The 288,358-nt window shown below is 39.4% G+C and overlaps 4 protein-coding genes across 8 annotated transcripts; 3 read left to right on the top strand and 1 right to left on the bottom strand.

Moving 5' to 3' along the window:
* Positions 1-57,617: 57,617 nt before the first annotated feature.
* On the bottom strand, positions 57,618-166,015 carry mettl15 (methyltransferase like 15). The gene is made up of 6 exons (XM_036584466.1): positions 165,958-166,015; positions 161,967-162,237; positions 110,147-110,283; positions 83,598-83,789; positions 76,663-76,841; positions 57,618-59,664 (listed from the first exon to the last, which is right to left on the bottom strand). Exons 2-6 carry the CDS (start codon positions 162,228-162,230, stop codon positions 59,219-59,221), a joined length of 1,218 nt encoding a protein of 405 aa, XP_036440359.1. The 5' UTR covers positions 162,231-162,237; positions 165,958-166,015; the 3' UTR covers positions 57,618-59,218.
* A 1,194-nt stretch (positions 166,016-167,209) lies between these two features.
* Positions 167,210-205,511, top strand: kif18a (kinesin family member 18A). Its single transcript, XM_036583921.1, is given in 19 exon segments — positions 167,210-167,318; positions 168,446-168,813; positions 171,282-171,439; positions 173,330-173,434; positions 175,040-175,150; positions 176,150-176,347; positions 184,283-184,459; positions 185,640-185,714; positions 185,946-186,046; positions 188,125-188,284; positions 189,639-189,803; positions 191,182-191,303; positions 192,722-192,972; positions 193,725-193,784; positions 202,204-202,585; positions 203,410-203,502; positions 203,606-203,639; positions 203,641-203,716; positions 205,220-205,511. Coding segments are annotated over 18 exon segments (2,724 nt in total). The 5' UTR covers positions 167,210-167,318; positions 168,446-168,497; the 3' UTR covers positions 205,360-205,511.
* A 13,713-nt stretch (positions 205,512-219,224) lies between these two features.
* On the top strand, positions 219,225-267,060 carry bdnf (brain-derived neurotrophic factor). 5 transcript variants are annotated; one of them, XM_036584529.1, is made up of 2 exons: positions 219,225-219,269; positions 265,965-267,060. In XM_036584529.1, exon 2 carries the CDS (start codon positions 265,986-265,988, stop codon positions 266,832-266,834), a length of 849 nt encoding a protein of 282 aa, XP_036440422.1. In that variant the 5' UTR covers positions 219,225-219,269; positions 265,965-265,985; the 3' UTR covers positions 266,835-267,060. The 5 variants fall into 5 exon arrangements, with proteins under 5 accessions (XP_036440422.1, XP_036440420.1, XP_036440418.1 ...); XM_036584527.1 differs by lacking the exon at positions 219,225-219,269 and adding an exon at positions 248,731-248,790; XM_036584525.1 differs by lacking the exon at positions 219,225-219,269 and adding an exon at positions 249,179-249,264.
* Positions 267,061-269,880: 2,820 nt separating this feature from the next.
* On the top strand, positions 269,881-282,009 carry lin7c (lin-7 homolog C (C. elegans)). The gene is made up of 5 exons (XM_036584187.1): positions 269,881-270,009; positions 271,676-271,794; positions 277,501-277,572; positions 278,748-278,957; positions 279,434-282,009. Exons 1-5 carry the CDS (start codon positions 269,973-269,975, stop codon positions 279,599-279,601), a joined length of 606 nt encoding a protein of 201 aa, XP_036440080.1. The 5' UTR covers positions 269,881-269,972; the 3' UTR covers positions 279,602-282,009.
* Positions 282,010-288,358: the final 6,349 nt, after the last annotated feature.

Genomic DNA, 288,358 nt, shown 5'->3' with positions numbered 1-288,358 from the left:
AGAAATGCTCCAAATATGCTTGGAATATAAGCTCTCTTTACTTTAACTTACATTAAAAGTAACGAATGTTTTTGCCTTCACCTGTAAATTTCAGTGATAAACAAAAAATTGGTAAGCAGCCTCTTGCTTAATAGGCAGATCCAGTGCTGCATTTGGTGCTACTGTGCATGAACCCTTGAGCCAAAGAAAAGTCAGAAAAGGTCAGGGGTGGAAATGTTGTAGTACCTGTATACAGAGAGAGTACTGGTCCTTTACAGTAAACCATAAAAAGACACTGCTAAAAAAAGTTCTGGTAGAATAGCTGGTAAAACAAGACAATGAACGTACAATCTGCTAACTCTGTACACAAACATCAGTATATAAATAAGAATCCCTTCTGCCAGTACATCTAAGGAGATTAAGTCAAGACAAGTCAAGTGCTCTTTCATATCATTCTTCAATATAACATTGGAATGAAATATCATTCTTCAGCCCCCATAGTGTATATGCACACACATACATATACATGCAAGGATGGGCCTCAAAGCTGCATGTAGGTGCTGAAGGAACTAGTGCAAACATCAACTGTAAACTGCTCAGAAAGATTAAGATCTTATAGCAGCATTCAAATAATTCAAGAATTCAAAGTGCAGGTATGTAGTGATGGTAAAGAGGTATGTGATCAGTTTATGGTGGACATTGGAAAGGGTCTAGATTGGCCCAGGTGGATGTAGGGGGGAACATCAGTGCGTGCAGTAATCTGACCACCTCAAGGAAGAAGCTTCTACAGAGTCTGGGGGTGGTGGAACGGATGCCCTGGTACCTTTTGCCAGATGGTGAGAGGGTGAAGAGTCCATGAGATGGGTGAAAAGGGTCTTCTGCAATGCTGGCGGCCTTGCAGATGCAGCGCTTGAGGTAGGAGGTCAATGGTGGCTACAGGTGATTTTCTCAGCTGTCCTCACAATCCACTGAGGGGTCCTGCGATCTGAGTAGGTCAAGTTCCCTTACCAGAGACAGCTGGTCAGGATGCTCTCTATTGTCCCCTTGTAGAATTTAGTGAGTTTCTTGCAGTCTCCCAATCAGGAAGACCAAGATCCTATTGCAGAGGCAGGTGTTCAGACCCATAGGTTGCGGTGGTATGACTGTGTTGAATGCTGAACTAAAGTCTGTGAACAACAATCTAACATCATTGTCTTGTCTGTCCAGGCGGGTCAGAGAGAGGTGAATGGAAGGGGATATGGCGTTAAGACCGGTTAAGGTGATACATGAACTGAAATGGATCCAGGGCACAAGAAAGACTGATCTTTAGACAAGATACAGTACATTTATTCAGCACAGAGATGATGGTAGTTGTTTTGAAGCACTGCGGAACAACTGCCTGGCTCAGAGAAATGTTGAAGATGTCAATTAGGACATCCGCAAGCTGGTAGGCACATCCTCTGAGCACTCGGCCAGGTGTGTTGTCATGGCCAGCAGCCTTCCGAGGGTCAACTCTGGAAACAGTAGTCCTAACTTCTACTGCGGAGAGACTAAGTGCTTGGTTGGTGGGAGGAGTGGTGGTCTTCCTAGCTGGCTGGTTGTGCTTTAAACTGTGCATAGAAAACGTTCAGTGCATCTGGGAGCAAGGCATCACAATCACAGGCCTGTGGTTTCACTCTTTTGTCAGTGATGACCTCAATGCCCTGCCACTTATGTCTAGACAGTGTCTGTGGATTCTGAATGCATACTTGCACTTTGCTTCTTTGATAGCTTAGGACAGGTTGTCTCTTGCTGTGCTCAGAGCTGCTTTGTCATCTGACTTGAAGGCACCTCTGCAGTCATTCACGGCTTCTGGTTAGCACGCATGGTGGTGGTCTTGAAGGAAGTCACATCATCTATGCGCTTGCTAATGTAGCCAGTAATGGATGTTCCCCCAAATCAGTTGAACATATGTGGCAGCCTCCCTGAACACATTCTAGTCTGACATTGCAGTCCTGAAGTGCTGAGACAACCACCTCAGACGACCTGTTTTGACCTGTTTTAGAACCAGTTTGGCAAGCCTGAGCAGAGATTTGAACGGCATTAACAAAACAGAGATGTGGTCCGAGCAGCCAGGGTACTTTTTTTATGAAATACATATTTTCTGGATCCTCTGGACCAAAAGGTTTGGTGTCGGATCATCAGAGCAGATTTATCCTGTAGATGCCTCATAAGGGATGAGGTCAGCTGCTGATCAGGCCCAGAATGGAAGTGGGATGGGGAGTGTAAGACCACAAAGCAAAGAACTTCAGGGTAACAAATGATTCATTTTCACATGGTACTGTGTTAAGGTCAGAAACCACTATTGATTTATTTCATTTCCAGTCAAAACAGTTACTGAGTGCAGTTTATTAATTGTTCAGGAGATATTTTTGAGAAGATCAGAGATAAGATAATCCACTTGCATATGGAAGGGGAAAGTCAAAGGGAAATAAGTGAAAAAACAGGAGTTTCCTGTGCAAGACCTGGTAGACCACCAACATTGTTCCAATCAGATAAACAGTACTTCAAGCTTTCATCTTTGAGAGAAAATCAGGCTTCACTCTTGCATCAGATCTGAAAAAATATACAGGTTTCTGTCTATCCTTCCACTGTGAGAAGACAAATCAACACTATAACTCTGAAAGGATGTGAAGCTGTCAAGAAGCCTTAAATGAGAAAAAGAAGAAGCACACTTGCGGTGAAACTTTATTTTGAGTGGTTCTTTTACAATGAAACAAACACTCAGTGGACTCTCAGTAGCATCAAAAACACATGAGGGTTAGGGTTAGGTTTTGGTCTGAGGTTAAGGTTAGGATTAGGATTAGGGCCAGGGTTAGGGTTAGGTTTTGGTAAGGGTTGGGTAAGGTTAGGTTTTGCATAATGGAAGTAACATATTAACAATACATCTGCTTAATGTAAGTAATGTATCAACAGAACATCTTCAAGATATTTACCTCAATGAATTCACTGATATGTTGTTGATGTGTTACTGATACTCTGTTAAGAGTTTATTAATCATCTGCAAACAACCACTTCAAATAAGGTGTTACCAAATTTGCAAAACAAGAAGAAGCTGCTGGTGTTCTCAGAACAATGGACTGACCACCCCAAAGCCCAGACCTCAACATCACTGAACGTGTTTGGTATTACTTGGATTATAGCAGAAAATGTAACCAACTTCTAAGACTGAACTTTGTAATAAAGGCAAAGAGTGGACACACTAAATACTGAAAATAAAAAGATATTGGGTTCTTCTATTGTTACAAGCTTGACAGTGTATCAGTAGTAGAGCCCTTATTGGTGCTATACAGAACCATTTTGCAAAAAGGTTCCATACAGAACCATATACAACACATTCCTCTTTAATCTGAAGAACGATTTCACCATGCAAAGTACTATTCGAACATGAAATGGTTCTTTGAGTGCTCATGGCTCTATCTAAAACCATTGGGCCTCATTCACCAACGTTTCTTATGAAGAAGTTTCTTCTTAAAACCCACTTAACCAGTTTTTACAAAGATTCTGACATTCACCAATGTTTTCTTATTTGGGATTTGTTCTTAGGTAAGAACAGAATCTACACACACTCAAGAGCACAAAGGTGCAAACAGTTCTGCAGTTTAAGAAAGCATCATGAATCTGATGTAAACTTTTTCTTAAGACTTTTACCAAAAACAAATTTAAGAAAAAACTTAGGAAGATACTGGTGAATGAGGCCTGATGTTTTTACTTAAGAACCCTTGAAGAACAGTCATTTTTAGACTGTTGTGTTGTAACAAATAAAAGTAAAGTCTGAATTTTTGCAGTTCATACAAATGTAATTACTCTCACTCTATTACACGTGTGATAAATGTTGTAAGAGAAAATTTGCCATTGCAACTATCAATATGTACTTGTGTAATTAAATGAGCAAAAACTGAAGTTGACACACTGTGCTACTGTAATCCGCCTGTAACAGCGAAGACTTTATCTAAAGTGGGATCATAATTATATATTTATGGTCATTTCTGGACAAGTAATCTGCCTGAGATTTGCTCATCACATTTCAATTATGAGGCTTATTAATTTTATTATAATTTAATTTAATTCTCAATGTTTACAGTTTTCTCAGTCATTATGGAATCATCTACAGCTCTGTTCATTCTGGACAGACCAAAAATGTTCGTATTTTTTTATTAAAGTTATAAAGTAGTAGCAGCATTATAGGAGAATCATTTCATACGTTAAACTTTTTTTATTCCAAACTTTTGAATGCTAAAGACGCAAAGCCTCAAATCTCCCACTCCTTCAGGTGTGCAGTGCTAAATCTGAGTTTTGGTGCGGATGTGCAGTTAGAGGGGGTGATCACATGACTCCGTGGCTCTTGTCTGACCGAGCACACCTCGAACATTCTGTCCACTCCGTCTCCACTACTCGTCTTGTCCCTCCGCCCCATGAGAGAATGGGGGCACGTTAATATGATCAGAAAGCCATCAGCGTGAATAATGAAGTGAAGGAATCAGAGAGACACAGTTCATCATCTGGAAATAGTTGGGCTATAAAAAGAGTGTGTGACTCACAGGCTATGTGTGTGTTATGTCAGCTATTTCTCTGCCTCCTGACATCGCTATAGACCGTGGGCTGCACCCCCATTTCAGAGCGTGTGTAATTTGCTGTGAGGCTATAAATAGAAAATGGGGTGTGTATTGTAGCATCTCCTCCTTCTCTCTTTCTCACAGTCATAATCACAAACAGAGCCCCATACGTACCCTCTGTCTCCTGCATTTTAATTGTCTCCCTGTTTGAAGTAACTCAAAGTGAATATGTGATTTGTCAATTGATTTTTTTTTCCTCCCAGGCTATGAATAACAGCCTTTAATTATTGATGTGCTGACGTCAGCAATCCGTTTGAATGTTGTATGTGGTGCAGACCTCTTTCTCCAGGCTGGCTCTTCTCTCACTCTCTCTCTCTTTCTCTCTCACTCTCTCTCCCTTGTCTCATTCTCACCCTCCTTCCCCCTCCCTCTTCACTCTTCCTCCTTCCATCCTCTCTTTCTCACACTCACATGCACACACCTGGCAAGAGACAGCGAAAGAAAACAGGAAGATGGTGAGCGTGAGAACAAAGAGGTGAGATGGAATGAGGGATATATGAAGGAAGAAGAAGCAGGGGGTGAGCGAGAAAGAGTGATAAAAGAGGGCAAAAGTGTGAGAGAGAGCGAGAGAGAGAAAGAGAAAAGAGCAAGAGAGAGGGAAGGAGGGAGTGAGAGAGAGAAAAGAGCAAGAGAGAGTCTGAGAAAAAGATGGAGATTGAGAGAGTGTGAGTAAGAGAGAGAAAGAGAGAAACAGAGAGAGAAAAAAGAGTCGGAGAAAAGATGGAGAGAGTAAGGGGGAGCTAGAGTGAGAGAGAGAGAGATAGAGTGAGAGAAAAGATGGAGAGACCTAAAGAGAGAGAAGAGCAGGAGGGAGGGAATGAGTGAGAAAGAGCAAGTGAGAGAGGCAGTGAGGGAGAGAGAGTAAGTCAGAGAGAGAGAGAGAGAAAAGAGAGAGAGATGCAGTGAGGGAGAGAGAAAGTGAGAGAGAGAAAGTCAAAAAAGATGGAGAGAGCTTGAGAGTTAGGGTGTGAGAGAGAGAGAGAAAGAGGGAGAGAAAGAGAGAAAGAGGGAGAGAGGGGGAAAAGAGCATGAGAGAGAGGGGGAGAGGACAAGAGTGAGAGAAAAGAAAAAGAGTAAGTGAGAGAGGGAGAGAGAGAGAGTTTGAGAGAGAGAGAGAGAGAGAGAGAGAAAGGCATTAATGGAACTCTGATGTCGCAGTTGGCTTGCAGTGATGCGTCAACCAATAGGATCGCAGCACCTGAGTGCTGGGAGGGGCTCCACAGGTCCATTCACAAACCCAGCAGCCGCCCAAATAAAGAAGCAGATTCCCTCTGCTGCAGTCTCCTCCGAAAACAGCACACGCAGCCAACCTGCACACAAACACACTCACACCGAGACGCTCTGTCACGACTGCTTAAAGCTAACAGCTCTATTGTGATCAGCAGCATATAGCCCATCCAGTGCAGCAGTGATCTGTAATTCTTTGTAAAATGCTGAATATCTCTGCAGTATCACTGTAATCAGTGCCACAGAACAAAGCTTTGGAGATGCAAGCTGATATTATGCTGTGCAGTGATTCAGAAGAAAAACAACATCTGCATAGAATTTGTTTACACCTGAAGACCATATGCAGGTGCTCATATAGCCCACGATTCCATGCTATATCTGTGACAGAGCTCTCTTAGGCTGGACAAATGAGGCAATGCGTCTTCCTTTATGACTCACAGCACGCCATCTATCAAAGTAAAATATCTGCCTATTGAACATACGATAACTTTAGATCTTCCAAGATTAGTCTGAGTCTGAAATACCTCCCACCAGCTGAATTTAGCACTCAGACTGACGTAGGCCAGCCGTTGCCATGTCGTCACGCTGGGTCAGCTGACAGGAGAAGAAGCTTTTGGTGTTTGCAGCCAAATATTCCCTCCTAACACAACTTCCTCGACGAGCAGAATGCAAATTGGCTGACACCAACTATTCCCCATTCTCTCTCCTCAGCTTGATGCACACAAACACACCCCCGAAACTATTCCGGGTTCCGAGGCGCCACCAAATTTGTATTCACCTGGATGAAAATAGCAGGCTAGTTGAAAATTGAGTGTGTATTGCGTAGGCCGTTTCTCAGTTCAGCTCGGTGCAGACACACCATCTTTTTTTTTTTATAAGCAGTGGGGGAAAAAAATGTGTCAGACACTTTTTCTGGCAACAACTGAATTGAACAAACCTTCTTTCTGCTCCTTTTTTATCCTTGCAGGGAAGATGAATGAGCGCATACGCGTGTGTGTGTGCGTCTCAGTGCTCTTGCATGCTCTGTTCTGTCCTAAACTGCTAAATGTTTGTGCGCATTAGAAGGGAAGGCTTGCTGGGCCTGAATGTTGCTGTATTCTATTTTTACATAAGTTGTGCCTTTATAACAGATGACCTTTAACCCTGACATTGCCTTTGTACTCTGATCAAATGCTGCATTCATGACCAATGGAGAACTAGGTTTCTAAGTTTCCAGCTTCCAAGTAAGAAAAATCCATTTGAATAGTCATTCTCACTCGTAATTCTAACTTAGAAAGTCAGAGTTTCTCAAGAGCTTTGAATTCTCCGAGTTGACGTTCCATGACGTCACTTCAACACAGAACAAGAAGTGAGCATGGTTTAAGCTTTTTATGCAGCCTTTTGAGTTAATGTATGACAAAGGTGTAGCTACAGAGGGGCCTGGGAGGGCCTACATGTTAGTGCATGACAGGGGTGTAGCTACAGAGGGGCCTGGGAGGGAAGATAAAAGAAAATTTGAATAAGAAGCCGTCGAATAGAAACCATCTGCAGCTTTGTCCATGATACATTATCAGTTGTTCAGTATTCAAAAATACAGGGTGATTCAAAAAGATTCATCCAATTTCAGAGCACCATATTTTTACAAATGTGAGGCACCTAGGAACCAATCACATACCAACTGAAAGAGGGGGTCATAGAGTATCTGACTGTTCCCGGAAGATGGCTCTCTTCAGTCTGCGAGGAGATGGCGACCCCTGAGCAGAAAGCGTTTTGAATCCGTCATAACAGTGCAGCGTGATTTTCGTCGGCAGTGAACCTCCAACAGCTCAGAGCATTTGTCGTTGATTCCACAACACTGGATGATCTCTGAAATCACATTGAAAGAGCCACGAGTACAACGACACCCAACATGCTCAATCGAGTATGCGATGAATCTGACTATCATGTTGATGTTTTCCGTACAGCTGGAGGAGGTTCATACTGAGCACTTGTAAAATGACATAATAAACTTTATGCTCACTTTAACAATTTACAGTTTAGTGCATTGTTCTGTAATGATTTACATTATCAAATTACTTATTTTGAAATCAGATTAATCTTTCTGAATCACCCTGTATTTCCCCCAATCACAGTAAGTGGTGGGTCATTTTCTGCCAATTTAGCTACAGTGACGTTGGCTAATTTGTAGTGGTCATCCTCACTATAGCAATGACATAAATGAAATTCCTGCTATGCCACTGATCTGTGATAAGCTATTTGTGTTTGATATTGCTAAATACAGTGGGATTCTTAAATAATTAAAAGGGTAAGTCATCCTGTACATTTTTGATGAAACTACACATGTTCATGTCACACTACTATAGCAATGAATTGCCACAGCAAGCCAAGTTACATCCTCTTTTAACAACTCTTTAACTCTTAAAAGAGCTTTTTATACACCAACAGCAGCCAAAAGAGTACTAGACTACTGGGCATCCATTTTTGCCAACCTCAAACAGATGTTTTTAGGTTTGACATAGGAAGCTTACAGTTTGAAAAGTCTGCAGTTGTCCTGAATGCAGCAATAAACTTGCTGTAGTTGTTGTAGCATGTAAATTTGGCTGAACCACCACCTTAAAGGAAAAATATCAGCTGAAGTCCTCCACCTTTCCTCCATCACACCGTTTACTATCAGGTTGGATCACCACCTACAGCCTGTCCAGAACAGAACATGGATGCTAAGAGAAAGCAAAAAGGGAGGAATAGAGTGATAGATGGGTTGAGAGCAAAAAACAAGTGTGGTTTCTTCGGGAGCCAGGCTGAAAAGGTGACGAATATCAAGTCTGTCAGCACTCCGCAGCCACTGACATACGGCCAATAGGGCCCACCTGAATAATTGATCAGGTGAAACGTTAGTCGGAGATGTTGCACGGTCAGCTTTCTGAGCTGCAGGTGGAGAGAGAGAGAGAGAGAGAGAGAGAGTGCCATCTTCTCAACCTCACCATTTCAGAGAAACATCACCCAGACAATGTAATCTAAATGCACTGAACTTTCAAGATTTGGACCTCATACAATTTTTAAGGAAACCGCAGCCATATTCAACAATGTCTGCAGTAAAAGCTGCTCATGGCTTCCTGACAAAGCGCCATTCTCTCTGTCCAAACATCGTCCAAACATGTTCCACATCAGCTAAAACAACGTAAACAACAAGGATCCTTGCATGATACATCACAATTGGCCTAGCAAGATAAGCCATGGGAATAGAGCTTGTGGGTTGGCTTGGGTTTTACGAGTTTCATCACTCTCGGGTGCAGCAGTATTGACCGCCTATGGTTGTCCTCAACAACTCTGACTTATTTTGAACAACAACCAAACATAATCTCAACAATAAGCGGTGTTAATAACGTTCTACATCACATTTTCATTACTGTAAAAACATATATATATATATATATATATACAGATATATACAGTAATCAGACGTCCACTACATAGTGATTAAGCAGTGTTAATTCCATGGCTTTGTAAACCAGTGACAGGGGTTCAAGTCCATGCATAGATAGTAATGTTGGTGTTTTTGTCTGCCTGAAAAAAGAACTCAACACTACATTTGGTTTCCTCTGAAACATGATTACAATGTCTCTCTTGATAAGAGTGATTGTAATAAATAATAAATAAAACTTTAATTCATGTTCATGTTGCCTCTCTCCCCTTGAGCCCCTGCCCGTCCCAAATGTCTGTGCATACCTGGTCAGTACTGAGTTCTAGCAGACGAGACAACATCTCATTTTACCTCCAAACTTTTATTGAACTTTTAGCCTACACTGTTCCCATATGTCTAACACAAACAGCAGCCCAACAGAAAGTTCTCTTGGTTTACTTTATGGATTTTTTGCTGTTTGATACCAATATACCTCTCAGTGATTCCTCCCTAAAGCTCTTAAGGAGTGTTTTTTCTTCTGCCACTGTAGGTGTTGGCTTGCTCACTAGGGCTTTGAACCTTGTTTTGATAATGTCTCTAAACAATGGAGCATATATTTTGGGGAAGAGAGGGGCAAATACACTCATTGACTGAATTGTATCAACCTCCCCTTAAACAAAACTGAAAGACAACAGTGAAGAGGCCTCATTATAGAACTATAACACAGATGAGTAGATTCGCAATTTGTAAGAGACGGGTGCATGCTGGGATCACAGACAAAAAAGATGGGTGAAATTGAGTGTATACACTTAAACAGCTATAAACAGTTGTAACCACTGTGATTGTTTTGGACACAGACAATTGTAATATCTTCCAGTGATATGCACAATGCAGAGTGTTTTCTTGGCAGTGTGACAGTATTTAGTTAATTTTGGATGGCAAGCTAGTTAAATAGACTCAGACTCTTCAGATTGACAGAGAATGTGCTGTGTATAGTTCTACATAGAGTTGCAAAAAAAAATTTAATCATGCAGATTGTTCTTTGAGTGTTCATAGTTCTATATAGAACCATTGTCTCTACTGAAGAACCCTTGAAGAACCATCTCTTTTAAGAGTGTAAGTTTTGTTATGACTTTTTTTTTTGAGTATTGTAAGTCTAAGCCAACAAAAACTAGCAACTACCAGTAATTAACAGACTAGCTCAACTTTCACAGCAAGTATTAACAGTGTTAGCTCATCAGAAATCCCAAGCCACCTCCTCCCCTCCCCTCCCTTCAACGTTCCCCAATTTGTAGAGAAAATCAAGTCCTTATGAAAAGAGCTACATAAATAACATTGACTTGAATTATATTTGTGCAGTCACAGTCAATGTTTATTTAATTTTACATTTGGCTTCTGTTCAGAATAGCCCTCTAAAGTGTGTGCCATTGTAGTGCATGACAAAATATGTCACAGTAAATATTGAATCAAAATAATTGAAAAATGTCTACATTATTTCTCATAATAATGTGTTTTCTCTCCAACAAAAAGTAGAAATGCTTTTGTCTCTTGTTGTTTCAAAGAAAACACATTATAGTACTTGGGGAAATAATCTGTCTGCAGAGGATCCTTGAACACATTCAGGAAGTGTGATTTTAAAAAAGAAAAAGAACAGGAGGAAAAAAAACAATGGTTGCTCCTTTTTTCTTGGCTTTAATGAGAATTGAAGAGGCTATTCAGTGCTCATGGCCAAGCCAGACTCCGAGCCAGTCAGACAAATCAAACGGCACACCTAGCACTGTAGTAGCTAGTCCAAGGTTCAGCAGGGGGGAGGGGAAAGGAGTACAGACTGTGGTATAGGCTGACACATAGAAAAGTAGAAGGAATACTGTTGAATGTCACGCAAACCCTTTACTGGAAAATGTGAAATGCACTGCATTTATTTCATTCAAATATGTACATTTGTTTGAATTAAAAATATTACTCATGTACAATTATTGCCAAAAATAAGACACTGAAAGCCAAAACAGTGTTCATGTGTTTCATTTATGTGCAGATTAGTACATTTGAATCAAGTACATTCAATGCATTGTTTTCTTTACAAGTCTAATCAGTGCAATGATAACAGTGCTGCAATAAAATACCTATACAATGCAAAACAACCAATCACTGCAGTGTATGTTTTAAATCTCATACTAAAAGGTTTTTCAGAAGCTTGTAGAACTGAAGTCTGTATGATGCACCTGCAGTATACTGATAGATCTCAATTATAACTGAAGGCTGTTACATATTAGTGTAGAAATTGATTTCACTCACAGATGCTTTATTTTGCGTAATGCAGGTGCTATGAAAATTAATGGCTTGATATCTGGCACGGCCTATATAAGATTACATTATTCAAAATGTATTTAATGTACCCTCACTGGTTACTTTACTGGGTACATCTACCCTTTGTTTACACCTATTGACTATTTAATCAGGCCAAATTACCATAAAGGTGCACTTTGTATCTCTAGAATTACAGATGGTAGAACATCTGATTCTCTGCATGATTTGTTAGTCCCACCCACCTTAGGTATTATTTGGATGTTGGATCATTCTCAGTGCTACAGTGACAACTCAGTGCTCACAATGAGTAGGAGAAATCAAGTTGTGTCTCAAAGTTGGGAATACTGGTCAAGTTCGGGCTTCAATTGACCATTTGGAAAATTCTGCTAAGGCCTGCCTCCTTTTGTTACTGCTGCTTTATCCGTCAAGCGCTCAGCTCATGATGCCTGGTAGTTTCCACAGCAATTGAGGTAAAAAATTAAAATGCTCAGCAGCACAAAGGAAAACTTAGAACACCACCAAAACACAAACTTTGCAGGATGTTGACTTTATTGAATCCAAAACTTTATCAGCTTCAGGAATTAAATGCAAACATAATTTAGCCTAATACTTTGGACTAATTTACATCAATGTACATCACCACCGTTCTCATTGTAGGTTTGTTATAAGGAGTTCTGTCTGCGTTCTTTTCCTTTGCATGACAGAGGACATATCTGATTGGGAGGCATGTCAAACAATATTTGGCAAATGGTCAGTTTCAATGCAGCAGGTGTACTTGAATTATATTCTTTATTATTTTATCAAAGGATGATATCTAAAGGCTAAGTATGGTACCTGCTACTGATCTGATTCAGTGTCTACTTTTTAGTTTCTAGATGTGAATTGATGGAATTACAGTCTATTTTTCTTTGCCACAGTGTTACTCCTAAGAATAGGCCAGCACCAGCTATAGGTGGAATAGGGAATTGCTTAGGGCCTCCGCAATGCCAGGGGGGCTCCACATCATTTCTTATTAAAGACATTGGTTGGTTGCCAATTAACAAACCATTAACAAACCAATGTCACTCATGAAAGGTGACCACACCCTCTTAATAGGTGATGAGATTTGTAGAACAGAGCTCCATCCTCACTCGTCCTCTCCAGCTGGACTGCAGACATTACACTGCTAATGTTATGATGGCGCCTACAGAGCAGGAACATTGTTGAGAAGCTATAAAAAGAAAAATAAAGATATTGAACAAAAAGAGCTGCATGTGATGCAGGTACTTAGTTATATTACTCAGTGTCAGGGCCGGCTCTTGCCTTTTGGGGGCCCTAAGCAGGAATGTTTGGGGTATACTGTAAAATGAAAGATTATCTAATAATAATGACCTACAAGCTTTCTAAATTACATACATTTATAACTGGCTGATTGTGTATTGTGCCTAATTGTGACTAATTATTGCTGATGATTGGATGCTCGTTTGGGGTCCTAATGTAAGTTACAATTTAAATTACAGACAATCTTCTCAGCATTCTGGATCCAGGAGTCTGTCTGAAGATGCAGTTCTTCTTGCTTACCCGGCTGACTTTAAGCTTAGTTTGCTGTAACCCTGGTGGCAGTAGTGACAGCTTTGCTTTTTCACCATTATAAATGCTTTATGTTCTGCATATTTAGATAATATGGTTTTCTTTTGTTCTTCTTTGGTGACTCAACCTGATGTTTCACGCAATTGAGTGATCATAAATGTCACGCTTTCATGTGCATGAACATGATGTCTAATTACAGCCTTTGAGCATCAAAACCTGGATTAATAGAGAAAGTTGTTAACCGCTGTCATAAAATGAGTTCAGCTCTGTTTGTTAGGTTTTGAGAAGCTTACACTGAGTGTAGCCTAGTTTAACCTGCTTCGTTAGACAGATCCCAGATCCACTATTTCTTGTTGTCCAACTACAAGCCAAAACAAAGGTATAACTGACCCAAAAAAGCAAAACATGCCTTTACCTTCAAGCTTTTTCTCTTCATCTTCTCTTTTTTGGCTCCAGATGTGTGCATTCCTTTTTGAGACATGATTACCAAACTGCTTTTTTCCCACTCATTCAAGTATCTTACCCAACATAATGGTACAGTTATAACGTAGAAGTTGTTAGGGGGCCCCCTGGTGGCCACAAGGTCCAGAGCAGCTGCTTATGTCGCTTATTAGGTAGAGCAATCTAAGTGCTTTAACAGTAGTCAATATCAATAAAGTGCTTCGGCATCTAGAAAAAGGAAGGTTTAACGTTCATTCACTGTAAGATAATAGATGAAGTGGACCTTAGAGTTTGTTTCATTTAGTGTTTTTCCACTGTGTTTTAGGAGTATGTGATTTAACAAACCTACTCCCGCTGTACCAAGTTTTTCTGTTTTTGTGTAATATTTTCATTTATAAATTCACCTAGATGTGCCCATATTGCCAAATGTGAGATGCATATTTACATATTTATAGTGCTGGTTGTGTCCAGACCTTCTATGTTGCACACCAAGTAAATATATCACAACATAATACATCTTTTTTCCATTTTCTGATTTGAATAACCTGTTAAGTAAACAAATACTAATATAAGTCAGGTTCACCTGCCGGCGAGGGGAGGCCGCCGAGGTAAAATCTTGTCTAGGGCCTCCTCCTATGGTCTACAGCCAGCCCTGACTAAGGATTAAAGAGTTTGAACCTAAATGGTGTCAAGTCCTGTCCCTGTGAACTGTAGGGTTGATTATCACATCAAGCTCATGTGGTATTACTTATCCCCTCTACAAGCAGGCATGGTCTCTCTCTCACTCCCTCTCCTTTTTCTCTCATAACCACGGTCACGCCGTCTGACTTTGCCAGCTGTGGAGGGCCACTCTCTCAGGTAATCATGTGCAATTTAGCACAGACTATACAGGAAACACTCCATAGGCTACTGATTTAACACAGCACATTCTCTTTGCTGCGACTGTGAATTACTCTCATAAACCGCTGCGTTCTGCAGAATTTTGAGAAAAAGCTGAGGCAGGGTCTCATGTGTGGTCACAGTGAGATTTTCTAACAGAGCAGGACCTGTTACCCAACAGCACCGTAGTGTTAAGCTCATCTGAACTGTTAGAGAGCATGTTCACTGCGATAATTGCTGCAGCAATTTACCCTGATCTGTGCTACAGTGGCATCCTCAGTTTGCACCCACTCAGTTTAAGTGGGAGCAAAGCTTTCAGTCGCTTCTCAAATACTCCCCACAGTTTTCGTATAGGCCTGCAAGTCTTTATTCTGTTAGTTTTAATGGCCAGACAACGATTTAGTGAGGAACTGGTCACGACACAGTTCAGCCAATGGGTCTGAACTCAGGTTGCCCATTTTATGGTAGCACTTACTTTAGTAAATCAGCCCTAAAAGCTATTTTCTGATGTAACTGTTCGCAATTTGTTGCTCAGGTATTGTGTTCACCTGGCACTAAATGAAGTTCCTAACCAAATATACAAGAGATAGAATGCTGCTGTTAACTGGACACTGTTATTGCCATTTAAGACTAAGGTTTAAAAGCATTTTTGCAGGTCTGTCCATTAAATAGCCAGCGCAGTTCTTCCTGTAGGCTAGTTAACAATAGGTGGCTACAGCTTTGCAGTTCCTTTATCTGAAATGAAGGTGAAGTAAAGCCACCACAGTATGCTCATTTACTTTAAAAAAAAAAAAGCTTGATATGTCACTCTTAACATGTGGAGAAGAAAAATGCAATTTATTTATTTATTATTTATTTATTTAGTTTTAGATGTATGAAGGGTGTTGTATAAATAAAGTTTGTTGTTATTTTTTTCCAATGTCCAAAATCTACCTTCTTTTATTCAATATATCTATTGTTTCCTTTATTTTTTTATTTTAATTAAAAAAAATCTATTTCTATTTTATTGTATGTCTCATATTTTATTTTATTTTATTTTATTTTATTTTATTTGTATTCTTGGTACTAAATTATGTTCCATATCTCCCTGCCATCAAAGCCAGGCGTTAGCTCTGTGGCAGCGTTAGAGGCAGCACTGGATCACATGGGCAGAAGCTCTATTGAGCTGTCCCTTATCTCTGTTACTGTAATGGCCTGCGCACTTTGCTTAAAGGATTTCTCATTGCCCCCTGTAGAAGATAAGAGACGCGGCTGCTAATCGCTCCACTTCACCTCGCGAGGACATGGAGTCCCCTTCTGAAGAAAGAAAGAGGCTGACGGCCCAAAGAGCATCAGGACATCGGAGCAAGGGCCACTACAGGCGGAGAAAAGGGGGCCGAGTGATCCGTTCCCAAAGCGGGCCTGAAGGGCCAATCCACAAGAAGATTTGCAGGCAAAACGGCCTAATCCTCTTTTTCAACTCTCTATCCTGCCCCCAACCCATTTTACATTCATTATTGATAATCAGGGCCTCTTGGAGGAGGACATTGTCTGGGTCTTAGAAGAGGGTGTTGTATCTTCTCCTCTGAAAGAGTCTGATAATGTTAGCGTTAATGCCAGCTGACTCATAGAGCCCCTGCACTCGTCCACGTTAGTCTCCTATCTGCCTTTTCCCCCAATCAAAAGCAAGCCTAATGAGCTCAGGGTCTCTGCCAAGTCGCTGTCTGGTCAAACAAGTGCTTAATTGTTGGCTAAATAGCTCCATTCACATTAAGTTCAGTGGAGGCGTGGGGGGGATGGGGGGTAATTCTATTTGCCCCATGCGAGAAAATGAGCTAAGCTGGTGGCTGGTGATGACGCAGTGCTTGCGTGGGTTGATGAGATCCAGCTGACCTGAGGGCACACTAATGGGTCTCGCCTTTCTCAATCAGACCAGATTATTACAACCTTCAGAAAGTTCATTTGTGGTTTTAGGGCAAACGCTGATAATACGGCTGCTCATTTCAAACGTATTATTTCCCCATACGCCATGAGATGATTCCATAGCCACACTGAGGTACTGATGACAGCAGTGTAAGGGCAGTGTCCAAGCGTGCTTTTGACTAAGAGGCAAATTGTACAATTAAAGTAATTATGTAGCGATGCTGTGTGTATTTCTGTGTTAAAACGCTATGTAAATATTTCAGGGTTTTCTTGGCTGCCACCTGTTCTAGTCTGAAATACAGCAGGATGGAAGGAGCAGTGGGGACAGAACTTGAAGAAGTGGACACCAAGGAGGTTATTGGATTTGGTTAAAAGAGACATGACGAAACAAGTCCAGACTGAAAGGCTATTAGAAAAAAAAATACATAAATGTGTATATATATACTACTGCATAACAGCCTCTGCTAGTGCAGCCACGTCATTCAAACCTGCTGGAGACAAAATAGCCTGTTTGTTTTTCGCGGTGCCATATGTGAAATACATTTGCCGCTGTTTGTAAGTGGGCATTGAATTATTGAATGCGAACCTCTAAGGCCCTGTGCGGAGTGCGATGACTCCTTCTGAAGACGGTGAGTCGCTGAGGATTCTTTGTAAAAGGCTGTGCGTAAAAAGCAGCACCTCGAGAGCAGGCTGAATGCGTTTCATTTGCCTTTCAGCATGAACCGATGACACCTCCAGCTGTGAAGCAACAGGTGGTCAGCGAAGAATTAAAATCTGATTGCTAATGATGTGTGAGTCATGCCTCTAAAGCTGAACTCAAACAAACTTTTACAACAGGCCTTTGCAACTTGATACAGCTCTTTTCTCCTTTTCTTCTCTCTGCACTTTCTGGGCTTTATTATGTAACAACAACAACAACAACACCAACAACAACAACATTAACGACAACAACAACAATACTACTAATAATACTAATGAAGAAGGAGAAGAAGAAAATAATGGTGATGAATAAGATGAAGAAGATAATTAGGATGAAGATAAAGATTAAGATAAAGAAGAACCATAATCTAAAACCGAACAAAAACAAGAAGAAGAAGAGAAAAAAGAAGAAAAACAAGATGATGGTAATGAAGATGATGATTATAGAGATAAAGAAGAAGAAGAATCTAAAATTGAATAACAACAACAATAATAATAATAATAATAAGAAGAAGAAGAATCTACAGATCCCTGCTGGTGACATCCCATATTAATAAAAATAATATGTGGCCAAACCATATTCACATGTGGGAATGAGATCCTAATGCGAGGCCATGACCTAGTAAGGCGTGCGAATGAAATAGTTGAATTGTGGCCATGACTTAGTAAGGCGTATGAACAAGATCATGCTTTATTAAGCTGTGGTCAAGACTTAATTATCTCATTCCCATGCCTTACTAAGTCATGGCCATGCATTCAAGAAGTCTGAAGGAGAACAAAAAAGAATAAACATTATTTATACAACAGTGATACTATTATTATTATTATTATTATTAACAACAACAACAATAATAATAATAATAATAATAATAATAATAACAATAAACCAATTATAAATCCAAATTAATTAATTGATAAATAAATTAATAAATTGATAAATAAATAAAAAGCACTAGTTGGTTCTCTTTGCTTTTTCTCACTGGCTGAAATCCGTTACTGCTGTAACTGAGACCCTTCAGAGGCAGAATACCAAGGTTGTTATTTATATTTATTTTGTTTGTGCAGCATTTTTCGTTTTTTTTGGTTTTTTTTTGCTCGCCCTTTTATCTTTTCCATTCAACTCCTCCTGTTTAGCAGAAAAGGTTGAATGAGCCATTCAGCGGGTTGGGCTGGCTTTATTGAGATACCTATTTGTGAGTAATAGCCTCTGTCGCAGGGGCGAGAGCCCCTGCACACTATGCTGACAGGATCATTGAGCCGTTGGGGCAATTTGTCCCACGATGCTGCACCTTTATCAGAAGATTGTCTGCAACGGGGATTGAGAGAGAGAGAGAGAGAGAGAGAGAGAGAGAGAGAGAGAGAGAGAGAGAGAGAGACGTTGGCGGAGAAGAGGCTGTTATCTGTAATAGCCTGCTTCCACATAAGGCTCTGCAGGTAGTGCAATCCAAAGCAGTTACAATGGCAAATCTATACAGTAGCACCATGCTATTTTAAAACTGCGCATCTACAGCATGCACTGTACGATGATTCATCACATACCAAACCCATTTAGATCCTTCAGTACAAAAACATGAAGAGACTACAGCAACATTAACTCAGATGTTCTCCCTCTGAATATACAAACTGATGTCACATAGCAGTGGCATACCTAGGATCTTCTGGGCCCTAGTGAAACCAAAATAAAAGCCCACTTATATGACAATTACATTCAATAACTTTAAAAATTACAAAGTAATTGGGTTGTTTACTAACTATTTTTATGTCTGAAACAAGTTTATGCTGTCAAGTCCTGGCACTGTACCCACTATAATCTAATGTTAAAGCTGCACTATGTAAGAACTTTTTGTTAAAATTGAAAGATTCAAGGGAGTTTTTCAGACCACGTCATACATCATTACACATTAACATCACACACACAGCCTCAAAAAGAAGGTCCAGCTCAATGTTTAGGTCTCAAATCCAAAATTTGCATTATACAGATGAAGATTTAATGACAATAGTAGATAATTAACTTACATTCTCAGAAGAGATGCCCTTCACCAAGTTGACTGAGTTCACTTTGAATGCTCTTTCAAAGTGATCACAATCATCAGATTCATTTGGGAAAGAGGTCTGAGGCAAAACCAACGTTACAAAATAGTGTACATTTCATGAAGAATGGACCAAAAGAAACGGCCCAAAATTACTTGGAAAAACGTTTCCATTTACTTACATTGAAAGTAAAGCAGGTTTTTTCCTTTGTGGACATACAAGGTTTTCTTCCAACAACAGCTATATGCATGTTGCATGCACTTACACATTACCACCAGAGAGGTCTCTGTCTATGTTAGACTACCTATTGTGTCAGTATCTATATGAAGGACCCAATAAAGATTTTAGGTTGTCATGGGCCCCCTCTGCCATGTAGTTATGCCACTGTTACGTAGTCAAAATTATCACACAATCAACCAGTTCATTCAGTCAATGTTACTTCCTCCCATTTAAAAGGAAATCAACTCACATATATATATTTTCCTCTATATATTCCACCCATTACATAGATGACTTGGTAATTCAATGAATAATGTTACTTAGTAAAATGATTCAACATGTGGAATTGGAGTTTTCTGTTAGCTACTATGTTTTCTATTATTATATAAAAGAAGCATGATGCTGCCTTTATTGTTGGATGCATTGTGTTTTTAAATTCTGAGCAGAATTTATATCGTTATAATATTAGTTTTTTTATCAGTCTGAAATGAAGTGTGATCTATGAACTTTTTTGCTCAAAGTGTTACTATATGATAAAATAAATATCTTTTAGATTTAGGTTTTGTTAGATGTTCTTTACATCATGCAAATCCAACAGCATTGAGAAATCACATTAATAAAGGACAAGAGTTGTGTGCTTTGTCACTGCTGTCATTGTATATGGATCAGATCATTACACTCTGCTCTAAAATCACTTTACTTTCCGAGTCCTCTATTTTCTGAGTGTTGCTATTTGCCATTGCTTCAAGTCTTCAGTTCACTGTCAGCACACTCGTGTTTGAATTTGAAGCTCCAGTTGTGATCAGAAGATATAGCTGGGGGGCATGTAAAAGTGACATCCCATCCCTGATAGAGAGCTTACAATGCTCTTTTATTACAAAAGCTGAAATGGGCGTTGGGAGAAATGAAAATTAAATATCTATATTAATGCTTTGAGTCACTAAAGGTAAGACATATATGCTCCATAATGCCCACCCTGGTAGTATGCTTTAGCCTTGGATGAATAGGTTTAGGTTTTTAACTTTGCTGTGTTGTTTTTCCTCATCTTTGTACATCCTAGAGAAGTCAGTTCAGATGGTTCAGGCATCTGATCAGGATGCCCCCTGGACGCCTCCCAGTGGGGGTTTACCAGGCACGGCCTACTGGGATGAGACCCCGGGGAGGGATTATATCTCCAAGTTGGCCTGGGAGCAGCTAGGAGTCTCCCAGAATGAGCTGGAGGAAGTTGCGTCTGCGATTTTCTGCTCTCCCAACTGCTACCACGACCGAATCTAGACTAAGCGGTTAAAGATGATGATGATATGTACTCAACTGTAAAAAGGGTTTAGATTACATGATAAATGATAGATGTTACTGGTTACTGTAGAATAGCAAATGTTAGAAGTTACTTACATTTGATGGTTACTTTATCTTATGATTGTATAACTTACTTCATATAATGTAGCTGAAGTGTACTGGGTAAATTCTGTGTGGTCATAAAAAAACTGAAAGTGATTTTATTATGTTATAAAAAATATTATGCATTATATTTCCTGTACTATTTCTACTCTGTGCTGAACACTGTTAAAATCTTCAGTTACAGAAATTCACTTAGAGCACAGCATGTAACAAAAACTACTGTAATATGTCGATGTACAGATTTATTTAGATGCTTTTGAATATTTTTCTACTTATTTCCACAAAATGAACAGGATCGTTGTTATGGTTTTGAGCAACTGATCACTTGCCTGTAAGATATGCTGATTATTGCAGCGTCAGATCATAACTGATTGGTAACTGCACTGATGGCAGTTATATTAAAATCATTCAGACAATGTAGCAGAACTTTTCTGTGGTGACTGCTTCATTGGTGATAGGTGACTGTCACACTTTGTTAAACTGGGGTGGCTGGGTTGGCCAGAGCCACTCTCCCATGAAGAGTTGCCACCCTTCTACGCCCCTGCATAGAGCGAAAGCACTGAAATTGGAAGGGTGATGACTGAACTGCTATTAGGAAAAAACAATAGCCTGATATTATGAAAAACTGAAAAACCTATCTACCAAGTTGGCCGACCCACGTCATTCTCCACTGGTGAAAATATTTCCAGCGAACAAGCATTACCATTGTGAATGAATTTTATGCTACGTTGTGATATTGAGTCATGGCACATGCATCTTGATGGAGTGCCATTAGCCAGTTGCCAATACTTCCTAATGAGCTTGACTGCATATGTGGTATTGCAGCATTCAGTGCAGGCCTTTCAAATCCTTGATTCAGTTTATGGTGGGATACAATACATGATGCATCAGTCCAAGGTGGTTCAAAGGACAGCACTATCCTGGCAGCTCTCTTGAAGCATGCCAGAGCCCTTTGGTGTGTACTCAGCCCTAGTGAACCAGGTGCAGCAGAGAGAGATGAGGGCTGATGAAGTGGATGAAGGTTCTTCTCCTCTGTTTGAGCTTTGCTATTCTATACAGCAGAACAAGTGCAGGTAGAAAGAAATCAACAAGGATGTAGCAGACTGCCATAACAAATATGCATAACCTCTAGGATTTCATATGCAGCTTTGTTCCATTAATCTTTAAGGCTTATGCAAATACATGTATATTACTCAACATTCATATGAAGACAAACAGGAAAACCATGCAAAACTGTGGCATGTGTATATGTACAGAACTTCAGACAAACTTCAGGCTTTAAGGTGGCTGCTATTTAGGGGTGCAAATTTGGAAATAGAAAACAGTGCATACTGTATCAGAAATGACATAAGCAAGTCTATTTAAGTACACTTAACATGATGTGATTTGAGGCAAGTGTGCGATGTCTTAAAGCCCAGTCACACTAGTTTTTGGCAGTGAAATTTTGTTAACAAAGTGCATTTCAATGGAATATACAGTGAAGGACAGTCACAGATTTCCAGACATGCAAACATCTATAACCAACTGTGCTGCTGCTTTGGCTCTGTGGACCTCTAAAAGGGCAGGACTTCTTAGAGCAGTATTAAAGAACCAAAAAGGAGGAAATGCTCATTTTAGCAAAGTCTAAGCATGACCCTTTAAATATTTCTTCCTCACGTGCCTTAAATAAACCCATAAAAAAGATATGCAGTCAGTTCGGCGACATTTGCGCTTTTACTGTTTATGATAGGAAGGTTAGCCAGCATGGTAACTGCTAAGTTTGCTGCTTTGCTAAGTGTTGCTTCACACACCATCACCACCATCAACCATGCCAGTTACACACATTTTTGCTCAGTGTGCAGCATTATGCAGTCTTAAGCACAGAATTCTCTAGTATAATTATTTCTTTTTGCGTTTCTACTGAATATTTTTTCTAAATATCTAATCTTATGCCTATTTTGCAAGGTGACACAGCTTTAGGCATGCAGTTTGCATGATGCTAATTAGTGGAGTATCCTTTGACTTTCACTACTTAGTTTCAGAAACATGCATAAGCTACAGTAGCCTCATATATACAGCATAAAACTTTAGACACAAAACATGTCTTGGCTGTTAACTACATATGGAGTACTGGCAAAATTGTGTAAATTTGATATTTCATAGAACTTCTGCTTTAACTAAGTATCTATCTAATTTAAAAAGCATTTCAGGATGAAAGACTCCTTATAACTTAAGAGAGAATGTGCAGGGCTAAACTGCTGTAGACTGAATAGGTGGATATATGTAAATGTGTTGGTTTTCATGACATCACAAGAAGAATTTTCATGAGGGTGCATAACTGTGTTATTTTGTTTGCTTATCACATTAGAGTAACAGTAATGTGTCTAACGCCAGCTTTAAAGGAAGCAAACCAATAAAAGCATAATTCAGAGACGTTATGTGTCGGAAGTGAATCTACCATTAGCAGGATTCTATCTATTCCTCTTTCCCTCTCTCACTCTTTCTCTATTTCCGTCCTTGTGTTTGGGAAACGAATACAGATTTCCCGTGAGAGTGACCACTGAGAGGGAGAACAAAATCTAGCAGAGCTCGGCCAGATGGCAGCTCTAATGACCACTTGGCAAGGCCCCGTTTCTACCTCTCCCCCCCACCTCCATCCTTCCTCCCTCCCTTCTTTTCTTCCTTCCTTCCTTCGCTATTAGTCAGAAATGTCTTACAATAACACATCCAACAGTTTGAACTGTGCAAGGTGTGCAGAATTAGTCAAATGATATTTACAAAGACTAAAACAGATCATTAATGACTACATTGCCTTCACATTATGAATGCATCATTTGCATATGTAAAATGTTCATTTATTTGGCGTAGGGGTGGTCAGTGTGACAATGTCACAATCAATATGCATTTTTGAGTGTGTCGTAAGTATTATCAGTATTTCTAGAAAACTAAAAACTGCATGCATCACAAGACAGATTTAAACCAATTATACAGTTCCTGTAACAACTAGCATTTAGTAACTGCATTAACTGCATAGTAACAAGTAGCTGATTGGATATCAGCCCACTGTGTCAAAATATGCCTTTAAGCGATAGAACATGAAAGGAAGTGTGTTATCGCGAATAACGTCATGGCTGTGATTAAATATTCTCACAGTGTCAAGTTCAGTTCGGCTTTTTAAAATATTTGCCAGATTAAACTGAATATTGTTTTGTTCCAGTCAGTCTGCAAAGAACTTCACAGCCCATCTTGTTTGCCAAGCTGTATTTTGTTCATGTCTGGTTAATTCCAGTTTGCTTAGTTGTTCCACAGTCACAGCTGCCATCTGAAAAGCTTGCTTAAGGTCAACAAAAGGTTCAGAATTTGATGTAGTCCTGCAGTTACGCTCCTCTTCAGAATCAGACCAAACAAGCCGCACATCAAATATTATCTCATAGGAGTTATCTAGTTAACATAGGAGTAATCCAATTATATATGGTATATAATAAGTATATAATGGGTATCATCAGTACTTCTAGAACACAGAACAACTAAGTTCCAGAATTTAACAGGCCCGTATACTTTAATTTTCTACTATTTTTTTCCCTTGATGTTCACCTATAACTTAAGTATCGTTTTATGTACCAAAGCCCATCATGTTTCATTTTTCCATGACCATTTTCCAACCTCTCTTTATCCTTTAGAATAAAACAGGCTGTGTTTGTTGCTGTGCCTTTAAGACTCTGTTCTGATTGGCTGCTCTGTTTTGTCCTACATTCAAAAAGCATTCCAGGCTGAAGACTAAATAGGTGGATATATGTAAATGTGTTGGTTTTCATGTTATCACAAGAACAATTAATTCAAAACATGTGGACCACAGGGGGAGGAAAAATGAATAGTATTATTTGAAACCTTACCAGTGTTTCCATAATACATCAAGGTGTTCAGTTATCAATTATATAGACTTTTCATAAATGCGGATTTAGACAAATAATAGACATAAATTGCATAATAACAAGTACTGATTGGATACCAACCTATTATTTCATTATCTTATTTATAATAATAATATTGATCATCATCATCATCATCATCATCATCATTATTTATAGAACACGTTTCATACCGATGGCAGCTCAAAGGGCTTTACAGACAGGTCATAAAGCTTAACAGTAATACAAAAACTATACATATTAAATTAAAATCATATAAAGCAAAAATCATATAAGACTTCCATAAATTGCATAATAACAAGTAGCTAACTGAATGCCAACCTATTATTTCATCATCTTATTATTATTATTATTATTATTATTATTATTATTATATTGTTTATAGAGCATTTTTCATGCCAGTGGCAGCACAAAGTGCTTTACAGGCAGGTCATAACAGCTTAACAGTAATAGAAGAAATGATCAGTACTACATATAAATTATACAAGGCAATAACACATCCAAATAAAAAGACAAATACCAAAAAAGACATAGAATTTTAATTAAATGCTAAATTAAAGAGATACATTTTTAATTGTCTTAAACGTGAGCACTGAGCTGTCTAATAAAAGGGGGAATTGAGTTCCACAGTTTAGAAGCATAAAAACTGAAATAACTGAAAAACTGTTTCTGCAGATCTAAGATTACGTGTCAGAACATAAACAGACAGACACTCTGTGATGTAAAGGGGTGCTAGGTCATTTAGAGCCTTAAAAACTTGTATCAGAACGTTAAAATCTTTCCTAAAGACAAGGCAGTTCTTTCACAATAGGGGTGATATGATCTCTCTTTTTTGTTTTTGTTGGCATGTGTGTTGTAGAGAATGGATTTTTTTCCCTAGGAAGCCCAGTAAGAAGACCATTACAGTAATCAACTCTGCTTGTTAAATGGGTGTTTCTGCATCGCTCTGAGATAGAAAAGGCAGCTGCTTCAGTGACTGTGTGTACATGCGAGATAAAACGGAGCTCAGAGTCTACGATTACACCCAGGTTTTATACTGTAGGGTTGGTATACATAGATGAACCAAGCTTTGTGCCATCCAGTAGAAGCTTTCCAAATCACGCCTCTAAAGTCCCTTCTGCAACACAGAAGAAGCAGCAGCTGCCTTTGAGTTTCTGTATCAAGGATCAGCATTTCAGATTTTTCTTGATTTAGTTATAGAAAAATTTTGTGCCATTCACTGAGAAATACCTGACACACAGCTGGTAGGCCTGTCTTGATTTTCAGATTGATTCTTGATTTTTAGAAGGGGTAGAAATATTTAACTGTATGTTTAATGACAATTTTAGGATTGTTGTAAGAATATTGTAAGATTATCCAACCCTTTTCTGTGTGTCTTTAAATCATTTTATCTTAGGAAAGTGTCTACTGGCAGATAATTTTGCTTATTTCATGACATAAAGCAGATAATTCTGCTTGATTTGAGAGTTAAAGCATAAAACCAATAAAATTAGGCAATTTCACTAGAAAATTACTTAATGTATAGACATATGACAAATGTATAGAAATAAGCTAAACAATGATAATATTCTTTCAGCAAGCTCAAAATGAAAAATAATAGCTGTACAGACTAGATTTAAAAGTCTGTTCACTTGCCAAGATATACTTTTTTGCAAGACATCAAATTGCAATGTTTTGTTGTTTTTATCATAATTCTTTTTGCCATATGTCCCACCCTTAATTTAGCCCCTACATTATGAGGGCTGCAAGGATGAAGCTTTATATTATGGTGCATTCACAAAAAAAATCTATTCAGCAGCAAGCTTTTCAGTTCAGTGTAAAAAATAGCTAGCTGGCCTTGAACAAAGACGAATACCGTGTGCCAGCATCTATATTTGTGTGTGTATGTAGTTATTAGAAGCGTATATATCACTGAGATATTCTCTTGCATCCTCTGTAGACAAAGCTGGGGCTGGAGCCCCATTATTAAAGCACTGATGGAAAGAGAAAAACACACACACACATACAGATGCAGAAGAATGTGTGTGTGTTAGTGTGTGTGATGGTGGAACAGCAGTAAGGCCGCAGCCCTGCTCTGACTCAGCCTGCTCCCAGGGGACACCCACACTGACGTCACACACACTCTGCTGCACGCCAGCACGCGCACAGCCCAGCCTACCAACTACACACATGCAGGTACACAGAGACACAAGCAACAATACACACAATCTAACACTCACACAAGTACACAGATACACTCGGGCATACACAGAAACACATCCAGCGATGGAAAACAAGTATTCAGACACATTATTTTATATCCATTCAGTGCATATATCTACTTCAGATTTGCACACATTAGGTCTTTGACTTAAATATGAACAAAAACATGCATATTCATAAGCAAAAACAAATATATGATTAAAAAATGATAAGAAAAAAAGCATTCAGACACCACAAATGAATAACATTAGTTCTTTTGTTGGTAGTTAGAGCTTTGAGATGTCTGTGATAAGTAATTAGCTTTTGCAGCATTGTGGTTCAATTTTGGTCCATTTCTCTCAGCAAACCATTTTAAATTCCCCAGCTACAAGCTACAAGAATTCCATGCGATTCCAAAATCCTCCATAAATTTTCAGTGGGACAGGGGATCAGCAAGGCCATGCAAACATCTTCACTTTCCTTATTTGAAACCAGTATTGAGTTGCTTTGGTTGTATGTTTGGGGTTGTTGAGAGATGAAATTCTCCTCTAATATGTCCTGGTACACATGAACATGAACAATACACTCTATTCAGGTTTCCTTTGGTGGTGTGTAATGCCCCAGTATTCTTCACAGAGAAGCAGCTCCATATCATGATGCTTCCACCACTGTACTTCACTGTGGATCAAACCTGCAACCCTTCTTTCTCCCAAAACGATGAGTTAATTATTGCCCAAAGGTTTTGTTTTGTCTGACTAGAGTACATAACAAATTTTAGATGCACATCTCTGTGCTTCTTTTTCAGCCAAGGAGTTTTGCATGGGCTGTCCTGTAACTCTGTACAAGTGACTGCTGGCTTCTTTTTTACCAATATAAGGATATCATTTGTAAAATCCTGTCTAGTGATAAACAGTTTTGGTTTCATGAACTTTGAGAACTTCAGGCAGCTCCTTCGACTTCACCATGATTACTACCATGTGCACTTTTTCTGCATCACTAAAGTCTTTTTTTCATGTAACTTTGTGTCTGAATACTTTTTACCCCTATCAGTTTTAGTTTTTAAAGCTATATTTTTATGTATATTTTTCTTCATATTAGTACAAAGTTAAAAGATGTGTGGGTACATTTAAAGTGTATATATGTGCTAGAAGTATATTAAATAACAAAAAAGTGTCTGAATACTTTTTCTCTCTCACTGTAAATACACATACTCATGCAGATTAGACAGAATTACTTCAGGGCCACTCATTGTTCATCTTATCTGTGGGTCATTTGCCTTGTCCCACAACTCTGAAGTCATGAAAATGAGATCAAAATATGAATAAACCACAAAAGGTGTGTCTGTGAATTCTTTTTCTAAATTAACTAACGACAAACTATGATAAATGTTCTTTCTGAGTTCTTACGTTAGCGATATTTAATCATGATGTGCATGAAAAATCAAGCATGTCACAGCAGTGACTTCACAGATGCTGAAGTATTATTTTTATTTGAAACAACAATTTGGTCCTTGTTGTTTTCAGTTTAAAGAGTAAAATGGCTTAAAATGATTGTCCGCCCAATCCGAGCTCTATATATATATATATATATTTATATATATATATATATATATATATATACACACACGTGTGTGCCCACAAATTTGCCTAAAATACTGGCAGCTTCATGTGTCATAAAAAAGATCAATGTCAGTGGTGTTACACATTAAACATAAAGTTATTTTAAAATGGAAATAAAGTAACAACATGAATACAATATTTCTAATTATCTGTATACATTGTGACTTTGAAACTAAACTGGCAGTGCACTATACTAATAGATTTGAGTAATTTTGTCAGTGGTGTTACAATCAGTGATTTTACAGCTTTTCTGATGTTGTTGAAAATAACAGACGGTGTCTTACACTTATATTAAACATCAACATTCGTACCCTGTTTGCCACTGCAGTGGAAGAATGACCCCTCTACAGAATTGGTTCCTTTGAGTTTAAAGACGTAAAAGAGCTTCAACTCACCCACTGCATCCGCTCTTCTATAGATGCTAACCTCCCCTGTGAGAGCAGGCAGTCAGTCATGGTCAGAAGAAATGGTTGTGTGGAGCTGAATCAGTGCTCTTACTGTGCTTAAAGAGTGAAGCTGCCTGGCTGAGCCTCATTCATACACGCACTGCACCTCATTATCCAGCTCCTGAGAGCAGGCTGGCCAATGTAGAACAGGCTTCCTTTCTAAGAACACAAGTTAAGAACAGTGGCTAAGGAAAGGGTCACAAACAGGGTCAAGGCGATCAGCAATGCAGCACGGTGGCTATAAAAAATTTAGCTTCATATACATCATTCCAGAAAGGGAAGTATCAAATGTATCAAATTTGAAGTGTAACAATCAGATGTAATCAATTTTAATAATATTCAGTAGGCCATCTCAAAAAATGAATAATAAAGCATGTCATATTGTTTTTTTTTGTCTACAATCATCTCTAGACATTCAATTTTACCAAAATAATTAAGAATAATTCAGTTGAATCAAACTGAGATGAAATCTGAGGATTCACAATGCACTGAATCTCTTAAAAAAAATCATAATCAATCAAATTCTTGTGAGGTCACATATTTACACCACTAACACTGGAGCTATAGTCAAGACCACCTTTGTCGAGTCCAAGACTCGAGATCAAATCAAGACCAAGTGAACAACTGAAGAGGGCCAAGCCCAAGTCAAAATGAAAGTTGGATTGGGTCAAGACCAAAACCCAAAAAATTGGATCCCCTTCAAGGCCAGTCCAATTAGTCTTCACCTCCTTCCAAGACAAAACACTAGAAAAATATAAAGGAATGATTTTCAAAACTGTATGTACAAACATAATTTCATGGATTAAAAGTTTATTAGCATTTAACGCCCACTCTGAACAAATGCAACTAAGGCCCAGTCTAAATAAATGCCATATCATGAAATATCATGGAAAATAACAGCCTATCTGGTTCTATCTTAACTGAGTCTATTGATTTTCTTGGCTGTTTTAAGTAATCCTTGTTTGACATTTTTACATCAAAATTATATCAAGATATTTTCAGATTCTGAATGTAAGAGTTTTGTTCTAAAATGCATTATAGACCACTTTCAGTATTTTCACTTACACAAAGAAGTATCAATGCAATATTATTATTACTACCACTTTTATTATGGAAATAAAACGATAGCCCACTTTAGATGCTTTGTTGATACTTAATTTACTTTCAAGTAAATTAAGCACTTTATCCAACTTTTCCATTCTATGTCAGCCATTATTCTTTTCAAAAACTTGGATGCACAGCATTTTGGAATAAAACTCTTCATGAATATGATAAAAAAAATGGCTTGTGTTCTTCAAGAAACCTTCAGATTGGTTTGGGACTCATTGGCATTGTGTAATATGTTAATACTGAGACCTTTACTCTGTGATAGTTGAGTTTTGAAAGCAGACGTGAAACTACAATGGCAACAGTAATGCTAATATAAACAGACATCAGTAACAGATTCTTAGTAATCACGCTAAATGACACAGTTGGACACAAATACGCTGTTCAGTTGGGATTCCCTCTATAAATAATTGTTAAAAAAATAAATAAATGGATGAATAGTATGTACTCTATATGTCCCAAAGGTTTAGCGTAGCCACTTAGTGTAGCCACTGTACTGGAGCCAGTAATCCTGAGCCAGACAGACTTCCTCCTACACTCTCTCTCTCTTCCATTAACCAGGCTCAGATTAATATCCTTCGACCCCTGCTAGATCACTCAGAGCTGAAACGGCTGCACATGACAGGCAAACAGTGTGATAATGAGGCAGCTGAAGAATTAGTGTGCACTTTGCTCCATTATGGCTCTGAGTAAGCCACTGTCTGTAGGCCTACATACACTGTCTGGCCTTGAAACAGACTCTAAGGGTTAAAACTGTTGGCTTTTATATCCTAATCAGAAGGAAGCCCTTGTGAATTCTGGAAATTAAAGCAAATACATGTCTGTATTTGTATCATTTTGTATGTCATTTTATTTAATCAAACTACCATGCTTGTTGTTTAAACTAATTGTTGGTTGGAAACAAAAGAGTTCAATTCTTGAACTATCCAATGGAAAGCTGTCCAATTACAATGTCTTTTCTACATGGTATCAAGGCAGAAACAGGCAACCTAGCTCTCCTTTTGGTTAGGACATCAGGAGAGTGACAGAAGGCCATACACAATAGAATAACCAACATAAATAAGAAGTGACATGAATCAAGCAATCACATTTTTATTTACAATGAGTGGGACCATTTTTTGTAAGTCTTATGTCACTGACTGTTGACATAAGCAGTAGCCCAATCAGATTTCATCCTTTACTGAAAGAGTCACTGTTAAACAGCAACGTTCAATTCAAATATGTCAACTATGTTTGTTTCAAGCATCAAATAAAATTGTTGAAAGTTTTTACAAGCCTCAAATGTCTGTGTTCTAGAACTGCCAAAATATGTTTACGTTTACTAGTGTTAGCTAGTGTTAAGTGGGACCATAGACTGGTTTGGACCACAAAAAACATCTTTTGTGACTTTGGATCATTGAGATTCCTACTTTAGGGCACACAGGAACCTCTTTGCTGTAAGATTTGGTTCTGTGCATCCAACAAGCAAGGCAATAAACAGTGTGTGGTAGGATGATAAGACAGACAAAAAAATGGCACATAAAATCAGGTGACCATAATGTGACACATATTATTTTAATATCTGATGTCACTATGAATGTGTCATCAGGTTATGGGTGTGGCCAGTAATGTATTCATGTAGTTACAGATGTTGCACAAAGCATCTGTAATGGTGAGAGTTCAAATGCATTGGTGTTGGCAGGAAATAAATAACAAACCCATGTCTTCAGCTTACGCTGCTGACTCTTCCTTCACTCTAAACCACTGTATCTTTCTTTTAGTGCACCTAGACTGAGGGCAGAGTGGCACCGTGCTCTTCTTCTCATTAGCCAAAGGTTTTTTAAAGTGTGAGGAAGGCCAGGTGAGAGCTTGAGCAGTGAAGTGTTAGACGATAAAGCTGTACATCTACAGACCCTTCACTTTAAACCTTCGCACAAAGTCTGGAGAGGAGAGCTTATGGTTAGAGAGGCACCTAAAGATGAACTGCAAGTTTTCTCTTTCCCTTCACTGACAACTGTTTTAGACAAATTGATTCAGGAAATCTATCATTTTTTACTACAGTAAAAATTTTTAAATAAATAGTAATGGGGCACCTGAGTGGTGCTACCATCTAAGCGTTCCCCTTATCATTAAGAGATCACAAGTTTGATCCCTGGCAATGCCACAGCCGTCCATCCCAGTGAGTATAACTGGGGTCTTCTTCTCCCTATATCATTCAGTACAATGCAGGCCAATGCAGGAGTGTGTTAGCTGATGTATTAGAATTGGCAGTTAGTGTTCTCCTCCAAGCATGTTGTGCTGTCCAATGACTTTGCGTTTTAAAAGATGTTGTGGTTTGCATCACATGTCTCAACATGCTAGGCTTCACCCTCCCAGCTTGGTAGCATCACATGATGGGGGAGACCTACAGCGGTGGCTCTAGAAATTTTACCTGGGATAGCAAAGAGGTGGTAGGAGGTTTCAGGAAGGAGGCAGTGGCCACTTAAAGTGAGACAGAAGCAAGCTACTTGCACTGAGAATGTGTGAGAGGGTGTGTGTGTGTGGGGGGTGGATTGGCTGTTAAAGGCATAAACACCTGCTCTACAGTGAGATGGAAGCCAATGACATGGTTGAAATTTTGGGTTGGCATCTGGGGTGGCCAGTGTCTTCCCTGAAATCTGATCGGTCACCCCATAAGCCACCCCAAAATTTCTGCCATATCATTGACTTCCACATTCCAATCCGATTTCAGGGAAGGTACTGGCCACCCCAGCCACCCCTTTAAAACCATGCATGGAGAGCTACCTATAAAATTTTGTAAAAATCATATAAATATAAAAAAAACTATAAAATAGTTTTTCTGTGGACTATAAATACAACCAATATATCATATCTCCATTGTTTTTATTTTTCTTTTTCTTTCTATGACTCAGAGGGCTGCGATGCGATTACAAAACAATTATCGATGCATCTTGATGCATCTTTTTTTTCTATACAGGATTTCTTTTTTCTCGCTGTGTGAGGACTTGGTAGTTTTAAAGCTAAGTATTTGTAATGATCCATAATGAATTTACTTCCAATATCTTTTATTAATAAATCAAATGCAAGTGATGTGGCAAGTGAACTGGAAGGCTCTCATTTTCATCTTGCTTGGAGCACATGAGATGCAGGCTGCCACTCATCTGTGATCAAATGTGCTGTTACGGTGAAAAAAGATCCTGTGGCAATAGATGTCCACGCAGCAGATTACAGCTGTCCTACCCATTTTCTTTTATATTTTTTTGATTTTGTAACTTTGCTTTTGGTCTCATCGTAGATAGTGGTAGGGGGGAGGGGTCGCTGTGTCTGTAAAATATCTTCAAGACGGGACACTGAATCTCAGCTCCAAAGTGTGCAACATAGAGCAAAAGCCCTAGTTCTGAGAACTGGCATGCAGACTGCAGGTCACATAGCAACACAGTCTCACCTAGCTAGTAGCTAACGAAAAGGCAAAGAGAGAGATTTAAGACAAACATTTGGAGACGAATGGACTTATTCGCATTTATAAGCAGCGCAATTGGTTTCCTGGAACATTAAACCTGCAATGAGAGACTGTCAAACACTAAAAAGTTGCGAAGATGAAGTCGGCTTCTCTTTCGAATTTTCCTGTTCCACCTGAAATTGTGCCGCATATACATTCTGGTGCCTCAGGCAGAATTTAAGGTGGAACGGGAAAATTCGAACAAGAAACTGGAAAATGAGAAGTGACTTCAGCCTCGGAAAACAGTTGAACATTGAGAGACATTTTACTAGAAACGCTTCTATATTTGAGGAAAAGTTTTCTGGTGGAGATGTGAGGAAAGCAGCTTTAGCTAAAGCTTAAAGCAGAGCAAAGCAGCTAAGTCTGCATTTTCGTTTATATATTTTAGCCTATATTAGAACATTAGCACACACTGAGACAAACTGGACATAAAATGTTGTGGCTCCCAAGGTGGTTTGATTTTTGTTGAAAGGACAAAATGGCTCTTCTTAACATTTGGGTTGTCGACTCCTGACCTAACCTAGCTTTTAATGCAGAGGGTGCTGGTTGTATTTCTCGCTCATCCAGTTGTGTTTTTGTTATGTGCTGTCACAGAGTGTTCCGAGTGCTGCACTTCCGTACTTATGCACTTCCAAGTTCCACCTACTGCGTTCCGTCGACATTACGTTATAAATTGAATATTTAGGAAATCGATTTTTGACATTTGTGAATTGATTCAGAATCGCCAACGTCCGCATCGCGATGCATCTAAGAATCGACCCCCCCCCCACAACAAAATGCATCAGTTTAGAATGTCACATCATGCACATACTAAAATGAAGACATTTTTGTTTTACAATTCTGCAATATTGATTAACAGATGGCATATTTTACCAAAATTATGTGGCTGTGTTATGCATGAAAAACAAAGATCAGATTGGTATAAGCCGATACTCAACATTAAAGTACTTGGGGGCAATGGGGCTGCATAAAAACAAGTCATTTACATATAAGCTTATGAGCCAGTAATTGGTCCATCATGACTGATATTGCAATTATTTGGAATAATTTTGCAATCAGGAGTGTTCTGCTGGAGATGGCCATGGCACAACTCGACATATTTGGTCAAGTATAAACAGAACAGCTCGAGTGCTCTCATGTTGTGTTTGACCCTTGATTTTTGGACAGAACGTGTTTGTGTATGTGTGTCGGCACACGCTTGTGTGACTCAGACATCAGCTTTTCAAAACGCACTAGCTTAACAAAGCTTGATAGGAAGGATCAAGGCAGCAGGCGTAAGTTCAGTGCCAGTATTATGATCAAATTCAATAAGTGGTCCCCTTCAGACATCAAAATTGTATATAATTATCCCGCTTGTGCAATTACCCATTAGAGGTAATTGCAGTGGCGCTCGCGACGTGTTTTCTTTTTTTTTCGGGAGTGTGCGCGGTGCCTGGAGGAGAAAGCTTGCAGGTAATGTAAGCATGTGTGATTGAGCATTAAGTGCTGGACGTATTCAGGTAGTTACAAATCGAAAATGAAACGAGGGAAGCTGTTCCGGCAGCCATCTAATTACATGTAAAGTGTTTATTATACAACAAACAAGCCTGAGGTTTACTGGGCAGCTGAGTAGTGGAATGCTTTCAGATCAAATCAGGTCCCATGTCAATAAGACTAATTTGTTCTCTTGAAAAACAATCAGGCAGGAGCAAAAATTAATAGTCAAATAATTGAGGAAATCACATCATTTTAGACAGGGCACAATTAGAGCTAATACACTGATAAACTAATACATTTTTGTTGACGCAACCCCATTGTGAAACTGAACAGGCGCATTAGAGGGAATTGATGGTGAGCCGTGTCGGACCACCATTCATAGGCGGAGAACAGGGGCTCAATAGCATGGCCACACTCTGACTCTGACTCACTCCATCCCTGGTGCCGTGTGTTTGCTGCAATTTCCTTTCACACATACATCTCTCTCTCCCGCTCTCTCTCTCTTGCTTTCTCACGATCGGCTCTCTCTCTGTTTCGAAATGTCAACCATGAGGTGAAATAACTGACTGGCTGACTGGATGGTAATTGTGTTTGTTAATAATTGATAGGGGCAGCCTGAGTCCTGCCGCTGGGCTGAGAGAAAGAGAGAGGGTGGGGAGTAGAGAGAGAGGGAGAGGGAGAGAGAGGCTGGATTGCATTTACAGACGTTTCATTAGTTCTGACATGGAGGACTGGTATATCTGTATCTACACATCGCCGTCCCCGATTTGTTTAAAACATTAATTCCATCACTTTTGTAAATGCTGTAACTGCGCCACGCTGAAACGTTCGTACTTCCACTCTGAGGGAGTGGATAGGCCCGCTTAAAGGACCCTTATCTTGGAAAAATGGATTTTCCTTGATTCTGATGTAGTATGTAAACATTGTTAAAGTGTTGAAACATACCATTCACTCCCCAGTCCATGCAGTGCATATATATGAATTCTTTGCCTTTGTGATGTCACACTGACAAATTTACATATATACAGTGGTGAACTATGACAATTAGGACTAGGCCTTTAGGTTTAAGCCATCAATGTCAAAACTTGGTCAACAAAAACAGCTCTTCAATAATGCTGATCTCTCCTATGGCTAATGCTAAACTTTTTGCTCCCCTATAGGATTTCCAACAGTATGTTAGCGCTAAGTTTATGCTGGTGCACGTGAACATATTTTTAGCTGTTCTACAATCAGTGATGTATCTAGGACTTCCCAAAAGGCCTGGTATGATGTTTTTTTCTCTCCCACCCATTAATCAAAACATGATTTTACAGTCACTTCATAGTGTTGGTAGTTAATGTGATGTGTAAGCTCCTGAACATCTAACTAATAGGAGTATGTACCTAGATACCTGACTGGATAATTTTCCATTAGGTGCTTAAATACAACAAGCATGATGCTGCTGTTTGTATCCACTGCTAAGTACTCTGCCACCACAATACTCTTAAATAAACAAGAACTGAAAATGACATATGTATTTTTTAGTTCCCAGAAATCATAATTCTCTGAAGGTCTAGAAGACTGTGAAGGTTCCCCATTGCTTATATCTGCCTATTCAACAGTTGAATGTTTAAGTTATAAGTAGTGTTTCAGCATAGATTACTTTTTGAATAAGGCACAATGTGGGGACACCAATCAGATACATTCTTGAAACTTAAACACATAAGTGGACCAGAGGAGTAAAAATAAAATACAAGAAACATGTAGAATATAGGTCCTTTAAATCTGTATTGTACTACCAGAAACATTGACAATATACATGTAAAAGCTTCCTCACCTTCTTATAAGCTGCATATGACTGGAAACAACATACAGATTACTCACGCATGTTTGGCATTGGCTTATGTGAAAGCTCTATCGTGGTGTTGCTTGGACAGTTTGATGGCAAGCATTGAGGCCATGTACAGAAAGCTAGAGTGGGTATTTGTCACAGTGCTTTAACACAGTTGGAAGCCAAGACTGGAGGCTAATAATGTTTCAGCACACACTTTCCATTCAATGAGCTATTGGATAATGGCAAGTTTATTCAGAGCCTCATGATATTTGAATTTGATTTAACTCACAAATTTCCTCTGATTAGAATTGGAAAGGGGAGGGGGAGAGAGAGAGAGAGAGAGAGAGAGAGAGAGAGAGAGAGAGAAAGAAAACAGAGGGGTGTTGGAAATAGAGAGAGAGGGAGAGAGAAAGAGAAAGAAAAAACAGTGTGACAGAGAGACAGACAAAGAGAAAGATAGAGAGAGAAAATCAGAGAAAAAAGAAAAAAGAGAAACATAGACAATGGGCTAAAAGGAGAATAAGAGACAGACAGGGATAGAGACTGAGAAAGAGAGAGACAGACAGGGATAGAGACTGAGAAAGAGAGAGAGAGAAAGGGAAAAAGAGAAAGAGAGAGAGAGAGAGAGAGAGAGAGAGAGAGAAGGAAAATGAGTGACAGAAATTCCTGTGGGTCATGTGTGTGTGGCTGACATCCGGTTGGACAGCTGCTCGATTATGCAGTGAGTCAGGCCCACCCTGATCTCAGGTCAGCTGGCCATCTGTCCGTACTGACACGGTCAACCGCAGGGACATTCTCGCTTTTGTTTGTTTCTATTATATCCTGACCCCTTTGGCCAGCCAATGCACTGCGATTTGCCTTCCAAGTCAGAGTTTAGGCCATTTTTTCCCCAATGAGGTCAAGCAATTTGTATTACTTTTCTACACAGTGTCCAAAATGACTCATCCACTTTGTCCATCAGTGTTTGGCTATTACTCAATCTGTCAGTTTACCCAACTGTCCATCCATCCACCCATCCATCCATCCATCTATCCATTTAGCCACCTATAAACGGATGCGCTTTCCCGGGCCCAATCTGATTTATGGCCACTTTCCAGGGTGTTCCCCACATTAATATACAGCACGAGCACACAATCACACACCTATTAAGAGGAATTGATTGGATGTGCCTTGCATGGCTGCCAAGAACAGCCTGTGTGTGAGTAGTGGTGATAGTGGCGGGGGGGGTGGGGAGGGGGTGGGGGGTCAGAGGCAGGTCAGGGGTTTAACAGGCGGTAATGAGGGGCCAGGTCAGCCATTAGAAACCCCTCTGGCCCCCAGCCAGCAAGAACCGGGCAGCGTTTCCGCCGCTGGCCTCTTTCCCTGTCCCCCGTCTGCACTGCTTTAATGTGCTAATGTAGGAACACACACACTCACTCTTACTCACTTACACACACTCAAATGAGTCTCAGGGTTGCATTGGAGAGTTTACGGGATTCTGTAGCAGGTTGATGTGTACTGGAACTCGACAGTGGCCTTGTGGTCAAAAGAGTGCACATTTCCAGCATCTACAAGCTGTCTGTATTATGGGACAGTAACTACTGATGTATTTATGATGTTTTTCATAAGCACTCACATCATCTTTACAGGAAGAACCATTGTTTAGAAGAGGCCTATCAGCAGAAAAGCTGACGCTAATACCATCAACTAGTTACTAGTGATGGGATTGGCCAACAACCTGTATGGGATAACAAATCAAAAAATCCAAAAACATTGGTCAGTTAGGTTAAGGTACTGATGGCAAGTGTACACTGTAAAAAAAATTAGAAGTCAACTTAAAATGATATAGTAACTGATTACATGGCTTTTCTTGAGTTGACTCAACTTGAGGACACCAGACTTCTTAGTTGAGTCAAAAAATTCTCCCAGCTACTGTTTCTAGGTCTGCATCTCAGTTAGATAAACAAAACTGAATTTGTGTTTTTTTACTCAATTTCCCCACTAGCTGGCATTCCTTCTATCACACAGTCCTATCTGGCATATTCCTCTTGGGCTTCCAGATATGGACAGCTGTGGTATTGCTGGGATTGAAACTCACAATTTCCTGATGTTGAGATAAATTATTAGACATGGCACAGTTACAGGAGACTGTGCCATGCTTTAAAGTAAAACAATAAAAAAACTTCTCCAGTGTATTAAATATTTGTAGACACAACATCTAAGTTGCTTCATGTGTTCCTGATTGGTGCAGTGGACTAAGCCATCACCCCAACAGGAGGTTGCTAGTTTGTGTTTCAGCAATGCCATAGCCATCCATAAGTGCGTATGTAAGAAGAAAAATGTCAACTAGGATTGTGTGTTGGAAAGAGTCCTGGCTAGTGGGGAGAATAAAGAAACAAGTTCATTTACCTCACTGAGATGCAGAACTAAAAATATTAAGAGAACCTTTGACTCAACTAAGAAGTTTGAGTTGTGTAAACTTGTGTCCTCAAGTTGAGTCAACTCAAGAAAAGCCATGTAATCAGTTACTACATCATTTTGAGTTGAACTGACCTCTTATTTTTAATAGTGTATGTCAATTACAAAAATAAATGAAAATATGCTAAGCATACATATGTGTGGCAAATTAAAGGAAAAACTTATAAATGCGTGGAAAAGTATGAGCTCAATCTTCACCACATTCTCCAAAAGTGGGTGTGTGCATGTGTTGTGCAGACCGAAAGAACAGGCCTGAATGCTTGACCCCTACAGTAACAGGGGTATGTTGTTGTCCAGTAATGTGGTAAACCAACCAGTGCTTGTACAAGTCTACAAACCATGACCAATAAGTGCTAGTTTGTCACTAACAATGCAGATTTAGGGTCCTTATATGTCTCAGAATCCCCCCTGCAGTCTCTGAGGCCTCCTAGAGAGCCAGTCCACTGCTATTCTGGCTCCATTTCAGATAGAACAGCCCACTGCCCCCCCCTACTACCCCCATTACATTAGCGCTTAACCAGGCAAACCATGAGAGACAGGCGCAATAACCATTACAGGCAGCCAACACGCTCGCGCTTCTGGCCCTGTTAGTAAACGGCACAGGCCTCGGCGACGGCGGGAGAAAAACGGCGGGCGCGGAGCGAAACGGCTTCATTGGCAAAGGCCCTGTTCTCCTCCACGGCTGAGCGAGCCCAACACAAGGGGTAAATTACAGCCCAGGCAAAGCTGTCATTACCCCAGGGCACTTGTTACGGCTGCACCCCGTGTTTTTCCAATTCACCCCCCAACCTCCATACTGAGTGGGTAGAGAGGGGGGAGGGGCTGAGAAAGAGAGAGAGAAAGACTGAAAGAGAGAGAGGGGGGAGTAAGATAGATGCTGGGAATATTACAGGCCCCAGTGGCCGGTGGGTAATTTTCCTGCAGAAGGATAATGGAAGGGAGGCTGGGCTCCCGCCGTGAGGGAGATGATTCCGATCCGGCTCCGCCACTCGCCTAGCGGTGTTTACCGTCTCGCTGACTGGTTTTTAGAGTGCTTTAGAGTCCACTCTCTCGCTTTCTCTCTCTCTCTCTCTCTCACACACACACACACACACACACACACACACACACACACACACACACACACACACACAATATGACACCCTACTTGCTTTCTGTCAGTGTAATCACTCGATTTCTCTCTTTTCTTTAAACAACAACTGACAGCATCTAGTAAATCCTAAACTACTGTAGTCTATTCAGATTAGTGATATAACCTTAATCTCTCTCACACAAACCTGCATACACAAAGGTTTGTTTTTATACAGTGTCAGGACATGGGGGCATACATATGTCCTATATGTATTATGTATGTGTAACTACATATATGTAATAGTAATATGTGCCAGATGTATTACATACAAGTTATTACCCATACGCAATAATGTAAAAAATACTACACATATATATATGTATACACACATACATATACACCTAACAATATTGTTGAAAAAAGGTGCCACAAAGTTCTTTGAGAGATGCCATAGAAGAACCCTTATGTTTCCCTAAAGAATCATGTTTGATAAAGAGATTTGTGCACATGAAGAACCTTTTAATGGTTCAAAAAATCTTCACATAATGTAAAGATTCTTTATCAATTTAGTTATTTCTGGATCCTTTACATTTTTGGAGGTTCCTTAAAAGGTCCTTCACATTCACACATTTAATTTCCAAAAATGATTCACCAAAGAACTATTCACTGAAAGGTTATAATATACTTATAAGTAATAAAATGTCTATGTATATATATATATATATATATATATATATATATATATATATATATATACATAGACAAGGTGATGTCTCATTCGCATTATATGTATTTAATTACCTATATGTAACACTAATATTCTATATGTATTTTAATTTTAATTCAATTTAAGTACCTATGTAATACAGTCCCATGTGTATTAAAAAAATATATATTAACTGTAATATGTCCCATTATATACTATAATATCTATACTATATTGTTGCTGCCCCCCAAAAAAAGCATCTCTATCTTTTTTTTTACATCATTAGAGCACAGCAGCTGCCTTTCACATTGTGAATTGACCAATAAACATGTAAAATTGCTTGCAATAAAATCTCTTTATACTAACCTACATTAAAAGTTAGAAATGTTTTTGCCCTTTTCTGAAAGATACCATTTTACCATTATGTTTTACATTGCACAGTGATATGTAAGTATTGATATATATATATATATATATAATGTCCTATATGTATTATACATATGTAACTACCTATATGTAATTACAATATGTCCCATATGTATCATGCATATGTAACTATATGTAATAACAATGTCACATATGTATTATACATATGTACTTACCTTTTAATTTCTTAACATGACACCCATGTTCCTTTCTGTCAGAGTAACTCATACTTTTTTTTCAGACAGCTGATCATCAAGCGTGTACAATACAAGTATGGTCTATTCAGATTAGCAATATAACACTGATCTATTGAACATGCAAGTATTAATGTAAATATGACTACTTTTAGCAACAAATAAACAACTGACTGGTGTTTATTTATCTACATTCTGTACCATGTGTGTCAGCATCTCTGGAGCTAATGCAGATGGAAACAGGAACCTCTGTGTCGAGAGAGGAATACACACAAACACACACGCGTGCGCAGACCTTTCTCTGACGTCGCTCTGGGAGTCCCTTTGCCTGCATCCTCCCGAAGTGGGCCCAAGTTTGTATGTGTGTGTGTCTTTGGCCACTCTGCAGAAGAGGAGCAGCCAAAGCACACAGAGGGGCAGGTTCACTTACAGCATTTATCACACTTAGAAATTAGCACATTTGGAAAATTTCAGTAACTTTAGCAGTTTTAATTTCTCTCTTGCAGATGAAAAACTTTTGACACGTGCTAAAGGCTTTGAAAAATCGCACCAACAGTTATCACTACCATCAGTGAATTCTATCCCAGTTATCACGCTTCATTAGCACTTCAGCTGCCCTACGTTCCTCCCTCCAGCCAAAGCAAGCAAAGAAACACCTGCTGCCCAGTAACTGCTCAACCTGCTGAATGCTGATGAGCAGTGCATCTGTGCTTACCATGAAACTGACCCCTTATGTTAGGAGTATACATGCATAACACATTTGTTTAGTGGTCCAAGAATAGTGAGCGCCCTGGATTGTATGCATGTGGTTATCATATTTTAATTTCCTTTACATGTAGTTGTATGAGAATGTAAATTAACACATCCTCTACAGGGAACAAAGTTAAATGCAGCATGTATTTATTTTTTATTTTATTTATTTAGTTTTGCAAATCTTAGTGCATTATTTCTATTTATTTGCTGAGTTTAACATATGAAAAAACAATAAAAGGTACAATATAAAATGTGGCATAACTTTTTTAAGTGTTATTTCGTTTCCCAATATGCTCATTTTAACAAATAAACAGTAAATGTCCATTCAAATGTGCAGAAATGTGTTCTCCACAAAGGATGTGTGCTTATTTTCACCTACAAAATCAACAAAATGTAATTTTTCCATATGACTGTATATTAAAGGAATTTGTCTATACATTTTACTTCTGTACATTCATCTGTATTAAGAGACAATTGAACTTTTAACCAATAATAATGTATCAAATTTTAAATATTTATTCATAGCATAACACAAAATGAATATCATTACTTATTGTGAGGGGTGTGTGTGAGTATAAGGAGGGGCTCCTCATAAAGTGCCTGATGACAGACTCTTTCTCATTTGCACCCCGCCTCTTTCGTGATACCTCTTCTTCACCTGATTGGCCGCCACACCTGCCCGTCTCCAGGGCACATCTGATTGGACAGCGAGTGTGACTCTCTTCTTTGACTGATGGGTGCGAAGAAGTTGGTTGGTTGAAAGTAAAGACGTCACAGCGCTCATCACTGACAGCAGCCTCACTCTCAGATACAGCATGCAGAACTGCAATGACAACACATTCGGCGAGCTGAGCTGAATGACTGTACGTATAGGAATTCAAAGCCCTGGACAGAGCTGTCCACAGTGATCAAACCTTGTCTGAAAAAAAATAGACACTGCACCATTGTGATGTTATGAAAAGAACAACAAGCTTTTAAGTAATGATAACAATTTACTGAAGTGTTTATACTGAGATTTTGACAATGACTTTAAATGGATTTTAGAATCACAGGGATCAGTGGAATATGATTGCCTGGCAATGATCTTTACTTTCTATAAGCAAGCAAGACAATGACATGAGGAAAGTACAAACCCAATTTCAAAACAGTTGGGACAGGAGAATGTTTACTACTGTGTTACAACACCTTTTCTTTTAATAGCAGTTAATAATAATCATCTGGGGACTTAAGAAACAAATTGATCCAGTTTTGAAAGCAGAATTGTTTGTCATTCATCAGCTATATTTGTCTTCAACTGTGAAACCATAAATGGTCTTCATGGTCAAATTATGAATTTAATAATACACCACATGTTTTCTGGACTGCAGGCAGGCCAGTCTAGCACCTGCACTCTCTGATTACACAGCCATGCTGTTGTAACATGTATAGAATGGGTCTATGTCTATATGCAAGTTACCCACTAATTCTCCCCCCATACCATGACAGACACTTGCTTTTGAACTACACACCAGTAGCAATCTGGATGGTCCTTTTCTTTTTTGGCCAAGAAAACATAACATTGATTGCTTCAATAAACAGACTGAAAAGATGACTTCTCGGGCCAAAATACACATTTTCACTGCACATCAGTCCATTTCAGATGAGTCAGAGCCCAGAGAAATGGTCAGTGTTTTTTGGATGCTGTTAAAATATGACTTCAGTCTTGTGTTTGTGGATGCAATGACGTACAGCATTTATTGACGATAGTTTAGTATAGTCAAAGTATTCCTGAGCCCATGTGGTGGTCTCCAGAAAGATGCCAGTTTTTATTGCAGTGCTGTCTGGGAGATCAAATGTCACGGGTATTTAATTTGTGGTTTTCATACTTGCCCTTTATGCACAGAGATTTCTCCAGAGTCCTTGAATCTTTTGATCATGCACTGAGGGGGTGAAATACCTAAAATCCTTGCAATCCCTGGCTGAGGAACAATATTTTTAAACTTCTGCATTTTTTGCTGATGCATTTTTGGGAAAGTGGTCAGCCTCAACCCATCTTTGCTCAGAAAGGACTCTTTCTTGGATGCTCATTCAATATCCAAGCATGATTGCATCACCTGTTTAAGATGTTTTTTGAACACTTCACAATGTTTCTAGCCTTAAATTGCTCCTGTCACAACTTTTTTGGTACATGTTGCATGGATTAATTTCAGAATGAGTATATATTCACAAACAACAATGAAGTTGATAAGAAGTCACTAAAGCCTATAATGTAGATATTATTTTATCTATATTAAAACAGCTCTTCATGCCTTTTTGATATGACAATCTCAACATTAAGACATATGACATGAAGAGAGGATGCATGAAACAGAGAGACGACAGCACACACTAAAAATTGCAGGACATGCTGTACTGTCCATACGAATGCCTGTGAGATCTCTCCACACTGCTGGTTTGTTCAATAAAAGATCACACACGGAAATTTCGGAGTAACAAGGGATGTGGACAGAGAGTGCATCTCCGGAGCCTTCACGCAGGGCACTCCTCCCGGCGCTGTTTTATTTAGCTTCATTTAGCCAGAGTCCCTTTTCTTCTCCCTCGTTTCTCCCCCTTCTCTCCCCCTTATCAAAGTTTTAATTGAAAGTCAGTGAAAGACGGAGAGGCTCCCAGCTGAGCGCTCGAACATGGCTGTCTCCTCCTCTGGGTTTGATCTGCCTCCCATGAGGCCGCTGGGCCCTGCGTCATTCACAAAAATCATTCAAATGGCTTCGACCTCAAAGACTCGCCTTCATTCAGAAATCTTTTTATAGCTTGGGCTGTGCCAGGGAACGGGGCGTGCAGTGAGGAGAGCGGTGGGCTGGATGGGGAGGGGAGGGTGTGTGTGTGAGTGTAAGGAGGAGCTGGTTATAAAGTACCTGATGGCAGACTCCTTTTCCTTTGCACCCCCACCTCTTTTGCGATACCTCTTCTTCACCTGATTGGCCACCACACCTGCCCGTCTCCAGGACACACCTGATTGGACAGCGAGTGTGACTCTCTTCTTTGACTGATGGGTGCAAAGAAGTTGGTTGGTTGAAAGTAAAGACGTCACAGCGCTCATCACTGACAGCAGTCTCATTCACAGATACAGCACGCAGAACTGCAATGACAACACATTCGGCGAGCTGAGCTGAATGACTGTACGTATAGGAATTCAAGACCCTGGACAGAGCTGTCCACAGTGATCAAACCTTGTCTGAAAAAAATAGACACTGGACCATAGTGACTTTATGAAAGGAACAATAAGCTTATGTGTAATGGTAACAAGTTACTGAAGGGCTGCATTCATATGGCTACAGGAGACCTACATAAGCCTTTCATGACAACAAACCTACAGAAACATTTATAAAGGGTTTTTTCAACAAGCGTCAGCTGTTAAAACAATATTTGACGTGAAATGACATCAAAGTTGACAAAAGCAGCCTTTATGATGTTATTAAACGTGTTTATGTAGGTTTATTGTCATGAAAGCCTTATGTGGGTTTCATGTAGGCTTAAATACTGCCCTTCAGTAAAATAATACCATTATTTTGGAGCTTATTGTTCCTTTTACTATGTCACATAACACCTACATAAGCTTTTAACGACAACTAACATAAACCTACATAGGCATTTATAAAGGCTTATTCCAGTTGTCATAAAGGCTGCTTTTGTCCACTTTGATGTAATTTCACCTCAACTACTGTTTTAACAGATGATGCATTTTGAAATAACATTTAATATTTATGTCAGTTGTCCTGAAAGGCTTATATTGGCCTCATGTAGCATTGTGAATGCAGTCTTTCAGTAAATTACCAATTTTTAAGCTTATTGCTCTTTTCACTGTCACATGATGCCTACATAAGGCTCTCATGGCAACTGACATAAACCCACATAAATATTTATAAAAGCTTATTCCAAAGAGCATCAGTTGTCATGAAGGCTGCTTTTGGGAACTTTAATGTCAGTCCCCCTAAGCTAGCATTTAAAAAACTAAAACTTGTAGCCTTTATAAATGTTTACATATGTGTTTATCAGTTCTTCTGAAAGGCCTATGTAGGTCTCGTGCAGGTCTATTACCAAAGCAAGTCCCCAGAACTATGCAGTGCAATCAAAGCCTGTCTAGACAAAATACGTACTGGAACTACACGGTTAGAGGAGAAATAAGCTTAAAAATGATCACCTGCCATGTTTCTGCTGTAATAGTCCCAAGTCAAATGGCCAAACAGAATGGCAATTCGTCTAGCTAGGGAGAATATACAAACAAGAATCTTGTAACATATCATAGCTCCTGCCAAAGGTGACATTAAAACCATGTGAGCTGTTCAAAATCAAGCCCTTGGACAGAGCTATCAAATGCAATCAAAGCCTGTCTAGACAAACTGCACACTGGAGCAGTATAGTGAGTGGAGCTTAAAAATAATTACCTGCCATGTGTCTGGGCAATCATTTGAGTTAAATGACCACGCAACGACACCGCATTTTGGCTGGCTGGGGGGAATGATGATATTTAAAGGAGTTAGATATTATAATTTCTCTTACTAAACCATGCAAGTTGCACAGGCCTATTACAAAAGCAAGCCCCTGGATAGGGCTATTCAACAAAATCAAAGCTTATCAAGACACTGGAGATACATAGTGAGTGGAGGAATAAGTGTGAAAAATAATCATCAAGCATGTTTCTGCTGTAATCGTCCAAGCCAAATGGCCACCATGGCCTTCAAGTGGGCACCTGAGTGACTAAGTAGCTTTAGCCAACATCAACATGTACTACAGTTATGAGAGATTTACCAAATTGCACTTTAGAGGTGTTTCATTCAGGCTTCATTTGATGTAAACAGGCCCACTGGAGATGACACTTCAGTTTCAGTTGGGTACTCCTAAATAAATTATTTAAGCTCTATTAATTACCAAACCTTATTAATTTATGATGTAATCTCTTAACAGATTACATTTATAGTTTTTCCTAAGCATATGGGATCGCACAAGGCCTTCTCCAGCACTGATGAAGTATCAACACTGATATATACTGATCTAAATGGAGTGACATGAACATTTATACAACGGTTAGTTCAGACGCACAATCTATACGTGCTATTATTTGTGATGTCTTTCAAATTACAACACCTATCATTCCGCTTAGCACCGGTTGCTAAGTAACTATTCGCTTTACGTTGCAGTTAATCATTATTAAGGTTCCACTTTAGTGCATATAAAAATAGGAAATGCATGATACATTTGATAACTTCAATAAGATTACATTTCACCTACAGTCTCTTTGGTAAGATTCTGACGAAGAGTCTGACAGCAGGCCGACATCAAATTCTCAACCAGTCTTTGCCTCTAAGCAAGCTTCTTGGTTGACAGCTGTGATTGCAGAACAACCTGGAATTAGCTAGATACAAACAGAATACAATCATGCAAACAAGATGAGCTTTATAGACAGTCTGGAAGAAAATGATATTCAGGTTAACCTGGCAAGTATTGACAAAGCTGAGCTGAATCTGATATTGTAATGGTTTTATGGCTCTCTCCGTAACGGAAAAGGGTACTACTTTTCTTGGCGGAAGGAACTGACAATAATAAGGCAATTAGATTGGGGCTTCTTTGCTTTACTTTTTTATTTTTTTTACACAACTGCTGTATAAAAGCAATAGAACTAAGTCATGTGTTATTGCAAGTAATATCATAGCCGTGATGATATACACATGTTCTATTGCTTATATATGAAACATCAGATATCAAATGGGATTTGGGATTTGAGTTGGAAGATGACTGAGTGGTGGAATGGGACTTGAGTGGGGAGAAAAAATGGAATAATGGCTTTTGAGTGAGAAAATAGCAGCATGAATGAATGGATGGGATTGGAGCAGAGAAATGAAATGAAACGGAATGGCATTTGAGCGGAGGAACGGGAATATGAGCAAATAAATGGGATTTGAGTAGGGGAAGGAGAATATGAGTGACTTGAGGATGGCCCGGGCCAGGAAATGGGTGTGTACGCGGCAGGGTGGCTTTCTGACACACTCAGGCAGATGAGGCTGCTGGGAGACAGATGAGGTGGCACTAATCAGAAGCAGTGTGAGGGGAGGGGTGGGGGACAACAGGAGTGCATTAAAACCCATTAGCTGCCTCCAACACCGCCACACTCGGTTATTTTGACAGATTCATGCAGCAGGGTGATTCTCCACACAGAGGGTGTGTACACACACACATACGCACACAGTTCTTCACATCCCTTGCACCATGCAGCCCATCCAGGCGTGACTGTACACAGGCAAATTGGCTGGGGGGGATTCTATGCACAGAGATACAGTAGCTTAGTCAGACCAAGTGAGGCTTTACATGAAAGAGATACCCTGCACTTTCAGTAATGCTGCTGACATAATAGAACTCAGCAGCACTATAGATGTCACAGATACGGTTAATGATTTAAAATATGAGCTAAATTGTCCTAAAGAAGCTTAAATTGCTCTAAACGTAAGTTAAACTGTCCTGAAGAAGCCCCCTTTCCTCTGTAATGCTAAAAATAAGCTAACAAAGTAGACGCTAACAGGATAAAACACATCAAAACAGAGGCACTTACAGCCATGAAAGAATGCCCTGAGCAGTATGCACATAAGCTGTGATTAGCCCTACATACATGCTGTGATACTAACAGATTCTGCTTATAATTTAAAAATATGAGTTAAACTGTGCTAAAGGAGACACTTTTTTCTTCCAAATGTCCCAAATAGCTGACAAAATGGATGCTAACAGAATAAGGCAGATGAAAAGAGGCCAAAAAATGTTTTCAGTGTTCAGTTATGTACTGAACATGAGCTGTAGTTACTCTTGCCATCTTTGCTATATTACTAACATTAAAGAACTCAGCAGCAATACAGACGCCATAGATACTGCTAATGAGTTAAAAGGCGAGCAGAATTGTTGTAAAGAAGGCCATTCTTCTTCTAAATGTCCTAATAAGCTAACAGCACATCAAAATAGAGACACAGGCTTTAAAGAATGCCTTAAGCCAGAGGTATTCAAACTGTAGGAGGGGGTTGGGGTGAGAGTTGAGACAGAAAATTGCAAAAAATAATAATTTAAATGAGTTTGTCATAAATATTTTTTTTTTTTTTATAAAGCTCTTACTGTCACGTGTTGCTTTTCATTTTATTTTGTTAGCCAGTTAATAATAGACAATAAAAGAACTGAAAAAATTGGATGATTTGTCCTTTTTTATACATACGCTGTAGCAGTTTGTATATTGACAAGTTTATTTTAGTTGTGGGGGCCCCAAGTTCTCAAAAACTGACAAGAGGACCTCAGGAGGAAACGTTTAAAGACCTCTGCCTTAAGCAGTATAATCTGTTGTTAGTCTTGCCATATTAGCAATGTTCCTGACATAACAGAGCATAGCAGTTCTATAGATGAACTTGAAATTTGCTAAAATGTGTCTAAATGTGAGCTAAATTGCCCTACCCTAAACTTGAGCAAAACTAGTGTCCAAAGCTTGAGTTAAATTGTTCAAACATGAGCTAAATTTGTAAATGTGAGTTAGGTTATTCAAAACATGAGCTATGGTGTTCTAAACATGAGCTAAATTGTTGTAAATGTGAACTTAATTGTGCAAAACGTGTGCTATGTTGTTCTAAACATCAGCTAAAATGTTCAAAATGTTATCTAAACTATTGTAAATGTAAGCTAATTGTCCAAAGAGAGCTAAATTGTTGTAAACGTGAGCTAAACTGTTCAAAATGTAAGCTACGCTGTTCTTAACATCAGCTAAATTGTTCAAAATGTTATCTGATCTGTTTAGCTATGCTAAATTGTGGTAAATGTGAGATACATTGTCCAAAATGTCAGCTAAACTGCTAAAAATGTCAGGTAAATTGTTGTAAATGGGATCTAAATTGTCCAAAACATGAGCTAAACTGTTGAAAATGTCAGCTAAATTGTTGTAAATGTAAGCTAAATTGTTCAAAATGTGAGCCAAACTGTTAAAAATGTCAGCTAAATGGTTGCAAATGTTGTAAATATGAGCTGAATTGTCCAAAATTGAGCTAAATTCTCCAAAACGTGAGCTAAATTGCTCTAAACATGAGCTAAGTTGTCTTAAAGATGGAAAAGATTTCCTTTTAAATGCTAACAATAAGCTAACAAATTGTGAAGTATATGCTAACATAATCACAACAAAGAGGAGTATGCAGCAAACAAAATAATACAACTGGGGTGGATGGGGGTGGCAGCCAGTAGGAGTCCCCTAAATGTTCAGAAACAGCCTTGCTTAGGCAGTACATATGTAAGCTGTTGCTAAATCTGAACACCACTGGGACCGGATTGGCTTGGCTCTCTTTCTTCACATGACATAAACACCAGGGAAGAGAAAAACATAGCCTGATATTTGCATGGCCGTCCAAGTTCTCTGTTTTGTTTTTGTTTAATTGCCATTATCATTCATTCTTTGTGTCTCTCTCTCTAATGCTGGTGGTGTTCCAGTGTACTCCCGTTTCTCACTTCAAACGTAAGCCCCGCTTTTCCAAGGTGACTCCACCTCCACAAATAGCCAACCCCCTGCCGGCCAAGCCTTTCCCAGCGTCCGAGGTGGATTTCACATAATGGACGAAAAAAGGCTCTAATTATAGCTAATTAGCGCGAATGTGAGTGCGGATCTCATTACCTGCCCCGTGATTCTGTTGACTCATATTTTTAATTAGTACATAGCAAGGGAGCCAGCGCGGAGCTGGGTGGGGATAACCATATTAATTATGGTTTGGAGAAAATTCTGCATAGCTAATGTTGGCGAGGAAAACTACAGGAATCGATCGTGCCATTGTTTGAACATGCGCCTGTTCGGATAATCTGACGCAGTTAAAGCAGACAAAACAATCTTCAAACTTGTAATGGGCTTGAGCTACTGGAAAATATATAATAAATGCAGATTCCATATGAAGCTACATCACTTTCCCTTTTAATGCATAAACAAATGAAGTCATCAAGAGTCTAAAATACACATCAGAAATGTAACAAAACTTTGTTGGTTAGTTTCATGTGTCACATTCACATGACTACCAGCAGTGCCAACTCTCGCGCCATGAGGAGAGGCATAGCCAGAAATAAACCTGCACCAGTGCCAAGAAACAAGCCAACACATATACGCTCCTCTCTCTCTCTTGCTCTGTCTTCTTCGTTCAGTGATTCTAGCAGTACAAGTATAGCTCTTGTTTACACAAAAACATGGATGGACAAAATACCTCTCAAAACCTCTAATAAATACAATACTGTGCAAAAGTCAGAGACCACTCTTCGTTTATGTCATTTTCAGCCCAAAAAGCCTTTAAATGATTAATTTCTCACGAGATATTTCTGAAGAGATTAGATATAATCCACTTGTATAAGGAAGCTGAAAGTCAAAGGAAGATAAATGACAAAACAGGAGTTTTATTAAAAGAGAAGACAACTGGTAAGACAACGTAACGCTATTGGTCAGAAAGGATGTGTAGCTGTCAAGAAGACAAATTAGACTAAAAAGAAGAAATCTGCGAATCGAATCCAAGAAGCTGCTGGTGTTCTCAGAACAATGGACTGACCACCCCAGAGTCCAGACCTCAACATCACTGAATGTCTTTGGGGTGACCTGGATCATGAGAAGGAGAAAATGCAACCAACTTCTAAGACTGAACTTTGGAGATCCCTGCAGGTTTCTTTAAAAAACTGCCAGCAAGTCTCCCGAAAAGAATGGAAGCTGTAATAAATATGAAGCCGGACATGCTTGATATATTGCTTTTGAGGCTTCTAAGTTCTGTTAATATATGTTTTCTGCTTTTTTTCTGATGCTACTTGTGCTTATTGGCCATTTTGACTGAAAATTAAATGAAGGGTGGTCTCTGACTTACACAGTGCCGTAAATGCTTTAAGGAAGATGAATGAGGCCTTCCAAAGAGATCTGGTTATTTAATTTTAGAAAAGATTCTAGCAAAAGATAGTAAGAAAGTGGACAATCATATGCTCTTAGCAAAAAGGATTATATATAGTACAAAAAAGGTTCAATGACTTGCAAACAATAGCAGAACCACGTTTGGTGCTGTACAGAGCATTATGTTCACTTTAAAGAACCATACACAACAGGTCTTCTCTCATAGAGAAGAACCATTTAACCATGCAAAGGACCATTTATGCATTCAAATGGTTCTTTGAGATGTCACAGTTCTATATATTACCATAAAGAACCCTGGAAGAACCACTTTGTTCAAGAGTGTATCACAAGTAACAACTTCAACTTAATTTTTTTGTAAAATTATCCTTTTTTTTTGCATGACAGTTCGTAAGCTGTGGGCGTTTAGCTCGATTTTCACTGCACATTCAAAAACAAGAAACAGTTCTAGTTGATTTTTCATCTGCTTGGGAGATCATAATATCTGCGATTAATGGTTTAATCGTCTTTTTGGTCATTTTATAGCATTCTAAAGCATCTAATTTGTCTAAGTAGCTATAGTGCTTGCTAGTTAGCTGAACAATATACCGTGCTAACACATTCACAGAAATACACAGACTCATGAGTCGACTCAAACACAGGTTATATTTTTCTCTTTAAGTGTAAGAATAAGACCAAAAACACTAGCATACATGCTAATTAGCTTCCTAATTAGCTTATGTCACCTTAGCAACCTTTTTGCAAAGTGTTTGTTCTAAAAAACGCAATCGACACATCAACATATTACTCTAATTTACATTCTGGTGCACCTTTTGTTCATGTTGTAGTACCTGGTGACTTTATCTCCACCTGGAACTCTAAAGAATTCACTAAATTCGATTAGCTTCAGCTGCAGTTTTCAATTACAGAGTAGAACTCCCTCGAATGCCAGTACCAGACAAAAACATAAGGTAAGAACCTTCGGTACTAAACTGACGGCCTGTGGAAAAAGCCGAAGGTTCCAGTACTTTGTGCAGTGGAAAAGCATTCTTAGATGAGCTGATGTTTATTGGCATAATGCAATGATAATCAGAAAAATTAGCCATTGACTGGGCAGACTTACAAACCATTATGCCTAAATTAGTCCATCAATGGTCTATTGAGCATCATCTTTATTCTGAGAGCAGACTTCATTTGTTTAGCACCCTGATCTCAGAGCCTGGTCTATACTATGACACTTGTCTCCTTAATCCTAATAACTCCCCTTACAAAAAGGTGGACGCTGCTCGAGATAAGAAATAATTAGCGCTCGAATGATCAGAATTCCCACGGCGTCGTCTGCCTCGTGCACAGGCCGCTCAGATAGCCTCCCATTAGCATGCAGGCGGCTTGGGCGAGGGGGGCCGTGACGTCAAAGGGAGAGAGGAGGAGAGGAGGAGAGGAGGAGGAGAGAGGGAGGAAGAGGAGTGAGGGAGGAAGAGGAGGGGCTGCGGCCGATCGTGCCACGATTAGAACAGAAAACACACTTAAACACCATTAAGTTCAATGTTACATGTGCTGTTTAGTTTCCACGGCAACGAGAGGGCGGTGTATATTTAGAGTCCACAGGAGAAGGAGACGGAGAGGAGTCAAAGACGGAGGGAAAAGGAGAGAAAACGGAGGGTGAGAGAAAGAAAGGAGGGGTGGAGGGGGAATGTGTTGCTCTGTAGCACAGAAGCAAATTGCAGCTGTCCTAAGAATATATGGAAACTGTACATTTAATCCTGGTTTGAATTGTTTTTCACATCATCTGAAAACACTGTCTGCCCTTTAAACTGCATTGTGTGTACACTTTTTGTTTTTTGACAAACTGAACAACAGAAATTCTGAAAACGTTTTGAAAAGTTTTCTACGTGACATTTTCTGTTTTCCTGTAGGTCACCGTTTTGGACACTGTGGGCCCAAAAGTATGCAGAAACTTTTTTCTTAGAAGATTCAACTGCTTTAAGGTGCTTAGGTGTTCAATTGTGCATACATATCTTGTATATTCTCCATAGAAAACATTAACAATAGAGCAGCCACACGTGAGACCAAGGTCACAATGTCTAAGCATCAGTTCAAGTATAAAGACCCCCAGTATTGGGCTGTGGAGCAGTGAGACTGCGTTCTCTGGAGTGATAGAACCTCTTCCACTACATTTGAGGTGAGTTGGAGTGGCATTTGTGATCCAAAACTAATCATCCAACATCAGTACCTGACTACTAGTGCTCTTGTGTCTGAATGCAATCAAATCCGAATAGCAATGTTCCAACATCTAGTGTAACGCCTTCCCAGAAGAGTAGAGGCTGTTACTGCAGCAAAGGGGGGGACAAATACCATATAAACATGTCTGATTTCACAGGAAACATTGGACGAGCTGATGTCTACAAACTGTTGGACATGTACAATGCTTTCTTACAAAATGATGCAATTAGGCAGAGGAGAAGGAGTCTGGGCCTTGAGGAGATGTCACAGACTCCCGCAGAGATGCTGACATGTTTTGAGTCACTGAGTATTTAAAGCATCAGCACGCTAACTGATTCATGCCAAGCAGAACAGTACAAACTAAGGCCAGTCAACTTTTTTTTTCCTTTTTTTTTCTTACCTCTCCCACTTCTAAATGTCAGCTTAGCACTTGCGAAGAAACTTGCGCACGTCACGAGAACGCACACGGCGCCGGTCAACTCCCTCGAGTGGACATTTGATATGGCGTTTTATCTGCTAGTTAGGAATCTCGAGCTGTTGTTTGTGTTTTCGGGCTGTGAATGCTAGCCAGATGGAGGCAGCAGTGACTCGAAGTCCCTTGTGCACCTCAAACAGCTCAGAAACCTAAACAGAGAGGGAAGACAGACAGACCGACAGGCATACAAAAAAAACATCAGACTGACAGGATTCAGCTATAAAATATAGGATTATGGGCTTTTAGCTCTTAGTTATGTTATTACAGTTGACTGTGAAGCAGCGTTTTTCAACCTAATCTCTATCTGCCATGTCTGTAAAGTATGGTTAATTTCCATGGACAATAATTTCAACTGTACTTGAAAACAGATTTATAATGGAAGCCAATGGGCAGTTGCTTCAGCACATGCCCACTGGATTCTATTAGGGGAGTCAACAGGTTTTCTGCTCTTTTACTAAGCGCAGGGAAAAGTGTCAAAGTTTTTGTACATGGTATTTGACCATATGCTACAAGTATGGCAGATTAGGTTGAAAAATGCTGTACTTTAACCTCTTAAATAGCCACAACCTGTCAGCAGGTGCAGGCTTTTATTTGCCCTGCTTATAACTTAATAATAGCATAGTTATTATGCATTTTATTCTATGTAATTACTGAACAATAAGCATTAGGAGGTGTTTCATCTAGTTACGATTATTTTTCTGAGTGGATAATAAGACACTTTTGTAAGTCGTTCCGGATTAGACCATCTGCTAATGATAAGTGTAAATGCAAATGAATGTAAGAGGCTTAATAAAAATCTAATACAAACACTATATTAAAAATTGTATTAATCACTTTCGCAGTTGTTGCAGTCTTGCAGTATCTCGATATTGTCCTATATCTTGTACAATCTGTCTTTATACAGTACTGTGCAAAAGTCAGAGACCACCCTGCATTTATTTATTTATCATTTATTAAGTCTCAAAAATAAAATATATGACGTTTTACTTGTCCACTTTTTGCCTGTATTATGGCTTCCGTTCTTTTCAGGAGACTTGCTTTCAGTTTTTTTAAGAAATCTGCAGAGATATTTTTTCACACCTCCAAAGTTCAGACTTTTGGTCACATTTTTTGCCTCTCACGATTCAAGTAATCTCAAACACGCTCAGTGATGTTGAGGTCCGGACTCTGGTGGTCAGTCCGTTGTTCTGAGAACACCATCAGCTTCTTTGACTGATGTGCATTCTTTTTCTTCTGTTCCTTTCCTCAGTGACGGCTTCTTTTTGATAGCTACACATCCGTTAGGCTCATAGCCTTGTCTTCTAACAGTGGAAGGATGGACAGAAACACCTGTGGATTTTTTCAGATCTGAAGCAAAAAAGGGAGCTTGGTTTTCTCCTCAAAGACGAAGGTTTTAAATGCTGTTTATCTGATGGTGACAGTTTTGGTGGTCTAACAGCTGTTGTGTAGTTGTGTAAAGTCCTATTTTCTCTATAGCTTTTCATCATTTTTTTGTATTGCAGTTTTGGAAAAATCTGCCTTTTCACTTATTTTTCTTTGACTTCCCTCTTCCTTAAGCAAGTGGATTACATCTAATCTCAGATATATCTTCTGAAAAATTAATAACTTCATGGCTGTTTTAACTGAAAATTAAGGAACCGTCTTTGACTTCTATGTGTCTATCTGTGTTTCGTACACAAAAATCTGATTGACTCAGAACACAAAGGTCTTATTTTGAGGAAAACCAGATGAGAAGTGGTTTAATTTATATTATTCATCAAATTCATGAAACACTTTCCTCTCACTGCTATTCTACACAAGCAGAAGGATTGTTTGGTGGGTCTCAGAATGAAGTGTATATGCAAAGTTAATCAGATTTGATGTGACTCAGAGTTTGAGTGAGCGAGTGCGAAAGAGAGAAAGAGAGAGAGAGAGAGAGAGTACAGTACACAAGGCGCAGAGCATCACCATGGCAGCCAGAGTCCCACCCGCGTCCTGCAGGTGTGTGACTCACCCATCAGCTCCACAAAGAGACAGAGGACACCGCATAAAGACGCAATCTCTCCATCTTTCTCCCTCTATCTCTCTCTCTCTCTGACACATGCCGCACTGCCAACTTCCATGTGGGCACAGCGCACACCCATGCACTCATTCACACACTCGCGCTCCGCCACTTCCGCACATACTGCAGTGATGCAAAAACACCCATCGATCACGACGTTCGATCCTCCGATACCACTCAACTCTCGGCTCATTCTTTAAGGCACAAAGACACACGCACTCACTCTCATGCTGACTCTCGCAAACACAAACTCCCACGCATGCGCTACAGCGTGCAAACACTCATTGGGACAAATTGAAAGTGAAATTCTCTCCCTCACACACATGCAAGCTCCTGGAGTCTCTTATTAGATGGTGGCGAAGACCGTGTCCTGGCTGAGGTGGGAAATGAACGGGATATGAATGAGACTGCTCCTATTCTACCTGCTAATAGAAACCGAGCAGGGAGTAACTTGACTGCAACCCCTTTCATTACCATCCATGCTGAAATGAAAAGTTCTGTGGAGTAGGCGTGTAAGATATGGAAGGTTTTGTTTTCATTTAGACTTATCTGAGCTGAAATTAAGGATGTATGTAGAGCAGCTGATTTGAGTTTACATTCACATACATACTAAACATGCATAAAAAAAGGTACAAGATTCTGACATGATGTGAAAAACATTTTTTTTATTTTTCTTTTTAGACAATGTGTGAAAAGAGCTGCCCTTTACATTCAGTCGATATTTCAAGACTGGACCAATAGAAATGGTTCAAAATGACCTATTACATTAAAATTTTTATATGTACCTATAAATGAGAGACAAGTTGGTGTTACCACAGTTACAATACATCACAACAGCCCCACGGCATTTATTCCTCAGCACGTCTTCTATCCACTCACTCTTACAGCCTTCATTGCAGAGATGCAAATTTTACTGAATGGAAGCAAAGACATAATACAATTCCAATACTTTACCAGTCAAATTTCACCAACAGGAAGAAATCAGATACTGTTAAGAGATCAGAGGGAAAAGACTCCACTGTGTCTCTTACTTTTTCAATACTCTACATCTGCGGTGTCCAATCTTATCCGCAAAAGGCTGCAGGTTTCAAGACTAAGACCAACTGATTTAATGAGTAGATTAAAGCATGCTACAGTTTGTTTGAAATGAAAATCTGCAGCCACACTGGCCTTTGTGGATATGACTGGACTCCACTGTTCCACATATACCCTACTGTTAGTCTTACTAACTTCTTAAATGGGAATCGCACTGATTTTTCAAGTTCTTCTAGATTTAAACAAAGTCATTCAGAGTGGGTTGTATAAAAAGTCGGAATTCACAGTTATGATAGGAACCAGATGTCTGAAGAATGTAAGGCCTCTAAAACCTACAAGAAGTAATTACAAGCAACTTTCCTGATGCCTGAGACATTGTTTTATGATAGTTTTGAGATAATGTTTTGCTTACAATGTATTAAAATGTATTCACTGGAAGTGCAGTTGGGCCATACTGCAAAAATATAATGTCACAATATTTCAAGAAATTGGCACGACACATCACAGAAGAAATTTCTGACATCTGTTAAGCTGGAATGGATAAAAAAAAAGAACCAGCAGCTGCATTTAAACAATAACAATACATTTTGAGTGCAAATTATTTTTATTCAGCATTTCATATACTGCACTGCACCAAATTCAGTTCATCAGGACTAATTATGCTTGTTTTGTGGTAAAACAGGCAGTTGCTTAGTGTTTTAGACACACTGACGATATCCCTAATATGCTCACAGAAGCATATTGTGAAATATTATGAGCAAATTTATCACAATAACTATAAATACTGTCATATTGCTCAGCCCTAGTTGTGAAGTTTTTCTAGAATGGAGCATTTCACATAAAACCACTCTGAATGACTTTGTTTACATCTCAGCAATTGAATTATGGAGGAATTATGAAAAACTGGTGGAATTTTGCTTTAAACTGCAAGACCTTGCATGAAGAGCCACACTTCAGTTCACTCTCAAATACACAACTTGCATATAAGCTTCATACAAGTTACTGAACAGTTCATAGAAGGTACAGAATAACAAGCCCTAAAACACTGAAATTTAGCAAAAGAAATGTAAATTCAGTTTTTGGCTGAATCATTGCTTTAAAATGAAAAACTCTATAATAATCTGCAGTTTAAGGGGCTAATCTCAGAACTGGTTTGGAAGAAAGACCTCATAAGAGTCGAGCTCTCCTCTCTGCTCAGTCAAAGCACTGCGGTAAGATTGCTACCAGATGGATGGAAGCCAAAGGTTCTTCTTTAGCGTCTAAAGGCCGCTCTCAGCTTAGCCGATCTAGCCCTCGGATTGTCCTGCACTTCCTCCTCGCTGGGCACCACCACCTTCTTCTGCATGCTGACCCAGTGACTGCTCTCCCTCCCCGTCTCTGCCTCTTCCTCCTCCTCTTCCTCCTCTGCCTCTCGGAGCTGGTTGCGGGCCCACTGTCGGACGTTTCGCCGCGGTGGGGCGGCCAGGTCCTCGCCCCGGAGGAAGCGCTTAGTGATGCGGTCCTCCAGAGAGTGGAAGGTGAGGATGCAGAGACGGCCACCGGGCCGCAGGACAGCCTGAGTGGCCTCCAGTCCAGCCACCAGCTCATTCAGTTCATCATTCACAAACACACGCAGTGCCTGGAAGGTTTTAGTGGCGATGTGCGAGGGCCTCTGCAGACGGTCCCGCCGAGAGTACAAAGCAGAGTCTGGGAACGCTCCTGAAGAGAGAGAGAGGGAGGGAGGGAGGGAGGGAGAGGCAATGGATGACAGTAGCACTTAACTTGGCAATGCTTTGGTTAAGGGATCAAGTCAAGTCAAGTCAAGTCAAGAGTGCAAACAAAAATTAAGCTAGAAACAATACAATAAATATGATAAATTAAAACAGTAAACAGACCGGACAGTGTAGCACCGACACAGCACAGATTTCTGGACATGAGGTAGTGGAATAAGGTGCAGACATATTTAACATGATGTGATCTGTAAGTTACGTCAGATAACATACATATACACAGCAGTTACTGAAGTAGTAAAACAATTACTAAGGTAGTAAAACAGTTACTGAGGTAGTAAAAACAGGGTAAATACAGTGTAAACACAGTATTAGCAGCAATGTTCCAGATAGATAGTGCAAGTAGAGCATCAAAAGAGGTGTGTATGAGTGAGTAGGGGGGGAGAATTTAGTTCAGTCCTTGTGAGTTTAAAAACCTGATTGCTTGAGGGACAAAGCTGTTGCAGAGTCTGGCAGTGATGGCACGGATGCTCCGGTACCTTCTGCCAGACGGATCATACAGGATCAGGGATCAGGGATAGCAAGTTAATAGCATGTAAATCCAGAGGGTCTTGTAGATCTATCCTCTGAGTCCAACATGTCTAATAACTGTTCAGGACCAACTGGAGGCGAGCTGTGTTAGATTCATATTAAAAGTAAACTCTGCAGGAAGGTACACCTACAGAAAGAGGGTTTAGCATCACTTCTGTAAATATGTTTGAAAAACAGTCTGGAGAAAAATAACATTTACTCAATTTTTCCTTTCATTTTTTTTTGCTAGTTTCACAATGGAGCTGTAATGCTTACAAAAAGGCTTTTGCTGATAACAGTGCTTTTATTCAGGTAACTGTGTGGAACATGAAATTAATTGAGTAAGAAAGAATGGAACTGCGAACGTCACACAAACTTTACCATCTGAGAGTTTGTGGCTGCTTAGCTTAGCCTTTTGCCTTCTTCTCTGAAGCCAATTCTCCTGAGACCATTTGAATGACATACTGCCATCTATAAAAATGGACAAAGTACGCTGCATGGCTAAAAACAGTTGTAGCAGCCATCTTTGTAAATTTTTATAGACAGTAGTATGTCATATAGTGTCAGAAACCACAACTCGGTTAGAGGTATGTTCACACAATGCTAATTATTTACATTAGCATAATAGCAACAGTGAAAAATAATAAAGAAGACTTTGTATACCACATTGTAAAAAGCGGTACAGCAGATCTACTAAATTACTTCATGTGGTAACAAGTAAATTTACTAGTTTTATCCAACCTAACTAAATACTTTGAATGAATGATTCTTTCAATCAGTGTAGTTTTTTAAGTTGAATAAAACTAGTTCAATTGCTTGTTACCACATAAAGTAGTTTTTTTTTTTAGTAGATCTGACGAGCCACTTTTTACAGTGCAAATGTGTCTTTGCACACTTGGAATAAGGGAAAAATTGTTGAGGTTCACTCACTTTTAGGTACAAAGCACCTCATGAAACTGACTTGCAACTCACCCGCTCACATACTCACATTTAGCGGGCTGAATTCTCCACAAGGGGCAACATTAGTACTCAAATAGCTTTTGAAGCTTTATAAGAGAAGTGCTTCATATCAAGGACACTTCCTCCCTGTTCAAAATATAAAATGTTTACCTGCCCTGACACAGGTCACTGAGAAGAATTTTTTCCAAATAATAACAAAATAACAAAAAAATTGGCAAGGCTAAACGACTGTAGGCTGAATGCTGAAGTCTAAACATTGTTCTTACAGACAATCTGATTCTCTGCATAATCAAGAGTTGTCCCAATCTAACAGTCAGATAATTAATCAGGTAGTTACTGATTTCTTCACTGACTTAATTGTGCTTGAACAGGGCTTTCAAGTTAATTACAAGTTAATTATCAGGACTGGAATCAAGAAACCATATTCATTCCCAGTTTAAAAACAAGTATGTCAGCATCCACTGACCCCAACCACTAATATGCTGATGATACTCTAAATTCAACATGCAACATCTTATCTCCTACAAGTCTATTAGCTATTAGTGCTGTCCAACCAATAATGGACAACCTTATGTAGTTAGATTTGTCCAAATATCGGATAAAAAAGAAGTCAAACTTATTTCATTAACACTAATTTTTAAATTTGGAGGCCAAGCCATTAAATGCTAGGAGTGGGCAAGGCTATGGGTCAAAGAACATGCCTTTCCAAAAAACAGTTGACTAATGGATATTTAGGGTAAACATCTTCCACTCACCCATGAAAGTTTGACAAAACTCGAGAGAAAAGAATGTTTGCAGATGCAAAGGGGGATTCCAGATGCAAAACCATCTATCAGCAAAATCCTTCAAAAATGAAAAACAAACAAACAAACAAACAAACAAAGAAGATTGGGAAAATGCTGCCAGAAATGGGATTCAGATGACACCAAAGAGAAAAAAGTGACAAGTTAGATTTTTTGTCATAATTTTTTATTTTTTGATACTTCGCTTGTGGATTTTATTACTTTCTTTAAAACTTTTTAATTTAAAAATGTTCTTCATGTTCAACATTTGTGTGGTTTTATGTATCAAAAGTCATAGTCATAATTCATTATTACATGTCTATGACCTTTCTTCATCCCTTGGAATTAAAGAGGCTGTTTTTGTTACTGTGCTTTTAAGACTGATATACATAAATAACCTCTGTTCTGATTAGCTGTCCCTTCTCATCTCAAAAGGCAGTCCAGACTGTAACACTCCTTATAACTTCAGTATGAATGGGCGGGGCTAGACGACTACAGGCTGAATAGGCTAAATGTTATGATGATATTCATGATATTACAAAAACATACTATTCAAAAACTGGGACTCAATTAGGTTTTCCATGATATGAGATTCCAGGCAGCCTCACCTTTTTTGACCCTATTATCATCAAAGCAGAACTAACTGAACTGAACACCTTGCCTGAACAGTTTGTGGGGAAATGGCAGCACAGTATGTGTTTGAAAGCTTCAGATTTATAACAATTCTGGCTTAAGATATTATATAAAGCGTTCCTTTTCTCTGACTCTACAAAGCCAATTATTACACACAGTGGATACAGGACCTTGGGGTGCTGCTTGAATAAAAAAGCAAATCTCTTGTGAAAAAAAAAAATGACGCAAAAAACTGTAGCATAAACAAAGCAACAAAAATATTTAAAAAATTCTGAGGACGCTTTGTATTAATATGACTCAGCATGGGTGAAAACACACATGCTGAAGTACTAACTAAGGCAGCTGACTGACAAAGCTCATAGCTCAGAAAATCAGAAGCCATCGCATGTTATAAACCTGCAAACAATAGCAAAGCCGCACAACAGGCTCCAAAACACCTTCTAAAAGGGAGGTGGGCGTTTCGATTTACGATTGCAAAAGATTTTTTCTCTATCCCACTGCCGGAAAATAGTGTTTATTCCTAGACCTGTCTGTTTACTGTTGATCTTGAGGCTGGATTCTGTTGCGGCTGATATGAATGCAAGCCGATAAAATGCTGGATCAAATCAAAACACAGAGTAGGATTGGTTTCCCACGGCGGGAAAAAAAAAAAACGACTCTGCTTTCATCATGGTAAATGATTAGTGCAGGCTGTGAGCAATGCTAAAAGAATTCACACCTAGTTTCTAACAAAAATGTGGATATGAGGCAGGAAATGAAAGAATAAAAATATTTGATTTAAAGAGTGGTTATAAATGTCAATCAAAAACATAAAAGTACTCCATTAAAGTGATTATTCTGATAATAATCTGGGTAAATGTTTTTTTATGGAATGGGATATGGGCTATGATCCAAGCATGGAGTCCTTTTTTTGCCCCTCTAAATAGATTAAAGGTAAGTTGTTTTATGTTATAATTCACAATGCATATAATTTAGCAAATTAATAAGTAAAATATTAAGCATTTATTTCACTTTGAAATTACAGAGTATTTTGTGTTGTTGAATGAGAAAATCACTATTTATAGGCTCTGTATATCAGTGGCTCGCCAAACTGGCCAAAATGCCTCCATCAATAGTACTTAAATTCAAGCTGAGATCAAAATGGACCTTTTTTAATCTTGTTAGGTCATGTTCCATTATATACCATTTAAAAAGTCAGAATTCTTGTTTTTCAGGATCTTTCATCAAAATGTAATGACTTTTGTTATCCAATAATATCATGCTTCACTTCCCACTAGGGATGGGCGAATGGTAAAAATATATCACAATACTTAAAGACATTTTTTATTATTATTCTTTAATGATTCACATACTTAACTGCACTAAATCCAAAAGGAGTAATCATGCTCTCTTTTTAATGAAACATATAGTTGGCCAGAGCTCTTTAAGTACTGATGATATCCACCATATGCTCAGGAAAGCATACTGTGATGTAATTCATCCCAATATTGTTAACGTCATACTGCCCATCCCTACCTTCCACTCCCACCATTTAGAGATCTTCCCTGATACAATGTTTCACCCTGAAATATGTCATTTATGTTACTTTATGTTACTTTAAACTTCAGTCAGCTGATAGACATAGAGGAAAAATTAAATATCTTTAGGACTTAGTTGAATACACAATTCTGCTTAGTTTTTCCAATAAGGTTTCTGCATATGCTTAGAGAATGGAACAAATTTTTGTTAAAGGTACAAATCTTTTTGCAAAAGGTTGATGAATATTCTGTTTTGTGATTTTATTTATATGTACCTAATTCCTAAAAAGTAGGGATAATATGTGAAATGCTAATAAAACAAAGCAGTGATAAATAAATTATGTTTGACCTGAATCATGCTGAAAACAATTTGATGTTTTACCTTATAAACTTCATTTTTTTTAGTAAATACATGCTCATTCCAAATTTGATGCCTGCAACATGTTCCAAAAAAGTTGGGTAAGGAGCATGTTTACCACTGTGCTACAGTATGTTTCCTTTTAATTAACAATCATTTGCTGATTGAAGACACCGACTGAACCAGTTTTGAAAACTGAATTTCTTGCCATTCTTCTGTTACACAAGTCTTCAGCATACAGGGCTTTCGTTGTCATATTTTGAGCTTAAACAGAAGAAATTTTCAATAGGAGACAGTTCTGGACTGCAGGAAGGCCAGTCTAGCACTTGCACTCTCTGATTATGATCTGTCATACTGACTTACTATATATATATATATATATATAATATATATATATATATATATATATACACTTTACGCTGGTAACAATCTGGATGGTCCTTTTTTTCTTTGCACTGGAGATCACAATATCTGTTATTTCTATAAACAGTGTGAAAGGTTCACTCATCACACCACTATACACATTTTCACATTTTCACTAGAAGTGGGCAGCGTTTTTGGCTGCTGTTGACATATGACTTCCATTGTGCATTGTAAAGTCTTAAGTTGCATTTTTGTCTGCAGCGACAGATGGTGTTTATTGACAACAGTTGTTTAAAATTTTCCTGAGCACATGTGGTAATATCCATCACAAAACAATGCACATTTTTAATGCAGTGCTGTCTGAGGGGTTGAAGGTCATAGGAATTAATTTGTGGTTTACGGACTTGTTCTTTAGGCACAGAAATTTTCCCAGACTCCCTGAATCTTCTGATGATATTATACAACTTCGTAGGTGACTCATCTACAGTCTTTTCAATCCCCACCTGAGGAACATTATTTTTTAACTGTTGAATTTTTGCTGTAGTAATTAGGACTTCCCTGAATAATTTTTTATATCCAAGTATGACTGCATCTCCTGTTTAAGATATTTTTTGAATGTTTCTTAATTGTTCTGGTCTTAACTGATCCTGTGCCAACTTTTGTAAGTATCGATTTCTGAATTAGCATATATTTACAAAAAAACAAAGTTAATAAGATAAAACTTTACATATCTTGTTTTTATACGGTTTTTGTTCAAATATAGGTCAAATTAGGTCAATGAATCATTGTTCTCTGTTCTGTCCTAAATTTTTTGGAACTGGGTTTGTAGATGCTGACTAAGTCGATAAAAAAGTCATTAAAGTCAATAAAAGCGGGATAAGTGTGCTATATAATAGGGTTTGTAGTTGGATGATATGCATATGGCTGCAATATGCCTTGCAAAAGGTCTGCTACCTGACCCAGGCCCAATGGTTACAGACAAAATATCAGGCTTGATTTATCATGTAAATCATTGGGTTCATTCATTGATTTATTGTTTAATGAGTGATTTCTTTCTGTTCAAATCTGGCAGCACCAAATGGGTCTGGTTGGGTTGTGTCTGGCCCAAAGGTAAGGGTCAGATGGAGCCTTCAATCTCAGGCTTACGCAGTGGGGTGAATCAATAATGTTTCATTATTGGCTTACAAAATATTTTATTTCTGGTGTACTAAATTAATATCTGTTCATCAAAACAGACAGAAATGAAGCTCTGTACTGTAACTGGTCAAGATGCTCACACCACACAGTATGATTAGACTCATTTTCATACTGCAAAGGGCAATACTGCGATAACGATTAATCAACAATACATAGTGAAGGCCCACTGTGGAAAAAGTGAAAATTGTACTCTATTTAGGAGTATACAGGAGAGAACAAAAAGGAGGAGAGAGAGAGAGGTGTAGCATCACAAAAGTCTCACACTTCTGGCCTCAAGAGTGAGTCACCAGCCAATCAATAAGACCACAAGCCCCTGCCCAGAGAGAGTGTGAGAGAAAGAGAGAGAGAGAAAGAGAGAGAGAGAGAGAGAGGGGCATGTGGGAGAAGAACCAGAAGGAGAAAAGGAGAAAAATAGAACACTGGGTGAGAGTAGACTGAACAGATAAATAGACAGAAAAGCGCGAGAGAGAGAGAGAGAGAGAGAGAGAGAGAGAGAGAGAGAGAGAGAGAGAGAGAGACGAAGTGTGGAAGAGTGAGTGCAAGTGTAAAAGAGAGGGTTAATTAAGGACTCGGAGGAGCCAGCGTGTGCGTAAGAAAGAGAAAGAGAGAGAGAAATAAGAGACAGAAGAGCAGAGAATGCCACGCTGGAACAGATGGTGCAAACGCACAAACAAATACGACCGGCCGAGGGTGTGGGCTACAGCACGCAAACAAACAAACAAGCAGAAGCTCAACTTCAGCAAGCATGCAGAAAAAGTTTGTCACGATGATCTATTACATTGTCATTATGTAGCATATCAATCTGACCCCATGGGCTGATGTGAAACTGATGTTTTCCTAAATTAAGAGGAGCAGACAACAAGCGTAGCTCTTCTAAAAACGTCCTTAGAATTCAAAACGAAGTCTTTAAAAGATGTCTGCACGTGAGTCACGCAACGCTTCATATTTTTTGAACAAAGAACTCTTTCTTCATTGTTTTTCCTTCTGTTGGCAAAGGTGTTTGAGTCATTCTTTATTTGTCTAAAAAAGGCAAGCATGAAATTAATTCATTTTTTCTCTGTGGGTTCATGGGGTCAGAATGAAATGTTTAAAAAAAAGTGCTGCATGTGCAAAGCAAAACTACAAACTATGAGAAAAACAATTGTGAGATAAACATAAAAAAAAAAGGATAAACGATATCAGAATCATACTGTATAATTGTATCAGCATAGATCTGCTTAAAAATAATACAGGCATTGGACAGATATTTATGACTGACATTTCAAACCGATATTTGATGTTGTATTTATTGTGTTCCGAACAGCTGAACTTTTAGGTGATGCTGGGTTATGGCTCTAAAATATCGGCATTTTTTTTATTTTACTGCATTTGTAATCCTCTAGAGATAAAAGTTACATTTCTCTGTAATGCTAACAAATTTCAATGTAGTCTTAATTTCTACAATTTATAAATGTCAATGTACCAGCTGCGACAGACATGCTATATGGCCAAAAGTATGTGGACACTTTACCATCACCCACATATGGGCTTGTTGGACAATTCAAAAACATGGCCATTAATATGGATTTGTCCCACCCCTTTGCAGCTATAGCAGCCTTCACTCTTTTGGGAAAGCTTTCTAGAAGATTTTAGGAGTGAGTCTGAGGGAATTTGTGCCCATTCAATCAAAAGAGTATTTGTGAGGTCACACTGATGTTGTGTATGAGAAGGTCTGGCTCACAATCAACATTCCACTTCATCGCAAAGGTGTCTGGTGGCGTTGAGGTCAGGGCTTTGAGCAGGCCTCTCAGGCTCCTCCACACCGTCAAATTCGTCAAGCCATCTTTATAGATATCCTCAAACCCCAACATGCACTTCACTGGAACTAAGGGGCCAAGCCTAAGCCCTGAAAAACAGCCCCAGACCGTTATTCCTCCTCCACTAAACTTTACTGTTGGTACTGTGGATTCTGGAAGGTCATTCTCCTGGCATCCGCCAAACCCAAATTCATCCATCAGACTGCCAGATAGAGAAGTATGATTTATCACTCCAGAAAACACATCATTTACAGTTGACCGGGGCAGATCTATCAGGGCAACTGACTTGTGGCAAAGAGGCATCCTATGACAGTGTCACATTTAAGGCCACTGAGCATGGGTGTGCCTGAACTCAATAACTAGGAGAGGTGTCATACTTTTGGCCATACAATGTACCGGCCCACAATTTCCATATTAGCATCCCCAAAAAAAGACCTGGAAATATCTGAATTACCATACAATATTTAAACTTAAGATAGACTTTTATTTCATTGTGGCTAACAAAAAATATCTTAGCATTGCTACTAAAGAAAATAATAGACAGGCTACCCAGGGCATATGTTAGTGTCTCTGTTATGTGGAGCGCTACAGAGAGCATCTAATTGAGTGGCTGTCTTGAGTGAGAGGGGAGGGATTATTGGGTAACACCCGACTGCTAGTGGAACTGATAATTGGCAGTATGTCTTGTTTGGGTCAGGCTGATTATTGTGTGACACCTTTCTATAATGAAGAGCGAGGGCACTCTTGAATAAGGCTCTGCCCTCACACATTTTAGCCTGAATAGCAGGCTAATTCTTAATCGAACCGGCGGACTGAATGACCTCTTTCCTTTTGTAATAGTGTTCTATTATTAATCATCCCTGCTGCCCCTTGCAGCGAACTACAGGCAAAAACACCATTTGAAATTCAAGGCTACATTACAGTGGCCGTCATTAGCCCTGTGTTCTTTTAGCTTGTGCAAACAAAGGCCAGAATGAACACATTATCAAGTTGCAGAACCGACTGCGCTCCTGTTATGTTTAACTGATAGCACAAAATTCCTAACCTAAGAGATCACAATCACTGCTGAACTTCAATGACTGATTTAAAGAAATAAAGAAACAAGAAAAAGTACATATCTAGCTTTACACTGGTATACAGAAAAAAGAAAAAGCTTTTAAAATCAAATTCCTTGTTCCTCATGAAATGACTTGTATTACATTAATTTGTGTATTTTCAGTGGCATACTTGTTTTTAGCCCTACAATACAGGGCCCATATCCTACATTCACACTCTTGGTTTTATTATTTTTTCCACTTAAGACATCTGTGGGTCAAACCAGCCATAATTCATTTTTACATGACCATTTTCCCACCTTTCCTTATCACTTAGAAATAAACAGGTTGTGCTTTTAAGAATGACACGTGTAAATAAGATCTGTTCTGATTGGCTTATGTGTATTGTGCCTCATTTAAAATGCAGTCTTTTTGAAAAGGGCTGAAACCCTCCATATAACTTCAACATCTGCTGGCTGAATAGGCCTATCTACGTATATGTGTCAGGTTTTATGACATCATAAAAACAGTGAATTCAAAACCATTTTTGTAGCTTAGTTTCCATATATGGACTGTTCAGACTGAGATGTGAACAGTATGTGTTGAAACTTTAACAGTGCTTACACACGTTTTTCCTTAACATGAGCCCTTTAACATAAAACTGGCTTGGAAGTGTAGCTGGGCATGGAACAGAGAGTGTACTGAAACTGGAATTGAGAGTTAAGCAGGCCGCTGAATGTGGGACAGAGCAAAACCATGACGCTATGTTCCAGGGATGCTTACTGTACAGTTCTTAAAGGGACAGTGACTTAATCCTGCAGGGCCTGAAGAGTACAGTAGGTACGCACTGTGGAAGCCCTGATCCTCCCTTGTCCATGCAAAGGGATTTGCTTAGACAAGAAAGACAAGAAACAGTCCAACTTCAGCACTCTTACTCTGAGTGACTGTTACACCACGCAATGCCTGGTTAACACTCTCTTCTACAAGAAGCTGTGTCACTGACACCAGGTGTCCAGGTGAGGTGGATGAGCTGAAAATTGTCCCGCTGAATCGTTCCAATTACAGCCCGTCAAAACGGACAGTCGGGAGGTTCAGAGCCAGGGAAAAATCTCTGATCAAGAGCCAGGCCAAGTCGACATCTACACATGTACCCTGCTGTTAGGACTGATCTTCTGTAGATCGTAAAGCCGGGTAACTATTTGAACACATCCTTATTGACTGTATTGGCTTTTATGTCATTGTTTTGGCTAATCTACTTTTGTTTTAAGCAGTTAAAGGGGATCAAGTGAAATCAAGCTTCTTGGTTTGGACATAATTGTATAAAAACTCTTTAATATGTGCAAAACCTCACTGAGGAAATTGCTTAAAGGAAAATTTCACCAAGTTTCCCAAATTTCTGCATAATTCAACTGTTAAGATATAAACAAAGGCATTCAGAGTAGTTTGATGTGAACTGCTCCATTCTAGAGAAACTAGTTAGAATTGTTCACAATAGTAGTGATGGCAATCAGATGTCCAAAGTTTTCAATGTGTCTAAAAGATACATCAAAGAAGGTATTATACAAATGGTTATAGAAATGCTAAAACAATACTTGAAATAAAATCTCTTTTTACAATAACTTACATTAAAATTTAAGAATGTTTTCACCTTCTCCTGTAGAGTTACCAATTTTTACGTTTTTTTTAAACAGTTACAATGTAAAAACTTATATAAAACGTGTAGATTCACTGGTCATTTTGTATATTAAATAAAATGACTATATTTGTGTTGTAGAAATCACAACCCCCAGTTCCTATCACCACCACTGTAAAGAAATTTGAGTTTCTCTACAATGCACCATTTCACATTAAAATACTCTGAATGACTTTGCTCACATCTCAATGATATGCGATAATTCACAAAGATTTGTGGAATTTCCCTCTAAAGTACTTAACTGAGTCAAAATGAAAATAAGCTAAATTAAGATTCTTGTTTAATTTGATGATTTGAACCTGAAGTAAGTCTGCTCCTTTCTGGTTTGGTTTTACGGCTGTTGGAGGCTTTGCAATCCTCAGTACAGGACTGAATCCCTTGCTATGACAACAAACTGATGAGTCATCTGCTGTGACTATGGCTCACGGACGAACTTACATATCTTTGCTCGTCTATGTCTGGGGACGAAAAAGAGAAAAATGAGAGAGATAAAATGAAAGCCCTCCATCTTCTCATTTACCTTGCGCAGTTACCTCAAATTTAAATATTATCTCCCGTTCTGGCATGATCCGAGCTTTTGCCTGTGAGATGGAAGGCAGAGGATCTAATATCTTTCGACAGCTCTGACTGACGCCACTTTCCTTCAAAGTCCTGGAAGGGCCTTTAGCGAGTGGCACAGCTAGCACATGTCACAGAGGCAGTACCTGGTTACAAGCACAATGGTGGTGGACCGTAATACTTCATTATTAGCTCATAAATCCTCCTTTATAAAAGCAACAAGCCACACGGGAACACGCTACATTATGAATATTGTCCAGTGTTTGGAACGCTGGGCTGCAATTGGCTGGAGGGGGAACTCTCGGCGGAGCGGGGCTGGTGTATAGCATTGGTTGTTATTAGTTTTTTGCCTGCCTTTTTTGCCTCACTGGCCAGCTGTGGATCTGCCATGTGAGGCTTCATGTCAGCGTAGTGGAGTCGCCTCAGCCAACAGGAACTCCATATGCAAACAGGAAATGCTCTTCCCAGCAGGTGGCTCCTAGCAGACAAGAGCGCTAGGTCCTCAACTATCCACTATTCACTATCTAGCGCACTATTTTAGGAATGTGTCATTTGTTTCGTAGTGCTGCCAAAAACATAATGTAGAATATCCAGTTCACCTGTTACAATCCCACAATGCACTGCAGTAAGTACAGCTTTAGCAAAAGGTTCTATGAAAAAGGTTTCATTATCTCAAATAATAACTGAACCATTCTTTTGATATAAAGAACCAGTTCTAATAGGTATAAAGACTTACATAAAACAAGGTGCCTTTCATTGGTATCATACACAATAAGAAAAATAATAACAACTAAAGTAACAGAGCAAGGGTGCCCAAACATTTTGTCTTGAGGGGGCCAAAGGTGCAGAATTTGTGTGGGGTCAAGGGCCAAAAAGACAAAACAGTACACAAATTATTACTGCACTATATTTTGTTACTTCAAAATATAAGAATATATATATGCAAAATGTCATCATTAATTTATAGTATAAAGATATGTTTGGTGAGAGGGTGGGGTAAGGCTAAATTTCTAGATGGCCAAATCAAATGTCCTCACGGCTCAACTCTGGCCTGTGCACCACATTTTGGGCAGCCCTGCAACAGATGATAAGTATAAATAACTGACCACATGTATACAGTTGTATGTGAAGTTGGCTGAATTCCATTGATTTCGTTGATTACTTGATTTGTAAGTGAAAGTAAATTCCTCTACAAGGAACACACTTCTGCACATTTTGAAGAAACATTACTGTTTTCAACGGAATATTTATATATATTTATACTTGTTTTTCCCCAATATGTTAAAATTTGTCAAAAAATAGCAAATTTATGAGTGTTTCCTGTAAAGTACGCATAAAGTTATTTTTAAAAAAATATATAATTTAACTGAAGGTGTTCGTAATTTGGCATACAACTGAATCTTTGGGGCCTACCTGGTTTTGTTGTGTGTTGAGTGTGTCTATCCCCTCCTTATCTGATAATATTAGGAGGATGGTGGTACCATTACCGTCGCTAAGCTAAGTAAACAGACAATTTAGTCAGGCTATGACCTACCGAACAAAACCAGTAAAGTTTAGTGTAGTTATCGTTGATAAAAATCACACACAGAGGTAACTTACATATTACCTAACTAGCTAATGTTAGCAAACAGAAACGTACTGACGATGTTCTGACAAACTGTGTGACCAAAACGTCTGACCTTAGCCCCCATTTGTAGGAGGAGCTCTACATAAAACTGTAGGTACATCACACAAAGCTGAAGTCAGCTTCACATTTCTTGTTCAAATTTTTCCATACTACCTTAAATAGTACTTAGGTGGAACGGAAAATACAAACAGTACGCTGGCAAACAGGAAGCTGACTTCTGCCTCGTCTAAATCGCTGTGTCAGAAAATGCGGCTGTATTGATAGCCAATCACCCTTTCAAAAAAATGCAGTGGGTGCTGCACAGTCTTTCACTGCCTTTAGGAACATTGGGACCCCAATCTGCTCTTTTGATGGCCTGGATCCATAATCTTCTGCAGTATTTGGCAAAGGGATGTGATCCCCTCGAAATATTAAATATTCTCTAAGCATCTTCTCTGCAGTTTGTGCAGTTTACAGCACAACTGCTCCTTGTCCTTGTTGTTTTATGCTGTGAAGACTGCCGTAAAAAGTGCTGCCTTCTGTTGCTTTCTGACACCCAGTTGTGCGCACAGCTCTCTGATGACGTTGCACAGAAACCTGTCTATAGGAATCCCACACTTGGCACAAAAGGGAAGGTGGGATCAAGCGTGTCCAAAAATATCTGACTGTAGCAAAACTGTAAAGGTGAGCATGGCCTTGGAGAGAGTGATCTGCTAACGTAGGCTCCAAGAAGTGTCACAAAGCCCCGAACAGGGCTGGGGGGCCCCGGAGAAACTCAAAGAGAAACTGAAAGATCAATTTTCATCAGAGCTACAACAAGGCTGCACTCCAGCCAGTGATCGATAAGGCGCTGATTAGCGTTCCACGCTGATATTAACAGGACCACGGGCTTAAACGATTCTTTAACCGCACCAAGCAAAGGCCTTGAGCTTTGCCAAATCAATCAGATGATGTTTTAGAATGTGTGTATATATGTATATATATATATATATATATATATATATATATGTGTGTGTGTGTGTGATTTTCACAGGGCAAGAACAAAACTGCAAAGTGTACAAACTTGCCTGCACTCATTAGGAAATCCAACTTGCGCTGATCTAGCTGCTCCATTTCATGCTGGCAAAAGGGCAAAGCTGCTGTTTCAGAAAAGCTGCATAGTTTCATCATGATACACAGCTGCATAGGGCTTATTTATTTAAAAGGTAGCAATCCAGCATGAAATTACTAAACTGGATTGGTACTGTGCAAAAGTCTGAGACCACACCTGCATAAGAAAGAAGAAAGTCAAATAAAAAATGAGTAAAAAAAATACAGGAAATTCCAAAACTGGAGTTTTAAAATTATTTAAAAAAATACTGAGAAAATGGGAGTCCTAGCAACCATACAAGACCTGGTAGACCACCAAAACTGTCCTCATCAGATAAACAGTACATAAAGTTTTCATCTTTGAGAAAATCAAGCTTCACTCTTGCTTAAGATCTGAAATCATCCACAGGTGTTTCTATCCATACTTCCACTGTGAGAAGACCCAAAGCTATGAGTCTGAAAGGATGTGTACCTCTCAAGAAGCCCTTACTAAGAAAAGAAAATAGACACAAAAGACGAAAATCTGAAATCCAAACAAAGAAGCTGCTGGTGTTCTCAGAACAATGGACTGACCACCAGACTTCAACATCACTGAGTGTGTTTACATAGATGTGAGAAGCAGAATATGCAACCAACTTCTAAGACTGAACTTTGGGAGTGTGGAAAAATATCCCTGCAGATTTCTTTGAAGAACTGAAAGTAAGTCTGCCAAAGAGAATGAAGGCTGTAATAAAGGCCAGCCTTGACCATAAATTAAATAAATGAAAGTTCTCTGACACAGTAATGTTCCATTAATTATTTGTTTATTTATTATTTGCTTCTGCCCTGAAATATAATTTATGATAAATTTGTCATCAACTGACTGAAATAAATAAAAATAATGTAAATAAATAGAAATTAACTAATATAAATAAATAGAAAACAAAGAAACAGGAAAAAGGGGTTTTGAGGACTATGCAGACTGCTGATTGAGATGGGGATAATAAAGGGAGGTGGGTGTGTGTGGTGTGTGATTGTGGGCTGGGGGAGGGTGGGTGTAACTGGTTAGTGTCACTGAGAGTGTGAACGAGCTGCAGGAGCGGTGCCAGCTTTAGCCTGGAGCTCATTATGATTCAGACTGGCCCGGCAAACGCTGAGCCGAGCTTGAGGGGCGCGGGGCCACTCTCCTGCGGGACTCTGTGTAATCTTCTGTCACACCAGCTGGGTCCATATTGATGAGAATATTAGACCTGCGCAGACAGAGCTCCTCTCTGGCGTGTTCCATTAAGCAGCAGCAGCTACTAATAGGGGCGTTGCTTGTTGCTTGTGTGCACGGATAGAGAGGAGGCCGATTCTGGGTTTAATCCTTTAAGTTCTGGTATTATTTTTCAGTTAGTACAGGTCTATTATTCACTTCAGTACTAGGGAATTTTTTGACAGCAACTCTGGAACTACAATGTAAGGTATGTAGCTTTGAGAGACAGGATTTGTCTAGACCTATAAAGGGGTTATGATCTGACAACTGCTTCATAGAGCATTACAAAAATGCATTAGGAGTCCTGAGGTCGATTATGAGGAGGGAAAACCTGTACCAATCTGCAAACAATGGGTAAGATGAGGGGAGTAAAAGAAAAACTCTTTTTTTCCCTTATTTGTGCCTATGGGGAAGCAGATGCAGAGGACAGCAAAGCCCCAAACACAAGGGGCAGAAAGGCGTCATGGGGTAGTGTAATTTACATTAGGAAACAAAAGGAAAAAAAAAAGAGAGAACTCCCTTGATACCTATCATTATGGTGTCTACAACCCCTCTTACAACCACACCGATATAGACATGCACACTCAGAGCCTCCCTCTTTCCCTTCCTCCACCCCGTCACTCGCTTCCCTGGGCAACGGGCGAAGCTGCTGGCCCCGTCAGCGCTCCCGAGGGACCCGCGTGAGTCGGGACCTTCCGGATTGATTGGAATAAACATTGGTGTTGACTCGCTCGGCTCTTCAAAGAAGATGAAACAACTGCCCTCACTCACACCTGTTCTCCAGCCGTGACGCACGTGCTCACCCCGCGCTACCATCATCCACTGAACCGCCCCTAACCCTCCCTCCCTCCTTCTCTCGCTCGCTCACCAGTAACAGCGACAGTGCAGGGTTATAAAAATAACAACGAAAAACCAAAGCGGATGATAAATATATCATATACCATCATAAAGCTGCCGCAATGTGGTGCGCGTATATGTGCGCATGCCTGCGCGAGACGTGTGTTTTGCGAAGTGCGATGGTGGGGGTGCAACGAAGGACACATACAAGGGTGGAGGGGGGGTGACAATGGAAAAGAAAGGGGTAGTCTAAGGATGGGTGCAAGTCTAAATAAGAATTTATTTATTAAAAAAAACAGTAAACAAACCCAGCAGTCTTGTAGGGTAATAAAAATGTATGTATTTATAAAAGTAAAATAATTAATTCATAAAAACATCCATTAGCTTTGCTAGCTCTGTCTCTTTCTCTCTTGTCTGTTTGTTGTGCCATGTTTTTATTAATAAGGCTCACATCAGAAAGTCAGACAGAAGCTGATGGGCAGATGAACGGGGGAAAAGAAAAGGACGGGAGATTTTCAGAATTATAGCCGGCATCGCTCCCTTTCCCTTCTTCTCATTTCTCCCTTTTCCCTCGCTCCCTCCCTCATTCCACGACAAATAGGTCCCAGAGGGAGGACTTTTGGATGGATTGGATGAATATTTCCCCTTTCTCTCTGCCTCTCTATGTCTCGCCACTCCTTTTTTTCTTTGAGCAGAGCGAGAATATGGCGTCGGGGAATGAATTAATTTTAGGGTGTGGGGAGTGTTGTTTTTTTAGTACCTGCCACGATGCTGGCCAGCTGCTGTGTCCGGGCGATGGGCTGGACGCTGCGTGCCCGTGCGATGGCCGCCGCGATTTTGCCGGCGTGCCGCTCCTCCCCGTACGCGGCTAGTATGGACGCAAGCGCCCGCTGATCCAAGGCGTTGACGGCGTCAGCCGCGCGGGGCATGCCGGGGTACCTACGCACAAAGAGGAGCCCAATTAAGCCCACTGACGTCACAGGCTCCTCGCCGACAGGAGCCAAAGGCTGACAGCCTCTTAGACACACGGTGAAAGAAAGGAAGAAAAAAAAAGCCCTCCCTCCCTCGCTCCCTCCTCCTCCTCTCTTCCTCCCCTTCCCACTCTGGGAGATGTGGGCTCGAGATCTATAAAAAGAGTGTGTGTATGTGTGAGAGAGAAAGAGAGAGAGCACAAATATATACATCTCAAACCCAAAATGTCTAAAATAAACCTCCAGTTCATTCATCTTTCAGCTTTAAATGGTAGTGCTACCCATTATGGTACCTATAGCTCTGAAAGGGAGAGAGAGAGAAGGAGAGAGAGAGAGAGAGAGAGAGAGAGAGAGAGAGAGAGAGAGAGAGAGACACAGACAGAGAGACATACATTTATATGCAAGCACTAAATGAAAACTGTTAAGTATTACACACAATTAGCAAAGTTTCACACCTTTTGTGCTAAACCTGAGTGCCTCATAGTTCCGCCCCTTTCTACATCAATTATTATTGTTGGCTATTATGATGTGAAAATAATAAAGAAAATTCAGAAAAGTTTCAACTACAGTACTGAAATAGTACAGTGCTAGTACTAAGGACTAAGAATAAGCTGTGTGATTTGACAGTAAGTATCTATTTGCTCTACAAAACACTACTATTAGAACAAATACAAATAATAATAACACAATAAGTAGTAATTTTATGTATGTCAATATTTAACCATTTCCAAATTAATTGTAGTTCTCATCCAACATCTGGTTCAGCTAATCAATACTTCATTATGCTACATCAAGTGTGCTGGTGTTTAAATGGAATAAATCCATGTGATGGTTGGAGGTGTCCAGGAGACATGCGGAACCAAACTTTGTTCTTCAAACTAGCTTACAACATATTAACTACATTTTCAAACTACTAGGTTCTTGTCGCTTTTTACTGTATTTATGTTTTTTTTGGCATTAATTCTAATAATATATAGTTTTACAAGCAAAACACACTAACTGCCAATGTGTATAGACTAAGACTTTTGCACAGTCAGGAACTGTAATTTAAAGGTACTCTGACAAAGCTGAATTCAATTGAGTGTAAATTATCCAGCACCACTGCTGATGTTCCTGTGTGGGGCAAAAAATAAGCCCATTCTAGTTTCATTTTTGCACCATTTTGGTACCAAAATCCTAAAGTTTCTAGCTCAAACAAGAGTGAAAAGTGTCTAAGTATACCAACTAGAAAACTTCTAAACTGATTATACATATCTATGGATGAACGACAAAATCGGAATCATATCAGTGTCAGCAGATAATAAAAAAAAAATGACTGTATTTGTTACTATGTGGAAATGTTCTATTTGCCTGTAACGCTAATCCAGGTAGATGTTGTCCCAGATATGTACACAAAAAATATCGGATATCAGCATCAGTCCACAATTCCCATATCGTTGCATCCCTCTATGTGTAAATATTCATCCTCACCCATTCATGTTTTACATACATTCACCATATCCTTTCATCACATAACTCAATTTTTTCTTGAGAGAATGTCAAACAATGCCTTCCAGTGATGTTCACAGGAAGCCTTGAGCTGTAGGCACTGCCATGCCCTCTCCTTTGACGCATCGTGATTACTCTTTCAAGATGCACGAGGAAGTTCGCAGCATCACGGTTTCGTCAGTTTACGTGGGCACAACAAAAACGGTGGAAGCGTTACTCAGACGTGGACAAACCGTCCTTTCTTTTCCTTCAAGGTCAGCGGAGGTTGGATGTGAGTGTCGGGAAAAAAAAGTTTAGTTGCATTTGCTAGCATTGAGTGATGTGAAGATAAGGATTAGCATTTCTCGACTCTGTGGGCTGGTCTTCACTCGACCTGTTTAAAACCCTCTCTCTCTCTCTCTCTCTCTCTCTCTCTCTCTCTCTCACACTCACTCACTCACTCACTCACTCACTCACTCACTCACTCTCTCTCTCTCTCACTCACTCACTCACTCACTCTCTCACTCTCTCACTCTCTCTCTCTCTCTCTCTCGCCCCCAGAATAATTCTGGAGTCAGTCATGGTGGGTGGGTTATCCAGGTCATTATCACACCACAAACTTCCCACCAAATTTCTTCATAAAAGTTAGAGAGGAACCTCCATCCATTTTTCAAAATAACGAGGGGAACATTAAAGGAGTGAGTAATGAGGGGCTTGTTAGATGAATAGATATTAATTATAGCCGGTAAAAGAAGCTGCCGCGGGGGACACCTTTGTTTACAGGTAAACAAAGCAAATGGCTGGTATTAGCACTGGCAAACAGAGCACCGTTCTTCTTTGTGGTTTTTAGTTTGTTTTCCTTTAACTGTCTGTGCCAGCCATGCACAGAACAATGTACTGCTGTGTGCAGTGCCTGTGTGCATGTTTCCATGGGTGACAAGACAGTGAACCTGCTATCAGTGCATCTGCATACATCATAATTACAAAGCAGCAGTCAAAAGTTTGGATACCCTTGAATGTACATGTTTGAACAGATTATCTAAAGGTTTAAGCTTAATTACTTGAAATTTGTAAACAGACTACTGCTCAAAAGCTTGAAAGTGCTTGCTAGAGTTGTTTGCAAAAGTTTGGGTGCCCTGGTCCAATGGCATTTTGCTGATTTTGAACACATCTTTTACAGAGAACACATTTCTACACATTTTAATGCACAATTAGTGTTTATTTGCTAAGCATACAAAAGTGATGGCACAAGTTCTTGTTATGTTTGTTTCTCTCAATATGTTAAATTCAGCAAATAAACAGAAATTGTGTACCAAAATGAGTAGAAAAATGAAAATGCCATATTTAATTTTTTGCCCTGTAGAGGATGTGTTAACTTAATTTTCACAAAACACATCATGTGACCAGGGGTGTTCAAACATTTGTATATGACTGTATATTCACAAGTCCAGTGATTTTACATACTATAATAACTTATTTAATATACATTTAAATTTTAACAACTATTCAACAAAAGGTATTTTAAGTTTTATTCAATAATTCAAGAATTCTGTGAATACAAAGCCAAAACTTTTAATATTTATTTACTGTATTTTTTAAGTAGTGTCAAAGTTAACATATTAATAATGCACGATAATGATTATCATCACTGTTTTTTTTTAAACACTGTTGACGCATTTTTCTAGTTTAACCCTGTGAACTGCAGTTCCACACTGACGCCCAGCTGTTTGCATGCTGTATGTTACTGTGATTAAATGCGTGACTGCAGTTCTCACTTTCAAACACAATTTTAAAAGGCAGGGTTCCCTGAGGCCCACTTCAAAAACTTCATAAAAATTAAAGTTATTTACAACAACTGCAGTCATTTGTGATTTGTTTGTCACACATTTGAAGTGTCATTTACAAGCACATCACTGATGCTGCAACATCGGTGATTCGGTTACTATGCTGGACAGTGATCGTGGGAAAACTTTGGATAAACCAACAAGCAGCAAACTAACTAACAGACATGTAGCCATTGTTGCTCTTACTGGAAGTAGATGATGAAAACTGGAAACTGCATTCACGTTACTTTCATGCTCACCCTGCGTTCATGTGAGGTTCATGTTCAGTTAGGCATTCAACATGATGAAAAGTACTATCACTGAATTATTTAAGATAACAAATACATTCTGCTTATTGTTTCTACTCACATAACTATGAACTGCTCTTTGTCAAATTCAAGGAAATAAGAAAACTGCTTTTCTTAATTTTTATTTACAGCTTCCTAGCTTTCTACTAATCATCTGAAATTTTATCAGTTAATGTATAATTTATTAAAAGAAATAATTTGAGAAGTTGCACAGGATACTATATTACGTCATTTTACATATGTATCGGCAACCAAATTGGTTTTATATTACTGAAAACAACAGCGGTTCCAAACTTTTGAATGGAAAAGTAAACCGTTAAGTTGATGCCTATGAATAAAAAAGAGGAAAAAACTCCATCCAAGTAGTAAATATCATTTAGAACTTTTATGGAAGCTAGATTTAGAAAATGTTGAACCACCATCATTACAATCATTAGATCATCCTAATTCCTATGTGTGCCTCATTAAAAGTTAATTAGCGGAATGCTCATGCTCGTTAATGCATTTGAGCCAATCAGATGTGTCTAAATAGCTCTATCTGGTATAAGGCCAGTATTTCTGCTTTAAGTGCTTTCATAATTATTCTAAAATGTGCTTTAAAAAGTAAACAGAAAAAAATGATAAAAGTAAAAATAAAACACTTCTATAAGTAGGTGTGTCTAAACTTTCACTAGTAACATATAGGAACGTTCTTCAGCTGATTTACCTGTAGAGTTTTGGGCTAACTTGGTACATATGTGATTGGCTGAAGTAAGTTTCACTGGCTTCTATTCACGCTTGTTATGCAAGTTTAGAGTCTCGAAGGCTGGAGCTCATTTTTTGTGATGGTGTTTTCTCTCCATTAGAGAAATCTCCTCGCGTGTGGGCGGCTCTATCACCTTGAAACGCGTCTGAACCCAAACAGCCCTGCTGTTTAAATGAGGGGAGATTACCATCACACTCACACACCTACTCATCCAAACGCATGAGCACACACACGCAGCAACACATTTCTCGCTCTTCCTTTCTTCCTCTCTTTCACTGCCCCTCTCCATCGCCTCTTTTTCCTGTCTCATCTCCTCCTACATCCTCAAGAGAACATTCCTGATATGCCTTATAAATCTCCAAGGCCAAAGCTCACGCTTGGTGTAACAGGTTTTTGGTATACAGTATTTATATGTAGTGTTGAGCGGGTGAGCTTATCTTATCAGTACAACAGCAGATGAACTCTTGAGGACTCTAGAGTCCTGCTTTCCGAATTGCTTCTCTCTGCGGTACTTCTGTGCACCTCAACAAGCATTAATCAGTTAACGTCTTCCACCTGTGCAGATTTCAAAATTTATCATACAGTCTCATCACAGATAGATGGAGGAAAAGACATACAGTGCCGACTGTAACGAATCTCATTCCCAAAGTACCACTTGTTTTAAAAGTCCTTTAACAAAATGGATAGCTCCGGGACTAAAATCCGATTGGCTAGACATGCTTAAAGCCACTGAAAAATACTCAAGAAACTACACATCCAGTTGCATGTGAAGGTTTGAAGACCTCCCAGTGCAATTACATGTGTTGTTGATGTTCTAGGTAAAAATAAGTATCACATCCTCTACAAGGCTTCAATGTGTCATTTTACTGCTCATTTTAGTGCACAATTTCTGTTTATTTGCTGAGTTTAACATACTAGAACAAAAATAAAACAAAGTCTAAAATGTGCCAGAACTTTTGCATAGACCACATTTTATGTTTTCTTTCCCCAATATATTACATTCATCAAATAATCAGTTAGTGTGCATTAAAATGTGCAGACTTGCTCTCTGTAAAGGATATGTTGACTTATTTTCACTTATAAAATCAACAAAACAAAACATCATTTGACCAGGGACGCCTAAACTTTTGCATAAGACTGTATAACCCCAGACAATGATTGTATTGATGACCACGTCTGTCAGTCAGTCAGCCAAACTGTCCCTAAGTGCTATTTTCTCTGTTATGTGAAGGAAAAATTCAGAACAAACCTGCAGTGAGAACAGCAATGGAAACAAATTAGTCTGAATTATTAGGCTAAAGCCCTGTTTGAGCTGGATTAGTTTTACCTAATACTTCTTAATTTCAATGATTACTGATGGGATCCGTGAAATTATTACAGAATGAATCTTTCATGTCCATAGTTGTGGGAGGGTAGGATGGCTGGCACCAAATACTGAAATGAGATGTAAAGTCTCTTCCCTTGTCCAGGGTCAAGATTATTATTACTATTTTTTTTTTTGGTGGGGGGTGGGGGGGGGCAACATTATAGCCACAAAACATGTTGTTATTGTTCTGAAGTATGGCGCCTGTCACGTAATCCTGAGGTAAACATCTGTGTGATGACGTTTCGACCCGGGCTACTTAGGGCAACTCAGGGAAATCACATAGATTCTTTATCCTATATGAATCGGCCAGTCAAATCACACACACATTACGTTGCCAGGCCTCCTGTGGCTAAAATAAATGCTTGAATAGGTGTTAAGAAAAGTTTTGTATTAAACTACGCGGAAGACCATACATTATTACTTTACTGTGATGTCAATTCGAACAGGACTACTATTACTAAAGGAGCTCCAAGTTTGGCGAAGTAAAAACTATGGACACTGCAGATTCATACTGGATTAGAATCAAACATTGTTGGTAATCTCTCAAAATATAACACCTCCCCAGGTAAAACTAAACCATCTTAAACAGGGTTAAGTTAACTTTTCTTAGCTGCTGACAGCTTGATAAATTAGTCTGATTAAACAGAACTGTGTCGTACTGTACCAGATTAAACAGGACTCATACTGGCTATTAAAAACATTCTGTGTAAACATAAATAATAATGCACTTGTACGCATATCATCATATGTAATGTTTCATTAAAAGTTTGCTAAAAGATCTTGCGTCTTCCTCAGCATGTATCGCACCGACTACCACTTGTGTTAGTTTTTGCTTTAGCTCATCTGACAGGGCAGCTTTTTAAATAATAAAATCTTTTCAAATGTAGTCTGTGTGCTTGTAAATGTTCTTTTGTGCTACTGAACATTTTAGACTGTTATCACAAGTGCTACAGAAGCTGCAAGACGGCCTGAACTAAAGTTTGACAAACATATCAACAGTAACTCAAGCAAGCACCTGTCTCCATCCATTCTCATGTCCAAGGGTCCGTCCTTGCTGAGTGAGAAGCCTCTCTCTGCTGTGTCCATCTGCATGGAGGAGTAGCCAGCATCCAGCAGGGCAGCGTCCACGCTACCATTCCCCAGACCGAGCCCTTCCAGGAGCTCCTTCAACTCACTGAAGCGTCCAAGCACTGGTTTCACCTGGCCTCTACCCAGAGAGAGAGAGAGAGAGAGAGAGAGAGAGAGAGAGAGAGAGAGAAAGAGAGAGAGAGAATGAGAGATAGACAGAGACAGAGACATCTGTACTGGCATCTCTGTAACCCAATTTGTGGCAGCTTTATAACCTCAGTGATGTCTTTGTAATCTGACACAAGCTGGTTGTAAATTTTAAATTTTTAAGTTCCAGATGACGTATTTATAACTTCGTATCTTTCTGTAAACACTGGTTTGGTTAATTTTATTTATCTAATTTAATTATCTCATATTCTTGTTATATTTAGGTATTAGGAAGGTCCTAATCTAGTTTTCTTTTTTCATATTCAAAGCTGCCAAGAATGCTACAGTAAAATGTACAATCCTTTTGGTACATGTGCTGTGTAATGCACTCTGAACTGCTTTTAAGGTTTATGAACACATTTTGAAACATCCATTTTATAACGTTTTTATTATTGCTTTATGATCCAACCTGACCGATTCAATCATTTTGGCTATCGCATACTTTAAACACATTCTGAACTGATATTGATTTTTGGGTATGTATGCAAAATTTACTTTTAAAGTGTCTAGAATATGCTACTTCATACATCCAGCTTGTCTAATCTGCATTAGGTGGCATGCTTTTTCTTGACTTTGAATTTGCTGCTATATTTATCACTAATGGTTACTTTAGCATTTTTAGCTAATTTATCTGTTTTAAAAATGCTTATCATAATCTCAGTAGAAACACTGGCACTGCAGATTGTACAAACCCAACTTCAAAAAAGTTGGGACAGCATGTGAAATGAAAAACAGAAAGCAGTGGTTGGTTAATTCTGTTTACATGCATTAAATTAAACACAGTACAAGAAACACAGTAATTGATGTTTTACCCAATAAACTTTAATGATTTTTGTAAATATACGATCATTTCAAATTTGATGCCTGCAACACGTTCCAAAAAGCTGGGACAGGAGCATGTTTACCACTGTTACATCATCTTTCCTTTTAACAGCACTCAATAATTGTTTGGGGACTGAAGACACAACTTGATCCAGTTTTGAAAGCAAGACTTTTTGTCATTCTTCTTTTATGCAAGTCTTCAGCTGTGCAACCAAACAAGGCCTTTGTTGTCATATTTTGAGCTTAATAATGCAACATATGTTTCAATGGGAGACTTCAATGGGAGTTCTAGACTGCAGGCAGGTCGATCTAATCATAGGCTCAGTGTTTCCACTACCACTAAACAAAATTACATACCGCCTACTTGGAGGAGGAAAAACTGCAAGATTTCACACATGCTAGTATGTTTGCAGCCATAATTCGTTCATATGAATGCTTCAGACCATAATAAACATATTCGACACAGCTGAAATTGCTACTTGTGAAGATGGGCTACTTGTGAAGGCAAATATACGTAAAAACCAAAATGTAGCCATATAAAATAAAAAACAAGATGCATCAGAATTAATAAAAATCATTTTATAATCGCATCCTATCACCTTGAATCAAAATCTAATTGAATTGTGAAGTGCCTACAGACTTCCATCTCAGTTAAAGCATGCTTCACTCGGCTACAAGACCAGTCTTTCACATCAGATCTGGTCATCTACAGTAGGAATAGTGTCTTTGCCTTTTAAAATAGCATAGTATTCAATTACTTCACTAAGCCTACATTGTTCCCAATGAAGAATTAATGAATAGGTAACAAAGATGTCACATGGAGCTAATTTCTCTTCAGGTTTCATGTGTGCTGCTTATTAATCTATGAGTCATGTGCTGGCACAAAACTGTAGTTCCTAGCACTGCTACGTACACTAGCCATCACTGGATCAGCAGTATCATGAGCATCCTAGCTATAGAAATCAGAATAAGTAGGACTGGCTATTTCTGTCACATCTTTTACTGACTGCCCACTGATATGCATGGGCTCAGGATGGAATTCTATTTAAAGCAGTAAGATATTTGTTTTTGAAAGTTGGCTAGGGGCCTGTAATATATGCAAGTCATGCAAACTACCCTACACTAAACACACTGCCAGAGTGGACACCGAATCAAATAATTATTAGGATTTATTAAACACCCAAACCAGAAACCAGGAGTCTAATGAGGCATCTCGGTGACCTAATTCCAAAGAATGATAAAGAAAGCTGCTATACAGAACTGGCATCTTTGTAACCTAATAAAATACTGGTGTTTTCATTACTCAAACCACTAAGATGTTTTATTATGAATTATGAATTGAGGTTTCTTAATATCAAACCTAAACATATAGACACTACATTTTTGTGTAATTATTTACAAAGAGATTACCAGAATCTTTTTAAAAGATGTTTGTTTAAAAATATAACATTTTTCTAACATATTAAAAAAGTAACAAAACTTTTGCTAAACAAATCAATAACTGACAAAAACACTGTAAATGAAATGAACAATGAGTCATACAGAGCGATCTGTCACTGTATGTCATACTTTTATCTATAAAAATATAAAAAATAGCACAGGTAAAAATAGTAGTAGTCATTTTGAAACCAGAAATTAACTTCTGTTCATTGTGTCAGAAAATAGTCTGAAACTTTTGAAATTACAGAAATTTCAAACATTTTTGACTGATGGCATTTGGCGTGACGGGACAATTATTTAAATTCAGATCATTTTTGGCTGAGCCATTAAAAAGCTTTAAAGTCATGACAGCTTGTTGGAAATTCTTGGAGTAAAACACTAAAAAGTGATGAAGCAGCTCGCTGTTTTCTGTTCTGATCTATAAAGCATCTCGTTGCAGTTTAAAAAAAAAGATCGTCAAAACTGATTTACAGCAATTTCATAGTAACATAGGACCAAAGGAGAGGTTCTGAAGCTACAGGGGGAGCAAATGATTAAGTAAGAAAATACAGAAAGGTAGCAAGATTGTTCAGTACTCCTGCACTAACTTCAGGGTGGCCTCAGTGTCCGCAGTCTCACTAAGAGGGAAGGACGACAGGTGCAAAGCTACTTTAACGTGGAGCTGGTTACCCAGTTGCTAAGGTGGGCATTCATGACTATTGCAGTTCATAAACTGCTGCACATGAGAGAGAGACAGAGAGAGAAAGAGGGAGAGACCCAATAATATGCACCCTACAGGGATGGTAACAAAATATCATTCCATTTGTTTATCCTCCTGGAGAGATGGGTGGTGGTAGACAGATATGCTGCAGCATTCGAGTTAATTCAGCACAGGTGCACGTGTCTGAAAGCATGCGTGCACACACTTGCGCACACATGCATACAACTTAGCGTGTAGATGAGTAGTATGGAAGTTAATGGAGACGGTTTTATTTTGGGTTGGATGTGGAGGTGGGAAAGTGACGTGCGCACTGACGCTGACTCCTTTTCATCCTTAATCATTCAGATGGACACGTGGGCGTCTGGGTTCGTCTCTCTCTCTCTCTCTCTCTCTCTCTCTCTCTCTCCTTTTACATTCCTCTCTTTATTCACTTTCAGCCTTCGCCAATGCAGTTAGACATGATCACATGAATGGTCATTGTAGTTAAATCATATTCCAATCTAGTCTTGAAGTGGACCACCTACCTTAGCTTTTCTCTTTTTCTAACCCCCCCTCCAACCTTTCTGCTAAGCAGCCATACATTTTTCATGTGACCTTTTGTAGTTGGAGCATGAGTGGAGCATGACCCAGGTAAGAAGCTATAGATCATGCCAATCAGACGAGAAGAAGAAGGAAGAAGCTGCTGCTGCTTTTGGGGATAAGCAATATCTCCCTACACGGGCAGACGGCACACCCATTAACGCTCCTACATCCCTCTAGATTCCCCTGTTTATGCTATGAAATACCTCCTTACATTTTCTGTCTGTTTAGGTCATGTGTAGCTCATCTAAAAGTGGATAAATTGTGTGGAAAGTGCGCATCCAAACTTACAAACGCTTCCACATCTGTGTTTGGAAGTAGAAGAAAAGATATGTGGACTCTTGCGGGGACAGTCTTGTTTCATCCTTAACATTTTTGCCATGTTTTTGTCATTTTCTGACAATGAAGCAAACAGAAAAAAGTTGTAGGCTTGAAGGTACAGAATGAACATTAAAATGCAATTCATTCCATAAGCAATTAAATAATTATGTCATGTAAATTTAATGTGTAGCAAGATGATCAATACTCTTCTAAACCTAAAAACCAACAAAAGAGTTTTGTGAAGCTGTAAAGGCAGTGATATTCACTAAGAGCCTACTCTGTGGTAAAAACTAAAAGAGAATTTAGAACTAAAACTAAAATTGCCATCCTGGTTCCTGAAAAGGTTATATCAGTATTCATGAACACCACCAACCAGAAGGATTACAAACATGCTGGTGTTACTTCCAACGCATCTCCTACAGCAGAAGCCTAGCAGCATTGCTAGGCTTAGTGTGTTTTACTCTGCCCACCCCCACATCCCCAAAATCCCATTGCAGCATGGGAGTCCCCTCCTCTCCACCCAAACACATTTCCAAGAGAACAGGGAGTGAAGGAGAAATCACCACCTCCGCCTCCCCCTCCTGTTCTGCTTCCTCCGCAAGCAAAGGTCCTCCTCCTCAGCCAGGGGGTGCTACCCAGCAGGCTTTGGGGTGCCTGGGCCTGCACGCCCACGAGTAAGCTGAAAGATCAAGGGCGAGGGAGCAGCTCGGTAAGTCTGCGCCCACGGCTGGGGCTTCCCTCACTCCTCTACGCCAGGGAGTGGGCTTTCTCCCTCACTCTCTCTCTCTTTCAGCACCCTCATTAATTTGTTGGAAAATCTATAGCAAGGCATTCTCCTGCCCGCCCACGCACACTCTCGATGGGAGCCGTAAACCACCCACCATGGATCAGTGGGTTTGGAGGGAGAGAGGAAGCATCCCAGCCTGCTTGAGCTTGGGGCGCCCCCTCTTTTCATGTCAATATGCAGCCAATTTAAAGCCTCAGAGGTGCCAAACTCCCCCCTGCACTATTTTCCACACCTCAAGCCTCTCATACCTTACTTTTATTGCTTTGTTTTCCAATAATTTTCATTATCTCTCCAAGCACAGCCCCAACTGACCAAACAATAAGAACAGTAGCTAGAGGGAAGAATCATGTGTCACTACCAGCGACAAGTATCGACAAAGGGTTATTGGGAGGACCACAGTATAGTTGTTAAGATTTCTATAGTGCTAACACTGGGAAGGCTCTTTGACCTATAATCTCACTTATGTACACCCTGTGTGGAGTCTGGGAAAGTCTATTTAAAGAATTGGATAGTTGTTTTCAGCATAACACAGAGAGCACAAGAGTGGTTTTCTGGACGTCTGCTGGGACTTAAGATAATGACAGACTGAAAATGTCAGTGAGCAATATCTTTCACAAATGTTTGTTTGACTGATTTATTGGGAAACAGACATATAGGCTACTAGTTAGATAAATAAAAAAAAACCTGAAAGGGAAAAGCTTGAAGTGTTTTACTACCTACTATTAATCAAAAAAATCTGTATGGCACTCTCTAAAGTCTTGACAGGTTAAAGACATAAGGTCATCTAAAGTGACAACAACCATTTCCACTGTATAATTCTCAGTAAGTAGAACACTACAGCAAGTTCACAGTTGTGATGTGCACAGGTACCTCATTACTAAGCTGTATTAGTGGCAGTATTTCAATATTGAAATAACTATTTTAGTCACTTTCATGCTTTAACAAAACTTTAAAATGTTGCGGTTTTGCTCGTGTTTGTGAGTAAACATACATATTACACTGTGCCACTTTGAAACACAAGTGCTTAAATGTGAACATGTTGCCAAAGATGCATTGCTGAGAACATGATTGAGAAGGCAGAGATAGTATAGCTTTATTGCTAACTAGGCTACCTACTATACTTGAGGTTAGCTAGATCCAGAAACAGTGGAAATATATTTTTCTGACAAACTAACATGTCAGCACATCGTCCACTGAGGAGAAAATACCCTGAGTAAGACAATGAGTCCTTGACAGCATCCAGTGTTGTACCTGTTATCTGTAGCTTTAGGTCACATCTGAAGAGGCAGCCTCTGTGTCTCATCCAACACAAAACTACCAATTTCCCTCATCTTTTTTTGAATAATAAAACACGTTTTAAAAAGTCTGCTTGCTGCTAAATTTTTGTGCTATTGATTTTTTAAGCCTCTTAACACCAGAGCTATAAGCTAATAGAGTAAAACTCCAGCCATACATTCATTTTGGCCCAAGTGCTTTTGTTCTGGTTAACCGGATGTCCAATCAGCTATGACAGTTATGTCAAGAATTAAACATTTTATGTTATTTATAAGGATCATTCTTCCTTTTCCACAATGTGCCATAAAAACATAAAGCATTTTTTATCAAGGGCATAGCAAGAGACCTTCTGTATAGCCCATAAAAACACTATCTTACCAAAACAACACAGCAGAAACAACAAAGGAACCACATATAAAATGTACCTGGCAGTGCAAGCACTATTATGGGAGTAGGCTGGTTCTATGAAAACTTTGCATTTGTATTCTAGCTGTTTCTTTTCTTTTTAATAAATCAAAGACAAATTAAGTTATTTCTGTGTATTAAATTGTTTCTGTGCGTTCACTAACATGATGTGATCAAATCTGCTATTACCACACAGAAACATTCATCACCAGCTATTTCAAAGGAAAAATTAATATCTACATTCATTTTATTTGGGCTGCAAACACAGAAAAAACTCTGGAGGCGAATGAAAATGATATCAACGCATTATTCAGTTGAAAATATGATGACGGTGCATCCGTGTAGCAGATAAAATTAAAAATCGAAAGAAAATACTGTAGATCTGCCCAAAGGAGTCACACATTCTGGAGACCCACATTTAGAGAAAATCTACCAAATATCTACCAGCTTAGGAATTGTCTGCTGATTCATCTTCCTTTAACATAAAGTGCATTCCGAAAACACACAAAAACTCTCCTATGCTAAGTTAGTTTCGCCTTGTTTTTGCCATTTGCCACGATAGAAGAATGTACAAAATAGTGGGTTTAGTGGGGCACGATGACTGGTTCGCGGGCCTGTATAAGTTAATCATACGTGTTGTGGCATCATAACCCCCCTCTTCCCCATCACTGGTCTATCAAAAACACACTGGTCCACGCTGTTGAAAAGGTTGGGAACTCTTGACCTAAAAAAATCTTTTGCGTATGCGGGAAGCCGAAACACAGAGGAAAAAAATGTTTATCTGTGTGGTCGAGTCTATGTGCATTAGAGCAGAAGCAACCCTGATAATAAGTATATAAATATAATTTCGCTATGCAGTTTAGATGAAAATTCAGCTCATCCCTTCAGCCAAAGGTGTTTTTTTATTTGCTGAACTACTTAAAAGATCTAGCAGAAAAGAGACACTGGCACACTACTTTTAGACAGTTTTACTACAGTTTTACTACTGAGCTGTTGACATTGTCTGCTGTGGATGCAGTGTTTTCTTCAGATGCTCAAAGATGACATTGTTGCTGTACCAGGTGAGCTCACACCACACCAAAGGAGTCCAAAAGCCTGAGACCACACTGAAAATCTGGTATTCTTTTCATTTAAACCCAGAAATAAACAACAGAAAGACTTTTGTATAAACTTTTGGAGTCGAGTGAACACAGTCATTAAAGCAATTATTATGCTGATGATATAATTTATAATGAAACCTTTGGATTAAGTTAGAATACACAATAGAAGTTTTTTTCCACAAGTGGTCTCAGACTTTTGGACCCCACTGGATCTTACAGGAAAGCATATTTTCAGATGACCTTAAAATGATGTTTCCATATTTGCATAGCCATGTACTGTAGTCTCTGCTATCTGCATTTTCCCTGTTTCAGTCAAGTGATGTAGAGCATAAACGTCATTAAGCCAACTAATCAATAAAAAACTGTTGCCAACAATTATTTTACCAATGTTATCAATGGCATTGATTAGTTGTTGCAGCCCTAATTTACAATGTTATTCTTGCAAGTGCAGAAGAGGAAAGAAGGAAAAGAATTAGATTGATTCCTTAATCCACATAATACTTAATTTCCTATGAATACTATCCACATGCAGTTTGCTTTGACACCATTCAGAAAGAATGACTGTCTAAATATGTATTAACAGTACTAACTATTATTAGAAACCTTTCCAGCTTCGGTTATCTGTATGTGCTCCTATGGTGTTCACTGTTCTTCTGAGTTCTGATGTTAGATCGATAGAAAGACTGAGGAGAAAGAGATTCTGCCCTAATTTGGCCATACGTCTCTGAAAATGATCTCCATCCCTTCATAAACGGAAAGACACGCAATAAACTGTACATTTCTTCATCAGCTCTGATTGATCTGCGATCTTATTTAAAAACAACCATTACCAAATTAAACCGAGTTAATCAAGGTGAACGAGTTTGAGCTAGTAAATAACATGGAAGTGCTCCACTGGTGACCCTCAGGCCACTGTCAGCAGGAGGTGGAGAGAGAGAAAAAAATCAAACTGCTGTGCATCTCTTGCTCATTTCACCTGCGGAGGGAAAAATCAGTGACATGCCTTGACACTGGGTGATCAATAATTGAGCGAAAACACTGATTAAATCGGAAGAAGAAGAGAGCCACTGAGCCCCTCCCTTCCTCCTCGTCCTGCAAATGCCAAGCTTTCCTCATAGCAACGCAATGTTACACAAAGCAGACAACACTACACCATTTGCAAATTACCCTACCTAATGCAACAAAGCACAACATAGTGTTATTCAAAATTAAGAACATCACTCAGACTGCCACAAAACTGGAAAAGAACCTGCAATTAGGTCTAGAATGACTGCGTCTGTAAATTTGAACAAAAACATATGAAACAAAATCTTTTTTTTAAGGAAGTAATAATGTTTTTCCCCTCATAATTCTGGTATAATTCCAGTCCTAATGGTACTTAATTATATTCTCCACCCTGTGTACAATAAAAACACTGTTGCTACTGTTCCTGAGATGAAAGACTTCATTTTACATCAAAACAATACACAAAAGGCATTAAGAAATGCCTGAAATGAGAAATCCACATACATCTAACGAATCACAACTAAGGGCTTTGTAAAGGTGGGATATCTTGTCATCCATTTTGTATATTTACCCATTACCACCACATTGAAGAAAAAATGTTTTAAACTCTCAGCTGCCTCTTATAAGGTAACTCCACCAATGGACATATTCGTGAGAGCTTTCGGCTAATATTACATCAAAGAAAAATGTCTTATCCCTACATATGTCGATTGTAGGGATGCGTCAATCAAAAATTTCATCCCCTCATCCAATCCAAGTATTTTAATATTGAGTATCTGCTGATACAAATCCAAAACAGTCTTTGCATTTTGCATAGACAAAACAGCCACATAATTTAGATAAGACATTCTAGGCTGTAAATGAATACTACAGTAAAATTACTTTATTTCGGTCTGAGTTTTGTTTTTGGCATATTTTTATGCATCAAATTTGACAGACATACTTTATGATTTGGCCACTAGTTACTTTGATATTCTGCAGTGAAATCACTTAATTTTTTGAGGGCAAAAGACTACATATGTAGACTACATATGGGAAATGACTATTTCATAGTGTCACAAATACACTATGATTTAATTTTGGTCTAACGCATGTAAAGCAGTTCTCTCAGTTCTGAACATGCTATAAACGGTGGTATAAAACCAGAAGCAACACGGCTCGCATGGAAAAACATGGCAGGAGTGTATTTTGTACATGCTTCTGGTTGAATGTCACCCACAGTAAGTGGGTGTAACAGCTGCTCACTCATATTTTATGTGCCCAAACATAGTGAAAACACTGTCACTGTGAATATTAAAGATATTACTATCAAGTTTTCATATTGGACTGTAAAACTGTTGCACAATGCAGACATTCACACCTCTTTGTAAACTTCTGGAAATGCACCTCACTTCTGCAGGTTGCAAATAAAGTCAAATAGAAAAAAAAGAATCAGAACTGAATTGGGCTTCAAGTAGCTGATACTCGATCCACTTGATGTGTCTGAATCAGCTTCAATCCTAATCCTTTCAATCGGATCAGGACATCCCTAGTCAGTTTCAATGGAGAAATACCATGTTACAGCGCAAATGAGTAAAGTTTGTTCTAGTTAAGATGATGATTCAACATGATGGCGTCTAAATGTCTGATGATGCCATAGGCCCACACGACACACACATTCACGGCAGTCACAGCAAACGTGCTGTGTTTATGTCACATCTTTACAGGCATTATGTCAAATGGTATTGTGTGGGGTGTTTGATACGTGGCTTGATATAATTAATTTGACTATGTGAGAGGCCATAAACACACACGCACAGACTGTCCCTCGCCCAATGTGCCACTGGCATATGAGAAGAGTCGCCACTCATAAAACTCATAATTTCTCACTGTACTAAGAACCATGGCAACTTGCTACATGGTAGTGTGATATTTATTAATTATTCGTTTATACAGTTTGTCAGTTTTTGCTCAGCACCAGCAATCCACACTCAAGAAATAACTGGAGACTGGAATTTTATCCAGCCTCTGAGTTCAGCTGTTGGTTCAGATCACATGAAGTAAATGACTGTCCACTCTTTGTGTCTTAACATGAACCAACCAACATCGACGGTTCAACCAACCGACGTTCGGAGCTGAAAGTCTGAAATACATGGACGCACAGTGATGTAACTGAAACTATTTATCTGCGCTGTATGTGTGTTTGTGCGAGTGAAAAACTATATGATAATGTATAAACTACTACATAATATTAGAATAAATACAAAAAAGTAAAAATACAGCACAATGTAACAAAAATTCCTTGTAAAGTTAGTAATGTCTGAATTAGAAGAACACGCTGAGAAGAACACAAGTTTGGCTCCTGAATTCTCAGTGCATTCCAGCCATCACATGGACTTCAGTTCAATTCCATCACCAACACACCTGATTTAATTAATGAAGAACTGATTAGCCACTAATACTGGGCTTACTCAAGGAGAGGGCTGGAAAAATATTTAAACTAAAACTCACACATAAAACACTTGCACTGTTTAATAAAATCATGCATTGTTGATCTGTATTCATCGCAGTGTTAGTTGTTTTTTTAACAAATAAATGATTAATGACTGGGAAATGCTTATATATCATTTTCTCAGAAACCGGTCAGCGCAAGCACTGGGCAACAGACACAAAGCGTTGCAGTGAGAGAGTCAAAATCAAGCTTAAGCTCATTCTACACGCTAGTCAAAGATTTAATAGAATAACTGTCAACATCATTTAGGAAATGTATCACATTTGGTACCAACTGACTAACACTTCACAAAATTGCTGTTTTCAAGCTAAAAGATATGAGTCACAAGGTGACTAGACTAGCAATATTAGCTGAGGTAACAGACAATTAGCATTAGGGGGTTATTTTAAAGACTTAAAATTGCTTGTCTTTCAAGCCAAATTTTATCTACTATCAGTTCTTGCAGTTTTACTCTGGTTCTAATCTAATGAAGAAACAGCAAAATGGTAAGTGGTACACTGTAGTGCTCAGAGAAATTAAGCAGGTCTGAGGTCGAAGTATGAACTGACTTAACGGCAGATGTGTCTGCACCTTCATTAAAACAGTGGTTTTGAATTTTTGAACGCAATACAGCATAGCGCATCCGGTGTGTGGTAGCCTTAGGATTTGGTTAAAGTGCTGCATAAATCATTACAAACAAAAAATGCATAAAGCTCAGGGTAGTATTTTCAAACTCTATCACACCTGATTCTGCTTAGGAAGGACTTGATCATTAGCTAATAAGATCCGACTCCTGGGCTAGAGTTGGGGGTCCAGAGAGAAGAATGTGAAGAAGTGTGAAGGAAAGAAATCATAGGATTGAGCCCAAACCCTTTGCTACCTCTACTATTATTAAATGGACTTCAAGGCTGCTTTACTGACACCACGTCAATTCACTCCTATGACTTTCCACTGACAAGCTGTCAATTAGACGAGGCAACATACAGGATATACTCTATACTGGGGCACGAAATTGATAGCAGCCTTATTTTCGATGACACCATATGGGCATTTTCCAGTTTTCACACCACTGACCTCATGATTCAAAAGGCTTTATGATATTTTGTTTTCTTTTTGCTATAAAGCCACACTCCTACTTCCGTATTTCTACCTAAAACAAGCTATAATAACAACACATTTAGAAGTTTTGCAGTTTTACTACTACAGTTCACTGTATATTACTCGACTATACTAGATTTTGAAATGGTGAGAGATATGACTCTCACATCTATCCACAACCCCACCACCAGAACAGATTCAACGTTAAACAGGCTAGCATGCTTGAACCTAGGAGTTACTGCAAGTTATTCTCTGTTTTTGTTGAGGACAGGAGCCCATTAGTAGAATCAGGTGCTGGGTACAAATACCTGTAGACACTGCAATCCTTTTATGGATCCAGTTGAGTACCTGCGCTCTGCGCAGTACCTGGGAAAGACAATAGCGCCTAGCAACCCAGTAAGAGTGGGAGGCTGTGTGTCACAGCTCCAGGAAGTACAGAGAGAGTGGGCAGCATCGTAATGGCCGCTCTGTCTGCTACCTCACATCAAAAACACCTGCCAGCCAAAACTCTGATGCAAACTCACGCTGAACGAGCCCAAACTCTGACTCAAACTCGCACCGAATGAGTAAATAACGCACGTATAACAGACAGGGCAAAATCACCCCACCTGCTGTTTTCCAAAGAATAACTTTCACAACACCTACCCAGAATGCAGCAATGACAAATGTTTAAAAAGCCTAGCTTAAAGACATTGGAACGAGTAAATATAATTGGGGTGTAAGGCTAATTAGCGCTTCTTTAGCTTCATTTTATCTTAGCATCTTCATTAGTATGGTTAAGGGTGGGCGATATGACAGAAATATAACATCAACACTACACATGGATTACGATATGTGGTTTGTAAAAGTTGGAACATAAAATACACCAGCAAAATATTTGTGTGACATTTAAAAAGGGCTACAAACATGAACTATTTAAGCTGGTAAAAATTAGGGATGCGCAATCGGACTTCGACAAGATCGGAATCTGTAGATTTCTTCCTCTGAACTCTTCGTCTTTTTTTTCAGGTTCGTTTACCATTAAGGCAAACTTTGTAGTTCTATAATTACAGACTGTAGTCCATTTTTTTCTCTGTGTACTTTGTTAGCCCCCTTTTTGCCCTGTTCTTCAATGGTCAGAACCTCGAAAGCACCACCACAGAGCAGGTATTATTTGGGTGGTGGATCATTCTCAGCACTGCACAGCGACACTGACTTGATGTTGCGCATGTCCAGTGCTGCTGGACTGAGAATAGTCCGCCAACCAAAAGTATTTAGCCAACAGCGTGCTGTGGGCAGCGTGATGAAGAACTAGGGGACAACCAACACAAACTATGCAGCAACAGAACTCCAGTAGCACTGCTGTGTCTGATCCACTTGTACCATCGCAGCACCCGCTAACACATTTTCTTTGAGTAGTGGGACACTGAAGAACAGGCTAAAAGGGGGCTAAAGTTTGCAGAAAAACAGATGGACTGCAGTTTGTAATTGTAAAACTACAAAGTGCAACTATATGGTAAGTATGTGCAAGGAGGTGTACTTAGTGAAGTGATGTAAGTAAGTAATGACACAAAAGAAAACCATCATTGACTTTTATTACAGCTTCCATTCTTTTTTATATTCAGTCTTAGAAGTTGGTTGTTTTTTCTGCTTCTCACAATCCAATCCAATTCCAAACACAACTTTATATGCATTAGTAACATTTTTATTACTCCAATCACGGTGGTATTAATACATAATAGCACCGATCCTTCTGGCAAACACACCCTCAATAAGGTATAAGCCTATCAAAAAAAAAAAAACTTTAAAGTGGTCAATAATGCATTTTGGAACTGAACCATTCAATTGTACATGATTCATTCTTCCAAATATCCAGTTGCCTCTTCCTTTCGATGTTGCATTTTATTTTTTTTTCCCTTGTTTTTTTATACATAAAAGAGTTTGACTTGATATATAAACACTGTTAGTTTCAAAACATACTATTCAGGTCTCAGTCCTCATAGTCTATAAGCTGCAGAAACAGCCTGTTCTGAATTCATCATTTTTGTGATGTCACAAAAATCAACTCATTTACACATATCCACCTATTCAGCCTATAGCAGTTCAGCCCCACCCATTCACACTAAAGTTATAAGAAGTGTTTCAGCCCAGACTGCTTTGTGAATGAGGTGCAATACAGCAAATCAGAGCAGAGGTAATATGTCAACAAAAAACAATTTCAACTCTAAAGGATAAAGAGAGGTTGCAAAATGGTCATAAAAAAAAGTGCATTAGTGGACCAGAAGAAAAGTGGACCACAAGAAAAATAAATGATATGGGTTCTTTAAGAATTTAAATTGCCAGTTTGGCTCATTAAAGACCAAATAATGCTATTTATATAGTTTTGGCTAATAAAACATACCTGAAAGTCCACGTGCTAGTGTGTTTAATGTGTTTATTTAGCCAATACAGTGCAAGCTTCGGGTTACAAAATAAAAGGCCATCTGCCAATTCGGCTGTAAAGAAAAAGGAAACAGAATCAGGCAAAAAAAATTCTTGATCAGTGCAGCCCTAGTAAAAATAAATGTATTAAAAAAAGATAAATATATACGGCTGATATCTAATTTACTGCTTGTTACTTTGTAGTTTATGCAGATACTGTACACTAATTCTTGTTCATAGGCTGTCTGTAACCAGTTTAAATTGAAGTCTTTTTATGACACTTGGAGCTGCCCAGTGTTGTAGACATAGGGGCAGTACAAATGATATAGTCAGAAAAGTGCATTGCGATGTACTTTAACAAGACAATAGTAACATATCATCATGCTGTCCAAGCCAACCATGGCCAATGTACAGTAATCCTTGTAGTTCTCTCTCGCTCTCTCACTCCTCCTTCTAAACATGTGTGACTTTCTATGGGTTTTCCAGTACTCTAACATTCCCCTCCCAAGTCTCCAAGCGCACTGTGGGGGTTTCCTGAGCTTCTCCGCGGCTCCGTTACTCACCAAACGATTTCAGAATATGCGAAACACTTACATAACAACTTTAAATTATTAACTTCTTTATGTGGTTTAAACACAGCGTTGGAGATATAAATGTGTTACGTAAGATCTTATATTATTAAACAGGACAAGTTTCATTGGTGAGCGTGTATATGTGTGTCACAGTGCGTAGATGTGTCTGAGGGGGTGTGTGTGTGCGCACGAGTGTATGCGCACGCATGTGTGTGTGTTCCAAATAAAGTCTTATAATTGCTTAAAAGAACGGGCCTATTTATAGTCGTGCAGCCCACGATGCTGACATCATTTAAAGGAAAAGGTGTAAAGAAAGAACAACGCTTCGCTGACTCAATCACACACGATTCTGGCGGGAGAAAAAAGCAGCAGCTCCTTGAAGTTGGAGATAAAGTACAGAATATTAGGTGCTAGTGTTGTCCTTGGAAAGCTATTCTAGAATGATCCAAATGTTCCTAGAATGGTGGGAACTTCCTGTGTGCCATTTCAAAGTACCGGGTAGAAGCAGCTGGCAAATTTTTAGGCCTCTGTTCTTCATAAGCAGCAAAACACCAGTGACAGCTAAATGCTAAATATTATGTGAAAACTATTTTGATCCACAATAGATATCACTACATTTATCAATGTATGACTAAGTGGACTTAAAATAAGGAATATTTCTGGATCTCTTAACAGATATAAAAAGGCGTCCATATTTCTGGAAACTCCCTTTTTTTTTTTGAAGAAAGCACACAGTTAGCATAGTCCATTCTCTGATTTTCTTTGAACAGTGGACACTGCGTTCCTGAATCTTTAAAGGAGTAGTTCTGTGAAAATCAATTATGCAAATATACTAAATTATTTAATGAAAATAAACATAGGCATCAATCATTGTTTTAAAGTCAAAGGATAATAAGACACAACCTTACACAAAAGTTTGAACACCCCTGATCAAATGACATGTTTTGTTGATTTTATAAGTAAAAAGGTAACATATCATCTACAGGAAACTTAAATATGATATTTCCAGCTAATTTTAGTGCACAATTTATATCCATTCGCTGTGTTTAACATATTAAAAACATAAAACATAAATGTAAAATGTCAGAGCATTTTCATAGGACAAATATTTTATGTTTTGTTTTTTTCAATATGTTAAAGTCAGCAAATAAACTATTAAAGCAATAACTGTGCATTAAAATGTGCAGAAGTATGTTCTCTGTAGAGGACTTGTTAACTTATTTTCACTGAGAAAAGCAAAAAAACGTCATTTGACCAGGGGTGCATAAATTTTTGCATACAACTGTAATAAGTTAATAATAAAGAACAACAATTAATACATAACCACAAAACTGAAGTGGTCAAAGTGGTTTGAATACAGGGCAGCCAATCACAACAAAGAGCATTTATGTATGTGTAAAAGTGCAGTACATTTATTCTTGAATTATACGTTTTCCTTGAGGTCCACTTATGATGTTTATGTACACACAGTCATAATTCATTTTTATATAACCATTTTCCAAGCTCTCTTTTTTATTTAGAATTAAACAGGCTGTTTTTGTCACTGTACCTTTAAGACTAATATATATGTAAATGACCTCTGTTCTGACTGAGCTGTATTGCGCCCTTATTCAAAAACCAGAACAGCCTGAAACACTCATTATAACTTCAGTGTGAATGGGTGGGGGCTAAACTGTTTTAGGCTGAATAGGTGCATGAACGTAAATGTGTTGGGTTTTGTGACATCGCAAAAACAATGTATTCAAAATGGGCTGATTTTCAGCTTATATGCACTGGGGAGTGAATAGTACATTTTGAAACTTTAACCATGTTTACATACCGTATCAAATCTTTTATCTCAAAAAAAGAGAGAATAATCCTGCTTTAACTAAAGAACTGAAAGTATTGAAAGTCAGCGCTTTGGATTGTTTACCCTGTTGGGGTACTTCCGATACTTCATACAACACTACTCTGAATTTCTCTCAGGAGAGAGCCACTCGGTCATTAAGACAGACAGCTGATTTGTAAACCAGTGGTGTGTCACCTGAACCCAACCACAGGAAAAGAACAGCTTATTGCTGTAGACGGGTTTACATAAAAAGAGTGAAAAAAAAGGGCTTTCTCAATGTAAGCTGTTAAGCCGGAAGCATGCTCGAGTGTTCCCTTTAAATAATCGAAAAGCAACAATTTCCTGCCAGCATAATATAACGTGACCCATGACCGCATCAGCAATACCAATCTATAAATGTTGTCCTGAAATTCATTTCTCCTCTCCATCCTGGAGAGCGAGAGAGCGCAGACACAGGCAGATTAGAGATGTTTGCTTATGGAGGATGAACAGAATATGTTATGTGTAGGGCATGTGTAAGCCTCCTGTCGGATTACTGCTCTTTTTTTTTAATGCACATTCCACTGAAAGGTAGATCTGTCCTTAAGAGGTTAAGGGACAAATGTTCCCCTCACCCCAAATGTAGTCGATCAACCAGGAAATGTTTTGTGTCTGAAGTTTGCTTCTACAGTTTTGTACTGGAGCTACGAGCAGGGGCATAGCACCAACGCCCCCCCCCAAGAAAATAAAGGAAATTATAAATATATATAATGCTGTATTTCTTTATGTGGTTGGTTGGCATGCATTTAAGGTTCAAACAGCTGACAATGCAGTAAGTGTGCTCTGAATCAACCTTGCTGTAGTTCAGTGAGGGTTAGACTTAACCTCTGTTGAAAACATTCAATGTAATCAGTGAAATTCATATGAGAAACCTTAAAAAACACCATTTAAATATATTTACTGTCATTTTCAGTGAAACTGCTCAACACATGACTGCTTAGAAGTTTCCTATTAGCTACCTACCATGGTGAGCTTGTCTCAAGTCTTCAGCTGCAGTTGAGAAGGAAGAGGCGCTGCTGTCACTCCCTCAGTGACTGTGGAAGCTTCTGGAACTAACAATGTGTGTTTTACAAGTTAGCTGCTGAGCTGAGGCCAACTTCACTAGACTGTGATAGCAGAAACACTCTCTGTTAACTACATTAGCTAGCTATTTTAAACAATGCTTACTTGCTGCATTTAATCAAATTCTGTGCTTGTTTATCAGCTTGTGCTTGTTACAAATGACTGCTAATGAAGCTAACCTAATCGCTTATTAGTTAACCTAGCTAGCTAGTTAGCTAGCTAGCTCACGTTACTACAACATATTTAGAGTTTGGCAATTCAGACTCACCCGTTATCTGAAAGAAGCTCGTCAGAATTTGCCTGCCCTCTTTTTTAGCCTTCTCTCTGTCTCTCTCCGCTCCTTTAGTTCATTAATTCCTGATTTTGGTTTCACTTTAACCAGGTCAGTACAGCTAAGCAGCCACTAACTGCCATCTATAGCCAACAATAAAGTTAATGTTAAATGTCATACGCGCCGGTAGGGGGGCCGGGGGCGGAGGGGCGGTTGGTGCAATACCGACAACAACAGGTAGACAAGCATTTTTATTTTTTTTAATAATATACAAACAAGTACGGAGCAGCATTATAAAATATTGAAAAATAACACACATACCAGGGCTTTTGGGGAAAAAGAAAACTAACTCATTGTACATATTTAGCAGTTTAAGTTCTACTCTGTTATAAGAAGAACGCAAAGCAACCAAATAACAATGAAATTCTGCACAGAATGAGACAAATTTTATCACTTTATCACTTCATTATCACTACATTTGTGGATAAAATATTTATAACAGTGTTAATAATGATTAATGCTAAGGTTACTAGAATGATAAAATAAACACTTAATGTCACTTAATGGCACTATTTTGCCATGTATGTCTACTGGACCCCCGGAAGAATAGCGGCTAGCGTGCTAGCGTCTAATGGGGATCCTAAAAATAAACAAATAAACAAAATAACCTGCATGTCTTCGCACTGAAATGCAAGTAGGTTGGAATAAACGGTGGAAAGTCATTTTTCAGTTTCAGCCCAAAAAGCTCTCACATATTTACAGGGGAAAAAATATTCAGCGGATTCACACTGTGAATGACAAAACTGCAAAGAGCATTTTTAAAACCAAAACTACCATGAAGAAAATCATTAACAGGATAAATAGATGACAGAATCTTAAAGTGAGTTTCCTTTACTTTGGGAGGGACCAGAAGTTTGAGGTAGTCTGTAGCAGCCTTGACCTACATAATGGATTTTTCACAGAACTAGAAAGATGATCATGGAAAATGCAGCCTTGTGTTAACAGAGTATCAAAATTAGAAACCAAAATCAATTTATTTCCAAGGCTTTTGGAGAGCTCCCCATTCAGTGAGGGCTTTGGTTAGTCAGGTCCATCATTACCCGCGGCCTGACGCCCCTGGCTACAGGACTAATGCATCTAACAAGTAATGGAAGCTTATAGCTGCCAGACTGCTGTTGTGTAAACTGTATGCTTATATCATCACACACTTGCCTCAAACTGCATTGGGTAACTAACTGGTTTCTGACAGTGTATGTATAAAATGTACGTATATAAGTACACTGACATAACTAAAAACAGTAGTCGAAGATATCTTAAAGCCTGAATTCTGTCTGTACTTTTGTATAGATAACAGAAGTTGTGGATGTTCATGTAAGTGCACAGCAGCTGCTCTGAGAAAAAAAAACAAGCTAAATGTTGTTTTACTTCTGTATTTTTTAATTCATTTGTCTCATACGTGTCTCTCTTACACTTGAGCTGTCATCTATGAGCATCAAAGGCTGTTGGAATTTGGGAAATACTGCAAGCTATACATGCTATCAGTATTAGCTGAGAAGCTGTGGAGGAACATTGGCGGATTGGGTAAAATATCTTAAGTATTTATATTAAGTTAAATTCTGAACGGATAAATTTAAAGCTGTAATTTTATATTTAAGCTTTACAATTGTTGCCATTGCAATTGCATTTTTAGGGTCTAAAACTCAATGTACAGTTATACGTTTTTTAACTTTCCACCATAACATTTCTCTGAAGAGATGCTATGTAGTTCACTCAAGGCCACAACCCACTTAAGACATTATATGCAAGTGACCACATGCTCTGAGACATTGCCTGAAGCACCTGGCCGAGCAATTAGTGCCGGAGGCAGTGCATACGGAAAGCTTGTTAGTCTCTGTACTAGGTTAATGGCTAATGGTTAATGGCTAACCCCAAGAGACTGGCTTTTCCTTTCGCTGTCTATCCTCCTTTAACTCATTAACTCATTACAATCTGATGTTGTCTTCTTCAACAACAAACTAGACTAACTTATCTCAGCTGCAACTCGTTACATGGGAGGTGAGGGACTTTGCATGTCTTACAGGCAATGATGAAACTCATACTTTATGAAGAATTTAAATCACTATACCAGATGAACCTGTATATCACCCACTGCTAGATAAAAATATGTCATACAGTGTCATGAGCAAGTCTATTTGAGATTACATAACAACTCAGTGAAGTTCGAGGCCTGAAGTTTGCACCAAACTGAAAATAATTTTTATTTGTGAACCATCATTTAGTTTTAACAGGGATGTAAAGTGTAAGAGTTTTGCTCGTATTTAAGACTTAGCATTTACACTGAAACGCAAGTGCCTTAATGTGTACACATTGCCAAGGGCATGTTGCTCAGCCTATAACTGGGCTAACTATTCTACCACTGTTAGCTAGAACAACAAAAAGATATTTAATGTTATCTTGAGAAACGACCATGTTGGAACATGAGTTTGTAAAGAAGATGACAATTCACCATGTACCGCTGGTTAGCTCTAGTGTTAGAGCTCACTAGCTCATCTGAAGGGGCGGCCTCCATTACTGAATTACACAGGGACCAAAAAGACTTCTCCTGGTAATTTTTTTGAATATTAAGATGTTTTAAAATGTGGCTAAATTTATATCCTGATAGCACCAGCACATCATTTCACTGTTTGTGTATTTTGATATGTTATTATCAGATACAAATCACATTTTTCCCTGCAGTTACCCAGACATCTGTTCATTAAGTCTTATAGTTATAACATACATTAGCCTTGTAGCTCCAGTGTAAAATGAGAGGCAAACTTCAGACAGCACATGTCTTGGCTGATGGACTACATTCGGGGTAAGGGGAAAACTGTACTGTATTGTAAATTTGATTATTTGCCAAATTATTTCTATAACACAATTACACTGAATCGCACTGATCGGTCTTGTCCGTCACTCTATGTGATAATGTGCAGTGCGTTTGAGAACTGTGACATGCTATTCTCTAACAAATCGAGCCTGAAATGTTCCTGTGCTGCCCCACTCGGCCCCAGCTCCGACGTCACTGCAGCCTGAGACAAGATGCTGATCGACTGCTTTCAGCAGGGGAGCGTGGATGAAAATATCTGTGGAACAAGTCCACAAGCCCAGGCACGGACACACACACATGCTTGTTTTTATACACTGTCAAGACATGAAGCCATACAAATGCATCATATAGCCTACTGTGCAAAAGTTTTAGGCACCTAAACATATTTTTTATACCATTTATCTGAGCAATAAGTGTGATGTTGCTTCTTTTTTCCAGTTCAAAGTTTGCTTAAAACTCACCCACCAGAAGCTCAAACTGTATAATTTTCTCCTGTGACTGCACTTTCAAACTAGCCCTGACGGTGGGTGGGAACTGTACCAAACACTCCACAGTATAACCAATGAAAAGTGAAGGGCCATGGTTCTACATAACCACCTCATTTGTAGATGCACATACTATCTAGAACCTAATTGCTTTATATGAGGTGAACTTTGTAAATCTCACATAGGGGATGGAATGAAAATATCCATATAAAGAGCATAGGAGATACAGGCCTAACATTAATCCACAGGAGATGGAGGGGGGTGGCATATGATTGCATTCCCCCTCAAATCTAGCCCTGCCTATAAGTAACAAGAACTTTCTAAGCCGAACTCTTGACATAACCTTAAACTCAGTAATCAAAAGAAATAGTTTTTCTGTTTTGAAAAATAGCTTTTGTAAAAAGCACTTAAAAGTCAGGAACATTTTGCTGGTCCTGACGTTGAAGACTGGATCTGGTTTTCCTTCAAAGTCAGGACATTTTCATCACAACCAAACTCAAATACAGACACAGTGCACAAAGGAACAGGTTGTGAACCCTTTAAAGAATGTGTTAGGCTTGGAATATTGAACTCCGACAACTTGGACTGGGCCTCAGAGGATAAAGCTGCTGGAAAAGATGGCCATTTGATGAGACAGCCACTCGCAGATGAAAGAGCAAGGCCCTGATGCTAAAGCCCAGGGTCATGTCGGAAACGGCCGCTTCGCTGGTGAGCTACTTGCAGGGTGACTTCTTAGGCAAACTTGGCAGGCGTGATTAATCAAAATGCTTGTTTAAGCGCTAAATGCTCACTGCAAATCGATGACAGGCACCGCTCTCACCACTTTTCTTTTGAATCGTGAGCCTTATTTATACGTAGCCATGTTTGTTTCGGCGCTGCGGGAGATGTGTTGAGCCTGCATCACGTGCGATGGACCGTTTGGTGATTATGAAAGCAGGTGCACATGGCCTGACAACAGCAAAATATATTTATATGTATATATCCTGTGTTTTTTTGCCTTAGTAATTGCTGAAGTGACACACGACAGAAGGTACTGCTGTCATCTCTGACGTGGTTTACTTGATGCGTGCCTCTGTGTGTGTGTGATGCTTTTGAGTCAGATTAAGATTGATGAAAATATGAAGGGAAAAAAGTGAACAAAACATTCACTTCATGTGTTGAGTTGCTCTGAGCCTGGATCTTTTGTGCAGAGCCAATGTGAAGAAATGAGGAGAGAGGAAGAGAATGTGTAGGATGGAAAGAGAAAAAACAAGAAATTAAAGGAGCAGAAGGGAAGAGAAGGGAAGAGAAGAGAAGAGAAGAGAAGAGAAGAGAAGAGAAGGAAAAACAAGCATAAAAGAGGTGCATAAGAAAAGAGAAGAGAAGAGAAGAGAAGAGAAGAAAAAACAAGCATAAAAGAGGTGCATAAGAGAAGAGAAGAGAAGAGAAGAGAAGAGAAGAAGAAAAAACGAGCATAAAAGAGGTGCATAAGAGAAGAGAAGATAAGAGAAGAGGAATAAACGAGCATAAAATTGGTGCAGAAGAGAAGAGAAGAGAAGAAGGAAAAACAAATATAAAAGAGGTGCATAAGAGAAGAGAAGAAGAAAAAACAAGCATAAAATTGGTGCAGAAGAGAAGAGAAGAAGGAAAAACAAATATAAAAGAGGTGCATAAGAGAAGAGAAGAAATAACAAGCATAAAAGAGGTGCATAAGAGAAGAGAAGAGAAAAGTAGATAAGAGAAGAAGGAAAAAACAAGCATAAAAGAGGTGCATAAGAGAAGAAGGAAAAAACAAGTATAAAAGAGGTGCATAAGATAAGAGAAAAGAAGAGAAGATAAGATAAGAGAAGATAAGAGAAGAGAAGAGAAGAGATGAGAAGAGAAGAGAAGAGAAGAGAAGAGAAGAGAGCTTGCTTGGTGCAGGGGGTGCGTGGGTTGCCTGGCCCTGTTACGCAGGCCTGCAATAAGACTGGCTAATTGCTAGATTTCTTCAGCTCCTCTCACCCCTCGCATGAGTGGGAGTGGAAGGCCTCATTGCTGGGGTATATATCGCTGCTGACAGAATGGCTTGTCCTAATATTCTCTCACTTTCTCTCTGCCTCTCTCGCCCTCTCCTACTCTCTCTCTCACACGCGTTTCTGTAGCTGCAGCAGTTCCCCTGAGACAGGTTTCCCCAGAATCGACGTAAAGAAGGATCTCTACCCACGCTGCAGAATCAGGAACATCTCATTTCCATCCGCCCTCACGTACTCCCTCGCTCACGTCCATGTACACACACACACGCACGCGCGCGCGCACACACAAGGCCACCCGCCTTCTCTTTCTTGTCTCCTCTTTATTAAACACTATTTCTCTCTCTCAGGCTCTCTTCCCATTTTCTCTCTCTCTCTTTCTCTCATCATCATCCTCTCCCCCGAGCAGAAAGCAGGGAGAACCTGCGTGGGTGGCAGCGTCTCTCCCTGTCACTGAAGCCTTGGGCCCCCGCTGACAAATGAGATGTTGGGGCTTCTCTGCTGAGCGTGGGTGAGAGTGGGGTTTCTGAATCTCTGCAAACGGAGCAGCCCTGGCCGCTAGTTAAGTAATATAGATTGAGAAGCAGACCAGGGATGGGCGTTTAGACAGGAGGAAAAGACTTATGGTCCTTTCACAGCTTCACTATCGAAGATGAATGCAGTGTCAATGTAGAATGCACAACCAGCAGCTCTATTCTTATTCTGAAACTTTTAATTAAGTACTCAGCAGCTCCAAACTAGTTGCCAGTACTTCTGGTGTTGCAGGACAGTTTATTGTTTTACGTTTCCAGGAGCCAACAGTGCTGTAATAAAGCAGCAAAAGGATTTGAACAGGTTCATGAATGTTAAATATTAGAATCAATCAAAATCCCAATTAGTAAGCACAAGAGAGCCATTGTAATTGTCCACAATCAACTAATCTGTTTGCCAAATGAAATCAGTGAAGTCCTTAGCAGCCCTAAAACTAGCTGCACTACCTAAAGGTGCCAGTGCTACTGTGTGTGAAGCATACTGAATGTTTTCAAAGCTTCTCTGAGACAACAGAGCTGCAACAAAGCACCAAAGGAACATGTGGATTTGAAAAGTAAAGTGTTAGTAATTAGAGGTGGCACAATATCACTTTTTCTTTTCAATGGTGATATTGAAACTTTGTGTATCGGCCAACATGACACCAATCCAATATTTCTTCTTTAAAAACTACTATGCTACAAAATGAGCCTTTTTAACTGAAGCACTTCACCTAAGGTAAGTCTTGAGCGTCTGGGGTGCAAGCTCAAATTGAGTCTCGGGCTTCTGGGGTGTGAGTCCGATTTGAGTCTCGTGTCTTTGGGATACAAGTCCGAATTGAGTCTCAAGTTTCTGGGGTGTAAATCTGAGTTAAGTCTCGAGTCTCTGAGTTGAGTCTTGGGTCTTTGGGCTGAGTCTGCATTGAGTATTGAGTTTGTGTGGTGCCAGTCTGAGTTGAGCCTCGAGTTTCTAGGGTGTGAGTCCATTTTAAGTCTTGAGTCTCTGAGTTGAGTTTTGAGTCTTTGGGGTGCAAGTCCAAGTCAAGTCTTGAGTTTGTGGGGTGCGAGTCTGAGTCAAGTCTTGAATTTGTGTAGTGCTAGTCCAATTTGAGTCTCAAGTCTCTGTGCTGCAAGTCCAACTTAAGTCTAGAGTCTCTGGGGTGCGAGTCCGAGTCAAGTCCTGAGTCCAAGTTGAGTCTCTAGTTTCTAGGATGTGAGTCTAATTAGTGTCTCGAGTCTCTGAGTTGAGTCCTGAATCTCTGGGATCCGAGTCCAAGTCAAGTCTTGAGTCTGTGGGGTGTGAGTCCGAGTTGAGTCTTGAGTCTCTGGGATGCGAGTCCAAAATAAGTCTAGAGTTTCTGGGAGTGAAAACCCAAGTTGAGTCTCAAGCTTCCTGGGTGCAAGTCTGACTTGAGTCTTGAGTTTCTACTTTGCAAGGTGGAGGCCTCGATTTTTTAGTGTGTGAGTCTGAATAGAGTCTCAAGTTTCTAGCATGCGAGTTTGAGTTAAGTCTTGGTTTTCTAGGATGCAAACCCGATTTCAGCCTCAAGCCTCTGGCATGCAAGTCTGAGTCGAGTCTTAATTTTTTTTTTTTTAAAGAGAATTCAATTTAGTCAGGTATTAGCTAAATGCACTGTATTGTACAAAAATAAATCCACATTAAACCTGTCAGGTACAACACAGATTCAAATAATGAGCCCTTCATTATAGAAAAACCTTCAGTCTGGAGGACAGAACTGAAGTGCTACACTCAGTAAAAGCAGTATTTAAAGGAAAGAGGGAGAACAGCATAGCAGTAATGTCTGAGGCAAAACTGACAATCAAAATCAGACACGTAGATATGTAAAGTTTTGTAGTTACATACCTAAAGTTTAATATGTGTACCACATTTATTTTGCCTGTCCAAATTTCATTCGTTTTTCTTGTGATTTTTTTTTCTTAAATTTGTCAGTCTTAAGTCTAGAGTCTGAGTCGAGCTTTGAGTCAGTTAAGGGCGAGTCCAAATCAAGTCACAATTCAGTTAACATGTGACTCGAGTGCAACTCATGTCTGAGTTGCTGACTCCAGCCCCCCATTTAGCTGAGATCATTACCAAAAGAATGGAACTCTGTTGGTAAGAATCAAACTATAATCAAACTATAAAGGTAAGACTAAGACTGGATGATTATATCCTTTTATCATATTAAAGGACCATAAAGAAATAGACAGCTGATAAACTAACAGCTACAGAACTTTACAATAAAAGGAAGCCTTAATAAACTCACGGATATTCTTCTGCTAGCTGCTGGGCCAAGCGGAACGCCTCAGGGTCACGGTCCGCCGCCACCAAGGTTACACCTGGGACCGATCTCAGGATGGCCTTACTGTGACCTCCGCCTCCAAAGGTTAAATCTAGGATGACCTGTTTTCAAAAAGAGATGGAGGATGTTAATGAAATGCAATATTCGACAAGTAGACTGCAAGAAGCCTATAAATGTACAATCTTATGACTGTTAGAGTTATACTACAACATTAACAGCAAACAAAAGGCGATTTCATAACCGCAACTGAATAAGAGCAGTTTGTGATGCATGATATTTTGCCATATTCTGAAATTATGAATTAGTGACACTGGACATCAGTGGTATTCAAACTCAATCCCTTATTTTGCTCCGAAAGTGGAGTAAAATGAAGGATTGTTTAGATCAGATAGAAGGGGCAATGACACTATGTCTACGCTATTGCTAAGCGCTCCTGGATTAACAATGTGCATGCAAAAATATAGGATTATTATTTTAAATGTTGAAGTATTAAAGAAATATTCAAAGTTTTGCATGTATGCCACTCTAGCACCCCATGCCTCTGGCAGCGGTAAGGCACCCAAACATAAACACTGCAGTACTGAAAACATACTACCGCAACAGCCCTAGGTGGCACAATTTGTACATCCATCAGTTCCTGGTGAAGCACCAGTGATTGTTATGCCGAAAGTAAAGGTGATGAGAGCACTGAGCTGGATAGCCCACTAAAAAAGCTGGCAACATGGATCTAGGGCTTAATGACATATATAAACATTTAATAGATATCTACATGGATAAAAAAATAATTAAATAAGACACGAAATGTCTACATAAATATTAATGGAATGTATTATTGTATTAAAACTGAAGCTAATAGCTGGAATAATTGTTGAGTCAAGAAACTGGCGAAAAAAGCTGACTTCAGCTGTTGAAAGAGTTAAAGGCATTAAAAGGGATTAGAAATGAACAGTTGCTCTGTTTCTGCTTGACAGGGGTGGCTAAAATTAACTTCTTTTGCCGTTTCACAGAATCAGTAGGTCAATATTATTTTGTCCTGTTTGCTAAAGTTTGTGGTTAGCTTCGCTGTAGCAACTGTAGTGATTGTTGGATAACGCACAACCTAGCTAACGTAAGTTACATTACTTGTTTTGTTGTTGTTCGGTCTAATGTTATATCATAGCATTGGCTGTACAGTGTTTTACAGAGGGTTTCATAGCCACGAAGATCTGAAAAGCGTAGTTTGCCTTCTGCACTATTAAATCTGACATCCAGCCCAGCCCTCGATCGGTCTGAAAGGCGATTAGTTGTGGCCCCAAAAAACACTGATCGGTCCATTTCTAATCAAAATGTTTGGTGGGTCTCAGGACAAACACTGCTACATGTGGGTACCCATACGATATAGGCCCACCAATGGATATATGGTCTGTCTCGTTCCAAAATATATTGCTTCCGCTCTCCATATGGCCTGATAAGCTGCCTCATTTAGAATGTTAAGGATGGATTTAGTGGTATCCATGACAAAGGAATGTCATTAGTGAGGAGGCCACCTGAGTGTTTAGAGTCTTTAACTGCTATTGGCTTCTATTGATCTTTATGTCGATCTTTGCATTTGATTTAGTCAAGCATAATTCAATCCAATTTTAATTTACCCAGGGTACTTCTGGCTGGAGTGGTCCTTCTCAAGCACCAATTTGTAAATTTTCCAATCAAATTCAAAGAGACACTGTAAAATGTTTGCCTACAATAGTAAATTACAGTGGTACACAAATACTTGCAAAGCCACATTTTTGAATACAAAAATAATAGTTTATTTCTATGTAGCATATTGCTTCACATTTGCATGCCGCTCATTAGGACCGATCCACAGTGTGACAAACACTGGCTCCATGTTGAAGATAGCGTGAAAAGCTCACTCTAAGAGGTTACAAAACGCATTTGTGCATTCACCCACTTTCTCACTCTCTCCCTCACACACATGCACACACATACATTCACACACCAGAGACACTGTCCTCTGTTCTCATCCAAAAGTCGATGTATGAGTCATGGTCTCTCCTGCTGAAAAAGCCTCAGTGGGTTTAGAGAGCTACACCTCGACACGTTCCCAAGGCCCGTGCCCCCCACGCTTCAAACAGAGCTGGCGTCTCTCAAGATATCAGGCTGCCTAACAATAAAATTAATCCTCAATCTTGCAGCGGAACAAATATTTACAATTAACCTGCTTGCTCTCCAGCCTTCACTGGGGCCCGACCAATATATCGGTTGGGTGATAATATCGGTCAATATTAGCAATCCATGGAATTATCAGTATAAACCGATAATGTGCTGATAATTTACCCCTTTTTTATTGATTGCAACACTGCCAGCATTTGAGCTTGTGATCTCCCAGTGATGGTTGTGATAGCAATACAGGCTGAACTGGTAAATCTGAACACAAAAACACAGAGCATTACAAAACATATAAAGTGCATCCAAACCTAACCTGTTACAACACACAAATACTTTTTACATGAAGTGAAATTATGAAAAATGAGAAAAAAAATAAGGTGTTAAAGTCAAATCAGAGATATACAATAATATCCTAATTATATCAGTATCATGAGATTTTTGCTTAAAAAAATCTGACAGCTGTTTAGATTTCACAGATATTTCAAACGAATAATTGATGTTATATTTATTTTATTCTGGAAGAGCAGAATGTTGAGGTGATGTTGAGCTACTGTTCTAAAATATCTCCATTTTATTCATTCTACTGCATTTGGAGTCCTCTACAAATAAAAGTTATACTTCTCTGCAATAGTAATCCAAGTGGATCTAATCCAATTTTCTACATTTTTTAATTTTTTACTTATCTACATCGGTATCGGCATCAGCAGACGTGTAACAAAAATATCAGAAATTGGCATCAACCTACAATTCTTGTATCGGCGCATCCCTGACAGAAACCAAAACCGCAAAGCGCGATCTGAGTGTGCTACAATGTATTATTTAAGACTAAAAGTTTCTATTAAACTGAGTTTAAAAGGTGTGATGATTGAGGACTGACAATCATATCAGGTAGTTGGGCACTGTTTGAAAGTAGGAATATAAAATTCAAATATAAAATTACACTGATTTTATGGGTTATCTAAATTTTAATCTTCCTAAAATCAGTATCGACAACATTTTCAAATTGGTTGAGCCCTACTCTCGACCGCCCCTCAGGCAGCATGCACTATGTATTACTTGTTCATATACAACATTATATTTGTGTGTAAAGGCACAGTGTGATTTGTGTGTAGAACAATAAATTGTGCGTACAACAATTGTGTGTCCCACTGTCTGGTGGAAAAGCATGTTTTGCAAACGTTTTCCATTGTACCATTATTACCCACGTTTTACAGTAGCTATAGAATGTGCTTTTTGCCTGCCTGGACATCCCTCCATTTTTGTTCTATGCATTGTTCCTCAATTATTAAATGTATTTTGATCAAAATGTGCATGATTTTCAAAACTGGAAGCAAACTAGTTCTGTGTAAATGCTATTTTTTTTATAGTCGCAGCTGTACACAATTTTTGATAAGCTGCAGCTGTTCAGTCCATGTTGTCTCAGCAGGTGAGAACTGTTTTCAAAGCAGGGGTTTCTCCTATTTCCTCCTATTTCACCCCTCATTGTTCACTAGCAGCTCAATACAGAGTCAGAACATTTCACATATACAGAGCCAACAGTGTTCTAGTTAATAATGATTACAAATATCAAAGTCGATTTCCATTCCATAGAATGTCCACTACTGAGACACAGGCAAAATCCATCCAGGCATGCACAGCAGACCACTAAACTAGCCTCACCTCAGGGCACTGCAACACAAAAGTGTAATTAGCAGCTTCTAATGGATATGTGCTTTTCCATAGCCTAGCGCAAACTGCAGGGAGATTGGGAGGGGTTGGATGTCATGAGGCGTGATTTTTAATTTATTCTCAGCTGAAGAGCGTCAGATTTTTATTTCTGTGCTTGCGTCTTCCCCTCACAAGGGAACATCTCCAAGTGAGAGTGCCTACTTGTGTACGAGTTTGTCTGTGCATCTGTGCGTGTGTGTGAGTCAGTCCCTTTTTGATTTGCAGCTGTGGAACAAACATTTGAGGGCCTCGAGTTTCTTCTTACGCACGCCTGGCAAAGGTGGAGAACCCGGCTCACAGAAGCCTCTGACAGGTGTTCCTGTTGTTGCGTTCCATTCCGTGCATTTTTTTCTCTTCCTGTCTCTCGAACGAAATAGCTTCTGAGCTGACTGATGCAGCGAATGTGTGTGTTGTTCATTACGCTTCCCTACGTGAGGTCAGACTTGTAATCATGACGCGCCAACCTGCCCTTACTGCGCTGTGTCCATAGCAACCATGAAATTGTCACGTCCCTTCGCTTCTTTTCATCATGAAGGCGCCTCTACTTTCAGCTGAACAAATTTAGAAGTTAACTTAGCATGGAGAGAAGTATGTTTCAACTACTTGAGAGAGAAGCAGGATGTTACGTAAATAAATAAGAGCCTAAACACCTGATTAAATACTTCTTTTTTCTAACGTGAAAACTTATGGTAACATATCCACCACAAATACTTCTACCCACTTTGCCACTTCTGTGTTATTCTGCCTATTATAATATCTCACCTGGAATAATGCATACATGAGTAACATTCGCTTGGCTGTTTTTAGCAGCTCATAAATGACCAATTTACTATGTAAACAATCAGCTGCATTCAAGTACACCCTTGTAAATGCACAGTGCTGTAAGCATCATCCTATAGGTGAGTCATTTACAAAGTTAGTTACTACTGTAACCAAAATTATTTAGTGTTTCTACCCATCTATTGGTCTATCTTTCTGTATGTGTGGAATCCCAGGCTGCACATGTGGCTCCCATTTAACATCCTCCTCTTTTCAACATCAGCCTTTCGTTTGGTTCAATGTGCAGTTTTCTAGGCTCAAATGGAGCTTTGATAATGACACCCTGAGCAGAGAAAACTAAAACAAAGTGCGTAAAATGTATAAAAGGCTGAATGAAATGTGATGAAAGCTTCTATGGAGCCCAGCCTTGGGTTTTAAAAATGATTTCCTCTCTTGCTTCACCTGCTTCTCTCTAATGCAGTTTCTTCCTGGGCCGTCGGCATCTGAATGCCAGAATATTATTCTCCAAGTGATGACTCACTTAAGGGCTACCAATTCAAGTGTCATTACACATGGAAACCGATATGAAAACAAACGCAAACCATGTAAGGCAGAAGAGGTGACGCACATCTAGTTTTACAGATTTCCAATTAGTGGCTTACAAACTCATTAATAAGACACAATCTCTTATTCGCTCCTTTTGTTTACACAAAAACAAATGGTTTGTATAGTTTGACATCCTTCCTGGAACACACTGATATTTTTTTTGAAGGGGGGATTGGGGGTCCTGGGAGAGACAACAACAGGAGAATGTTGGGCAGCGAAATGTTAAGCATGGGGATCGATAGTGACGCCGGTGGAGGGGTGCATGCATGTGCGTGTGTGCGAGTGGTTGAGGAGGTGATCGATGGCGGAGAGGCTGACTCTCCCTCTCGTGTCTGAGACTCAGGCAGCAGATGGGGAGGGAGAGTGGGCCAGTGCGATGACTCACAATCAGTACCATCAGCACGCCCGGCGCTCCATTCAATACTGCGCGAGAGGGAGAAGGAGAGAAAATATGAAAATAAGAGAAAGTGGAGATAAATAAGATACAAACACAAAACAAACTGCACGCTTGGTTGGAGAGGAGCAAGACACAGATCAGACTGGTTTGCTGGACGAGAGAAGGGAAAGAGAGGCTATGAAAATAAAGATCAACAGGGTTAAGTAAAAATGAGGCTGAAACAAGGTACTTAAATAAGACATGCAAGTTACATAAACTTGCGTTTGTTCCCAAAACACAGGGGCTCATAAATTGTAGCTGTTCGTTGTACAAAATCAAGGTTGGCCATCTGCCGTACAGTACAGCGTAACTAACTACATAATCTGTAAATGACTTAATGGGCAGGTGTGCCCTTCGTCTCCAGTTTGTCCCTTTCAACTGTGTTCTTTAATTTTTCCATTTGATGAGAGACACCAATATATCCAACCACAGAATCTGCTTTGATAAATCTTTTTTTTGTGATTTGACAAAGGGACAAGATGACTTCCCAGCATTCCAGGATGGCCCCCAGTAAAAATCAAAATGTCTTCCAGAGAAGTGGAACAGGCTAAGTGAGCCGGACGGGAATGGCTAGGTGCCTTGGGGAGAGCTTGGTGAGGGTCACGCTGTGGAGTGCGGGTCTCACAGTGGGTGGAAACCACCGAAGGTCTTAAGGTGTAAGGTAATGAGTGGAAGGGGGGGGTGCACTTCAAGTGGACGTCTGACATATTCCTCTTGTGAATCAAGCACTTTTTGAGGTGCATGAATTACTCTTTCATGTGTAGTAGATGCAACTAGACTTAATTCTATCAGATTTGAAAATCTTTACAGACATCTTACAACTGGACTTGTCAAGGTATGGCTTAGACATTAAGGATGTGCATGGGTACTAAAGTACTCAGTTAACTGCTTGAGGTGTGAAACTTCGAATACCGATCACTATTGAGTGATTTTCCATTATGGGAAGTAGACATCATCGCTGTCCAGAGAAAAACAAGCATCTCAATTATTTTTTTTACTACATCATCTTTCATCATTTGAGCAGCAGCCTTTTATATTGTGTTAAAAAAAATTGATAAATGAACCAATAGAAGTGCTCCATAATCAGCTGAAATATCTTTAAATTATCCTTACATTAACTTACGTTAAAAGTTAAAGTTTTTGCCTTCTTCTGTGAAGTTACTGTTTTGACGATACAGGCCAACAATTCAATGAAACACTAATGCTTTAACAGGACTGTGAACTGTAAGAGATTTGCTTGTATGTGAGTAAATATCTATATTCCATATATAACATTATATTACTATATGTTTATCTGCTACTATGTAGCACAGAGTCATAATGTGAGCATACTGCCAAAGATTTGTTGATAATGACGTGGCATCTACTCCTCTAGCTGATGTAAGCTGAGTCCAAAACCAGTGAAAATACATTTTTCTGACAAAATAACTCTAAAACAATAAGCCTACAGGCCTATGTGAATTTCAACCATTGTTTTATTTTGTTGCCTGCTGTTGCTTATTCCTTCCCTGTGGTCAACAGAATAAGTGTTTACTTACTATTATAGATACTGAAATATCAAAATTATTTAGGATGCACATTCCTACTAGACACATATATCTAAGTTACACATCCAAGCATCAAGAAGCCTTATAAGGAAGAAATCCTGTGCTAGATTTCATCAATCTACTAAACCCTTTTTCCTATCACTGTTACCTTGGGCTTTGGATATTCCATAATAGCCTATGAGCTTTCTGACTCAGCGGGCTCCTGCAGGCTCAGCTGACGTTAAATGGTTTAGGTCAAAGGGTAGGTAGGCCTTGGAGACCGGTGATAGTTTTTTCCGTAGTGGCTCTGTGCTTGCTTAATTACCCACTAGCGTCACCTCATCATCTCACCTGTGGATGAGTGTGAAGCATCACTTGAGCGAGCCATACCTCGGCTACTCAGCATGACTAGGCACTCTTCCGTTCACCATTGTTCCACTGGAGTATTCCATGGGCCAATGGCAAATCCCTTCTCCCTTGTGGGTACATTATATGCAGCAAATCCAATGCCTACTGTTGGCTCTTCTTAAGTTTGTGAAAATGCATGTTTGAAATCAACCCTTTAAACACTGCATTTGCTAGCATTTGTTACTGGAAACAACCAAAAAAGACTTTGCATGTTCCCCTAAAGATGACTAAAAGAATAACGTTTTTGTTCACACAGCTCCACCAATGCAAAATAAAAAAAAAGTAGGAATTCTAAGAATGGCACAGCCTCTTTGCATCAAACCAGCAAGTCTCCACATCAGCACAGAAAGACTTTGGATGAGAATCTGCAGCGCTACCGTCAATCAAAAACACCCTCCAACATAACCTTGAGAGGTTTGAAACAGTTCTTTCTTCTTTTAAAACCACGTTGACGCAAGAGACAACATCACAGCATCAAACGCAACAACCTGTGCCTACCTCTACGATGACGAAAGTATCGAACAGACCCAAAATAGCAACCCAGTCTCGTGGGAGTGCCACTGGATGCGGGGTTAGGATCATCTTTCTTTTATAAACCCAGCTCTCCCTAAAGAATAATATTCTCCCGGTTATCAGTTTTGTTTACGTGCTGTGTCTGTTTTTAGACAGATAAAATAAAACATACTAAAAAATTCATGCCTCCTGCAGCATCCTAAGGCAGCATGCTTTTTTATGGCGTGCTGCCCCTTTAAGAGACCTGCCTTCTCTACCGGTGGAGATGGACGTAACAACTCCCTGAAGGATTTGGCTATAATGGGCTTGGCATTTGCAATGGTGATTTACACTGAAGTCGAAGTGAGTCATCTGCATTGATATTTCATACAGAGCAGTGTCGGGAGCTGCGCTCCCAGGGTCCTCCAGGACCGATGCAGCTAGGGGAAGGGAGGGAAAAGGTGAGCAAAGGCAGGGGGAAGAGAAATTCCACCAAGCTGTGCTGTTCTATCTCAGGAAACAGAAAGCCATCTCATGTTTGTTGGCATGTCATTGTTCCGAGGTAGAGATCAGCCTCGTTTGATGAAGTTGTTGCATAAGCCGGTAAAAGATACGGGGAAGTTTGGAAAGACAGAATAATAGGCCAAAATGATAAGCGTCTGTGTGCGATATAAGCACTTTGTATGGCCTTGTTCTTCAGACTGTGTATGTCTGGTACAGCTGTCAGGTTTTTCAGGCTGCAGTTACTGCCTTTACCAGCAGAGGGAACAGGAGAGTCAGCAGTAGCTCTGGATCACCAGGCACCATGCATACTTGAGACACTCAAACCTACAAGGAAAAACAAAACAACAATCTAACCACCCCGTACCAGCTTGATGTCTTGGTTGAACTGCAGCCTGTAATACAAAGGCAAAACTAGTTTTAAGAAAAAAAACCCACAAAAAAAAGTAAGCCTTTTACACAAGCTCCAATGCCTCTTGACACAAAACGAGGTTAGGAACCCTGATGCTTCAGGCCCTGACCAAATGGTCTGGTAATAGAGAGAAAGAAAGAGAGATGCGTCAATGTTCCCTTCTCTCATTTGCGCACTGTGATAAGCAAAGGAGGCCAGGAACCTGAGAGACAGTACAAATTCTACCTGTGGCTCTCCTGCCCAGTTCAGTTACAGCAGGGGGTCTAAAATGTCACCGGGGGACTTTTGGAAATATCTCCTTACACTAACAGACGTACCATTAAGGAGAGAGATTGCCTGGAACAGGATCGCTTTTCCTCGTCGCTCTGTTGCCATGGCACAAAGTGGATGGGGGTGGAAAGGGTGACTTGTTTCTTCTTTTTTTTTCCATGCTCATTTGGAGTTTAGCATAATATTCGGCTTATGTGTAATTGTGTAGCCGCACTAATAGTGAACACCATTTGTCAGGTTCCTTGTTTTGCAAGAGCTTCCATTTCATCTTGGTGGGATTGCTCAAAAGAGCTATGTGATCATCAGCCGTCGCTGCCCATGACGTGGCGTCCTGACTTGCATGCTTTCATCAACCCAATCTCAGAGCTGACCCGCAGCTTAGTGCATCGATTGACCCGAGCTTGGGGTTCGCCAGCATCAAACGTGAAACAGCTAGCAGAGCCAGTTATTTCTAGACAGACTGCCAAGATTACTGGAAAAAGGGAGTTTCCTCACACATAATAACCCCCCTCAAAGCAATCTGCATAACAGGTTGAGTGATGCGTGTTGATGGAACACTGTATCTGTGCTCCTCTCGTTCCTACAGCTGTGCATCTGCTCCTGGAAATCTGTCAATGATCTCGTCGACTGGGCTATTAGAATGGAAATGAACCCTTTTTGCCTTCAGGTAAGGTACACGGTCATGTTCTGATACAGAACAACAATTATTTATCGAGGCTGCTTTGACTGCAGAAGTTGACAGCTTTGTTGCCAACAGCTGTCCGTAATCAAATATAATTAAATTAACCATCAATCACGTCAGCAAATTAGACATCACTAAACAGACCACGCACAAAAACATAAAAAATATCTTCACTGGTCTGGAGTGTAGTGAATGATTCTCTCCCACACATTTAATAATTCAATCATTTCCTTTCACATTTGATTGAGAGTCAAATCTGTGAATCACATATCCAAAAGTACTCCCACTTCACAGCTAGTAGCGCTGTGCATGTCACAGCAGAATCCAAGATGGCCTCCAAAAGCACTTGGCAGATGAAGAGGAATTTGACGGATGGACGTGGACCAGGTGAACGCATACAATCTCCACATCGTTTGACAAAACAAAAGGCTGACCCAGAAACCCTTAATGCTGGCAACTGGGTCGTTGCCAGATTTTACACCCAGTAAACATGGAGCCAAGAAGAGAAGAAATCGGCTGGGGGGCGGGGTGCTAGACAGACAGTGAGGTGTTTTGCCTGCCAAAGGACAGGAAAAGCTTCTGGCAATTACTCTGTCAAGTGATAATTTTGTTGTAGATTGTAAGCATTGATGTAGGCCGCCAAAACGCATGTGTTCTCTTGTCCTTGACCGCTTGTTTGGATGGGATCTGAGGGGACCTACCTGATATGCTTACACGAGTTAGCGAAGATGAGTAGCAGCGGCAAAACCGCCTGAAAGACAGAACGGTGGCAGCATTACAGCACGTTGTGTAATGGATTAGTCAAAACTCTCCCAAAATAAAGAAGGAGAGTCTCGCTCAAGGCTGTTTTTCACCATGAGGCTTATTTGTCAAGCAGATCAGCCTTTTGTCTGATAAGGGGTGACAAAACACCACATTCCTTGTCTATTCACGTGTGCAAGTTCCTGCGCAAAAAGGCTAAAGCCCTTGCAGAGAGCTCTAAGCCTGGGAAGAGCAGGACTCGACTCCTTAAGTCAAAACAGCACTTTCATGTGCTGACAACCAGCAGCGGCAAGACCGGTGTTTGGAGAGTGTCTCGCTGTCAGCGTGAATGATGGATGAGAAGCTCCTTGTGCGTGTGCTAGCTTCCATGTCTGTGTGAGAGGGAAAGTGTCTGAATATGTGTACAAACATGTGTGTCCACTTCAGGTTAGGACGAGAGAGAGAGAAGGCCTGGGGCTAGTCTGGACAGCCAAGCTAAGTGGTGCAGTAAAAAGTCTTCAGTCTCACCTGTCCCCGAGACTACCTCCAGGTGTGCTACCTACCGTCCTCCAGTGCTAACATGTGCTGACTCTCCTGTATGCTGTGTCTCGCGCTCGTCTCCATCCAAGCTGAATGTCAATATCACCCTGCACCCAGCCTGTCAGCCTCCCCCACCTCCATAGCACCAAGTACGCTGCCCTGGCCATGCACTTTTCATGAGGCTTTTCATCACGCTGGTGGAAGTCCTGACTGATACGGTTATGGGTACACTGTGTTCTAATCTCAAGTCGCAATCAGAAAGTTTTGTAAGGAGATTTGTGTTTTTTTTCTCTGAAACACGAGGAGGATGTTCAGGAAGAAAGGGGGTTTGCTACGAAGGCAGCAGAAGGTTTGGCAGAAGGATGTGATTCGCTTTTATTCTGAAAAGATTTCAGAATTATTCATTCAGGAAATTATTTAAAAATTCATTTTACAGACATGATATGATTCATTTTAAAAACCTATTTTGCACATTAATAGACAAGCATTAAAAAAAATCCCAACCTGAGATTTCATTATCTTCTGGCAAGTAGCCAAATTGAGTCCCTGCATAGTTTTTCCTCTGCTTGCCTACCTTAGAGTTAATTCATCTTACTCTGGCAACTTAAGACCTTTAAATGAATAATGTGGCGTACATAAGTTGGTCTATTTCCACTCAGAACAGCCCAAGTGATCAGCGGTGATGAAAAATGAATAAAGTCAAAAACAAACTGCAGCGTTCTCCCTCCTCAGGGGAAGTGTTTAACACCGTACCCTCGGCTTCAGCGGCCATGTCTTATTCAGAGGCTCTGCCCATGTACACAGGGATGGGAATATGCTAGCACCTCTTGGGCCAAAAGAGCAAGAAAAGAAGTGGAACACAATGCTTGGATTTCTCGTCAGTAATCACAACATAAATCGAACCTGGATGTGACCTGGAAAGTTTCTTCTTATTATAGAGACTTGTCAAGCAGGCAAAGTACGTTTTGGATAAAGGGACTGATTGACTAACGTTTTGTGCCACAGCTGACTCCATTTTGGCATTAAAAAGTGTCTGTCTTAATTTATTAAATGGGAACAACAACCCTTCAGCATCCATAAAAAGATCATTTGCTCTCTCTTGTTCTTTTGTCTCATTGCATTTGCATTTATATGGTAGGAAATGATTATAATGAAGCCCCTACTATGATTTACTAAGGCTATGAGTAAAAACTCACTGTGCAGTGTTTAACGCCAGTGAAAAGCTTGTCTTATTTTTGGTGCTAACATGGCTGCCATTGTGCTGAGAGTTTTTAAACACATTTATTTACTTTCAGCGAAGAAGAAACACTTGTAAATGCACGTCAAGCATGTCAGATCAATCTTGATATAATGAAGGAAAAAAAAAATTGAAACTGCTTTTATTATTTTATTTACAATCATTTTAAAAATGATCGATTCCTGATTTAGTGTTTTGAGCGAAGATCAGCTAAGTAATTTGGCTGATTCTGATTTGGCATCCCTTTTGATCAAAATAATTAACTCTGCTGAAATCATCAAATACTTCCATGATGAGTAATAACTCTTCTTTTCAACTCTGTTATAATTTTGACTTATTTAGTCAAAATCTTGAGAAATAAGTCATTATTTTGATCTCATGAGCCTCAGTTTGAACCTGAAACAAGCAAGACAAAAAATATTTTTTTTTTCCTACCTGGTGGAAATGGGCTTTTGTACAAAAAGCATTTGAGTCAAACATATGGTTACACTGTGCTGGTTATATGTTAATATTAATGAAGTTACAACTGTGTAAATTTGCATTGAAGTTCTTAGTAGATAAGCTGTTAAATTGGCCACCTACACTGACAAAGTGTAGGCAGACTATCTGCAATAAATCTGCCCCAAAGTGTTGAAACTTTCTAGTAGAAGGTAGGGTGGTTTTTGATGGTTTATGTATATCTACCACTGGTTTAGCTGGGCACACAGCATGGTCATGCTGGTCAGCCAGAATACCAGCATCCAAAACACAACATTTGCCACTTTTGGTGGTGATCAGCACAACAGCTTCCATTGCCGCTGACCAGCATTACAGCATCCAAAACACAACATATCGCTGTTTTGGAAGAAAACCTTGTATCTCCAAAATAGAAACATTACAGGAGAAGGAAGAAACATTCTTTACTTTTAATTTAAGTCAATGGAACCAGACTTTTTTCCAAGTCGTTTTGGGTCATTTTTTGGCATATTGAAATTCTGTCAAACTGAAAAATGACAAAAATGGAGAAACAAGGTTTTCTTCCGACTGCAGCGATAAGCTGGTTTTGATTTTGACCAGCTATCCTGGTCTTTGCTGTTTTTTCTAGCATTCATGGGTGCTAGAGTAGTTATAGAAGTTGTGTCTATCTTCTTTGCTACTACTCCTTGTCATATGTCACTTGGAGGTTACCGACAGAGACGAAGAGGTCTTCTATAAGGCCTGTTAGCCTTATCCCATATGGCAACAACCAGGAAGCGAAGATAGAGACAGCTTAAAAAATAAATAAATAAATAAATTGGCCCTATTGATTCCTGTTGCGCTTTCACGGGTGGTTAACTACCTCGTCGGGGCTATAAAGTCTTTAATGGGTCCGTGATTGCTCATGCGCTGACAGACTGGGGGCTGTAGAGGCAGAAGGGGCAGGGCGAACTGCTTGATCTGCAGCCGGTCATCCCTCCATCCTGAGGGAGAGGATGGAGACGGAAGAGCAGAGCAGGAGGATAGAAGCGACTGAAGAAGGGATTTATGTCCGGGTGTTCGGAATGGCAGCTACAGCACGCATCCACCTCCGCCCTGAGACAAAGCCTGTCAGATAGCACTGTCTCAGCTGCTTCACCTACACACATGGTCTACAGAAAAGAGAGTCGAGTCAGGATTGAGTGTGTGCGTGTGATTGTTTATGAGTGTGCCTATGAGCAGAGGAGAGAGAACTCATTTGTACTTCAAGTACAAGTGCATGTTTGAGACAGAGAGGCCTCATTTGTAAGAGAGTGTGTACGTGTGAGAGAGAGAGACCTAGAGCTTGTCTGAGCATGTGTGTGACAGGGTCTACATTAATTAACATAACGCACTCTAGTAACTTTTTTTCCTCTTTCTTATAATAAGCAGGCTGTGACACGTGCACTTGCAAGACACTGACTCCATGAGCACACACTGGAAGCCATTTTATCCAGTATACTCCTCAGAGTAATTGCTGGAGCTCAAAAATCTGGTTTTAAAAACTTGTTCCGTGACAAAGTCAAGAAAACAGTACCAGTCTGTTAGCAAAACCACTGCTGTTATATCTGCCTTCCAGGTTACACCATAAAAAAGGGAAATTAAGGAAAATTACAGGGACTTCCAAATGGTACAACTGTCTAAGCACTATCCTCTATCATCTGGAGACTGCGAGTTCAACTCTGGTGAGGCCAAGAGAACAGAATTAGCTCTTTCTGGGTGGGCAGAATGGCACTCCCTCACCCCCCATCACTTGAGTGATGCTAGCTAATACAGGGAGTCTATTAGCTGGAGCAACAAAACTGGCAGTTAGCATTCTCCTCCAAGCTTGTTGAGCTGTCCAATGATATTGTATTAGCGGCAGTTCGTGACCGGATGAACAACATGCTATAATTCATCTTCCCAGCCTGGTAGCACTGTGTGATTGGGAGAGAACTACTCAACAGATGGAATTGGAAAATGGGGAGAAAACTGGGTAAATAATAAAAAAATAATAAAGAAAGAAAATTATGGATAAGGAAAATTATAATTTTGCATTATATTTAAAAAGAAGCTGAAATGTAAGATCAAAAATATTTCCTTTTTTTTTTGTAGGTCTGGCAAAACAGGCGGTATACTGATGCATACTTCAAGCAGCCAGGGCTTAAACAACAGCTTTGTTTCAGTGCATGGCAGCTGTGTTCAAGGTAAAGACAGAGGCTTTAAAATATGCAGCCTTCCAGTTTGTCAACAGCCACTTCACCCAGCATTCAAACCAGAGATCATTCAGGTTCTGCTGGGACCTTATATATTGGTGTGTATATATATATATATATATATATATATATATATATATATATATATATATATATATATATATGTCACTGCATTTCTTGTGCTGTGCAATGAGAACCTCGACATCTAAATCCACAAAGTGTTTCATAATAATCAGTGCTGTAGTCAAAATAATCTCAACTGAGAACAAGATAAGACCAAGACAAGAGTGGCCCTGTGTTTCAAATTCCGTACTTCTATAGTATAACTACAGCCAACTCTAGTGCAGGTAGTCTGTTCACACCGGGAAAATGAAGTGGAATGTTAATGCCTGGATGACATACTAGAACAGCTGTAGCAGAAAGCGTGGAGCCAGAAGAGTCTGCTGCAGGTTACAATTTTAAATACAAGTTAGTGTTTGGTTTTCAATGACTGTATTTTTATGCAAAATTAGTGCCATTAGGTTTTTTTTATGCAGCTCAGGATTTCAAAAAGTCATAAAGGTAACTGTGCATGTTACAGTCTTATGCAAAAGGGAGTCCCTGGGTCAGAGTACATGTGATTTGATTTTCTAACTGAAAATAATTGTATTAATTGTACCATGTTTAATCATTTAAATGTATTTTTTTTATTAAACACATAAATTGACTGTTTCAGTATGGCTAACATACAGTTTGTACAATAAGGCTGTTGAAGACAGGCTTCAGTCTAGCCCTGTAGAAAAACTGCAAAGTGTTTTATAAAGCATTAAACATAGCAGATGAGCAGAATTAGATATTTAGGTAAAAATGAAATAATCCTCCTTTGCAGTAAAATAAAGCTCTGCCAACACAGTTCTAACACAGTTTTCACAATAAATTGTCTTAAACGCTGGAGTTAATGTAGCCTATATCTGCTAATTCACCCTTTAAACGTGAAGGTTGGCACACAGACTGCTGGTCACCATAGCAACGCAGACAACAATATCACCTAGCTAGTGGGTATTAAATCGGCAAAGAGAAAGATTTAAGACAAACATTGATAATTTGGACACGGACTGACTTATTTGCGTTTATAATCACTCCAGCTGGTGTCCTACATTTAATCTGCAACAAGAAACTGTCAAACACTAAAAAGTTGTGAAGCTAAAGTAAGCTTCTCATTCGCTACCCCCAGGTGCCATTTAAGGTGGAACGGGAAAATTAGAACAAGAAGCTGGAGAATGAGAAGCAACTTCAGTCTCATAAAAAAACATTTTACAAGACACTATTCTACTTTTGCAGAAAAGTTTCCTGTCAGAGATGCGAGAAAAGCAGCTATAGCTGAGCTAAAGCTTAAAGCAGAGCAAAATAAGTCGTTTTTGTTATATTATATTTTTAGTCTACACTAGGACATTAGCACAAACTGAGACATATTTACAGTCACATTGGTAAACGTTACTTCAATAAATTGGACAAAATAAATATTGTGGCTCTCAAGATGGTTAATATTAGGGTTGCCGATCCCTGCTTTAGGTTATGCTGCTTTCTCTGTCATTTTTAAATCCTTTGCAGCTCTGTTCATCATTTTAGACACATCTAAAATGTCTTAATTTGTATTTACAGCATCCTACCATTTATTTGAAAACTGTGATGCTGCACAGGACCAGCATAGCAGCATCATTTTATATACTCATCTGTTTTTTATTGTTGGAAACATTGATTTCAAACTTTTGAATGCTAGTGCGCATTTCAAGAAATTAAATTGATCATCTCAAGGCTAAGAACAGTCTGAGATCAGAGTGAACTGATCAAGAACGAAAGCCCTGAAAATCATTACAACTAGACACACACCCAGATGCATAAACACACACACACTCACACTCCCAAATTACTGCGAGACACTGACAGTGATATGGGTAATACTGAATTGTTTTAGGGCAGCTGTACAGTCGTGGTCCTGTCTGCCAGTGGTGAATGACGGCTGATAATGAGATGTTTTGTTATTGAAGGTGAAGGGAAGAGAGAGCGCCTGTATGACTCATATCTCCATCCCATGAATTATAACTCTGCTGCTCTCTCTCACTCTCTTGCTCTTTCTCTCTCTCTCACTCTCTTTCCAGAGTGGAAACTAGCGAATAACTTCCTATAACCACCCATAATGAGCATGGCATGCCAGCACGATTCTTTGTCATCATCTTCATCAAAAATGGGGAAAGAACAAGGAGCAGTGCCTGAATGGATAACACCCGGCATTAAACGTACTGTTATTCCCTGCAGCGACGAATGCTTCTCGCTGTAGTTTTGTAAAGGATGTGTATTTGCTCCTTGTAAATTTTAAAGAAAGAACAGATTGGTAGGAAGGCACAAGACATGTAATGCAACCTGGGTGAACACTGTATTAAAAAAAAAAAACAGAAACAATGTCAAGTGTGTGGCGAGGGCTGCATGCTACACTGTACGCTAATCATTATCCGATTTTATTACATTTCTGTATATTTCAATCTTTAAGAACAGTCATTCAGAGGGGTTTGATGTGATATGGTGCACTGTAGAGAAACTTTTATATTTTTTTAACAGTGGTGGTGATAAGAATCAGGGGTGGAGATGTCTAATGTCTAGTGTCCAATGTAGCCATTTTATTCACTATCCAATATGACCAGTGAATCTACACGTCTTCTGAGTTTTAAGAGCAATAAATCTGAAACAATGATCTTTGGTTACTATTTTGTCCCGCAATAGCTTGAATGTACCTCTCCATCATGAATTTATTTTCAAAAAACATGTTTTAGGCCAACACTATCGTAAAACAACGTCTCAGGAATCAGGCGACGTATTCATAGCCATTTTGTGTAATAGCTTTCTGTGAGCTTTTAAGGGCATGAAACTTGTCAGATGTCTGACATAGTAAGTTTCTCTAGAATGATGCACCTCAAACCAAAATGTCAAACCACTCTAAATGACTTTAACTTTAAATGACTGTTTAAATTTTAACATTACCTTTATAAAAATCAGCGGGCGTTCCCTTTAATAGGTAGGTACCATCACAGTCACAAACATAACAATGCAATCTAATGATGTTTATGTCACATGGCCCTGGAAGAGCACTAAAATAAAATAAAATAAAATAAATATATTTCCAAATTTCTCCAAATACATCCTGATCTTCTGTGTTAGTTAAAGCGATGATCTGAGTACTGATTGATTCATTACTTTAGGGGAATTGGGAAAATTTGTCCCCTTAGACCATTACAATACACACACACACACACACACACACACACATACACACACACACATACACACACCATATATGAACTATAAAAAATGATCATAGCAGGTAATCAGACAGGCATGGTTGAAAACACCATACTGATAATAATTCTAATCACAGTAAAATAAAAATATTTAAAAATGATACAGTACTCAGTAACTCTCAGTAGAACACTGAAGAAATAATAGTCTGTCTATGTAGTTCAGTCTATGCAGAGAATGGACTTCACGCTTCTCACAATCCGAGTAATCCCATTCCTCAGTCTATGAAACCTCACTGCACATCCCACATGTCCAGTTTTGCTGTTCTGGTACAGATGTTCTTCTTTTTTGTCTATTTCTTCGTTCTCAGTAGCAGCTTCTTGACAGTTACACATCCTTTCAGACTCATAGTGTTAAACTGTCCTCTCACAGTGGAAAGATGGACAGAAACACCTGTTGATTTTTTCAGATCTCAAGCAAGTGTGGAGCTTGATTTTCTCCTCTTTCTGAAACATGAACGCTTTAAGTGCTGTTTAATGGAGACAGTTCTGGTGGTCTACCAGGTCTTGCATGATATGAGTCTCATTTTCTCTGTATCTTTTAATCATTTTTTGAACTACAGTTTTGGATACTCCTTTAACTTTCCCCTCACTTATGCAAGTCGATTATCTTACATCTAAACTTCTCCATTAGCAAATTTGACATCTAAAAGACTGGAAGAATGGAAGAGTGAAAGTGGCAGTAGGGTGCACAAAAGTAAAGAGCGGATAAATTAATGCTGATGCTGAAAAACTAATAATATTTTTTTTTGGCTGGAATTCAATTAACCAAAGCATGGTCTCAGACTTTTGCACAGTACTGTGTGTAAATATTTATACTGAGATATATATAAAAATCTGTTCACTGCCTTTACTAAAGAAATGTTTTAAGAGACTAGCAGTTCCTTCACCTCCTCACAAACCACTGTCTTAAAAGATCTTATCATCTTACGTTCAGTGTTAATTTGATATAATCTGTTTGAGCCACAATGTACATTTGACCCTCTCCACTGATAAAACTGTCCAGTCTGTACATTTAAAATGAAATTCTATCAACATTTCTGAAGAATTACTTCTTTAAGACATAAATAAACATCATTCATAGTGGTTTGCTCTGTTCTAGAGAAACTTGCAGAGTCTGAATTGTTCACAGTGGTGATGACATGACCTGGATGTCTGAACAGTTTAATGCCTCCAAAAGCTACACACAGAAATCTACTGTATGAAAAGGTTCCAGATATTATGTTTGATGTCTGAGACGTACATATTTTTAAATACATTTCTGGAAGAAAGGTACACACAGAGCACTGTCTGGCAAAATAGTCCCCAAAGAAAACTTTTTTTTTCTAAATGGACCACTATTTTCCAATCTTCACAACTGCATATAAAAAGCAAGAAAATGTGTAGATTCACTGGTGGTTTTGCATAGTAAATAAAATGCTTATATTTGTGCTGTAGATCTCGGATCCCTGGTTCCTACCACCACCACTGTAAAGAAATCAAGTCAGCAAGTTTCTCCACAATGAACCGCTTCTTCTCAAACCATTCTGAATGACCATATTAACGAATGAAATTTTGAAAGGGCAGCGAAATTCTCACAAGCTTCCTCTGGTCACACTTGCACTATAGTCTTATTGAGAGGCTTCTGAAGTTTTTCATAGCTGGAGCTGTGATTCTAACATTAATTATCTGAAAGCTGACCCATGGTTTCCCTGGTATGTGTTTCACTGATGTGTGTAAACTCTTATCAGATGTACGTATCATTTAATTCTATAAAAGAACTCTGACAATGCCTTTAACAGCTCAAACTATACATAAATTGCAAATTTATTGCTTACAGTCTTTGAGTCTTTATGGGGCAACTGACGTGCAAAAATGGGCTAGGATTCAAAAGAGCCACTGCTGCCAGAGAGCCTACTTTAATATGCCTAAATGCAAACAAAACAAAAGAAACAGGGTCAAATCTGATCCAGCATGATCTATTCAGCGGGCAGGCTACGGTCGACTGCTGCTCGCCTTTGAAGGACTTCATAGCTCAAATGAAGCAAGGAGTGCCACACTATCGCCAGCATACTGTAGCGAGGAAACAATGCAGTCTATATTTAAACTCCACTGAAATCAAAGTCACGAGTGCGGGGTTATCATAGGAGAGAGGCCGATTTAAAGCCTTGGACTACATACGCAAAATGTAGAAGACAGTAGTGAGGAGTGGATTCTGGGGAGGGAGAGAGAGAGAGAGAGAGAGAGAAATGGACTCCCATCCTGAAGGTGAATTTCATGGCAGTAGATGTGGACAAAGGAGGCGCTGATCCGTGGCCATTAGGACGTGATAAAAAGCCTGGCTAAATGAAGACATGCCTATCTCAGAGTGATGATGGACAGAGAGCGAGAGAGGGAGGGGGTGGAAAGAGAGACTAAGAGAGAGACAGAGAGGGAGAGAGAGAGAGAGAGAGAGAGAGAAAACCAACTTGAGGTCACAATGAGAAGTTGCTTCCGGTCGTTTAATAATAGTGCATGAAAGAAAGAGACATAGATGAAAAGACGCAGAGGGAGGGAGGGAGGAATAGAGAGCATGTGTGGAGGTTGTGGAGGAGAAGGACTCTGACAGTAGGAGCCCTGGGGCGCAGTGTTTTAAGACTGTGGAATTAGCAGTTCATGGAGGACTTCATACAGCAAAAGCCGCACGACGAGGGAAGAGCACAGGAGGAGTGCAGCAAGGCAACCTACTTACAGAGAGCTGGCCAGAGGCACACGTATACACACACACACACACACATACACACAACCGCTTCCTCAAATCTTCAGAAACTGTGCAAGTCAAAGCAAAGTCCTCCGACTGCCACAGAGCTGCTTATACAGTTGGAAAAGCCATTCATTTATAAATCCCTAAACATTCCTCAAACATCAACACATTACACTCATATGAGCAGGTCAAAATTCTTACTCTTTCTGCCCTCCTAATAGAATATTTTCACATGTGAAGGGTAATATTTATATGTTAGCTTTAATCTGGCCTAACATTTTGGCTCAACCCGAATAGGAGCTTAAGAATTCTTCTTTTGGCCAAGCACAACCTGGACCACACTGTCATGTTTCGAGTCTGAAAACTGACCCGATTACAAAAAATTTAGTGCAAATCTAACCAGACCCAAACCACATCATGTTTTCAGCCCGAAACTGACTCGAGTACAAAACTATGTCCAAATCCAACCCGAACAGCATAAATATGTTTTGAGCCCGAAACTGCCAAGAGGACAACAGAATTCTGTCCAAAACTGACCTGAACTGGCTCACCATCACCCAAAGTGTCAAAAAAAATCTGACAGGATAGCGCTAGTTACTGTGTACTGACAATAAGACAATTAGATCACGGATCGATAAAATAAAACCCAAACACAGCCTGAGAATCTTCTGGCCGAGTGTAACCCAGACCATATCATCATGTTTTGAATCTGACCCAAGTACAACAAAATTATGTCCAAAATTGACCCAAACTGGCCCACCATCATTCAAAGCTTCAAATAAACCTGACAGAATAGTGGTGGTTATCATATAGAGTCAATAGCCACCATTAGATCAGGGAAAAATTAAATAAAATATATCTTGAATAATATGATATAATAAAATAATCAAATTATGTTTTTGAACAGCACCTTTTTTAGCCTGCATAAACCTTCCAGACTACAATGTTTTCGTGATGTGTGGCACTGATACGCCAATATGTTAGTCTTCACCAGTTTAATCATAAAACTCTATTTGTTCACACACAACACACTGAACATATAAAAATCATACTGGCCAAATAAATTAACAGTCCCTCTTGTGGCAACAAACTATACTTTCCTGAACTGATTCACTGTAAATGTCCCATTTTCCCATGAGTGTGGACCTCGTGAACCTCCGTGCTAAGTGGGTGACTCCAGGGAAAGTAAAGAAGAACAAAGTGAAGAGAAAAGCTAAAGCAGAGGCAGATAAAATCTGCTAAAAGAGAGAGAGACAGGTTATGAGAACCTGAATGTGAAATCTGAACCCTACTGAGCGTGACACATAAACCTGACTGAACCCTACATGAGCAGTTGGGTCCCAATGGGTTCAGATAGATGTCCTGAGTTCTAACTGGTAGTACTGGTATTATAGTGTATTTACATTCATGCATTTGGCAGACACTCTTACCCAAAGTGACTTACAGTTTAATCATGTCACAGAGGTAGATGAATGAAGTGTTAGGAGTTTTGCCCAAGGACTCTTACTGGTGTGGTGTGGTGCACTTGCCCAAGCAGAGAATCAAACTCCAGTCTTTTGGATGGAGGGCAGCAATACTGATACAGGAAATCTCACTGTCCATGTCAAAACAAAAGAAACTCTGGTGAATTCAGGAAATGGCTATGAGCAGAGAAAATAGGCCTAGGTGGCAAAACAATAATGTTAAATATCTAAATCAAATGTTTTTCCATATTGTGAATACATATTTGGAGTATTTTCAGTAAAATGATTATGTCATTTGGTTCCTCAATTCGGTATCAGCAGCTATGGCTTGAACTTTGAACAACTGCTAGGTGGCGATGTGTGCCTTGTATTTCCTAAATGAAGAGGGAGAGGAAGACTAGCTGTTCTCTTGTAACATCATAAACCAGAATGACAGAAAAGTTAGCTAGTTAGCTGTATTTTCAGCAGTGAATTTAAAAAAAGTAAAAAAAAACGCTTTAAGTTGAGGAAAACATCAGAAGTGGAGACTGTACCAAAAAAGGTCAAGTGCTTTCTGTGGTGTGGAAATGGTTCAGTTTTCTTAAATAAAATCTAACTTTACTCTTAAATCAGGTACTTTTTGGTTTCTTTAGGATTAAAACAATAATTACAGATATCAACAATAATAATTACAGATAAATATCAACATAGAGGATAATGCCTTTTTTCTAGTTTGACGTTCAAACTATATGTAGTTGTGGAGGCTGAAGCCATGAAAAATCAACAATTGTAGCCTTCTCCTTCAAATACTATGCTGGGCAGTGCTCCCTGGAAACCGGTGGATAAATCAAAGAGTAACAAACTAACAAAAGCACAGTCCCCCTCAAGAGCCTCGAGTGTACCAGGAATCTACAGCCTGTATGAATAGGATTCAGAATCACAATCCTGGATATGATAGCGACAGAGTCACAATCCTCAATATGTTTAGAACATGCAGCCACTGTTGTTTTTACTGGACGTTGGTGATGAAAATTACTTCACTGTATAGAAATCACATGATTTTCACATATGGGTTCATTTGAATGTTATTGAACTACCAGAAGTAATAAATACATTCTGACAAAGCCTATTTTGTCCACTCATACAGCTATAACAAAATGTATACAGCTTTTTACAAAAGCTTTTTTTTGGGGATTTTTACCCAATTTTCTTCCCAAATTTAGTCGTCTCCAATTCCACCCGCTAGTTAGGACGTCCCCAATCACACGATAACATCAAAGCTAGGAGGGTGAAGGCTAACACAGGCTTCCTCCACGATCTGTGAAACCAGCAGGCACATCTTTTCAAACTGCCGCTCACGCAACGTCACTGGACAGCTGAACGCGCTCAGAGGAAAGCGCCAACCGCCAGTTCTGATTTGTCAGCTAACAGACGCCTGCGCTGACTAGCATCGCGTTAGGTGATGGGGGGGGGAAGGAAGGGCCATCCTACCCACCCAGAGAGAGCGAGGGCCAATTGTGCTCTCTTGGACTCCCGGCTACAGATGGCTGTAGCATCACCAGGGATCGAACTTGCGATCTCCTGATGATAGGGCCAACACTTAGACGGTTGTGACACTCGGGAGTCCACAAAATCTTTCTTTAGGGTAGAATTTAAGCATCCATCCATCCATCCATCCATCATCTAAACCGCTTATCCTTCTGGGTCGCGGTGGGGTGCTGGAGCCTATCCCAGCTGTCATCGGGCGGAAGGCAGGATACACCCTGGACAGGTCGCCAGTCCATCGCAGGGCAGACAAACAGACATACACATTCACACACACACTCACACCTAGGGGCAATTTAGCATGTCCAATCGGCCTGACTGCATGTTTTTGGACTGTGGGAGGAAACCGGAGTACCCGGAGGAAACCCACGCAGACACGGGGAGAACACGCAAACTCCACACAGAAAGGACCCTGGTCACCCAGCCGGGAATCGAACCCAGGCCCTTCTTGCTGTGAGGCGACAGCGCTACCCACTGCGCCACCGTGCCGCCCAGAATTTAAGCAATTTAGTCAAATTAACTAAAGAAAATAAAACAATAAGCCACACGAGGCTGACTGTATCACAGACAAGGGTGTTATCAGGCACGACACAAAGCTAAGTAACCCCCTTTATCTGTGATAAAGTATGAACTTTAATTCAAAGCCTGGGATGTTAATAGAGGAGTTGCTTTGCCTGTTAGCTATATTTTAGTTTGTTAGCTACCTCACCAGTCTAGTTCTAGTTAGGAAAATAAGTTGTCAGCTTCTCAGTTTAAACAAAACTGGGCTCTTACATCATCAGTACACTTAGTGATCCATGCGAGTAGCATAAAAGTCAAAGTTCACTCCATTAACAGCACCAGAATTTTTCACAAATTGGCGTAATAATCTACAATTTAGTTGTTGTGAGGCGGTAGGTGTGCATTTATGAACTATTTTACAACAGCTTCGATCACGGCTTAGCCAATCAGATTTTAGAACCGGAACTATCCTTTTTACACTAATGAAACTACTCATACTTAATTATTTAAACAGTCTGACAGCCCTACAAAAGACAGATAATGATAAGATACACTGTGATAACACATTTGGTCATAGCACCCAGTCCTCTATGATGTTGACGATGACGAGGGTAGTTCTTCAGCAATATGAAGAACAGTAAAGAGTGGTGCAATAGCCCATGTTTGGTTAGGGACAAGCCTGCTGTGGATAAAGGATGGGCAGCTGAGCCAGACAGTTTTCGACAGAGCTCTTTGTCTCTGGGGTAAGCAGTATCCCCCAGTATCACCTTACCGGGCCGCACAACACCCAGATAGCTCAACCCAGCCTGCCCTGCCGAAGGAGGAGATCAGGGATACACAACTCTGGCTGTCACATTATGTCAACCTGTCATCCCCACCTTGAACCAAGTCACCCACTGGAAACCACACATGCACTCACAGCTTGGAAGAACAAAGGTTAACTTGCTGGTGACACCCAAATCAATTAGGCACCATACTAATTTCAGATCACTATGGTGTATGATGGCAAGACAGACGCATGTGTCGCTCTTTTAACGACCGACAAGCTTTATGTTTATTTCATTAATGTCATGTCAGCCCACATAAATAAATTATAGGCAGTACCTCTACCATGACATGTTGGCATCCTTTAAAGACAGTGGCAAACCGTGTAAAACAAGCGTTAGACTGTTTCTTTACCCAATACACAAGGGTGCACTCTCTGTAATGTCAGTAAACAAAACAGGAACCACATGTACAGCGCAGGTGGAAAGCATTAGAATGCTAAAAAGATTTAGCTACTGTATTCATTCTCAATAGAACATATTACTTACTTACTCCTTGGTGATGAATGAAAGCTCCAGGCAGGAATCGCTGCAAATGGATGGTCATTTTTTGGTTTAACAACAGCTCTCAAGCAGGACTGCACAGTACAGTCTTTCATTACATATAAAACATCTGATTCAACTCAAGAAGGGCTTCATAATTAGCTGAAAGAATGAGTCAGGCACACAAGAACAGGGGAAAGGCCATGCTGTCCTGTACTGTGGTCACTGAGAAGCTGTGCACCCCTGCACTAGAACATCGTTCCACAGTTACAATACTTTATACATAGGCTTGTCAAAATCATGACATTTGACCTGATGATTAATTGCCATACAAATAATTGTGATTAACAATTTAATTGACTTTTGTTCTTCACTGTCAGCAACTGTTAAAGTGCAAACCTAAAGTGGTTAGGTTGGCCGATTAGCTACAGAATCTTGCTGCCTAGCTTTCCATACATAATATCTCCTAATTAATGAGAGATAAATAAACAAACATCACTCCCACTGCCCTCTAAATGCATTTGCTGCTTTCTTTTAATTACAGTCATATGTAAAAGTTTGAACACCTCCAGTCAAATGAAATATTTTGTTGAAATTTTAAGTGAAAACACATCCAGTGAACACATCTTGTACAGGGAAAATAAACATGGCATTTCCAGCAAATTTTAGTGCACAATTTCTAACGCACTGGAAAAATAAAATATACAATATTAAATGTGCCATAGCAAGAAGGAAAAAAATACTCTCTCTCTCTCTCTCTCTCTCTATATATATATATATATATATATAAACATAATAGGTTTTTTCCTTCTCCTGTAAAGTTATCATATAATATATGTCATATTAGCGATATACATATATTACACCTTTAATCAAGGGGAGCTGGAGTTTTCCACTTTGCTACTGCTGTTGTTCATTTGCTGCTGCTCTCCAGACTTGTGTCTCGTGTTCTTTGGGGAAAGATAAATTGACTGAATTGCAGTAGCTGGAAGGAGCTTATGATTTATGAAGAGAGTCAACAATGGAACTCTTTGCCATTTAGAAGTAAATGTATTGTATTTGAATGAGAGGGCTACAGTTGAGGAGCAACAGCAACAGCACGCAAACATTTGGGTTTCAGGGTGGTCCCGTGGAGGCTTAGGAGGGTCAAATTAGGAAAATAAATTAACCTTTTCAACTCCTTGAGACCCCGATGGTTCCAAAATGCATTTCGTCATATTCTTCATAACTTTCATATTCCATAAGCTACATTCAAAAGGTGGGGGTCATATGAGAGCTGTAACTGTCGTCTTTCCAGTCAAATAGATGGGTAATGTAATTTTAAACCCTTATAATAAAAGAAGCTGAACTCACAATTTTTTTGTATACTGAAAGTCGACGCATTTTTCCACAAATCTGGGCTATAAACTATAAACAGATGGTGTCTCTTTAGTGATCTGCTCTGTAAAAATTATTTTTATAAAAAAAATACAAAGAGTGTCTAAGAATTTTGGCTTTCAGCAGTAAACTGAAAGCATATTGCAATATGTGTATGATCATAAAACACATTTTCTGTTAACTTGAGGGGAGCTTTAAAAAAATAAATAAATAAATAAATAAAATGAAAATGTACATTTATTTCATGCAGTTACTGAATAGTTTGCTTTACGATTTGGTCATGTAAATTCAGATGTAAAAAACAAAATACACCCTGGTCAATAAGAGGTTAAAGGTAACTGTGTTCAACTCACAATACTGGGTGCAAATGTTTGGGCGTTCCTGGTCAAATGACATTTTGTTGATTGCCTAAGTGAACATAAGTTAACATAAGTTAACATAAACTCTACAGAGAACACACCTCTTCACATTTTAATGCATATTTTACTGCTGATTGGCTAAACTTGGCATAGTTGGGGAAAAATATGGCTTGCGTTTCAGTTATTTTTTCCAATGTAAACTCATAAAACCAAAAATTAGCAGAATGTTTTAAATATTTCAGCTTGTTTCCTGTTTGTTTAATGTCATTTTAACAAGGGGTGTTCAAACTTGTGCATATAACTGTATTCATGTTGTTATACAACCTACTAATGAGATTAGACCAAGGAGGTGGGAGGAGTTGATTGGTGCAGGTTGTTTGCAACTTTGGTGTACAAACAATGCAGTTACTGGATGGAGTAATAAATAAAATGGCTATTTTCCACAATGCACTGTCTCAGTTTTGCATCACAATATCACAATGTCTTGTTACACCACTAGTTAACCACATTTAAAAACTGCCCCGTTAATAATTTATTACACAAACAATTTATTATCTGTTAATACTGATGCAAATATAGATATAAAAGGACTTTGTAACATCGTCATCCTCAACAACAAAACCAAGAATTCATTCTATGATCAGACGGAAAACTGGATTTTCCACTGTTGATGTATTTTTAGATTTGCACTGAAATAATCAATGCAGTCACAAAGAAAGAATAAATGCTATCACATTGTTTTAATGAGACGGGCAGCAGGTTCCAAAATGAAGAGATCCTAAAACAAATTTAGAACCGAGAGCAGACTGACCTGAAGTGAGCAGTCTAAAAAGCAATGGTCAGATCTGGTGGGGTGGCAGAGATTTTTCCTTTGTTAGATTTTAACCATAAGCAACAATGAATGCATTTTGAGATGATATGGTTAGGACTAGCGTCACATGACCACACTTTATATGAACATGCAGGAACCTTTTTATTAACAGCTTAGAGCACACAAGGTACTATTGTGGTGTGAGTGTGTGTGTGTGTGTGTGTGTGTGTGTTGGTATAAGCCATCACACCTGTATATCGCCCATGTTCACCCATTCAGAGTACAATAACACAGTGTGTTAACCTGCGGATGACAGAAGAAAGCCTGCTGCCTGCAGCCACAGGCAAATAGCTGCCATTCACCTGGGAGTGTTTGCGCTGGAATCATTGGAGTTCAAGCGTACATGTACTACCTTATGACACTAATACAATGTCAACAGATGACCTGCCTGCTCCACAATACTCAGCCAGCTCCTGTTGTTGAGAGACAGACTCTGCGAGACTGACGCTGTTTTGAGGCAGTGGCTTAACTTGAAATAAGATTTGGAGTGGGGTGCTCAGTAGGTGGGCTTGAATAGTCTAACACCTTATTTCTATCCTATATCGACATCACAGCTCCAAATTCCTGTTCACTAAGGGTGTAACGATACACATTTGCAGATTTGATACGATTTTTGTTTCTGAGACCATGATTCAGTTTGCTTTTTGATATTTTATGTGTTACAATGTGTTGATTCCACAGGGCTCTAATTATATACAACACAGATTGGTTTAGCGCAACCAATTTTATTTCAAAACAAAATGATATCCAAATCATATCAGCAAGGTCAGACCATTTCCGGACTAAAAATTATCGGCATTAGACAGATCTTTAGATTTAAGCAGTATTTTAAACCGTTGTAAAGACCAAGACGGATTTGTAAAAGACATTAAAAAGTGTTCTTTGTATGTAATGTAGTACTGATAGTTGGGGCCAAGCATAATCATGTATATGAAGTAGACTATTTTAAGCATAACCTACACGCTTTAAAATGATGGTTCTTCAATGGTTCTTTAGTAAAGAAAATGGTTCTATATAAAACCATAAACATTCAAAGAACCCTTTCTATGATCAAAGGGTTCTTTGCATCATGAAAGCGTTCTTCAGATTGATAGAGAATGTGCTGTAGATGGTTCTATATATAGAAACTTTTTAAAAAGTGTTCTATATTGCACCAAAAAGCGTTCTTCTATTGTTACGACGTCAGGTTTCTTACAATAGAAGAACCCTTTCTGGTGCCAGCACATTTTCCATCAAACTGAAGAACTTTTCACGATGCAAAGAACCCTTTTATCATGCAAAAGGTTCTTTGAATGTTCACCGTTCTATATAGAACCATTTTCTTTACTAAAGAACCCTTGAAGAACCATCATTTTAAGTGTGCAAATAAGAACCAAGGGACTGACAACTGTGAAATGGTCATGATTATATGACCAAAAACTTGAAAAGTTGAGTAAGTGACTGGAATATATAATGATAGATTACCAGAAGCTCTATATTCTATTTACCACTCATTACTAGCCCAAGTTAACACAAACAGAAGTACCATGACCAGGGCTAACTCTGTACCTCAGTGGCTCTCTAATGCCACCGCTGTCCACCATACACACCGTGCAACACACTTTCTCTCGGAGAACGTGGACAAAATAGTTGTCTGTCTTGTTTATTGCAGATTTTTGCTCTAGATATGTTACATCGTTTTCTTGAAAAGTGCTCTCGAACACCTATAACATCATCTCTCACCTTGCCAGCACACTACCAGCAATTTCTGAATGCAATTATATGCACTTAATAGTCTGAATAAACTGAATAAAATTAGATTTTGTTCAACATGTTGAACCCACTTGGATGCTCTTGGATAATCAGATAATGGGAAAACTCCAGGTCTACATGAGTCAAGAAGTAATCGAATACCTGCTTTGCAACCAGCCAATAAAATGACAGAGTAAAATGTGACGTAAATGTAACGTAAAACACTTTTTTAAAACTATCGAGTCACATTAGAGGAAACATGAATATATAAAATCTTGATTTTGTCAAGCATGTAGTTGGTTTCATCTTTGTGTTTGTTGCAATCTCGTGGGAGCTGCTTGCTGTTTCCAGGACAAAGCTCTATTTTTGCACATGCGCAGATTGAGAAAAATGAAAGAAATCAGAGTAAGAGTCTACAGGTGCTGAAAAATCACATTACAGAGCGAGCCCACCTCCCTTTTTCTGATTTCTAGAAATTCCATAAAGGCCTTAATCCAATCTAAGAAACTGACGTATGCTGTTTACATGACCACTTGAATAATCAGATAACTGCCGAAATTGAATAATGACCATATTACTTGTGTGCGTGTAACCACACTCTCTGATAGAGAATATCAGTATAAATTATGTGAAATGCATCTATTCTGCAATTTGTAGATACAATATGCTGCCTAAAAGTAATTCTCTAAAAACTCAAAATGACTCTGTGTCATTTTTTGCTTTTAAGACTTTAACATATCAATTACTCTGCAGCGTCTCATAATGGGCTACAGTAAACCTAATACGCCACTACTAAACAGATCAAGAAGTCTGTGTAATAAATCATTATGCAGTGCTGAATTTCTGACGCCCCAGGCTACACCCACTCATATGCCTCTAGCCTGCGAATAGCCCTGTTCAGGCCTATTCCCTCCTGAGCTTACCACCTGTGCAGGTAATTCAGGAGATACTTCCACTGCCTCTGCCTCTAAGAGCCTGCCGTCAATGGGATTTGGGGAGTCTCTTTTCCTTAAGTGCTGCCTAACAATGGATTTGTACAGCACCTATAGAAATGAAACTGATCTCATTTTTCACCTGCTCTTCAGACTGTGTACTGACACCAATGCTGTGTCTTTGTAGCATCACCCAGCAAAGCTCTTTGATACCTAACACCAATATTAACTAAATGGTGAGGGGGGCACAGGGTGGAGCCTAAGCACAGTTTCATTACAAGAGGATATTCCTAATACACAATGTTTAAAATAGGGGTTGGCCATAAAAAAAAAAAAAATCACAATCATGATGTTTCACAAAGAAAAAAAACTGCTATTCAAAATTCAACATGGTGTGCTGAACCAAATTTAACTAATTATTCTCTCTTTGTAATGACACATCCAGTTGGTCAGTGTTCTTTAAGTACTGAGAATATCCAGGGTATGCTCAGAGAAGTGTATTGTGGTATATTGTGACAGAATTTATCACAATATGATAAAATATTATCATATTGCCCATCCTTAGTTAAATACTTTAATAGTAAAACAATACACTGGGCCACAGTCAAAAACGGTAATCATTAAAACTAGTTCTACTAAAAACAAAACCGTTACGAAACAAAACAACTACCATTTTACTACATTCAAAAATGCTGTTAAACAACACAAACAGTTTTATTACATTCAAAGCCATTAAAAACAACAAAACTGTAGTAAAAATGTATTAAAACAATACAACAGTTTTACTATAGTCAAAAATTTACTAAAACAACAAAACTATGGTTTCAGTACAGTCAAAAATGCAGTAAAACAACACAACTACAGTTTTGTTAGCCACAAATAGAGCAAAACAACTCAATTACAGTCTCACTACAGTCACAAATGCAGCAAAACAACTCAATTACAGTCTCACTACAGTCAAAAATGCAGTAAAACAACAGCCACTTTAGTATTTTCAATTAACCTGGCAGGAGACACCAAATATTTATACCAACAGATTATCACAGACAGACTTGTCTAGAGTTTCTTGGCAGAAGAACATCTATATTTTTGCCTCACTGGAGACGTTTAGATTGTTTTTATGCATTGAATCTTTGACTTTGAGGAAATAAACAAATAAAGTAGTTTTTTATGGTTGCTTCTATGCTCTGTGGGAAATAAACAAAGCTGTTGCTAAGCAGGCTAACTCTCTTCTACTCCTCACACTCTAATTTTTTCATATGTTCTAAGGATGGATGGATGCTTTTTTTTTACATTTATACACAAATATGACTGAAGTCACGCTGTTAAGCTTTGCAGAACCAACAGTCTGTTAGCATGTATGTGCTGCTGGATGGCCTTTTGCAATTTAGTTTTCAGAGAAGAGATGCACCTCTCTCCTTGCCTCCTCTCTTTCGTTACCACTTTATGTGGATAAAGCCCTGAACAGCCATGTTTAGTGGAAGGTTATTATATGATCATCATTCTAACCTAACCCCAACACTGACTGCAAAACCCTACAGTGTTCATTATCTGAGCTCAGCAAACCATCACATGAGGTCATTTCCAAGTAAAGTGGGGCCTTTCGTATCTTTATCCCCTTTTTTTCCTTCATGCAAAGTCCGTCAGGTGTAACCCAGCACGGGTTGGGGTAATGCATCCAATCCGGCGCCTCAATTTGAGCTGGAGCAAAAGACAGCCCTACACCCCACTGTAACTCTACAACCCATACCTCACCTATTATACATAACACGCAGCCTGCATGCAGCTGCTCTTGTAGCGTTCTGTAGTAGATTTGTATCTGAGCACAGATAGAGGATGTACTTACAACAGCCAGAATTTCTATATTTTGAGGCAAAAAGAAATAAAACATTCTTCAAAGAAGAATGGCAGAAACTGCCCAAACCACCGCCAATAACATAGTTATAAACTATACTGTAACAAGTATACATTTAAAAATAAGAGCAAAATAGTAAGTTATATTATTTAGTAAAATAATATATTTTGCATTCAAAATGGCTGAAAATACGATAAAAAAGCAATTAGGTATTAAACTGTCATATAATGTAATGCATTTTCATTATTGATATTTCAACCAATAATCTTAATAAATTAATACTATTTAATTTTATTTTAACCAACAATCCTAATAATCCTAATAAATAATTTTCTGGTGATTATTGGTAATTTGTATTTAATCTTACACCTGGAATAACTGGTTAAAGGGGAATTCCACCAATTTTCAAAATTTCTATAGAATTCAATCATCAAGATGTAAACATCATTCAGTATAAACGTCATTCAGAGTGTTTGATGTTAAGTTGCTTATTGTAGAGAATAGTGTAGAGAGTAGTACAGTAGTGGTGATAGGAACCAAGGGGAATATACTCATTTTACCTACTAACCAAAATAATCGACATATTTAAATGTAATGCTGATTGTGATTAAGTAGCGGTAAATCTTAAAATTATGTTTTCTATGGGAATTACAATGTTCTTCAACCATGTATAAAAAAAAAGGTTCTAAAAAAGTTGATAATATTGTGCATAAGTGAATATAAAATAATGCTGTATACTTGTAGCTGTCATTATAATCACACCTTTAATGAGCCTGCAATCTCACTTTTCCTCAATGATTTTATTTTCTTTCTCCTCTTCATAATGCTCACCCACGTAGCATATAGAGTCAAAGTTTTACAATTAAATGGTAGAGTGATTCTTCAAAAGCATCCATTTTTTATTTTGTGATTCGGAAAGTGTTTAATATCTGGGGGAGGGCGCTAGGAGACCAAACATGGCGGGTGCAAGGCAACAAAGCAAGGCGACTTCAGCCAGAAAAAACAAAGAGGGGTGTATCCGGACAGGATTAAACTCATCAGTGCACCGCTGAGTGTGGTAAAAAAACAGTAGGTAATTCGGACTGTAGTTTTGTCAGGACAGGAGGCAGAACGGCAATAAAATTAAAGAGGATCACCAGTAAGTGAGGGAATTACCCCAGCGCCCCATATAAATTTAACCCTGTCCAAACAGGGCTTTTCTTTACATCTTAACAATGAATTATACAGAGAGTTTGAAAAATTGGTGGAGCTCCCCTTTAACAACTGGTTTAGTTTAAAGTAGTCCTGAACTGGCTAAAGTAACTTCAGCTCATTGCCGTCTTAAACTGAAATTGCTAAATGACCAATTCAGCTTTGTAAAATCACCCAAAAACACATTAAAAGTTTATTAACAAAGAGTGTATTAACACTTGTACATTCTGGTGGTTCAGTCAAGTATTTGTTCTCATTTAAAAGCCTCTGGTGATGCCAAAAACGAGCCTGTCAGTTGCAGATATTCCTATTATAGCCTTAAAACACTGCTGGAATTCTTCTCAACAGATTGTTTACCCCCAGACAACAAAAATGGAGAACAGGAGGATCAAGGAGAAACAGTTTCTCCAGAGTTTCTTTAGAAACTTAATGCCCTATATTGAGCTGGGAAATGAATGAACAAATGAATTAAATACTGCTCATGCATGCTCATTCAGGATGTTACAGCAGGAGATGACACTGGACAGCGTAATAAAACCCCGCAAGCAACGAGACCAAAATCACAAGGAAATGCTCATTACGTTTTATTTGAAGTGGTGTCATAAAAAGCCTTTGCCTGAGGCTCTGACTCACTGTTCCATCCCCGAGCCATCCTCCCTTCTCGCAGACACCCATAACCAGTCCAGACACCTGCTTCACAATAGCAAAATGAACTGTCATACATTACAATTCCTGTCACATAAAGCCACAATGGTGCCCCAATAACTATCGCTTCCATCCATAATGGGATCAGCAGGAGTTTGTCACATGGCTCTCCAAAGCACACCAAACAAGCAAGTGTGCAGTGAGGTCCACAGAAGGCCAACTATATACACACACTCTGTGCCAAAACGATTAGTCAATAAAGGTGTCAATGTGGATTATGAAAAAAATGTTGCCATAGATTTTTGATTCTTTTCATGCTCTTTACCTATTGCCCTATAATGCTCTATAATGTTCATATGACACTGTTCAACAGATCGCAATACACTACAGAAAGTGTTGGGGGCGATATGGCTTCTGTTGTTTCTTTGAACCAAAAAAAAGAACAAATTGCTGGTTGCACAGTTGGAATTTAAACATTGCTGGCAGCAGGTGGTGCATTCAGCAAAATATGAATGAAAAAATGCATTCAAAAATATTTTAAAAACTGCCTAAACATTGTTTATGAGACTGAAAACCCTCTGGGCGTCGTCCTAATATGCTGAGGAGCACATGTGATTGACACACTCCCAGGTTGCTATGCCACTGAAGCAGTACTAAACACAACATTGCGAGCAGGGAGAAATATGGGCTCTACATATCAGTGAGTGTGTTTACATGCACCCAATAATTGGATTTCTGCAGTTATCTGATTATTCAAATGGTCATGTAAACAGCATATTCCGATTTCTTAGATCAAAGTAAGGTCTAGAAATCCGATTGAGAAACCTGACAAAGCAAGCTGGATTTTAGCTCAGTAATCAGATTTCTCAGTGCATGTAAACTCTGACTCAGATTTCTTTCAGATTTCTCAGTCTGCACATGTGCGAAACAGACTGCGGTACCACGCAGCATTACCACGAGACGGCAGCAAAACACTTTTGGAGCGATGCTGAAACCAACTACATTCTCGACAAAATGACGGACTTGCATACTCTTCATGTTCTAGATGATGTATATTCATAGTTTCAGGCAAAGCGGCGCGATGTTTAAAAAAAAGCTGCAGCATGAAGTTTGAGTGTTACATTATGTTTTATGTCACGTCTTCTTCTGTGAGTTTATTGGTTGGTTGCAAAGCAGAAATCCGATTACTGCCTGACTCATGTAGACCAGGAGTTTCCCTATTATCTGATTACCCAAGTGCATGTAAACGCATTAGTCAGATTACTGACAAAATCTGATTTTCTGCAGCTATCGGTTTATTAAAGTAGATGTAAATGCACTCAGTGCTGTCCAAAAAAAGTGATCTTCATTTTTGAACAAAGTGTCTGTCCTTCACATTGTGTGGAAATTTCATGATCAAAGGACCAAGAGAAATGTTCCAAAATCATTTGAAATAAAACCTCTTTATATTAACTTACATTAAAAGTTAAGAATGCTTATGCCTTCTCCTGTAAAGTTACTATTTTGGAGAAACATGTTTCTTTGAACAGTGATGATACGCAGGTTGTCTTTAAGACTATATCTGCTCACTAAAAATACTATCTGGCTTTTATGTATAACAGCTGAACAGACAGACTCATGCTCGACAGGTTGTTTTTCGCTTGGTGGTTAGTTTTCACTTGGTAAGACCCAATCAGAGAGACACGGTAGGGGAACACGGTTTGTTAAAGCTGTGTCAGTGGGACTACCCACATCAGCCTTGTGATTGGTGAGGATTGGTTCTTACATACATGTAATCCAAGATTAAGACTTCCCAATTTATGTAAAAAGGGGAGAATTTGAGCAAAATCCAGTGGCCATTTAGTGGACACTGATAGGTTATTCACATGAGATTTTTTGTACATATATGTTGGGTGCCCAAAAGAGCAAGCCTAACGGACTTAGAAAGAAAACACGGATTTGGACTCCTTGGGGCTTTAAGAGGAAATGAAGAAGGCATAAACACTGCCTTAGTCGATTATTCAAATACTAGTCACTAGATTAATTGACTATAAAATTACTGTAACAGCTCTACCACTGTCATTTATATACAATAACAAAGCGGTAAGAATTAGGAGTTCTCAGTCAGGTGTATGAGGCCGACAACGGCACTTTAATTAAACCGGAGGCTGTGTCCAATTAGTTAGTCCAGGCCACGGCTGGCCAAGAAAGCTCTGAGTCAGGAAGCTGAGTCATACGGCAAAAAAACTTTTCGCTTTCTCTCTCGCTGCCTTCCCTCCCTGCTCTGTGTGCTGAAAGAAATCTGTCCATGAAGCAAGAGGAACAAAACAAACAAAATACAAACAAACAAAAAATACATGTAAGGTCCACTTGACCTTCTGTGAAGTGATGATGCATCAGCTCCTGGACACGACCCACTGTGACTATTGACACCTGGCTCTCCTGTGTCAGATCAATACTGGTAAAAGCACACAGAAGCTAGAGAAAGCACAGGAAATGTCTTCACCCGACACTCAAATGCAGCCTTGTCATTTACGACATTTCTCCTTTCTCCATATATGTTTTGGAAAACCTTTGGAAACCTGTTTGAAAGTGTGCTTATGCTTGGTGAGATTTGTATTTATCAGAAGTTCAAACTCAGTCAGACAGGTCAAACTGGCTGCTGTAATGATGTCTCTAAAGTCTCAAAAACCTTGAGTGAATTAGTGCAAGAATTTAAAGAGGCATTTACCTGGCCTCATTTCTGCTACTGCAGCAGCATCCGTCCATAGTCCAAAACGACAAGGCGCATTAGACATGCAGCCTCTGCATTGCGAGCCAGTATCCACCCCTGCCCTTCACTGCCCCCCACCCAAAACAACAACAACAACAACAACATTAACGTTCTACACCCCAATGTATCGGCAGCCGAGCGTCTCCTGATGAGCCTTCACCACGGAAATCTGCTGCAATAAATTATGGAGCACGATAATTCAAATAACGCCGTGCCTGCTGTTTTTGAGCTTTCGTACAAACCCCAGTCAAGGCCATGTTGCAGCGATGAGTCATCGCTCTATCCAGCTGTCCACGGGGCATACATCTGATTAGCAAGCCCACGCTCACACGGTAGGCGCAAATGTAAATATTGTAATAAAACCCTCCGTAATAACTTCGCTCTCGTGTCTTGGAGAGGCTTCACTTTATTTATTCTAACCTCTCGCTTTTAGCAATATCGCATGATGGAGAGCGCGTGCTCAAATAACAGTTAATAAAGCCGCACATCAGGTGGAGTTTCCCAGAGACCGTTCTTCAACTCCTTTTTCTGCATTGACGAGTTGCTCACATCATTAGTGTAATTATCCTTCTCATCATTGCAGAGCGAGCTTCCATCAAAGTAGTGGGCGTTTTTGCTTCACGTTCAGACTGAAAGACGCTCCAAGAACATGCCCACTTTGCGCGGATACTAAAGGAAGCAGGATCGAAGTCTCAAGGCCACAGAAACTTCTGGAAATGCTACAACCCTAGCGCTAACACGCCTCACCTTTTGTACATACTCTCGGTGAGTCAAAGGTCAAGGTGTTTTACTGCCGGTTGCTCAGACAGAGGTGTTGCTGTGACCGTGGAAACTGGAAATCTAACAAGTGTATTACTTCCAAATAGGAAGCGCCAAAACGGGCAGCAAAGTCTCTGGCCCAGTAAGCTGGGGGGGGGGTTCAACGGGTGTGTTGCCATGGTGACACGGAATGCTCTAGGGCTCCTGCCGAGCCTCGCGCTAGGAGGCAGTCCCCTCTGTGCCAGCCCAGCCACCTGGTACGGCCGCGATACATTTGGCTAATGAACTCATGGACTCTCTTTCATGCCGCGCCCCCAACCGTCATTGCCGATTGTCTATTCATGAGGGTAATGAGAAGTCGGGATCAGAGAGAGAGAGAGAGAGAGAGAGAGCGAGAGAGAGAGAGAGAGAGAGAGAGAAAGACGCTACTCGTGGCCACTGATAACCCCAGACTAAACCCGCAACCTTACGAGGCTCGAGCTTAATATCTGGCCGTCAATCAGCTCCGCCATCCCTCGCCGGAGTGTTTAATTACAGGGATCAATTATTCACTAGCCTCTTCTTTCAGTGGGACGCGCTCCTCCGAAATAACACTGCCACAGGCTCAGGCAGCCAGGATGGAGCAGACACAGATGCCTCTGGCCCACAGGGGGGGCCTGTGTCACAGGGAGAGAGCCCTTTGCGCTACACGTAGATCTATGTGAACCGCCCCGCACAATGAGCAAAGGAAGATGAGGGAGCGTAATGCCCCAGTGCCGCAAAACTCATCACGAGAAAATATACTGCGGACAGTTTCGTGTCAGGTCGGCCGCAGGGCTGCGTTGACGTCACGGCCTGTTGAAAAATGTCACTTGTCGTCACTGGGGCTTTCATGCGTGGCCTCAGCGTTCATAAATACTTAATGCACAGTGTTTAAGATGCAACAGAGAATGTTCGGCACCACCTGTTGCACAGAGGGGCATCGGCAGAAAAAGCCTCACAAATATGGTTGTTTTGGCATATAAATTCCTTTCCATTTATCTTTGGATATTTCTTTTAAATAAATAACAATATAGGATAAAATATTATTAAATGTACACTTTCTGCTTTACCGCTACCTAGACCTTACAAGTGAATATAATTGCTAACCCTAGTTCTTGAGTTAAAGTAGCACTACGTAAGTTGGGGGGATTTGGAGACCTCTCTGGTGGAAATATGTAACTGCAAGCAATTTACGGAAGAACATCTTTGCAATATCAGTTGTGCTGTGCACAGACTCCAAGTGGATTCATCTGTACACCTGGGGCTGGCGTTCCAAAGCATTTCCCATGTTTGACAAGCAACTTACAATGGTAGGCGCATGTAGTGTTAGGAGTCCAATGACCCTTACGGGAATTTCTGTGGCATTCATTCCTCTGGATGGGAATCACACCTTCATACTCGGGATGATGGTGTTATTCACTATGCTATCACCATACTGTCATTCAGGCAAGCACTGTGAGCTACACCCTTGCTACTTGGGTATCCAGCCCATCCAGCAGGACCTTCTTTTGAGCATATAGGCCTCAGTATACTTCTTGCAGAAGCAACATTTGCCTGGTTTTAGTGAACGATATGATGTAATTGAGGGGGAAAAAGAACAACCCAGATGTTGTGTCGAAGCTTCGCTCACCGTGTCATGCTCACAGTAGCAAGGCAAACTCTGCAGACACTACACAACAAAGTCTGTGACTAGTATGTGCAAAAAAGGTGTGACATGATTCAAAAGTGGATGACTCTGAGGAGCAACGCTCAGCCAAACTAAAGAGACCACAGAGAGCTAAACTACCACAGAGAGCTCAATGACTTAACTTCTGTTTTGCTGAAAGTATACTCAGGCTGTTACGTCAATCCATGAAGATGTATGATGGGTCCAAAAAACTCCAGACAAATCTGCCACAACAGCTCTGACTTTTAAATTAATATTTTAGGCTTTGTAAGGTGACTATCAGCAGTGCGTTTTAGCGTATTGTTTCTCTACTGTAACAAAAAAAGCCTTATAACAAAAATTTGGGACGCTGTGCAAAATGTAAATAAAAAAGAATGCAATGATGTGCAAATCATTTAAATGTTTATTTAAATAAACATTTAAACGTCAGCAATGGGTGCGCCTTAAAATCAAAGCTGATTTCATTAACTGAAAAGGGTGTCTAGATACTTTTGTACATACACTCTATGGGCATGTAGAGTGGTTTGTCATTAAGTGCATGTTCTTGCCACTTTATGTTCGTGTGAATTTACACAGCTTGGATAAATCCTACTTGAGATTTGCACAGCACACTTTTCAAAGTGTTCAATAAATAAAAGCACAAACTTTTGAGAATTTTGTGACAATTGGTGTCAGCAGAGGCATGAGAACAAATTGCTGCCTGTCAATGAAAACTGAGCTTATACAACTTTCAGTCAGGTGCCACAATCAGGAATAACTGAAAGTGGCAGGCCCCAGTTCAGCAGTTTGTATTTTGGCTTCAACAGACAATATGAACCACACATAAAATGGTTACAGAGTTTTTTCATCTTTATATTCCACCACAGGCACTACGGCATGCCATTGGGCATACATTTATGTAGAGGGGAGCCTTTATGGCCTTCTAGGCCTTTAGAGGCGGCCAAATTTCTGGGGGGAATTTCAAAAATACATGTCTGTTGTGATATGTTCTTTTTTTTATTTAATAGAATCATTATGCTTGCTGTATTTAAACTAAATGAAACTGCAAGCATTGTAGTACGCTCATTTCTTATATGTTTTGGTTGGAAACAAAAATATTAAAATCTTAATTTAGAAAATTAACTTTTTCCTCACGTACATTTACATTTGTGCATTTGGCTGATGCTCTTATCCACAGCGACATTGAATAACATTACAGAGATAGGCAAATGTAGCCTGCCTGAGCAGTGAATCGAACCCCTGCAGGCAGGGCAGCAGCATTAAGCTAGGTTTATACTTGGTGTATTGTATATGGCATGAGAGTATGCATGCCAGAAATGACACAATTGCAGTGCCTGCACAGGCAGGCCCCATGTGCAGCGCACAAATTTTGTAACTTGCCGCGCACAGCACGTCAAAATGAGTCATTCAAAATGAGTGAATCTGAAAGGAGATTTGCTAAACAGGTTTACCTCAACAGGCGTGCATCCTCTAAACTACAGTAATGGAAGCACTACTATAAATGCTAATTTGTTTGCTTCAGATTCACGCGCCGTCTGCAGAGTCTCTGCTGTGAAAGTATAACTCAGCCTTTACACAATATGATCTAGGTAGGTACAGCCAAGCAAACTCTCCCATTGGTTAGACCTTCAGGACCTGGACAGAAGGCATTATGCATTAGATTAACTATAAAGATAATTAGGAAGTGACAGTGGAAACAACCAATCACCTTTTGTTTTCTAGTGGATGGGACCAATTTCATTGGAAAAAACAGAGGCTTAAAAAGGTCACCGCAGCCTATAGTAGCCTAACCATTAAGTCTGTAGTTAAATGGAAAACTACGGCAGCTCCATGGCAGGGCTCTTTACTGAAGGAGTCACTGTAAAACTGTAAAACATACAAGGTAAAACATATGTCAATGTTATGTCTTTTACAAGCTTCAAATATCCATGTTTTATGCAAAACAAATGTTGCACCACTAATATAAATAGTAGTAACACACTACCAGAAGTCCCACAAAGGCATTAGCATATTTTAGTATTGTCATAGAAGTGGGTTTCTCCCATTTTCTGACCAAGTTTTGACATTTACTGAAGGCCTAGATCACTGAATTTAGGACACTGATTTTGAGTAAAATGCCCAAGCAGAACTGCTTATACGCAAACAGATTCACCATACCAAACGTAATTAATTTCCATTTCATGTTTATAAAGAAGGTAGGAGTGATTTGCTTAAAGCATGCATACGAGAAAAACTGGGGCCATTTTAACTCCATGAGACCGACAGGTTAATAACTGTGACCTTCTTCTTGGCTGGACGTCACACTGCAAAGGTGCGATGTTGCCCTTTCAGCTTTATCAGGGAGATTCTCTTGTTCCGCATCTATCCTTTTGCCATTATGAGAGAAACTGGCCTCAGATTGGTCATGTGTGCTCCAGACTGACAGCTCATTAATCTCCGCTGGCCGTGCTCCCTCCTCACAGGCGCAGGAGGCTGGAGCCAGAGCCGAGGATTCCCCCGCGCGTGTCCCCGCTGCTCCACCTGCCTGGATCAAATGCTCGCCGCAGGGAGGGGGTGCCCAGGACTCCGAAAGGCAATAAAACAAAGCAAATCACTTCCCGCCAGGGGTGTGTCTTTTGGCACGTAGGAGTGTATGCGCGTGTTTGTGTGCGAGAAGGTGTTAAAAGTGGGGCCACTAAATGAGACACAACAAGAAGAAAAAAATAAAAGCAGTGGCTTGTTTCGATCGTCCGTGGGCAGACTGCAGGGGGAAGCCAGCAGAGAGGAATCCATCACAGCAGAGAAGCCCGTCCGTGGGTGGACCTGCCTCTGTGAAAAACAGCTCTGGGGCGAGATCTGAGACTACAGCCACAGGCGCTTGGTCCATAAGTCTTGGGGAGAGAAATCTTCCATCCAATAATCAAGGGCAACATCAATATTCCCATCCATCCACAGACGTAATTAGAGGGGACATCAACGAAGGGGTGGACGATATGGATAAAATGTAATACTGCGATACCTTAAGGCCTCTGCACAATACATAGACCACTGAAGTTGTGTTACCATTATGTTATCTGCATCATGCACATATTAGCAACTCTGGTTTTAAGCAGCTTTTCTCTTAATGTCATGCTCTGTGGTAAAAGTATTCCAAACCTGTTTTGGTTTATCCATTTGTACATTTTTTGCCCATAAATGTTAATGAATCCTCTGAATTACGAGGTCTAACACTGCTGGGCACTGAACTGACCTAAAAGGCAAACTCACCAAAATAAGGGTTTATAAAATTTTTGTTTAACACAAGACGTGACAGCAGTGGTTTTTCAAAGATGGCATTCATTTTTCCAAAACAATTGCTATCATTTGGAGCTCCTAATATGGGCGTGACACTGACCACAGAATGACACGACATCTGAGGTCTGTAGCTCTGTTGCTGCATTCGGGTGCTCACTGGAAGGTTGTACATACCAGATGGTTAACTTGTAAATATCACTTCACTCTGTTGGGGTGCTTGTTGAATTGTACGTCCACCACTCAAAGAAAGAAAGCATGTATGTCTGAAGAATCAATTTTTCATCAATGGATACATCTCATCTTGTAAACCCATACATCACATACCGCTCATTTACGATTTACCAATTTAACAAGCCCTTGTCCACTTGGCCTCATTATTTCCCATTAGGGCACCATCCTAAGCACCATCTTGTTAGTTTTAGTGGGATGGTGAGAGCATAAGTGTCGACTTTGGTGGAAGAACTTGCCCAGAAATCATTGCGACCTGATGCATTTCCTTTCTCAAACCCTAAATAATGGTGGACAAAGCTGTTAATATAGACTAGGTCACAAAGTACTCCATCTCTTATATATAACTGCTGATACAACTTCACTTACTCAGCTAACTGGCTAAAGAGCATCCCAAAGGCTAAACAGCTAACAACAACAAAAAGACACCACTCGATCGAACACAGCATATATTTAGTTGGACTGGACACAATGCACCAAAAAAGTAGTGCCAAAGTAGTGCCTTAAAACTAGAAGTTCAATTTTATTTCATTCACTGTAATAAGGAACAAGAGGAAAAACAAACAAGTTGCCCACGATTTGATTTGATTAATGACACTAATGGAAGTATTCTCATATTTTGAGTAAGTATTCTCAAAATTTGAATAAGAAAACTGATGACTACAATCATGTTGTTGCATAACTTACTAACAACACTGGAGCTGGGAGGCAGGAGAAGTGCTGGAGTGAGCTGTTGATTGGTGCAGATCTTTTGGTGTTTAAACAATGTAACTGCATTAGATGGTGTAAAAAATAGAACGTCTATTCACCACAACCCATTGTCAAATTTATTCAATGCATATTTTCAGTAGTTACATTGTGATTTCGTGATGTGCTGCTATACTCCAACAATGTAGTTTTAATTTAGCAGCATTTTTTGTTGTTTGCACCCTCTTTAGAATATTTTTGTGAGTAGAACCTGGTCAGTGTTCTAGAGGTATTATACCAGTAAAAGGACATTGCAACATAACATCCACCACTACATCAAGGTCTTGGTTAATTTATAGGAACTTTTTCTTTTCAGCACTACCAAAGAAGCAAGAGGTCACTCCCTGTCCACCTGAGCCACGGATTAAAATTCAGCAGAGGCACTGGGGGGAGATGCAGGGATGGGTCTTAAGTCTAGAATGCCAGGTTTGGCTGAATTTAGGATTCTTTAAAGGCTTCACAGCATCTTAACCCAAATGAAAAAAAACAGGGTGGCCGTGATTTAAAAGTCTAGATGGAAGCCGTCCGTCATTATAGCTGCGGAAGTTCAGCAGCAATAATGTTGCCACGAGCCGCAGGGCCAGACTGCATGCGTCACACCGCAGGCCCACAACTGCCTTCCTAACAAATGCCATTAAGTCATGATTGGCTCCAATGTGGAGGCCTTTTCCTGGCATTAGTTAAAATGGACATGCCTGAGCTGCAGCAAAAATTCTCAGGCTGTGCTCTCAAATGATGCACACTGTGAAGCTCAGCGTTATCTAACAATGCGGCAGACAAGGGAAAACAGCACAAGGTGCAAAGACCATTGTTTGTGCAATGTTTATGTAATGCCATAGCTAAGAAAAATCTTTTAGAAGTCCAATGTGTTCCAATGGCCTTTGTCGCACTGGCTGTACTGGGATGCCAGGCACAGAGAAAATTACTGGCACCATGTCACATCTGGTTCTGAGATTGGCCCGAAACGGCAAGGAATGAAAAACCCTGAACCTGTGAACTTCCTCATATCAATCTGTTATGCTCAGTTAGGCTCCATCTGCACTTCTGGATTGGAACAGAAAAGAACCAGGACAGAACGGAATGACATCGAAAATGAAATTGGCCTCACTACGTTTTCATTTAGCGCAGGAACCTTTCTAAACCACAATCGCACTGAATAAGATATTTGCACCAATCTCTAGCTAATTCACAAACACAAGGCCGGCAGGACCCACAATGCTTCATGCTTCAGACGCGTTAGGCGAAGTGCAGCGTTATTCAATCAGTAGATGAGGTTGTAGGTCTGATATGGGACAGAGAGCTTTTATTCTTCTCTGTGATGTGGAAATCCCCCCCTCCCAGCCTCCCCCTACCCCCGACGGTCTTCATCGCCTCCTGCTCCTCGGCTCCAGCAGTGCTCCTCGTCTTCCTCCCACGCTACGCCTCTGTAATCGAACCGTCGGCCCACTGCCTTGTACTGCCCATTATTCAATTAGCCAAATGCTACAAACGCATCCTGATGGCTAAGATAATTAGAGTAAAATGGTTATCTGGACTGGCCAAGTGGATCTGCAATTCAAGGTGAATAGAATAATATCCAATTGTAGCAAATGTAATCTTTCCAAGGCTAATTTGGCAGCTAATGAGGCCGCTGTAGTTTGGGTAATTTATGGGCAAGGGGAAGGTGAGAGAGGCCAGTCAGAGGGAGTGCGGTATGAGCCGCAGTGTCAGCTCTCTCTCTCTTGCCTTCTCGCTCTCTCTGCTCTGAAAGTCACTAACAAAAAAACCAACAGCCCAATAAATCTGCAATAGAACGAATGAGAGGAGCGGAAATCAGAGCTCACTCACAGAGAACCAGTCTTTTTACTCCACAACTTCATTACGGCTAGTCCTATTTTCCTCTTCTCCTTTCCGTAAGGCCTGTTGTAAAGTGAGAGGTGGAAAAAAATCAAATGTACACAATTTCCCCCTTACATGTCCGGTAGGGATGAGTCAGAATTCTCGTACACTCACACAGTCATGAATATTTAAAAAAATCAAATAACAAACTAGGATTTTTTCCATGTTAAAATTAGCTTCTCTTTACTGTTATATGTTCTCATATTGATCCATAAGACATCTGAACTCCACCAGAGGGCAGAGAAGAGCCTGTGTCCTGCGTTGAGGTCCAATTTTCTGATCTGCTCAGTCTGAAGAAAAATTTCTGCTACTGCAGCCAGCTAAAAGCCTTGGTATGTTTCATGCAGTGACAACGTTTGAGAGAAACATGCAGAGAAAGCTTGCAAGCTTGAAAAGGTGGTTTCAGCTTTTCTGGTGGCAGGCATCACATGGTACAAAGCACAGCCATAGTACATAAGAATCATCGCAAAAAAAAAACACACATACTTATCAATTACTCATATAATGGAATGGAATTTAAGGAAATAAAACCTTATCCATGATTTGGTGAATTTACCCGGTTTAGCATCAGGTAACTTACGCTTCATAAACTCTCTATTTTCTAGCTAAGTGGTACAGCTACTTTATGACTGAAAACAGATGACTAGCATTTGTCTGTTTATCTTAAAGATGTTAAATTGACATTGTTCTCGGTATAAATTCCAAGCCATGTGTCACCTACAATGGGTTTGTGGTCTGGGTCTGGGTTTAATGTAGTACAGTGATGGCAATATGCTAGTCGCATCACTATCTCTGGTGGCGTCCACCTGACGTCTCTGGTTTGCAGTAACCTTTAGCCTTAATAGTGCATCAAATCTGAAAATCAAATTTTCCCAAAATATCCATCCCTAGTCCAGAGGTTACTTCTTTAGTTTTATACTGGACTGGAGCTATGAGGCTAATGTAGCTAACAAGTAAAACTACCAAAATGGAGACTGTGTCGCTGAAAACTAATAGTAACCACCTGGAAGTCTGAATTTTGTCTGGAATTGTATCCATTTACATGACACTATGTTACGCAGTGTCAGAAACCACAGAAGTAACTTTATTTGAAATCTAACAAAGTTAACGTAAGATCAGGGGTGGGTAACATGACAATGTTTATCATTATCTTGATAAATTACATCATGTTACAATATGCTTTTCTAATCATATTGTGGATACTGTACTTAAAGAGCACTGACCAACAGCATGTTTCATTACAAAAAGAGCATAATTCATCGTGTATGTGAAATGTTGAATAAAATCATCGTACTCATAGTTTTTGGTGGTATATTTTAAATAAGTTTCTTGTGGTTCTTTTTTGTCTGTTCTAACTAAATGTCATGATACTTATTGTGTATCAAATAATGTCTTGAAGTATCATGATGTTATGTTTTTGCTATTTTGCCCACCTCTACTCAGACAGTAAACATGTCCTAAAGTCTTAGCAGATCGACCACATTCAGGGTCGGGGAAAATCTTGAAAATCCGATTTTTTGCCAAGCTCTTCCTTGGAGAACAAATACATTCTCCATACAGAATTTTAATGACAACAAGATAAATGAATATAAACGGTAGTGGGTATATAGTGACGTCCAGAGCCTCAAAATTCTCCCCAGCCTGAGAAAAAGCCTTTTCTGTCAGACTGACAATGGAGGTCAAGTCCAATTCAGGTGTGTCAACTAGCCATATCCAGTTGTAGCAATGAGCAAGTAAAGTGCAAGAAAAAGTACAAAAGAAAATGCTACATACTTTACCTTTTCAACACGCATGGCCCTGACAGCTCTTAAAGAGGTGTAAAATGAGAGGTGCACAACCATTAATGCCCCTTTTACTCTGCCCATTCACGCCTAAAATCTGAGGAAGAACCAGATTAGAGCAATGTAATCTGTTTAAACATGTTTTCCATTGGCTTCTCTGTGGAATCCCCTTTTCTGCCGCTGCAGCATAGTAAGCTGTTGGGTGAGAGGGAGCGAGCCCTCCACCTGCACTGCTATACATGCCTGGATGCCTGCGTGGGTGGCGGTGGGCCGCTGAAAGCCTACATTTACCCACTTTGGCATAATTGCAGCGTTTACTCTCTGACTGCCTAAGTGCTCCATTCATACTGCTTCGCCTCGCCTGACAAGAGCCTCCGCACAGGGGTTGATTGCTTTACAATGGCAGATCAAAATATTAGAGTGATTCCTCTCAGGAATCATAGAGAGTGTTTGACTAACACTATCATTAAGTTGTCTGTCAAGCACCACAGACAGAAGGCTGAATGAATGGAGGAGAGAAAAAAAGGAAACACAGTGGAAGCACCGATGATCTGATCATCATTTTGGATCATTAACTGCAGTGAGCTGTTATGGAGTAGATTCTCTTCAAACCCAACAATTTCATAAATTGTTAAACTGCTTGAAATGAAAGCAAAAAAAAAAAAAACACAGAGCAGTTAAGCGTAAGCCTTGCGGTACATCCTTTTTCTCAGATAATAGCATTGCCGTGTCTGATGATCTAACAAGGCTATCAGCTAAACACATCACATCGCAGAGGGATTTTGATAAAAGCTGAAAAGGTCTATTAGACTACACATTTAAGTCTATTATATCTATATTCCATGCTTGATTAAAACTTCTTTTTCAAGCCACCATCCTATTTTTATAGTGCAATTCCACATGGACATTCTGTCATGGACAGTGAACTGGAACAGAACAAAATCACGTTCTAGGTGGGGTCATGAGGACATCTGTAGTAGAAGTTCTGAATCATCCAAGGGGTTAGTTCTCAGATCAATTCAAACCTTGGGGGGTCCTCCACACTGCAGAAATCCTCAATTAACCAGATTACCAGATGGGGTTATTTCACAAACCGTAATTCTCAGTTGGCTAGATAACTTACGCCAAAAGTCAGGCCTGTCCAACAGGCACAAGTAAGGGACATTTCTATTTGACAAGCTTTGTTTTTGGTTTAAAGGGACCCGTCCTACATTGTCTTGTATTTTGTTTTCCCTCTTAGGTCTACTTATAATATTTGTGTGTGTTACGTACCAAAAAGAGTCATAACTCATTTTTACAAGACCATTTTCCAACCTCTCTTTAAATATCCCTTATCTCTTAAAATAAAACAGGCTGTTTTTGTTACTGTGCCTTTAAGACTGATATATCACTGTTGTCAGAACAAAACATCATATCTCCATTAGCTCTGTTCTGGCTGTTGTATTGTGGCGTATTGAAAAAAGCACTTCAAGCTGAAACACTCCTTATAATTTTAGCATGAATGGGTGGGGCAAAACTTGCTGTAGACTGAATAGCGCTGTTGTCAGAGCAAAAGTCACTGGAACCATAATTTTTTCGAAGTCACTTGGGGCCTATTCTTTTGGTCCATTCTTCATGAAACTTACACACAGTGTAAAAGGCAACGGGCATTTTCAAACTATGTCAAGAACTGAAAAACATCAAAAATGCACATACAGAAATTTGTTCCGACAGTAGCGATAGATAAATATATGCAAATGGCTTTTATCCATGATATTATAAAAAGATGCTTATAGTTTCATTATATCGCTGCTGTCAGAACAAAACCTTGTATCTCCAAAATGACAACTTTACAAGAGAAGGAAAAAACATACTTGACTTTTAATGTATGTCAAGTAAAATGTGGCCTATGCAAAAGTTACAGCAAATCTTACACTTTATGTTTGATTTTTTTCCAAAATGTTAAACTCAGTGAACATGTTTACCCTGTTGAGGATGTGATAACTTATTTTCACTTTGGTAATTTGGTATTCAAACTTTTTCATATGACTACATGGCATACTTCCAGTTTTACAATAATGTTAAATAATGTTGAGAACTTTGGTTGTTTAAGTCAGTGGTGCTCAAACCAGTCCTCAGGGATCCCAGATAATCTACATTTTTCTGGTTAAAGCTTTTTACTTCAGGTTGAAGCAAAAATGTGGTCTTTCTAGGGTCCACGATGATGGTTTGAGAACTACTGGTTTAAGCACACAGTGGTACTAGCTAATGTATCATTTCACCTGATTATTTACATTTAGGAACAAAAATAAGTTGGAAATTATGCTTCATAGATGTTTGATACCATGTAGACCACCAATACAGGCCAAGGGCCGTATTGATCAAACTTTGCAGAGTAAGAATGCTGATCTGGGATCATCTTATTCCTTTTATAGAGTACTGAATAGGACTATAGACTGATGAGACCTGATTTTAGACAATGAAACCTATGAACCATGAAATGTAATTTAAAGAAAATAATCACAACTTAAATCACAAAATCGGTCGAATAAATTCCAATTAGACATTTTCCCCATATCAGCCCTGCTGCTTTGCGAAATACCCAATCTGAATCAATCTCATCAAACACAGCAAAACATGAATGGCACATCTGTGACATGTGCGTTCTCAGCTGACGCGGGAGCTGCCTCGTTATTGTTTATTTAATTATTCTATTACATCCAGGCCTTTGGCAGGCTCTCCCTGCACCAGTTGGCCCATGGGCGGATGATGGAGAAGTTAAGAGGTGCAAACTTTAGTCAGGAGCGCGGTGGCACTGTGGCGCTCCGGGTGCTGCCAGCAACCCAACAGTGGCGCCGCGCTCCTGAGTCACGCGCTGACCCAAGGCCCCCACCTGCACCAGCAACGCTTCTAGCCATAGGACCCAGCGACGTCCGAGCCGAGCCGCTCGCCAGAGCAGAAGGCCCTTTGACTCATGCCCATCTGGCCTGCTAGCACGTTAAGAGTACGCCAAGGTCCCTGCTAGCACGACGCAACTTCCCCACCCTGCCCAAGTGGGGACAGGCAGCGAATCGGAGAGCCCTAAAAGTTTCAGTGACGAGTAACTTCTTTTGCAGCGCATGGTTACTAGAGGAGATGAGAAGTAAACAGGCCGCCTCTGACTTCTCCCACATTGCATACACAAATGCACAAACACAGAAGTTCAAAGTCACACCCTGCAAAAGACATCTAAAAGGTATTACACTGTACTAATTATTACAGATGGTATCCATGACGTATGCATATCGTCGCTGCCCAAACATGTATCTCCAAAATAGTAACTTTACAGGAGAGGGCAAAAATGTTCTTTACTTTCAATGTAAGTTAATGGAAAAAGTTTTTATTCCAAGCAATTTTGGAGCATTTCTATTGGTCCATTCATCATGAAATTTGAATGAACACACAATGTAAAGGACAGCTGCTGAGCTCAAATGATGCAGAAAAGTAAAAATCGCAAAAAATGGAGATACATGTTTTTCATTGGACAGTGACGATATGCTTCTTTGATTCTTTTCTTTTACTAGGTGCTTCTGAAAGACCATGATGAATATGTTAAGGCTGGTTTCTCAGATATGGACAAGCCTAGACTGGGACTAACATAATCTTTTTATTTTATGTATCATCCGACATTTTTGCAACAGTACTCCTTATTTGAAAGACCTTTTGGATATACAATACACTGCAAGACTTATCAGAAATCAAGAAACAGAAGTTTCTGACCTGGCCTGGTTGGATGTCCAAGTACTGCAGAACCTCTTTCAGCAGAACTGGTGTGTGTGGCTCTCGCTTGGTTTGTGTAGTGGACTGTTCTGTGCTTCCGCTGTGACAGTCAAATCTGGAAGGAGTAGAACTGGAACAGACATGCTGAGGTTGCTGCAGCGTTCTCCAGCAGCAGCTGGGTGTGCATTTAGGGGAAACTTTTCTCTGCGTAAGAAGACGTGCCTGGCAAAGGGACATCAACAAGCCACGACTGGAGAGAGCCATGTCGAAACTGAAAACAGGAGAAAGAATCACAGGTCAGAACTTCTGTCTTCAGAAAAAAAAGACTGTTCCTACAGTACGTACTGTTCTGTCCAGGGTCAGAGACCATTCATTTACTCTACAGTCACAACAGCCATTAAGTTATTCATTGTTCAGGAGACATTTCAGACAAAGAAAAACTAGTAAAAAAACAGAAGTTCAAAAAAATCTTAAACATTCTAGAGAAAACGGGACTCCCAACAACCATGCGAGACCTGACAGACCACCAAAAACTGTCACCATCAGAGGAGCAGAACTTAAAGGTTTTATCATTTAGAGATTGGAGACAATCGATCACCACTCTTGCTTTAGATCTGAAAAACTCTTTCTGTCCATCCTTCTACATGAGAAGATAAGTCAACTGAAAGCATGTGTAGCTCTCAACAAACTGCTACTGAGAAAAGGAAATAGACAAAAAAAATCTGGAAATCAAACAAAGAAGCTGATATTCTCAGAATAATGGACTATCCACCCCAGAGTCCAGACCTGAACATCATCAAATGAGTTTGGGGCTGCTTGACTTGTGAGAAGCAGAAAATGCAGCATTGGAAATTCTTCCAAAAGAATACAAAGCTGTAATTGTAAGTAGGAATCTAGAGACTGTTTCACCCTTTAAGCACAAAATACTGATTATATCAAGACTGTATTGTGATTTTGAATAAATACTCATCACTAATTAAAAGAAGATGGCAAATAGTTGTAGAAAAAGGAAATGAGCAGACATTTTTACTTGTTTGAGCAGTTTTTCATATACATTCTTTAATTCAGCACAATGCCAAATTAAACACCGCAGGATTTCTCCTCATTTATTTGTTTTGTGGGGGTGGAGGAGAATGAATCGAAGAAAACTGGTGTGTTATAATAATGAATAGAAGGTTAGCATATTAATTATTCCTACTACTAACCACAGCTAAAATATGCTATTCCATACTAGCCTGTAGGTCCATGTGCTAAAAACCATAATGTAACCAAAGGACAAGAAAATATGTTGAAATGAGCTCACCGCAAAATGCACTAATGTTCCTGTCTGATTAACAGCACTGCTCTCAGATATGTTCACTTTATTTTGCAGTAAATAAAAGTACTAACCCACCAAATCAATAGGTTTCAGCTGTGACATGAATGTCTAGGCCAAAATGTTTTTCAAGAGTGAACAACGCATGCTGTGTTACCACATCAGAAAGAGAACTTTTCTAACACACTGTGAGGTGCTTTCTGCTGTGGTGAGAAGCTTCCATTAACATCCATTCACTGTTCCAATTCTGATTTGATTGCTTGCTTAAGCATCTTAGGCCTGATCAATAAATTTGTTGGCCAATAACATTAGCCAATATTAAAGTAATATAGATTTATCAGTATTGGTAAAAATCCTATTAATAAAGCACTGATGTTTAGTGGCATGCTTTAAATTGATCCAAATTCCTGTGATGTAAGGAAAACTGAAGCTTGTATGCCAGTCATGACACAGACTGTTAAGCTGACAGTCATCATCACCTACGCATTTCTATGTGGATACAGTTTATAGGCTGAACTAGTAAATATGAACACAAAAAATGAGCATGGTTACATGGTTTACCAATACTTTGATGAGTTTAGAATAATATAAATAATAAAGTGTAGAATAATGGTTAGAATAACACAAATGTTAATGCATCTAAACCTAACCTTTAGCATGAGGATGAAAGGCCTATCCCTGTAATGATCATGACATTTCATTGCCAAAATAAATGTGATGAACAATTTGAACTGCTCAAATAAACAAACATTACTCACTACCTACTGCCCTCTAAATGCGTTATTGCACAAAGACAAAAGTTTGACCTTTTGTTGTTTGTGTAAGACCTATGACACATCTTACTAAATGTTTTCATTCAGAAAAAAATGAACAGGCTTTTTTTGGACTTACTAGAATTTTTCAATTATCAACATTACATTTAAAAACTCAACAGTACACATGTAGGTTAACTGCTCATTTTGGACAGTAAATAAATGATGCCTGGTTTCCATCACCATCACTGCAATGAAAATCTGGCTTGGTAACTTTCTCTGGAAAGGGGTTTTTTATTTCCTATCAAACCACTGTTAATGACTTTGTCTATTTAGATACTTAGAAATTTTGAAACAAAACTGTATATTTCCCCTTTAACATATGATTGAGAAAGCTAACAACTGTGGAAAGTAGTTGCTGTCAGCTTAAATAATTGCGATCAGCTCAAATTACTACGACAATTACATAGTAACTGTGACAGGCCTAAATACCCAGTACCAAGTGGCGCACTCACAGTCCAAAAATATGCAGTGCAGAAGATTCAGCGCACACAAACAATCACCGCAATACGTAGTGCACAATCACTGTATACCTGCTGATAGGGAATAGCCATAATGCACTGTGTTGTTTGGTTTGAAGAGTCACACACAACTTCTCTGAGCAGGACTACCAAGCCCAGCTACAACGGCACAGTCCCACAGCCCTCTCTTCAGACCTGTTACAGATGTAAGTAATCTCTTCTGATGTGTGCAGTCAAAATCAGTGGTTGTAGCAAACCCGTATGACGTAGTGTCAGAAATCACTTACTACTATCATGAATTTTGTTCCCTGTAATAGTGATTTTTATAGTTATCCAGATTTTCAATAGTAGGGTATAGTAATCACAGGACCATTTTGGACACAGCATCTGTCTATGATGAGAATTGATCCAATATAAGAGATAAATACAAACAACAGAAAACAAAACTGCAATGACTTCTGGGAAGCTCCACCCCAGCGCTGTTACACTATTTAAGGTGCTCAATATTATTGGCTATCGGAATTTTTAGCTGTTTAAAATTGATATCGGCTATAACTTTTTCATATCGGTAGGGTTTTATTTAACAGAGTTGTGCAAAAAATGGAAATGTAAATAAACACCATGGAAAGTATATCCACCAAATAAGAATCTCAAAAATAGGCCTGGGCAACATGACAGAAGTCATACACAGTGATGAAATATGTCACAATTACAATATGCTTTTCTGACCATGTCATGGAGGTCAGTGCTCACAGAACATTGACTAACTGACTGCAAAATGAGTCCCGTTTAACTGGATTTGCTCCAACAGAGTATGTGAAAAACGGAATAAAAAATGTTGTATTCATAGTTGAAAAATTAAGGACCGTGACATATCGTAAATTTCTTTAAGTATCACAGTATTATATTTTTGCCATATAGCCCATCTATACTAAAAATATACTACTCATGTCAGTTTTCTGAACTCAGAGAGAGGCTGGAAACCACTACAGTTAGCATTCAATTTCCACCTCGTAGCATTCTTTACATGGACTATCAGGTAGCTGGCTATTACTTTTCATTCATTTCTTAATATGAATGATCTTTTGTTGTAGGAGTCGTTTAGTGAAAGTCAGACACAGACAGAGAGAGAGAGAGAGAGAGAGAGAGAGACAAATTGAGAGAGAGAGAGAGAGATACAAATTGAGAGAGAGAGAGAGAGAGAGAAAGAGAGAGAGAGAGATGCTTATTGTGATAAATCGCGCTGCCACTGAATCTTCAATGAATATTCTACAGATATTGCTTTGTGCTAACTGGAGTGGATCTTATACGATGCGAATTGTACAACGTACTCATTTCCAGGCTATACAGTGTATGCAGTAATAAAACAGCAGGCCAGAGTTCAGGAGACAAAGTGAACATACCACTAGCTTAAGCTTCAGCATGAATGCCCGAGCGGTGCATCATTGAATAGTGCAAGGTGGGAAACATTGGATGTATTTGCGTTCCGCCCCTGTTCCCACAACTCAAGTTTTCTTATTTATTCGAAGTGACTCATTTTTATTGGTGAAAGGAAAGCTTTTTGTACTTTCATGAAAAATAAATAATAGAAAAAAGAATTTGTACATGGAACTATTCAATTATTGCTTGGAAAAAATAAAGCCTAACATGTAATTAAATGTTTAACACATCAAAATTGAATTCTTACTTGTGGAAATTGAATTAGTACTTAAAATTCAACTATATTAATAAACTAATAATTAACCCTAATAAAAACAACACACATTTTTACAAGCATTAATGACTAATATTAATTTTCGATAACAAGAAATTCAGTCGCCAAATCGACTGACCAGTATAACTCATCTACAGTGTGAAAGTACATAACTGGGCACTTAAATTAATTGGTAATTCTACAATTTAAAAAATCTGCATAATTCAGCTGTTAATACTAAAACAAAAGCATGCAAGTGGTCTGGTCTGAAACCCTTCGTTCTACAGAGACTTCCGTCCGAATTGTTCACAGTGGTGATGATAGGAACCAGACGTCTGAAGAATGTAAAGCTCTTATAGCTCCCTCACAGAAGGTTATACATTAAAATGGTTATCCGATGGATATACGCTGCCTGATGTCTGACACGTTGTTTTATGATACGTTTTATAATAAAGGTTTGGCTTAAAATGAATTTAATCCGTTTATTTTAAACCATTCATGGCACAGGGGTACATGCAGGGTGTTGCAAAGCAAAATAGTCCACAAAATAAACTTTCAGATTTATGACTATTTCACCATCATCAGCATTATACATATATAAAACTCAAGAGATTTGTTCACTAGTGTTGCTGGATAGTAACTAAATACAGTGGCTATATTTATGTTGTAGACATTGATCCATGGTTCCTATCAACACCACTGTAAAAAATCAGTAAGTTTCTCTACAATGATCCATTTCATGGCGAACCACTCTGAATGGCTCTGTTTACATCTCACGGACTGAATTAGTCAGAAGTGTTTAAAAATGGGTGGAATTCCCCTTTAAATCTGTTTAAATTGTGTTCTCATGTGATTTTATTGTCACGTCTTTCAACCTCAGTTCTGACGAGAATTTTGACGTCGCGTGACGTAGGATTCCATTCCTCCAATCAGCTGTTGAGACAGCGGGGTGGCTTGTGTTTGAAAATCTTGGCGCTGAGAGGTCGGGGCTAAAGAACCGATGCTGCAAGCGACATGTTTGGGATTAAATAGTTATTTGTGCCGCTCACTCTGGAAATATTCACCCAAGAGGTAAACGAACTATATCTAGTCTTTGGAAATGTAATGAAAACTGTGCAGTGGGTGACATGTCGATAGCTTTTAGCTAGCGGAGGTTTGAATGTATGTTAGCCAGCTTGCTAAGCTACTCATGCTGGTAAAGCGTATGTAAGCTAACGGATGTAGCAACACGCCGACCTTTTACTATTCATCTAACTTTAATATGGGTGACAGACAGTGTTGCAGTAGTGTTTACAGCATGTTGGTTGCATTTGCAAGACGGGACAAATTGATTTAACTTCACTAACTAGCTTTTGACCCAAAGAGTGCTTGCTGTGTTACAAATCCTGCAGTCCCATTCATTGCTGTGCTATCTAGCTAACTTTGCTAATCAACAGCAGTGACAACAAGAGAGCTAACGTTAGCTAGCTAGCTGAATGAGTACTGCACTCTTAAGAAATTGCTCTTCAGGGGTTATTTGGTAAAGACAGTGGTTCTATATAGAACCACGAACACTCAAAGAAACAGTTGCACGTTTAAATGGTTCTGTGCATGGTGATGTAGTCATTCAGATTGATGGAGAATTTGCTGTATGTGGTTCTAAATAGAGCCTTTTTGAAAATGGTTTTCTATTGTCAAAAGCTGGACATCATAACAATGCCAGAACTCTTTTTGGTGCTTTATAGAACCATTTTCAGAAAGGTTCTACATAGAACCATGTACACATTGCCATGAAGTCTGTGGTAAATGTTACTAGCAAAGCCTGCAGACTGCTTTAACTTTGTGTTATGTTTCTGAAACTGTATTGGAAGAAATGCATATCTTATTTTGCCTGTATTGACAAGAGGGTTCTCAGTATTAAATGTCTTATTTCCTTTTTTCTTGCAAAGGTTTGTTTAAATAGAATGGAGAGAGAAAAAGATGGTCACTAATGTACAGTTGGTCATAAAGCATAGCATAAATGATCTTAAGTCAGTTTCATTATGTCCATTAAAATTAACAAGTCAAGCTTAGTAGGACTGACTAAGCATCCTGCACATTGCACAGCTGATGTTCAATTTAGCTGTTACTGTTGTTGAGCATAACACTGTTACTGTTAAGCACTGGCTTCCCAGTACCTGGTGCGGATTTTCACTGTGCCCTTTTTTCACGTTCTGTAGTTAAATCCAAAGGTGGTGAAGGAAGCAGGCCTCAGTGTCTTTAGCGGAAACTATGTCAGAAGAGGTGTGCAGCCACGTGAAGGTGGTGGTCCGTGTCCGTCCATTAAATGCCAAAGAAACAGATGGAAACTACAAGAAGGTGGTCCATGTTGTGGATAATCACATGCTCATTTTTGACCCTAAAGAGGAGGAAGTGACATTTTTTCGTGGCCAGAGAGTTGGCAACAGGGACGTGAGGAAAAGAGCTAATAAGGACCTCAAGTTTGTCTTTGACAGTGTGTTTGGGGAGAACTCGTCTCAGGCAGACGTGTTTGAAAATACGACAAAAGGAGTGGTTGATGGAGTCCTAAATGGCTACAACTGCACAGGTAAGGATGCTTTGTCTGTGTCTTGATCAAGATTGACTAATGGTCTGAAAACATAGAGGTCTGCCTGGGTGCTGTGACAGCATTCATCTGCCTGCACGGATTAATTGAGGTCCCGACTTCCACTCCAAACCCACCATGTTTCAGACCTAGACATGTGCCAGTATTCAATAATAGATTATACCATGATATTCAACACCTTGAAATGCTGTCACTGCATTTTAGTCAAGCATGTTGCATTTTCTCAGAGGATGTTTAGATATTCTCAGCAGTTCTGGTTTCACAATGTGCCACTGTGCTGTCACATCATGATTCCTCGCTTTATTTGATGTTTGTACAGCTTTTCTAATCATTTATTGGTCTGAACACTTTCAAAGCTTATAGTAACTGTTGCAGTGCTGTTCTTTCATAGTAAGTCTGTTACCAAGGGTCTACCAAGGGTCTACCACCCAGCCTGAAGATAAAAATCTAGGGAGAACAGAACCACAATGCCTATTAAGACTGTCAAAATAATAGGGTTTTGGAAATTAGTGTACAAATTGTACCATTGTACAAAGAGCCATCAGGGGAGTGTACTTGTATTATATTTATATATAGTAGTGTTTGTTTTTCCTCATACTTAATACAATATTGTGATAGCATTGTAATCCATAATAAAAGGTTCGGTAATTTTCATGACATTTAAATTTTTATGTCAGCATGACTTAACTCAGACCACCCTAGCTCTGCTGTTTTTGTGTATTTATTTTGTTTATTTGATTTGATCACCTTTTCAGCTTTTTTGCATACAAGAGAAAACAATCTATATCATAACGATATTCACACAGTAGACAAACAATTCTGATATCAACCTTTCTAAACAATAATTCAAATAGTAGATCATTGCTTATATGCGCTTTATATGGAGAACTGTTTTGGATTCAGACCTTGTTTCATGGTGAACAGTCTGACTGCTGTTGTTTTTTTGTTTAGCCAGAATGACCAATTGTGAAATGGCCACCAGGGCCCGTATAGATAAAGCTTCTCAGAGTGCTGATTTAGGATCTGTTCATGTCCAGGGAAGTCATAAATAAGTGAAATCTGGTTCTAGATCAGCATGCCTGCTCTGAGAAGCCTTATGATTGGGCCCATGTCTTGTGTGCCTTTCAAATGATTGGTTTCTGTCAAGTGCTAAACTGTCCTGTGAGGGCCTTTTTAGCCTCTTTAGTCAATGGTGTTCGGAGAGATTCCTGTAGGACATCAGTGACATTTAGTAATTTCTCCATTTCTGAGGATTGTGCAATACTATTGGGCATGCAGTTTCGGGCTAGTTGAATGCTAGTCCCAATTGTTGGCTCGATGGATCTGTATTCATGCTGGAAGTAGATTGTTTACTCATTGATTCTCTCCTGCTTTCATGTACACATTATAGACAAGCATTAGGCCCAGATCAAGATCAACATTAGAACTGTGCGCTGTTATCCACCTGGATCAAAATTGTAGATTTATTATTAGTTAACTGGACATTCTTTTAGTAACATGTAGCACCTTGCCGATTATGCATGTGCAATTAGGAGTGAGCAAGATGGTAAGCTTTTAAAGCTGAGTATGTTTTATAGAAGAAAAATAATTAGTTTGTTATCCATGTCAGCTGATAATCAAGGTTTCAGTGTCGGTATTGGAAGAATAATAGTAGTATCAGGCAATCTATCATTTAGACTAATTATTTGTAGGTTGACTGCAAGCTGAAACTGGATGAATTTTACACAAACTGTCTTACTGCTGACTGGTTTATTCCATTTCATTTGCATGCTGGCTTAATTCTAGTTGTGATTTCATTCAGCTTTCACTTTTCTGTCTGAGCTCAGAATAGTTGAAAAATCCGTCAGTGTAAAGCTCTGAATATTAGAGTAATAATTTGGACTTTCTGTCTGATTTTGAATGAGGAATGAATTTTTCCAGCATCAGTTTGCGGTTATGGGCTGAAATGGTTTGGAAGCTCCTAATTTGATATGGTTTTAAAATGCAGAGCTTTGGAAGAGATGTGTGGGTGAGTGTGGGTTTGGATAGGAGTTCTGAATGCAGTCTAAAGCCTGAAATAGTTTGTGTCATATTTTACAGTGGAACCATGTTCAGTGCAGAATTTTAAACCTATTACAAACATAAGACATTTTACGATACACGCATCATAGTGTTTTTTTTTTCCTGATATTTAAGAAATTGGAACAGACAAAATATAATAAAGTACTTATAATCTATAAATAGGCTTAATTATGCTCACTTTGTTATGAAACATGCAGTTAGTCAGTGTTCAGAAAAGCATATTGTGACAATATTTATTTGTTTTCATGATAAATAGTTATTGCCCACCCTTACACTGAGTTCCAGCATAAATGTAAATGTCATAGCAGGACTGTCTCTAAATCATTTTGGAATGATTGCTGTGATGGTGATCCATGTTTTAAAAGGCTTGTATATGTGTGTTTGGGCAGTGTTTGCTTATGGAGCTACTGGCGCTGGGAAGACTCACACAATGTTGGGCAGCAGTGATAAACCAGGTGTTATGTACCTCACCATGAAGGAGCTCTTCAGCCGTATGGACCTGATTAAAGAGGAGAAAGTCTTTGACATGGCTTTCTCTTATCTAGAGGTAAGCAGCGGGTTCAAAAAGTTGCTCAGCCTTCTTTTTTGTTATGTTTTGTTATTACTAGTATGCTTACACTTAATTTTAATACCAAAAAATGAAACAGTCATGGGTTCCTAAGTGTCACAATCGCAGATTTATTTAGCTACCTAGCTAGCAGATGGAATTGGCAGTGATTTTAATGGCCCTGCACACTTGTTTTTTGAAATCTATGAACAATAAATATTTCAGCAAAGAATTTTATATATTTCAATTGCACACACACTTTTCTTCCCCCCCCTTCCCTTCAATTTTTACCCGGTTTTCTCCCCAATTTAGTGGTCGCCAATTCCACCCGCTAGTTAGGACTCCCCCAATCACATGGTACTATCAACGCTAGGAGGGTGAAGGCTAGGGGGTGCTGAAGCCTATCCCAGCACTCATTGGGTGGAAGGCAGGAAACACCCTGGACTGGTCGCCAGTCCATCACAGGGCAGGCACACAGACATGCACATTCATACTCACACCTACGGCCAATTTAGCATCTCCAATTCGCCTGACTGCATATCTTTTGACTATGAAAGGGAAACTGGAGCACTCGGAGGATGCTCTGCGTCTACCTCTTCGTCAAATGTAACCGCCAGGATGGGTGGGCACAGGCAGACTGAAACCGCTGCATCATTTAAGATGGAACGGGAAAATTTGAATAAGAAGCCGGCGAGTTAGAAGCTGACTTCATCTTCGTGTTAACATTATAGTTGAAATGCAAAACCTTTTGATTAGCTGGCTAACAAAAAATATCTGCCCGTAAACAGTACCACTGAGAAACTGCTACAAGGCTGTGATTTACAGGCTCAGGGCCAGGTTCTTGTTCAGAATCTCCCTTTTCAGGTTCATACCAATAACGTCATGTTGGTGTGATCAGATTTCCAGCCTGTGCTGTACTGAGGTGCCTACACCTTAGATTTCTGTTTGTTATCAATGTTATTCGTAAGACATCTCATCATCCACATCGCCTCCAGTAAGTCTCGGGAAATCTGTTCCTTTCAGCTTGATTTGGCTGGCAAATCCAGAGCTGCGTTGAGCACAATTTTCAGATGAGTCTCCAATAAAATGCTGGCTACAAACTCTGCTACTGGGTGTCATTTCAAATTCAAATCGGATCTTAAGAAATTTGACCCGTTTTGATTTGGTCTCATTATTTGGACTAGCTTGTAGAGAGTGACCATTCTCCTTCTTGCATAAAAACTGAGCACTTATAAATGAGTGCCTTCTCCTAATAGCTTCAGCGTTAATCAAGTAGAGCAATGCGCAGCGTGTGGAGTGTGGGAGGGTCAGTTGATTTCACAGTTCATGAATATGCAAGATAAGGTAGTTTGATTCACCATAGTTAATTAGTGTGTTAATCTGTGATGCCTAAGATTATGCCAAATAAAGTCTAATTCCTGATTGGTAGGTAAGGGGCAGTATACAATAAAATAAAAATGTAGAGGTCATTTTATGCACTCTGCAGTGCCAAATAAATGTTTGAAAAATACTGTGCTGAGCCTTTTAAAATTGGGGGTTTAAAAAAAAAAAAAGAAAAACGCTGTATGATCAAATATGTAAATATAATTTATTGACCGCAGCCTTATTTTTTTGTTTATTTATTTATTTACTTATTGTTTGTGAATTGGTATGCTTCAGGAATTCAAGATAAGTCCTTTAATTGACATTTTGGTAAATAATTAAGGTCACAATGTAAAAACATTGTGAATTGTAAACAAATCCCTCCTCTGCAGGGCGTCTCTGAAGTGCCTGTTTTCTTCATTTCTGGCTGTGTGCCTTGCACAAAGGAGCTTTCTGTAGACACAGGTCCTTAAGGGAGTATCCCATGTTCTCTGTGACATTGTTTCTTTGCCTGTTTTTACCGAACAGGTTTATAATGAGCAGATTCGGGACCTCTTGGCCAACTCAGGTCCACTGGCAGTGCGAGAAGACGGTGCGAAAGGAGTGGTGGTCCAAGGCCTTACTCTTCACCAGGTGTGTGAGAGAGAAATAACCAATTCACCTTCACACTTTCTTGTAACTCACTGTTCATTGAATAAAACAAATCAAGTGTACTCAGAAAATTAATTCAATGTCCAATTACAAATTTGAGGACCACATTTTCTGCGCAAACCTAAATATACAGATGCAGAAATTTTGTTTATCATTTCAATATGGAACTTTACTTAACTTAACAACAGAATTTGAAACAAATATATATGAAGGTTTTGGCATGTATTTGTGGAAACTAAGTGACTATTATTAAAAAAAAATAAATAAATAAAAATGCTATCAAAAAGATGTGTACAGTGATCTGTATTCAGTAGTTCACATGATGTGCTGCACTGAATCTGATTAGACAGGGCTCATTATATTCTCTCTGTATAGAAGCATGCAGTCAGTGTTCTTTAAGTGCTGATGATATCCACAATATTTTTGTGCAAAAATTTAGCATAGTCATCAATATCGCCCACTCATACAAACCCTATTCCAAAAAGTTTGGTACAGAATTTAAAATGTCTTTTAACTTATGAACTTTGATCATTGTTTTTTGTTAGAAAAAAAAATACTAATTTTAAATTTGATGCCTGCAACAAGTTCCAAAAAAGTTGTGTCAGGAGCATGTTTACCGCTGTGTAGTCATCTTGCCTTTTAACAACACTTAATAATCAGTTGGGGACTGAAGACGCAAGCTGATCCAGTTTTGACAGCAAGATATTTTGCTGTTCTTCTGTTATACAAGTCAGCTGATCAACCTTAGAGCCTTGGTCTTATTTTGAGCTTAATAATTGGAAGACAGTTTTGGAATTGGCTTGGTGTTGTCATGGCGAGTTAAGCCTGGACATCCTAGAAAAAGGTGGTATCTAAAAGGCAGCATGTGTTGCCCCAATATGTGTTCATCATTAATGGCACCTTTGTACATGTGCAAGTTACCCACTAATACCCCCATGCCATCACAGATGTTGGCTTTTGAACTTTATGCTGGTGACAGTCTGGATAGTCCTCTTCTTCTTTGGCCTGGAGAACCCTGTGTCCATTATTTCAATAAAAAAAAATCTGAAGTGTCAGCTGGTCAGACCAACTACTTTCCCAACTTGGGAACTGGGTTTTTAAGAATCCATGTAGAAACCTTGTGCAGACATGAAAACCTGCAACTAAAGCTGCAGTGTTGCTGCTTGCATCAAATCAGCATAACTTGCATGTGACAGCAGAAATGTGACGTGTGCTGGTCTGTCAGCCTTGCTTGGGACTTAATTTAGTAGAAAACGCTCATTTTTCAGTTTTCAGTCTCACAAGTACGAAACAATGGATACAAGATGTGGAAAAAGTGACTGGGTTCTCTATGACTTTATACTCTTTGGCACATATGGTATCTGCCTGTTTTACATGTTTATAGGTTTGGTGGATTTATGTTTGTTGGTTTGCTTTCGCGTTTGTCTTCCTGTACATTGCTGAAGTGTTTGGATTGTCTAGTGCGTGTGCGCTTGTGTGCATTCTCAGTCTCTGATTGACTTAACCACAGACCACCCTGGACTGTCATTGATGAGGTGTGTGTGTGTGTGTGTGTGTGTGTGTGGGACCGATCTCTGTGCTTTATAGCCCAAATCCGCTGAGCACATCCTTGAAGCTCTGGATTATGGCAACAGAAATAGAACGCAGCACCCCACTGACGTGAACGCCTCGTCCTCCCGCTCCCATGCCGTATTCCAGGTAAACATCCGTCTAGACCAAGTGCCAGTCGGAACACCTCCGCCTCTTCAAAACATGCTCTCTCATTGTTTTGATGCAGAAGTATGTCGTTTATGGCTGTAGCATGGCAATAGGTTCATATATGTGTGTGTGTGTGTGTGTGTGTGTGTGTGTGTGTGTGTATGTAAATATGAATATTCAGTAAAGTTTACACTGTTTTTTCACCAAAATAAGATTATTAGGCTATTTTTAAATGTACTAATCATTTATTTGTTTTTAATGTCTTACATAAACTACTGTGTTAGTAGTTCGTTCTGTGACATTGTGTTTTCAATTTCAATCTTAAATTTAGTCCCTATGTGTATTGTTTCTTATTTTGAGATGGTTGTAAGAACATTATAAAATTATTCAAGCTTTTCTACATGTGATTTCTTGTTTTAAGTAAGTTTATCTGGAGAAATTGTCTTATTCTGTGAGCAATTTGTTTTTCAAGACATAACAAACCAAATTATTAGCCAATAGAATAAGAAGTTGTTTCACTAAGTAATATTCAGTAGCTTGAATCAAAAAGTGAAAAAGGTCAGAAATAAGTTAAATATTATATTCTTACAACATACTCATAATAAAAAATATTAGATATATTGACTAGGTTTAAGATTTTCGTTTGCCGAGAAATCGCTTCTGCAGTGTATCAAGCGAATCAAATAGAACCAAATTGTAAAATTTGATGATCCATTGAAATATTTCCTAAAAAAATATATATCGGGTGAATTGTTGTAAGGAAAGATTTATGTTTATATTCTCTTGTTGTGGTACTGAGTAAAATGGATGATATTTCAGCATGATATATTTGATTTAGATATTTCTTCCACCTCCCTTTTCCCATACACACATTAATCCTAGTCATGAGTAAAACCTTTTATTGCTTAAAACAAGAACCCTGCATGTTATCTCATTGTTTGTTTTTTGCCTCCTGCTGCTTTTTCTTTTCTTTTGCTTTCTATCTGTTGTCCTGTGCAGATCTACCTGAGGCAGCAAGATAAGACTGCAAGCCTAAACCCTAATGTGCGGGTGGCTAAGATGAGTCTGATTGACCTGGCTGGTTCCGAGAGGGCCAGCGCCACCAATGCCAAGGGGGCCCGTCTCAGAGAAGGGGCCAACATCAACCGCTCTCTCCTCGCACTGGGCAATGTCATCAATGCCCTCGCTGATCCTAAGGTAGATCTTTAGTTGACACATAGAGATACATGATTGCCCCAAATCGTAACATCAGCGGTTGTTTTTATCTTCTAATCCATTTGGACCAGGTCTGCTGAAGGTATCATTAGTTAATTGTTCTTGCAGTGCTGATATTGTAAAAGGCTGAATTGTTTAAATAAGCCCTCTAACAAATTATGATTATTTATTTATTTATTTTTAAGTAATTGTGTCTGTGAGCATCACAGACATTCCACATGGATGTTTCTGTGACTGTTTCGATGAATCAAGGCATTAAATGTGAACAGTTTTTGTTCAAAGTAATGCATGGCAATCTTTAATCATGCCAGGGGTTCGCCTTGTGTTTTTAATAGACTGCAGTATGTGGCAGTATGATTTGGACATTTGTTTCTCATTACAACAAATTGCCACTTATTGTAGTGTGTGTTTATATCTGTGAAATTGCAATTAAGGGCAGTTACTTAAGTGAGATTGATGAGGTTTTTTCCATACTGGTATGTTAGACTGAATGATTCACACCACATACACACATACTCAAACCCATGCACGCCCGTACACAACTACAGCTTCAGTTGTTGTGCACAAGCTGTGCTGTGACTTAGACCTGATACTCATATATGACTGCTCTGAACTCCTGCCCAACACAAAACAACCGACACTGCACTCAGAATATTCTCATGGTCTGGAACCATCAAAATAAACTTTTAAACTTTAGATAATGATCATGATAAAGAAGCATAATAACAGTACTAACAACAAGTGTTTCAAAAGCAATCCTTTAAAGGGAATTTTTCAAAGTTTCTGAATAATTCGATCCTTAAGATGTAAACAAAGAATGGTTTAGTGTGCAGTAGGTTTGTAGAGAAATTTACCAGCTTAGGTTTCTTGATGGCGATAGGAACCTGGTGTTGCAATGTCTACATTGCAAATATAGCCATTTTTTTGTCCTATCCAAAACAGCCAGAGAACGTACGTGTTTTTATACAGTCAGGTCCATAAGTATTTTCACAGTGACACAGTGACAGTTTTGTAACTTGTAAAATATGACTAATTCCTACACAGTTAATGCAGTATTTTTGTTGAACCCGTTAAATGAAAACTAAAAGTCTACACTTTAATCACACCTTGACTGCTTTGTTCCAAGTCAATTGTGGTGTTGTACAGAGATAAAATTGTCACAAAAAATAAATAAAAAATAAACAATTTATAATAATAATAATAATAATTATAATTATTATTATTATTATTATTATTCAGGACTATTTTGTCTTATATTTTCACTTTTCATGTACCTCTTCACCATGATTGAATTTTTTAAAATGTGTGTTGGGGTTAAACCTTCTCAAAACCTCTCAGAATCAAGTACTTTTTTTAATGATTTCATATAGTAACTTTCTGTGAGGTAGCTTTTAAAGGCATTAAACCCTTCAGTTGTTTGATTTCTATCACCACCCCTGTGAACAGTTACAGTTGTAGTAAACACAGACCCCAATTGCGTCTGAGACATGAGAAACTAGCCTCCGCATCTTTTCAAACTGTTGCCTACTGTTGCGCTAAGTGATGGGGAGATGGAGAGTCCATCCCACCTATCAAGGTGGGGTGAGGTCAGTTATGCTCTCTTGGTCTCCTGACCATGGATGGCTGTGGCATCACTAGGTATCAAGCTCGTAATCTCCGCTCTGGCTGAAGGTTAACCTTTTATGTGCAAGCCACTTAAAATTGGTAAAACATGAGATGGAGAATTATCACAGTAATAAGTTATGGGATACATTTTAAGGCCATCCTGGTAGTAAACCCATTTCTGCATTTTTCATTCTCCTGTCTGTCAATCTGATGTCCTCTGGCACACAGCCAGGCATGATCAGCTGGGTTTGTATCCCACCGTCACACGTTCTCCCTGGCAACCTCTCCCAGGGTATCAACCCCCCCCACTTTTCTGTTGGGCCAAACCCAGCGACTCCTCTGGCTCCATGACTGAGGGCCTGATCCTATCTGTACTAGGATGGCTACACCTCTCTCAGCCGGGCTCTATTGTGTACACTAATCCTTGTCCTCAGGGGCCTCTGTTTGTGTGTCTGTGTCTGCGTGTGGGATGGCTGCCTATGCGCTGCATTCAGCTCCGGCACGCCGCCACCACAGACTCTGTGTGGAATTGTATCCAGATTTCCACCCCCCTGCTCCGAGAGGGATGGAGAATAATTTATACCCAATCCCATTAGCGCGTGACTGCTATAGATTGTAGTCTCACAAAATGCTGTTAAATCTGCCTCTGAGTGTTTGTTTCGTGCCATGAACTGTGATAAACTGCGTTTGTATTTGTTTTCAAGGATTTTGAACGCTGTGTCTCAGCTAGTGCGCAGATTGTTTTTTCTTTTGTCCTCTTCTAAACAGCATTATATGGGAAAATCTTTCATTCATGTTCCATGACAATCATTTTTGCCATGTTTGCGTTCACAGCAGGGATGCACCAAAATTACATAACAGTCTAAATGACTTGTTCCAATCTTAATAATTTCAACCGCAAATACAGATGTCACTATGATTGCCATTCATAAAAAATATATATGCATAGCCATTATCCTGTCTGCTGGAAGCATCAGCTAGTGAAATTAGTATAGTGTAACTACAAGTTAGTTGAATTTTAACTTTAACCTATTTTGTTGATGTTCTCAGTGAAAATATGTCATTTAAAGTGGTGTATTTAAACTTTTGCATCCGACTGTATGTTGCATTGGCCCTAATTTTTTTTTTTTTCTTTTACCTTTTGCGGTACTTTTTCTTTGTGTCCAAGTTCACACATTACCATCTCTGACAAAGTCCTTGTCTCCTTTTTGTACTGAAGCTTCTGAGCACTGGAAAAATGTCCAAGATGAGTCTATGCAATTCAGATGTCTATTAATTTTCAATAGGTAGTGTATAGAGTTTCACCAAATAGTAGATATCACATGATTAGTTATTCCAACCTTTAGCCATTGGGGCAGATGATAATTAAAAACAGTCTAGGTTTATTTATTTATTTATTTTTCCATGGTTCTATTGCTCTTTTCACTTTGTCTTTAACGGGATTGGAATGAGTGTATTAAGGGCTGTAGGCGTGTGGAGCAGGTGATGCTGACCATTATAGAGTGATAATTAGAACCACACTTTAGCCTGAGCCGCTCTGACGGGTCTAATTTATACCGTTAAGTAGTTGAGGTGCAACTTCAGATTGGGTGGAGTAACTGTTTTAACAGCGGCTAAACTCATCTAGAGGTTAGTGTGCTAGTCTGAGGAAAGCTATTTTCCTTGCACTAAGTATACTTAAAGCACGGGACTGAAAGACTTTTGAAAGTTTTAAGAGTTTGTTTTCTCTAGCAGACGTCCAAGTAATTTTCTCTTGTTTGTTTTGTTTGTTTATTTGTCTGAACCGCACAGAGAGCCTTTTAAGGATGCTGTATATTCTTAGCTGCTCTGTTTTCTGCATCCACTGTGTTTGTTTTTGTTCAGTACTGCGGTAGGTTTATGAAAAGGCTTTTTCCCAAGCCTATTTGTGTTGGGGTTGCCGTGAAAGTTAGTATAAGTGAAAGTCTTTACAGTAAGTATAAATCATAAACAAGCTTAAGACACTACAGCTTTAATGATTTACATGGACCCTTGCTTTTAGGCTGTGTTCACACTTGATGTGTTTGCTTTGCAGGTTCGCAACATCACAACGAATGGGTGACAACACACCAAATCGGTTCTCTGCCAATAAACGCAAAGAAAATATTGTAACACTAGCATACTCACAATTTGTAACACAAACACACCTAACAGTTGTTGTAATACGCTAGTTATGTGTTTATCTAGCAGGCCTGTTATGACAATAAAATTTTAGCTGGCAATTATTTGCGAAACAAATAATTGAGTAGCAATTTGGGTTTTTGTTTTTTTGTTTGTTGGGTTTTTTTTTTTTAAGAAGAGAAAAATTGTATTAAAGCCAAATTAACCGATAACTCCTACCTCCGAGCTGTTGCTACTGCCTAGCTTTCAGCTGACGACAGCCTGAGTTCACATAAACAAACATTACGCACCGAGGCCCTCTTAAGGTGTTATAGCACCAGACGTTATATTTTATTGTTTTCGTAAGACTCATGATGAGTCTCAATAAATGTTTGTTTTCTTTTATTTATATGAATTTGCTTCAGCCCTGCGAATGCCCTCCATTTACATTGTTTGTTGCGACACAAAGCTAACAGCTGTGGAAAATAATTGCAGTCAGCTCAAAAAAATCTTGAGTAGACGATTATGTAATAATTGTAAAAGGGCTGCCCCAAACAGCATTTTACAAGCTTCAGGTAATCATTGGTGTTTTCAAACAAGTACTTAAATAATCGTTCTCAATGCTACCCTTAAAAATATTTACATTGATTTTATAATTAACCATGAGTAGTTAATGAACCCGTAGTATGTTTTAGATATTTTAATCCAAATATTCCAGTTTTCAGTTTGTAACAAAGAATTCCATACATTTATATGTCACTTTGTACCATGGATGTCCCAAAGACGGTACAAGACCGATGTGCTGTAATGCTATGTTCAATAAGAAGACGGATAAGTCTAACTGGTTTTCTGCTTACCTAAATAGCAATGATACAGAAGTTGTACATGTAAATATTTTCAAATGTTCTTTAGCGATGTGTTCTCAAAGACAAGATCACTGATTTACTGAATGGATAGCCAAGCTCACTGCTAACTTGGTGGTCCAAATTCAGTTCCATCGCAAGTGAAATATCTTCAACAGGCAAACATAAATTGTGTTGAAGGTTGATGGCTTGGTGAGTTATTCTGACATTTGCATGGACAAAGCAGGCCTTTGTAGAGAACATCTTTGCATCTTTGTCGAGTTTATAGAGATTTTAGTCTTTGGTCATTGGTCTCCACATCATTCAACTTTTGTATACTGTGGTGACTAAAACTGTGTGCAGGGTGTGTGTTTTGAAGAAGAGGCGGTAAGGTGAGCGGGTTTGTCCCTGTCTGTGGGCCTCACTGCAGCGTGAGTGTGTGGGTATTGTTTTCATGCCATCTGCATACATTAACCAGTCACACAGACGTCTCACCTTACCCACGGCTGAACCACTCCACAATGAGGAGCATTCCTGCTCCCTCTGAACTACAACTCAACTATTAATCATATTTATATCGAAAGTGCAATTTGAAAGAGTGCAATTTTCAGATTGCAAGAGGTGCAATTTTAATAGTATTCTGTAATTCAATGTTGTATTAAGATTTAACTGGGGAAATTAAACTGGAAAAAAGGCCTTGAACTTCACTTAGACAGTAATTTAAACTCCAGTCGCAATATTGATCAGAAGAATCACAATTGATATTTTCTTCCAATTATATAGCCTTGCTCTGGATATTTACCCAAAATTTTATTTAAATGCATCAGTAGTCTGGTGTGAGAAGTCAGCAGAAACAAGGGCATCATTATTTATAAGCATATATCGTACCTCTTAGAAAAAAAAAAAAATCTTACTTAAAGTCCTTAATGTAAACATCGCATTAAGGCACTGTAGCAAACTGTGTTACCTTAGCTCCGCACAACTGTTTTTGTGGACCGACGAGGTTTGTTTCATGGCTTAATTTAAATTACCTATTTTAGAGTTGAAAAAACTCTGTGTTGGTGTAAATCTTACTTTGTTTACTGCTTTTTGTTTTCCTCTCTGCGGTAATTTCTACCAATGAAAATGAAATGGACTGTAAAGTGGGACAAGGTCTATGTTTCAACGCTTTGCAAAATGGAAGCTCCCTATGGGCCACCACTTGCTTTGCAACTATAATGAAAACATTCTCTCACATGCTTGCTCTCTCTCTCGCTCACGCTCTCTCTCTCTCCCCCTCCCTCCATTTACCTCCCAGACGCCCACCTCAGGCCACACACACTCATTCACTCTCAATCACTCATTCTATCACTCCCCAAACATCAAACGCACAGACAAGCATGCGCTCCAGATGTTGTGTTTAACAGTAAGACAACAGAACAACACAAGATTACAGCAGTGTGAACTGGACCCACCCTATTCTTCCACCTGGGGCTGCTGCCATGTGTGTTTTGCCTCTACAGCCCTCTTAACACACCCAGCTGAGCAGTAATTTGGTCATCAAACTTCACGCTTGTTGAGTTTTTAACCGAGTGGTGGAATTACACTTGGAGTTTTAGATGCTGAGGTTGCCTGGGGTCAGTTATTGATTCTGTGGACTGTCACTCTGAAATGTGGCTCAGTTCTGATCTGATTCAAATTGATTACTTGATAAATTTATCTTTCTGATGAAATGATAATTCCACAATTTCCAAATTTCAGTACAAACCTGGCCAAAAACTGAAATAATTATTCTTTAAAATTGTTTTTATTTATGCTTTTAAATAAACATACTGAACATAAATAGAGAAAATATGCTTTGATTTTTAACTAATTCTGCCTTCAATAAGACAATATGACAAAACTAAGCTGACATTTAAAACAGTTAATATGAAATAAACATACTAAAATAATTACCTTACATACACTGTACATCCAATATCCTCAACAACAGACAATGGTTGTTAATTTGTTTTTCATCTTTTAAATAGCTATTTGCACTTTAGGGCTTTAAAAGAGAGAGGACTTTTTTCTGCTTCTGTTTTGCTGTATTCTGCTTATTGAGTGAGATGTCATGTTTTCATACCCTTCCTTGATACTCTATAGGAACAGAGATAATGAATCACTTGTTTGTCTCTCATAGAAATCACAAAATAGTTCTACACAGCTGTTTTCCCCCCCACTGTTGATCTGCTGCTGCTCAAAGTGTTTGAGCATGTCTGTGCTAGCTGGCGTAGAAGAGGGAAGTAGCAAACAGTGTTTTAATACTGTTTCTCATTTGCTTTATAATTTGAATCATATCTAAAGTGTTATTATTAGTTTGACACTGATTTGGCCTATTTAATCTGTGAGGGGTTTTAACCCCCCCCCTCCCCTCAGCCAACATTTTCAGCTTTTTCCCCCTCTTTCGGCAAAAATCAAAAGTTCCACTGCACGTGAGTGCTTTGTAACTGGCTGAGTCACTTTTTGTCCTCGTGGGAAATTGAGGTTTCAGCCTGCCTCAGTGAAGTGCAGATTCCAAGTGCTACATTCCCACCACTCTAATTATGTCTTTCTGTTGCTGCAAGCAAGTAATGTAATTTGATCTGTTCTGTCATTTCAGCCCCTAATTATGTGTTTATTACGGAAACTGTGTGTACTGCAAAGATGATAAAAATGAATGATTTGAGTCTAGTCTTCCTAGTTTATCCTTACACAGTAAAGTACTGATGAAGTACATTTTCAAAGGCTGTGAATGGTCTATTATCATAGGTTTGTCATTCCATTTGTATTGTTTAGCCTTTCTTTAAAACTAGATTACTTGATTGATCATCACAATAATTACTTGATTTAATATGTAACAGCTTTATGATGCAATCAGACTTGGCAGGTTTGGGTCAGTTAAAACGAACCTTGGTGCGATTGCTTTATTTGTGCAGTTCATTACAGCAGATGAGAGTGCTGCCGTCTAAGCGCCAAATAAGCGACAGATAAGACCGATAAAATAAGACATAAACAAAACCAGCAAGCCCAGATAGAAAACAGAACAGTGTGATTCAGAAAGATAGGTGGACATTATCACAGTTCTTGTATGTCACTAAAAACTGCCCAGAGTTTTTACCCATATTTTACTCGTATGACTTTTGTTTACATCTTTTGGTTTGATGTTAATTATGTCATTGTGAACACTAAGTGAACCAGAACTAAAAGGTAGCAATAGATCACTTTCTACTTTGGTCTGGACCAAGTGAACCAAAGTACAAGTATAAAAACACTCTTAGTCTGCTATCTCCAACTGCTTCATTGGTCAATTGGTTGAATGTTTTTTATTGTTTGTTCTTTGTTCTTTGTTTAGAGTAAGAAGACGCACATTCCTTACAGAGACAGCAAGCTGACGCGGCTGCTGAAAGACTCTCTGGGTGGGAACTGCAGGACAGTGATGATCGCTAATGTTAGCCCATCCTCCCTCTCCTACGAGGACACACACAATACACTTAAGTATGCCAACCGGGCCAAGGAGATCAAGTCCACGGTAAGGTCTCACACACGCGAACGCACTCAAACAACTAAACCACTGCCCCAGTTGATATGCTATTAACCTAGAAGTTAGATACTAGAAGCTCATTACTACTCTTAGCTACTATGAAACTATGTTCTGTAGTAATAAGAGTAAGAAATAGATGTGTGGGCACATACATGGAAAATTTAGTTAAACATGCCATTGTGTTTATTACATATAACGTATAATATCCTCCATATCACTACATAAAAGGTTTACTTTTTTCCTTTCATGTTCTTTGTCATATTAAGCACAATTCATCATATCATACCATTTTGAAGACAGATTCTTGTTTCTTTATAATTGCAGTGTAGTGGCGTGCCCACCTCCAAACACCTTCTGACATTCATGTTCATGTGCACCATGTGCAAGGAAAATTAGATATCCAATTAGATACCAGGATTTATTCTCCCTCATCCAATGCAGGTGCCAGAGGTGGTGTTATTTCCTGCCTCAATGTCCTGTATCACCTGGAAATATATCACATTTACTTTGGCAAAAAATATAATTTCTGTAGTTTTCCACTTAGATGCCATAGATGTTTGGAGTCCAAATTTTGCTTCTTTAGTTAATGTTGCTAACAAACACTAGAAGTCAGTAGTCACCCAAATAGCCCAAATTATGTATGTAAATATACATTACCAAAACTTCTTAATTTCAGTGTTCTGCATGACCTTAAGACCTGAATGTGATTAAGCGGGTTGAAAGAAGCTTGATGTGTGATGTTGTTGGTTTTTTTTTGTTTTTTTTTTGGGGGGGGGGAAACGATTTTAACTATTTGGGTGACTGTTGAGTTTTAGTGTTTGTTAGCGACATTAGCCTCACCATTCCAGTTTTAAACCAAGGAAGCAAAATTTGTACTCAAGATATGCCTTGGCTGATTGACTACGTCTGGGGTAAGTGGAAAGGTACCTTCAGCAAAAGGGAGGAGAATATACTCTGATTTGTGATTCACGTTGACCTTAATCAGAAAATAAGTTGCAGAAATATCACTTTATGTAAGAGGGATACTGTAATATTCTGTAATATTTAGACCAATAATGTAAAAAAAAAAGTTCACATGCAACCCTAAATGTATACCTTTTATTTATTTATTTATTTTTTTTATTTTTTTTTGTATGTAGCCTAATTTCTCTCTTTATCTTTCACCCAGCTGAAGAGTAACGTGGTTAGTCTGGACAGTCATATTGGCCAGTATGTGGTTGTATGTGAGAAACAGAAGGCTGAGGTAAGGATTTATGTGCTGCTTTTGTCTTCTACCCTTTATTATTGCATACTATTATATGTCCTGTGACATCAGCCTTGAACACAAACACAGACTCATTGTAGCTCTCATTACCTATGCTGTGTATCTGTGTAAATCTGGTCTGTTTCCCCTGACAGGTGAGATGGTCTAATTACAATGAGGCAGGTGTGTGTTAGCTGAGACTAGACTAAGAGTATGTGTGTGTGTTTGCAGATTATCCTGCTGAAACAGAAACTGAAAGAGTACGAGGAGCGGAAGGTGGAGCCTTCTACCCTTAATCCAATCTCCAGCCAACGGAGAGCTGAATTTGAGAAGTAAGCTGCATGCATGTGCATATGTGTGTGTGGGCGCTCGTGTACTTGCATTTAGCACGTACAGCTGTGTAGTCATGCACGGAAAAGCAAACACTATTTGCAGGCAGCAGCTTGTGGCTTGAGACCAGTGTTTTTGTTTGTTTAGTCGTTGTTTATTTTATGCCATGTGTAATGTGTAACTGCTCTTTAACTCTGCCTTTTAAAACTTTTAATACCCATCAATAATTGATGAGTAAGAGTACACAGAACAATGCCCAGGACCCGTCGCAGGTGGAGGTCTCCATTCCTCTGCATTTTTCATCAGACACACTGAGACTGGAGGATGGCACTCTGTCTTTTCCTCTATGTTTCTTTAATTATTTTCCTCCCCTTTTTTATTCATTTATTTATTTTCCTTATCCCCACTCTTCCGTAAAGGAAATGTAGCATAACACTGAGACACGTCCTGCTCGCCCCACCCCGGTTCCATCTCCCTATCCGGCTTCGTCATGTGCCGGTGCTCGTCAGCAAGTGCTGCAGCAGCATCACTGAGAGAGAAATAGAAAAAGAGGAGGGAAAAAGCGAGCGGACGAGGGAGGGAGAGCGAGTAGGAGGCAAGGGAGGAATGAATGAGTCTTACTCCTACGCGTTTTCATTCACCGGCATCAGAATTCACAACTGGGAGGGAGGGGTTGAGCAGGGAGGAATGGCGGCACACTCCCAGCCACATGAAAAATGTTCCAAATGCAAGAGGCTGGCAGCGGCACCACTGCAGCCACGTCACACTGCTGATGGCCAATGTCTTGCGCTCTCTCTCTGTTTTCCCATGTAAAGGTTATTTATTTTATTTTTTTTATTTATAAATATGCACTAAACTCCCACCTACGATACCTGCCTTGATTGGCTAATTGTTTTTGGGAATTGGAGAGAAACATCTAAATAACTTGAAGTTGAAATTTGCAAATAAATTTTAAATAATAAAATAAATGGATGAATTGAAGATTAACAGATATGGTTTAAAATTTGTTGTTTGACTATGCAGCTGTAGTTCAATGTTGATTATTAAAAAATCTGATTCATTGTTTCTGTCTATAGTTATTATATGACACCACAGTCATTTTGACAGTACAGTACCGGTAGGCTTTCAGTAACAGGCTGACATCAGGAGAAAATGCTGAATTGGATTTTGGAGGGGTCAAAAATGAATCATTCCAGTCCAATCCAATCCTGTAACCAATATAGCCTGAAATACCAAATACCTGTGTCTTGTCATGTTGTTAGCTACAATGATCCAAAAAAGTAAGCCATACTTTAAAAAAGTTCCCTGTGTTGGGAAATGAAATGTCAAGTGGCATTTTTATTTTAAATTTATTATGTTTTTTATTTATTTATTTATTTTAAATACTCATTTAAAATCCCAGAGTAATTTGCTTTTTTGGCGAAAAGCAGCTGACGTGATTCAGATCGTTATTTCTTTGCAGACTTCTTCTACAGGTTTGCATCCAAAATAATTTTGTACACCTCTGAAGCGCCAGACTTTCTGTGCTTTACAGAACTCAGTCTGGTAGGAATTCTTCTCTAAACTTTTGCCATGTAAAAAGTTTACTACGAAGTCAAACAGCTATTTATTTACTCATTAACTCGCTCATTAATTTAATGGATTCATCTGACTCCAATGACCATGCACCATTACTAACTCAACCCATACATTCTGGTTCGGCATGCTTGGTACCCCAGCAAGAACAAATTCAAGTATGGTGTGGGTCTCTTGGCAGTGGAAAAACGATAGTGAATGATCATGGATTTAGAACTGAGCTGCACTGTTTAGATGTGTGTTTTTTTTTTTTTTTTTTTAAAAGAGTATCTTTTGTACTAGATATAAACTAGATCTACTGAATTTTTAAGCACAACAGAAAATTTTGTTTCAGCTCTTTGTGCATTTTTCCTCCTCTGCTTTTTTGATTTTTAAATAATAGCTCTATTGTTTATGTTGGTGTTGCATATGAATGTTACCAAATGCTGCCAGATGCTCACCTTGTTAAAGGTGAGGGTTTTTTTTTTTTAAAACATAAAGTTTGTCTGTTTGTGTGTGCATGCAGGATGTCAGACTCATTGCGCAGCGTGTTTGAGGCACGGCAGCTATTGCGCCAGGAACAGCTGGACATCGAGAAGCAGCTGAAGGAGAACCGGATGAGACTCAGTCACAGACAAGAGTGGCACCAGCAGAGCCTGCTCTTCTTCCCTGACAAAGTCGAGAAGGTAGCAGCTTCTCCCTTTCCACAGAGAGTGAATTGGCACATAACACTTGAGGTTGTATTGCATATTGTAGTGGTAGGCCTGCTACGTTTTGTTATAGGGTTTCAAAAGATTAATCAATCAAGCTATTGTACATTTGCATTTTGCAGTGCACAGCTCTTCATGAAATTTTAGCATATTGCTAGGTCACGTTTTCTTTACTTCCTTTAAGTGGAACATTAGTTCAACACTAAAACTGTAAAATTGTGAGAAGTCACAGCATTATATGTAATTTGTAACCATAAAAACTCACAAATGATTATTTACCAATAGGGAAGTACCAGTATATGGGCGGTGTGGGCTGATGCCGACATCCAATATTTTTACATACGTTTTTGCCAATACATACACCTTTTATAAAATCTAGAAAGCAGGACAAGATCTTTAGAATCCTTGGATTAGCATTACAGAGAAACATAGCATGTATTTCTAGAGATTTGCAAATACAGTGAAATGAATAAAATGTATACGTTTTAGCACAGTAGCCAAGTGCCACCTACGCATTCTGTTTTTTGGGATACAATAAATATGGCATCAAATATCAGGGTGAAATATTGGTCAAATCTAGATGTCTGTCCGATGACAATACTTTTATTTATTTATTTTTTTAAGCAAATATTTGCATAAACAAATCATTCTGCATCACTGTTTACCAGTGAAATACTAAATGTTAAAAAGAAAACTGAGTCTAGAAGATTAAATTACATCACATCAGAAATACCCAGAGTTTTCTCAGTATCAAATTACTGAAGTGCTTGTAAACATGTAGAACGAATTACTGCCAGAATTGGATTTTCTGCAGTTATTTGATTATTTTGTACATATGATAGTTCTTAAAGTTGCGTAGAAACTTGTAACGCACAGATCCAAAATGTTGGCTCAGTGTCCACACTGATACTGACCTTATGCATCGGACACAGTCGCTCTTAAATGGAAGTGTGTCATTCCAAAACATGATACACACTGAATTCTCAATTTGTGTTTTTATTGATGGAATAAAACTTGTTATAGACAATGTTGTTTGTTTAAAACAAGTGTTTCTTTAGATATGTGGAATGTACCAAGTGTTTCTCTACAGTAAGCTGCAGTGTTCAAAATAAAAGCCCCTCTTAACCAAGTGTGGCATGGCAGACTTACAGGAGGGCTTTTCTAATTCTGTTGTGCTTTACACCAGTTTCAACAGCAAATATCTATTTTTGATTTTGTCTCTGCCCAGCTGATTACAAGTGCAAATTAGCAAGCAGATTCCTATCAGTGTTTATTAAACATTTAAGATTAAAAGAAAATAAAACGTTTGTGTCTCTCACGTTTGTTGTAGGCCACCTGTAAGTATGAGCGTAAGCTGGCATCTCTGCAGTCCCAGCAGCAGCACCTTCAGCAACGTTTGGAGGAGAGCAAGAGGCGCTTCCAGGAGAACGAGGGTTGGCTGCACCGCATTGAAAACGAGATGAAGCTGCTCGGTCATGATGGACAAACTCCAGAGGTCAGCACAGCATTCAAAGGGTTGTGGGTTATCAGAGTGCAAAGCATGTAGCTTTCTGACTCTTATTGGAGGTAATCTAGAGGTTGTTATATTTGCAGTTGAAATGGCACTACACTTGAAAAGTGTTCATGGAAGAAGTTGACTGTTTCACCTACACACAGAATGCTAGCTAAATCATAGGAGATGGTTCAGCATACTTGTTGCAGACATGTTGATCTTAGTTTTAGTTTTGTCCCTGAGATTAAAATGTTTATTCTTCTTGTTTTTTTATTTCTACTCCTATTTTGTTTCTTTGTCCCTTTTAGCTATATCACCCCACTAGAAGATGACTCATTTAAAAGCCCAGAGATCAATGCTCTTTACTCCTTCTCACAGCTTGTTCCTGAATCTATACACCTTACTCCACTACTTTCTCTTCTTCCTCCTCCTCCTCCTCCTCATCCTCCAGCACCTTTTTTTCTTCTTTTCCTGGAAGTAGAGCAGTCTAGCGATGCACCCGCCCGTCAAATGTTCCGTGATACGCTCGCGTTTGCGTCTCCCTGCGTCAGAGGTGGGGGCTAACAGACTCCTCAGAAAGCACATTCTCAGAGAGGTGGAGGAAAACAAAGGCCACTCCAAAACAGATCACAGCTGGTCTGTGCTTGGCCGTATTGTTTTTGAGGCAGTGCTCCTCTCTACTGGTTTCTCAGTAAAGAGAAGGGATTGGTGCAGTTTGATCCTTTCTAGGCCCTAAACCCCCTCCCACTGACTCCTCATTCTCACCTCAACAAGCCAGCCATGTCAGTGCAGTGCCCTCTCTTCACTTGTTTGTTTAAATCCTCCTACCATGAGGACTTTTTACCTGTTATCGTCTGGGATTATTTTTGTTTGTATTGCTGAGAGTTCTGATTGTTCCAGAATAAATTAATAGGTTTTTCCTCCCAATATTTGTTGATAGGAACTACTCAGAGCAGGGGATAATTGGGGATTTGGAGAATTTCCATTGAGAAATTGGGTTTGGGCTAGGTCAAAATTTCGGCCTTGACCTCCCTCCCCACCCCCTTTGCTGCTTTAACTCTGCTTGTGCAATGAAAAAGGGATCTTACTGGGGAAATGGAGACATGATGACATGGTTTCTGACAGGCTGTAATGTTAAAAGGTTTATATAGGTTTTCAATAGCAGTTTATTCAAATAGAAAGAGAAGACTATAGTTGAAATGCTACCCTTTTAAGTACATGAGCTCTAGTCACCAAAGTGTCTCCTTTGAATGTCATCAAAAACTTTTTTACTACTAATGTATTAATAGATCCTGTACTAACCCTTTGAAAATGCCTGTGCTGTTTGTTTTTCTTACATACTCGTGTGTGTGTGTGTGTGTGTGCACCCATGGATGGACAGGAGCTTAAGAAGGAGTTGCAGTGCTATAGGCTTCAGCTGCAGGTGTCGGATCTGCAGCAACACATCGAGCACATGAGCTACCTGATCAACGTGCAGGACCAGGAGAACAAGCACACACACAAGTATGTACGCAACTTCACTTCTATCTATCAATCTATCTATTTATGGGTCATTGACATTACATTCTTGTGTCCATTATGTTCCCCAAGAATAATATAAAAAGTTCATGACGTATATCAAATTGTTCAACAATACCTCCTTTTTGTGAAACACATTTTCAGAGCATTCAACCAACCATATGTTGATTAAGTAAACTATCAAAAAAATATCATTTAGTCATATAACTTTGTAAAGTTTGCATTATTTTATGTTTAAAAACTTTTAAATAAAAACCATGTTGCAAAGTAAGGCAAATTTAAAAGTACCCAACTTGTTGAAGAACTTTTGTCCGCAAGTTCTTTCTTCCTCAAATGTTAGGCGGCGCAACCAAAAACAAGTGCCTTTTATTTTGACATGCTTTCACGAAAGAGGGGCCAAGGTATTGCATCATAATAAAGACCTTCTTGGTGCAATGCCAAGGTCAAGTAGTCCTTTTTACGAATTTTGGTCTTTTTCATACATGGTTACAATTGTTCAATTTAACGCTTGAGGTGGTGTGACCATAAAAATGTGTAATTGCTATAATATTGTTTATTTATTAAAAAAAAAGGTAAGTCTAAAGTCAAGTTCAAAGACAAAGGTTTTCTACGGGTGTCTAAATAGATGCCTGTTTAATTTGAAATTTGTGTGAAAAGTCAGGTGGCACAACCAGTAAATGTCAAATAATACAACCAGACCAGTACAGTTTTAATAACTGAAGTAGCCAGTTAAAAGCTTTGATAATACTATATTTGAGATATAAATATATATGCAGATATAAAAATTTGCATCATTTTAGTGCATCAAAATAGCTGTTTTGCCTTTGCTGCGCAGATTTTTAGGTTTTTAATTCTGCTACATGCGCTTTACTCATGATGTCTGGGATCTTGCAAATAACTAGAAACTATTATTAACTATTATTTCCTGGTGCTTCAAATTTTTGGGAGAACAATTTCAAATCCATGGAGTATCACAAAATGTTGAATTTGATCAATTATGTTTAATTAATTATGATAAGGTGGTGCCTCAATTTGATACATTTTTTGATAAAGCAATAATAAGGTGTGGCTATAAAGGTTATTTTAATGTTACTGTATTCTTTTTCAGTTTATTAGAGCATACATCTGTACAATATTTGCAATAAAAGCTCTAGCACTCTAGCCACAAGCTAATGTATTAGCCCCAAGCTAACACACCAGTCAAAAGCTACCCACAATACGATACAGTACAATACAGTGGTATACAATTCAATGCAATGCGATACGTTGTATCGTTCTATCCCTAAAGTTAATAGTTTTCTTTTCTAGAAAGCTTATTAATGCTTCAATTGTGTAGAACTAATTAACTGAAATTAATAAATAAATGTCCATCTCTTTCCTTCATGGACTCATTCTCTTTGTAGACTGGTTCATGCCCTGCTTCCTGCCTACCACCGGCAGTACCTGGCACTGAAGGCTGCGGGCATTGCCACGGCAACGGAAGAAAGTATGCAGGAGGAGCTTGAGCACCTGGTGCTGAGAGAGCGAGGTGTGGTTTGGGCCGACCAGGAAACCACGGAAGTGAAGAACGAACCAGATGGTTGCACCGAACACACCTGTCTCCAACCCATCCTGTCTTTCTCTCACCTCATCACTCACCAGAGCACACCATGCAGTGAGTGACTCAAACATTTCCCCTTTGACCCTACAGGCAATGCAGATGGGTAGATGGATGGATAGAGAAATAGACAAATGGATAGATAATTAACAGTAACAAAAGCTGCTCACTGTGTTTTCCAATACTGCAGTGGTACCGTACGGTGCAGAATTCAGAGACTTTGGTTTATTTGATTTCCAGTGAAAACGGCCATTAAGTATGTCCACGCTTTGCCTTTTATTCAGTTTTTGCATTCAATTTGTACAAATTTTCAAAGATCAGTCTTAGAAGTTGGTTGCATGTTTGATTTTTCTTTTCTCAGAAACAGGTTTTTGACAGCTACACATTCTCTCAGACTAATAGTATTGTTGTCTTCTCACTGTGAAAGGTTGGACAGAAACACCTGTGGCACCTATAAAGCAAAAGTGGAGCTTAATTTTTCTTGTGTGTTTCAAAGATGAAAGCTTTAAGTACTGTTTATCTGATGGTGACAGTTTTGATTGTCTACCAGGTCTATGGTTAAGCATCTCATTTTAATCTTTTAAGTGTTCTTGAAAACGTCTGTTTTTTTTTTCCCTTGTTTTCCTTTGAAAAATGAATAACTTGTAATTAATGGCCATTTTGATTAGGAATCAAACATACAACTGTGGTCTCTGACTTGTGGTCTCTCACACTACAGTACATTTGTGTGCATTACACAGTTCTTGGTCAGTGATGTATGTTTTGGACTTTGTGACAGACTAAACTAATGCTGCACTTTCTCTTCTCAGGTGCTGAGAAACACACACGCAGAGTCTCTCAGCGGCTCAAAACCTCTCACTCTCCGAAAGGTAAATGTGCATGTTCGTGTGTACATATCTTACTCTGATTCTTGCTGTTTAAGCAGTAAAGGCTGTATAGTCTAAATAAAACACTAAACAAGCAGTACTGACACGTTCAAACATCATCTAATGACATGAAGTATTACACATTTAATCTCTGAAAATTCTGTCCAGCCAGAAAAAAAACTTTTTTAATATGCCTACACATGGCAGTTTGCACAGCTTTTAAACAGCATTAAAATAGACAATTCAGCCATTAAATAAAAGTAGTCAGTCAGATCTTTAGAGTCTGTGCTTTTTTCTTTCTTTATTTCTTTGTGTAGTTTTGTGTTCATAAGTCATTGACAAGTCCTTTATTTTCCTTTTAAATAATTCAATATACACATGACATTATTCTACAATAACTCCTTTATGTGATTACATTTTCACAGTGCATTAAAATAAAATTCACTTTAGGTATTTATGCTTCTCAAAGTCTAAAGTCAGGTGGTGTGACTGTCCAACCATATATGCAGGTTAACTAAACTGTTTTTAGAAATTCCAAATAAAATAGTCTAGCAAGATTTCAGGTTTGAAAAAAATCATAATATGTTGAAAAGTTGGGCAACTTTAAATGTATTCAACTTGTTGAAAACATTTCATCTGGAAATTCAGAATTTTTTTGAAATGTCAAGCGGCACTAAAAAACAAAAAAAGGACTTCAATGAAACTTGAAATTTTACTGAAATGCTTTTAAGAAAATGTGAGTACTGCATCATAAAGAAGATTCAAAGTGACCTTCATGCTGCAAAGAATGGTTGGGAGCTCTTCTACAAATCCTGAAAATTTTGTCATTTTTGAGTCGTGGTTTGGCTGGTTCAGTTTACCAAGTCAGTTCGTGTGACCCCAGAAAAATAATGAAAATGTGTTGAAATAGTTATGTTTATTGATTTAAAAACATTTATGTATACGCTCGAGTTCAAGCACAAAAGTTTGTATGTGTAACAAAGTACAAAGACTAGTCTGTACGTTTCCAGTAGTCGAATATAACTTAAAAATATAATATTTTTAGTCACACATCATTGTGCTGCTTGATGTTTTCCGGGTGATTCAATTGGCTATTAGGCAATTAATTTCTACCATTATAAAACTATGAAACACATTTCAATGTTTTGAATAGATTCTTGCAGATACAAAAATGAGCATCACATCCTTTCAAATAAGATTATATTATTATTATGATTATTTTTAGAGCCTTATTTGTTGTTGATTCTCCTATTTGAAATTGCCATATATTGTAAACTCTTAATTTAAATTGTTTATTTTGAATGGATTGCTGTTCACCCTGTGCTAAATATCAGTTTTTTTAACGTAAAGACATGTAATCCTAACAATTAAGTAAATACTATGAAAATATGTAAAAGGAACAGAAAGGACTCCACAACAAAGAATTTATTCATCATAAAATTAGGGATCATAATGGTCCCATACCACACACTTAGCAAAATTAGCTTAAAAACTTTGATCTAACTTGATTTAATTTGGCAGTTTTTTCACATATTCAGCCATTTTTCTTTATTTTGTAGGACATTGGTTTGCTTCTCCCTTTCTGCTTTTTTGTCTTTCATTAACTTTGCTTCTCATTGTTTTTCTGATTCTCTTACTTGATCCCTCTATTTTATCCCCCTGTTCTATTTCATTCTGTCACTGCCTCTTTCGTTCCCCATGGTCTGCTTCAACATACTCAGCTTCACTCATCAATCCAGCCGCCAGCGTCTCCAGCATCACTCATGTTGACTGTCTGAGGGAGGGAGAAAGTGAGAGAGACAGAGATCTATCAAAGATCAAACACTTTGTTGTCGATTGTACTTCACACATCACCCTGAAAGCTGACGGCTCACTCATTCTAAACAGTCAGAGATGCTTGTTTTAGTGGATTTGTTCACAGCCCACGATGCAAATTAGCTTGGCTGCATGAACCGCTAGACGTTTGGGAGCTAGATAGGATACGAAGTAAACATGAAAAAGAAATGAAATGCAATTAATTCATGCTGAGGTCAAATCTGGGGCTCATGAAATAAAACTTGCATGCAAAGTGAGGTTATCACCTCAATAAAATTGGAAAATATCTCTGAACAAAAAAGGGAAGAAATTAAAATAATCCCACACAGGAAAGAAGTCAGATTTAATATATGATTCTTTTGCACTGTTGATTTCCATTGTCCAGTGTGACTCAATGAAACGCTCGCGGAGCTTTCACTGCATATAAGGGGAAAGAACAGAACAGAATGAGAAGGGAGCGAGGGGGAGGGACCCTTTTGGGGAATGGAAGCGGAATGAGTTATGGAACAGTAAATGGGCCATAATGATATTTGCTGCAGAACAGGTGTTCCTCATTTGATTGAGACACATTGTGGGAAGTACAGGGAAACAGGGTCCCAGTCAGAGCAGAGGGGGCGGATCGGGGGTGAAGGAAAAACACAACACAGAGTGAACGAATAACACTGAGAAATTATACCAAGGAGAAACTTCTACTTCCACATCAAGACCCATTTAAAAAGCCATAATATGACTGACGTCTAAATCGTGCTTTGGTAATTAATCAAACCGCTAAGGCTCAGCAAGTGGATTTGTCCCGATCCGATCAATAGGCTCTGCGTCTGCATAGGCCTTAGACTTTATATAAAAAAAGAAGAAAAAAAAAGAAAGGAAGAAAAGAAAAATCTGCTTGTGAAAAGTCTGCGGTTGATCTGTCACCGAGGGATAAATTTGAGGAGCTTGAGCCTTTCAGCCAGAGGAGCTGTTTTTCTTCCTGCCTCAACATTTGACCTCATAATTTTTAGCAGGAAAGAAGTGAAATAAACCCAATTCACTTTTCTTCCATTTAAAAACCTGCCACATCCCCAAACCCCATTGCTTTATGACACTGCTGTCCCTGCACTCGTGCTGAAGTGCGAGACAGAGCGAGGGAGAGTGAAAGAGTGGAGGAAGAGCAGGAGAGAGAGGATGGAAGGTGCACGTGTCTGTGTGCACGAGGCCGCTGGTGTCCTGGAGCCGCCGCTGTGGATGCAGAGCTCAAAACGTCACTCAGTCACTCCAGATATTCATCTATCGTATACCTTTACCACTATATACCCCACACGTCTCATCTCACTGCAGCTTTATCGACTTATTGACCATATTGCATTACAGCATTACTAAAGCATTTAGAATGTTTCATATCAGTCTATTAATCAGTCTATACTTATACATATTCTCTCTCTCATTCCTTCCATTAGGTCTAAGTATGTCTTAGTTGTTTGAGTTTTGTTTTCTCTCACTTTTTCTCATATTTCTCAGTCTGTTTCATTTTCTCTTCTGTCCATCATTCCTCTTTCCATTCTCTCATCTATTCTGTTTCTTTTTACTACCCCCTGTCTGCTACCTCTTTCTCTTTTGTCAGTCTCCTACTTTCTTCTTGCTCTGTTTTCTGTCTGCTTTTTCTTTTCTCCTCCTATTTTGTCTGCTGCTTTTTTTTTCTTTATCTCTTTCATTCTGTCTGGATAGATCTTTGTTTTGTCTTTGCTGCTTTTCTTTTTTCTGTCTCTCTCCTTTTTATTTTGTCTGCTGCCTCTTTCTGTGTCTTCTTCTCATTGTTCACTCTGTCTCCCTGTTTCTTTTTTTCCCCTCTCTTTCTCCCCCCATTTTGTCTGCTGTTTCTCTCTCTATCCTGTTTGTTTTTTTTTTTCTCTATTTCTCTCTATTCCGACAGTTTTGTCTGTCTGCAGCCTCTCTCTTTCTCTCTCTCTGCAGCCCCACCCCACTCTCTCTGCCCTTCTCCTCAGTCTCATTCATAAAATTGCTGTTCAACGGAAGAGGGAGGGGCAGGGAGGGGAGAGAGGGGCTCAGTCACGTATGGAGTGAAACGCTCCCGGATCATCTGCGTGGACGCACAGCGGCACAGTGAGGGGGAGAGAGAGTGAGGCGGCGACCCTAATCCGAGGCTCTCTCCTCCAGAAATAGCACCTCATGCATGTATTAATCCCGTCAGCCAGAAATACGCCATCCAGAGCACTCTGCCACCAATTACTGCACACACAACACCAAATATCACACTCTGAACCTCAACCCCGACTTTATTACACTGTGTTCCTCACACACACTTACAAATCTCCCCGCAAGATGTGTGTGTGCGCATATGTGTGTGCACCGCTTTATCAGGCCAGAGTGTGTTGTTGTCAGTCAGCCTCAGCAGTGACGTAGACGAGCGCTGTTTTCTGTTAGAGAGCATCAAACAGCGACTGGCTCTGAAGAGCTCTGCTTTTCCTGAAACTCACCCACCACCCTCTGTTCTGTAACTGCTTAGCGTTTCAACTAGGACTGTTCAGTGTGTTGTTTATAATCATTATTGCGATATTGCCCTTTGCAATGCTGATCACTAAAGGCTCTAGTATGCAAAAGAGCATTCTCACTAATCACACTGTTTTCTGACCAATCATCGTTCCATATGTGTAAATAGTTTTAATCGAAATAACACGACATTCTTTAACCACTAAGAATTCTAAAAAGTGGGCATCTTTACATTTTTGACTGTAACTTGGCAGTTATATCACACTTTTACCAAGTGATCTGCATGTGCTGGTTTAGCACAAACTCAACATTTCAGTTAACTCAAATGTGTAAATAAGTATGCAAATGCATAAAAACCTCAAAACTGAAACCTGCATACATTTTTACCTAAAAGAAAAAAAGCAATAAAAATATAAAGAATAAAATAAATGGAGTGGAAAAATCAGTCAACCTCTTTAACAACTTATAAAAGTCACTGGAAGCCTCTGTTGGCTATGTGTTCATGTCTTGGACTGTTTTTCACATCTATGTCAGTAGGATTTTTTTTGTTTGTTTGTTTTAAGGACAATGCTCTTGATGGTAATATGTATTGCTCTCTAGTTGTACAGTTCCACATCACTCTCCTGACAAACAAATAGTATGTAAAATGTTTTAAAGTTTTCAAAAGTCACTCTGGAAGTCGCTAGTCACGTTTGAATTTGCTGTGACTTTGTCTGAAGACGTGCTTTTAAAAAGAAACAGCAGTGTGTAAGTCTTTTAAGCTAAATCTCTGCTTTGATTTGATCTGCTAGATGGTCTATTTTATCCTCCGATCGACTTCCGACTAGTTTGCTTGCTTTCAGCCTGTGGTACTACGACATTGTTCATTGTTAACACGTTAACTTTGACAGCCGTTTCTGTTGGTCCATCTATCATAGGATGCTCCCAATTTTAAACTGTCCCTTTCAAATGGTGTTTAAAATAAATAAAAGAAAAAAGTCACTTTTCTGAAATTCTGCTTGTCATAAGGGCTATGCTTAGAGTCAGGTTTAGGATTAGGTTTTGGGTTGATGTTAAGGTTTGGGTTTAAGGTAAGGATTAGATTTAATAGAAGCTAAGTAATTTAAGTTTAGTGGCATTTAATAGATATTTAGTTGAAGGTTTGTTAAAGGCAAGGTGAGCCTCTACAATGTGTTTACAGTGGACTCTCAAAATTGTTACCAAAATAATAAAATAAACATCATTCACCAAAACACATTTGAAATATGAAGCATTCTGGATATTAGTTTCAGTGCAGCATAACTGTTCATAGAACATTTAAGTCTTGTCAGAATTATCTACAGCGCTACATTTGTTCTATTATTTTATTTGTTAACTTTTTAAGTGTTAGATTTAATAGAATAGAAGAACATCAACCTAATGTTCTGTTGCAAGTTAGTTAAAGACAAGGTGTTAAAGACATAACACCAAAATCACTTCTGAAATATAAAAGCATTTTGGATATTAATTTCATTATAACTTTATTAGCCATTTTAGAATTATCTTCCTTTTGAATTATCTCGCTTTTGCATAGCCTCAGTAGATGATCTGTAGATATACAAGCTATTAAAAATCTGTTAAGTCATTTCATTCTCAGCAAGGTTATGATTAGGTTCAGGACCAGGGTGAGTATAAAGTTTCGGTTTTAGGTTGAGGTTAAAGTTTGGGTTAGGTCAACTTTTTTGGGTTATGGAAAACTGAAGAATTTAATAGATTATTAGTAGAATGTACGCTAAATGCAAGATAAGGTTATATGAAGCATTTACAGTGGGCTCTCCAAATGAGGTGTTCTTTTGATATACAGATCAGGTTTAGGTTAAGGGAATCTGTTTGGACCCATTCGGCTTAGTTTATTTGCATTCGATAGATTTAGTTGAAAGTAAGTTAAAGAAAAGGCATTCAACTACAACACATCTACAGATAGCTGAAAATAGTATTACTGAAAAAAAAAAAAAACCTAATTAAAAAAAAAAAGCGTTCCAAGGTTTCTTTTTGATGCTGACTGTATATTGCAAGGTATATAATGTAGCTGTATAATCACAATGCTAGGATGTCCAAGTCATATAGCCCTAAATCAAAAACAAATAAGAGTGTTAGCTGTTGGGCTGATGCTTCTTGGCTTCTTGCATGCAGTCCATGTTTGTGAAAATAGCTTCCTGTCCACTGAGAGACAACTACTTATTAACAGCTCCAGCACCATCAATACTAGGTTCTTGAGTGACTCTATTGGTCAGCAAAGGATGCAGCCACTGCCTTTATCAATCACACTTCCTCTTTCTGCATTTCCACTTGATCGTTCGTTCGTTCGTTCGTTCGCTCTCTCTCTCTCTCTCTCTCTCTCTCTCTCTCTCTCTCTCTCTCTCTCTCTCTCTCTCTCTCTCTCTCTCTCTCTCTCTCTCTCATTCTCTCTCATTCTCTCTCCCCCTCTCTCTCCCTCTCTCTCTCTCTCTCTCTCTCTCTCATTCTCTCTCCCCCTCTCTCTCCCTCTCTCTCCCTCTCTCTCTCTCCCGCTCTCCCTCTCTCCCCTCACCACTTGCTCTTTTTCGTGAGTCAGTGTGCAGCCTGAATGCAACGTGCTCCGGCATACTTCACCACTCAATATCCAACGTCAAACCTCTCCAACAGCGCCCAGCTTCCTGGAGCCTCCCTATGCGTCCACACACACACACGTACCACACACACAGCATGTGTGAAAGCCTTCACCCACGTCACCGTGTGCTCGTTAAACACCTGGCCTTCAACAGCATGGCTCTGGACAATAAGTCCCCTGATATGAGTTTTTGGGTTTTTGCACATACAGTCTCTCTCTCGCTCTCTCCGCTCTCGCTCTCTCTCTCGCTCTCTCTCATATTCCCTCTCACATTCCCTCTCACAGCTCCACCCCTTTTCTCCCCCTCTTCAGTCAAGTGTGCCGCTGCCACCGCTACACACTGACTCATCTCGGCCAGGTGACGAACACGGCTAAATTATTCAGTACTGGATGCGTATAGAATTATTGAGTGTGCACAGGATGGGGCCATGGCCTCTATGAATGAACACGAATGTATGGCATGTCGAAAGATAATGCGTGAGTGTAGGGAGGACTATAGACTGTCTGAATGAACGTGTGACTCATCAAGGATGGGTGCGTGCCTGCACTCTATATGTATTGTCTTAAGAAATCCAGGAATAAGACTTTTTAATTGGGATTAGATTTTGTTTGTGTAATTGCATCGCATTTGTCTGCAAGCTACAGGCTTACATTTCTTATAGTTGTTTGTTAAAAGAATCTGTTTGGGAGGAGACTGTGGTATGCCGCATACATAAAGGAGTCACTTTTAACAGTACAAACAATAAGCATCTTCAATAAATTAAAACACGTTGAATGCTAGGGATGCACAAATATGAGAATTGAGGGTCAGTATCTGATATTTTTCATGTACATATCTGCTGCTGCTAATACCCCCAAAAAAAAATATAAAATGAAGAAATTGGGACTAAAGCTATATGTATTACTGATAAATGTAACATCTCTGTAGGATCATAAATGCAGTAAAATGAATAAATAGCAAACAGACAAAAAATTATTTGTTAAAAATAAGAAATGCCTTTAACTTTAAGTAATTGCACCAGAAATAGTTTTTTTTTGTTTTGTTTTTTCTTTTTTGTTTTTTGTTTGTTTTATACTGCTTTTTTAAAATGAAAAGGGATAAATGGGATACACTTTTTCTCCTGCTAGTTTATGACAGTACATAGCTACATACCTTCAGTGTGAGTGAATTTTCTCTTCCAGTCCATGCACATTCTGCTTTCTCCTCAAGTTTATTAAAGCATCCATCTTTTGGGCTGCACTGAAATTTCTGTCTGAAAAAAATGGGTTTTGCTGCAGCACGAAAGATTTTTTTTTCCTGTTATATAGTGAATGCAAAGAAAGTAAGAAAAGCTCTTGTCCAAATTGTTAATTTTATTGTAGCTTATGAAGGGGAAAAAATCTGCATCTTTAACTAAAAAATGTTTAGTTAAAATAATGTTTAGTGTATTAGTTTTTATTTATTTATTGGCAAAATTTTGTAGACTTATTCATTTCATAGTTTATATGTTTTGTTATGTGCTTCTTTCTCAGGCCCCAGCCCTGCAGAGGAGCATGCAGCTAAAGCTGAGCCTCCTGCCAAAAAGCCGATCCGGAGGAAGCTTGCTGTGTCTCCTCCGAAACCTGGCTCAGAAGGGACGGGCCCAGCACTGCCCCGTTGCCCCCCAGCCCTACAGGAGGTGCTGCGGCAGGAGGGGATGTTCCCCCTGCAGTACACACCCGAAACACACGCCTCCAAAGCACCTAATTCCATCAACCCCAATTGTACCTTCGAGGTGGGCCAGGATGAGCAGGAGCCGACCCCAGCCAACGCCACCGTAATCCTGTCCCCTGGATCCCCTGAACCTGCTGGAGCTTCAGGTTTGAGCCAGCTCCAAGTGCTGCGAGCCAACAACAGCAACGAGCCACCCAAAAGGTAAGAGAAGAGCTTAGTAACCTTATCTAAGAGCAACGTCTGTTTCTGTTGAACAGGTGTTCCACCTGGAAGTACATTGTATATGGAATACAATGTACTTCCAGTGGTCTATTTTTAAATAACTTTTAAAAATTATTTAAAAATAGACTACTATTTTTAAATAACTTTTTAAAAAACTTTTAAATGAAGATTTAAATATTACAAAGTTTCTAAAAAAGCATTTTAGATGTTCTTATATATATATGTATGTGTGTTGTGTGTGTGTGTGTATGTGTGTAACAAGAGGAACCACTTCTGGAGCTTTCTGGATATTAATATTACTATGACTTCATTATTAGTGGGGTACAGCTTTCTTTCTCAGTTTTTTAGAATCTTTTACAACATTGTTCATTAATTTTTCAAACCACAAAATGACAAATTTGTACAAATGTGGATGTCTCAAAGTTATCGTTTGTGCGCCAACTTGTGTGTTTAATTAAATACACCTAAAACGCAAAGATAAATGACTAACTCAATCAAATGTTCAGATATGGGTATAGATATGGATAAGCAAGTGTTAAAACCGTTCTAGTTTTCTTCTGTAATTCAAAATAATATAAAAAATTCTTTTTGGGATGTTCTCTTTGTTTGAAAGTATGGATATCTGGTTACAAAAGTCTCTTTCTACAATATACACTTTATTAATTATATGCTGACCTCTGTATTAACTCTGTAGGTTACATGCTACATCTGTGAATATTAGTTTGTGGTGCAGTTCTTTATTAAGCAAAATTTCAATGTTCTAGATTGCATTTTTGTGATGGTTATGCTGTGTAATTTTGTAGATTGGAGATTCCATCTCTTCTCGACTTGCGTCGATCCAAGCCATCGTATATGGCCATGACGTCAGCAGCACAGGGCAAACGCAAGCTCTACTGGTGAGTATTCACATGTGGGGAGTCCTGTCATGCAGCACCAAGGATTGTATGTATCGTAGTTGGTGTCTAACTAAAATGGCTCACATTCTGTGTACCCTTCCAGCACTGGAAAGGAGACTGGACCGGACAGTCTACAGGGATGCCGCAGCACCCAAACGAATAAAGCGTGATCTGTCCGATACCTCCAAACCACTACGTGTCCGACGCTTCGGAGGTGAGCATTGTTCTGCACTACATCTGCGCAACCCACACTACTACTCCAGCTAAACTGTTCTGCTCTTGGGACTTTTCGCCTATTCCTGCACTAATAAGGTCTTTGAATTGAGAACCATTGTCAGTTCAGCTGTTCAGAAAACTGGCCCTTACTTCAGATGTGATTGTCCCTCTTGACATTTTTTCTGATTAAGCCTTTACACAGTTTGTTACGTTTGTATAAGTGCAAATGAAGTGTTCGGGCTAGGCCACCTGACAGCTGTTAAACTAAGTGTAAAGTTCTGCCAAAAAAAACCCCAGTCGCCTCCAGTTCCCACTGACTCTTACATTTGAGGTCTCTCTCACCAGTCCTTTCTTTCTTGATATCCCTCTCTCCTTCTCCCCCTCAATTTTAGAAGTTTGAAACCACATTTAGTTACCCCCAACTTCCTTTTCTTTCTTAGTCCTGTTATGGCATCATTTCTAGGGTTCCACAAGATACTGATGTCCAGTATGTTGTTAGTTGATAAATTTGAAAATGCAATTATTATTAGGTGCGATGTTGCATTTGCAATCAGTAATTACAACCGATAACTTTCTTTCTTTGAGTTTCTTTGAGTTGGTTTCATTTTCGCATATTAAGTCCGTGGACAAAAAAGGCTAACAGGTAAAATATAATTTGTTTGCAACAAACACAGTCAGCTTCCTTGCAGTTTGACTATGAGAGTTAAGTGATCATCCACAAATTACATCGCAAGGGGCAGTCATCGGGGTTATTGAGCCTGTATAACAGTGTACATTTTTTAGAACGGCCTTTGATGTGGGTCTCAAAAGAAGATTTAAATTTTTACACACTGACCTTTTACCTTGATATGGTAAGCAACATATTTGTAACAATTCAGAATATATACATAACAGCACAATATTTGGACATAACTTGTATTTGCATAGTTGTTGAACTCAACAAACTAAATCAGTCCATAGCAACTACTCCTGAATTTCAGCCCAAAGTCTTTGTAGGAAAGTCTGTTCACTTGGCAGCCATCTTTGCAACAACACCAGCCACTTATTTCCAGCCATACAAAACCAGACTCCTGCCTGTTTGAATGGGGAAAGACCAAAATACTCGAAACTGAAAGCCATTTTCAGAGTAAGGGGGATCAGGGAATTCTCCTAATAGAATTTTCTCCTAAAATGTAGTCTTAGGAGTGATTTGCACATAAAATCACAGGGTATTGTTTATTTGTAGTAATTCAAATTCTTTGGTTGTTTTTTAATAATATTATTGTTTATCTGTAGCTATGTAAAATTAAGCATTGATTCATTTTAACCTGTCTTACGATCACTGCACTTAATATTTGATTTGTAGTGTGAACGTGTTTATATGGTATCCTTAGACTCTAGTATAAGGATCAGTTGTATAAGTAGACAGCAAAACACTTCCATCAGTCTGTTTGGATAAGAGCGTCTGCCAAATGTCACAAATGAAAATATGAATGTTCTCTTTCTTTTCTCCCGTGTCCAGCGTCATCGGAGAACGAGCCGAGCAGGAGAGTGGTGCGCAGCATTTCCGAGGGAAACCTCCATCTGCTGGGCCCACGGAAGCCCAAAGCAGCCCTGCTCGGCCCTGCTGCCCTCTTCAAGAAAGTCACCAAGAGGATGTGAGATCTCTCCAGCGCAACCACTTAAACCCACACACGCGTCTCCTAAAGTCTCATGCACTGATCTCTCTCCCACTCACATGCACATACATCTGCCTTACAGGACTTTGTGAGGAGAATACAAAAGGCAAGATCTTGTAAGGGTGTAAATACTAAGACTTTAAACTTGACTCTATTGTCTGTAGTGAGTCATGACAAAAATGTAAAGTCTTTTCTTAATACTATTAAAATAACTTTGTACATAGTTGTCAATGTTTTGACCTAAAACCAAGTGGGAATTAAAGTTGTAATGATTTTATGATAAGTTACTGCTCAGTTTGTTCTTATTGTAAAGAAACTTGTGAAAACCATTGTTTTAATTTTTTGTATATAAATGTCATTTTAGCTATGTCGTCCTCCTGTCCCATCTCTATCAGTCAGTTCTGTGTATTTTTTAATAAAGAGCTCTGCACTCTTTCACTCCATACGCAGCTGCTTCTTTTGGAATGAAAATGTGTCGGAGGCATAAGTCATGCAGAACGGGTTTTCAGCCGTGGAGTTTCTTTACATTTCAGCTGGTGAACTAATGAACTAATACAAAGGGGTTTTTGTTTTTATTTCCTTTTGATAAAAAGCCTGTTTCTATTTACAGCACCTGTTTTGTGTGCAGGCCTTTTTATATATAGGTGTCTAGGGTCAACTACAGAGCTTTCAGGTATGAGCTATGGTGACTTGGGTGTCTGCACACTAGCAGTGTAGTAGTGCACAAATTGTGTGATGTGATATGTGTGTACTGTGTTTGAAACAGAATGCTAGATACTGGAACATTTTCAATACTGAAGAAAGAAAGAAATGCAGATATTCATTTTGTTTAAATTTTTTAGTCCAATTCGCTGTTGGCAGAACAAAACCTTGTGTATCTCCAAAAGTTACAGCTTTATAGGAGAAGGAAAAATGTGCTGTACTTGTAATGTAAGTCAATATAACCAGACTTCTTTCAAAGTAATTCTTTGAAAAAAATTTGGAGAGACCAAAATTTGTTTTGGTCTATTCATCGTGAAATTTAAACACAACGTAAAGGGCAACAGGTACTTTCAAACTATGTCAAAAACTGAAAAACAAAAAAATGGAGATTCAAGGTTTTCTTCCGACAGCAGCAAATTGCAATGTATAATTAACACAAACAAGTAATACTCTTAGAAGACACAAGTTTAAGTACACAAAGTGTAAATGGTTTCAGGACACGGGGATGTTTATTGTATGTTTCGTGGTTTTCTCTTTTGAGAATATTGAAGTGTTGTTGTTGTGGTGTTTTTTTTTTTGTTTTGTTTTTTTTTGTTTTGTTTTTAAATAGAACAGAGAAATCAGTTCCAATTTATCACTACACTATCACATTTTTTTACTGTCTGAATTCTTGCTGTTTTATTCACACAGCTTATTGTCTTGTAGCTGCTATATTAGGAAAAAATGAATTGTAATATGCCATATATATCATAACATTTAAACCACACAGGTACAGTACAGTGCAAAAGTCAATACTCAATCCGTAATTTATTTAATGTCCAGTCAAAATGGCCATTCACTGTGAGCTGTTCATTTTTCAGCATCAGAAAAAAGAAAACTTAGTTGCTTTTAGTTTTTATAAAAGAAAATAGGCAGGGATATTTTTCCACACCTCCAAAGTTCAGTCTTAGATGTTGGTATCATTTTCTGCTTTTTGTAATCCTAAACTTTGAGGTCTGCATTGTTCTGAGAATACCAAGTGGCTTATTTGTTTGATTTGCATTTTTTTGTTTTTTCTTTTTTTTGTCCATTTTCCTTTTCTCAGTAACAGCTTCTTGACACCTACACATCCTTTTAGACCTATAGTGTTGAGTTGTCTTCTCACAGTGGAAGGATGGACAGAAACACCTGTGGATTTTTTCAGATCTGAAGCAAGAGTGGAGCTTGATTTTCTCCTCTCTCTCAAAGATGAAAACTAAGTATTGCTTATCTTTAGGTCATGTTTATGGTGACAGTTTTGGTGATCTATGGACTTACTGAACTCTAGTTTCGTTTTACTTTCCCTTTCTCTATGCTAGAAAAATTATGCTTCAGAAAACTTAGTAACTTGTACTTAATGGCTGTTTTGACTGGAGAATCAATAAAAGATTGGTGGTCTCTGATTTGCACGGTACTGTATGTTGTCAGAAGTTGTGAAGCTACATAAGACCTTTTACTGAGGATCTTCTTCAGCGACTGTATTACAGAGTTAACTCATCAGATCTCTGTGTTTGATCTAAATGGACAGGAGCTGTTGACTCTGCTGTGGTGATTGACGTTACGAGCTTGAGACAATGTCCAGTGGAATTTCTTAAACACTCCTTCCTACACCGACAGTCTTAGCTAAAGAAAACGAAGTTCATAAGCTCATTAGAAAATCAAAAAAGGAGAAGGAATTCACTGCAGCAGAGTGTCGGTGCTCCGTTCTGACCTCCTGTGTTTCTATGGTTTCCTTGTGCATGGAGCGGTTTGCCTTTAGAGGGATTCATTTGTAGGCTTTTAATTTTCTTTCTCTTTTCCTTTTTAGAAAAGTGGGGGGAAAAAAGTGAGAAATGACATTTGGCACAGGTGAAGGACTTTTTGCATAAAGTTCACCTGCTATATCTAAGGGTGAACAATACGGCAAGAATGTAAAATCATAATACATTTATATGATTCACAATATGTATACCACTATTTAGTTTTTTTGAGGGATACCAAACAAGTGCGACTAACAAAGTGCACCAGCAGAGCATCAGTGTAAAGAACTCGAATTGTATTTGTAAATCTGATTTGTAATCCAGTCACTTACTTAGTACTAGGCAGTTTATGCAGTTACTACAATACTGTGACAAAGTCAGAGATTTATGTAATTTCCACTCAGTTTCAGTAAGTATTCATTTTTCAAGAGATTGTTCTGAAGAGATTAGATACAAGATAATCCACTTGCATAAGGAAGGAGCAAGTCAAAGGAAAATATATGCAAAAACTGCAGTTCCAAACATTTTTAAAGATGTAGATACAGACCTGGTAGACCACTAAACCTGTCACCATCACATAAACAGTACTTAATGCTTTCATCTTTGAGAGAGAGGAGAAAATCAAGCTCCACTCTTGCCTCAGATTTGAAATCAGCAGGTGTTTGTGTCCATCCTTTCACTGTGAGAAGACAACACTATGAGTCTGAAAGGATGTGTAGCTGTCAAGAAGCTGTTACTGACAAAAAAGAATGTCTGCAAATCAAATAAGCTGTTAGTGTTCTCTGAACAATGGACTGACCACTGAGAGCCTCAGATTGCTTAGACTGTGAGAAGCACAGCTTAGTGCTCTTGAGTGTGTGTAGATTCAGTTCTTACCTAAGAACAAATCCCAAATAAGAAAACACTGGTGAATGTCAGAATCTTAATGAAAACTGTATAAGTGGGTTTTAAGAAGAAATCTCTTAAGAACGGTTGGTGAATGAGGCCCATTGTGATGTAATTTATCACAGTAACAATACCATATCATTATCTTGCCCACCCCAACCTGCACCATCACTTATAGCTCAGCCCTGTTTATATCAGAGACCGAGCAATATTTCAGCTGAATGATAATATTGGCCAATATTTCGGTCCAAGAAATTAAGAGATATCAACAAAAAATCTAGCTGTTTATAAAACAGATATTTAGCAGCTTGTTCATCCTGAAAAAAGTCACGGGTGTCCAAAAATTCTTTTTATAGACTTCTAAGCTAAAATTCATCACCTCTTCACTTTTTTTCAGCAATAGACACTGAACTGGTAAATTTAAACACAATAGCTTCATGGGTAAAGCAACGAATGCATATAAAACACATGAAGACCTTATCTTGACATGATAAAACATTTCTATAAAGAGAACTGATGAAAATGAAGAGCTAATTATCAAAAACCAACTGAAGCAATAACAACTGTAGGTGGCGCCGCCCCTCACGCTACAATATTAATAATTAATGATTTTAGGTCTTAATGACCTATTTAATAACCATTAATAAACTCATTTTGATCCATTCGTGAACCCTTATAAAGGTAGTATTATTTTAAAGTGGTACCTTGAGAAATGTGACATTAGGACTGATCATACTTTATGTTGCATTTTTGAAGTTCAAGTAAAACTTTAATTCTTGACTAATATCAGCTGATATCACCATGAAATTGGTATTGGTCGTGAGATTGTCATATCAGTGGGGCCCCAGTTCATATTAAACTCCTAGTATTGATCAGCTGGTGGAAGCACTGTTGAGAATTCTCGGACTTAAAGATTCTCAGACTAAACAGTAACGTGATCTAGTCGGTTAACCCTCCTGGGTCGCTGCTTTCATATTCCTGCTGCCAGACATCACAAAAGACTGATGTTGAACATGCAATTGGACACCCGCCTCCCTGTTCAGTGTCTCTATTTAAGCACCGATCTCCAGGGCAAAGCGCTGTGCCTGCGGTGGCATTGAAAATATCTTCCCTTCCACTTTGATGATAGTTTCACAACTCCTAGTTTGCACCGTGCCATCAATGTGATCTTTTTGTTTTCAGACAGTTGCTTCAAAGCTTTGCTTCAGCAGCACTGACACATCTCCTTTCTCTCCGTCTTCGTGCTCTCTATCTCTCCCTGTCACGCTCAGTCATTGACAAGAATCTCTTCACTGAGGCTTTTTTCTCCTTTTTTTCTAGAAAGAAGGAGGTCTCGACTAAAGTTTATTAACTTCCTCTCGGCCAATGAGGCGGCTGCCGTGTTACAAATGGCGTCCAATGAGGCCGAGCGAGAGGCTGGAGGTGGATGTTGCTTAGCAACTGCAGGTAGAATCTGGGATCATGTTGAAGTCATTGTCTTATCTTGGTTCCATGTGAGACCTCACATGTATATCACAGTGTTTTGTGATATAAATGGCAAACGAAAAGAGAAGCGTTGTGTAAACGGATACGAAGGGACACGAAGTTGCGTGGCTCCAACTTTGAATGAGTGAGGAGGGCCGCGTTTCTCAACCTTGCACCAAATTGTGGCTGCAACAGCCCTTGGAGATGTCTGTCAATAAAGGAGCACTGCCCCTTGTTGGTGCTATGGCTTTAGCCAGATCAATGAAAAACAGTCCTCACTGAGATTACTGGTAGGCCCGTCTATATCCTTCACAAATGCCGCGAGAAGGGCTGGTTGCACATTTACAAACAACGGCTGTGTGTGGGCGAACATCTGTCTGTGGGGGAAACTAATGCCATTGTAGATAGACCATGCTATTCACTTCTTGTGAATCATTAAAATATCCATATTTTTTATTTCCCTTTTACCTTCGTCATTCTTGGACGTCCTTAGGCCTATTTTTATTCATTCTATTAACAGTAGAGCTCTTTTACACTGAAAAAAGTGATGCCCTGAGTTTACTTCACTTGATTGAAATGTGTACATATTAGGGATGGGAAATATGACGGTATGATAAATTGCGTGACAATATGCCACATGCTTTTTGAGCATATTGTGGCATTTTAAGGGGCTCTTATTATGAAAACTACATTTTCTTCCTTTTTCTAGTATGTAAACATTGTTTCAAAACAGCATTCACCTCCCAGTCCATCCAGTCCACATGTGGAAATTAAATGTGGCCTGTTTTGAATTTGCTGTTTTTTGTAACATTTAAGAAAACGAACACACTTGCATGTTTCCAACTATTGTGCCTATAGCAGTTTAGCTCCGCCCATTCACACAGAAGTTATAAGGAGTGTTTCAGCCTGGACTGGAATGACACACAATACAAGACAGCCAATCAGAACAATGGTCATTTACATATATCAGCCTTGAAGGCAGAGCATTTAATAAAGATTGTACTCATAGTTTTTGACAGTATTTTTAAATGTGAGACTCATCAAACCGTATACTTATGTGTATATTTATGTCTTGTTCTTATATAGAATACTTCTAATACTCGTACGTATATACGACTTATACTTGTATCCTTAAGCATAGTATATTAAAAGTATTTGGACATTTGTGCCGTACTTACAAATGCCTTTTTTATGGGTTATTAAACACAATGTCAGATCAGGTGTCTAAACACTTGAATGTTGACATGAATGGCGCTATACTGTTTTTAAATATTGTGAAATCGTGTGTATATCACCCACACATGGTACATTAGTGAGGTCAGGTACTGATGTTTATTGATTAGTTCTGGATTACAGATTCCATGGTGTTGCATAGAGCTCCAACACGCCAAAGAACGCAGCTCCATTATCTATCTATCTATCTATCTATCTATCTATCTATCTATCTATCTCTCTCTCTCTCTCTCTCTCTCTCTCTCTAACTCTCTCTCTCTCTCTACAGGAAAGGGCAAAACTTATTAAGTTGATGTAAAGAGATTTTATACCAAGCAATTTTTGAATATTTTTGTTGGTCCATTTATGTTTTTTTCACACAATGTTAAGACTCAACAGAGCATGAGCTGCAGTGTTCAAACGATGTTAAAAAATGGGGCTAAATTTTTTTTTTGTTTGTTTTTTTTGGACAGCAACAGTGTTCTTTATCCATGTAGAAATGATGTACGCATTTAGTACATTCAGTGCGACACTTTTTTTCAGTGTAACATTTTATTTGTGAGCATAACGTTTGCAGCAGCAGATGATGGAGCTTTTAGTGTAGTGAAGTCACAGAAAAGGATATGAGGAAGAAATAAAAGAGCTGAAAAAACTCAAAGAAAGAGTCTTTTGAGGGTTTTTCAACTCTGACTACGCCAAACTGTTCCCATGACAGGTGAGTGGCGGAAGACACGCTCATACTCCCACACGCAGACGTAAACAAACGCGTGCAGCGCCTCCCACAATGCGACACACGCTCACTCCACCTCCCCTCCCCTCCACCGCCAGCGCGCATCACAGATGCCATCCTTTTGTCCCCAGCTAATTACGGTAAAGTCTGATAGCCAACACTTCAGAGACCCCCAAAGACATAGGCTGGCCTTGAGCGCTTTCAGCCCACCCTGGCCGATTATACTTCATGCTCTGTTGCGTCTGTTTTTCAGCCCCCTGATATACGACATTGTAGTGCTTTAGTTTCAGCTGGGTGTGAGGTGTCATACTGCAGCACATTGACACTGTATGCTGGGTGGCATTAGTCAGAATTATGTGGCTTTCTTTCACATGTACTCTGAAAGGTACTAAAAATGGTTCTTTGGAGTAATGCACAGGGGGTGTCCAGTCTAATCTGTAAAGGGCCAATGTGGCTTTAAGTGTTCATCCCAAACAATAAGGGACCATCTGATTCAAACACTTAAGCATGTGCATTCCCGATTTCTCGGAATGAAATCCTGAAGCCACACCAGCCGTTTGCGGAGACTGGACACCCCTGCCTTAGAAGAAGACTTGTTTTTGTATATGTGAGTGTGAAGAATCTTTTATAAAAACCTTTTAAAGACATTTAAAGAAACTATAGGCCATTTCACAGGACCAAAATCCAAAATTAGGCTGTATAAAATGGCGTGTAAAAACGGACTAAGGAGGGATGTAAAATACCAAGATCAGTGTTATTGAAAGGCTACAGTGATTAGATCAAGGGCTACATTATTCACTGCAGGCAGATTTTAAATTTATAGAGTAGACAAGGTAACAATTTATAAGAATAATTGCTAATATTTTTATCAATGAATGCTTATAAAGGTAAGATGTGAATTCATTTAATCAAACACACACACACATTTTCTAAGCCGCTTATCCTTGTGGGTCACAGGGGAAGCTGGAGCGTATCCCAGGGGTCATTAGGAGGAAGGCAGAAAACACCACAAAGAAAGGACCCTGGTTGCCTGGCCAGCAATCAACCCAGGCTCTTCTTGCTGTGAGGCGTCAGCACTATCCACTACGCCACCATGCCACCCTCATATAATCATAAAATATTCACATAATATGAGGGTGAAGAAAGTGAAGAAATACTGACTGAATTAACAGTGGTGTGGTGTTGCATTAAGGTGCATTAATGTGCATTAATTGTTCATAAGTGTAATAGCACAGAGGAAAGAAACTTTTTAGGAGTGCACTATATCAAGTGTAGTTTTATTATCTGATACAGCAGAGGTGGGTAGCACAGCCTAAAGCTTTACTCAAGTAAAAGTATTGCTACTTTGGAGAAAGAATGGCTGAAGAGGAAGTAAACATAGTTTTCTTCCAAAAGTAGGGAAAAGTAATGGTACAAAAGTAGAAGGTCAACATTTGTGCATAAAATCGTAAAGATCTAGTCATTCAGAGTGGTTTGATGTGAATTTTGTAGTTTCCAGAGAAACTTACCAATCAGAACTGTTCACAGTGGTGGTGATAGGAACCAGACGTCTGGAGCGTCCACTGCCTCTAAAAGCTAGCCTACAGAAAGCTGTTACATGACATAGTTATGAATACATTGCCTGACCACCCTTCACTGGTCGTGTTGGAAAGTAAATAAAATGGCGCTGTAGACACTGTGACCCCTGGATCCTATCACCACTATTGTGATCTTGATGGTTTAAAAATGGCCTTTAAGTACTGAATAGCTAATAGAACTGCAGTAGAACTCAGTACGTTAGTACATATACACCTCCTTGTATCTACATTTACTGTCCATTTTACCATCCATCTGTCTGTTTCTTTGCAAACTTTGTTAACCCCCTTTCACCCTGTTCTTCAATAGTCTGGACCCCTCAGGACCACCACCGAGTGGGTATTATTTGGGTGATGGGTCATTCTCAGCACAGCAGTGACACTGATGTGGTGGTGGTGTGTTAGTGTGTGTTGTGCTGGTATGAGTGGGTCAGACACAGCAAGTGCTGCTGCTGGGAGTTTTTAAGCACTTCAGTGTCACTGCCGGACTGACAATAGTCCACCAACCAAACATATCCAGTCAACAGCATCCTGTGGGCAGAGTCCTGTGACCACTGATGAAGGACTAGAGAATGACCAACACAGACTGTGCAGCAACAAATGAACCATCATATCTGACTTTACATATACAAGGTGGACTATCAAGGTAAGAGTGTCTAACAGAGTGGACAGTCAGTGGACACAGTGTTTAAAACCTCCAGTAGCACTGCTGTGTCTGATCCACTCATACCAGCACAACACAAGCTAACATGCCACCACCACATTAGTGTTGCTGCAGTGCTGAGAATGATCCACCACCCAAATAATACCTGCTCTGCAGTGGTCCTGTGGGGGTCCTGTTCATTGAAGAATGGGGTGAAAGGGAGTTAAAAGAGTATGCAGATAAACAGATGGACTAAAGTCTGTAATTGCAGAACTACAAAGTGCATCTATATGGTAAGTACAGATGATAGAATGGACAACGAGAGTAAATACGAGGAGGTGTACTTAATGAAGTGGCTGGGCAGTGTAGTATCTATGAGCATAGGGGCTGAAGTTTGTTAGACACTGTTAGACACTTTTTCTGATCTAAAATAAAAGCAATCAAAATTCGGTCACACCAATGTACCCCAATAAGAAGAACAACATAAGTAACTACATGACTAATTGACTAAAATGTAACGGAGTGAAACTAGAGTCAGCCTCTCAGCATGTGCACATATAGGCCTTCATATTCTGTAGAGCATTTCTTCCAGCCGTGTTCCGAAACACTTGAGGGTTGGTGTGTTATATTTCTCTCTGCTTGCACATGGATCGTTTCCAGTGGATGCACATTGGATTATTTATTTATTTATTTTTATCCCCTGCTCTCTATATTTGTTGCAATGGCATCCAGTCACATTGGCCTCACTCTATGCAGCTGTAATGAGGACATCAAAGCCATTTTAATGTAGGCTTAATTATTTATATACAGTAATATGCTCCATTAATTATGCATTTTGCTTGTTTTTTTTTAATGAATTCCAGTGATTGCAACATTTGTACTGAATTGAAGCAAGTCATGCCCGCTCTAAAAGTGGGTCTTAGTTCACTTATTAGGTGCTATTCTTTATTAAAGACAGGAACTCGTTACTCAAAGCAGTCAGAGCTGAGTTTGAGTGGAAACATGTTAGATGCTGCAAAAAACTTTGTTTTTTTCTAACTTTTCTGATTTCGTCCCTTTTGATGAACTGGGATCATTTATTACATGTTCATTACACATAAGTAGTTCTCAGAATTTAACATATAGTGGTAAGATTTGATCTAAAATCATCAACATTGTAAAAACGTTTATTTATGTTATTACATACATATAGAGTAGTAATTACATATGTCCCATAGTGTTTACAAGATATTAGTAAAGTACTAATTATACAGTTCACTTGTGAATTGGACTCTGTTCTTGATGTACTGTTTTTGAGGCCTGTATATGTCATGAAAAGTGGAGATGGTTTGAAGAGTGAAAAAAGACAACTGGCAGTTCGAACATTGTAAATAGCTGACATCATAGCTGGAGTGCTTGAGACCTTAACGTTTGAGTGTTTAGACATGTGCTGACAGGATGAGGAGAAGCTTCAGGGCTCCCCATGGCACATCAACTCTTAGTGGTTGGTGCAAGAAATACAAAATGCCCAAACTACAAAAGAAAAAATGAAAACGTCATGAATGGAGCAAGAATGTCATCAGTGATGAATTTGAAGGGAGAGAAACTCTAAAAGAAATGTTTGCCTTTGGGTTGGTGTTGAGAAGAAAGGACTGAAAATCAGACCATGGGAAATTTTACACACAGGTCAGTCCTGCATTTTGATGTCAACATATATCTATTAATAAGTGCATATTAAGCAGTTTGTATTGGAGCTAATTTGTAAAGCCAGTCCTTAAAAATAGTCATGTGGAATTTAACAAGGAATAAATACAGAACAAGTGGTAAGACTTCAAAAAAGAAAATGTTCAAGTAACATGCTAGACCTATATCCGTGATGGAGGCGAATGACTTCGTGCAGAGAAACAGCATGATGAAATGAAAAGGAGAAAATTGCCTGAATCTAGTGGCTGAGAGAGAAAGTGATAGCATGGAAGAGAAGGAATAGCAGAACGATAATAGTTAAATGCCTGACAGGATGAAGATAACGAATAAGTGTGATTTGATTTGTACGACCACCTGAGACTGGACCAGAAATAGATGTTGACTCAATGGAGGCCTTGGCGAGAGCTGTGTAAAAAATGTCCTGGCCAGCTAGAAGTCCTTTAAGGACTTCAAGAGTGGTCCCCCGAAGTCAAACCAAGGATGAAAACATGGGGAAAAAACTAGAAGCATGATGCTATGGCTCATCCATGTTCACATGTTGTGATAAAAATGGATTGTAAAAGAAGCATCTTATGTATTTTCACTGTCCCTGGAAAGAAATAGCAACTTTATAGGAGAGGGCTAATGTAAAGAAATTTTATTCCAAGCAATTTTGGAGCATTTCTATTGGTCCATTCATTATGAAAATGATATTATGTAAGTTGCTGGGTTTAAATGAAGTAGAAAAATAAAAATCGAAAAAAAATTTTGGACAGCGACATTATCAAGGGCAAATACAGTTGCACAAATCACACATAAAAAAAGTTTAACTAAACTAAAGTTCTCCTCTTTAAAGTAAATCTGCTTCTCACATAAAATTACATTTTCATATTATTTTATTGATGCATTTCATCTAACGTATAAAACAGCTTTGTAATGTTTCATATCAAATAAGATCATGTATCAGATTATTGAAAAAATAAGCAAATTTACAATTTAGGATTAAAAGAATTGCATGGAATCTACTGTACTGTGCAAAAGTCTAAGGCCACTTTTTTGTTTATTTACTATTCAGTCAAAATGACCATTTATAATATCATTTTTAGGTATTTTGTGTGCCGACTCTTTGCCTTTATTACAGCTTCCATTCCTTTCAGGAGACTTTTCAAAGAAATCTGCAGGGATATTTTTCCCTACCTCCAAAGTTCAGTCCTAGAAGTGGGTTGCATTTTCTGCTTCTCATGATCCAAATAATCCTAAACACATTCACTGATTTTAAAGTGGCTCAGAAGTAAGCAGTCCATTGTTCTGAGAGCACCAGCAGCTTCTTTGTTTGGTAAGTATGTCTTGACCTTGTCAGCTATGTGCTTGGGGTCATTATCTTGACACAGAATGAATTTCCTCCCAATACAATCCAGAGGATATTGCATAATGTTTAAAAAATTCTTTGTACTTATCAGCATTCATGTTGCTTTCTATGCACATGTCATTATACATCTCGAAACTTGGACCGATCCTTGACTGATGGTTGTAGACATGGTCCAAAAAGTCTTTCGTTTCTTTGGCAAAGTACAAACTGCTTTCTGTTACTTACATCTTAAATTTAGACTCACCAGTCCACAAAAGCTTACTCCATGTCCCAGATGTCCAGTTTCAGTTTTCTAGTGCAATTGTTCTTTTTTTCAATAACAATTTCTTGACAACTTACACTTGTACTTAATGGCTTTTTTGACTGGAAATGAAAGAAATGAAAGGATGGTCTCTAAAGTTTGCACAGTGCTGTATTTCTCTTTGTTAAAGCCAAGTGCCTACACCCTTATTATGAATCAATTTGATATATTGATAAAAAGGAAAGTACATGATGCCCAGCCATTTTTTGAAAGAGTGGATTCCTGATTAAAAGGGAATTCTATACTTTCGACATTTCTGCTAAATGAAACGATTAAGATGCAAATAAAGTCAGAGGTCTAATGTGAAATGCACAGCTGTAGAGTACCAAGGTTTGTTCACTTAATTAATGCTGCTGCACAGAAACCTATGACACAAAATGTTTACAAATACACATCTGATGCTTGAGACGTTTTACAATAATCTTGAGATAAGTTTGGCCTAAGGTGCATTTTTTAAAGCTTTTCATGATGGAGAGATATTTGCAGAGTGTTGTGAGGCAATTTTACTTTTTTTACATTTTTTTTTACTATTATCAACATTACATATAAAAACTCAGACTTGTGAATATATACTGATCATAGAACATAAATAGAAATCACTGTAGTTGCATTGTAGATATTGTAACCCCTGGTTCCTATCACCACCACTGTAAAGAAATCTGAGATTATAAGGTTTCACTGCTTTTTTTCACATCAAAGCAAGTTTGTCAACATCTCACTGACTGAACTATGGAGAAATTTTGAAAAATCAGTGGGTTTTCCCTTGAAAGGATGTCTCTTCCTTTGCTATATAAAGGATTTCCACTGCTTTCAGAATCAGATTTGGTGTACAAGCTGTACCAGCTAAACAAAATGGTTATATGAACCATCACTGAGCTCCAGCCACAATCAGCTATGCTGATCCAATTCAGGGCCGATCGATAGTGCTGAGTGTTGTAAGAGGGCAGCCGAGGCGAATGCAAAGGTGCGAAATATAGTTAAAGGTCATCGTATTAGATGTTGCCCTTTGCCTGAAACAGAGGAGGTCATGAGGCCAAGCTATGAGTGCAGTTCCACTGGGAAAAGAGAAGGCGGTGGTATGACAATGGGCCTCTTTTTTCGTAAATATAATAAAAAGTAGCTGTAGGTCTTCAGCTTTATGCATGCAAATTGCCTTACATTTTACTCTTTCTTTCTCATTATCTTTTCACCTAATAACTGCAGCCTATTTTAAAATGCATCACAGGTTTACAGGTGTGTGGCATGTTCCCTGATTGATGAAACAGATGGTAAGAGCAATTCTACGAATGAAGTGAGTGAGCGATTTTATGAGAGCATTGTGACTGCCCTATATGCAGTGTTCATTGCCACCTCTCTGAGTGGAAAATATTCAAATGGATGGTATGGAAATCCCTGGATGAGCTCAGATTTGAAATGTAAAGCAGGGTCCCTGGGAGATGAGCTCGCGCCCTGCTGCACCCTGTCCTCTTCACCACTCGGTCCAGATAGCCCGATTCCGTTTGCAGGGAGAAATCTGCGGATCTGGCGCGCGTGTGGAAGTCACACCTGATCCAACAGGACCTCCGGTCCGGCACCTAGCACCCCCAACGTGAAGGTAAGGTAAGACAAAGCCTTTTGTGTGATGGTGTTACTCTCGGAGGTGCCATTGCTTGATATCACTTTCTGAGGCCACCATTGCTATAAAACATGGGGAACTCAGTGGAAGAGCTTACCAGCTCCCAAGATGCAATAGACAGCTGTAGGTCATAGAGACTGGTCATGTATGGATCTCTTAGTACAAAGTCTATAAGCTGCCAGTAGTCTTCCTGACTGTAGTAGTTTTACCTGACTTTGGCCATAGTGAAAGATCAGGCAGCCAAGACAAAAACAATGCAGCTGCCATTCAAATATATTCAAACTGAGTGGACGAAAGGCCGCAGCAAGGCATTGATCAAAAGAATGACAACAGGCAATGGATGAAAGGCCACAGGAAATAGCCCTTAGCATGGAGCATTTGTAAAAGGAAAGTGAGCAGGTTACAGCCTAAGTCTTCTTTATGGGAAGAGAGTTACTGACAAAGTGAGAGTAGCCCTAGTATGACCTATGAAATGTTGGATGAAGGGGGTTGGACATCACCCGCCCAGCTCTACAGGTCCAGCGGTCAAACAAATAAGTAGCCATTTTAAGCTCTAAATGGTCATTTTAGCTTGAGTTGCTAAGGTGCTAACTAAGCTACCAGCTGCTACAAATTATTCAAGCTTGTGCCTGAAACTTTGCTAGATTGGCATCTATGGAAACCTGTAAGATACCAAATTTGTAGCCAAGTCTTGGTGTTTGACAGATTGTGCTAATGCGGGCCACAAAGTGATCCATCCCTAGCTCCCAAAATGCCACAACCTCATAGAGGCCTCATTTTAAGCTAAGTCAACTTTGACGGGAACCAAAGAAGTTGTTGTTTGAGCTTTCCACACACCAAGCTAACTGCTACAGTTTAAGCTACTATCTAGCTAGCTGCTGTGGTTTTTGTCCATCTGCTTTACTTACTGTTGTGATTAAGTGCCATCACATCGATTCAAACTACTAGTGACCAAATGGACAGTGTTTCTCCAGAATGTCCTGTCTTCTGTTTTGACCTTCAGGCTTCTTAATGGTTTGTCTCTGATTGTCTCCATCAATCTTGTTGCTGCTCATTCTCTTCTTCTTTTACATTCAACTGTTCCAAGCATAATTGTCCTTTCCAATTAATCGCTTCTTCTCATTATATGTCCAACATAAGAGATCTTCAGTTTGGTTATCTGGGTTTCGAGTGAGAGGTGAAGCTCGGTCAAGGATCCATTTGTTTGTTTACTTTGCCCACCAAGGTACTCTTTAAAGTTCAAGGACATCAGTATCAAGCTTTTTATTGTACAGCTTTTACAACCATAAAGAACCTCAGAAAATAAAATAGCCTGAACAGATCTGAACTTTGTTTGTTTCAAGCTCCTTTGTTCTTGTTTTGCCAAGTGTCAGTCTGTGTTGGATGTCACTAATTAAGCAAAAGCTGTCTATCACTTCTACATCTTCACCACCAATGGTGAAGTTAGCAGCCTTTCTCATTGTCCTACCTTGGTTTTTTCATTTTGCTGTTTGACTTGCTCCATTCCACCCATTGACTGCTGGGATAGGTTCTAGCTCCCCCCGCAACCCAGAAGAACTTGCTCCATGCATTTAGCAGGTTGTGCTGGCAAAATGCCAGAGTGTTGGTGCTGTGTATGAAATAGAACATCTGTAGCGTCTTGATGGTACAATTTTACTGGCTTTGTATTACTGAACACAGAGCGCCACTCTATATTTTCAAGGAAATTTCAATGAACAAGATTTAGGTGTGTCCAGAAAGATGAACAGAGCTGTATAATGACTGAGAAAGCTGTATAGCATCGAGAATGAAGTAAAAATAAAATTATTCTCCAGAATTCATCCTTGTCCTAAAGTGGTGATCATATCTCAAGGCAGGAAACCTGATGAAAAATGTTTAGTCGTATGCAAAGATTTTGGCACCTCTGGTCAAAAGACATGTTTTGTTCATTTTGAAGGTGAAAATAACACATCCACTAGGGAACAAGCTTAAATATGGCATTTTTTTCTGCAAATATTAGTGCAAAATTTTTATTTATTTAACATATTGGAAAAAGAAACAAGTTTTATAAACTGCACCTTATAGTTCTTCCCAGTATGTTAAATTCAGCAACTGAACAGTAACTTTGCATAAAAATGTGCAGAAGTGTGTTCTCTGTAGAGGATGTTATAACTTAGTTTCACTTAAAAAAAATCAACAAAACAGGTCATTTGATCAGGGGCACCCAAACCTTTGCAAATGACAATCACTCTGTCTCCACCACACCTACACGTCTTCATTGTACATTGAATGACACTGCCTTAGCACTCTTGGAACTCCATGCTCCCCAAAGTCTTCCTGTAGTATTCTGAGGGTGGGCTCATGCACAGGCCAGAAACGTACAGGGCCTCTGTGGTGATGAGTCAGGTCTGGCGACCTGTGTCTGAACATGCAGACTCATTTTGCATGTTGCATCGTTACCAAATCAAAGCTACAGTCTTATCCTAATGGCGAGAATCTGGCCCTTGAATTTTTGACGTGATACGCCGTTGCTTGTCGCTCAGCCTTGGCGCTCTTCTCGAGGGTCACTCTTTATCCCCTTCCCTGTTTCCCACGACCCTCTCGACATTCAGCGACATGAGTCACAAAGGAGCAGCGTCGATTAGGTAACTCCTGGCGTCAGGAATCAAAGACATGAGTCCATCACAACACGCTGACATTTGTGGGTGTCATTGAATGACATCCTCAAGGTCTCAACAAGAGAGTGAATGAAGAAAGAGAGAGTTGCAAATATACACTTTCTTTCTTTCTTTCTTTCTTTCTTTCTTTCTTTCTTTCTTTCTTTCTTTCTGTCTGTCTTTCTTTCTTTCCTTCTTTTTTCTTTCCTCTTCTCATTTTTCTTTCCCTCACTCTCTCCTTATATAGCAACGAAATAATAAAAACAATATCAAGTCTATATCTGCAAGTTAGTGAGACACCCACTCTCATTTGCAGTGAGAGGCAAATGACCCTGATGATGAGTCATAGCATCACTTTAAAGCTGGTTTATTTTCTCCGTACAAACATGCTGAAATGCTGCACGGCTTCTAAATGCAGGTACCCTTATGAGAGGTGTGCAGAGAGAGAAAGGGAAAGAGAGAGCGAGAGAGCTTTGCCTTGCTGCAGAGCCCCAGGGCTCTCAGTCCTTCCCCCCAATGCCCTCCCAAATCAAGCCTCTCTTTGAACATTCCCATTGAAAGGCAGCATACTCTATTACACCAGGGGGGGCCGAGAGCTGGTGAGACATCCGCGCTTTCCTCCGTACCACTCAGAGTATCGGGAAAGGCATGAAGAAATGTAACTCTTATTTGAAATACTCTCTGATTTAAATCTGCGCACTGACTGATAACTGCGTTTGTGCAAAAGCATTTGTTAACGCGCATCTTCCCATCTTCTGATAACAAGATACGTGCCACTCTAAGGAACAATGCTGTTTGTTTGCAATAGCGTGGAGTCTTTGTCATGATCGGAGGATTTGTGTTGCATTTCTTGGCAAAAGCTGCTGTGATTTAATGCAAGTAAGTGAGTCCTAGGGCTACTTATTTTACTGTTTGTTTTGCAAGAGTTTACAGAAGAGTTAGTTTGTAATAAGCACCACCTCATTTCAGGACGCATTTGGAAAAAGATTCTCTTGTTCATTGTAAATATCAGTGAGTAACTATTGATGTTTTTAAAGCAGATTACAGCAGATGCCAAATATCCCATCCTAGTGTATCTCAATATGATATCAATAGATCAGTATAGTACAATAAATGTGCTCATGTGATTTGATTGTTTTACAGCTGTCTGTAGCCCACTGACCAAATTGGAAATCAGGACCATGGAGGTCAAACATTCAATCACCAGACATTTGGATTACTTTATTAACACCAACTCATAAGACAGTATAAATTTTCTAAAAAAGCTAAGAGAAAAAAGCTAATTTTAGTGAATTTTTACAGCAGCCATAAAATTGTTACTATTTCATATTTATTGTACATATATACATGTATTTCTGCCTTTGATTAAGTCGCGAGCAATTTGCAACACTAAAGAGAAGAACACTAAAGAGCATGGCATACAGTTTCCCCTAACTTTGAATAATAATTTCATGATTTACACGTGTTATACTGTTGATTTTGAAATGTAAAATGAGTTTTATTACATTAGTTATGTAATGAAAGCTCAACAGTATGTATTGTTGTGGTAAATGCTATTTGTTATTGTAATCTTGCAGTTTTATCTCAGCATGGCCCTCTTTGTAGAGAGGTGTGAATTATTTTAATAGCAGGGGGTTCTCACCCCTCCGTTTTCACCCCACATTGCTCACTAGCAGCTCAACATGGAGTCACAATATTTCACACACAGAAAGCCAACGATGTCCTAGTTAATCTGAGAGCAGAGTTATAGGGATAATTCTTTATTTCTTCGTATTGATTAAAAAAATCTGATTTCCAGTTCTCCAGTGGAATGACCATTAGGGGCCCACAAAACAAAGAAGCTATGCACTATATGTAGAACTATGTAGAAATGAATAATCAGATGATGGGAGTACGATAAAAAAGTGAGGCATTTGTTCCATTTTTTATGCTTTTGGTCCAGTGGAAGTACAAAGTGTGACAGTGATTGGCAATATGACAAAATGTTATCATTATCATGAAAAATTAGATCATGATATGCTATTCTGAGTATTTCATGGGTTTCTTCATGATTCTAGAGCACCGAACCACTGCATGACATTTAGACCAATTATAGAGCCCATAAACAACGATAGCCAGTGTAGAGTAACTTCATAAATTGCATAGTAACAAGTTGCAAATTGGAAGTTAGCCCATGTTGCTATTATCTTTATTTATTTATTTATTTATTTGTACCAAAGACTAGATCTCTTGTTAAAAAATGTTTTAAATCAATGCTTTTTTATAGTCTTTTTAAACTGTGATGTTAAAGATGTCATATTGTTTTTGTTTTTTTTTTTCCTTTGAGATCTTTTTGTGACATTTGTGTGGGTTTCTGCCTCAAAAACAGTCATAACCCATTTTACATGACAATTTCCCCACCTCTCTTTATGCATTAAAATGAAATGGGCTGTTTTTGTTTACTGTGCCTTTAAATGTAAACAAGCTCTGTTCTTATTGGCTGCCCTATATTATGTCCCAGTCAAACACTGAACTAAACACTTCTTATAACTTCAGCAGGAATGGGCGAGGCTAAACTTCTGTAGGATAAATAGGTGGATACATGTGAAATGCATTTCAGATTGTTTCCATATATGAACTGCATGTACTAGTACACCATTTATAAAAGTGTTTTTATTGTGGCAGTTGTACATGATTTTTTGCTATGAAGAAAGCTGCAGTTGTGGTCAGTGTGCGAAACACCGTATAGTATTAAGGGGGTCACATGTTGGCTGGCTACTCCAGCACTGACTAGCTGCTAACTTATTCACCATAGCGGTACTGATGCTACCTAACTTCAATGGCACGAAAACGTTTGATTTAACAATACTTCCTTTGAAAATGCTCTTTTGTGTATTAGTAATGCGCCGTTAAACAATGACCTTTTCTTGACTTGTTGATTTTGAGACATTCAGGTGCTCCGAGAGGTTAAGTAGAGCATCGTGGACCCCGCAGGACCCCTTGTATTTCACACCTTGGTTGTGGTTTCATCTCGGCACAGCTGTCTTTGTGGAGAGATGGAAATTGTTATCACACCAGGGAGTCGTCACTTCTCCCCTTTCACTCCTCATTGTTCACTAGCAGCTCAATGCAGGATCACAACATTTCACACACTGAATGCCAATACTGTCCAAGTCAATCTATAACAGAATTATTTGGAAAATATTTTATTACATCATATTAATCAAAAATATCTAATTTTAAAACTTTAAGCTTTAACAATGTTTACATACTACTCTTTTACTTCAAAGAGTGAGGAAAATTGGGCTTTCTATGATATGAGCTTCAGAACGTTGTCATATTGCCCACCCATGCCTGTGACTACATTAGCTAAAGCATGTCCCTGGAGTCAATGTTGCTCATTTCCATTGCTGGCGTGGAGCAGGCATTATGCTTAGATACAGATACGAGTCTGTCCCGGAGTCTTCCCGAGCCCGTCTGAGGGGCGCAAGTGCTAACAGCCTGTGCCTTATCTGACTGCATCAACTTTGCTTTGTTTAAAAGAAGAATAAAAGAAATGGTGGGTGTGTGTGTATGTGTGTACACCCATGTGCCTGTGTGTGTGCGAGGGGGGTGTAACTGGACCCTATAGCGGCAAGCCTGAGAGTCTCTGAAAGGATTTTTGATGCAGTAATATTATATGTCTGTCCCAGCTCGGGCCAGACAAAGGTGCGCAGCCAAGCGCCAGAGCAAAGCATGTCATCTAAATGGTGAAGCCATTCCTTTTGCAGTGTATTACATCCAGTTGCTTTGTGCTGCCTGAATTTGGCTGGCTTGATGGCACAAAAGAGGTAGTTTGTTCACCCCCCCGACAAGCTTGCTTTTATTTGCGGCGGCCCTTTGATGTATAGAGAGCGGAGCATTTAGGCCAGGATATCCCCCCGCAGAGCGACAGCGAAGAAATCCCACTCCTACAGTACGATCCTTAACAATCCCCGGCCTTTCAGCGCTCTAAAGCTTTTATTCACTTTAAGGACTTCACTTTCCACCATTATGTGTCGTCTATCTGTTATTCTAAGGTAATGAGGAATGATAGGTGTGTTCTTTTGTGTGGATGTACACACAGTGTGCTTCATAGTGTGTGTGTGTGTGTGTGTGTGTGTGTGAAGGAGGGGGCCTTCATACAGTGCCAGGAATTGCCATGCAGCGCAACAAGCGGCACTAGCCAAGTGCAAATTGCATTTGTTGCACTGTGCAGCAGCTTTTCCTTTCACAATAAAGACGCCATCGTCAGTTCCGTAACAGCGTTCAACTCCGCACCTGTTTAAAGGACAACCAGTGGCACACCCACTCGTAATGATGTTCATCCTTAATGGGAAATTTCTGCTGCTGATGTAACAAAAAAACAAACACGCTGTCAAAGTATTTGCATGATAATACATTGCAAATGATGTAAGCATAAAGAGCCTAAGGAGAATAGCTTAGCAGCTAATGGATATAGAGGAACAGGTGTATAAGATATTGAACTGCTTAAGTATAAAGCAAATAGGTGTTTAAAGTAAATCTTCACTTTGGCATGCAGTACTGTGCAAAAGTCAGAGACCACCCTTATTAATTTATTTGTGGTTCAGTATCAAGAAAAAAAACATGTATTTTACAGACATTTAAGCCTCAACAACTAACTTAAACCTTTTTGGTATTTAGTGTGTCCACACTTTACTGTTATTACAGCTTGCATTCTTTTTGGGATTTATCTTCTATGAAATCTGATGTTTTTCCACACCTCTAAAGTTCAGTCTTAGAAGCTGGTTGCGTTTTCTGCTTGTCATGATCCAACTATTTCCAAACACATTCAGTGATGCTGAGGCCTCGGCTCTGGAGTGGTCAGTCCATTGTTCTGAAAACACCAGCAGCTTCTTAGTTTGATTGCAAATGTTCTTCTGTCTATTTCCTTTTCTCAGTAAGGGCTTCTTGACAGTTACGCATTCTTTCAGACTCATAGTGTTCAGTTATCCTTTCACAGTGGAAGGATGGACAGAAGCACTAGTGGATTTGTTCAGATCTGAAGCAAGAGTGGAGCTTGATTTTCTCCTTTCTCTCAAAGATGAAAGTGCTGTTTATATGATGGCGACAGTTTCGGTGGTCAACCAGGTCTTGTACAATTGTTATAGGTCCCTACTTTCTCTGTGTCTTTTAAATTATTTTTTGAACTCCACTTTTGTAAATTCATATCTAATCTACATGGAAATATCTCCTGAAAATAAATAGCTTATCTTTAATGGCTGTTTTGACTGGCAATCAAACAAGTGAATGGTGGTCTATGACATTTGCACAGTAAATTATCACTGCAAAACCTCATAGCTCCAAAATGGTAACTTAAGACAGGAAGTTAAAACTTTAGCTTGAATGTACATCCATAAGATTTTGAGTCATTTTAGAGCACTTTTGATGGGTCCATTCAACAGGAAATGTTCATACAATGTCAAGTGCAAATGACATTTTCAAATAGTCTTTATAAAAGAGTTACGAGATTCTGCTAAGTACAGAAATACATCTATGATAAAACAATACATATGGGAATGGCTAATGAAGTGTTTTTTACAACAGATTGTGTATCAAAGTCATTTTCCTAATGCTTTCAGAGTCACTGACCTTCGTGTTAAGCTAGTCAAAATGTGCTAAGGTCATCGTCCATATTATGAGGGAATTTAGGCCTTAAATGGCCACTTTAATAAAACTAGCAAGAGTTTCCACATGTGTGAAGTCCTGGAATCAAAAACATCAATAAACACTTAATAAATTAACCCACATTCCTAGAAAGACTCACATCAAATAGCTCTCAAAATGAAGCACACATATGAATGAAGTCCATATTTTGCCAAAATGTCTTCACTTCTTTATATTCTCATTTCTGCTTTCTTTTTGAAGACTGTTGAACATATTTAATTTGTCTTTTTTGTCCGCATTTCTCAGTTTATGAGCACTGGCCAACAAAGCTGCTAATCGTTCAGCATTAGCAGTGTACACAAAGATGCAAATACACTGGTGTATGCTTGCAGTGTCTAAAGCCTGACCAGAGAGAAACATGCAAATAAAGCTAGTAAAATATATCACACACACACACACCCACACACACATAAACACACTACCTGCGTCACTGTTGGCAATAATTATGACATACAGCACTGTGCAATGTGATAGACCACCCTTTATGTATTGATTACTGACAGGCAGTTTATGCAGTTAAAACAATACTGTGCAAAAGTCTACAAGATTTGTTAAATTTCAAAGTTGCCATTAACTTTAAGCTATTCATTGTAAGGGAATTTTTTGAGTAGATTAGATCTGAGTTTTCCATAACTTTCAACATTATTTAATGTGTACTTGGATCATGATAAGCAGGAATTTCTAAGACTGAACTTTGGAGTGTGAAAATATATATATATATATATATATATATATTTCTTGGAATAAAATATCTTTCCATTAACTTACATTAAAAGTAAAGAATGTTTTTGCCTTCTCCTGTAAAGCTACTGTTTTGAAGATACATGTTTTTCTTTGGACAATATCGATATAAACTGACATACAGTACCACCTTTTTTCTGCCCTGCTAGATCTGCCATGGTCAACTGTAAGTTTTATTACTGTGACACACGTCAGCTCGAGTGGTATAAAGCATGCCGCAACTGAACTCTGGAGCAGTGGAAACATGTTCCATAGAGTGATGAATCATGCTTCACTATCTGGCAGTTAATGGACGAATCTGGGTTTGGTGGATGCCAGAACTCTACCTGCTAGAATGCACAGTGCCAGCAGTAAAGTTTGGCAGAGGAGGGATAATGGTCTGGGCTGTTTCTCAGGGTTTGGGCTATGTCCATTAGTTCCATTTGAAAGTAATGTTAATACTACAGCAAACAAAGACATTTTAGACAATTACATGCTTCCAACTTTGTGGCAACAGTTTGGGGAAGACCCTTTCCTGTTCCTGTATGACTGTGCCACTGTGCACAAAGCGAGGTCCATAAAGACATGGTTTGATGTGGAGGAATGCCAGTGACCTGCACAGAGTCCTGATGTCAAGCCCACTAAACACCTTTGGGATGAATGGGACATCGATTGCAAGCCAGGCCTTCTCATCCAACATCAGTGTCTGACTGCACAAATGCTCTTTTGACTGAATGGGTACAAATTCCCACTGACATACTAAAATCCTGTGCACAGTCTTCTCAGAAGAGAGGAGGATGTTATAGCCACAAAGACATGGCCAACTCCATATTAATGCCCTTGGATTTTTAATGCAATATCCAAAAGGCCAAATAGTAGTAATGGTCTGCTGTCCACATACTTTTGGCCATATATTGTATGTATAACCCCACACATTCTGACACTGTAATGTGTGCGTTTCTATTTAGTCCAGTCTATATGTACTTTATCTTTTTATAGAGTGAATGGGAGAAACCCGGTCTCCCACTGAATGCGTGTGTGCTTGCCTGCATGTGCCTCTTCATCTGAGTGCGCATGTGTTTGAGCTGGCCTTGTTTTCAGCTCGTCATGACTCATGAGCTTTTTAGAATAACCATACAGAGAGTTTAGCTTGGCCTGAGTGAGCCAGAGGAGTGGGCTCTCTCGGGCTGGAGAGTTCCACATCCTGCCATTTTGTTTTAATGGAAACACGGCTCCACAGTCCAGGGAAGATGTCAAAAGCCCTATTAAGCACAGAGCTCATGGTAGAGCTACAAGTGCAGCCAAGGGGTCCTACTACCTCTCTTTTCAGCTACAATGAAAAAAAAAAAAAACAGCGCAATTTCCAGAGCGATCTCCAAAAAGTGTGAGCAGCCGGCTGGAAGCCAATTCATGTCATGTTGATATGTAAAAACACACTGTGGTGTTGTAGCTGCTAGCCGGAAGCTGTTGCTAGCTGCTAAAGAAGTGACAGCAGCACAATGCTGCTTCAACAACGAGGCTGCTATACAGTTTCACTGGAGGACGATCACTTTCATCTTTTCTTTGGGGAAAGAGAGAGAGAGAGAGAGATTTGTCTCCTAAGCATAGCAGTTTGGTACTGAATCACCACTACTGCTATATGGAGACAATGTAAGAAAGTGACAAAGCACTGATTTTACACACACACACACACACACACACACACACACACACACATATATATATATATATATATATATATATATATATAGTAGTGAATTCAACTACTTTAAGGTGCACCTGTTGCTTACCCAGCCATTCATTTGCTGTACAGCTTGTATCATCTCCTTAGAAGAGCAATATCGGTACAATGGGATGGTTTGGAGTAGCCTAAGATCACCATGTCTAAGCTCACCAGTGTTGACTAGACAGGTATAACACTCACAAGTATTGGGCTGTAGAGCAGTGCAGCTGCATTCTCTGGAGTGATGGAGCACTTTGGGATGAGTTTGAGTGCTGTTTGTGATCTATAAACTCATCATCCAACATCAGCACCTGACCTCACTAATGTTCTTGTCACTAATGTTGTGAATGCCACTAAATACTCACAGCAATGTTCCAACATCTAGCGTAAAGCCTTCCCAGAAAAGCAGAAACTGTGCAAAGTTTGCAGCAATCATTTGCTTTTATACAGTACTGTGCATAAGTCAGAGACCACCCTTGATTTTTTTTTATTCCAGTCTAAATATTTAACTTCCAGTCAAAAGAGCCATTAAGTACAAATTATTTATTTCTCAGGAAATATTTTTTTCTGAGGAAATGAAATATAAGATAATCCACTTGCATAAGGAAACGAAATGTCAAAGGAAAATAAGAGATAAAACAGGAGTTTGGTAGACCTTGTAGACCACCAAACTGTCACCATCAAGTAAAGAGTGCTTAAAGCTTTTATCTTTGAGATAGAGGAGAATCAAGCTTTAAGCTCTTGCTTCAGATCTAAAAAATCCACTGGTGTTTCTGTCCATCCTTCCACTGTGAGAAGACAACTCAGTCTGAAAGGATGTGTAGCTGATTAGAAGCTGTTACTTAGAAATGGAAATAGACAAAAAAAGAAATCAAACAAAGAAGCTGCTGGTGTTCACAGAACACAGAGTCCAGACTTCAACATCACTAAATACACTAAATATACACAAAATTTCCTAATTGTTAAATTTTCTTTGGGATCAATAAAGTCTCTATCTATCTATCTATCTATCTATCTATCTATCTATCTATCTATCTATCTATCTATCTATCTATCTATCTACCTTTCTTTCTTTCTTTCTTTCTATCTATCTATCTATCTATCTATCTATCTATCTATCTATCTATCTATCTTTCTTTCTTTCTTTCTGTCTGTCTGTCTGTCTGTCTGTCTATCTATCTATCTATCTTTGATTCTTTCTTTCTATCTATCTATCTGTCTGTCTGTCTATCTATCTTTCTTTCTGTCTATCTATCTATCTATCTATCTATCTATCTATCTATCTATCTATCTATCTAACACTAAGTACTGAAAATTTGTAGCTGTGTAATTTTTTCTTACGTTGATGCCTACACTGAAAAGGAACTTCCTTTCATGGACACACTAAGCTGGCAGTAACTGTCATTCATTTAAGGCTTAAGTAAAGCTTCCGGTCATCTTCAGAAGCTTTAGCCTCATTAGATGTGTGATCATTGTGTGACTCATGACGATATATAGACCCACTCTAAATAATTGCTTTGAAACTTTATTGATCAGTACTTGATTACCAAACAGGAAACAGAGCCTGAGGAGAGAAAAGATAAAGCTGTGTTTGTGACTCAAAGGGAGTCTAACAGCTTCTACCTTATGACCTTATCATAGCGGTAAAGAATCTATCAATTTTCTGTCAAATTTCAAATGACAGTTTAACACCTTAATCAATACTCACCAATTTTATTCACAAAGGGCTGGTGTTGCTGCAGTTTTTCACTCCAATCAAACAGAAGCACCCTGCCTTAAAAACCCTGAGGGCCTGTATGCGGAGCCACCCTTCAGCTGCTCACTTACATATAGACATTACAATAGATATGTAGAAATAATTGATTAGTCTTATATGGGGCCCTAGTCAAGGACACCTTTGCCAAGGCCAAGACAAGTTTAAGACTTTGACTAACGGGGATCGAGTCAAAAGAGGACCAAGTGCAAGACCAAGTCAAGTTCGAGACCCCAAAATTTTTGAGTCATCTTTGAGACCAAGTCTTCACAAGGCTTTAACTGCTTTCAGTACAGATTTCTTAGTCTTGTTAAAGTAATAGCTGAAGTAATTTAAAAGTAAAGTATACTCCTACAGATTCACTTGGGACAACATATTTAATACTAAGGCTTCGTAATAAAAGAGTTATTACTTTTATTTTGCTGTACTGTTTAAATGAAATGAAATAATTACGTAATTCATCAATATCATGAATTACATTTGCATTTAACTTACCATCACCAACCCCGCCAAAAAAGACATGTTTCTCCAAAACAGTAATAGAAGAAGGCAAAAATATTCTTAATGTTTAATGTAAGTTAATGAAAAGAGACTTTTGTCCAGATAATTCCAGAGCATTTCTATTGGTCCATTCACCAAGAAATCACACAATGCAAAAGGCAAGTTCCCATCTCTACTTCTGACTTTTTCGTATGTTTTGATACCAGGAACCATAATCATAGCAAAAATGTATAGGATGGGTTCTTTTTCTGCAAAATATACTGTACTTACCACAGTAACTGTTCATCACTTACGAACACAAATGATGAAATGGATTGAAAGATTAGAATACAGTCTCCAGTCATGCTTCAGCACCCTGAATTCCTTGCCTACTCTGAATGTATTCAACCAATGCCAAATGGCTAATTAAAACAAAAACAGACACTGATTTGCTTTTGACTTGCTTAAGTATGAGTCAGTGCATGTTTGTGACAGCTAAAAGAAATACAACACAGAAAAATATAATTTTTAAGAGACCAGAGATGAAATTTGGCAAGAATACTGGCCAAGACCAAGACAATTCCAAACACAAATACTGCTGAGTCCAAGACAATTTAGGGACAATAGAAAAAAACATATTGAGTCTGGACTACAGCAGTATTCGTAAGACTAATAACTGAACAAAAAGACTAGGATTCAAGCTAATATGACATAATACAATTGTAATAATATTATAACATGCATGTTATTACTATTTACAATATTCTGCTAAAATGACTGAGTGTAATTCATTTTAGGAAGCAATGACATTACAATGCATTGAAAACTACGTACCAATGCATTTTGATATGTGCTTAAATCTCCAGACTTCGTGCAGCACAACATTCAGCGCTAAAATATGTTTGGTGACCTTGTTTGATCTTCCTTTGCTTAAATCACTCAAGGGGTTTGTTTGCTTTCTCTCTTTTATATCTTGAATAAAGATGAATGTCAAAGTTTCCATGAGGACGTCATGAAATCTACAGATGGCATTTCTAGCCACAGAATTGTCATTAAAGGATATGGGGACTGAGCAAGGCTGTAGTTCAGAGCATTTTTTTCATTCTTGTAACGGACCAAGGCTATGGAAACAGGCTTCAGGTTTAGTAATATCTGGGGTTAGTTATTAACAATTGGCTGCCCTTCATCCCCAAAAACCAAAGTGTGCAAGGGCAGCAATGACTGTTCTTCTTTGGAAAACGGATTGCTTTAAAGTCAATTCAACAACATTATACTTTGTTATAGCTTTTATATTCAGTGTAAAGGGAAATGTAACCTAGCTCATTCACTGGATCAGTTCATGGCATTGCTTCTCCAAATCCTTCGAAACAAATGTGCTAAACATTGTTATAAAGCAAAGATCATTGTTCCTGTCTGGCTAGTTTATTAGAAGGCTAATTCCAGGAAATGTGTTTACATTTCCAAGCAAGAATCGGTTGATATTTACTTGGGAAACAAACTGCATGACATACGGCTTGATAGAATAATAATAACACAATAACTGAAAAGTTTCCTGCAGACACATTTCCCTTTGCGGATAATAAGAATACCCACCTGCCGGTATATAGTCTTGCATACCAATCAGTGGAGTGTGCTTGCAGCTTAACTTTCATGGGAATAAATAGTATTCAGTGAACATAAATATTATTGAATATTAATACCCTCATGTCTCATGTGTGATTGTCCTGACTGGATTCAGAGTGTGGGAGTAATCAGATGACAGGATGACAGTGGGGGTTCGGAACACTCTTTAAGAAGGTGGGGGAGTTTGAGGATGTGTGAAAGAAGTTGAGAGATGAATGAAAGAACAAGTGATGCCCATTCAGCCACAAAAAGAGTCCCCCCCCCCCACTTTACTGCTAGAGGTTATTTTTACCGCCAGGTACGAGTAAGTCATGACGCGCAGGCCTCATTACTGATATTTATGGAACACAAATTGAAACGGAGAAATGATACACCATCCCCTGAGGGCCATCCGCTCTTAATAGTTGTCGGTAAAGGGAGTGAAGGAAGGGGCTCAAAAATGCTGACGGCCGGAATTCTTTCAGTCGCCGCGCACTTTACGTCGCGTAATGATTCCGGAGACCAGGAGAAGCCCAGATGTAATTAACTGCCACAAACAAGCATGCTCAGGTGCACTGTGTAACAACAACAACAACAACAACATAACAAAACAGTGTCTATAGAAGAGATATAGAAAAAGATGGCCTATAAATCTAGAACCAAAAGACTTCAAACACGTCCCATGATATGTACAAACACATGCCATGACAGTGTATAATATGGGGCTGTTCCATAACATAGTTAGCATCCTCTCAAACTCGTAAGATAAAGTGCTGGCTTTTTGCTCGCACACCTGCGTTTGTGATTGTGCTGAGATTGTGATTTGGTTTACAGACCTCAAGGGAAGCCTCTGAATCAATCCTTGTAAATAACTTAAACAACAAATTGTTGGTTTGAATTCACTTTTGACTAAAGTATAACATCAATCACATTCCAGTTCTTAGATTCACTGTAAAGCGGAGTTTGGCCTAAAAGGGGTTCTTTGGAATGATGTCAGACAAGAACCATATTTGGTTCCCTAAAGAACCTTCTAGTGGACACATTTTTGCTGAGACATATAAGTGTAGAGAACCTTTTTTAAAAGAGGAACCCCAGTGATTTTTTACATTTACTGCATAATTTAATCATTAAGACGTAAACAAATCTACTCAGGGTGGTTGATGTAAAATGCTCCATTCTAGAGAAACTTACCAAGTCAGAATTATTCACAGTGGTGGTGATAGGAACCAGACGTCTGAACAATTTGCTGCCTATAATAGCTACCTCACAGAGTGCTTCTGAATATCGTTGCTGTCCAAAGAAAAGCAAGTATCTCCATTTTTGCTGATTTTTAGTTTTCTGCATCATTTGAACATGTTGGCTGTCCTTTACATTGAGTGAAAATTTCATGATGAATCAACCAATAGAAATGCTCCAAAATGACTTGGAATAAAATATCTTCACAATGACTTATATTAAAAGTAAAATATTGTAAAGATACCATTTTGGAGATACTTGCTTTTCTTTGGACAGTGACAATATGTTGTCTGATGCCTTAGACGCTGTTTTATAGCTTTTAGTTGAGATGAATAGATTAAATATATTTTTAATCTATACATGATATAGAGGTATATGCAGGATGCTATAAGGCAAAATCAGTGTTTTGGATTTACCACTACTTTATGATTATCAACATTACAAACAAAAACTACATTCGATATAGTTGTGATGCAGACCTAATGACCCCAGTTCCTATCACCACCATTGTAAAGAAATCAGAGTTTCTCTACAATCCACCATTTGATATCAAAACACTTTAAATCGTTTTATTTACATTTCAATGCCCAAATTAAAGGATTGAATTCCCATTTAAAGTCTACCTTTTCTGATGACTGTGCATCCAAATCAGGATTCTTCATTTTTAAGAGTGCAGTACAGTAGATCCCTTTGGTTCTTTAATAAAGTACAGTAGGGGCCTGTTTACTGCTCTGTAATATGCAGTTTTATTGACAGTATTAAAACTAGAAGTTCCAAAAGTGTTCCTTGGAGCAAAACCACAGAAGAGACACTTTTGGTTCTCCAAAGAACCATTCAGTGGAAGATTATATTTAGAGCCATTTTTGGAAATGAGATTTGTGAGTGTGAAGATGCTTTTTAAAATTTTAAGATCCTCCAAGTAATGTAAAGGTTTTACACCAATTAAGCCAAGAACTTAGAATTTAGGAGCCATTATTTTTAAAAGCGTAATCTATAGTATCTGAAAATTTCTTATGAATCACACTCTTATAAAGATGTTTTTTCAAGGGTTCTTGAATGATTCTGTATAGAGCCATGAACTCAAAGAATGCTTTGCATGATTAAAATGTTCTTTGCATCATGAAAGGGTTCTTCAGATTGATGGAGAATGTGCTGTAGATGCTTCTATATAGAATCTTTTTGAAAAAGGCTCCATATAGCACCAAAAAGCATTCTTCTATTGTTACAATATTATGTTTATTAGAAGAACCCATTCTTGGTGCTGTATAGAACTATTTTTTTTTTAAAAAAAGGTTCTTTATCGAACCATCTACAGCACATTCTCCATCGATATGAATCTTTTCACAGTGTAAATAACATTTTAATCATGCAAAGAGTTTTTTGAGTGTTCATTGTTCTATATATAACCATTTTCTTTACTAAAGAACCCTTGGAGAATCATCTGTTTAAGTGTGTAGTTGCTAAAATGCATTAAAATGGCTTTATATTTTTTAGATAAGTTTTATATTTCTCACAGCACATTGAATACAGAAGCAATGCAGTCTAGATTTATTCTTTCCCAACATATTTCAGCACCTTTATTATTAATGCAGGAGATGATTTCACTCTCCTTTTTTCCAGCCGTCCTGTTTTTATTGATGTTTAAAGCTTGAGTCAACTAACGCCAATCAGCTGGTCTAATTGCTTTAAAAATTTGGATTGCGACTTTAATGTATTAAGAAAGACTGCCTCAAAATTCGCCCTCGAAAGAACTGTAAATAGCGTGGTTGTGTTTTAGCTGCAGCTTCGCTAATACTGCAGAAAGAGAAAGGGCTTCACCTCAAAGCTTCCCAACCCGGCCCAGTCTTATGACTCACCCGTAGCTGAGGGTGGAGAGGAGAGAACGGAGCCGCAGAGACCAGACCTTTCCATCGCTTTATGGGGAAAAGGACTTGTCGCACATAGAAACAGACAGACAGACAAGCACACAGACAGGCAGACAAATGTCTGAGCTAGAAGGTCCAATTAAGAAATCATTAAAATGTGCAGTTTATTAAAATTCATAATTTTTACAAATGCTAAACATTTACTGTTAATATATATGATTCATTAAGCATCTACATTTATTCCATAAACTAAAAATCAGCAATGTTCTACCAGATTCAGAATGATAATCTGACAAGGTGTAATTAATCTACTTTATTATTGTGTAATTAACTAGTTATTACGCTTTCATGTGTCAGTAATAAGGAGAGGTATGTGTTGTTTTAATTTTAAACATTATAGACAAGTAGCAAACATAATGCAAATGCAAGATAAGAAGACATAATTGCAAAAAAACACATTCTCATAATAATAAAAATAATAATAACAATAATAATAATTATTATTATAATTATTATAAAATTCACTAACGTAAACATGATTGTTTAGGTCACATCTTTTCAATTGAGATAGCCCAAACTGCTGTGGAATTCATAGCTTTTAAATTATTTTAAATTATTTTACTTTGTTTTTGATTCATAAAAGACTGTTAAATATATCTTGAGCACAAAATGTAATTCTTTGTAACTTTTTAACTTTCAAATCATGATAATTTCTACAAATGTACAATTGTGAGGTTGTTTATCTTCCTAAAAAAATGCAATGTAGAGTAATGCAGGAAAAAAAAATTTACAGCCTTCAAGTTTTTTCCAAATATTTTAGATAATATTTCTGAAATGTAAAATATTGCTGAAATACATGCTTCTAAAGTGAGAAATAATATAATAAATAGGTTATTTCCCACAGTTTGGGGCATTTGGAGTTTTGTTGTTGAACTGTTCAGCAACATCATGTCCTCGGGTTACTGTATAAATTATGAATGAGCTCTTTAACGTTACTCATAACATAACATTGTTTATTTAGTTATCATCTTGATAGCTAGCATTCTGTCTGCATTAGCTTTAGTGACCGGTGGGAGGAAGGAAAGTTATGACAAAAAGAAATGAATCACTACCTTTAATGCTCAAATGAGGAGGTTTTTATAAACCTCATACAGCTTGACTAGGCCATGTAATTGGGAATGAGAAGAAATGGCTCCTTTAGTTAAAAGATACTCACAGTGGTGAGTTCTAATACCAGTAGTTATAATGTGTTTTATTCATCATGTCATACCATGAGATGGAAACAACAGCACGAATATTGGAGCATATTTCACTGTTGCATTAGTGTTAAATTGCATGGCACAGAAGTCAATAGAAGGTGAGCTTTGTTTTGTATCTTACATTAGAAAAATGCACTGCAATCACTTTAAAAATGAAAAATGTGTTCTCAAGAACAATATACTACACCTTTTAAAAGAGTGCTCCACTCAAAATACACCATTTAATATGTTATTCCTAATCTTGACAGTGGGTTCTTTATAATCCCCAAACAGCTTGACTAGATGGGATTAATGGCCATGTAATTCGGGATGGGGAAGTGAATGCTTCCTTTAGTACAAAGATAAGGGAGACGGTACGGAGTTATAGAATGGTGTGCAATAAGCAAATTCATTTAAGTACTATACAAAGTTACAAAGTGTCCTTTGTAAGTTGAAAAGCAATGGCACACAGAAATGCATAACAACCCACAGCATTCGATTGAGGAATATAGTCGTAAATGTGTAATAAGGTTACATGCATTTTTTGTTGTTGTTGTTTAAGTCGTAACACATTAAGGAAATAAAAGCACAAACTGCTGGAGGTTGCTGTGCTTCTGCATTAGTTGTGTATTACAGTTTACAATAATGTTCTTGTTTTATTCAGAGCCTTATGGAATTCAACAGAAGGTGATGTCTGTTTCAAATGCATTTGGATGAACATGTGAACTGCTGTGGTTCCTTGAATCACATCCTAAATTTATCTATATCTAATTATTCATTTCATTCACATAAGATAATCCAGTTGCATAAGGAAAAAAACAAGTGTTTCCCAAATTGGAGTTATAGAAGATATAGAAAATCAGGACTCCTCATAACCATGCAAGACCTGGTAGACCAAATCCACAGGTGCTTCTGTCCATCCTCCCACTGTGAGAAGACAACGCAACACTATGAGTCTGAAAGGATGTGTAGCTGTCAAGAAGTCTTAACTAAGAAAAGAAAGTAGACTCACAAGAACATCTGTAAATCAAATTAAGAAGCTGCTGGTGTTCTCAGAGTCCAGACCTCAACATCACTGAATGTGTTTAGTATTATTTGGATCATGAGAACCAGAAAGAACCATCCATTTGCTCAACACAAGAAAACAGGTTCTATATGATACCAAAAAGGTTCTTGAAACAGTAGTTGTGCCATTTTTGGTGCTGTAGAACCATACACAATTTAACAGTGCAAAGAACCACTGGTTCTTTAAGTTGTAATGGTTCTACACATAACCATCGCCTTATGAAAGAACCTATAAAGAATGCTTTGTTTTAAGGGTGCTTCAAGAGTCCATACACTAAACATTGAAAGATTTCATATTATATTTAGTTTTTGAGGCTTTTGCATATTTTTCTGTTAAATATACACACTTAGAAAAGATGGTTCTTCAAGGGTTCTTTAGTAAAGACAATTGTTCCATATAAAACCATGACCACTTAAAGAAACCATTGCATGATTAAAGGGTTCTTTGCACCGTGAAATGATTCTTCAGATTAATGGTGAATGTGCTGTAGATGGTTCCATACAGAACCTTTTTGAAAAAGGCTCTATACAGTACCAAAAAGGGTTCTTCTATTGTTGTAAGCTTGACATTGTAACAACAGAAAAAATCCCTGTTTTGGCACTATATAGTACCCTTGACAAAAAGGTTCAAGAGCACATTCTCCATCAGTCTGAAGAATCATTTCATGATGGAAATCAACCCTTTACTAGTTAATCTATATAGAACCATTTCACTAAAGAACCCTTGAAGAACCATCTTTTCTAAGAGTGTATATTTTCTGTTTTTTTTCTGAATGCTCAAAATAATCGCTATAAATATCTGTTTGTCTGGAAATTAAGTAAATAAAGGGGAGGAATAAATAAAGGGGACGAATAAGGAAAGGTTATGGTCTCTGACTTTTGCACAGCACCGTACATAACCACTCATTGAAAACTAATTTGTTTTGGGAATATTGGACAAATTCCTCCAAACAGACTTTACAATAATGTATCAAATCATATGATATGGATTTTGCATCGAAAGCTTATTTAATCTTTCTATTTGTGTGACAATGAAGGGATTTGAACCTGTGAACTTGATTATGATTATGAGTCATCACTGCACCAGTGCCACAGCTTTCAGCATCGTTCAAATATAGTTGTCATCATTGTTGCGTTGGCGTGGGCTTCAAGCTGAAAAGATTGCTACGAAACCATTAAGGAGTTTTTCGTGTTTAAAAGGTTTTGTCAGGGACCCTGCAGCCCCATCAGGAACCCTTTTATAAACCCTTTTAAAAGCAATATTGTGCTTCATTTCAGCCCAAACCTCTATTGTACCCATTACTGAACTGCAGTGAATACACGTTTGCTCTCCTGTTCACAACGTTTATGTTTTCTTACAGTGTTTGAGTCGTGATCGCAGTTTGGGTGGGTTGTTACCAAATGTGGAAAATGCTTCCAAGAAAGTCTGAAGCTCTTGAAAGTATGTTTTTTATGGTTTTGTTGAATTTTTAGCAAATACTTTATCTGCTTTCTCTCTTCTTCATGTACACTTGTGGTTAGATGTCCTTCATAAATCAAGCCAGTAAATGCCTGTATTGATCAGTGATAATCATCTTGAACTGAGAGACAGCACTAAATCCACGACCCTTCAAACGCTGTATATACAATACATGGAAAACTGGTTAGAAATGCTCAACTTAATGGTAGATCCTTGATGTCTAAGAGGAGTAAAAATAAAAAAAAAATCACCTGTAGGCTTTAGTTAGAGCTTTGGCCTGAAACTGAGAGAGAGATGTTGTCTCTAAAAAAAACACACCCTCAAACATATACTTGTTCTTAAATTAATGTGTTCTTGAATGACCCTAAATGGTTCTAAACCTGGACATATAATTCTAGGAGAAACATTTAACCACTTGCATCATGTGGAGGTTCTTTCAGCTTTAAAAAGGTTCCTCACACTCGTCTATCTCATTTACAGAAATAGGTCTCCAAAGAACCATACACTGAAAGATTCTTTGGGGGGTCCAAAGTGGTTTTTCTGTGGCTGTTTTGGAAGCTTTTGTTAAGAGAGTGGAGCAGAGCACTTTATTCTTAGACATTAAAGTTCTTTAATGGTTTTTGGCTTGGACATAAAATTCTAGGACAAACTTACTTGTAAAGAATTTCTACTTTATGTGGAGGTTCTTTAATCTTGAAAAAGGTTCTTTACACTCGCACATCTTACAGAAATGAACCTTCAAAATGTTCTTTAGGAAACCAAACATGTTTCTATGGTGTTGCTTTAAAGGATCTGTTTTGGGACCTTTATTGTTAAAAGTGTGGTGCATAGTACTTTAGTTTTAGGAATAAAGGTTCTTAAATGGTTCTTAGCTTGGATGCTAATTCTAGGAAAAACCATTAACTAGTAAAGTACATCTATATTTTGTGGAGGTTCTTTAAAATTATAAAAGACTCTTTTAGAGAAATGGTTCTTCAAAGAACCATCCAACAAAAAGTGTTTTTATATCCTAAATTTACCCTACTGTACAATCAGAGACCTATGTTTATTTATTTTCCATGCAAAACAGACATTAAGTACATGTTATTCATTATATGTATAGAAGACAGTCCAGCTGTATAAGGAAAATAAGTGAAAAAATAGGAGTTTCCCAAAATGCAGTAAAAAAACAAAAAATACTGAGAAAATGGGACCCCTAACAACCATGCAAGACCTGGTAGACCACCAAAATTCAGATAAACAGTACTTAAAGCTTTCATCTTTGAGAGAGAGGAGAAAATCAAGCTTTTGCAAGCACTCTTGCTTTAGATCTAAAAAAATCCACAGGTGTTTCTGTCCATCCTTCCACTGTGAGAAGACAACTCAACGCTATGAGTCTGAAAGGATGTGTAGCTGTCAGAAGACTAATAAGATTGTATTATTACTATTAAGAAAGGAAATAGACAAAAAAGAACATAATCAAATCAAAGAAAGAAGCTGGTGGCGTTCTCAGAAGAATGGGCTGACCACCGCAGAGTCCAGACCTCAGCAGAAATGAGCATAAGATGTTTAAGATTACTTGAGTCATGAGAAGCAGAAAGAACCACTTGCTGAACACCTTTTAAAAAAGGGTCCTATATGGTACCAGACATGTTCTTTGACTTGTAACAGCAGTGGAACCCTTTTTGGTGCTGTAGAACCATACACAGTGAAACAGTGCAAAGAATCATTTAAGCATTCAAATGGTTCTTTGTAATGGTTCATATAAACATCACCTTTATAAAAGAACCTATAAAAGAACCCTTTCTGGCACCTTTTTTAAGAGTGTAGTGCATAGTAGTACAGTGCTGATGAAAACTGTGACTATGATTGCTTCAATAGGCGGAACCATTTGCTGTGTTACATACTGAATGAATAAAAAATATATCATGCTTGAAATCATCAGTATTCCAGCAGGCTGATGAGGGCATCGCAATGAGGGCAGGTCAGGGGCAGAGACGAAGCAGGGGTGGCAAGCTGAGGGCAGCCTGGGAAGCCGGTGGTATCCCGGCTGACCGGCGTTTCGGAGGCACTGGGTATCTCTGCATGCAAGGCGCGGGGGAGGGCAGGGGTGGCATGCAGGGCCACGAGTGAGTCAGCCAGGGAGCCTGTGAAAACTGTGGGAGAGAGAGAGAGAGAGAGAAGGCAGGACGGAGAAGCAAAGGAAAGACTAGAGCGATGCCGTGATGCAGCTATGAGAAAAAAAGGGAGAGAGAGGAAGAGAGGATGGCTAAAGTGTGAAGGAGGTTTTTTAGACGTCGTATTATGTGATGAGGCTATTGACCGGCCGCAGCCACCTACGTCTTAAAAGATGATATGATTAATGCCGGTCGTAGCGTGATATGGTATTTAGTTGCGTTCGTCAGTACAACCCACTGAACTTGACCAACATGACGCCCCCTCCCCCACACCCATCTGCATCAACTTCACGTGTCTCTCCATGAAGCCCACACCCACACAAACATACTGATCGGAGTTGATCCAGGAGCATTGCCATGAAGCTGACCCTAGGATACGCTCTTAAGAATAAAAGAGTTTGTGGCTCGGATGTACGGTTCTACGAGAAATCTTCAACTAGTGTAGGACCTTTATTATTATATGGAGGTTCTTTCAACTTTATAAAGGACCTTCCCCCTCAAACATCTCACTTATAAAAGGAACTATCCACTGAGAGGTTCTTTAGGATATCAAGAGTGGTTTGTCTATGGCAGTGGTCCTCAAGAGCCCACAGATGGTCTAGATGTTTGCTCTGTTCCTAGGTGATGGGAGTTGGGTTTGAGCAAAAATGTGGACTGTTTGGGGGACCCTGAGGACTGGTTTGGTTAAAGAACCACCGTTCCATGGCTTTCCTCCAAAGACCTCTTCCAAAGAACCCTTTTTTCTCATTTACAAAACAAACCTTCCACTGAAATGTTCTTAATATATCAAAAGTGGTTCTCAAACTGGACCTCAGGACCCCACAGATGGTCCATGTTTTTGCTGTGTTCCTAGGTGATGGGAGTTAGGTTTGAGCAAAAATGTGGACTGTCTCAGGACCCTGAGGACTGGTTTGGTTTGAGAAACACAGTTCTGTGGCTTCGCTCCAAAGAACTCTTGCATACCAAATAACTCTTTCAACGAACCCTTTTTTGTCATCTACAAAAAGAACCTTCCGCTGAAAGGCAGTGGTTCTTAAATCTGTCCTCAGGGACCCCTAAATGGTTTATATGTTTGCTCCATCTCTATGTGTTGAATGTTGGGATTAAACAAAAAACATGGACTATCTGGGGGTCCTTGAGGACCAGTTTGAGAACCACTGTTCAAGGGCATCACTCCAAGGAACATATTTTCCTCATTTGCAAAAAGAACCATCCACTGAAAGGTTCTTTGTGGTACCAAAATTGTTTTTTCTATGGCAATGGTTCTCAAGACCTCAGGTACCCCAAGGTTTACATTTTTACTTTAAGGGGTTTAGAAAAAATGAACATCTAAGGATCCTTGTGGATGAGTTTGAGAACCACTGTACTATGGCATGGCTGCAAAGAACCCTTTCCGGCACCTTTATTTTTGAGAGCATAGGCTTCAAACCAGTGGCTCATGTTACAAAGCACCACCAATAATCTTTAGTCTAGCATGAGCAAGCAGAAATAAGAAGACAAATGGACCAATAAAGTAGCCTCTTGTCGCAAAATCAAATCATGCATGACATGGCTTTTGTCAAACTTGTCAAAGTTGCCCTCTGTCAGAAGTTTCCTCCACAGCATCCTCACTAACTAGAGCAACTGACATCGTGACCATGAACGTATGCACTTCTGATCATGAAGCACTCAATAAGGCTAATGATTCACTGTGTAAGCAAGACAGGAAAACACAAACACATATTACAGCTAATTTGCTGTCTGGAAGATTCAGGGAAAAAGAAAACTTTCATAAATTTGCTTTAAATTTGCTTTGCAGTCTTCTTTGCATTGAGGTCAACAGTGTTCTTCTCTTCTACTTCACTTAAATAAATCACCAAAGATTATATAGTTTTCATAACCTCTATGTTTTATTCATGTATATGAATAAACACTGTCAGAAAAAAGGTCTGTACTATAAAAGTATATTTTGTCCCTCAAGATACAAACAGTATAAACATATGCAATTGTGTACCTTAACTGTGCAAAAGTCAGAGACCACCCTTCATTTATTTAACCACTAAACATTCCAGGCTTATTACATACTAAGGCTTATTATTCATTTACTACAGACCTTCAATGCAAACTAATGGAGCTTCTGAATTAATGAAGTTACAGAAGTGTGTAATAAAACTTTGGGGCCCCCAGCTGGTCCATGGCTTGGTAAGGGGTTAACTTCCAGTCAAAATCTATTAAATATAAGTTATTCATTCATACTCAGGACTTATTTCTGAGAGCATTAGATGGAAGATAATTCGCTTGCATAATAAAGGAGAAAGTCAAAGGAAAGCAAGTAAAAAAACAGGAATTTCCAAAACTCGTGTCCAAAAATGATTGAACAATACTGAAAAAATGGGACTCCTAACAACCACCTGCAAGACCTGGCAGACCACCAAAACTGTCACCATCAGATAAACCACTTAAATCTTTCATCTTTGAGAAAGAGGAGAAAATAAAGCTCCACTCTTGCTCCAATCTGAAAAGAATCCACAGGTGTTTTTGTCCATCCTTCCACTGTGAGAAGACAACTCAACACATTGAGTCTGAATGGATGTGTAGCTGTCAAGAAGCCTTAACTGAGAAAAGGAAATGGACAGAAATGAAGAACATCTGCAAATCAAACAAAGAAGCTGCTGGTGTTATTTCCTAACTAAAGCTACTGATAGACACCCGCTTGAGAGTACCACCTGAGTAACTAGAGTGTACCACCACAGTGACAGCTTAGCATCTTTTTTTCTGGTGTCCAAAGGGGTTCTTTGGAGCCTTGCCATGGATAAAACACTTGTCTCTCAAGACCCTTTCAACTGATAGTAGTCATTAAAGGACAATTTTTGTGAATGGTTGAGTTTGAAGTACTTTTTTTAAAGTAATGTGGAGGTTCTGTATCAATTTCTTCAGGAATTGTGCATCCAAGCTGGGAATTGCCATTTCTGTGCCTTCGAGCTTCGGTCTTTGTGTTTCGCTCTTGATCAGGACAAACTTGCCGTTACATCAGCACTCCTACTCCGAGAGACTTATTTGGATATGAACTCTTAAAGCAAGGCTTAAAGCAACATGATGTCCTATGTACCTCAGAAAGGTGACCATCGACAGATCTTTCATACCAAAATGTGGATTCTTTCAGAGGGATATGAAGTATTGACATCTTTGTGACACCTGTGCCTGGCAGGTGTGAATGAACAAGTGAGGGCATGATCAAATGAAAAAGCGTGGGATGGAGGGAGCAATAAAAATGACTGCTTGCTTATGAATAACCAACAAAGATCAATGTACATATGGTCACACGTAGGAGCGCAGCAGTCATCCAAGTACATTTTATGGTCAGATACTTTGAGTAAGTGAAGTTTTTTTTTTGTTGGTGGTGGTGTTTAAAGTCTGTTTCTTAACTGCTCTTCACTCTCCATCCCTCCCACCTGTATGTGTGTGTGGCTGTGTCTATATGTGCGTTTCTTAACTTCAAGCATGAGCTTTTTTTCCACCTTAACACCAAACTGTTTCGTATCTTCTACAAGTTCAGCTTCAGAAGGAACCTTGGCTCACAGTCGGGTAAATACCACCTATTACTCATGTTACTTACCAGCACATTTTGTAGGACACATGCAAGCATATCGCCTCGTCACTGCATAACAATTAGATGTCTGAGTGCTCACTGCGCGCAACTGATGGAATTTTACTGATAACACACAACGTTTGTACTTGGGACTCGTGACTCCAAATTAAAGCACCGTTCCTGCCGGAGAGGTAAAGGAAAAAAAAGCTGCTGTTCGCTCTTAAGTTGGGCGAAACGCACTTCGAGCCAGACGCGGATTCTTCTCCGATATTTCCCCCTCCACTGGTGGTCTTTACTTCAATCAAGACAGAGCACGGAGTGTTGCGCTCGTGTAAGTATGGCACTTTAACCGCGTTTTTTACCCCTCTGCTTAGCTTTCTCCACGCCCGTCGCTGTTGTCTTCAGCAGCAACAAGTCCCTGGAGAACTTTTTTGGTTTGGGATTATTGTTCTTAATCGACTCTGCTCCATCTCAGCTTTGGTGGGAAAAGAGGGGGAGGAGTGGTGGGGCAGACAAGAGGAAAAAGACAAGGAGGCAGTGTGGTGAAGCGCACCGGCTCGGCGTAAAAGTTGCCATTTGACGCGCCGCGTATGTGGCGCAACTTTTGTCCCTTGTTCGAGTTCAAGGGTTCAGATTTGTTACCTTTTAGGCGCTGGTCAGTTTCGGTTCCCACCTAAAAACTTGACCGCCTTCGCTTCTTTCAATCACGTAAGACCACTAAGGGCGTTTGTCTGAGCGAGGGCACTGCGTAAAATCTATAGAGAGAGAGAGAGAGAGAGAGAGAGAGAGAGGTGTAGGGGGGTGTTGGTGGTGGTGAAGAAGAAGAAGAAGAAAAAGGAGGGGGGGTTGTGGGGTGGTAAGCGCGCCTGCTTTTGCTATTTGTCCTGTCGGCAGAGCCACCAAGGTGTTAGAGAGTTTAAGCGCGCGGATATTGCAAAGCGTTATTAGATTCATAAGTCACCCCAAGTGGTGGGCGATCTTACTGAGCAAGGCAGAAGTTCTCATATGATGACTTCAAACAAGACACATTACCTACCAGCATCTGTTGGAGTGTGTGGATATTAAGACACTTCTATCTCCAGGACAGCATTGGAGGGGAAAATGGTAAGTAGGCATTGGATTCAGCAAGCTTGGAGGACTAAATAGCCCCCCCAGAAACTGCTTTGCTTGTGCTATAAGAGCTGCTAGGGAAATAACGCATTAGTTGGAATGGGTGGTCTCATGCTTATGGACACCAGCGCTGAAGGCTAACATCTCTATCAGTGGTAAAGGTAGGAGAAACTTTGTACTGCTGGTATTTGCTGTGATTCGGACCTAGTAAGGGTAAAAAACAAAGAAAGAAACAAAGAAAGAAACAAAGAAAGCAGAGCATGGACGCTGGCACATAGATATCGCAGCAGATATGAGCAGTTTGGCGTCTCTTGCGCGCACTGTGCCAAAGCTGCATTGTGCGGCTGCCTGCGCGTCTTGATGGCGATTCTTGCTTTTATGCAGATGTCTATGTAAAAGCAACATGTGTAGACGTGTCGATGTGGCACGAGCAGCGTATCAAAGGGCATTTTAGAGCAAGGAGGGGGACCTGTTACGGTTTTTAAGCCTTCTGGGGACTCCACATAGACGAACTAGAGCATTTCTTTAACATGAGTGCTTCTTTTGTTAAGAAAAAAAGGGGGTCCGGCCAACATGTGATCAAATATTAACAGGACGGGCTTGGCAAGGATGTATTCACGTGACAACAAGGCGTGGGGAAGCAATAGAGTAAAAGATATCGAGTGGCACTTAACAAAAGTATAGATTTTTTTTTCCTCTCTCTCTTTTTTGCCTTGCAGTGAGTAACCTTAGCTTTGCTGTGATTTCAGCACCCTGGACAGCGGCACCGGCGCGGACTAACACGGAGTGGGACGTACACGCTTTTGCAGAGAGCTAGGATAGAAGCTGTGTCACTTTTTTTGGTTGCTTTTCCCTCATTTTTTCGGGGGTTCGTTGTGTGAGAGAGAGAGAAAGAAAAAAGAGAGTGTGAGCGCGCTTTCCAAAGGGAGCACCCCCCACTGCAAACGAGAGCCAAAGAAGCGAAGAGGGGGGGAAAAAAGAGAGAGGAAAAAATAGAAAAGAGCCGCTCCGTAGAGATCTGCTTTACTTGGCGCTCGGAGTTTTGTCGCCACTTAGAGCTGCTGAAAGTTGAAACGGTAAGCGGTGCTGTAGACTGCGCGCTTTCCGCGAGCTCCACTCGGTGCACAGCGTTAACTTTGGGACATGCGAGTGTTGCTCTTGGAGATCTAACCACTGATAGTGGTTGTCAGCTCTTAAAAAGAAGGTAAGAAACTGTCTCCTGTTCGATCCATTCTTCTCCCATTGCTTTGTGCTTTACGTTATGAAGGATTGTGCTGCTGCTGCTGCTTCTGTTTCCATTTCTAAGTTTGTTTGTTTTCCCTTTTTTATCTGGGCTTATTTAAGACGCCGTCACGCTCTTGTGAATAGGTTGGGGCAGCGATCGTATCGGTCTGGACGACAGCAAGGCGATTTATCAAGCAAATGACCAACTTAAGATATCTTTATCCAGCCCAGTGCTTTCACTTTTAGCGCTATTTCTTCGTTTTGGCGCGTTTCGAGGCCGTACGCGGGGATGGTGGCGGTGAGAAAGTTGCTGTAGTTCAGCAGGACGGTGTTATGACTCATTCATGGAGATGGGCTGCTGAGGGTCTGTTTATATCTCACCATCTTATCAATGCAGGGTTGCGCGTGTGGCGGAACATTTGTGCAGCTGATGAGCAGGGAGCCTGCCGGATTTGTACGTTTGTTTTGGTTTGTTTTTAATTGTTATTATTATTTATGTTGTCTTTGTGAGATTCTTTTGTTGGCATGCGTAAGACGCACAGTGTTTTTAGTGCGTATGCAGCTCGTCCTGCTCTTTCACCATCATCATCACTTACGGAATCCCTCCTGTCCTTATGAATGGAGCTGGTGTGAGTCGTGGTCCGGGCTGTTTAGAGCTCGTTTTAGAGGCTGGAGGGAAATAGAAAAGTCAGCACAAGCTGATTGCTTATTTCAGACGATTTGTTGCTGAGAATGAAGTGGCTGTCTATGTGTTTATGCATGTGTGTGTGTACTTGTGTATTTTTGTATATATGCTTATATGTATGCATGTATGTAGGCTATGTATGGTATGTATGTCTGTCTATCTATCTATCTATCTATATCTATCTATCTATCTATGTCTGTCTGTCTATTTCGTTCTGTCTTTCTATATATGTATATTGCTGTTCTCTTTCTGTATACCTCTCTTTCTCTCTGTCTTTGTCTATATCTCTCTTCCTCTCAGTCTCTCCATCCATACATGTACCTCTCTATCTCTCCCCATCTCTATCTCCCTCTTTCTATGTCTGTTTACATGTATGCTATCTATCTATCTATCTATCTATCTATCTATCTATCTATCTATCTATCAATCTGTGTTTGGCTTATTTTTGTTCTCCTCTCTGGCTTCGTTAACATGCCACGATCATTATTTTATCCTCCTTGTCTCGTGCGTAGACATTATCTCCGGAGCGTGTGTGCGCGCGCGCGCCCGAGCGTGTGTGTTTTTTTCCTCCGAAGCGGCTCGTGCGTTTCATTCATGCCGAGATTTGGAGCCCCTGTGCTCCAGCCTCGCGCACCCCACCACCCTCCAAAACCCCCTCAGCGCAGATACTACAGCAGATAAGCCCAGCTCCAGCCCTTCACTCCAGCCCTGCACACAGATACTCCCAGAGATATAAGCCCCTGTTCCAGCTCTCATTACTGATACTATCACAGATAAGCCCACCTCTAGCCCTCCCTGACCATCCCATATCCCATCTGCCCGTAAACTCCTGAGAAAATCTCCCCTCCAGAGCCCCCCTGTCTGAGCCTGAGGGGGGCTACCACGGCCCGTGTCGCTGCAGCTAGAGGCAGGTTTGGGGAAAGGCGTGGTCACGCAGCGCTCCGTGCTCCACTGCCTCTGATGGAGGACCGATAAGGAGGTTGAAGGAACGGCGCGAGGAAAGACAGAGAGGGGGGAAAAAGACCACCACCATCATCATCACCACCGCCGCCCTCATTATCATCACCGTGGTCAATAAGTGGCTCTAGGACGATTTTTGGGTGACTTTTGGTACCGACTAAGTTCAGGGACTCGGTGGATATGATGGGCCCAGGCTCGCGCTCTTTCTCTGCCTCTCTCTCGCGAGCGCGCGCGGCTCCTCTTTCTCCCCTTTTGTGTCCGTTCGGTACCGAGGAGGCTGCGGGCCGGACGGCCGGGGCGAGGGGAGATAAAAAGCTGAACCGAGCTGCTGTTAAGTTCGTTTAGGAGCGTTTTAAATCGGTAGCTTCTGTTACGCTGCAGCAGCGGGGAAAAATCGGTAATTTCTCCGTTCGTGCGGCTCGTGCTCCGCCGTACAGGTTACCGCGAGCACTTTCAGGTTATTTCTATTCATTTTCTCCGATTACAAAAGTACTGTACAAATGTGATTTCACGTAAATAGACTAAACGGCAGTAAGATTTATGATTCTTGGATATTATTATTATCACCATTATTATTACTATTAATGTTGCATTGTTGCTGCTGTTGCTCTTGCTAAAAGCTTTGTGATTGTGCATTGATTATTATTCTGAAAAATGTTATAAATCTAATATCCAACCATACTGAAGCTGGGTAATTTTTTCTCCTTGCCTTCTGCATGCTGTGAATGTGCCAAATGTTGCAGCGTTTGTACATCTGATATGGAGAATGATGGAGAAAATGCAGCATTTTTTGCCTGCTTTAAAATATCCACCCATTTGTGTGGTGTTTTCTAGCAGCACCGCTGACCCCCTCCTCCTTTTTTAGCTTTAGCAGTGAACATTTTTCTAATGTTTTTCATGAGAAAAAAGGAAAGAGATGTGGGTTCATGGTGTGGGTGTGGGCTGGGGGGGTGGTGGAGGATGGGGGTGGGTTCGAGGGGGGGTTTGGGAGGGTGGCACGACACACTTTGTATGTACGGAGGGGCTTTTTTTATAGAACTTTCTGCAATGTACGTCATCGGGCCAGTCCATAAATGGGGTTGTGTCATCTTAGCGAGAATCTCCCTCTCTAACCCCCTCCTCTCTCTCTCTCTCTCTCTCTCTCTCTCTCTCTCTCTCTCTCTCTCTCTCGCTCTCTGCGCTCTGATCGCTCTGCAGAGTTACTGTGGGCGTCAATAACAAATCTAAGAATGGTAGGTTTCACTCCACATAAGGAATAAGGCTGAACTCGAGCCAGCCTTTATATTTTCAACACCATCACTGGTATTAATTCCGTCCTAATGAAAAAAAGAGAAAAAAGAAAGTAAATAAAAAAATGTATATATATATATATATATATATATATAATATATATATATATATATATATATATATGTATATATTTATATATTATATATATATACATATATATATATATATATATATATATTTACTTTAAAATAGGTGTGGAAATATATTGCGTACTGATTTGATTGGATCGCGGATTGATTGGATTGCGATGGGTGTGTTGAATTCCTCTGGGAAATAAAGAGCTCACACAGGCAGCAATAAAAACAGGGAAAAACGTATGAATTACTTCAATACAATTATCATTATTAAAAATATAATAAATATGAATGCACAGAAAAAATGTGAAAAATCAAATAATTCAAACAATACATAGATTAGTAGTATTAATAATATTATTAGTAATGATAACAGCGATGTTTTATTATTATTATAAATAATATTATTATTACTTACTGTTGTTATTATTATTATGGCAGAAAAAAAAATAAAATCCGTGAAAAAAATAAAAAATCAATATTTTACATCCTTTTTTTCTGCCACAAATAATAAAATAGTACAATTAATCAGGCAGTCTGCGTCTATGAATACATGTATTTTAGGATTTGACGCAGCATGACTGATGCGCTGAATATAGCCGCATGATTTTAGACAATGTGTGAGCTTAATGTGTGAGGCTGCTCCGATGGCGAGGGGCTTTTTTCCCTTTTTTTCCTTTTTTCCTTTTTTTCCTGCGCAACAGAGACGTGCTGAACGGCGCGCTCTTCAGCGGGCTGCCGCGCGCCTCTCATTCAGCCTCACGGTGGAATAAGTAATGAGTGGGCAGCTCGGGGTGGTGGGAGGGGTGGGGGGGTGGGGGCAGTTTTACTGGTGCAGGCCATTTGGAGGCCATTATTTGGAACTGTTAACAAGCTATGTGTCTTTTGAAACAAATGATGAAGGTCCACAGTGTGTGTGTGTGTGAGTGTGTGTGTGTGTGTGTGTGTGTGTGTTGGATGTTTGTGTATATGACTCTACCTTTGACCCTCAGTGCATTCAGACTGGGGGGGGGCTCTCTCTAAATATGAGCTTTTGCTTCTTGTTGTCCACCCACCTGTGTGCTCTAATCAGTGCTATAAAATGGAGTGATATTCTCCTCCAATGTGGGAGAGCTGAAGAGCAGCACTAGTGCTGGTGCCTGGCAACTGGGGCTGCACCGAGGAATCCTCCAACTAACTATTCACCAACGTCAGTGCACGGGTATGTACGCAAGACTCCTGCATGTTCGCCTGCTTATCACCTCTGTGTGGTTGGAGGATGCTGGTGCCACCTTAACTTGGTGTGTGCATGTGTGAAGGAGAGTGTGTGGGAGGTTGGACGTGTGTGAGTTGGCCTGTGTCACTAACCGAGGCCTGTAGTTTGCCAGTTTCGTATTGACGTGCATAAACTATACCATTTAGGGCAGTTGAATGGCTCTTGAGTGGGCTGAGGCTGCAATAGAGGAGTATCATTCTGTGGTTAGTTCCCGTCAAGTGCAGTCCCCACATACTGTTCTAAGCTTTACGTCAAACAAGTCATTACCATATGCTTTAATTTTTAATCAGAGCTCTGCTGTACAAACTGGTGCTTTCCGTAACTAAGAGTCCATGTGTAGATGCTTTATAGCATCAGAAATGCCTTGATTGAAGTCACAAATGTCCTACATGAAGCATAGAATGGACAGCATGCTATGAAAAGAATCTGAAGTGAATGAATTTGAGAATATCTGAATATGAATGCTGTCTAAAAATACCTAATTATGTAAATACAGCTACATGCCACAGGTGTAGGAGTGCGTAGAGACCATGGAGCAGCTAGATTACCGGCGGATGTGTACAAAAGGATAGAATGCAGCAGAAGGCTTATACCCCCCTGGATACATTACCAGAAGAGGTGGTGTATGCCTCAAGGGATAGATTACAAACCATGGCTAGAGTATACCTCACCATGCATGTGTATGTATGAGTTAAAATGGGTCTATGTGGAGGCCATGCGGGAGCGGTCAGCTTTTCATAATATGTATTTCCATGTATTGGCTGTGAAATGAATATAGAAACCTGTTGGTTCAGATTGGTTGCTATTGCTGGTGGAGGTCCCGGTGCTGAGGACCCTGCAGTCCCTCAGTCTGAGACGAGAGACTGTTGGGGGGGCTAGAATGAGTCACACACACACACACATGCACATCACCCTCTCACCCCACCCACCCACAACCCCCCCAGACTCTGCTCTCCTTCAGCTTGGCCAGCAAAGTCAGGCACCCAGAAATGGGCAAACTATACCGTAGCGGGGGGAGCGCTTTCAAGTTCCACTGGGTGACTCACTCATTTCAATGCGGTGACACAGTGGAAATGCGAAAGACCTGCTCGAAGGAGTGTATACACGCTCATACGCGCACACACAAACACACGGCGCTCACACTGTCTCCACGAGCCTGGGAGAATATTGACTCATAGATGGTGGTGGTGGTTGGTGTTCCTGTTGAGTTTCTGTTTTTATCTATTTCAAAATGAGCTACTGCCTTCGATTCGTGCTTGTGTAGGTCATCGTGTGCTTGTTTAGGTCCATGTGTCAGGTGTTCAGCTCTTTTTCCCTTGGCTACAGTAATAAGTTGTACATTCATCTTGGCTGTGAATTGTGATTGTGTAGAGCTGGGCCACGTCATGCCAGAAAAGAAGACTGCAATAAGATCCTACAGTCATAAAAATAAAGGTGTCACGAAGGCTTCTTTGAGTGATTCCATAGAAGAACCCTTTTGCTTCCCTAAAGAACCACTTTGGACAAAGAAATAACGTCTTTCAAAAGGTTGAAAGAATCTTTACGTAACTGAAAGAATCTTTACCAATTTAACTGTTTTTTTTTTAACCTTTACATTATGGGCTCTTCAAACTTCGAACTAAGAAAAAACAGAGAAGAATTCATGGAAAGGTTCTTTAGGGAACCAACAATGGTACTTCTATGGCATTGGGCAAAGAACCTTTTTGGCACCCTTATGTTTAGTGTGTCCAAGGTTCCTAAGTGGTTCTTTGCTTTGATGAGCAGTTTAATTGGCATAGATCCCTTACATTACATGGAGGTTCTAAAAACTTCAAAGTTTCTTCATGCTCATATATTTCATTTACAGACAGTTCTATCAACTGAAACGTTCTTTAGGGAACCAAAAATGGTTGTTCTAGGTCGTCGCACAAAAAACCCTTTTTAACACCCTTAATTTTTAAGAGTGGACACTTCTAAAAATGAAGGTTCCTAAGAAGTTTTTGGTTTGAAAAGGTTCTTTAGGGAACCAAAAGTGGTTCTTCTATAACATCATTCCGAAGAGTCCTTTATTTTTAAAAATAACCTTATGTTAAAAATGTAATGGCATATGTTCTCTCCTGACAAACAAAAGGCCCAAAGCTCTGTGTTTCTAGCAGCTTCGCCAAACATGATAATCATGCTTCCGCTATCTACTCACTGACCCAGAGGAATGGTGAAAGAAATGATTCAACCATTATGATTCAAACTGCACATGGAGGATGTCTCTGCTAGCTGCTAATTTCCTGTTCAAAATTTTGCCAAAATGAGTGTTCAGCCTGGCCTTCCTGAAGGTGATCCAGGATGCTGAGGATGCACCAGGAGATGACCAGCAGAGAGGAGTTTTTGAGAAAGCTGAGGTGACGTCATTAGCGACCCGACCTATTGGATAGAGACACGGCCATCGCTTCTGACGCCGCTCCGACTCTCTCAACATTCAACGCGACCCACGCCTCTTCGCTCCTTCCAGAAGACAACAGTGCCATGAGCACCAATCATTTGTCCAAGATGAGAGGGAAACCCACTGACTGGACCCTCTTTTAAATTAGTGACTGTAGCGACCAAGGCAAAAGTTCAGGGTTATAGGATGTTTGCAATGCCAGGTCTCTATTTAGTACCACTGATGACTTATTTTTCCAGTATTGTAACACATAGGCACTCCAACTTTGTGCCTGTGTGAGTCGTGCCTCTATGCGGCTGGCATTGTGCTGCATTTGCAGTTCTGAGTGAGACTTACGTTTTTGTTTTTGTGCTCCTAATGAGAAGCAGAGTGATTTATTTATGAATTACCTGGCTGGAACAGCCCCGGCGCGCTGTGTGTGTACGTGTGTGCAAGCTTGTGTGTGTGTGTGTGTGTACGTGAGGTTACGTTTTTTCTCTCTCTTGGAGTCATGTCGCTCAGCAATTGCTGATGCAACTCTTTGTCATCCAGAGTTTGCCCTCTCCTCCTGTGATCCTATGGGTAGTGCTATATTCATCTTGGCTTATCCCTATAGGAGCTTGGAGGAGGATGTGCATATGAGTGCGTCTGAGTGGGTGAAGGTGATAGTATACTTGGGCTTGGGTTTGTGTGAGTTGCAGTTCTGCATATTTGCATATTCGGTGTGCTTTTGTGTGTGCATGGGACATGGAGAGAGAAAGAGAGTGAGAGAGAGAGGAAGAGAGAGAGAGCAGGTGTTAGCATCCTCTCCCATGCTGGGACCAGCTAGGTCTAAACCTTCTCCACCTCATTACCTGAGACAGAGAATGATCATGATCACCGTGCTGCAAACTCATAGCTATAAATCTCACATCAGAGGTCCAAGCGCATGAAGATGATGCTCCTAAAGCATCTATATCATGGAAAACATCCATGGAATTTTCCTGTCTTTTGTGAAAGAAGACTTCTATTTAGCACATTAAAGTTTCAGGATGTACATTGACTCCTCACTCCATACAGTCTATTTATGCAAACACAGCTCATTTGGAATTCATCGTTTTAGTGACATCATAAAAAACAACACATTTTCATTTCTATTCAGGTCACAGCAGTTTAGCTCCTCTTGTTCATGTTGATGTTATAAGGTGTATTTTTTTTAAAGACACAATACAGGTCAGCCAATCAGAACAGAGATTATTTACATATATCTGTCTATAATGGCACAGTAAGAAAAATGTACAATATGGGCTCTTTAATTTTAAAGAGACGATAGGGGTGTGTGGCACCCACATCTTGGCTCGGGGGCCACTTTCCAAACCTATGAACTTTATGATGGTTGTGATAACAGAAAGTCAGTCTGAATATGGCCAAATAAAGCAATGCTTAAAGAATGCAGCTCCGTTGCCAAACCTTGATCCATATTCTTTCTTTCTGTGGCAAAATTTACGAATCATAGTTTTACAAAGTCGTTCCCATCATCAACACAAAAAAATGAGCTCTTCTCAATTCTATAGGTCAGCACCTGACATACAAGCTCCTCCAGCAGGATAAAGAGGTGCTCGGTAGACAACTGACAGTGGTTTAAGGTATCACATGTAGAGACCTCCAGAACAGAATAGGACCTTGATGTGGTGGAAACGAAGAGGAACCTCTGTACTTTGAAGCTGCTTTTTAGATTCACAAAAGCTGCTATCAGTTTCACGAGGTGATATATAGTCCTGTCACATGAAGGTGCTTTATTTGAACTCGTCCTGTGTCCGTTAACAAACAATAGTGTACAGGATGAATGAATTAACCACTAAACCAACTAGTTCATGATCTGAGGGGTTCAAAAATACCACAGTGGTACTAATAATTCCAATATTTCAGCATTTCCGAGGAGAAAAACACTTAAAACGTCGACTCTAAACCTTTGAGAGTGCAGAAAACGGGAGCCATTTTGAACACAAATTGCTAGCTACAGAAAAGCGAGCACTGGAACAAGTTTATTGGTGTGAATTGGTGTCAGCTAGAAATGTCGCCACAAGAAACGAGAGAAACGTCGTCCAAACCGAAAACAACGACTGTAACGTAACGCCCTGAAAACACATTAGCCATATGCTAGCTTGGTTAAGTTCCTTTACGTGTTTTTTTATTCGATAAAAGTTGAATAGCGCCCAAGAGCTCGACTTAGCCTCACATTCAGCCTCACTTTCCCGTGTGTGCCATTCTAACCGAGTCGTAAACCAATCGTTCTTGTGAATCGATTCCTTCAATGAACCGATCGAACCGATTCACAACTACAACAGAACTTTTTGTAGCAATGTTTACGTCCGTATTGTAGGCTGAAGACTAATACAATTCAAACAGTATACATGCACAATTTAACATTATACAGCTGCAATGTAAAGTCACACACTAAATCATATTTAAAACCTCTTTAAATCGACCTACAGTTCTCTGTCATGCATTTTTGCTATGAATCAGAATCTGAATCTTTTCGCCAAGTACCAGACGTACATAGAATTTCTTTTGGTGCTGGTGGCAACATAAAACGAAATACTATAGAATACATGTAGAAAAAGATATACTATGAATAAAAAAAAATAATAAATACAATTGTCAGTAGCCAAACTGCGAGTAATATAAAGGATGTGGGAGATGATTCCAGTGTAAATCAGTATTTATTTATAGTACATAGTATATATTTATAAAATATGTACATTGCAATAAGTTACAAGTGCTTAAGTGCACTGAATAGAGATCTTACGATCAGATGAATCATGGTATGGGATATTACGTACATTACAACTCCAATATTGAGAAGCAGCAGATATCAGACTGTATGTGGAGGAGATGAGAATAAAGCTGACTTCACTGTTCACTGTGGACTCGCTGAGCGTCACCGTGTGTGGAGGCGGTGAGAATCGAGTTGACTCTACGAATCATTGTGTGCTAAACGGAAAAGGAATCACTGACTCGGAGTCGACTCATCCAATCGGACAGTTTGCCCGAACTCGCATCACTGTAAACTCCAGTTGGCGGGCAAAGCCATCCAGCGGCGGCGGGGGTCACGTGCCGCTACGTCACGCTTAGGTACCGTGGTCGCGAGGAGCGGCGTGCAGCCCAGTCATTCGGAGCTCGAGACGTTGCCGTGTCCGCGCGCGTTCGCCGTGTGCGCGGGGCTTAGCATGCCGACCGGAGAGCCAGCAACGCAGCAGCAGCAGCCGCTCAGTCATGGGAGTGCATCGCCTCGGCCGCGCAGTTTCCACCATCAATAATTTAACCCGTTTGCTCCGAAGCTGAAAGAAGCGACTCGTGCAAGCAAGCAAACTGCAAGCGACGACGAATTCGGGGGGAATAAATATCGCTGGGCTTTCCATAAAAAACCCACAACATCCCAGATGACACTGTCCTGCTGAATGGTCTCCTTTACCCACTGGACAGTAAAAGGTAGGAGTTTGTGTGTGAGGAATAGTTGCATTGTCTTTAGGTGTTAAAGAAGGAGAAGAAGAAGAAAAAGAAGAAGAAGGGTGGAGCAAAAGAAGTAAATCAAGTGGTGCATCGTGCAAAAACGAACCGCGAAACTCTGTCCTCGTGTTCATTAATAAGAAACGCCCTTATGTTGATTGAATTTTGTGTTGTGAAGCGGGAAATGAGGGTCAGTGGAATCCAAAAAAAGTTTACTTTCAGGTTGAAGTACCTGGAGCTCTGCAATGGAGCGTCTTTTTCAGGGTTCGGTACGTGCAGCTTTGTGTTATTGACTATTAATAGACTTGAAAATTCAGCCTATTTTTGTTAATCGGTTGTTTGCTAAGGCTGAATAGTAGAACTCAGGTAGAACTCGGTATCGACACATTTGGGACAGGGCTGGACGAACAAATGGGTTTAGTGCACGCAGTTAGACTTCATAGGAAACTTGAGCCCTGCGGTTAGGCTTACAGTGTAGGCTAGTCTAGCTTTGCCCCATGATCAGCTCTCAAGGCGAAGACAAGTTTGAGTATAAAACTTTGTGTGTGTGTGTTTGTCATTGTGAATGAAAACGATTTGAATGCAGACTTCCTGACTGATCAACTACGATGCAAACTAGCCCACCTGACTTAAAGGAAGCCTGTGCTTCATATTGCTGGCAGTTTCAATGATTTACTATCAGCTGTGCGCTCAGGCCTATCAATATTTCTAATTAGCTTAGTGGACTTGTGCACTTAGGGAATGGAGTGGGTGTTAAAATTCTGTGAAGGCTTTATGATTGACTGGGTCATAGGCAACATAAAGAGCAAGAATTTTGTCATTGAAAATTGTGATCATTTTTTTTTAGGCATGTATGTGAGCCATATATCATTCACGCTGAAGACTGTTTTTCTAACAAAAAAGCATGCATTTAAGCTCTCAATCGTACTTTTTCATCCCGTCTCTGCTTTCTTTCCTTCTGTTTGTGCATGCCTGTGCAGTAAGCTACAGTCTAGCCTATGTGCGTTGAGCTAAGCCTGGTCCTTCTGAGAGCGACACAATGTTTTATGCAGACAAACGCGCCATCTAGCGTTAGCGCTGCGTAAATGACAGCCCTGACAAGAGCAGCCCAAACGCTTGGATCATGTTGCTGATGCTCCCTGGCCTGTTTTCTAACAGCAGACTTCTATCAGCTAAAAACAAGGCTGTTTATGCGCTCCTTATTGGATCAAAGAACTAAAAAAAATATTTACAGACCTCTACAGACTGTGTGATAAGGGGCAGATCTGATAAGCATGTTTATAACATGTTCTCAATAGCTATGGAACAAAGTAGCCTACATGGAAACAGCACCTACCAACATCGCAGTGGCGAATCTTGGATGATATTTCCGAGGCGGATCTTGCCAGTGCTTGTCCTTTCTCCTGTTACGTGAAGAGCCGAAACTTATACATTAATCATTACCGCACTAAAGTTTAATTCGGTTTGGTTCCCCACTTTCCGAGAGGCGGGAGGCCTACCTCTGACAAGCCTGAGAACCTCAGGAGGAAGCAATTAGGCTACCGAATACACCCGGGGTGCTTTAAATTAAAAGTACCTTGTGACATTTATGCTTAAGAATGTAAGTGGCACAAAAGTAAACCAGCAGCTCTTTTCAGTCAGCTATTAGACATGACCTTCTCCATGGAATAATGTTTTTGTTTACATACAAGCCTCTTTAAAAGTTGATATTTCAATTCTGTTTCCCAGCCCTTCCAATACAAAGCCATGTTATGTGTCCGACACTTAAAGTAGAAGTCATTGAAACGAGTGGGTGGCCTACCGAGAGGTCGTAGAAGCTAGAGATCAAAACCTGAGCATCTCCTCTGTCTTGTTGGGTGTGCTTCTGTGCCACAGCTGTGTTACATTGTGGCAGGAACCACAATTACCTGAGGATGTACTTCAAAGGATCCTACGTACTTCTTGCACCCACTAAAGCTGAGTGAGACTGAGCCAAAGTCTTTCCAAGCCTGCTGCCATTTGCTGCTGTTTGATCCCTCCCTGAGATTAATGATTAGCTTGGCATGTAGCCGTAGCGTAGTCAATGCACGACACCCCCAAATGTGGTTTCTTTAACACTGAAGTGGTTTGAGTTCAGCAGAAATTGGTCAACGTTGTCACATACGTGTAACTGGCTAAGGTAACACGGAGTACCTTAGCCAGTGCTTGTCAGTAGGTTCCGTTGGCTTATAGGGCATACGTGCATCCACAAAGCATAGCATTGCTATATGATTTCTCAGGGATTACTTGCTTTTATGAAGATCAAGAAGATGTAGGATCTTTTGTTATGATATTTTGTCATGATACGCTCGCTTTTATGGAGACCAAGAAGATATTTGATCTTCTAGGTTCCTTTCTTGTGATCTGCTTTTCACTTCACTCCAGCTTTCGCGTGTCCTTTCAAATGTCCATACCGCATATAGGCACACAGAGCATAAAAAGTGGAATCTTTCAGTTTTTTTTCTCATAGAGTGCCAAAGCTAACATAAGCTAAAGTTACCGCTGCACTTTCATGTTGGCAAAGCTTCATCTGTCTGTCAGGAAAGGGATTTCTAGTGTAATCCCTGCATGGCATGGAGACTTAAGCAAATAGAGTTACGGCGAAAGCGGGAGCATGCAAAAGTGAACCGCCCTGTCCTACAAGCTCTTCTCTAAACAATTGAGCAGGTGCACATCCTACCCCCCCAAAGCAACAGTGGTAGCAGTCATGCTCGAGCAGAGATCAATCAGATTTTGCAATGAAAAGTGTCTGAAAGTGCTCGCGCTAAGCCCCTGGTTTGTAGGGGGGCTTCCAGTATTAAATACAGCTGTGCAGATAACGTGTCATCACTGCACCTTTCGGCTTCTTTGACTAGGTCACCTCACACATGGTGGAAAAGAGGAATTCGCCGCACAATCAAAGGCCTATAATGCATCTGGCTTCCATGGTGATAGCACAGGCTTCATAAAAGAGGTATCTATGTTTGCTGTCATGACTTTGCAGATTGTTCTACAGACACACAAGCACACGTGCGCACACACAGTGTTTGCATATGTTGACAGGAAATTGATATTGTGAGCGTGAGACGCAATTCGGCAGAACAAACGCGTCCTCTGCGGTAATTTGGTTTTCCCTTTTCTGGTTTGAACAAGATAGAGGGTCTCGGTTATTGCCGACTCGGTCCCAGAGCAATAAACTGATTCACCGTCTAGATTGCGTTTTAACAGGAAGGTGATTGAGAGCATAATCCATATTGATTCGCCTGATGGAAACAGGAAATAGCGGGGTTAGAAATAAAATCGTTTGTTGTTCCTGGTGAGAGGGGACCCCAGAGGAATGGCAAGCAATTGCAAGCTGATGAGTGTCACTACCCCCCCCACTCTCCCCATCTCCCCAACAGACACACATACACACTCTTCCTTCCTGTCTTCCACCTCCCTGCCTGCCTCCCTTCCTCCGGTCTGCCTTGGAGACCTGGAAGAGACGTCATCAGGGTTGTTATGCTGAGAAATGACGCTCGACACCCCCCCCCCACACACACACTCTCCCCACATGAACACCATCCTTCCACCGCCTAAGACTTGTGGAGCGTAAGATGCAATCTAGTCTTCCGCTCTTCTCCGTATCAGCTGCCAGCCACTTACTTTACTTGAAACTACCCTCAGCGCCTTTATGTTTGTGTTTTTTAGCACAGAGGCAGACAAAAGTGCTGAGGCAGCTCTCCAGCTTTACTCTGCACTGTAAGTGTTATCTGGGCCATGTGCACTTTTTAGAGCACATCCAGGCAGGTAGTACTGTAAGAGGCCAAGTTTAGCAGGAAGCCTTCCTGTCACCGCCACTGATGCTGTTACGCGTTATCTGTCATTCGGTAGAACCCTCGACTTATATAAATACCTCCCTCATTAGGGGGGACGACAGATGTTTGCTAATTGGGATCATCATGAAACTGGGGCAGCTACTGGGCTGTGGCCCTGCGCGTGTACGTACACCCACATTAGGGCCGTTCTGAGGGAGCAAGGAGGGGGTGCCGACGAAAATACACCCCCGTCCCTGAAGATGTAACACATTTGGAGGAATTTCAAACAAGTGAGCAAGTGTGAAATAAGGCGGATTCGAGTCCTAATCCTCTCGGCGGCACTTTAAAAATCCTCTCCAAAGGTTCCGCGGAGGTAATTGCTGACAATGTAAGAAGCTCTTTTTTTTTTTTTTTCTCCATGACTGGAAAAGCTGACGGGCTGAAGCGTCTTTCATTTTTTTCAGGCAGAAGCTGTGCGGTATGCGCATTTTTTGCGCCGCGCCTCATTTGATTAGGATTGATCTGTCCTCCGCCGCTGTAATCCCAGCCTGTCTGTTTGTTTGTTTATGGATTTATTTATTTATTTCAATTTTAGCACCTTTTTTTCCACCGATGTGAGAAAAAGGCGCAAAACATGCACACGCGCAGGCACAAATAAATAAACCGCGCACGCCCACACACACGCGCGCGGACGCACCTCTCGGGGGTGAAACGTCACACGGCGCGCGGGGGACTCGAGCGCTCATTAAGGAGAAGCTCGGCGATATTCTGAATCGAGACCGTGGGACTCCCAGCCCGGCTATTTATAGCCGCAGTGTCTCCATGGCAGTCACCGCTGCGCTGGCGAAGCGCAGCCTGCGGCCCCAGACACCAATTAAGAATGAAACAAAAAAAAAAGAAAAGAAGAAAACGCCTTTTAGACTGGGCGTGGCCCACTCTTATCTCTCTCCCACCCTTTTGGCTCTGTGAGTGAGTGCATCCTCATTGCTGCTTGGGGCAGAGGGAGGATGCAGAGAAGCTGGATGGACCAGCCTTGCTGCGGCGCTGGCTATTTTTAAAAAAGCCCCCCCCATCACCACCCCTCCTCCCTACCCCAGCCCCTCCTCCTCCTCCTCCTCCTCCTCAGGAAGAAGGAGAGCAAGCAAGAGATATCTTTTTTTATGTTGTTGTTGTTGATGTTGTGTTTTTGGATGCTCCCCTTGCTGCCTCGCTGTTGTTTGGGAAGTGTTGCGGCGGCGGTGAGCTTTGGGATGTCTACGGATGCGATGAATTGCTGTGACTCATAGGGGCTTCAGAGAGGTAAGGGAGAGAGGGAGGGAGGGAAGGAGGGAGGGATAGAAAGAAAAGGTGAGGGTGCTCTGTAGGGGCAGTCCTGGGTTTCTCTGCAGCTTTCCGGTGCTTGACAGTCAGGGGGTTGTCAAAGGCTATCTTGACCCACATGCAGGAAATGAATCCTGGAGTAGTTGTTCTGAATGAATGAATGAATGAATGAATGGCATTCTATCTGCGTCTTGCCTTGATCCTCCTTCTCTCTCTCTCTCTCCCTCTCACATTAACCCTCTCTTACTGTCCCTTGTCGGGTAATCTGTCCTTAGTTTGCGATAATGTCCAGAGTGAACCTGTGCTTGTTTTCTTGAAGATGATTTGCAATGTTGAACTGAGCTTGTAGAGTGTTTAGATTCCCTGACGATCAGCACCATTCATAAAATCATCTCAAAGTGAGCTGATCAGGCAGTGGCACAGTTTCCTGCATTGCCACATGGGAGCAGTGGTATGAAAATTGCCTGTAGCAGATTGAGTATGGAGCATAGATTTACCATGGAAACCATGCAGCCTCCACAGTGGTTAAGCATGGTAGTAAAGTGGAAGCTGGTTTTGTTGTAAAATGTACGCGTATGCAGGTTTTTGTTGTTGATGCGCAAGTACATTTTACACTTCAGTCAGAATAATTCACCTCAATGTTTTAATCTGTTGCTCCGTATCCATTGGCTGGCTGAAGTCCCTTTTTTGTTCTTTCTTTTTTCTAATCAATACAACATTTGGCATTCATCCTAAGCCTCTGAAGGACTTTGGAGAGCAAAAGCCTGTAGCCACACACTAGTAGTCAATACCTTGAATCAGGTAGTGTTGCATTGGTCTGATGGGATGCTAGAGCAGGCTGGCTGTCCTTAGAGGAGAGAAGGAGGAGGAGGGAGCGAGGAGGAAGGAGGGGAGTAAGGAGTGGGTGAGAGCCTCTCATGTCCTCCTAATGATACTCCTGAGTCTCTGTATTTAGCCCTGTGTGTGTGTGTGTGGGGACAGATCCGGTGTGCTGCGTCAGTAGTGCCAACGCTCCCCTGAGCCTCTACTTGCCAGCAACTAAAAATGAAACAAAGAAATAACAAGTTGGCATGTTGTGTTTCTGTTGCCGTGAAGTGGGAAGCCGATTTTAGAGCCACAACTCTGATCGCAGCTTACACAGGAGCATCACACGCCAGGGGGGAACGATCGTAAACGAGTCAACAAGCACTTCAGGGAATCGGATCTAACATAACAAAAAATATTGCAGCATCACATTAATGTGCCATTAACATAATGGTTGACCTGCAGTAATGAGGCAGCAATGTAATGCATTACCTTAACCCCTTCAACTGCAAGGGCCTGAATGTGGAACAACACTCTACTAACTGCAGAGCTTATGTATTTTCCTAGCAGTTAGTGCTTTGTGAATAATAAATATAAAGATTAGTAATAGAGTAATAAGCCTGCAGTTTAGGAGGTTTTTAGGGCTTTCTACTTCTGTAAACAATTAATCTATTATTTAATTAATCACCATTTTCTCTCACTTTGCCCCCACCATAGCACCAATTTTGCATGTACAAGAAGCAATTTCCTCTTTTATAGTGCGACAAATCTAAATGTTAGATCGCCCCCTATGCTTCCTGTACTGCATTGCACTTTGTCAATAAAAAAAAAAATGTCCATGTTTATCATATAAAGCATTATAGAGAATAATAGAGCACTTTGTTTGTAACAAAAAGCTTATAAATAAACTTTGTTGATTGATGGCTGTTTTGTAAATTTTGACTATTTTTTGAGATTGTTCTCTTAAATTATTTCTTTTGAAATTAAACTTTTGTCTTCTCTTCATCCCTCATTCTCTCCCCCCTCCACCTCTCTTTCCTACTCCCCCATCCCTCTCTCATCCCTCCTTCGCTTTTCCCTCTGTCCAGTTCCAACAGGTCAGAAGAGTGATGACCATCCTGTTCCTTACTATGGTTATTTCATACTTCAGTTGCATGAGAGCTGCGCCCATGAGAGAGGTCCCGGGCGTGCAGGGGGGGGCCCATCGAGGCGCCGAGGGCTACCTGGGGGCTGCCGCTGCCGCTGTGGCTTCGGCCAGCCGGGGCCACGGGACTCCACAGAGCGGGGGTGGGCTGCCCTCGCTCACGGACACTTTCGAGCAGGTGATCGAGGAGCTGCTGGAGGCGGAAGGAGGTGCGGAGGAGGATGCGGCTGGGGCCATGCAGCACCTGGGGCCTGGGGCCAACCAGGGCCAGGGAGGGGGGGGTCCCGGGGCAGCCGCAGCAGCAGCAGTGGCAGCCGAATCGAAGGACGTCGACATGTACGCCTCACGGGTGATGCTCAGCAACCAAGTGCCTTTGGAGCCGCCGTTGCTCTTTCTCTTGGAGGAATACAAAAACTACCTGGACGCCGCCAACATGTCCATGCGCGTGCGGCGGCACTCGGACCCCGCGCGGCGCGGGGAGCTCAGCGTGTGTGACAGTATTAGCCAGTGGGTGACGGCCGTGGACAAAAAGACGGCCATCGACATGTCCGGCCAGACCGTCACCGTGCTAGAGAAGGTCCCGGTGGCCAACGGTCAGCTGAAGCAATACTTTTACGAGACCAAATGCAACCCCCTGGGTTACACAAAGGAGGGCTGCCGAGGAATAGACAAGCGGCACTATAACTCGCAATGCCGGACAACCCAGTCGTATGTGCGAGCCCTCACCATGGATAGCAAACGGAAGATCGGCTGGAGGTTTATACGGATAGACACTTCGTGTGTATGCACATTGACCATTAAGAGGGGGAGATAGTGTACACAATGTATAGATTTTATTGAGAGTTCTAAAAAAACAGAGAGAGAAAAGAGTAAATATCTATTTGTATATATACATAACAGGGTAAATTATTCAGTCAGATGAAAATTTTATGGACTGCATGTAAAAAAGATGAAGTTTATACAGTAAAAGTGATACTACAGTCTATTTATTGAACATATTCATGACCTTGTAAACAATTAAAAAAAGATCTGATCAGTCATTTGCGCCCAGTTCAAATTACTATATCACATTCCTCAAGACATTGTGGTTTTTTACGTTGCCAAGAACTCAAGAGATGAGGGGAGGAGAGCGGAGAGGGAGAATTACATAGGAGAGGAAAAAAAAACTTGCATGCTGCTTCAATTGTGAATTGAAAAAAAAAAAACTGTCCACTTTTGGAAAGCAAGGAATCTATTCCGAACAAAACATTCTGTTTACATTCTCAGCAGTGACAGGACGTCCTCCTCTAAGTACTTTATCTGTTTCCTATTCTAAACCTCTCAAGGTAATGTTGGAATTACATACTATGTCAAGGTGCTGTTGTCAAAGCTTTGCTGTTTATTTTTTTATCCCCACGAAATGAAAGAAAAAAATACTATAAAAACGATATATAAATATATATATATATATAAATATATATTAAATCTATTCATTGACATATGTTCTGGATTAATATAATTCATTTTGTATGTTGTGAAGTTGTTTGCAATATTAAATTGAAATATTTGAAGAAATAAAAATGACTATAGGCAACTGAAAAACAAAACCAATGTGAATAAAGTTTGAGCTCTCCCTTTGCAGGTTTAAGTTCAGCACAAACATTGGAGAACAGAGGATTATCTTCCAGATTATAACGTACGTTACTCATAGACTGAGCCTAGTTCTGGACTGAATTACACAGAAAATACTTTTAGCCTTGAACTAGGCTTAATCTGTGTCTGAAAATGAGACGTTAATGTACTAAAGTCTGAATGTATGAATCCTCTGTGTGCATTTATTATAATAATCATTACAGTAATAAGCAAATAAGGTTTAAGAGATTTTGTAACATACAAAAAGTCCAGATTAAACATGCAAAGCGGCACCTGCTCTCAAAACCTCTCACACCATCTTGGCCAAGTGAGGAGTGACCCTGCTGCATATTCAGGTAAGACTACTGATGTGAACGTGGAACATCAGCCCATCTAAGATGGAGATTTCAAGAAACGGAGCTGCTCTCTACCCAGTGTTGTTCTTCAGTCACTGGTCACAGGCTATCGTTTCCATCGCTAAGAGATTATCTTGGAGAAAAAGAGATCAATGCATTCAACACATCCACTCAACTTGATATCTGATCCATCTGTGCACAAACCTGCTTTCACTCAAAGATTGTTATCAGACACATGTGTCTGAAGTGTTGACACTGAGGCAGCGGAGACTAGGCACAATGTGGGAATAATTACTCTCTGTTAGTCATACATATTTAAACATTTCAATGGAAATCATCTTAAGTCAGAAAGCTATAATAACATTCTATGATAATATTCTATAATACAATACAAATACATTCCCTTTCAGCACCCACAGAAATCAGCCATTGTGCCTAGAAGGGAAATAACATGGTTTGGCATTAAACTACACAGTTATGCACATCAATCTGACATATTTTTGACTTATGTCACTACATGAGGGACAATTTGGTATTATTACATCGTCCTTACACATATGCATCATGGCTTTTAGTTTTGCACACACCTGAATGATGAAGGACATCACACAGACAAGGACCTCCTCAACATTAAACCTCAAAGGTGCTTAAATATTGTGTCAGTTTCCTTACTAATATAACCTGAATAAACAGAATTAATTCACTTTAGATAGGCCAGTAGTCATTCCAGAAGAACACTCCTCCCTGACCAAGAACCCAGCTACACGTCTGAGTTATTTTGGTGAGGTTCAAATTGTCCCCCAGTTCAAAGCACTGCTCGGTAAGACCCAGCAGAGCCCTGTCCCATTTGCCAGAGAAATAGGCCACGCTATGCGTGTCCCTTTCTGAATTATATGGCTCTAAAACATAGCGCAGTTGTAATATCACATCAGACCTTAAGTGCTTCCTCGATGAAGGTTTGGCCTGATGTATTATCTAAAGTACTGGGAATGGATTCATTTATGCTGAGATGGAAATCAAGCTGTCCATTATTTGTTACACTGTCTTTAGATCATGCCTGTAAAGCACTTAGCTGCATTTGAAATGTATGGAAAGTGCTAGCAATACATTTTATTATTATACAATTATTATTATTATCATTATTACTAGTAGTAGTGGTGGTAGTATTAGTACACACTTTAAAAAGATGGCTCATCAAGGGTTCTTTAGTCAAGACAATGGTTCTATTTAGAACGTTGAGTTCTATGTAGAACCATTTCATGCTTAAAGGGTTCTTTGCATGGTGAAATGGTTCTTCAGACTGATGGAGAATGTGTTGTATATAGTTCAATATAGCACCAAAAAGCATTCTTCTGTTGTTACAATGTTCTTTATCAATCTGAAGACCCATCTAAACATGACTTTAAGTATAACTTATAGTTCTAAACAGAACCATTGTCTTTACTAAAGAACTGTTGAAGTGTGTATTAGTAGTGGTGGTGGTGGTCATATATATCATTAAATGACCCAATATTAAAACAGTGATAGACTGCAGGTTACAACTTTTGTTTATAGGTTTCTTTAATCTAAAGGTGAAATTCATACAGTCTAAATAAGGCAAATTAGGCAATTGTGCCTTATGGCCAGTAGATGGTAACACTAACTAATAGAAGAGCAGTAGAAACTCGCTGTACTATTTGCACTGCACTATCTTGGACAGATCGTTTGACATCCCAACAAACTACTGCTTTACTTACCTGTGTGCAAACGTGGGGCTGAAATTTACTGGGTGCCATTAAAGTCATTATTATTCCTACCTCACTAATAACGAAAATCGTGTTATGTACAGACCTCTGATGCCATTTCTCTGATACATGCGCATATCTTGCGCAGTAAGGATCTTCCTCGATTCCCCTTTAATCTCTTCGCATTAGCTACGAGCTGCCGAGAGACGGTGCTATTATATTGAGCCTTTCTTAAGCACAAGTGGACTATCCCGGGCTAAAATGGCCTCGTTGGGGGAACCTGTGAGACTAGAAAGAGGTAAACATCACATTACCGTATATTATTCAATGTTTTAACGGCAGACAAAACGAATTTAGACTGAACAGTCCGCTGTTTCCAGCTGGTGATGCTAGCGAAGACTTACCTCGATGCTGCTAGCTAACATTTAGCTCTCCGACCGACCACATTAGCTAATATTTTTTAAAGAATATCGAGTTTAAAGACGCATATTTATGAATTTAAATGAGCATAGTAAGTACGTTATACAACGTTTTTCAGAAGAATGAGTTAGTAACAAAATATTTGAGCTGTCCACTCTTCCGAAACTAAAGCGTTAGCGGACTAGCCAGCTAGACGGTGGTTAATCTTTTGTGTTAGGATTCCTCTAACTTAGCCGTCGGTAACTTCACTTATAATGAACATTAAGATGTAGCGCCGGTGTGTTCTGTTTTGAAGCGTGGCGAATGGAATATGTTCGTTATTTAATCTGCATTAGCAGGTATTTATGGTTCTTGACACCCGTCAGTGGTGCTTGCGTTTTCTTTTGGCTAACGAGTCAACTGTCGTCGACTCTAAGCCACAGATTTACTTTGGCTGATAACTTTAAAGAAGAATTTCACCGATTTTTCCAATTTCTGCATAATTCAGTGCTTGAGCTATAAACACAGTCACTCAGATTGTTGTTTTATGCGAAATGGTTCGTTTGTAGAGAAACTTGCCGACATATATTTGTTTACAGTGGTGGTGATGGGAACCGAGGGTCCCGAGGTCCACAATGCAAATATAGCCATTTTATTCACTATCCAAAACCACCAGTGAACCTACACGCGTCTTTTGAGTTTTTTATATGTAAAGTTGTCTTTGGGGACTATTTTGCCTTAGAATACGCTTTTTGTATCCCTCCACCGTAAATTGATTAAAACACGTTTTAGACGAAAGCTCGTTTGAAGCGATGTCTCAGACATCAGGCAACGTTTCCATAGCCATTCCATGTAATAACTTTCTGTGAAGTAGCTTTTCGAGGCAGTAAACATCAGACGTCTGGTTTCTATCACCACCACTGTGAACAGTTCTGTCTTGGTAAGTTTTTCTAGAACGAAGCATTTCACAACAAACCACACTGAATGATATTGTTGACATGTTAACTATTTAATTATACAGAAATTTTGGAATGTAGATTGAGTTCCTCTTTAGCTTACACTGTTGAGATGATGGCCTAAACTTCAGTGTCTGATTTTTTTGCTGTAACTTTACATGTACAGTTAAGAAGACTACTGAGTTGAACTTGCAGCGTGTACCTCTGCCTGTAGTTTGACATTTATATGGTACGTGTGTTGACATCCTCCATGTAAGATGTCCAGTTCAGATGAAGAGCTCTGATTCTGTAACCCTTACAAAACCTGATGCCGTGGAACAGAACTAGAGGGAATGTTTCACTTACACTTAAGAGCAAAGTGCTGTTGGACAAATGACAGAAAAAATGTGCCAGGCAAAATGACTTGGCTGGGAAGGTGACTGTTGATGTCTCTTAAGTGGCCTCAAAGGAAAAGAATATAACCTAATAACATAGCTGTTAGAGCCTTTCACCAGGAATCATGGACAGTGTTCATTGCCAAGAAATTCACATCTCCAGATGGCTTAGGTCAAATGGTAGGTCTGGTTGTTGGTCTGATGGTCTTGCCTCACAGAAAACTTCCCTTCACAGACATCTCTCGTGCCATCGAGCTACTGGACAAGCTCCAGAGGACAGGGGAAGTACCTCCCCAGAAGCTGCAGGCCCTGCAGAGGGTTTTGCAAAGCGAATTCTGCAATGCTGTCCGGGAGGTAAGCTGACATGGCTTAGCATTAATATGAGGGCTGCAACAACATAAGTTTTTTCATGTATATATATGCCAAGAAAATGTATAGAATATTTATATTGGGATTAAATCTATTTGGATTTTCATTACAGAAAAATAACACAAGATCAGTTTGAAGTACAAAGTCAAGTCTAAATACCTGTCTGACGGTTGTAGTATTCAAGGCATTATCTGTTGATACTGCCACAGCTCCATTATTATCATGCATCCCTAGTTATTACTGTCACCTTTTCTCTTTTTTGACCGTTCTGACCATTGCTAAAAATCATTTATTACTTTTCAACTATAATGAACTAGTCAGAAGACTAAGGAAGTATGTAATATATTGTTCTCCTCTCCTGACAACTAGTTATTTAAGTGATAAAAGGTGATTGGCAATGCGTTACCTGTGCAGTCTAGTCTGCTTAATGCATTGCTTTGCTCAGGAGACTTGAGCCACATCACTTGCTGACATTTTCTTTAATTGTTCCCCCGTAAACGTACCAGTGCTTAAAGGTTTAATTAAACTTTGACACTTCATTGAGTTCAGTTTAATGCATTTCTAAAGTAGTTAGTTCAGCACTGGTGACTTTAGTCTGTGGTCCTACAGACAACTTATTGAGGTTTTTAGGAGAGCTGGGTAGTTTTATGTTGAGATTGAATGTAATCAATTATCTTTAGGCTAAAAGACTTAAAAGTAGCCAAAATTGCCCAACATAAATGAAAGACTAAAAGACTGAAAGCATCCACAAATAGCAGGTCTGTTGACTGTGACTGTTCCTTCCATCCTTTTTCAGAGACATGGGTCTCATATGGAAAGTGCCATTGCCCATGTAGTGAGCCTAAGACTTTGCTGGCAGTTGAGTCAGCTCTACCCTGCTGCGTTGTCATCTGTCGTCTTTTTTTTTTTTATAACCGTCAGATTCTTGAGGCCAAAAACACTGTGTGATGCTCTGGCAAAGGGAAGCACACACTCCTTTTTGTTAAGTGCACGATCTGCTACCTGATGTTAAAGCTTTATTTGAGTTACCCAAACGTAAAACATATATGATATGTATAGGCTGTGTTAAAATCAGTAGAAAATCAATAAAATGTTCATGTCTGTTGAGAGTTCAGCAAGATGCAGACCTGTGCTTCATAAACTTCACACATCAAAATCTATATTCTCATCAACAGTAGAACATTTCTGCCTGAAAAAATTATTAATTTAATGCACCCTGTGAATCCAGAAATAGCTTTATCTTTGATATGATAAATTTGAGTCTTGATGACAGATATTTCAGACTACAAAATGGGGTGCTGTAGATGTTTCTGTATCCTGCCCTGTCTTCACTCACAGACAGTATTTGCAAAACTGGCAGCTTGAATCCCAAGAAGTCATTCAGTGATACTGACATGCATACACACACATTGCAAATAAACTAATTATCATAGCTACACCTCCATGTAGGATTCCTGAAGAACAGTATCTGGATGCTGACAGCTTTCTGGGTTATATGATGTACAGAAATGAACTTCAGCAAAGTCGAGAGGTGCTGGCAGCCAAAGTAGCAGCCAGCAGAGGGAGAGTAACAGGCTAACAGTGACTAGTATTGCTTTTGTTGTTCTTGTTCACCAGTGTCTACAGAGGCAGAATTTCTTTTGCTGTTTACCTGGGCAGAATTTAGTCTACCATTCTGACTTCAAATAGTCAAACAAGTAGTCGTCCACCCCTCGCAGGAAAACTTTACTCATCCAAGAAAACAGTCTATTGCTATATCATCCAACACACACAACATAGAAGGATAGATGGGCATCTATGTAAATAGCATAGAATGTCCATTTTGCTATGGATAAACAGCGAGCTGCAGCACTTAGCAGAAGAGCAGTGCAAACTAAGGAAGGCCCTGTTCACACTTAGTATTAACATCTGTTTCGAGTGATCTGATCATAAGTGGACAGTGAGACGTGTAGCCGTTCACACCTGGTATCTCCATGTGTCTCGAATGCGTCTCCAATGATCAGATTTCGTCACTGGAGGAAGGGGACCTTTGACAATCACTGCGGCAAAGTCAGCTTTATGGTCATTCCTTCTCCTCACAAATGTGTTGAGAGAGAAACAAATTGTAGTTTCTGTTGTCGGTGCTACATTTAACACAGAACAAATATATACATTAAAGGCAGACAAACTGTACAAACAATGTACAGTAAAATTTTCTCTAAATGTACTATAACTACAAAACTATTCATGGTCCCCAGAAGCAGTAATAGTTGTGTGTGTATTGTTTATCAATGCACAGTAGTTTTTAGTAATGCAATGACGAAGATTAATAAAACAGCAGACAGTGTACAGATTGGAGTAAGTGAAGTTAAACTTTCACAGTAAAGTGATTGAGTGCAGAAGTTAACAGTGCAACAGATAAAGTAAGTAGTATGACTACTATGAGTCTGGAGGACTTGGCCTGGATGCTCCGTAGTCTTCTTCTAGATGAGAATGATGTAAACAGTCCATGTGATGGATGAGAGGGATTCTTCTTGATGCTGCATGCTTTTCTTTTACACCGTTTGGTGTAGATGTTTTTAAGGCAGGGAAGCTTGACCCAGTGATAGACTGGGAAGTCTTCACTACCTGCTGCAGTGCTTTCCTGTCTGAGACGGTGCAGCCTCCATAGCAGACAGTGATGCTGCAGGTCAGGATGCTCTCTATGATGATTTTGAAGAAGCAGTTCATGAAAAATGAAACTACGCAGCTGCTTCCATCTGATTAAGGCGGTCCTCCACTGCTGTCGAAGATGCATCAAGAAGCTTTAGGATTCACACTATAAATGTTACATGGTCACGTGTGTCCCTGACCATCTCCGAAGGTAGTTTGAGTGATCAGATCACACTTGGTCTCCAACTGTACCCTTCGTTCTCCACTCATTGGATAACTCAGGACACTTCTATTTTGCTCACATCAGACTTGGGTGTGTTATGTTTTCTAACACTGTTTAAAACATCGATGCGGAGCTTTCATTGCCCGATCACAGGAGACCTGTTAAGTGTGGTTGGTCATGTTCATGTTCTGCACAAAAATGTTGATCGCATCCTTTTACATTTGAGTTTTCTTCTTGTGGTGAGTCCTGGATATCTGTGGTTTTGAATTGCCTGCAACTACAGTTTGCAACATTCAAACAGTGACTGCAGGCAATAGTGGTATGAGATACGATTTGCTTCCGCTTTCTTGTAACTTTTGCACTCGAGTACAACATAGATGGTCAGCATTTCATTTCATGAATAGTGGAGTTATTTATATAATATATACCTGCATGCTTACAGGTAAATACACCCTACTGCTGGGTTTGGGTTAGGACAATAACAATAATTATCGCAATATTATTTTTCTTGATAGAAATATAAGAAACGTTCTATTATCGTTCGATGTAATAGTCCATTCTCACACTTCTGTGTTCTAGCAACAGCCCTGGTAGCATTTTCCACTGTAAGAAAAGCTACGCTACTCTGTTGCCGCCATGAGAGGGCGCGCTTCTGAGTTTTTTGACATGATTCGAAGAGGGAGGGGATGGGGACTAAAATGGGTCACCAAATACACTTAGATATATACATCTGAAAAGTGGGGTTGTACCTTCCCTGTTTGAGCAGAGTGATCGATGATTTCTTCTCCCACGAAGTGTGAGTGACAAGTTAAGTGGCATGTAATTACACTGGCCCAGAGCGAACTCACTTCTATCCTGACATCCTAACAAGCTTTAGCAGCGTTAAATCACATCTGCACACAAGTACAGCTGAAGTGGTCTGTGTGTTACAGGGATAAAACACTAATATTTTAGTATTAGTGCAAACCCAAGCAACAAAAGTGAAAGAAAGAAGTGGGATCATGCTAGTTACAGCATTAAAATGAAAGTACATTGAAGATGCTTTATAAGTGACATGGAGGATTGGGCGAATGCTCATTTCCCAGGTTAGCTGCTTTTAGCAGCTGGCTAACTTGAAGCAGCGCTCCGTCACTTGCACAGCACGGCCGAATTGATGTTATTGTAGTGAACTAAAGTGATCAAATAAAACAAAACGACTGACTTCGATGGCATTAACTGCAGTGTGATTCTCTCGCACCAGACAAACAACGTCCTCCTCCATAGTTGTTTGTCTCTTGAGAGAGAGAGAGAGAAAGAGAGAGAGAATCACATTGCAGTTAATGCCACTGAGGTCCATCTTTCAAACAGTGACCTGCAGATATGCTGTGGTTTTTCCATCCCCCAAACTACTACGACAGAATAGAGAAACCCAAATGTCTGTTAGCTTGTGTTTAAATACTGTGATATGGATGTGGTAGGAGTGATAGGAGTAAGGCAGTGTGATCCATCATTGACTTGCTGAGCCAGCTAATGTTTGCTGTTTGTACTAAGCTGACATTGTTGAGTATAGCACCTATAATCTGTTTTATTTTTAAATTATGAATATTACGAAAATCGCGTCCATGCTGTGCGTGTGAGCTGGTAAAAAAAGCTAACCTGGGAAACGGTCTCCCACTGTCCCATGACAGATTTGCAAAATGTTCCTCTGTTTGGCTTATGTTTGTCATGTTCTGACCATAAAGAATAGTTTAAAACCACAATTAACCATCTGGTTTTTCAACAACAAAGCAAAAGAATCAGCCTTTAAAGTTAAAAGGAATAATGATGTGACATTTATCGTAATAATAATTGATATCGACTTTATATGAAATTTTTTATCATAACAACTTTGGCCATATCGCCCAGTCCCAGTTGGGGTGTTACCTGGAAGAGTCTAAGTAGCTGGCTAGCACATTGTTGTCTTGTGCATTATGTAGACTTCAGTGAGAATAAAACAATTCTCACACTAGTGGGGCAGTTTGAACCATTCCTGTACTGTTTGTTTTCAGAGAGCCTAAATATTTGCATTGCATGTGACAGAATGGTGCGAATCATCTCTTTCAGAAGGCCACTGAAACAGAATTAGTTTATCACTACAGCAATATCCCAAATGATTCTTTTTCTCACAAGCACTCTAAGTTGTGAATACCCCATGCGGTATCATTAGCCCATTCACGCCTAAGGAAAGTTCAGCTCATTCTTAGCCCATCTCTCAGATCTCTGCCTACGCATGCTTGTTAAATGAGCCCTCCTATGGAGCAGTGTGGCTTTTTTACTCATACTTCAACACATGGGCCACTCATCCCCCCCTTCGATAAAAACCCCTGAGGAATGACCTAATTTGAGCTGTTCTGCAGCAGGTGATGATGCGTGACTGTGACTGGAGAGTTATGCCTCAGTAGTTGATAAGAACATTGGCTGCTGAGTGACTCAACAGTGCTGTCCACTTAGAGCTGTTTATTCACTCCCTGCTCAGTTACTGAGGATCTGCCTGTACTCATGGAGTACCTCAAAGCAGGAGTGCTAAACTAGGATCAGGTTTCTCCTGTGCTTTGAGTTATCTCAGTAATTAACAGTTCCAAGATTAACATTTCTGCTCTGAGATGCTTTTTGAGCACCGGCCTAGATTTCACATTTTGGTCTTGCACTTAATCACTGCTGTATGTGCGTTTCTTATTTAAACTAGTGGAAGGGGGGGAAGCAGTAATTTTGTTCACATGAACATGGTTACAGAACTCTAAGCCATCTGAAGTAGCATATTGTTTGAGGCTTTTTGTCTGTCTGTTTCATGCTTTTGCTCTGTTTTTTGATGCTCGCAGGTTTATGAACATGTGTATGAGACAGTGGACATTAACAGCAGTCCAGAAGTCCGAGCCAATGCCACAGCAAAGGTAATGTTTTTTTTGGAACTCGTGATTTTGAAGCCTACTTACAATTATTACTATTATTACAATTTAATTTTAAACGATCCTAAGGGTGTAACATCTGTGTGGACACCACAGTAGCAGAGTTAAAATGTTTTTAAAATGTTAAAAAAAAAAAGTTTATAAAGTTTGATATAGTAGCCCTAGCAGAAGCTGTGTAACTCTGTCAGAGGGTACACTCTAGCAGAGCAACGGGACGATACATTATGTTAACTTGTACAATATTCTTGCCATTTGTCTGATGGTTCTTATGTTTTGTGAATATTCTGCTAGTGATTGCTGCCAGTGAAAATCTGCTCTTAAGGGTGTTGCAAGCATTTTTTGTTCTAAAGCTCTCTGAGACATAGTTCAATGAACTAAGAAAGCCTAATGAAAAAAAACCAGAAATATTGTGATATTTATACCAAAACAGAGGACGTCTTGAACCTCATCTTCTAAAAGCATTTTGGATATCAAAGGGATTTTTGTGATGACCACAACAGTGGAATTATGTTCTATAGTGCTTAATTAAGCGTATACTATTGTATGACCTTGATTCGGAGGTTCGGTTGACTTTATCCATTTTGTATCGGTGAGTGTTGATTCGGTATGTGCAGTACACAGTGGCAGATAGATATGTTGTGTATATTTACCATCCTGCAACATACCTACTTTTTGTGCGTAATAGAAGATAACTGTGTCCAAACTGCATCTGTTGCGACTGCAGTGATTCACATCTGTGTCCTCATGAGTTAGGTCAGAGCTCTCCAGGATGTCCTCTGTGTGCTTCACGTAACTGGTAAACACAAGAAGTTTATTCCAGCTCATGGTCTGATTACCTGAGGGGAGTGCATGACTTGCAGCAGCCAGCTTTATTTTAAATTTAATATTTAGTTGACAGGGAGCATCTAAACCTTATTATGTATGACTACACTGTAGAGAACCCAGTTTTGGATTACCTTGCCCAAGTTAATGTACACATAGTAAAATTTTGTTAAATTGGCCATATTTTAAAACTCTCCTGTATCACTATTTATCTAAGGAGGGAAAAAAAACTGCTTAATGCACCATTGCCCTACTCTGCTTCTGTTATGCAATGTGAAATTATCAGTATGCATGCACAGCAGAAGCCCATTAGTTTATTCTCCTTGCTTCCAAAACAGGCCACGGTGGCAGCATTTGCTGCTAGCGAGGGGCACTCCCACCCTCGTGTTGTGGAGCTCCCGAAGACAGAGGAGGGTCTAGGCTTTAACATCATGGGAGGGAAGGAACAGAATTCGCCCATCTACATCTCCCGCATAATCCCTGGAGGCATTGCTGACCGACATGGCGGCCTGAAGAGGGGAGATCAGCTGCTGTCTGTCAACGGAGTAGTACGTAGACTGTCTGGAAGTAGTTTAACATTTGGAGTAAAAGTTTTTTTATTCCTAGTAGAAATGGTGTAATGACATGAACACCCTCTGTTGTCTTGTATTCTTCTGTGCCAAGAAAAAGCGACATGTCAAGCATGATGCACTGCAGTTTTTATAGCACTAAGAATAGCAGTAATTTTAAGCTAAATTTCATTCTGTTTTGTTATTTTTGACTGTGATGTAATCCTAGGGATGAAGATTAATGTTAGTAGATGTTTTGGACCATTGGTCTGTTTTATTATATGAAACATTAATCACATAACTAGTCTCTTAAATTAAGTGCCAAATCAGAATAAAACCTGTTATACCCAAATGATGCCACTGTTCAGTCTAGGTAACCATAGCAAGGTGACTTTTCTTGCATTGTGGCTGACTCATGTGGTGTTACACAGGCATTCGCTCCAAGTCTTTCTTTCTGTTTTTAATTATTTTTGTAGAGTGTGGAGGGGGAGCACCATGAGAAGGCAGTGGAGCTGTTAAAGGCAGCTCAGGGCACGGTCAAGCTGGTGGTTCGCTATACCCCTAAAGTGCTGGAAGAGATGGAGTCCCGATTCGAGAAATTGCGATCTGCTAAACGCCGGCAACAGAACAACTACCCACAGTAGGGCAGTCTCCCTCCGGCCCTCACATCTTTTGCTCTCTCTCTCTGGCCCTCACATCACTCCCCCCCTCTCTCTGTCTTTCTCTCTGTCTTTCTCTCTCTTTCTGTCTCTCTCTCTCTCTCTCATGCTCTCTCTGTCATACTGTCATATATTCTGCCCTTCTGCTCATCCCCATGTGCTCTCTTCCTCTGCCCAGGGATTGGCCACATGTATGGCACTTCTTTTTCTCTTTTTCTGGAATTTTCTAAAACTGTCACCACCTTAATTTTGAACACACCTTTCACAGTCTTGTGGCATGAACACTACTTATTTTTTATTTTTATTTTTTTTTTAAATACAGGCACACTCACAAACACAGACACTCATTGTACTCTGTATGTGCATTACTGAAACTGTTCTGTCAATCAGAGGTTGATTGGTCAGGATTGCAAGGGGACCACCACCATCATCTGCTCCTGAGGTGATTTAAACAAAATGTCAAAAGTAAGTCAAAAGTGCCTCAAGAGCTAAAGAAAACGGAATGTCTCTTAAATGCAATGTGGTTCTCACTGTACTGTACGCCACCTATGGTGAAATAAGAGGAAAATGAATGAACACTTCCACCTTGTAAAATCTAGATGAGGTTAAGCAGTTTGTGGAAAGTAGCTTCTTAAAAGGAACAAACATGTCTTTGATTGTGGTTATCCGACCTTTCTTGCTTGCTTACAAGAATAAAAATTATTTTCCACTATTTAGCTGGAAAAATAGCAGTGTCATTACACAGTGATCAGCTTGTAACAACACTATTGTGACATTTTTATCCATTTTTGTTTACTTGTTTATTTTGATTAATAGTTTTGATTCTTTTAATTGTGAAAACTGTACTTAGTCCTGTCTCTGGGGGTCGACCGAAACGTGAATGTGCCCTTAGTCAAGTATGATATGTTTGACCACGCCTTCATGCTGGTCTCTGTTCCATTAGCTTTTGTTTTTGTTGCTTATGTTCTAGGTTTGCTAGCGGAAATCATAATTTTAGACCAACTTCATGTTTATTCTCACCATCATAGAATCATCTTGACACTGCAAGGTAATATAAGAAAGCAGGATGTTGAGAAATCTTCCCCTTTTTTCTTTGAATGTAGTAGAATTGGTCCACCAGATGTTAAGCACTGATCCCTCATGCTAGCCCCTCCCCCCTAAAATATGGCTAGGGGAAAAATATTTATTTAGATCGAGATATTTATTGGTTTTAAAATCACCCTAGAAATATTCTTTATCACAAAATTTGCTTTTACGTGTGTGCAGTAGCTTTTAGGTTATTTGCTCTCCCTTTGGCCAGTACTTAAAGAAAATATGGTGATCTTTTAGTTTTTGTTTTATGAGATGATTTGTGGTTGTTTTTTATCTGTTTCCCATTGATCATTTATTTACTTCAGTGACCGAGGTTCAATGAATATTCTTTTTTTTATTATTACTCATAACAAAACTAAGCATATTTTTTCCCCAGATGTTTCCAAAAATTGATTTGTCCTAAATCAGAGAGCGTCATATGGTAGCTTCGCATTTAACTTCTTCTCCTTGTACTCATTTCCGAATGTTAAAAAATGCAAAGCTCCAGATGTATTTTTAACCTCAAACGCAGGTATTTTCAGTGTCTAACAAGCTCAGAAAAAAGCTGTCTATTTTTCTCTGTCTCTCATAAAATATTTAGCGCTTTTCTAATTCTAGGCGCTCATGAATCATCAGGAGCTGCGAGATGCGTTGGTGCACGGAGAGAGGAGGGGTGGGAGAAGGGGCGGTCTGATCTCTTGCGTAAGAGAAACATTTGTGTGATTGAAACTCGAAAATGTTCGTTTAAATCGGGTTGCAAAAGTGGACGCTTTGTTCTCTGAAGTTCTGGAAGAGCTCAGGTTGCATTTCTCCTTCTCTGGCTTTCCGTGATGTAACATTTCTCAACCTGTTCCACTAAAGCAATAAGACTTGCTCTTTTTTCCCCCCAGCACATTGTTGTTATTCACTGCTCACAAGTCTTCATTATTGTCCACTTTTTGGGGTGCTTACTATTTTTGTAACCGCATTTTCTTTTAATATTGCTCCCCTTTTTGATAAAGGATTTTTTTCATGAGATTTTTTCCAAGGAATGATTTGTATTGCTTTTCTGAGTACATTGTCCCTTACGTTTTCGAGTACAAAGACCAAACTTGCAGCCTTTCTGAGAACTATTTGATACCATGTTGAATGTCCAGTATGCTAGTTTGGGACTGTTACTTTAATGAACCTGATGTTATATTGTATCATTTGGCATTTCTCTGCTGTCCTGGTGTATTGTTACATTTAACGTTGATGTATAGAATTACGACGAATTACTTCTTAGAATTACTTAAAAGTAATGAGATTTGAAGCTGCACAAAATAAAATACAGATGAATATTGGTCTCTGTGTTTATCTTCTATGTGTACTAATTCATGCGAGTGTACTCGTGTATGAACTGATTGATTTGATGCTTTCTAAATGATCAAACGTCATGTTGTTGTGTGACATTTGCTGCTCATAGCTTTTGCAGGTTGTTATTATAAAGCCCTTAACACTAGAGGGTGCTGTATGATAGTACACTTTGTAACTGATGGTTTAGTGCTCTTGAATCTTGATCATAGATGTACTTTAAAGGGACAGAGATTAATTTTTAGGCTTTGAAAAAGGCAATATCCAGCTTCTGAATGCTGCATGAGTATATATAACAATATTTTTTATTATGATTTTGCTCTGTAGTTGAACCATGGGAAGCGAACCCTACTGATGAAAGGAATTTCCATGGATTTTTCAAATTTCTGCATAATTCAGTCATCGAGAGTTGTTTGATATGAAATGCTGGATTCTAGAGAGGCTTATTGACACAGATTTCTTACAGTGATGGAAGGAACCAATGGTCTATGTATTTACAATGCAAATATTGCCTTTTTATTTACTGTAATTTGAAAATAAAAAGGTTTTCTGTGGGTAATATTTTACCTTACAGAGCCTTGCATGTACCTCTCTGCCATGAACGTATTTAAAAAAAAAAAATGTTTTAGGACACAGCCGTATTTTTAAACTATTGTACAACAAAGTCTCAGGCTTCAGGCAGCCTATTTGCAACCATTTTATGTAATAAGTTTATGTAAAAGAGCTTTTAGAGGCTTCTAATGCTTCCATCATCTGGTTCCTATCACCACCGCTGTGAATAATTCTGACTCAATTTAAATTTCTCTATAATGCTGCATTTCACATCAGATCACTCTGAATGACTGTTTACGTCTTGACCATTTAATTATACAGCTTAATTGTCCCCGGTGGTGTGGTAAAAGAACAGTAGAAAGCAAAATGAGAAGATTATGAGGGTTTTTTTTCTTGTTTTTATAAACTCAATGCAAAATGAGTTCCTAAATAGGAAAAGAAGTAGCATAAAATCAGCTTTTTATGTAATATTAAAACAGAAGCCTACAGTTAACCCATGTACTCATTTTGCTATGTAATGACAAACGAACCCCCTCAAGCAATTAGGCAGTCCAGTTTATGACCTTGTCAACACTGCCATCACACACATTCTGAGTCTCAGGTTACATCTCCAAGAACATAACAGTCACTCTCTGTGACTTAGTGCAGCTTAGCCAAGCCCCAGAGGCCTATTAATAACTAAACATGGAGGAACCCCTCTCCTGATAAGGTGTGAAGACTTTGAACTGTGTTAATCATGAAAAATAGGCCTGCTGACAGTGAGACAGATGGGTTTGCTGCTCAGGTCCACCCCCCTGTGCCTTCTTGGAGTGTTTTCCTATATTGAGCATCCATATGCCTGACCGGAGTTATTCAAACTGTGAGTAATCAACACCACAAAGCACACAGGTTTATAGCAGGTTTCCCTTATCTTTGATTGCATCATTGATAAGTCATAAAATTCAATAAAAGCACTGTATGTTTTACAGTAGGAATGAGAGGTGATGCGTTACCAGGGCCAGTTGTGCGCTGAAGGGCATGTTAAGTGTAATTTATACCCATAAGGGCCCCAACCTTTGTCTATGGTTCTATATAGCACCAAAAAGGGTACTGCTTTTGTTACAATGTCAACTTTATAACAACAGCAGAACCCTTTTTGGTGCTTTATAGAAAAAAAAATAAAAAAAAGATTCTATATAGAACACAGTTCTAAAGAGAACTCTTGAAGAACTGCAGATGTCAGATGGGTTGCTTTTATAACTGCTGATACAGGGGCTCATAATTGTATCAGGCCTAACCAGTACTCATTTCATTTTTTTCGTTCTCCCACTCAAAAATAGGTGAAAGTCCATTATATTTATAATATTAGAACCAAGGAAGCTGCACCAACGAAGAAAATCCCTTAATAATAATAAGTGAGATGGATCGAAGTCAGCACATACAAAGCATACCTACAATTGCGCTCATCACATTGATGCTTTGTATGGCAATATTAAAACATAAAAACAAAGAATAGTAATATCCAGAAAAGAAAAAAAAATCATACAATCAATGTTAACTTTGTTGCCTTTGTAGCCAGTTTTTTCATTGTCATTCACATTTTTAGTTTAATCTCCATGTTGTACACATTTTGGCAAAATACCCCCATAATAATAACTATGATGATATTTAATATAAAAAAGGAATGAGTGTTAAGAACTGTTATGGCATAATCAACAATCATAGTACCCTATTGAAGTGTTGAAAATGATTCCAAGACAAGTTGGTGTATCATTCTTTTGTCATAACTGACTATCACTAAATAAAACTTCAATACATTTTGGGTTTGAATAGAGGTAATAAATTGTAATTGATGTCTTTTGATATCTGGCAATATCCTGAAATTCAACCAGCCCACAACCCACAAAACTATCTAGCATAACTTTAAAAAAGTGATGGGGACATTTTTTGCTTATTTTTGCATTTTTCCCTATGCATAAGGAATATTTTATAGCTTTTTACTAATAATCTGAGTATATTTTGCAACACTCAGCACAATGCTAATGCTTATTAAACATTCTCTGCTCCCAAACTGAAATGTTTGCTCCCAAACTTTTGACAGACACACAGTAGGGTATCAGGAAAGTGAGTGTTGTATCTTTTCTATAGCGTGAGAGCCCTGGTCCTGGAGATCTACCTTCCCACAGAGTCTAGTTTCAACCACAATCTGCCACACCTGTTCCAGAGAATTAACTTCTTCAGAAGTCTTTGGTTGAGTGGATCAGATGCATTAGCAGGAAGAGGGCACCATTAGATGCCTAGAACTAATCTCTGCCGTGAAGTAGATCTTTAGGTTAGTGACCGCTGGTCATATTACCTGTGGAAGTAACGACATGTTCCTATTTGCGTATGAGCAGACTTAAATACACTGTTACAATGAGACAAAATACCAGTCTAGGTCATTATTCATCATGGCCTTTTAATATGGAACAGTTTGTTCACTGCCCGCTCTAATTCTGACACCTTTGACGCCACTCGTGCCTGGATCCTGTTTCAACATCTCATTCTCTCCATTCTCTCCTGCACCAAAGCACTAACATGGGAGAATTCCAGATATGTCCTGACAAACACAGACACCGTGCTATCTGTGCTTGCCCAGAGCCTGTGTCCACGGACACGTCCACTTTGGCCTTCCATGATCTTTGTTACGTTATGATTCAGATCATGTCAGATCTACACACTTAAAACAATGGTTCTTCAGGGGTTCTTTAGTAAAGAAAATGCAAAGCACTCAAAGAACCCTTTGCATGATAAAAGTTTTTTCATTTCATTTTTCTTTTTTCATTTTTCATTTCATTTTTTCATTCATTCATTCATTCGTCTTCTAGCTGCTTATCCTCCTGGGTTGCGGGGTGTGGTGCTGGAGCCTGTCCCAGCATTTTCCTTTTTTTCAGGGTCAGGAAGAATAAAAAAATGTGGAATGTTAAATGTGGCCTTTATTACAGCTTCTTTTGCCTTTATTACAGCTTTCATTCTTTCAGAAGATTTGCTTTCAGCTTTTCAAAGAAATCATCAGGGATATTTTTCCCCAAAGTTCTGTCTTAGAAGTTGGTTGCATTTTCTGCTGCTCAGGATCCAAATAACAGCTTCTTGACAGCTAAACATCCTTTCAGACTCATAGTGTTGAGTTGTCTACTCACAGTGGAAGGTTGGACAGAAACACCTGTGGATTTTGAAAAGTTTGATTTAACTCATCATTTGAATTTGCAACATATTTAGGACATTTTGCTTGTGTATTATATTATTTTATTTGAACCTTTTGGCACAAAATTAACTCCATATATTTTCTCCTGTCCCTTTTTTGTGTCCTGTTTTAAGTACTGTTTATCTGATGGGGACAGTTTTGGAGGTCTACCAGGTCTTTCACACCCATTTCTCTCTATATTAATCATTTTTTGCACTGCAGTTTTGGAAACTTTTCACTTGTATTCCTTTGACTTTTCACTTCCTTATGTAAGAGAATTATCATATATTTAATCTCTCAGAACTTGAATTACTGAATGACTGTATACACTGGATGTTAAACAAGGGAAGGGTGGTCTCTGATTTGAATTGTTGCACAGTAGGGCAACAATTAATTGACAGTATCAGTAACATCAATAATAAAAGATTGTTGCATACAAATCTTATCAATTTGTTATGATGATGTTCACACACCCCTTTTACATCAATTTAACGAGAGAGGGAAAACTCAGATGGTGGCAGCTACAGAACAAGGTTATGCATGACTTTAAAAAGGCAAAAATAAGGGAGTACTTCAGTTGGACATCTAAAAAGACGATTTCCTGTAAGATGTGAAATAAAGACTTTTCATAAGCATTTTCATCTAAACTGCATGGTATATTCTACTTATTCATTGCTAGTGCACTAATGTACACACACCTGCTCATCCATACGGGTGTTTTTCTATCTCTGTGTTTTGTACAAAAAAGATATGTAAGGTCATATGATACTAATCAATTTAACCATTGCTCCACCTGTTTTCCCTGTTGTGTACTACAATACCTTATACTAACAATGTTTTGCTATCTGGTGTCAACCAGAGGAGGATGGGTTCCCCTTCTGAGTCTTGGTTCCTCTCAAGGTTTCTCCCTCCTGCTCTTAGAGAGTTTTTCCTTGCCACTGTCACCACTGGCGACGCTCATGGGGGTTTGGACCCAGATTTCTTTCTGTAATGCTGATTTTTCTGTAAAGCTGCTTTGTGACAACACCTGTTGTAAAAAGCGCTATATAAATAAACTTTGCTTTGCTTGCTTTTGGAAAGAGCTCTCCAGTGTGGAGATTTTGAAACTCCATTTCTGTGTTTTCATGTGGACGGATGTTTTTGTAAATGGTGACATCTCACACATGGTTATTGCTGTTTGACAAGTGATAAATATGCTTTATGGCCCTGCATGTTTGATATAATGATGAATTGTGTGCTCAGTAATATAAGTTTGATTACATGATTTTACCAACCACACAAACAAGTTAATTCATCTTTGCTGAATCATTAGAGGTGAAATCATTTGAATTGCAATGCAAGTCCTTGTAGAATCAAACCACGTCCATAGTAGTGCATGGAACTGCAATGTCATGTCCATGCAGTGTTCCTTTATAATTTCTACATCTTTCACACAAAGTAAAAAACACTTTTGAGGGCAGTTCAGAAGGCATCCTGTGGCCTTCAATTAATCGACGGGTTGTTTGTGATAAACTTATGATTCAGAGGATAGGCTTTATATTTAAAAGAGCATTGGGCAAATAGAGGAAGAATTCTTGTGTTTTTCATTTATTGAAAGAAACGTGAAGCGTGAAGTGAAATATTTAGTAATTGACAGACTACTGACCACATTTTTTCTTTTATCAATTAAGCAAAGCAATAATAAACCAATTAATCGATTATAGAAATCATTTCAATCAGTTGCAGCCCAAATGTGCCTAAGGAGAGAAACGGGGTATAATGAGCCTCTTTTTTTTCTCTGAAGAAAAATAATAATGTATTTATTCCAGGCATTGGTAAATGTATATTTAGGCTTGTTGTGCATCCATAGAAATGAAACATTAGGCTACATATAGCTGTTACAGTTTTAGAAGTATGACCGATCGAAAAAGTTGGTCCTTTGGCACATCTCATCCCCAGGCAGGTGTAAATCAAGCATAGGGAGGGGAAAGCTGAGCCCGGTGGGGGTCAAAAGTGCCACACTTAAATAACCTGCCTACATAAAGAACAAAACAAAGTCACTCCAGTGATTCTCCACTCTAGTTCATATTAATCAAAGATGTATTATGCAAAGAAGAATGGATGTGTTGGTTGTGAAATTCGTATGTACGATTAAAAAAGAATGAAGTAACTCACGAACCTGTTCATTCTTGCTCCGTCTTGTTCTCATGAACAGAAATCCCATTTCCCTGAACACCTGTTAAACCATTAGAATCCTATACAATGTGATATCAACCAATCAGGAAAAGACAAAATACCTTTAGTGACTACTGGACACCACAAGGAACCAACAGAAACCGTTCACACTCCATCTTATCATCAAAAACCTCACGAGCCTTTGCTAATCTGTAATGACCTGTACTGGAAATTTCTCCTTGGTCAAGTTTCTTAATGTATCACATTAGTGAGATTCTGTCTATCTTTTGCTCCTTTGCAGCGAATAGACTTCCCTTCTGACGCTTGATTGGCTGCTCTTCTCAGATCTTCCAATGGGGCTGAACCCCTACTGGCTTTAGTTTAGTGGTTTCTTGGCATGATGGAAATTCTGCAATATCACTACGATACAA

This window comes from Colossoma macropomum, unplaced genomic scaffold (genome assembly GCF_904425465.1).
Source record: "Colossoma macropomum unplaced genomic scaffold, Colossoma_macropomum, whole genome shotgun sequence".
NCBI classification, from domain to species: domain Eukaryota; kingdom Metazoa; phylum Chordata; class Actinopteri; order Characiformes; family Serrasalmidae; genus Colossoma; species Colossoma macropomum.
This window is presented reverse-complemented; position numbering and strand designations above follow the sequence as displayed.

Coding starts and splice junctions, on each gene's coding strand:
- mettl15 (XM_036584466.1), bottom strand. CDS start 162,230: ATGGCTCTCTCCAGTCGTGGCTTGTTGATGTCCCTTTGCCAGGCACGT. Junction 110,284..161,966: donor TGGACATCCAACCAGGCCAG/GTCAGAAACTTC, acceptor TTTTGAAAACAG/GTCATCCTAGATTTAACCTT. Junction 59,665..76,662: donor GCTGGCCAGCATCGTGGCAG/GTACTAAAAAAA, acceptor CTCTCTCTTCAG/GAGCGTTCCCAGACTCTGCT.
- lin7c (XM_036584187.1), top strand. CDS start 269,973: ATGGCCTCGTTGGGGGAACCTGTGAGACTAGAAAGAG. Junction 271,795..277,500: donor TCTGCAATGCTGTCCGGGAG/GTAAGCTGACAT, acceptor TGATGCTCGCAG/GTTTATGAACATGTGTATGA. Junction 277,573..278,747: donor GAGCCAATGCCACAGCAAAG/GTAATGTTTTTT, acceptor CTTCCAAAACAG/GCCACGGTGGCAGCATTTGC.
- bdnf (XM_036584525.1), top strand. CDS start 249,202: ATGCAGGGTTGCGCGTGTGGCGGAACATTTGTGCAGCTGATGAGCAGG. Junction 249,265..265,964: donor GCAGGGAGCCTGCCGGATTT/GTACGTTTGTTT, acceptor CCCTCTGTCCAG/TTCCAACAGGTCAGAAGAGT.